Raw genomic sequence first — 285,546 nt, forward strand, 5'->3', positions numbered from 1 at the left:
ACAGACCCGAGAGGTCATCAGCGTCATGCTGAAGGTCCCCAGTGTCTTGCCACCATACAGACACTCCATCTCTGTCCCTCCTGGGTCCTCCTTGGAAGATGTCTTTAAGAAGGCCCAGGAGCTCGGAGGATTCACGTAAGACCCCTACCTCTTGGTCCTCACCCCACCGGACCCCACATCCCTGAAACAGAACATGGATGGGATGGGGATGGAAGAAGAGGTTCCCCAGTAGAGGTGCTGGCCCAGGCTCTGTTGTCTTCACTCCTTTTTCTTTTCTTTTTTTTTTAAGATTTTATTTATTTATTCATGAGAGACACAGAGAGAGGCAGAGACATAGGCAGAGGGAGAAGCAGGCTCCCTACATGGAGCCTGATATGGGACTCAATCCCAGGACCCTGGGATCACAGCCTGAGCCAAAGGCAGATGCTCAACCATTGAGCTACCCAGGCGTCCCCACCTTCTCTATTCCTGAATGGCCCACACTGTAGTGGAAACGGGCTGCTGTGGGCCAGCATTGTCGGTGGCTCTGAGAACATGCTCTGGGGGCAGAGCATCCACATTGGAATCCCAGCTCCACTACTCCCCAGCCAGGTACCCAGAGCTAGTTATTTACCTGCAGCCCAGTGAGAACACCAGCTGTGCCCTGCTCCTCACAGGGCCCATGCAAGGAGTCTAGGAATTAGCACACAAAGAGGACATGGCATATGTGGGAAGTGGCACCTGCACTTAGTTAGCTCAATACAGGCTAGCTTTCAAAAGAATAAGAATTTTTATTATCAGGCAATCTTGGCCTCATTCCTGTGACGAATTACCTTGGGCAAGTCCTCTGTAGAATGTAGAGGTTGGACAACATCCTTAAACTTACTTCTCACTCTGACAAGATTCGACAAGTCTGGGGCTGAGGATTTCTAGAGCATTGCTCTATGCCCAGCCATGTCCATGCTTAAATAACATGGGTGGAATTCTTGTGTTACCAATGGGGAATCTGAACCAGAGGAGTTGAGTGCTTCCACGGGATCACCCAGACTCCAGACTTCTCTTCTAGAAAGCTGGGCCTCAGTTTGAGAGGGCCTCAGTTTCTGTTCCCCACCTGGAGTTCCCAAAGGACAAAGAGGGTCCATAGCTGGTGTCTTGAAATTGTCTGGGCCAGGGAATTTTGGGCCAGAGATACACAAAAACCCCTTTAAAGAACAAAAATTCTCCCAGACCTAGGTTATTTCTGTTATACTATGACTTAGATGTATATTATTATGGTTACCATTAAAAGTCCCTTTTCTTTCTGGCTCCAAACATCTGTAAATCCTAAACAACTTTGCAAATTAGATATAAAGTGTAAAAAGAGTAACATTTAAATAAGGACTATTTGCTGAGGAGCCAGGTGTACATGGCCAGGCATGGGATGGGGTGAGCCTGATGCTCTCAGCTGCTGAGGCCTGAGCTACTGTCAAGCCTGAGTTTGTCCAGGTGACTGTGGCTTCTTAGGCCCTTCCCTGGCCCCGAACACTCCATTCACTACTGAGCCCACCTCAGTTCTCTTCCCAGTAGTCTGCAGTGCATACAACACAGTCCCAGATGGCCACACACACTGAGCAACTTGGCAGGCCCAGTCTAGCAGGCATTGAGAGTATGCAGAACCTGCTGGCATTCATGTCTGAATAATGTCCTCAAAATGAAGAAAAATAGAACTTAACATTCTAATTCAGAAGTCCAGGATCTCTGAGAAGACATCAGGGAAACAATTTTGTCAGTGGGGGTGGGTGCCTGAACTGGGTGCAGAGGCCAGACAGGAAGGTTGTATTTAGGGGCCTATAAATGAACGGCAGAGAAAGGGAGACTGCAGAGAGATCCAGAGAGAAAGAGAGGGGAGAGAAAGAGAGAGAGAGAGAGAGAGAGAGAGAGAGAAATAGAAACAGACGTACTCTAAGCAGCCACATGGACCCACAGAGTTAGAGAATGACAGGACAACAGGGGCTACTCTATGACAACCCCCTCTCCCCCGAACACTTTCCCTTTGACGAAGTGACCCTGAGTGGTTTTCTGTCTCCTAAAACGATAGAAACTTTCCCTCCCTAAGACAGAACCATTGATAAGCCTTTTGGAGGGAGGAAGAACATGACTCATGGACTTTTAAGAGGACCCTTTTGGCAGCAGTGTCCATGTGATTTGCAGAAATGCACAGTTGGAGACAAGGAGCTCAGGGAGGGGGGTGTTGTGAATAAGGAGTCTCTTGGCCACAGTGGCCAGAAACCTAACTCTAACCCTCTTTGGTAATGGGGAGCATGGGGTGTGTAGAATCAGAGAGAAGATTAAGCCACCCAGCCATAAGAGAAGGGGAATGCCACTGAGCCCAGATTCTTCCAGAACCAGAGACCCAGTGCCACCACCATATCTCCGTCTTACACATCCCTGCTTCTCTGCATGCTGGTTTCACCCTCTCTCATTGGACATTGGCATCTTAATGTGGTTCTGGCAGCTTCTGCTCCTCACCCCACAATGTCAGCTCCCAGAGAGGGGGCAGCTGCTGAGCCAGTAATGTAATAAGCGTCACTTCTTAAGCCATGGTCCTGGTCAGTGAGGAGGGGTAAAGTCTCCTGAATGGGCAGTGTCGGGGGGAGTAGAGGAGGGGTAGAGGTGAGGCCCATGGCCTGGAAAGGATTTGGTGAGCTCTGGCCCTGAGGGACAGGCCAGGGCTTTCCTGGTGGGGGTAGTTCTGTTTCTGCCCTCAGGTCAGTGGAAGCAAAAGTCACCCCTTCTTCCTCTGCCTCTCCCTTTGGTAGGTATGGAATGCAGAACACCTTGTCGGGCCCCTACCTGACTTCCGTGATGGGGAAAGAAGTTGGGGAACGTGAGTTCTGGCAACTCCTCCGAGCCCCTGACACCCCGCTCCTAGAAGGTAAGTCTGGTGGCCACCCACCTCTGGACATCTCCCCTGACCAGCCTGGTTGCTGTGAGGCTTCCCCAGCTCACCTCGGCTTTCCCCTGAACATTTCTGGGCCTCAGCCTCGATAATCACTGATGCTCAAGTTGCTTATAAGTTAACTGAACCCTTAAGAATTCTTAAGTAAGTTATTGTGGCAACTCTAGGAAATCAGATAGGCTAAAAATAAAAAGAAGAAAAAATCAGGAAGCCCCAGTGGCTCAGTGGTTTAGCGCTGCCTTCGGCCCAGGGCCCAATCCTGGAGACCCGGGATCGAGTCCCACGTCGGGCTCCCTGTGTGGAGCCTGTTTCTCCCTCTGCCTCTCTCTCTCTTCTCTCTGTGTGTCGCTCATGAATAAATGAATAAAATCTTTAAAAGAAAAAAAAATCACCTACCATTTGCTACCTAGAAATCGCTTCTTTTAACTGTTGGTGTATTTTCTTCCAGCTAATTTTTTAAATACGTAAGTTTGTTTTTTCTTAAAAATGGAGCTTTCATCTGTAGCAATGCTGTCTGACAGAAATAAAATGTGAGGCACGTATGTAATTCTAAATTTTCTAGATGGTGACACTAATATTAACAGTATATCTTATTTAACCAAATATATAAAATATTACTCTTCCAAGATATAATCAATGCAAAATTATTAATGACATTTTTACATGCTTTTTTGTTCTAAGATTTCAAATGCTCAATAGCTCTATGTAGCTAGCGTGAGCATGCTGGATGGCACAGTTCTACATATTGTTTTTGCAACTTTTGAAAAAAAATTCTTTTTAAAAGACATTTTATTTTATTTATTCACTTTTTCAAGTAAGCTCTCTGCCCAATGTGGGACTCGAACTCATGACCATGAGATGAAGAGTCACATGCTCTACTGACTGAGACAGCCAGGTGTTCCGCAACTTATTTTTTCACTTCTTAACGTATTATAGACATCTTTCCATGTTGTTATACATAGATTTCCCCCTTCCTTTGAAATAAGCATGTAGAATATATCACTCACGAGGGTGTCTTGGGCTGCAAGTAACAGGAAGCATAGTGCAAACTAGCTTCCACTCTATGACATCCGTTGACCAGAGTCCAGAGGGAAAGAGGACTTCTGGGCTGGTGTAACCTGGACTCCAGCCCTGCTCCCCTATGACTCCATAGTCCTCTTACTGCTGGCTTCCTCTTTTTGTGTCTTCTTGTGTCTTCCCAGGGCTGTTCCCTTTGAAAACTTTGCCCCGAGCAGACAGAGGTGGAATTGGGACACAGGCACATTCCTGGACCCATCCCCATTGTTAGGAGATGGCCCAGGTTCTGTACTCATCATTGGCTAGACAGCAAGGATTGCCACACAACTGGCGTGGGCCAGTCAGGGCCCGCCTCAGCACTGGGTGCTGCAATGCGGTATGGAGTGAGATGGGGAGGCTGCGGCTTCTCAATTCCTGCTAGATATTTAGGGTTTTAACTCCAGTTTTTTTTTTTTTTTAAAGATTTTATCTATTTATTCATGAGAGACACAGAAAGAGAGGCAGGGACACAGGCAGAGGGAGGAGAAGTAGGCTCCATGTAAGGAGCCGGATGTGAGACTCGATCCTGAGAATCCAGGATCACACCCTGAGCCAAAGGCAGATGCTCAATCGTGAGCCACCCAGGTGTCCCTTAACTCCAGTTTTAACTCTTACAACATTAAGCTGTCATGAGCATCCTTGTGCATCAAGCCAGTTACCAGACAGACTCTTCTGAGTCATCTGTCCCTGCTCTTGCTACCTGGAGCTTCTGTGGGGGCACCTATCCCATGCCAGGCATCAGGCCAGGTACTTTCCAGTGTGTGGAAAAGCATTCTCTTTCCCTGCCTGCTTCTGAACAGACTGACAAGTAAAACAAAGAGGTGGCAGATGGAGACCCCAGGTCTGACCTCTACTACTGAAAGTCAGGGCTAGAGATTGTAGACTGGTGCAAGAGCCTGATAGACTCAATCATGAGGCAGACGTGGATCATCGTGTCCTCTACCTCCCACCCCCTCTGTTCCCCGGTCCAGCAGGAAGCCCACTCCCATGGGGAAGAAGGAGCACGTGGTTGTGATACCATTATTGTCCTCATTTCAGAAATGGGAATGCTAGCACTCACAGAGGGAAGATAATTTGCCCAAAGTCACACTGCTGATGAGTGCAGAACTGGGGCTTAATCCTAGGTGCCAGGCTGGGCCTTGATTGTCTCTGGTGAGCAGAGGCTGGCTCCAGGAGATTTCACTCGTGGAATTGGCTGTCCCTCCAGACCACACTGAGCAAGTCCCTCTTCCCACCAGCCCCTTAGGGGACCCTGAAGATAGTGAGTCTGCCTGTCAGGTGTTGCCAAGGGTCTCTTTCCTTTCATCCCATGTTGGTTATCCAACATGCTGTCCCATGCCCCCTCCTTGGTGGGCTCCCCCACTGTAAAATGAGCCTGGGGGCCTTAGGAACCCTGAGGTCACTGCTGTTTTCAGTTTCCAGAATGGCTCTGGACAGCTCCCTCTTCCCTACCACCAAGCCCTGAGAGGATCCCAGAGACCTTGTCCATGAGAAGAGGTGGGGAGAGTGAGATTCTCTGCCCTGCTAACTCCGCTGCTCACCCCGTTTCTGCAGGTATTGCTGAATACACCCCCAAGAACGGAGAAACCATCGAGCTGAGGCTGGTTAGCTGGTAGCCCCTGGGCTCACCTGCCCACAGCCTGGCCTACTCCCTGGGCTTCTGCCTTCCCTCCAGACATCGCTGTAACAGGCACACACCCAACCCTGCTGCTACCTCATGTGTACTTGGAGCAGTGTCCCCTGGATTACCCACCTATCACCTTCACAGACGTCCTCAGCCATCATCCACCCTGGATCAGGGAACCAAGCACCTTCCCTGGGATGGGTGCCTTCTCAAGTCTGGCTCAGCCTGGCCACACAGGCATCCCCTGAAGGCCACTCATAGTCTGAAGGGTCTAAAGCAGACTCCTCGACACAAGGAGAAGTCACCGGCTACTAGTGTTGTGAGTACCGCCCCATATGGGATTGGGGTCCTGCGAGGAGACCTCTGTGGCCCAGGGGCTGTGGCCCTGACCCCAGCTCTGTCCCTGGCCTTCAGGGAAGTGGCCCCAGTCCTGGTCGTGGCATAGTGGCTGGGGAGGGCTCTGCAGAGCTGCTCAAAGCCTGCCTCTGAAATGATTAAAGTGTTGATTGTGCACATGCCCCAGTGTCCTGATGCCTCAAGCTCGTGACTGAGTACTGAGTACTGGGAGGCGGGGGTGGGGTGGGGGCGCTGGAACAGAGGAGGAGGAGACGCTTCAGAGGGGAGCAGAGGAGGAAGAGGTGGGTGAGCATCCTCCCGGGTGCTGGGAGGACGTGACGCTGGCGGTGGCAACATTGATTACTGCTTAGGGAATATGTACGTGCTAGACACTTTCTCACACAACTCTGAGGTTGTGGATATTCTTATTTTCATCTCTACTTTGCAGATAAGGAAATTGGTACTCACAAAGGATATGTGACTCACCCACAATGTCAAGCAGGGGACATGGCTTAGGAGACAGACCTGGCCTGGGGTGGCCTCCTGGCTCTTCCACTCAAACATTGAAAGCTGGGGGCTTCCGTGGTTGTTATGATTACATGGCAGAGCCCAAATATGACTGGAAGCCCAGGACACTAGAGCTTTTTTTTCTCTCCCAACACACAGTCAAGGTACCACCCCAGGCCTCAGCGGCCAGGGGCCATGGATCTCACCTGATAGGGGGAGGGGCCTGAACTCTGGGCTGACCTCTGGGAAGTGGGTTTCAGGCCAGGCAGGCACCCCACATGCCCTTCCTCACCAAGGTTAGGAAGGGGGCCCTGCCCTCAGAGGGGCATTCTGTCAAGTTCTATAGCGCTGCAAAGTCATCAAACTCACATAGTACATATATGCCACTTCCTAGAGCTCCAGTTTCAAATATTTGGGGTCTGGGCAAGGATGGGAAGTAGGCGATTTAAAAATTCTTATATTGAAACAAACATCCGAGTATCAGAAAGCCAAGTAAAGATGCAGCCTGTTTTGAAGGTGAAATGTCTGTGTCCAGAACCCCAGAGTGCTTGTTCACTTGTCCTTCTTTCATCACAATCAGAGGCACTTCTCAGAGGATTCAGAACCCACTCTGTGCCCTGTGGCTCTTCTACAATCCCCTCAAAGAAGGGTGGAGACTCAGAGAGGTCTGAGGCCTCCCTCGGGTTGCACAGCCTGGAGGTGGCTGATCACAGATCCTCCCCCATTGACCCCAGCCCTCAGGTTCTTGCCACCATATCACTGGGCTGCCTCCTTGGGAGCCCCCGAGACACCAGGCGAGGAAGCCACAGGCCCCCCCCACATAGAGGAGACTGGCAGTGGCAGGTTTCAGGCCAGGCTAGGGAGAGTGGACGAGAACTTCAGGGAAGCCCCTGCACTGGGCTCTCAAGGGCGCGTCGTGAACTGGTTGTGATTGATCTGCCCTCCAAAGGGACTGTTTTAGTTGGGGTGTGTTTGGCTCTGAGGAGCGGGAAATGACTGAATCCTACTCAAATCAATGGATGTTTGCTGAAAAAACCCAGTCTATACCATCCCAGGGGCAGCCAAGGGTGAGAGAGAAACGGAAGTTGGGACTCCGAGTTCCCTTCCCTCCACTGTGCTCACTATTCTCTGTGTCTTTCCCATGTCAACTTCAGAGTGTGGCTGTAGCAGTGACTCTGTCACTTTCCAGTTCAATTCCCCAGCCCCCTCTTGCTTTTTCAGGGTCCAGGGACACCTGGCCCAGCCCAGCCCACCTGCGGATTCTGGGCCAGGTGTCCAGACTGGCATAATGTGCTGGGACCATAAGAAGAGGTGTGGTGAGAGCACTGTCATGTCTGGTGCAGGGCCCCATAGTAAGAGACTGATAAACAAAGGCCCTTCCTGGGGACTGGGGACCAGGTTTGTGTCTAGCCTGCATTTGGATCTTAGACCTCCAGACAGACCACTTCCCCTTCCCCTCCATGAGATGGCACCAGGGTTTGCTTAGCATGCTCATGCCTTTGAGATCCTAACACGGATGGGGAAATGGAGGCCCTAGCAGTGAAGTGATTGATCTAGGCACATGCAGTGATGAGAGGAGAGGTGCAGCCCAGTTGCCAGAAATGGGTTCTTCTCCTGCTCCTGGTGCTTCCCGGAGTCCCTCCCTGAATCACCCACTTCCCATAGCAGGTTGGGGCTCCAAAGAGCAGCAATTGGATCTGAGGGATTTGAGTCTGTGGGCAAAGGAAGGCTGCTCTGGGCAGGTCTGGGCTTTTGGATTGACCCCAAGGACAGTGAAGAAGCCCGCTGCCCCCATTTTTGCACAAGGTAATATCCTGTGGAGAGTCTTGCTGCTTACAAGTCAAGGCAGGTTAAAAACTGAGGCTCTGTAACCCTCACCAGCACTCAGGCTGCACAACCCCTGCTTTGAGCTGTGCCCTCAGCCTCCCCCTTGCCCCCCACTGCAGTGTGGGCAGCTCCGTCCATCCCACCATGGCCCACTCAGGCCTCATCTTGATTAATGCTCATTATTCATAGCCCACCCCTTATGAGGCAGGGCAAGTAGGAGCTGCTTTGTGGCAGTCTTGGAGGAGTTGTAAACACTGCCTACCACTCCCTGCTAACTCAGCACTGAGAAGGTCAGGGTGTTTACTAGTTTTTAATGTATTATTATTATTTTAATTAAAGGAAACTTCCTGGAAGATTGACAAAATCTCAAAAAGAATATAACCCTTAGGTGGCACTGACTCCTCCTCTTCAGGAAATATGGAGGGAGGGAAGTTGCCTCCTTGGCTGCCTTAGTTTCTCTCCCACAACCCTTTCTGGAGAAACCCTGTCTAAAAACCCTTTATTTTAGTCCTTGATCTGGAAATCCTTTGCCTTACAATCTGGGCTATTAAGCAGCTATTTGTAGGCTCCAGCAGGCATCGGAATCTCCAGAGGCAAATGCAAAAATGCAGATTCCTGGGCCCACCAGAGAGCGTGGGATTCAGCAGGTATCCCGTGAAGCTGGGGGCAGGTGTGGGGGGAGGACACAGATCTTGTTCAATGATTATGAGGGGGCTTGGGGTCCACTTGTCATCCCGCGGTCTGACCACGAGGGGGCGCCGCGGACCGAGCTAAGTGGTTGACCTTTGAGGTCCTGTTCCTCCCGACTGGCTGCTGTCATCAGGACTTGCTGGTCAGACGGCAGGCTACGGGTGAGCCGGGTTCTGGCGGGCAGCTTCCGCGGGGAAGGACGCCCGATGTCAGGAAAGAGGCTTGCAGCTGGCAGTGGGCACCTGCCTGCGCCAGGCGTTCCACCTTGGTTCTCGCGCACTGGGACTCGAGCTCAGAGACTCCTGGGTCCATCCTGGAATCCCAATCAGCTTGTTCTGCTCTGGCGTGCGCGGTTTACCCAACCCTGAGCTCAGAGAGCATCTGTCGTTCAGATGGGAAAGCAGAGACCCAGGCAGGGGCAAGGGCTTAGTGGCAGCTGCTCTGGCTCCCAGCCCACCCGGGGCTCTTTGTCCTGCTAGGGCTGAGGGCAGAGGGCAGACCCCAGAAAGACCAGCTATTGAGTCAGCTGAGTGCCCAGGGGACGGGACAGGGGCTGCTGGCCAGGGATAGATGCTGGCTGGTACCCCACTTCCACAAATGTGGGTGGCCTTGGTGATTCAGTTTCTCGGTGCCTGCCTAGAGGGGGCTGGCCCCGGGCTGGGAGAGGGAGGAAGTGCTGGGAATAGGGAAGGGCTATGGAGGGGCCTGAAGGGGCCCGGTGCTCCAACTCCTCCACATGCTGAGGTCCCAGGGAATCGCTGCGGCCAGAGATCGGGCGACCCCAAGATTGGTCCTGGGATGAGGGAGGGTCCCTGGGTGGGGGCCCTTGAAGATGCAGTCTCTTGTAGCTGGGGCTTTTATTGGGTTCCCCCAGAAGGCCACCTCATTGTCCCCGCCCTGTGTTGGTCTCCATGGGGGGCTTGCCTTGGCGCGGGGTGTAGAGGGGCCGATCCCGCCCTGGGGGCAGCGGGGCCGGGCAGCGGGGCCCTGCGCCGGGGGGCTCGGCTGGGGGAGGCCCTGCGGGGCGGGTGGAGGAGCGGCTGGGAGCGGGCGGCGTGGGGCGGGGCGAGACATCCCTCCGGCTCCGGGGGCGGGGCCCGGCCGGGGGCGGCGCTGGGGGCTCCGCTCAACTTTCCGGGTGCGGCGCGGGCGGCGGCGGGGGCGGGGCCTCAGAGCGCGGGGCCTCGCCCGCCGGGCCGGGGGGGCTGCATCCTGGCGGGAGCTGCTGCCCGAGCCGGAGCCGGAGCCGGAGCCGCCGCCGCCGCCGCCGCCGCCGCCGCCGCGAGCCGGAGCGCCCGGGAGCCGGAGCCGCAGCCGGAGCCGCAGCCGGAGCCGCAGCCGGAGCGCAGGCCCCGCCGGAACCTAGCCGAGCCCAGCTCGCCGCCTGGCACCGGCGAGCGCGGGGCGGGTGTCAGCTGGCGCCGGGCCTGAGCGCACGGCCGAGCCGCGACCACCGGACACCGCCGGACACCCCGGGAGCTGGTGCCGCGATCGCCCTGCCAGGCCTGGGCCCGGCCGAAGCAAGCAGTAGGTCGCGGGGTCTGGACCGAAGAGAACAAGGAACGAAGACTCCATCTCATCTTGGAGGGGCTTAAAAGCGGGAAGGAGAGTGGGGACTTCACCTGGGCCTGGGCAGAGGTGCCCGCAGCCTCCTAGGCCAGGCTTGAGCCCCGGAGAGCCCGGCACCCAGCAGCGCGGCCTGGGTTCTGCCCTGGCTGAGCCAGGGACACGGCATAGCTCCTGGACCTTGGCTGGCACAGGCCTGCCACAGAAGCAGTGCCCTCACCTGTCTGAGGCGGGCCCCAGGATCTGGGGAACTGGGATCCGGCCTGGCCCACAGGGGGACTCTGGTGGCCCAGAGCTGGTCACTGGGGAGCCGTCCTCCTGCCCCAGACCCACTGGTACGGATGTGTCGCTGCCCGCTGGAGCACCATGACGGCAGGATGACCTCAGCCGAGGCAGTGGCAGTGGCTAGTGGTGCTCGGGTGGCTGGGTCCCCTGAGTGGCCCCCTGACACCCCCCGGACCCTTGGGCAGCCTGGCCGGGCCCGGGTGGCAGTGGCAGCACTGGTGTGGCTGCTAGCGGGAGCCAGCATGTCGAGCCTCAACAAGTGGATCTTCACCGTGCATGGCTTCGGTCGGCCCCTGCTGCTCTCAGCACTGCACATGCTGGCAGCAGCACTGGCATGCCACTGGGGGGCACAGCGCCCCATGCCCAGCCGTACTCGCCGCCAAGTGCTGCTGCTCAGCCTCACCTTCGGCACCTCGATGGCCTGTGGTAACGTGGGCCTGAGCGCGGTGCCCCTGGACCTGGCACAGCTGGCCACCACTACCACACCACTGATCACACTGGCCCTGTCGGCCTTGCTGCTCGGCCGTCGCCACCACCCGCTACAATTTGCCGCCATGGGTCCACTCTGCCTGGGGGCTGCCTGCAGCCTGGCTGGGGAGCTCCGGACACCTCCTGCTGGCTGTGGCTTCCTGCTGGCTGCTACCTGCCTCCGTGGCCTCAAGTCCATTCAGCAGAGTGAGTGCCTGGGTCACTGGCTGAGAATGTGGGGATTGGGGAAGGCGTGTGGCCTGGATGTCCCTGTGAAGAGTATGGCTATTATCCCATTTTCTAAATGAAGAAACGGAGGTCCATGACTTTGGAAGAGGCAGAAATGGAGGCTCAGAAAGGGCAGAGAATTCCGGGCCCCAAACTTAGGCTCTAGACCCCAACCAATATTTAGTAGTTGCCATTGATCTCTGTCTCATGTTTTGTCAAACCGCTTATCTTGTTGCATCTCTATACTGCTCTGATGAAGGAAGTCACTATACTGTCCCCATTGACAGGTAGAGAGACTTGCCCTAGGTCATGTGGCCTTGAGCAGCAGAGGCAAGACCTGAACCCAGGCAGTCAGACTCCATGCTGTCCATGTGATGTGGTGTAAGGCTCTGGACCCACAGGAACACCAGATCATGGGAACCCAAGAGAGAGAAAGAGGGAGGGACCTTGAGCTGGGATTTGGAAGGTGAAGGGTTTGGTTAAGTCTGGAGAAGGGCTGATATTTACTGGGAGCTGCAGTGTAACAGGCCCTATGCTGGGTGTTGACCTTGAATTGCCATGGCAACCACAACCTTCATTCTCATTTGATGGTCCAAGGAACTGAGACCTAGAGTTCATGAATTTGCCCCACCTGACCTCTAAAGAAATGAGACAGGGGGGCTCTGGGCAGAAGGTGATGTGGAAGCTCCAGGTTGAGACCCTGCTAAATCACTGAGGGTAGAAGATGCCTTCCTCTCTGTCTTACGAAGGGGCATCTGAGTCACAGTGCCCCCACTCCCCCCGCCTCAACCTAAGGGAGATGTGGGGGAGGGCAGGGTGCCCAGTTGGTGTGGAGAGGCCTGGGATCCAGCCACGCCTTTGTTCATACCTGCTGGTCAACCTTGGGTCTTATCTGGGTCTTAGTCTCCCTGTGTGTGTTCAGAGGAGGAGGTTTGGAGTTGATGGAGTTCCAGGGGCCTCTTGCTCTCTCGCCCTTCCAGGTCCGAGATCTGTGACCCAGGCCTGGGAGGAGGAGGGGCTCCAAGGATGCTAGGCTGGGGTTGGGGGCAGCCTGCAGGAAAGGGAAGGTGGAAGTTAGAGCTCAGGCCTGTCCTGGCATCTTCAGAGCCAGGACTCAGAGGCCCTGTCCCCATCCTCCTGGGCCCTGAGACAGGACCAAAGCTCTGTTCTATTTTTGCCCTCTAGTTACATGAGAGCTGGTGGCTGAGCTTGGGCCAGAGCTCTGGGCCTAAGTCGGCAGTGGGAAACCTGACCTCTTGCCCCCCACCCCCACCCCAGGCCTACAGCACGCCTGCTTCTCACCCAGGCCTCAGGCACAGCAGGTGCCTGGTCTTGGTCTCTTTCTTGGCTTCTGCCAGCTACCTCCTTCTCTCCCAAGTGTCAAGCACCTGGCCCTTGACGTGGGTTGGGTGCTTCCTCCAGGCTCCTACTGCACCCTCTGCTTCCCGTCACAGCTCTGAATGTCCTGTATTGTAGCCACTTGGTTACCTATCTGCATCCCACCAGATAGGAGCTCTGAGAGGGCATGAATGGCTTTCGGCATCTCCACGTCCCCAGCACCTGTCCTGAAGCCTGGCGCAGGCAGGTACTCCCCTTAAGTGGTTGGGTTGTTAACGGCTCTGATGGCAGAAGTGGCAAGCTGGTTAGGCTACGTGGATGCCGTGGATGCTAAGGAGGGAGCTTAGGAGGCTGGAGGCCCCACCAGTCGAGATGGGAGCCTGGCAGAGATGGGGAGGAACAGACTGGAGCCAGGAAGTGAGATGGGGTTTTGATAAGAGGAGGTTTCTACTTCCAGGGGTGCATTTTCAGACTAGAGTGTAAACGGCAGGTACCAGCTCCTTTTCTGAGAGCAGACTCGAGAGGGTAGGGATGAGAGTCCAGGAAGAGGATTACCCAGGCAGCCGAGGGCAGGACCAGTAGCTTCTTTCCCACCTGGGCCACTTGCAGGCCCACAGTGGGGCTACACTCACAGAAAGGGTGGGAAGTGAGGTGCCAGCTTGCTGAACTTGCTTTCAGCTTTACCCACCTGCATCCGAGAGCAGCCTGACCTGATCTCTGCCTGAGCTCTCAGGCTGGTGGCAAGATGCACTCAGAGGCAGAGACTACACTGGTGGGAGAAAAGTTCTAGAATCAAGGTGGGCACAGGTGTGGGGGCGGGGTGGGCAGTTTCTTCTTCCTGGGGAGACCAGAGGAGAGGGCATTCTGGGAGTGGGAAGCAGGCCTTGCTAGGGCACGGATGTCAGCCAGCAGGAGCGGCAGGGAGGATCATGACAGCTGCCGTGGTGAGCGGTTGCCACTGGGCACCAGGCCCTGAGCTCAGCACCTTGCACCCTCCTGTGGCGGGGGGTGTTGTCACATATGAGGACACAGGCTGACATGCGTGATATTACACAGCTAGTGCGGGAGCAAAGAAAGATGGAACAAGCCAGCAGTCGGCGGAACAGAGGGTCTAGAGAACCTTTGTCTGTAGGGGCAGAAGCCTGGGTGCTTTCAGATGCTGAAACAAAATTGCCCTTAGAGGAGGAGAGGTTGAACTAGAGGGTTTGGTGGGGCTGGCAGGGTAGGGATCATTAGGGGGACAGGAAATGGAGTAAGTGGCCTGTGGCAGAGGATCACTGCTCTTTCCCTGGAGGGCCGGAAGGGGAGGCAGAGGGCTGGGTGGGATGCAGACTGTGCAGAAGGGGCTGGGGTGGTGGGGAGGTTAGGACCCTCCTGCCTGGCTGCCTCATGGTGGGCGAAATTCACCTAAACACCTTCCCGTGATGGGACCTCTAATGTATAAGCCACATGCTGCTTGTAATAGTGCTAAATTTGGAGTGAACGAGCAGGAGGCATTCCAATTATCTGTTCATTTCTAGAAATGCTTGAGCTAGAGGGACTGTTGCCTAGAGAACAAAGCCAAAACATCAAAATGAAACCGAGAGAGAAATACGGTTTTCCTCTCCTGGCCTATGAGTAAGCACCCCTGTGGCTCTTTGGAAATCGTGTGTCAGAAAATGCACAGAGGCTCCAAGAGCCCTGGGAGGGGGCCTGGATCAATTACTCATCTCTCTCCACTAAAGCTTGGAGAGGGCCCCAAAACAGCATCACCAGGGTGCAGATACTATCGTTTCACTGGAGCGCTGTCTGACTTTGAAGATGGGCATTGCTTCCTTTGTGAACAGCTGTGTCATAATATGTCTAAGCACGCACACACACACGCACACACACATCTGCAAGCTGGTAGGATCCTCTTTCCATGCAAAACTAAAAGGCTTCCTCTTAGTCCTGGATTCATCTTGACAAGCAGCCTTCGTGTTAGTAGCAAAAGATGCTGCAGATCAGTTATAAACAGTGAGTGACAGCCAAGTGCAAACAATGACTTTCTTGTTCTCCCATCATCCCAGGGGTCATAAGTGAATGAAGCAAAGAATGAACCTGCCATTTGACTCCAATTTATTATTATAAAACTTTTTTTTTTCTTCTAGTAACTGGCAGAGCTGACCTTCTGCTGGTCTGTCTGCCCTATGGTGGTGGGAGCTGCAGGGTGGGGTAGCGGGTGGGTGAGTAAGGCCTGAGAACAAGAAAGGTGGGTCAGGGTCACTTGGCACAGGGCCTTCCGAGCTGGTTAAGAACCAAAGAGATTTTTCTCCAGGGCCTGGGGAGCCCCCGAAGACTTTGGGGGGGGGACCACTTTTGTGTTTATTGATCATTTGGCTATCACAAGCAGATGACTATTTCAGCATGTCGAAGGTGGTTTGAAGTGGATGATAACCGGCTTATTTATTTACCTTTTTTTTTTAAGATTTTATTTATTTATTCATGAGAGACACAGATAGGGAGAGGCAGAGACACAAGCACAGGGAGAAGCAGGCTCCATGCAGGGAGCCTGATGTGGGACTTGATCCCGGGTTTCCAGGATCATGCCCTGGGCTGCAGGTGGCATTAAACTGCTGAGCCACGGGGCTGCCTTTTATTTACCTTTTTACATTTAGCACTCACCTTATAGAGGCTTTCTAAGTGTCATCTACTTTAATATTTACAACAATGCTACGTATTAGGTGTTCTCACCCAACGTTGCAGGTGATACAGAGGTTAAGCACAGGTCACAGTCCAGGTGATGTGACAGGAGTCTTGGCTTTCGTGTTATGGAGCAGGAGCCAGTAATTCTGCGGAGGGGTTGAGGCAGGCTTCCTGGGTGCTGGGCCCCGGAGCCCACGCCGGGTCGGCCAGGTGGCGGGGGTTGTCTCCCTCTGGGTGCTGATGGCTGCTGTCCTGGTTGCAGGTGCCCTGTTGCAGGAGGAGAGGCTGGACGCGGTGACCCTGCTGTACGCCACCTCGCTGCCCAGCTTCTGCCTGCTGGCGGGTGCGGCCCTGGTGCTGGAGGCCGGAGTGGCACCCCCGCCCACTCCCACCAACTCCCACCTCTGGGCCTGCATCCTGCTCAGCTGCCTCCTGTCCGTGCTCTACAATTTGGCCAGCTTCTCTCTGCTGGCTCTCACCTCTGCCCTCACCGTCCATGTCCTGGGCAACCTCACTGTCGTGGGCAACCTCGTCCTGTCCCGACTCCTATTTGGCAGCCGCCTCAGTGCTCTCAGCTACGTGGGCATTGCACTCACCCTTTCAGGAATGTTCCTTTACCACAACTGCGAGTTCGTGGCCTCCTGGGCTGCCCGCCGGCACCCCTGGCGGAGGGACCAGACTGGCAAAGGTCTTTGAGACCTAGGGGAACACCTGGGTTCCCTGGGACGGACCCTAGCCTGAATCCAACGTTGGCCAGTAGCCATGGGAAAAGTAGAGAGCCGGCAGCCACTGGAGCCAAGGGAGAGAGAGGGGCCTTCTGGAAAGGCCACCTTGGAGGCTCTGCCTCCCAGAGAGAACCATTTACTGTCCCTGCCTGCCTCTCCTCACAGACCTCACTCACCACTGGATGGTGGGTCCAGACCTGGCACAATCACTGTGCTTGTCGGACTGATTATTATGATTAGCATCAACTACTACTCCAAAAATTGCTGGCCAAACTTTGAAAACCTCACCATGTTCTGATGACGACGATGATTCTTGGCGATTGCACAATCCTTCCTCCAGGAAGTGGGGGAGGCAGCTAGGGGGCCCCAGGAAGGGCTTCTTTGTTGCTGGGATCCCCTGGGGAGTGGGGTCATCTGTGCCAACTCCAGGCAGCTGCTGTAGCCTCACCCTTGGGCCCCCCAATTTTGGGTCTTCCATCCTCAAATAAACTATTTTTGCTTGTATACCTGTGTCATTCCTCAGGGTTACAGCCAAGGAAATACAGGGAGAGCTCAGGGCCCCCTGGCCGCTAGCTGCTCCCCCAGAAACCAGGACATCCTCCCTTGCCCATCATGCCCTGTCTGGGTCCCCTTCTCTAAAGTCCCTCCACTGGCCGGGCTGCCATTGCTCATTTTCTGCATGGTGGCGGTGGCTTCCTCCCTGCTCTGCTCTGGTTTCTCCACTCCACCTTCCACACAGCTCTGGAATTCTCTTTCTAAAACACACAGCTTCTGGGGCTCTATACTGCTCTGGGGACAAAACAGAACTTCCTGCCCCAGACCACAGGACCCTCAAGATCTGGCCCCTGCGGCCTCACCTGGCTCCTATCTTGCTTCTCTTCTCCTCGGGCTCCACCTTCCATCCTCACCACCTTCCTTCAGGCACCCGGCCCACGAAGGACAGGCGCAGGGTTTCCTGGCCCTGGTCTCCACCCAGGCTGGCCTTTCAGAGGGGAAGTGGGCTCAGGCTGAGTCACTCACTACCCACCCTGCCTGTGACTCAGAGATGCCGCTGGCCCAGCTCTGTCCCTGTGCAGCCTGGGCATTTCCAACCTCCACTCTGAGGCCTGGCCAGACAGGACAGATTAGATGTCTCTGGGTGCAGGGCCTCACAGTACTCAGGACCCTTTCTCTTTCAAGGGAGCTCATTGCCATAGCAGGAGCCTCCCTCTCACACCTGCGTCCTGGTTCCTGGGCCCCCATGGAATACTTGGCTGAAGGGTGAGCCTGCCCCACTGCCCCCAAGCCCTGTCCGATCAAAGCCAGCCCTTGGTGGTTGTAGGGGAGGGCAGGGTGAATTGGAGTCATGCTTGACCTGGGTGCTGGCTTGTCACCAGACTTAGAGCTATCCAGTATTGAGGAGATTCCCCCTGGGCTGGGCTTATATCCTTTCTCACAGTGTGACCTGTTTGGCCTCTCTTGGTGCCACAGCGTCACCAGGAGTGGGCATTGCTGGAATCACTGGTGGGAAGGGCTTAGCAGGTGATTCCCACGCAGGCCACTGTCTCTTAAGGCTCTGCCTTTTACTAGTTGTCTCAGGCAAGTCACTCCGCCTCTCCGAGCCTCAATCTTTGTACCCAGTCCTTGCTGGGAAGCCTCTTCAGGATAACAGACGTCACTTTCCTTGGGAAGCTCTTTCCTACCCTTACCACTGCCCTGCTCCAAGAGAATCGCAGCGAAAGGTCATCCCAACCCCCCACACTTCAGGCAGGGCGCTGAGCACATCCCATTGTCAGAACTAGTCGACCAGAGCCAGACCGGGCTCTGGAAGGGTCAAGGCAGCTGTCCTGCTCACCGTTGTCTCACCAACACCAGCACAGTACCTGGCATGGGTAGAGTGGGTGGAAGAGAATACTAGTCAAGAACAGGGAGTCGGACCTGGGTTCAAACCCCCGGCGTGTCTAAGCTGTGTGACCCCAGGCAAGGGCCTTCTCCTCCTGTGCCTCTGTGTGTTCAGTGGGCACAGCAGTAGAGAACCTAACCCTGTCTAGCTCTGGGGGGCTGCAGTGGGCTAACGTATGGCAAGTGCTTAGCAATAGTGCCTGAAACCTAATAGGTCCTCAAGAAATGTCAGCAGACTAACAACAGAAACCCCAAGGGGTTCCTCGGCTTCCCCCAAAAGCTTTTCATACTAGCCACTTCCCTCCTACCCAGCCTTCCATCCACATTGAGAGTCCCCCAGGACTTGCTCTAAGAGCACAGTGGGAGGGATGCCCCAGCTCTCACCCTCTTGCCCGGCTTTGGAGGAAGCTGGGGAGGCTGGGTCTGTGCTGGGCATCCTGCCACTGTGGATTCAGAACAAAGCTCCTGCCTTGTCTTAGCCCCAGCTGCAAGGGGGCCCCTCCCTACCTCCCCAGGGGGCCCTTGGATTGTCATTCCAGGGGCCAGAGCAAACAAGGACTCTTCTTGCTCTCTGCTCTGTTCCCAAATCAGCTCAGGGATGCCAGAAGCTCCACCATCGTACTGCCCCTGCTCATTTGCCAATACTTCCTGGAAAGAACACAAAACACAGTGGAGAGCCATGGGAGATTTTGAGCAGGCGAGCGAGCCATGATGTTCAATAAATGTTTCTTGATAGTGGCCTTTTAGTTTGGTCTGGATCTGACATGGAGGGGAAATAGACTGGAGGTAGCGAGATCAGGGAAGAGGTAGTATAGGTCCAGAGGACAATGGGGACAGTGTTGTGGGCACAACACAGAGTACCAGCAGTTGTATAGATTTGGGGTAACAAACTATCCCCAAATATTACACCTTAAAGCAACATGCATGAGAATCTCACAGTTCCTGTGCATTAGGTATTCGGGAGTGGCCTAGTGGAATAGTTCTGGATGTCACCCACGGCTGTAGTCGTAGGAAGGCTTGACTGGGGCTGGAAGGTCCACTTCCAAGAGATGGGTCATACACATGGCTGTTGGCAGGAGGCCTCGGTTCCTTGCCACATGGGCCTTTCCATAGGGCATCTTGAGTGTCCTCATGACATGGTAGTTGGCCTCTATCAAAGTGAGTGAGAAAAAAAGCAAAGAGCCACAATGTCCTTTGTGACCCAATTTCAAAAGTCACACTCATTTCTCTAACATCTTCATTTATTATGTAATTCTAGTACTGTCATTTCTCTGAGATGGGTCAATCCTATCCAGTATGGGCCCTCCAACTTTGACTATCCTAAGGGCATGAATACCAAGAGGAGGGGATCTTTGAAGTTAGCTCAGGCTGGCCACATCAGTGAATGTTTGTTGAATGATTGAGGGGCACACAGCTTGGGGCCATGGGGCCTCCTGCTCCAGGTGGGATTTTGTTGGCCGCACCTCTGCTGTGGGGTCCTGCCCACAGCGGGCACTTGGCAAATGTTTGCTCAGAGAGGGCCGGAGGCTGCTTTCTCTTTTTCTCACTTGCAGACAAGAGAAAGTCTGGGCTCCTTGGTCTGGTATTTGAAGCCCTGGATGCTCTGAGATCTCCAAGCCCATTCCCCATGATTCTTCAGCTATACGAGGCCACCCTTGCTCCCTGTGCCTGATGGAACCCTCTAGTATCTAGGCCTTCTCCTGCCCCCTCCTGACAGCCACAACCATCATGTGCCCCTCCCTCCTCTAATCACTGCCAGCATCCCAACTGGGTAGATTCCAGTGCCGGAGTACCTGCTGCCTGGACTGGGCATTTCGCTTTGTGTGTAACTTTGTTTGGTGTGAGAACCCTGTCCATGCATTTTATGTTGGAACCCAATATCAAACAAGCTGAAGCTGAAGCACCTTAGCTAAACCAGGAAACCCCTCACCACTGAAGCACATCTACCAAATTTCCCACAAGCCCTGTTTGAAAGCCACAAATCTAGTTTAATCCTTGTCATACATATAAGGAGCCCAAAGAGGAGGAGGAACCAAGATGAAGATCTTAGTCACCAAGATGAAGATCTTCGTCTGTTCAGGCTGCTATAACAAAATGCCGTAGGCTGGCCGGCTGGCTTACAAACAACAGAAATTTTTTTAAGGTTTGTTTGTTTGTTTGTTTGTTTATTTATTTATTTATTTATTTATTTATTTGAGACACAGAGACAGAGAGGCAGAGAGACATAGGTAGAGGGAGAAGCAGGCTCCATGCAGGGAGCCCGACGTGGAACTCGATCCCGGGTCTGCTGGATCACACCCGAGGCTGAAGGCAGCGCTAAACCGGTAAGCCACTGGGGCTGCCCTAAACAACAGAAATTTATTTCTTCCAGTTCTGGAGCTCAGGGTGCCAGCATGATGGGGCATGGGGCCTCTTCTGGGTCACTTTTTTGTATCCTTACATGGCAGATGGGGCAATGTGCTCTCTGGGGCCTCTTTTAGAACACTAATCCAATTCATGATGGGTACACTCTCATGACCTCATTATCTCCCAAAGTCCCTACCTCCTAATACCATCATCTTGGGCATTAGGTTTTCAGCATATGAATTTCAAATATTCAGGCCATAGCAAAAATCTGATGCAAAGGGGGGAGCAGCAGGGCTAGGACTTCATCTCCTAATTCTTGGGATCCTGCCATTTCTTGCTCCATGCTCTGCTCTAGAGAACAGAGCCAGCTGTGAAGTTATGGGGACCTGTAGGGTCTGGCCCAGGAGCATCTGCCACAGAAGTTGCCAGCCGGGTATCCCCACCTAGCTCAGTCTGCAAATATTTTTTTTTCAGGGGAAAAGCATTACAAATGTTTTGCCAAGGGGACATCTAGAAACATTTGTGGCAAGAGGCTTTTACATGTGTCAAAAGCTTTCTGCTCTTGGGTGTCTGTTGGCACCTCCGGGAGGTGGGCAGCATGGTGGCTTACTCTAGGTCCTCTGAGACGCAGGCACCAAGATGGAAGGAAAAGTGCAAGGGTTTTATGAGGGCAAACATTTGTGAGAGAAAATGGGAAGCGGACGGGAAAGGCTGGGAGAGCTATCAGACCATGATGTGAGCCAGAGTCTGAGTGGAGGAGAGAGGAGAGCAAGGCTGGGAGAAGCGGTCCTGACCACACTGCACTCCAAGGAAGGTTCAGCGTCCCTAAGCCAAAGAAGCCAACGGGACAAGCTCCAAGTCTCCCAGGAGTGGGTCTGCCTTAGCACCCCTGCTGTGCTCAGGAACTAGCTAGAAGGAGTCTGAGGGAGGTCTCGCCTCAGCATAAACATGCCCATAGATTTCACATGGCCTTTGGTCAGTTTTACTTTCTGTAATTGGAGGTCTGTGGGACACATTCTTGGCTTACCACAGATGCCATTGTGACTTTTTTAAAAAAGATTTTATTTATTAAAAAAAAGATTTTATTTATTTATTTATGAGAGAGAGAGAGAGAGAGGCAGAGACACAGGCAGAGGGAGAAGCAGGCTCCATGCAGAGAGCCCGATGTGGGACTCGATCCCGTGTCTCCAGGATCACGTCCTGGGCTGAAGGGGGTGCTAAACTGCTGGGCCATTGTGACATTCTTAGGGTCATCACAGATGCCATTGTGACTCTCGTTTACACAGCAGACAGAATTCCAGAAAAACTCCAGGGTCTGACTGAAGTCACAAAGCAGGATGAAAACCCACCTCTCAGCTCCCTCTCAAGCTTCGTAAGTGATACTGGTTCTAAGTCCAGAGATGAAGGCTGATGGGTTCCTAGGGCTTTTGGATGAAACGTCCCAGGTACAGGTAAGCAGGACTGTGTACTCTAGGGTCAAGAGCGACCTGTCCCTGGGGTTTGTAAGGAGATCACCATCTTACAGAGGCTGTTCAGGGAAGTCCCCAGGGCCGCTAGCGTGTCACTATTTACCTGACAGGGTATTATGAACCTCACAGAAACTCTCAAGCCAAATTTAATTCGTTTAATTCATCATAAAGAAAGAAAGAAATTCTGGACTTTGAAAGTGGGAAAGTGAAAGGCTCATAAAATCACAGTGACCTGGAATTCCTGCTCCAAGACAGGGTGTTGGGCTGTGAGGATCATTTCATTCTTCCCCTATTACAGGATTATGTTAAAGCTTCAATATGACCTACTTTCCTAGGTTGTTTGACTAAAGGGCCACTCTACAGAGTCTGAAAGAACAGAGTGAACTATTTGGGAAAAGGACTTGGGCACTCTCAAGAGCCCTCAATCTCCACCTCTTCCGCTTAGGATATGAAATCTTGGTCCTACCACAACCAATTCTGAAAATTAAAAAGAATGATTTAAAAAGGAGGATCCAAAATTATATCTCCTCAACTATGAAGAAAATACATGGAAGTAAATGTACACAGTGTACCAAAATGTGGACTTGGTTATTGCTTCAAGATAGTATTATAGATGGACCATATTTGTTTTCCTTTTTCTACAAATGGGCATATATTTTTAAAAATAAACTTCTTAGGGTTCCAGTTCTGAGTAAGGTAGAGTGAGCATCATCTGTCCTTGCCCCAAATGCAACTAAAAACACTGGACCGGATGGAGCAGCTCTCTGAAGACTCTGAAAACGAAATGGTAGCAGGTGGTTTGGGAAAGGGAATCAGAACTTGAAATATAAACAATCTGGCGGTGAGCTTCCTGTTTTGTTTTTTGTTCCTGTATCTCCTGGCCTAGTCTCAAAGGCAGTGTGACTCCTGGAACTGTGCCTGGGCATGGAAGAAAAAAACTCCAAAAAGCCCTGTCCTCCTGGTCTGAAGAGTAAGAAGGAGGGCCACTTTAGGACAAAGTAAGGGAAACCCTTTTTATTTCCCCCCTTTTCTCTTCTTTTGCCCTGCCCCCCAGGAAGGCCTGATACTTGTTAAAACTCAGGCAGCGGCAGTGGCAATGGCAGTGGCAGCTGGCAAAGTACCTAAGACTTAATTTTAGGTCAAGAGCTGGTAGTGGTATGTTTCCTTCCATATGAACTGCTAGATTCCATGAATGGATCTGACTCAACAGTATTCCAATGAGTTTCACACTAGGTAGTCTGACTCATAAACTAGGTAGTCCACCCAGATTTCAGACTGGTCCCTGGGTGGCACAAACTTAGGACAGATTTAAACTACATTGCCAAAGTTTTGAAAATTGAACTCACATTGGAACTATGGCCCTTTTATTTTATTTTAAAAAAGATTTTATTTATTTATTAGAGACAGAGAGAGAGAGAGAGAGGCAGAGACACAGGCAGAGGGAGAAGCAGGCTCCATGCAGGGAGCCCAATGTGGGACTCGATCCTGAGTCTCCAGGATCACACCCTGGGCTGAAGGCGGCGCTAAACCACTGAGCCACCTGGGCTGCCCACTATGGCCTTTTTATTTATTTATTAAAAAAATTTTTTTTTTAATTTTTATTTATTTATGATAGTCACACACACACAGAGAGAGAGAGGCAGAGACACAGGCAGAGGGAGAAGCAGCCTCCATGCACCGAGAGCCCGATGTGGGATTCGATCCCGGGTCTCCAGGATCGCGCCCTGGGCCAAAGGCAGGCGCCAAACCGCTGCGCCACCCAGGGATCCCCAACTATGGCCTTTTTAAAACCCAAAATTCAACTGAGTAGATTTCAAAGATCTTATTGGCTTTATTCAATGATTCATGAACCTAGCAGCATCCAATCTAGCAGAGAGAAAGGTGCTCCAAGGAGCTATACAAAATGGAAGACTTCTATAAGCAGAAAGGAACAGGTACGAGGAAGTTATTTTAGGCAAAAAAGTGGGTAGGTTATTGCAAGGTTATTTTTCCTTCGGGGACAGCAAGGATCTGTCAGGCCGATTATCTAACTAGTGCCAATCAGGCAACTTTTGATTGATTGGTTTAAGATTCCATTTCTGGTAGAGTTAAAACTATAATTAAATTAAGTCTCAATTTGGTGGCTTGGGGCTTAGCATAAATGACTTCATTTTGTGCTTATAGTGTTGTTTTTAACAGTCCATAGGAGGCAGATCAGAACTGAACCTCAATGGGTCAACTGCCTCCTAAAACAAAAACTCATCATTTTCCATAGGATTTAACCAACACCTAGAGTCTCATAACATAATATTCGAAATGTTCAGGATACAATCTCAAATTACTCTACATACAAAGAACCAAGAAAGTCTGAACACTGAGATGATCTGGATGGAATAGTCAGAAAAAGACTTTACAAATGAAAAGATAAAAATAGAAAGATACAGAAAAATAGAAGATACAGAAAAATAACCAAATAGAAAAATTTAAACTAAGAAATTACACTCATCAAAAATTGAAAATATACTGGATGGCCTTAGTAGCAGAATGGAGATGACAGTTCAAGTCTGTGAACTTGAAAATAGATCAATAGAAGTTAACTGTCATAGGCAGAATACCCATCCTTTCCAAAGATGTCCATGCTGTATTTCCTGGAAATAGTGAATGTTGCTCTATATGACACAAGGGACTTTGCAGATCAATTGAAGTTTTGGACTTTAAAATCAGGATTATCTGGATTATTGGACAGGCCTAATCACATGAATCCTTAAAAGCAGAGAATTTCTCTGGCTGGATTTAGAGAGATGCAACAGAAGGAAAAGTCAGAGGTATTCAAAGTGTGAGAAGGACTCAACCCCCTGGATAGCATTTGAAGGAATATGGGCAGCTTCTAGGAGAAAGGACCAGCCTCCAGCTGATAGTTAATAAGGAAATGGGGCCCTCTATCCTACAACTACAAGGAACTGAATTCAGTCAACAACCTTAATAAGCTTGGAAGCAGAATCCTTACCAGAGCTTCCCTGTAAAAAGAAAAAAAAAATGCACATGATTTCAGCCTTATGAAACATTTTGACTTTGGCTTTGTGAGACTCTCAGCAAAGGATTCAGTCAAGCCCAACCAGACTTCTGACCTACAGAAATTGTGAAATATTAATAGGTATGGTTTTAAGCCATTAAGTTTGTGGCAATTTGTTATAGCAGCAAAAGAAAACTAACACATTATCCACTGAATATCAGAAGTGGTTAAGATATTAATTCTAAATAGATTCTGAAAAATTAAATACATATAATATATTCTCTAGTGTAACCTCTGAAACAACTATATAAAATCAAAATGGTATATTTTTAAAATATTCAATAACCTCTGAAACAACCATATAAAATAAAAATGGAATACTTTAAAGATATTCAATAATCCAGAAGGCAGCAGGAAAAGGGAAACAAATGGAAAACAGAGGAGACAAACAGAAAACAAAATGGTAGTCCTAGATCCAAATATTGATAATTTCGGTCTAAACACACCAATTATTTTTTTTTTAATTTTTTAAAAATTTTTATTTATTTATGATAGTCACAGAGAGAGAGAGAGAGAGGCAGAGACACAGGCAGAGGGAGAAGCAGGCTCCATGCACCGGGAGCCTGACGTGGGATTCGATCCCGGGTCTCCAGGATCGCGCCCTGGGCCAAAGGCAGGCGCTAAACCACTGCGCCACCCAGGGATCCCTAAACACACCAATTAAAAGACAGATTGGATGTGTAAAAAAAAAAGGACTCAAATCTATGGCATCCATAAGAAATCCATGTTCGATCTAACAATATAGTAGATTCAAAGTAAAAGGATGTAAAAAGGTATGTCATGCAAATACTAAAAACAAACTAAAAAATTATTAATATTAAAATATTAATATTTGACAAAGTAGACTTCAAAAAATTAAGAAGGGGACGCCTGGGTGGCTCAGCGGTTAATGGTCTGTCTTCAGGGCATGATCCTGGAGTCCCAGGATCGAGTCCCACATGGGGCTCCCTACATGGAGCCTGCTTCTCCCTCTGCCTATGACTCTGCCTCTCTCTCTGTCTCTCATGAATAAATAAATAAAATCTTTAAAAAAATTAAGGATAAGGAGACAATTGCATATTGAAAAAAGATCAATTCACTATGAAGACATAATAATCCTAAATATATGTATATACCTAACAACAAAGCTTAAAAATACATGAAAAAATTAATAGAATTGAAAGGAGGTGTAAACAAACCTACAATTTTAAATACTTCAACACTCTTCTCTTAGTAACCAATAAAACAAACAGAAAATTAGGATAAGTATGAAAGAATCAAAACCACCATCAATCATCATCAATCAATAAACTGACTTTTATTAGCCACTCTATCCAAAATAACCTTTTTTTCCTCAAGAGCACATGAAACATTCACCAAGATAGACCAAATCCTATCTGATAAAGTAAACATTAACAAATTTAAAAGAAATAAAATCATACAACTTATGTCCTTTGATCATGATGGAATTAGAAACCAATAACAGAGATGGTTGTAAAATTTCCAATACTTAGAAATTAAACTATACACTTCTAAATAATACATGTGTAAAGGAGGATATTTTGAGAGAAACTGGAAAATATTTTGAAATGAACAAAAATTAAAATGCAACACATCAAATTTGTGGGATGCAGGTCTAAAATCTAAGTTTCTGCCTTATAAAATTAGAAAAGAGAACAAGATAAATTTGAAATAAGCAGAACCATGGAAATAATAAAGAACAGAAATCAATGAAGTAGAAAAGGGAAGAACAAAAAGAGAAAATAAACAGGGTAGGTAATTGTCTAAAAAGATTTTAAAAAATTGATAAACCTCTTGCCAGACTAATAAAGAAATAAAGAGAGAAGACAAATTATCAGCATGAAGAATAAAAAGGTGATATTTCTGTGGACTCTGCAGATAATAAAGATAATAAGGAATACTACAAATAACTCTCTGTGCATAAATTTGACAACTTGGATGAAATGGAGCTAATCCTGAAAAATCACAAACTACAAAAACTCACCCAAGATGAAATAGGTAACTTGAATAGTCCTAATGACTAAAAGAATGGAATTCATTGTTGAATTCTTTTTTTTTTAAGATTTTATTTATTTATTCATGAGAGACAGAGAGAGAGAGAGAGAGAGAGAGAGAGAGAGAGGCAGAGACATAGGCAGAGGGAGAAGCAGGCTCCATGCAGGGAGCCCAATGCAGGACTCAATCCCAGGGCTCCAGGATCATGTCCTGAGCCAAAGGCAGGCGCACAACCACTGAACCACCCAGGCGTCCCAGTTGTTGAATTCTTCTGAAAAAGAAATCTTCAGGTCTAGATGGTTTCACTGATGAATTCTACCAAACATTTAAAGAACATTTAAATTTACATCACTTTCAGTAAGTAGAAGGGGAGACAATACTTTCCTCCCTAACTTCCTTAATTTAACAAAGGGCTTCCTTAACTACAAAAAGCCTATAACTAACATCATAATTAATGGTAAAAGGCTGAACACTTCCTAAGACCAGGAACAAAGAATGTCTGTTTCATCACTCATATTCATCATTGTACTAGAAGTCATAGCCAAGTAATAAAATAATAAATCAAAGACATTCAGGATGGAAAGGAAGCAATAAAACTATTTCTATTTGTACATGACAAGACTGTCTACATGTAGATTGCAAAGGAATCTACAAAAATGTTCTTAGCAAGGTTACAGGACACAAAGTCAAAATACAAAAATCAACTGTGTTTCTATATAGCACCAACAGTGAACAACTGGAAGCCAACATTAAAAACTTTTTTACACATGTCCTTCCTCAAAAGAAATACTTAGGTATAAATACAGTAAAATATATAAGATTTACATGCTGAAAACCACAAAACACTGATGAAAGACATCAAGACCTAACCAATGGGGAGGCATACTATATTCATGGATTGGAAGATTCAACTGAGTAAAAATGGCAATTCTCCCCAAAATTGGCCAATAGATTTAACACACTTTCAATGGAAATCCCAGGAGGTGTTTATTACTGTTGTTGATACAGACAAGTTGGTTCTAAAATTAATATGAAAGGCAAAGAAATTAGAATAGCCCCCCAAAACTTCTTGTAAAGAAAATTGGAGGACTCATACTGTCTGACTTGAAAACATATTATAAAGCTACAGTAATCAAGATAGTGTGGTATTGGTGAAGTGAAATCACACGGAATAAAAAGTCCAAAACAGACCTACACAGAGGAGCAAAGGTAGCTCAATAAAGGACAGTTTTCAACAAATGTAGTTGAAACCATTAGACAATTGCATGAAAAACTATGAACCTCAAACAAATCCTCACAACTTATACCAAAGGACCATAAAAATAAGTGAAAAATTTAGACCCTCAAACTGAACAGAGGAGTAAATCTCTGTGATCTGGGGTTAGGCAGAGTTCTTAGACATGACACCAAAAAACAATCCATAAAAGGAAAAATTGGCAAGTAGCATTTCATCAAAATTAAAAACTTTGCTCTGCAAAAGATACTTCTAGGAGAAATGAAAAGATAAGCTAGACTGGGAAAAATATTTACAAACCTTTATCTGACAAAGGACTTGTATTCAGAATATATAAAGTATTCTCAACACTCAAGAGTGAGAAAACAGCCCAATTTTAAAATGGGCAAAAGAATAGACACTTCACAAAAGAAGGTATGTGGAAGGCAATTAGGCACACAAAAAGATATTCAACATTAGGAAAATGTAAATTTAAACCACAATGAGCTAATACCACACACCTATCAGAATGGCTAAAATAAAAAATATTGGCAGTACCAAATACCAAATACTAGTGTAAAAATGGATCTCTTATAGTGGAATGCAAAACAGTATAGCCACTCTGGAAGTCTGGCAGTTTTTTTAGAAAGTTAAACATAACCTTTGCCATATAACTGATCAGTCCCATTTGTTGGTATATAGCCTAGATAAATGAAAACTTATGTTCACATAAAAACCTGTAAACAAGTGTTTGTAGCAGTTTTATTCAAAATTAGAATAACGCAAATATCCTTCAGTGGGTGAATATGAAAACAAACTGTGGTTATCCATACAATGAAATACTACTTAGCTATAAAAAGCAACATGTATGAAACTCAAAGATATACTGAAAGAAGCCTTTAGAGGTTACATCCTCTATGATGCTATGTATGTGACATTCTAGAAAAGGCAAATCTATAGGAACAGAGATCAGATTGGTATGTGCCACAGGCTGGGGGCAGGGCAAAGGTTTGACTACAAAGTGGTGGCATAAGAGGATTTTTTGGATGATGGAACTGCTCTGTGTTCTGATTGTAGAGGTAGTTACACAGATGTGTTAAAACAGAACTGCACATATAATTAATTTTATCGTATGTTAACTCAAAAATTTTTTTAAATGAAGATAAGATATGTCACAATCAATTTCTCTCTAAAAAGGCTCTAAGAGAAACTTTCCATCTGGGTTTCTTCCAGAAAGACTGCTTTGTGGGGGCCCTGCCACATCAGCCCTGGTGTTCGTGTGTCTGTTTGTTCGCCTGTGTAACGAGAAGTCAGTCCAAAGCAGTGATTTTCCTTCTCCTCTTCACCCTAAAATTGCACCCCTGGGCATGCCCTTTATGAAAGTGGCAGTAGGGTAGGTTTGGAGGGAGAAGGCAAAATTTGGCCTCCACTGGGCTCTGGATTCACAGAACAGTTGTGCTTTTGTCTGTCTCATATAAGGTTCATCTGAAAACCTCTGGGTTAGAATAACTGGTCTTAAGTCAGATCCTTAGGCCCCTACGAGGTTTGAACAATCCTGGACTTCAGGGCATATAGCTGGGGCTGACTCATTTGTCCCTTTGGCATGTGCCCCCATGGACCCAGTGGTTAGCCGGCACCCACATTAATGGTCAGCAATCTAAACAAGGCCTTTTAGAGGAAGCTGGAAGTGTGTTCCTTGCTTTAGGACCAAGATCACACGTGGATTGAACACAATGGGAACTCGGAAAAGGCTACGAAGTTTAAGCCTCTTCTAAGGTAGGGTCTGAAAGAACCTCAGACCATTTTTTTTTTTTTTCCCACACAGGATGACTTTTATGAAGAGCATTTTGTAAACAGTGAAAGGCTGTGTACGGATGGTTTGGAAATGCAATCATGAGGATGACCACACTGACCCAGACCAGCAGGGCCAAAGCAGCATCCGTAATGAGAGTTGCTACCATAAAGTACCTACCACGTGCCAGGCGCCGTGTTAAGGGATCGTTGAATCTTCATGACAACGCTGGGAGGAAAGGGCTGTCAGTGGTTGGACAGATGAGAAAGTTGAGGTGCCAAGAGGTCCTGATCACATGGGGGAGGAAGTGACAAGGCTAGGTTCCGGTCTGCAGCTCTGGCTTTCCAAATCGAGACCTTTGAGGGGAACCCCTGAAGCCTGATGTCAGGTCTGCTCTTCACATGTGCCTCTAAGAAGAAACTAATGCCACCCCCCAAAAGCTGGCAGGGAACGGCCAAGGATACTTTGAGATCTTGCCATGTATGACAGTACTCAAAATCAAATATATTCTTAAAAATTTTATGACTATGAAATGCTTTCTTTGAAAAACTATGTCATATGTAAATCAAATCCAGGAAACCAGAGTTGGGCCCCTGTGGGTTGAAGGTGGAAGCAGGGTTGGCCTGGGCCCCCAGGACCAGTGCACTACCCAAAGGCCACTTATCTAGGGGATTGGCACTTACTGTGAACACCACAGGAGGCACCATGATGGTTAAGGCTCTGGCTTTGGGTTTGAAAGAATAAAGTGGAATTGTGGCTGACTCATTCATTCCTGGGTTAGTCGGTCTGGTGGAGGACAGCAGGATTCTAGGCTTGCTAAACGCGTAAGGTGCTGGACTTTGACCCGGACACTTGCCTCACTCTCCCCTCTGGCCAGCAGCCGTGACATGTCACTTAGAGGGTTGGAAACTTCTCTGCACCAATGGGCAGTTAGTGAATTTCATCTTTGAAGATATGGATAATAAGGTTAAAATCTACAGCACCTTTCCTTTTTTTTCTGACCCTCATAAAAGGCATCATCTGTTTTGTCTGTACCAACAAAAGGAGAATGTTTAAGTTCAGATCGTGGTGGAGGGTCTACAGCAGATCTGCACCCCCGACCTGGGTGCGGGGACTGGTAGGATGGCTCACAGTGGAATCATCAAATGGACCTCCTTCTCATAGATGTCAGGGATCACTCCCATAGGGGAGCTGACCATGTGCACGGTATTCTTGCCAAACAGCTGGAATTCGTAGTGGATGAGCTGCTCCCAAAACCCACTGTTGGGTCGGATGATGGGCCGGCATGACTTGGTCCACGTGTGGGCATCCAGCAGGGACATGGCGTGGTACTTCATGAGGTAGGCCAGGCAGAGGGCAGCTGAGCGGCTCACACCAGCGGCGCAGTGCAGGAGCGTGCGGCCCTGCTTCATCTCTACACTGTGGATGTGGTCGGCTATGGGATCAAAGAAGTCACAGAGACGCGAGATGGGTGTGTCAGCCACAGGCACCTGTACGTACTGGATGTCCTCGTATAAGGTGTTTACCACTTCCACCGAGACGTTGATGACCGTGGTGATCTGGTTGCTGGAGAGCATGAGCTTGTTGTTGGCGGCCACTCCATTGCTGATATACAGGCTGCTGGTGATCTGTGAGAGGCCGCTGACCACGGGCTGCCGGAACTGAACCGGAAAGGTGCACGGGGGTGCTGTCATCAGGCCAGGCGGTCAGCGGCCAGGGAGGCACAAAGGCTACATCTTTCTGTTAGGCCATGCCATGGAAAACTGCAAGGAGGGAGAGAACATTTAAGAGAGCAGGAGGCCAGCCGGGCCAGAAAGCCAACTCCAGGGGATTTCTGGGGAATGGATAAATGGGTCAATACTGGATCTCCAAAGTAGTCCTCTGACCATCCCAGCAGAAGTACCCAGAGAACTTATCTACAAGTCTGGAACTCAAGGCCTCCCTTGAGGGGCTCCACATCTCTAGCTAAGCAAGCTGACTGGTGTCCATCAGCTGGGCCTTGGCCCCTCTGCCTAGGTTCACAGCCCTCTTCTCCCTCTAAGTGGGAGGAGCCACAAGCAGCCTCTTGCTTCTCCTCTGACTTTATGCTCAAATCAGATCATGAGATTCTGAAGCACTGACATGGTGCTAGAGCCTACTGTGCTGGAAGTCACTGGTGGTATAAGAGAAAGGGGGGTCTCAGATTCCCCCCTCCAAGAACCATCCCTCTGAAGAGATAGGTTGTGCTTCTGTGAAAGTGATGTCAAATTAGAGAGTCCTACATTAACGAAGCTCTTGCACTTTGCCTCTAAGGAGAGGGACTGGGGAAGAGGGTGGCTGAAAGCTTCCTGGAGGCCAGCATGAAGGGCACTAGAGCAGCTCCCAGAGAAACAGAGGGGCCTCAGGTAGACAAGCTATACCAGCATGATGCTGTGTGCAGCAGGGCTGTGGCAGGCACCCCAGGGAGGGGCACACCCCTGCTTTCTCCTAAGAAATCCTAGGCCCAGGCAGCCTGAGTAGCTCAGCGGTTTAGCGCTGCCGTCTTCGGCCAAGGGCGTGATCCTGGAGACCGGGGATCAAGTCCCACGTCGGGCTCCCTGCATGGAGCCTGCTTCTCCCTCTGCCTGTGTCTCTACCTCTCTGTCTCTCTGTTTCTCATGAATAAATAAGTAAAATCTTAAAAAAAAAAAAAAAAAGAAAGAAATCCTAGGCGCTTCATTCTCCCAGTCTTGAACAAAGCTGCAACAATAGCACATTTTCATATGTTCCACTGAAACAGGAGTATTTGGATTTAGAGCACACTTCTCAAGGCCAAATGGCAGTCTTCATCAGGCAGAGACAAGTGAGGAGCAGTTCTGTTCCCCTGCATAATATATTTCACTGGCTGGGCAGCCCTGGTGGCGCAGCAGTTTGGCGCCGCCTGCAGCCCGGGGTGTGATTCTGGAGACCCGGGATCGAGTCCCACATCGGGCTTCCTGCATGGAGCCTGCTTGCTTCTCCCTCTGCCTGTGTCTCTGCCTCTCTCTTCGCTCTCTATGAATAAATAAATAAATCTTAAAAAAAAATATATATATATTTCACTGGCTGCCCACTGTCAGGATGAGATGGAACCCCTTAGCTTGGCTGTCAAGGCCATTTGTGGTCTGGCTCCTGCCCATCTCTATCCCTTCTATTAGCTTTTCCTACGTCCTGAAGGACCTCAGCTAGGCTGAGCCATGTACAGTGTCACATGGACACCTGGTCCTCCCTGGTCCAGGGCCTTCATCTTTGCTGCTCTCTTGGCCTAGAACCCTGTTTCCCTACCAGCCTATGACATCATGATCTGTTCCATTCAGCAGAGGACTTGGGATCTTAGCCAAGGGTCACTTCCTGAGGGAAACCTCCTGGAACCATACCCCTCCCCTATGTTTAATCAAGTCCCTGTTCCTCCAGGCCTTCTAAGTCTTATGTGCTCTTCTTCCTACTACTTCCTGAAGATGTGTTTTTTTTTGTCTTGATTCATCTGTGAGTTCTATTGGGATTCGCTATAACTATCTTTACTCCTACTCCATCACCAATGCTAAGTTCTGCGTCCGTACAAGTAGTTGCTTGATACATATCTATTGAATGAGGAATGACTCCAACAGCCATAACTCTGCCTTCTGAGAGATCTGGAAAGGATGAGTTCTCTGTCTTTGTTCATCTGAAATTTGGGGTTGGGGAAAGGGCTTGGTGGAGGTGAGGGTGGTTCCTAAGCTGCTGGAAAGCAAGGCCAAAGGCTACATAGGAAATCCTATCGGCCCATGCCCTAGAGTCAAATACAAAAGGCTCACCCCAGGAAGGCCAGATGGGGTTGTTTGTTCTAAGGGTCATGTGGGGCAGAGAAAAAGCCCCCCAAAAACTCAGTTGAAAGCCTAAATGCTAAGGGATGTTCATCACGCAAAATGGATTCTTATCACCCGAAAGCCCAGAGAAAAGTGCACTGCGGGTCCCCAAAATTAGTGCCCAGTAGGAAACAGAAATAGAGGAAACTGCTATCCATCCCAGTGACAAAAAGTTAGCAAAGAAGACATTTCTCTTGAAGGTAAGGGTAGCAATGGGAAGAGAGACATTTTCATGCTAGTTAAGAAATATTTTTCAGGCTCTGTATTAGGGGCTGGAGATATTGAAATGTAGACAGTCATGGCCCCTTCTTTCACAGAGCTCAAAGTCTAGTGGGAGAGGCAGATATTAAATAGGCAATTGTAGGGCAGCCCGGGTGGCAAAGCCTTCAATCCAGGGCATGATCCTGGAGACCCGGGATCGAGTCCCACGTCGGGGTCCCTGCATGGAGCCTGCTTCTCCCTCTGCCTGTGTCTCTGCCTCTCTCTCTCTCTCTCTGTGACTCTCATAAATAAATAAATAAATATTTTAAAAAAGGCAATTATAGGCACAACAGAGCTGGAAAATAAGAATAATAGTGCCTGTCTTATAAGACCTTCTGAGGATGAAATGAGGTAACCCAGGTAAACTAAAGGGCCTGACACAGAGGAAGCCCTCTATAAATGGTAACTCTTCTTTTTTTTTTCTTTAATGGTAACTATTCTTACTGCTGTTAGGGACGTTGAAACGTAAAGCTTTATGGGAGGGAAGAATAAAGGGATTTATTTCAGGCTTGGGGCCAGGGAGTTGCAAAGATCGCCTCAAGAAATGACACAAAGATTTGAAGAACATTTAGCGTGGGGGGTGGGGAGGGTGGTGGTGACTAGTTTCACCGTTTTATAGTCTATAAAGCCTCTGGCGTCCTTCATCTGGTTCTGTTTTCAAGCAAACATAATAGGCCGGTGTCTGTAACTAATATCTTCGTTTTACACACGGGAAAGTGAAGTAGAGGAGAGAAAAGGGCCTGTCTAGGGTCACAAAGCACGGTCCGAAAGCTGGTCTTTCTGGTCTCATTATGTGTGGGAAAAGTCGGCAAGCACCGCGGGGCGTTCATTAATATTGGCTTATAAGCGTGCAACGAAGCCCGCGGGTTGACAAGAGCAAAGAGCCACATCCAGGGGTGAGCCGCCCAGGCTTCCTGCGCAGCTGACGTTGGCCTGCGCTCCCTCGTCTGTTGGGCGTCAAGACCCCCCCAGGCTTACCTCTCTCCCGTTCGTTCAGGAAGCAGCCGCGCCGGAAGCCTCGGCTGAGGGTCTCCGGGTGAGGGAAGATCTGTCACCATCCGGGCGCCACCGTCCCTGGCTACCCCGCGCTCTGGTTTCCATAGCAACAGTCCCTCCCCGCGGGGAGGAATCAGTAGTGCCGGGTCCTCAGAGAAAGCCCGGCCTCGTCTCAGCTCCCTGGAGCCGCCCCCCCACCCCCGGCCTTACTCGGTTACCCGCCCCGCGATCACGCGGGGGCCGCAGGAGTCCTAGCCGAGAGGTAGTGTCAGCTCAGCGCGCCGCTGCCCGCCCTGTCTCGCGCAGCCCGTCTCCACGGCAACGCGCCCGGCTGCACCACGGCGGCCGCCGAGGGACAATCCTGGCCGCGTCCGCAGCCTCCTAGACTTCGCGCACACGTCCCGCCCCCGCTCCCGCCCCGCCCCCCCCCCCCCCCCCGCAACCTTCCGTCACGCGTCTCCCGGGCAACGCGCCGAGCTCAGCTCCCCGCGTCTGACCTGAGATTCACTCTGCGTCCGCGCCGGCGCCCGCCGACTCTCGTTCCGGAGTCGTTCTCGAGCATGGTAGACTCGGACTCGGCTGCCCAGCAGTCCAGGCCCTCGGTCACATGGAACCTGGGCTCGCCGTCCGGTCATTCGGCTGCCGCCCAGGCGACCACCAGCTCCGACGCCAACCCGGCCTCGGCCTCCCGGCACGTTAGGTTCAGCAGCCAACCCGAAATCAAAATAGGGGCCCACCCGCAGATCTGCTTCCTGCGGCCGCGGACCGTGCAGCGGCCGGTGCTCTTCAGGTGCGGCCCGGGTGCCCGGGGCTCTCCTCGGCCCCCAGCTCTCTTCGACGCCCCCCCCCCCCCCCCCCGCTCCTCCAGCGGCCCTGGGGACCTCGGCCCTGGCTCTCCCCGAGCCCCGAGCCCTTCGGAGCCTGGCACTTTCTTAAACCCCGAGAGAGCCTGGATTTCTCACAGATGCGAGCCCCCGGTCCTTCCCAGTCCAACCGCTCGCACCTCCGGGAGCCTGGGAGCCCAAACTCTCAGCCCCGACTCCCGGGGAGAATTGCCATCTCCCACCCGCATGTCCCCGAATCCCCCCGGCCTGTTAGTCTTCCAGGCTCGACATCGCAGCAGAGCCCCGGGGTCCCCAGCGCCCTTTGGGTCACCCTCTAACTCACCTTAGAGCCTAGCGAGGCCCAAGGCCCCTCAAGCCTGACACCCCTCTCCGCAGCCCCAGAAGCCCTGGCAGTGCCCCTCAATTCAGCCACTACCCCTCCCTCCCTTCCATCCCACAACCCTGGAAGCCTCCTCCCCCAGAGGCCTTGCAGTTGGAAAGCATTGTGGTTCAAAATGACCATTTATTACTTGAAAGGAGGTATTTACAGTCACTGCCCCCAACCCTTTAAAACTTTTCCAAGAAGTGTTGATAAATTTGGTTCACCCGAATGAGTAGGTTCAGAGTATTTTATGTGTCTTTAAATATTTACAGTATACAAGGGAGACGTTTGTATGTGAGCTGCTTTTTTGTATGCGAGCCTTTGTATTTTCATGCCTTTGTTGTCAGAAAGATGTACATGGGAGACTGGGGACATTTGTTTAAACTAGTCCATAAGTGTAAAAATGTAACTCCAAATTGGCAGAAAATTAATTAGAAAAAAAATTTTAGTCCTTCAAAATGTTTTAATCTTTAAAAATTATCCTTTTGGTCCTGTCAAAGTAGTATACGCTTTTATAGGAAAATCAGACAGGACAAGCAAGCAAAATGAATGGCCACAGACAATCACTGTTAACATTTTTGGTGTATATTCTTTCAGAACCATTCATATATATGTACTACAACATGGTGATACATCTTTTGGGGGAAAAATTTGTCACAAGAAATTTTACTATTGTGTTACCTAGCATCCATCCCCCCCTTCCACCTAGTACCCTGTGGATATCTATTTTATTCATGAGTGCATAGTATTTTATTCTATGACCTAATTAAAATTTATTCCATTGCTTCCTATTGTACATTTAGTTTATAAATTTTAGGAAAAAGTTTGAAGAGTTATTTTGAAATGGGCAAAAACATTTAAAGGTACGTATTTGCAAAACCATTTCATGCTGTAACTAAATTATCAAAAAGCAAAAATCTGGCGTTATCCATTCTTGACCAATTCTTCATTTTGGCCAAATTTTTACCTGGAGTTTCGCCTGGATCACCTGGCTCCGTTCCGTACCCCGCCACCCAAACCCTCCCATTGCATCTTCTATCTCTTAGGAAGTCTCCTCAAACTTTTTCCTACACAGCTTCCCTCCCTATTCCAGACTTTTTCCAAACCCTCTTCCCTTAGAATCCCTCTATTAACCAGCCTAACCTGTAATCTTCTCTTTTTCCCTGCTTCCTTTGATCCCTCCCCCTGCCAATCTTTCTTAGACCTAGGCTCTGGAGCAAGTGCTCCCCACTTCACCCCCCTCAAATTCATCCTTCTGAACCCTACCATACAACTTTTGTTCTTCTCTAAGATCCCCACCACTCATCTCACCCTACTCTTTCTCCTTGAAGATGGCTGCTTCTGAGGGCAGTTCTGAGTCCTGTTCACACTTTTCTTATGGACTGCTGTGGGACTTTCTACATCCTTCTCAGGATGACTTTTCCTCTCAGTATCCAGAAAATACCTCTTTATTTTTTTTAATATTTTATTTATTTATTCATGAGAGACACAGAAAGAGAGACACACACACAGGCAGAGGGAGAAGCAGGCTCCATGCAGGGAGCCTGACGCGGGACTCAATCCTGGGCCTCCAGGATCAGGCCCTGGGCCGAAGGCAGGTGCTAAACCACTGAGCCACCTGGGCTGCCCGAAAATACCCCATTAGTGCACATTTTCTGCAAGAGGAAGCCTAGGCCTACTCCCTTGCTCCTCAAACAACTATGAGAGCTGTGCCTCTCCTAAGAATCCTGGGAAAGCCTCAGTCACTCCCCTAGGACCCTATCAAATCAGTGCCTGTCCTAGCCCTGGCCCCAGCCGTCTTACCGCATGCTACTTTTCCCTCCCGCTTCCAGCTTAATGAATTCCAGTGAAGCAGCGGTGAAAAAATTTTTACCGAAGAGCAACTTATCTCGGGTGATTATTCGTGACAACCTCAATGCACGACGACGAACCTATGAGAGGGAGGTAAAGTCATCAAAAGCTTCTGCATTAGAGGGTGTTCGTGGCTTGACCCATGTTCAGTTCACTCTCCCCAGTAGTCTAGGCAGGAAGTGGTGTGGAATCACAGATCTTAGAGGTGATTGGGAGCCATCAATCTGCTCTAAAGCAAGCCCCATTTTACAGGGGAGGCAACTGAGATTCGAGGTAACTGATTTGCCCCAGATGTCACAGCTCTTCCCCTGGGCCAAGGGAACCAGGGAGAAGGATTCCATATTTCTTGGCTCTTGTAGCATTATTTTCCCCCTCCAATCATATTATTTCTCTAGGGACATGGATTCCTACCATCTCCTATAAAAAGAAGTCTTGGGTCTTGGAGTTTAAAGTGGCATCAAGACCCTTTGGCTTGTTTTTTTTCTCTCAGGGATTCCCTCTGTGTTATAGAGAGCTGAGGCCCTTCCCCTTTTTGCTTATAGACAAGTAGGGTTGGACCTGCTTACCCAAAAGCCCGCAGAAGAAGGGGAGGGTAAACAATGTTGTCACTGCACAGACCCAATTAATTAATTCATTAAATGCATCATCAGAGGCTGCATGGGATAGGCACTGTGTTGGGCATGAGGAAGAGGCTAGGGCACACAATGGACTGTGAGAATGTACTCATTTTTTCAAGTGGAGCAAGCAGCCCAGAGTGGCTACTACCCCCTTCTTTTTTTTTTTCTACCCCCTTCTTGATTCTTGACTTCCCTCCATGTTCCAGGGCCAATCTGGATGGGCCTATGAGACTCTAGTATTAAGAGTAGAAGAGGCTTAAGAGATGGTGCCAAATCCTCTTAAAGCCAAAGAGACCAAAAGAAGAGCAGGGATCTGGGTTTTTCTCCCTTTGCTAAACTTCAGTGGCATGGTGTAGTGGAAAGAGGGTGGGCTTGGCAATGGACAAGCCAGCTTTGTGTGACCTCAGGGAATAAACATTTCCTCCAGGACTCTCTTTTCTCATTTGTAAAATAGGATCTATTAGGATCCTCAGTTGCAGGTGACTCAAACTGATCTTGTAGTAGAAGTAAAATAGAGAATGATGTGTTTATATAATCAAGGATGGGTAGGGCAAGGTCCCCAATGTTTGGGATGAGAGGAGCCAGGAGCTCCAGCACCATTGGATGAGTCCTCACTTTCCCTCTTCATCTCTTTTCTGTGTCTTTGTGCATGTTGGCGTCATCATCAGGCTGGCTGTCCCTGCTAAGCATGGCCACAGGAAACCTTGGCCCATAGCCTAGAAAGGAAATGGAGTGCTTCCACTGTTGCTCACATTAGACAAATCCTGGAGAAACTCCAGCTGGCCCAGGGTGTGTCACTGGCCCATCCTTGTCCTAGTCAGTGTGGTCAGGTGGAATGTGCTATTTTAAATGGCCCAGGATGGATTGGGGGCCAATTTCTATGACCAGCGGGAGAGGGGACGTTATACTTCTGGCAAGTGGGGAGAGGATCTGTAAGATGCTGTAACTGGAAACTCTCCTGAGGTGCTTTTTATATACCAGAGGTCTGTGCCACCCTCCAGCCATCCAGAAGTTCTCCTTTTATTTTTTTCTAAAGATTTTATTTTATTTTATTTTATTTATTTTAAGATTTCATTTATTTATGAGAGACAGAGACAGAGAGGCAGTGGAAGAAGCAGGATCCATGCAGGGAGCCCAATGCGGGACTCGATCCCGGGACTCCAGGATCACGCCCTGGGCCGAAGGCAGGCACTCAACTGCTGAGCCACCCAGGCGTCCCAAGATTTTACTTATCTATTCATGCGAGACACACAGAGAGAAGCAAAGACATAGGCAGAGGGAGAAGCAGGCTCCCTGGTCGGAGCCTGATGCAGGACTCAATCCCAGGACTCCGGGTTCACAACCTAGCCAAAGGGACATACTCACCCACTGAGTCAAAGGGAGGCATTCAACCACTGACACTCAACTGAGCACCCCGGAAGTTCTCCTTTTAAAGCTGTATTGAGCCCTTACATGTTTTAGGTATTCAACATCCATTTTGTATTATTAACCCACTTAATAGTTCAGGAAACAGACTCAGAGAGATGGAGTAACCTCACTAAGGTCATACAGTACATCATTCTAGAGTTGTAAACCTGGGTCTGACTGACATTTTCCCTTAAGGATGAGACTTTCTTCTCCTTATTTGTAGACCTGGTGACTTGCTAAGGGCCCAGCTTGTAGAAGCTCATGGATTTGAGGCTTGAGGGACAGTATGGCAGTGTTTCTGCCCCCCCTCTCCAAAAAGTGCTCAAAAAAGAGGCACTGATTTCTCAGGACCTTGACAAGAAAAGCTAAGATTCTGTATCTTGGGAATCATCTGAGCACACTCTAAGAACACACCCACCCTCCTTCTTCATCCTTGTTCCCAAAACCCACTTAGGTTTTTGGTTCATCCCTTGTTCCCTTTGTCAAATAATCATGGCAACACTGACTGGCCTTTATGGAGCTCTCCTTTGCTTACATTGTGCTGGGTTTTGAGACAGTGTCAGTGCTTAGAATGCCCAGGGGAGTTTGTGAAAATTGTTGGCTCCCAGGATCATCTCCCACCTGGTTTTGTTTTCACATGCCCAACACTTCCCCATCCTTCAAAACCCAATCCCAATTTATATGTCAACCCTCTGTGAGGCTTTTCTTGATATCTCTCTTCTTTGAACTCTGTACTTCTTTTAGGGATGTGTCACTCCCTGCCTCACTTAGAAATATTTAGGCACGTGCCCGGCCTTCCTGACTATGTTGAAGTCGCTATGAAGATCTGTGGTTGATTTTTGTTAGTGTCTGCTTCAGAGCGAGCTCATGGGAATAGGCAAATGAGCAAGTAAGATAAAGGATGTGCTTTCCTAGAGCTTCCAGTCTCATTGGGGACAGGACAGAAATGATATGCTAGACAAAACAAGCAGAGGTCAGTGTGATGTAGGGGATGTCAGAGACAATCTGTGGGAAGCACTAAGTGAGTAATCGGGGCAGGGTGATAGGATTAAGGAGGAGGAAGAACATGATGAAACTTTTCTCCACCCTCCCCACCCCACATCTCTTTTTGGCTTGTTTTCAAATAGAGATGTTGAGGTTAAAGTCAGGCTTCCAGCTGCGGACTGTCAGAGGTACCATAGGGGTTATGTAGCTCAATGGCCATGTTTTGCAAACAAGGAAACTGAGGCTCACTCTGAGTCCATATATTAAAATTTTTTTAAATTTTTATTTATTTATGATAGTCACAGAGAGAAAGAGAGAGAGAGGCAGAGACACAGGCAGAGGGAGAAGCAGGCTCCATGCACCGGGAGCCCGATGTGGGATTCGATCCTGGGTCTCCAGGATCGCGCCCTGGGCCAAAGGCAGGCGCCAAACCGCTGCGCCACCCAGGGATCCCTGAGTCCATATATTTATGAACTATTGAGCCCAGCTAGCACATTTCCCACCTCCTTCCCCACATATCCCCAGCAGCACAGATGTCTTTTTTTCTGTGAAGTAGCTTCTTCATCCTAACAACAGCTCTGTTTTTTTAGATAAGAGCTTCAGAAAGGACCAAGAGAAAGATAAGCCACTTCTATGACCACCTGAAGAAAAAGTTCATGACAGACCAGCTCAGGAAGCTGGGCCGCTGGAGAAGGGAATCCATAAACATCCAGCAGTACCTGGATAGCATCCGAGTGTGCAAGCTCTAGTTCAAACTCCATTCTAGCAGGAGAAGCCAGCCACCCTAATCAAGGCAGAATGATCTGCCCCTGGGCCACAAGGACACCAGGGTACAGGAGGAAGAGAGGTAGACACTAGGCAGCCGACACCATCATAGAACAACAATAAACTGAGACCAGCGGATAGTGGAGCACAAAACCCTTCAGCCACTGTAATATTCCTTGCCCTGCCCCATCCCATCTGTTCTGGTGGATGTGCTCCTGACGGTCCCGTAGCTACCTGATTGGGAGGAGGCTGAACCAAGCCAGCTTCCATGGTTAAGGCAAAGATGGACCTTTGCTACCCACATGTCTGAAGTGGAATGCTGGGCCAAGTGTCCAGGGACAGTGAGTGGTAGCTTAGATGGGAAGGATTCAGTAGTGCCACTGACTAGTGGTAAGGGGGTCAAGGTGAGACATCGGACACACCTAGGTTAAGTGCTATAGCTGCCACCTCTCAGCTATGTGACTTTGTAACCTCTCTGAGCCCCTGTTCCCTTATCTGAAAGAATGGGGTCGTAGCGAGGGAACCTGCCTCCAAGAACCGGTGTGAGGATGTGGAGTGCTTCACCCAGTGCCCATCACTGCCAATGGCTCTTATCATGAGGGGGCCTCCCTGATGGCTTCTGGCCTGCCTGCTGTCCCAGCTATACCTTGACAATCCCTACATTGTACCTTTACATGCGCAGGCCCCTCATTCAGAAGACCCTTTCAGCACCCCCAAGGCCTCTCAGGAAACTCTTCATCCTTCAAAGCTTATCTCAATGCCATTCTCTGCAAAGGTTTTCTGACCTTCTGCCTGCCTTCTGCCTTTCCCCTCTCTGCCCCCGCCTCTCCCCACCACCCCTACCTTTGTCACATAGGTTTCCCCTCCCCTCTGAACTTTAATTACCCAAGTGGCTTAATTCTGCCTTGTGTGGTAGCTAATTGGGCATTTGTCCTAATCCCTGCTTAGATGGTATGGTCTTTGAGAGCAGGGACCAAGGATCCTCCAAGACTCAGTCCAGGCCTCTTCTGTGACACTTCTCCCAAACTGGCCCCAGTAAAAAAGGCCATGCCTTCCTGTGCCCACACCTCTGTCTGCACCAAGTGTGTGGTTGGCCATTTCTTGTTTGCTCAGTCTCCCTAGCCAGATTGTGAATGTCTTAATGGCAGGGATGCTTACTCATCTGTAACCACAATGCCTAGTAAATGGAATAGTCACTCAATGTTTTCTGAATAAATGACTATTCCTCTTTGTATTATAGCTTTAGCACAGTGCACAGAGCAAGGACCTAGTATAAATATATTATATATATATTAAATATATAAATATATTAAATATATTAAATATAAATATAAATATATTTCCAGATGAGGAAACTGAGGCCTAGAGAGGTGACTTGATTTGCCAAGGGTCCTGCATCAAGTTAATGGTAGAGAACTAGAAGCAGGTGTCCTGACTGCCATGGAGTGGTCATTCTACATCACAACACCTGCTAGGTAAGGACATCAGTCCTCTCGTGGCTTTTTGGAAGACTTCCTTAGGAAGTCCTCCTCATTCATACTCATCCTCATCATGCCCCTCTCCAGGCTTGTTGCCTGGCAGCAGGCCTTCCTTTAAACTGAATATCTGGGGCAGCCCAGGTGGCTGGGCAGCCTGGGTGGCTCAGTGGTTTAGTGCCGCCTTTGGCCCAGGGCCTGATCCTGGAGACCTGGGATCGAGTCCCACGTTCGGCTCCCCGCATGGAGCCTGCTTCTCCCTCTGCCTGTGTCTCTCATGAATAAATAAAATCTTAAAAAAAGAAAAACTGAATATCTGGGAGCCTCCAGCCCAGTGGGCTGGGTGGCAAAAGGAGGGAGATGTTCATGATGTTTTTCTTTTCTTCCTTTATGGTTTTCTTTTGAGAACTAGGGCATGCTACTTTTCAAGAAGAGTCAAAACAGTCTGTTCCCAAGCTCTTCTCTGTTTTTTTGCCTGATTACAACTGATTAGAATTTACACTTTATTATACAACCAAAAACCTCTTCTGTTAGATCAACCACTGCTAGCACTTTGGTGTCTTTCCTATATTTGCTGTGTTTGTTTCCTTTCAACAGATATTTTTCCTTGGCCATCAGCTGATGTGCCTGGAAAGGGGAAATGCTCTGGGGACCCTGGAGTCTTCAGAGGGCCCACAGAGCAGCCCCAGTCTCTCTTTCTCCAAACTGTCCCTGGGGTTCTCCCCACCTCCAGGATCTCACTTAATGTAGTCTCCCTGAGCCTTACTCCAGTCTAGCCTCCTGCCACATGCACTCTTCTCCCCTGGATGGCTGGCTTTGGCTGAGAGTCTTTGCATCTTCATGCTGTGGCCCAATGGACTGAGGGTTCCCTGGCAGTGAGATGTCAAACCAATGGGTCACTTTATAAATCACTAACTCACCTCTGATTGTGTGGATTCAGTCTTCCCATTTTTGCATTAAAAACCAGGGGATATGGGGATCCCTGGGTGGTGCAGGGGTTTGGCGCCTGCTTTTGGCCCAGGGCGCGATCCTGGAGACCCGGGATCGAATCCCACGTCGGGCTCCCGGTGCATGGAGCCTGCTTCTCCCTCTGCCTATGTCTCTACCTCTCTCTCTATCTCTGTGTGACTATCATAAATAAATAAAAATTAAAAAAAAAAAACAGGGGATGGGGCACCTGGGTAGCTCAGTGGTTGAACGTCTGCCTTTGGTTCAGGTCATGATCCTGGGGTCCTGGGATCGAGTTCCCATGGGGAGCCTGCTTCTCCCTCTGCCTATGGCTCTGCCTCTCTCTGTGTGTCTCTCATGAATAAATAAATTAAAAAAAAAAAACCAGGAGATGTTACACTTAAGCAGGGAACAAGAAGTGATGGAATTCTGGAGAGGCCGCTTAATTGTTGGGAGGGAAAGAGAAGAAAAATCAGCAAGGGAAGAATGGGGGTGAGGTTGTTGGATGAGAAGGTATTGTTCGAGAAATAGAATCTTGAAGCTAAGGAAAAGTTTTGAGATTCTTTAGTTCGGTGGCTACACATACACATATGCAGAACTCTTAGTTCAAATGAAATCTTGCCCACAAGCCTATTCCAACAGTCAAGACTATTGCCTTATTAACATGTATTCAGCACTCACGTGCCAGGCACAAGGCTCAGCTCTTTCCAAGCATGATTCATTGGATCCTCCCAATAACAAAATAGGTAATTTTAATAGCCTCATTTTATAGGTGAGAAATTGAGGCTCAGAGAGTTAAGAATCCCACCTAAGGTTGGGCAACTGGTAAGTGAGAAAAGCCACCCTAAGCCTATCTCACTCTGCAGACCATCTCCTAGTCAACATGTAGTAAGTTCCCCATCTTTATTATTCTAGTTGGAAGTGGAGGGCCTGGGACCTAGAGCCCTTCTGGAGTGTGATTTTACAGGTGATGTTGTAAGGGCCTCAGTTATAATGTCAGCTAGGCTAAAACACAAGTGTCCCTTCTACCAGGTGGCTAGGAAGACCTGGATATAGGATATAGGATAGAGGCTGTTTAGGGAGATCTAGATGAGGGGGATGAAATAGGGCACAGGATTCCCTTCCACTGCCCATTAGCTGTGAAAAGATGTTCTCAGTTTCACCCCCAGAAAATCTCTGTGGAATATCCTTTGTGTCTGAAGAACTATGCTGAGGGCAGGAGACAGATGAATGATACTCTCTTTTGAGCACACTTTTAATTCTTGCTGAAAATACATTTCATTCCCTCCTCCTCTAACATCACATGCATGTTACTACTTTAGAATGCTTGGGAAAACCTCCCAGTTCAGAAAACTTGGTGGGGACATAGTGGACCCTGTTTTCCTTCCCTCTCCAGAATTTCTCCTTGACCTGGAACAAAAAGAGGGACGTTCTATTTACTGAGCACCTGTTACAATGCAAGGCACTTCATATCTTACCTCATTCAGTCCTCACAATGGTTGTCCGGTATTGTGCCCATCTTACAGGTGAGAAAACCAAGGTACAGAGAGGCTAAGGAACTTGCTCAAAGTCAGTAGCTTTGAGCCAGGCTTGAGATGCAGAGGGCACGTTTTCCGAATCATCCAGTTACTGTGGTGATCCTCGGCCTCATCGCGAGCACTAAACTCAATTTTAGCCATTGTTGGTGGCAGAAACTGCTTTGTGAGGGATACTTATGCTTTGGGCCTGTTGGTGGCCCTGGCCCCGGCCCCTGACTTTCCTCCATAGAGGTCAGTGACAGGGCAGGGAGGAAGTGTTGGATTAGGATTTGTTCCCCTCACAGCAGGGCCCTGCTGCAGGCTATCAGGCCGGAGCAGTGGCTTCAAAACCCCAGCAGGTAAATGTGGAACAGGCTGTCACAGGCTAGGCCGCTAGAATCATAGTCACAGCTTGTCAGGGAGCAGTCAGCTGCAGCCAAGAGTGAACACAAAGTTCTTACATATCCATCCCATCAGTCCACCCATCCATTCCTCTGTCTATCCATCCATCCAACCATCAGTCCATCCATCCAACCAACCACTCAGCTGTCCATATGGCCCTTCAGCACACAATCAGAACACACAGATGGAGGAATTAGTTTTCTTGTTTGCTGTGATCCTCTCAGTTTTCCTGATCAGTGTGGGGAAGTGGGGTGACCTGCTAACTGGGAGTGCCTCTACCTGGATTCACTGCAACCTTGGGCAAGTCATCCCTTCACTCTGAGAGTTTGTGGGGCTGAAAATACCTTAGAGCTGCCTTGTGCAAGGTCACTTCTTTTATTTTACTGATGTATAACTGAGGCAGGGAGTGGGAAACTCGCTTGCCAAGGACAGGTAAGGAATTAATGGTGGATTTGGGACTGGATTGCAGGACGCTGCCACTCATTTGTAAAGTGGAAGTGGGGATCCTGTTTCTCCTTGCCTTCTGGGATCGTAGGGAGGAGCCCATGGGGTAGTAGTGGTAGGAATCGCTTTGAGAGGCCAGAGTGTCTCTGAGGAGCCACCGAAGCCCTGGCTGCTGAGCCTGGACAGATCCCACAGTAACCACAAGGGGTCAGCAGATACTTGTGCGCTCCATTAGGATCTGCTGGAAGGCACAGCCTTGTGAGCTGGGGTCTGGGAGGGAGGCCAAGTCATTTAATTCCTGAGGATCCATAACACGAGTAGGTGGGGACATATCCCAGTTCAGCCCCTTGTGAAATTGAGAAGTGTTACTCTGGGTGTGATAGTACAGAGCCTGGTCCAGCTGCTGACTTTGGAACTCTGCAGGGCTGTGAGAACTGAGGGGGCAGAGCCATGAGCAGACCTGGGACTCCCTACTCCCCATGTAACCTTTCTTTGGGCTTTAGCTTTCCTACCTGCAACCTGGTGGCTGATCTCTGCACTCCTTCCAGTTCTCAGATCCTGAGATGTGGCAAAGGGCTTTACACACATGATGCTCCATAAATACCTGCATTTGAATGGATGGGAGAAACTCCTGCTCTGAGTGAAGCCAGGGTTATAAGGACACCTGGGTGGCTCATTTGGTTAAGTGTCTGCCTTTGGCTTAGGTCATGAACCCAGGGTTCTGGAATCAAACTCCCTGTTGGGTTCCCTGCTTAGTGGGGAGCCTGCTTCTCCCTCTCCCCCCTGCTCTTGCTCTCCCTATCTCTCTCTCAAATAAATAAAATCTTTTAAAAATGTCAGGCTTATATAAAATGATAATTCAGGGTGAGTTTGGCTTTACTAGTGTATTTATTATTTGGCAGAATGATTTCTGATGAGATCATGGTGGGCACTCTGCTCATCTGGGAGCCTTTTCAAGGTCCTGTCACCAAGTCACTGTCAGCTACTGGAATGATCTCCACCGAGAAGCTTTGTGTGATGGTCTTTATCAGTTCCCCTCGTACCTTGTACCTCGCCAACATTCACCTTCCACTTCATTCAGCACGTGTTTTTTGAGCTCCTTGTATGGCACATTTGTAAGTGCTAGAAATCACCTGTGAACAAAACTGACTCAAATTCCCTGCCCTCAGGGAGCTTATATTTGAACAGTCCCCTAGGGGTAAAAAATGAATCAAATGAAAACCCTGGCTTGTTAGTGGCTGGTGCCTCCTTTGGGGTCTACAAGGGTAACTATTTGGGCTTCATTTGCCCTGTTCAACCCTTTGGCCACTAAAAAGGCTGCCCACAGGCCTGGAAGGCTGCATGTGTCATCATCATTCCTCTCTGCTGCAGTAAGTTTTCGTTCCTCTGATGTATGCGGGCTCTGATTGGATGACTCTGAGTAGGAATCTCAGCTCTGTCTCTCAGGAGAAAGTCATTTTACCCTTCACCCACCCTCCCTTGGAGCTTCAGTTCCTCATCTGAAAATGGGAAATAATTGTGGTATCTACCTTATAGGCTCGTTCTGAGAACTCTGAGTGAATGCTCACACCAGGAACCCAGCATGAGGCCTGGCCCCTCCTGGGGTAAATGTGAAAGGGGTTGTGGTGTAATTGTAATTGTTGTGATGTGCTTGGAGTTGACATATAAACCTCAAGAGGTGGCCTGGTGCTGGAGAGTGAGCCTCTCAATTTGCTCTGAGACCCTGGGCAGCATACATCCCATCTCTGTTCTTGGGCAGACTTCCTCTTCCCTCAAATTTCAATTAACCCCTCAGAAGGAAGAAGCTGGACTGAGATACACCCATAGCCCATTAGGGCCCTGGGCCCCCTGTAAATCAGTGAGTGCCTGCTGGGAACCAACCTGGCCATGGAGCAGCAGTCAGTCATGGGGGCCCCAACCAAGCCTTCCTCTGGTAGTTCTATGGGGCTGAGTACCTGGGGCTCTACAGAATGAAATGGTCACAGGGAAAAATGGTTTCTTAGCTTTGTTCAAAAGGCAAATTAGAGGACCGGGAGCACCTGATCCCATAGAACCCAGCATTCCAAACTTATTTCCTGTACTTCTTCCCATGTGCCAAACCTCATGAATTCTCTCTCTTCTCCAAAGAGGCCTCTTGGTTTTCTACGTGGAACCTTTGATCCCGCTGTTTATCTTGCGAGGAATATAGCTCCCCCTCCTCTCCACTGAGCCACCCAGGGGCCCCTAAACTTGTACTTTATACAAAAGTGAGATGTACAGTGTATATAATAATACAGGCACTCCCCTCTTGCTCCTCTCTGAGACCACCAAGTTTCTATATATCTCTCCAGAAATGTTCTAAGATCACAGGTCCTTAAGATGAAGTTCATGGTCTTCACAAATTGTATGTAAAATTTTAGATGTAAATGCTGACTTGTATATTCTGTAGGTTCCATCATCATCTTACAGGGGTCCACAATCCCCTCCCACACACATTAAGAACCACTGACTCTCAGACTTCTAGTTCAGGATGTTCAACTAGCACCCATGTTGGCCTCTCATCTTTCTCGAGATTCCACTGAAAAAGAAGTTATAGAAAATTAAAAAAGTACTAAACACTCAACAGCGAAGAGAACTAGAAAGAAGATCTTATCCAACAAATATTCCTTGAATTCATATTATGTGCCAAGTCTTCTAGACCCTGATGGTAGAGCAGTGAAATAAACCTGACAAAAATTCCTGACATCCTGGAGCTTACATCCTATTAAGAGGAGACAGAAATAAACCAAATAAATCATTTAGAAAGTGACAAATTTTGTGGGAGAAAGAGAAAACAGTCACGGGGGCTTGGGAAAGCCATACTGGAGGTTGTTTCAGTTTTAAAGAAAGATGGATCACTGATGAATGAGATTTCAACAAGTGTTTAGAAAATGGAAGAAGGGGATCCCTGGGTGGCGCAGCGGTTTGGTGCCTGCCTTTGGCCCAGGGTGCGATCCTGGAGACCCAGGATCGAATCCCATGTCAGGCTCCCTGCATGGAGCCTGCTTCTCCCTCTGCCTGTGTCTATGCCTCTCTCTCTCTCTCTCTGTGATGACTATCATAAAAAAAAAAAAAAAAAAAAGAACATGGAAGAAGATGAGAGTGCTTCCACACAGGTGGAAGTGGCAGCCAGCAGCCAACTAAAGAGGAAATGGGAGTCAGCTAGCTTGAAAGAACCCAGGGAAGCTTTGAGCTCAAAGTCAACAGGCTATGGAAGAAGGAAGGGGAACAGAAATAGGGTATTTTATTTCTTAAGCTAGTTAGTAAGCTCCTGGGTGTCACTTGTATTGATATTCTTTTGTATCTACTTAGTATATAATAATCTCACACACAACCTGACTCAGAGGGGGATTTAGGGTGGTGGATAACTGCTCCAATCCACTGTCCCACCCCTCTTTACACTCAAGTTTCCAAAGCGCCAGTAACAGTCCTCCCAGGCAGAAAACAGGATGGCTTTTCCCTAACGAAATTGAACTCAATATCTCAGGTCAGCTAGAGCTTGCAGTGTGGATGTTGGTACCACAGAATAGAGGCTTCCTGACTACCCATGCAGGGCTTCTAGCCAGGTATTCTCATTTAGCAAAACAACCAGAGGTAAACCAGGCCTAATTGTGTAATAGAAGAAACCTATACGAACTCATTTTACAAGGTACTCACTAATGGGCATTCAGCCAGAAGGCCCCCAATCTGGAATTCTAACAGAGACCTTCCTTCCTAACTTGTGCTCTTAGCTCATACAAATCCTTTCCTGGGTACAATGAGACACAAACTACTATCAACATTTCAATCTGTGCCCACAAGCTTAGAAGAGAATCTGGATTTTGAATAAAGACCAATGGGAACTGAAAGGCCTGGGTTTGTTTTGGTTTGGTTATTTATTTTTTTAAAAATAGGCTCCATACCCAACCTGGGGCTGGCTTGAACTCACAATCCTGAGATTAAGAGCTGCACGCTCTACTAACTGAGCCAGCTAAGTGCCCTGAAAGGCTTGGGTTGTTATCCACTTAGCATTGTGACCTTGGGCTGACCTCAAGTAGAAGTGATGGCTGTGACCAGTTCTGTGGCATGAGGCTGGATCGGCTATCCTGGTCTTCCCACCCACAAGGGCCATCACTGGTTGTCACTCTTTAGCTTTTCCTGTTCCTAAGGTCTGCAGGGGCAACCTGGCAAGACTTCTTTTGGGGGTGGAAGGCAGGTCTCTGGGGGCTGGTGTCTGGTGTCTATTCTCTTATGACACAGGTGGACTGGCTTTGGGGCTAGAGAACCTTTTGTTTTGTTGTTGTTGTTGTTGTTGAAGATTTATTTATTTATTCATGAGAGACACACAGAGGCAGAGACATAGGCCGAGGGAGAAGCAAGCTCCCTATGGGGAGCCTGATGTGGGACTCATTCCTGGACCCCCAGATCAGGACCTGACCCAAAGGCAGGTGCCCAACCACTGAGCTATCCAGATGCCCAATAACCTTCTGTTCGAATCTTGGCTCCCCATTTAACCATAGTGTGACTCCAGGCAGACCTTTAGCCCCATGAACCTCAATTTCCTCTTATGTAAACATGGGGGAACTTATGGGGTCATTGGAAAGGTAGGAGGTGAGGTTTGTAAAAGGCCCAACATTTGTAGAACAAAAGTGTTTCGTGGTAATTTTCAAATTTACATGACAGCTGAGAAAACAATATAATGTATTCATGTATACCTATCACCTGGCTTCAACACTGTCAACCCCTGGCAATTTGTTTTTATTTTTTAAAGATTTTATTTGTTTATTCATGAGAGACATAGAGAGAGAGAGGCAGAGACACAGGCAGAGGGAGAAGCAGGCTCCATGCAGGGAGCCCAATGTGGGACTTGATTCCGGTTCTCCAGGATCATGCCCTGGGCCAAAGGCGACGCTAAACCACTAAGCCACCTGGGCTGCCTGCCATTTGTTTTTCATCTGCTCCCCACCCACCTCGTTTTATAAAAAGCTGTATTATTTGAAAGTAAATCCAAATATCATATAATTTCACCTGGAAGTACATCAGAATATATCTCTAGGGATAAATCCTCTAAAAACTACAGTACCAAAAAATATTACAATACCATTATAACACATATAACAAAATTAACAGTTTCTTAATATTCCTTAAAACCCACTCTTTGTTCAATATTACTCAATTGTCCCTGAAATATATGTTTTGCAGTTGGTTTGAATCAGGATCGAAACAAGGTTCACATACTGCATCTGGTTGATATGTCTTTTTAAAGTTGATAACATTTTCCTTTTCCCATTTTCCTCTAGGCCATGTATTTATTTAATATGATAGATAACTTGAATATCGATTTTCCTATTTTATTAATTTGACTGATTGACTCCTTGAGTCATTCAGCATGTTTCTCTGTCCCTTGCATTTCTTTTATACTGATAAGGCTAGAAACTAGCTTAGATTCAAGTTAAGGGGTTTTTTGGAGGTGAGAGGAGGGGATAAGTAAAAATACTTCATAGGTGGTGCTATGTGTTTCCTACTGGGTCATCCAGAGGCACATAATATCCTGTCATTGCACTTTTGGTGATGCAAGATCGATCTGTAGATTCAACTGACATCACTCTGATTCATCCTTTATGAAGTTCCCCATCTATTAAGGACTGGATCCATTATTTCATTTGGGGTTGCCAAAAGATGACATCTTCTTTTAATCTTATTGTTCCTTCTGCATTCATTAGGTAATTTGTCTATAAAGATGTTTCCTTCATAAACTCTTAGGTTACTATATAGAGTTTGTATAAGACAGGAAGGATACAAACTTAATTCTCTCCCTTTATTATCAGTTTTCAGAATAATGAATTGGTGCTGGTAAACTAATGAAGGTAACTTATGAAGTTTTTTTTTTTCTTTATGTAACTTTAGGTATTTGTGGGCCCAACCTACGGATCTTCACATAGTTGATGTTTTGACCCATTGTAATCATTATTATTTTTTTAAGATTTTATTTTATTCATGAGAGACACACAGAGAGGCAGAGACATAGACAGAGGAGAAGCAGGCTCCCCATGGGGAGCCTGATGGGGGACTTGATCCCTGAGATAACGACCTGAGCTGAAGGCAGGTGTTCAACCACTGAGCCACCCAGGTGCCCTAATCATTATTCTTTTGGATGCTCTGGCCTGTCTTTGGCCTGTGGGAGCCCCTTTATAGTTGGCTTCAGAGTCCTTAATAGCCTCTTTACTTTCTGGTGTGACAAGATGTCTCAGGCAGGCTCATCTTGCATATTTTCTGCTCCAGACTTGCAGACAGCCATTTCTCCAGCAGGTGGAATCTGGCATTTTTAAATTTAAAAAACTTCCCAGGAGATCCCAGTGTCCAGGAGGCCCACTTTCTGTAGGATACAGGGTATTCCTGATTGTGTGGTATCCACCTAGCTCCCTGTCTCATCTCCTGCCCTGCTCTTTCAAATATGCTGAACTCTTTGTTATTTCTCAGACAAAATGTTTTCTTCTGATCTGGGGCTTTATGAATGCTGATTCCTTTGCCCTGAATGGCCCTCCACTGCCGGCCCTTCTGACTCAGTGCAAACCTTGTGCTTTCTGTGATACCTTCTTCACTCAGTCTGGCAGCTGACTTAGATCCTATCATCCATTTATTGCAGCAGTCAGAACATATCATTAAACTTTTAATAGTTGGCTTCCTTCCTTGGGGCTGCAAACACATCTGGCACATACATAGCAGGCACTGAGCTTTTCCCATTGTTGTGGCTGTGTTCCAAGCCTACTAACCTTGGTCTCATCTGTTTCTGCTCTGGCCTCTGGTTAATTCATTTCACCAGACATTTCACAGAGCTAAATAACTAGAGAATACTTACTGAGCACCTACTATGCCAAATGTGCTTTATATACTTGATTTTATTACTCTCAACCAGTGAGGTAGGGATTATTCTCCTTTTACAGATGAGCAAGAGGAAGCTCGGTGAGGTGGCTGAAGGTCCCATAGCTAGGGAGTGGCTGGGCTGGGATTTCCATAGTGGATCGGATGCCCAAAACCTAAGATTTTCCCTTCACATCGTTGTCCATCAAAGTGTGGTCAATGATCCATCCACATCAGAAGCCCCTGGGGAGCTCATTAAAATGCATGCTCCTGGATTCCACCCCAGACCTACTGACTCAGAATTCCAGGAAGATGGGGATGAAAAAACTGAATTTCCAGTAAGCTTCCTTGGGATGAGCTGAAAAAATTATTATTTTCTCAATAGGTGAAACACACAGTGAAAACATTCAAAAGGTTCAAAGGGTATAAGTGAAAGGCAAACACCCCAACTCCATCCCACTGTTGCCCAGTTCACAGAGGTAATCACTCTTTCTTGACTCAAACTGAAGTTTGAGGACCATCTTTGTTTTTACGTGATATACCAAGATAGGGAGGTCTCTGCACTCCTGAGCTCACACAAAACTGCAGGTAAGACCACCATTCACCCGCAGGTGCCCCAGGAAGGGATCCCAGTCACCAGCAAAGATGGCAAGGAAGTTCTGTTTGGGAAGCGCCTGCATTACTTGTTTCTAGGACTTTCCAGTCTGCTTGGCTCAGCTATCACTGTAGGAGGCTGGTCCCTGCACAGGCAGTCTTGTCACAAGCAAAGATCAGGAAAGAACAGTGGGCAAAGCGAGGATAAGACAGGTTAGGATGAACAGAGAGGAGCCTGGGCAGAGGTCTAGAGATGGAAGGGTCTGGGTGGGAGGCCCAAAGCCAACATTTCCACTTGTATTTCCCATTATTTGTGGTAACCATCGACTTTTCCCTTTAGGAGAGTCTTTAAAATATCTAACCTTTTTGGGATAACAGACTCCTTCGGGAATCTCATGAAAACCAGGGACCTCCTCCCTAGAAAAACGCACAGAGACATAAAATTCTGCAGATGCAGAAGCTTCATGGACTGCCAGCCAGGATCCCCCAGGTATATCCAGGAGGTCCAGGAAGTCTGCTTTTAGATGTTCCTTGTTATATTTAAAACGCTCAGTTTACAAAAACTCTTTCTATATTCATTTAGAGCCTAAACTATGTCGCCACTTGCAGCAAAATGTGCCGGCGCATGAACTAGATAGAGGCCAGCAGCTCAGGAGGCGGCCTGGGTCCCAGCGCAGGGTAAGGACCTAGGCGGGGTAAGGACCCATAGACAGGTAATGAGTCCCAGGGGGGCAGGGGGCGTCCTCCTCAGCTCAGCGTCATCCGGTTGGGCCCCGGTGCTTCGGGCGCGTCTCGTGGTCTCTGAGCGCGGCTGAGGGCTCCCCCACACCCCGCTCTCCTGGGTTTCGGGGGAGCGAGCCTACCCGGGCCGGCGGGGGGCGGGGGCCGGGGGGGCGCAGCGCGGGGCTCGGCAGGCAGAGCTGCGCCGGGAGGCGGCGGGCTCCGCATTCATCATTGTTCCCCCGGCGCCTGGCACGGGTTGGGGCGCAGGCAGCGAGGGTGGCCTGAAGCTCGGCGTCCCCTCCGCGTCGCCCGCCCGCGAGGCGCCGGCGCCACAGGTGTTTCCAGGGCGCTTCCAAGGGCCAGCCCTGAGCCGGGCGCTGGCGACGCGAGCGGGGGGACGCGGCCCCAAGCGGGGAGGACAGCAGCCGGCGGGCGCTGGCGGCTCGGGGCGCCCGGGGCCGCGAGGGGAGCTGCGCGCCAGGGGAGCTGCGCGCGCCCGTGACGGCGCCCCCGGCCCCGCCCCCGGCCGCCGCCCCCCGCCGCCGCCGCCGCCGCCGCCCCCGCCCCCGCCCCCGCCCCGCGACTCGGCCGCGCTCCGGGCGGCGGGCTCTATGGGGAAAGCGGCCGCTCTGTGCCGAGGCGGCGGCTGTGGCGGCCGCTCCCGCGGACTCTCGTCGCTGTTCACGGTTGTCCCCTGCCTGTCCTGCCACACGGCGGCGCCGAGCATGAGCGCTTCCACGGCCGGCCCGGGGCCGGAGCCCCAGCCCCAGCCCCAGCCCCCGCCGCTGCCGAAGCCCGAGCGGCAGCCGGTGTCAGAACAGGTGTCGGAGCCGGTTCCCGAGCCGGTGCCAAGGTCGGAGCCTGTGTCCGAGAAGACGTCTGAGCCAAGGCCGGAGTTCAGACAGGGAGCCGAACTGCTGCTGGGATTGGGGCGGGGGTCAGGGGGCCGGCAAGAGTTGGGCTCCAGGGCAGGGGCTGGGCCCTACTCCGAGGCCTCGTCGGAGCAGCTGCCGGCGCCGGGGCCAGGGGTGGGCAGCGCGCCCTGGGCCAGACCCGAGCCGGGGGCGCTGCCAGCGTCTAAGCCCCTGCCCCTTCTGCGACCCAGTCAGGTGAAGGCGTCCCTTGGGGTTCCGATGTCAGGGACTGGCACCACCGCCACTGCGCCTAAGGTCTTACTGCCTCTGGACAGCTTCAAGGGCTGGCTGCTCAAATGGACCAACTACCTGAAAGGCTACCAGCGCCGTTGGTTTGTGCTCAGCAATGGCCTGCTGTCTTACTACAGGTACGGACATGCCAAACCGGGGCATCTGAGGTTGGGAGGCTGGTGATGCTGCAGTGATGGTGACGGCGTGTCTGCGGCTGGAGGACACTGCCACTAGCCTACGGGTGTTTGGGACATGGACCAGCAGGAGAAGTAATATCTCTGACCAGCCTCCCAGGGTTGGGGGCCTTGAACTGGGACAGGGGAACCCCCTGTGGACAGGACCTCTGACAAGCTTGGGCTAAAGGAGTGAGTTGGGAGGTGGAGTGAGAGCGTGACCTGGGGCCTCAGGGCCGCTCTGCTCTTCATAGCGCTGGAGTCTTGGGCAGCCAACCAGTGTCAGTTCCCCTAAGTCTTTGATTCTGGTTCAGGAGCTAAGATCATTGTGTTAGGGATTTAGGGGGACAATCACCTTGTCCAGTCTTTGGGACCCACTCTGGGAAGGAGTGCTTGTTTTCCTCTCCCCCAAGTTGGTCACTTAGTTTATTTCCCACTTTTCCTTACACCCCTGGTTGCCAGGCCTTGGGATGGGCAGAGCAGACTTACAGATGTATCAGATACAGCCTGTTTTTTAAGGGCCCATCTTAGCATTGTGTGGCGAACCAGAATCTTCCTGCTGTCACTTTATTGCAGAAGCAGCAGATTCAAAATTGAAGTCCAGTGGTAAGATAGCTAACACTGCCCCATGAAAGGGAGAAAGGTACTGAAGTCTTCTCTCCCCCTCTTTGTTTTTTAAAAAAAGATTTATTTATTTGAGAGGGAGAGCACAGAGGGAGAGAAAGGGAGAGGGAGAAGCAGACTCCCCACTGAGTAGGGAGCTCCATGTGCGGTTCAATGTGGAGCTCGATCCCAGGACCCCAGGATCGTAACCTGAGCCAAAGGCAAAACGTTTAACTGACCAAGCCACCCAGGCACCCCAGACTTCTTTCCTTTCTTACTGACTGTTGCCTTGGTATGTTTCCTGGGGATGGTTGGTTTCAACTTTGAGATCTCTGGTCACTCTATGCCATTGGTTCTCATACCTGAGCTGGTATTAGAATTCCCTGATGGGCTTGTTGAAACACAAAATACTTGCCTCTCTACTGAGTTTCTGATGCAGAGGGTCTAGGAGGACCTGAGCTTTGGCATTTCTCCCAGTTCCCAGATGCTGCTGCTCCACACCACGGTCTGAGAAGGAGTGCTCCATTGTCATGGTAAACAGGAGGGCCCTGCCTTGATGTTTGGTAAAACTCAGGTCTCCTTGGTCACTTCACTCAGCCAGGCAGTATCCCTTCAGGTCACTCACTATATAGTTTATATGATCCTTCCTAGCGTTTTTGGAACACAGCATCTGGAGAATGGTCGAGTCTATGATGCCCCTGAGAATTTGGCAGCTCCGCTGAATTCAAGTGATGGTTTCCACTACAAAATGGGGATCACTGTCAATTCCTGGCAGGGAAGAAAATTGACAAGTATTTCTCAAGTGCCTTTCTCAGGTGATATCCTGGTGCCCCTCACCCCACTCAGCTGCGCCCTCCAGATCCCACAGAACAAGGCATTCTTAAGAGTCAGGTGACCAAACAAGAAATGATTCTTTTCCAAACAGTGTTTTTATTCCGCTTATCCTTCTCTGTCAGGTGTGTAAACATTTCACCAAGACATGCAGTGATAGGGGTCATCGGTGATTTGCTATGAAATATGTCACTGTTGGCTACGAACCACACACTCTGTTTTATGTTACATTCATTTCATCCTCACAGCCACACTGTGACATGAGTTCCAGGATTGTCCTCTTGGACCAATGAGGTGTTCTGAGGTTTGACGGGAGGATGTAGTTTGTCAGAAGTCACTGGCCCCATAGACCACAGAGAGAGATTCTGACCTGGGCCTGTTGTACTCCATGGTCTGTGCCTGTCCCAGATGTGTGTCCTAATGCCTGAGTTAGTGTTGTTGGGTTATCCGTATTTACCAGGTATTTACTACTAACCTGGAGAGGCCAAGGTAATGTTTATGAGTATAGGGTCCCACAGTTCTAGTAGAAATAAAACCTGATCTCATGCAGTTTTGTTTTATTCTACTCAAAAGATCAAAGATGCCCTATTTTCTTTTCTTTAAAATAACTGGGTGTAGACAGTTGGCATTTCTAGGTTGTCTTAAATGTGCAGAGCCTCTGGCCAACCAAAAAAATTCTTACTGCTTGCTGATAAAGGTTGTAGGGACAGATACTAATTTATGGGAAGGACGAAGTGGGAACAAGTTTCATGTGGGTATGCTTGCACAGTTCATCTCTGTAGTTTTGTTTTTGGTCATTTCTAGACTCCAAAGTGGACAAAATTTGTTGCTTGACTTGTCTGGGTGGAATGAATGATTCCTGACATTAGTACAGCCCTGTGCTGTCATTTAGTCCCATGTGAGTCTTTCCATGAATACGGCCTCATTCCCGTTTTAGAGGAAAGGAAACTGAGACCAAACGAACAAACTTCAGTGGCTCACCCAGAGGTGCCTCACTTGTGGGTGGCACCCAAATGCCAGTGGAGGTAGGTAAGTCTCCAAGTGCAGAAAAGGCCCTTCTGACGTAGAGCCCAAATGGCCACTTCTTCCTTGCACTCCTGTTCTGCCTCCTGGAAAAGCCTTTGGTCTGCCCCTCCTTGTGCTTCTCAGCACTTCAGATGTTTAACACAGCTCTCCTGTCCCTGCCTCTGATCTGAATGGTCATCCTGCCTACTGGGGTCAAGGACAGAGCACCCTCCAGGCCTGTCGCTCATAGTTCTGACAGCAGCAGGGTGGGTTATCCAGGCTCTGTCTGTGCCCAGTGCTGTACATATATACCCTCCTTGGAACCCAGCTCCCACTGATTCTCCAAGTGTGTGTGGCTAGAAGAGAGGCATGACTCAAGTGCTTGTGAGCTAAAGACAGAGTGAGAGAATTTTTATTCATGATCTTTCTCCCTTAGGGGCCATGTAGAGCCAGATTTAACCTATTGGGGTGATGCGCCTGGTGGAGAAAGAATCAGAGCTGTTTCTCTTGCAAGCTTCCCTTTTGGAAAGACCACTCTAATTTTATTATGATTTAAAGATATTATTTATTTATTCATGAGAGACTCACAGAGAGAGGCAGAGACATAGGAAAGGGAGAAGCAGGTTCCCTGCGAGGAGCCTGATGTGGGACTCCATCCCAGACCCCGGGATCACTTCCTGAGTCAAAGGCAGACACTCAACCACTGAGCCACCCAGGTATCTCTTTTTATTATTATTTTAAAACTAAGTGAGGCCTGGTGTTCAGAGCAATATCATCAGAGAAAATGTGGGCACATATTTTTTGTGCTCCCTCTCCTAGCTCATCCTGCCCTGCTCAAGGGTAACCACCATCCCAAATTTGGGTTACTATCCTCTTTCTTTCCTTTTTATTCAGTTTTATCTCATCTATATGCAGCTTAAAAAGCCCCATATTTTTCATTTCAACCATTTTTAACTTTATAGAAAAGAGTATTGTACAATATATGATTTGGGGGGACTGATTCTGATTGCTTTATAGCAGTCTGGAATGTGAGTGTACCTCTTTTTATTTTTGCATTCTCCTCTTGATGAGTGACCATGACAGTTCTTGTACACATGCAGGAGCTTCTCTTGGGTGAAATTGCTGGGCTCTAGGCATGTGACTGTTCACCTTACATAATGCCAAACTATTTTCCAAAGGGTTGTACCAGTTTATACTCCCACCGACAGCTAATAGATTTTGCGAATCTGCATCCTTTGCAACACTTGGTATGGTCAGCATTGATTTTACCAATCGAATGGGTATACTATGGCATCTCATAGTATAGACCTGAATTTCTATCCCCATTATTTTTATCTTAATATAAAATCAGTGGAAGTTTGGATTAGAATTTCTCTGTTAACTATGGCTTTCTCAGGTACTTCTGCCCTGGATTTTGCTTCAGGAGCTCATTTGATCACTGAAGCTTATTCTAAAAGAGAAAGTACCTAGTGTCAATAGCTGGGCTTGGTAACAGTCCTATTGTCAGGATTAAAAAATGGCCTTTGTAAATATTCACATATAGAAACAATTTCCAGGAAGTTTTTTTTCTTTTCTTTTTTTTTTTTTTTTAAGATTTTATAATATTTATTTGACAGCGAGAGAGAGCACAAGTGGGGGGACTGGCAGACAGACTGCCAGCACAGCAGGGAGCTGGACTGAAGGACTCAATCCCACGTACCCCGGGATCATGACCTGCACCAAAGGCAGATGCTTAACTGACTGAGCCACCCAGGTGCCTCTTTTTTTACTTCTTTCCAACAAGGTGCAAGGAATCTAAATAAATACAGGAGGTGAGGTTCTTATTCCATTGCTGACATGCTTCATCACATGTCTGTTTGAAGACAAAGAGAATATAGTTTGTGCCTGCTTTTTTTTCTTTTGGTTGTTAGTTCCCATTTTAAAAATCTTATCCCCAGTTCTCATCTCATAGAGAACATGTCATGACGTGAAATTAAGGAAAAATTCCTAAATGATGTGAAATTTTCAAAGACATCGCTTTAGCAAGTCCTTAAGGCAAGAGTGTCTCATGCGTGAGCTTTCTCAGCATTGATGACAAAATTGATTTGGTTAAGCAAAATTCTGTTTTGTTTATACCAGTTGCCTATTTGGTGACACTATAAATGACGTTTGTTTCCCAGGAAGGGAGTTCAAACAGAAGCATTTGTTTTCATTTATTTGTTGTTCAGACTGATCTGCATGGGGAGGCATGGCTAAACCAGTTAGCAAGGAAGGCCCCAAAGAAATTAGCCTGGGTCTGTAAGAAAGAAGGCTTCGGTCAAGTAAGAGTACATTTTTTTTTAAAGATCTTATTTATTTATTCATGAGCCACACACACACACACACAGAGAGAGAGAGAGAGAGAGAGAGAGAGAGAGGCAGAGACAGGCAGAGGGAGAAGCAGGCTCCATGCAGGGAGCCTGATGTAGGACTCGATCCTGGGTCTCCAGGATCAGGCCCTGGACTGAAGGCTGCAGTAAACCACTGAGCCACCCGGGCTGCCCAAGAGTACATTTTGAAAGTCCCCTGGTTGAGGGAGACCACTGAACATTTGGTGAGCCGGCCCCCTTTGGGGTGGTGCTAGATCAGGTCAGAGAAAATGGCGCACCCAGACATCTTAGACTCCAGGATGGATTTTGTACTCATTCTTCCCATGCGACCATCTCTCAAAGGCAAACTCTCATGGAGACTGGGTGCCAGGAAATAGTAGTGTTCTCAAACGTCACTCTAGGTAATACTTGAGGGACAGAGATGGGAAAAACTCTCCAGTTGCCAAGTGTCCGTTAGAGTGCACGTCTGCAGGTTAAGCCACTGGGGTCTTTACCCTAGAAGATGGGCCTTATCATATTGGATTCAGCTTTAATTTAAAATATCATTTGTGGGGCGCCTGGGTGGCTCAGTCAGTTAAGTGTCTGCCTTCAGCTCAGGTCGTGATCCTAGGGTCCTGGGATGGAGCCCCGAGTTGGCTCTCCGCTCAGCAGGGAGCCTGCTTTTCCCTCTCCCTCTGCTGCTGCTCCCCCTGCTTGTGCACACACACTCTCTCTCTGTTACATTAATGAATAAAATCTAAAAAAATATATATCATTCAGTGTTTCATACCTTAAGACTATTAGAAGGCTGAAAGGGAATGCACAGGTTGACAACGTGTCCACATTTGTTTGAAGTGTATTTTCTTAACATTTAGCAGAAGGGTGTGGCAAACAGGTCATGGATGGACTGGCAGCATATTTTGGTGGAACACGGTACACACCAGTGTTCTTAGCAAAGTCTGGTGACACAAATTATAATTTTCCCCACCGAGCTTGCTCCTCCTGCTAACTTTTCTCTTTCTATGAATAGCTGAAAACTTCTGAGTCATGCTTGCTGCCTCCTCCTTCTCTATTCCAACATCAGATGGAATTGCGAGCCCTGCCTGTCTTTCTCCTCTAGTCCCTCCTCTCCATTCCCAGTGCCACGTTGGGTTTCAGGTCTGCCTTCTGCTTCACTGGCATCCCAGCTTCCGACTTGTGCCCCGGACAGCGTATCCCCACCGTGGTGCTAGCTCCCCACCCAGTCGCCCTAGAGTTGACTTGTCTTCTCCAGGATTCTTTTTCAACAGTTCCATCCTTTATGTTCATACATATCCGCTTTGGTTTTCTCCTATCTGAAATACCCACAGTGGCCCCTGACTGACCCAAAGACCATGTCTTCTCTGGGAACCATATACACAGGGTGCCTGTGTGGGCATCTCTGCAGCAGCTTTGTGCCAAAGGAACACCATGGCCAAGTTCGGCAGCTTCTTTGTATTCTGCACGGAGCCTAGGAGGTGCTTTGCCACTGATATGTTCTCAGTAGCTTGGCTAATCTGAATGGAAGAGTGAGTGAATGAATGAGAATTGCTTGCAATTTTATGAGATTTCAGAAAGCCAAGTATGTTAGTGCCAAACTTGGATTTTTCTTAATTTGTTTTCAGTTTCAAAAACTTGTTTGCTGGAATGAGATTGGGATGATAAGTGGGAGATTGTGGCTTAAGCCTGGAGTGCAGAAAAGCTGCAGTTATGAAATGCAGATTATCTGGATATATTATGTTGACAGATTTGACTGTGTTGAAATAGGCTCTCCGGGGAAATAGTAGCCTCTCTCTGTGGTCCTCATTTGTATTTCCATAGGGTTGCAAGTGTTTATACATGTGGTCTGTATATACCTAGGATGACTTGTCACTTTGTAAAGTGTAGAGGTGGTTGAAGGAATGGGGAACAAAGGTAAAGCTATTAAAAGGGCTTTTCTCAATCTTATAGCTCCCTCAAATAGTTTTACATGTACTGGAAGGTTTGCTCTGTCTGCACTCCATGTGTAAGACCCTGTGGGAAGCTGGCCATTGATCAGAGGCAAGGCCTTCATCCTAAAATGTTAGATCCAATTGAATAACAGCTCCTCACATCTGTGGGGTTGGGTGCAGGTGTCAGAACAATGTCCAGTTCATGCTTTCAGTGAGGAGTACAGGACAGAAGTGTTGTTCTGTTATACGGAACAAGTGGGAGTTCAGGATGGTAGTATGGATAGCTCATGGACTCCACCCACCTCATATGGTGGAGACCTCTGACTATGGTCCTTTTGGGATCTCCAAAACTAGCCCTCCAGGTTCCTTAAGGAGCCAAGAGGACTCTTAGGACTCGGCATCCCTTTGTGTTCACAGCTGTGCTTTGTTACAGTGAAAAGGGGCAAAACACCGTCAGCAAAAGGAAAACAGGTACGGGGTAAAGTCTGGGAAAACCACGTGCAAGCTTCTGAGGGTCCTTTCCCAGTCACAGGACACGCTCAGTTCCTCCAGCAATGAGTTGTGACAATATATGTGAAATGTTGCCAGCCAGAGAAGCTCATTAGAGACTCAGTGGCCATGTTTTTAATGGGGGCCGGCTACGTGTTCACTGTCTGCCTGGTGCATACCCAAAATCCAGACTGCCAGGATTAAAGCAGGTATTCAGCATAGACCATAATTTTGTGCAAGTAGTTTAGGCACAGTGAGCCACCTCTAGCAATTAGTGAATGAGGCCCCCACCCCCCAAATCCAGACTCCCAGATGACAGCCAAGGGCAAATCTTTCAAAGGATAAGTGGTCTTAGGCCAACTATGTCATTTCTATTCTGCATTGCTCTGACCTCTTTCCTCCTTGCAGACTTAAGTAATGTCAGGCAGGGTTAAGGGCCAACACTCACTTTGGTTTAGGGAGGAGGAGTGCTTACATTTGGCGTTGAGTGGCAGAGTGGCTTCTTATTACCTATCAGAGAAGACACATGCCAGTCTTGCAGGGCATCAACATGGCCTGCTGCTCTGTATGCTTGACGGCCTTCTCTGTTGAGAAGAGAAGTGTGGTTCATGTTGTTCCTTTATAGTTTCATAGACACTTTCATAATCTAGACCTTTCCTGAAACCCTTTGGTGACTTGACTTTGCATATGTTCTTCCTTCCTTTACAAGTACTTTTGTGTCTCTGATAGAATGTCTGGTCTGAGTTCTTCAGCTGCTGCTGACCCTTGTGACTTCTTCAGGGAGGGTCTATTAATTCAAGACTGGGGCCTGATGAGCAGTCTGGAACATTTGTGACAGTAAACATATACTAGCGTTGGTTGTATCATTTACTGAGGGCCAAAAATCTATAAGGCAGTGTGGGAGATGGACATGCATACCATCATAAAACAGTGGTGTGGAGAAGGAGGGAGGAAATCCGTACCCATCCTGGCCATTTGGTAAAAGGCCAGCAGGTTCAGACACAGTGCATTGGGGGAGCTCCCTGGGAGCTGGGTGTTCAAGACTGCAGCTCCTGTAGTCTTCTGGGATATAGTTGGCAAATTATATCAGCAAAGACAGATATGTCTGTGAAAAGAATGTGGGGTTCCTTAACCAAGATCAACGTCTGCTTATCCTGGGAGAGAGAAATACACTCCACTGTAAACTGACATACAGAGAGTAGGAGATGGTAAGAAACACTCTGAACAAATTGAAATTGGCAGCTTTGATGTGTGGTGAATCACACATACCAGGTGCTGCCACACAGAAATGTGGCTTTAGGAGGCTCCTTTCATAATCAGACACATGAAGCAAACTGTCAGTGAGTTTCAGAGTCATGCTGGGTGCTGTATATTTTTTTCTTTTACATGGGACTCTTTCCTGCGTCTGTTTCTATTTTTAGGAGTTCTGATCACTAAGCTTCACTCCTCTTGACACCTCAGCACATGCTCAGCCACAGCTCCATGCATTGAAGGCTGATTTAACAATCTTGACTCACACCATTTGATCTGCATTGCTGGGCTATTTGCCTAAACCAAGAAGAGGGCATATGGTGTTGCTGAGCTTGCACAGGACACTGCCAGAACGTGTTGTCCTTTGAAGCTGCAGTAGGTACTCTCTTCCTGAAATACAGTGTGTGGCTTTCCTGGGCACACCACTCACTGCCCTTCCAAGTTGGGTGCCTCCCTCTCTCCCTCTCCCTTGATCCCTGGGCCTTGATCCATCTTCTATCTAACTTGCCTTATTCCCCTTCTGCAACCAACATGCTGTTCAGTCTCTCCTTCAGATCTCTGCACTGGACATCCTTTCAGCAAGGAGATCCCCTCTTCATTGCTATAGACATCCTAGCTGACAATCTTAATTCCAAGTCATCTCAAGATGAACCTGCCTGGATTCCCCTGCAGTCAGCTGGGCTAGCAGAACCATCCTTCCTCTGATGTCCTTTGGTGTATTATGTCATTTGGCCATATACCCCTATTAGCAGGATGTTGTTTTATTTCCCTCCATTAGATTAAAAACTGGCTCCTCCCCTCCAGAGCCTGAGGCTGCGTCTTCTTGACATAGTGTCCCCTGGGGTGCTGGGCAGTCACTTCTGCTTAGTAGATTCTCAAATTTCAGTGAAGACTTTTTTTTTTTTTTATAGAAAGCACTTTGTAATTTTAATCTTTTTATATGTTATAAAGACCCAATATTAAGTTTAGACTATTACAGTAGCCCCAGGGGGAGTCACTGTTTGCCAGGAGAATAGAGTGACCATGGAAGCTACTACACAATGCTCATATTTTCAGCTCCTTTTCTGAGGCTTAGCATGAGCCAAAGAGATGTGACAGTATTGAGAACTCATTGTACTCATTTGTATTTAATATGAATAGATAGTAGTAACCCCCGTGTACCCCTTACCCAGTATCAACAATTATTAACTTTCCAGCCAATCTTATTTCATCTCAGTCCTCCACCTGCCAATACTATTTCAAAGTGAATCCCAAATATCACATTTCACCTCTAAATGTTTCAGTATGTAGCTCTAAAGATTAAGGATTTTTAAAAACATATCTATAATACCATTGTTATACTAAAATTAATAATTCCTTATTATCAACAAATATCCAGTGTTCACAGTTTCAATTGTCTGAAATGTCCTAAAATTTTTTTTGATACATTTGTTTGCATCAGGACCCAAGTAAAGTCTCCCCACAGAATTTCTCACAGTCTGGGTTTTGCTGATTGTTTTTCTTGGTGTAGGTTAACATGTTCCTCTGGCTTCTGCAATTCTTCAACTTGGCAGATGGATCTAGAAACTTGATCAAATGGTAATGTGTTCTTCCATCAGGAGCTCATAATGTCTGGTGGCTTTTTGGTTTGTGATGTTAGCTGCTGGTGATCATCAGTCTTCAATGAGTGTAATTCTATCACTCCTTCCTTATTTATTAGTAGGAATACCTCTAGAGAGAAACTTCCCATCTTCTACTACTCTGGTTACTCAGGGGTATAGTTCACACAGGAAAGGCAGAACAAATTCTTGATTCTTTCCCTTTAATCACAAGCTCTCAAAATCATGAACTGGTTCTTATCTTCAAATGGTGACAAATCCATGTTGTTTGTTTTCTCAAAAACACTATAATCTCATGGACACAAACATGTTTCCTGTGTTTGCCTATGTTCAGCCCACTGTTGTATTGCCCTTAATGATGCTCATACTGTCCTGCCTTGTCTTTGCCCTCCCAAACCTGGAGCTAGTTAAGCTCCGATTTCATTCTTTTGCATGTAGACATTCAGTTTTTCCAGCACCACTTGTGGAAGAGACTGTCTTTTCCCTACTGAGTGGTCTTGGTACCCTGGCACTATATATGTAGAGATGAAAGATTTGAAAAACATCTATACTGATTGGATAGGACACCATGCCATTTTCAGGGTCCACCTGCAGCTCTGTCATCTGGGACTGTGGGAGGTTAATCTGAGAAGACAGACCTCTTAAGTTCACTTCCATGCACATCTCTAGATTTCTGCAGCTGGCTAGTAAGCCCTCCACTTACTAGTGTAAAAAGAATGATTGTGATAGCCTAAGAGAAGGTGGGTAGGAATTAAAAGCAGACAGTTAGGTTGCTGACAAAGATTGCTGACATTTTGGCACAAGAGACTCCTTTTTCTTTTTCTTTTTTAAGATTTTATTTTTTTATTCATGAGAGATACAGAAAGAGACAGAGAGACAGAGGCAGAGACACAGGCAGAGGGAGAAGCAGGCTCCATGCAGGGAGCCCGATGTGGGACTCGATCTCAGGTCTCCAGGATCAGGCCCTGGGCCAAAGGTGGCGCTAAACCGCTGAGCCACCCGGCTCCCCAAGAGACTTCTTTTTCATCTTCCCCTCATCCCAAACACATACAGCCACTGCTTATCCTCAGGACCAGCTTCATCTCTGCCTTTCCAGGATAATCTTTGGTTTCTTCCTCTACTGTCACACCCCAGGGACAATGGGCTCTGTGTACATCCTAAGAGGGGAGGAGGTAGATGAGAGTTAGAACTGGGCCCTCAGCTCACTTGTGCTCCTGGATAAGGCAGCCCCCAAATAAATCACCCCAAAAACTCAGAATTTAAAGCAAGGGTGGTTTATTCTTGCTTGCATGTCTGCAGATGACTAGAGCAGCTCTGCCTCCAGCAGTGACACCTGGGAGGCTCCTCTGCCTTGAACGAGTACAGTAACAGAATCAGTCTTCTCCCTATGATGGTAGAAGTACAGGGAGCGAGCAGGAAAGGAAGCACCCCAGTTCAAGCCTGCACACCTTCACTCTGGTCCATATTCCATTGGTTGAATCAAGGCACATGGCCTTATCCAATATTGGTGGGGCGAGAGGGTACCCATTGCCTACTATGGTGGGTGATCCTGCAAAGTCCTATGATGAAGGGTGTGGACATGTAATTGTAATTCAGGGAGGACATTAGGGATTGGGAAAAATGTTTCAGTCTTTACCAGCTTCTAACCTTCCTTCCAATAATCACACTCTTCATCTGTAAAGCAAGGGGGGTAGACTGGGTGGTCTGTGGAGTTCCTTTTAGCCCCAACCTCCTGGGAATTTGATGAGGAAACAATTGGAGGAAGTCAGGGGAGAGATGAGATATCAAAGATGATCTCTGCCTGGTGCTGGGCTTGGCACAGAAATGTCTATTGACTTAGTGGCATGGAGATCAGACTCCAGGCAGCCGCAAAGCTGGTGCTGACCTAGTAGAGAAAGAATGGGTGAAGCTTTTGCTGAGCCACAGATGGGCTAATGGTGTGTTTCCTGTTCCCAGTTTTGGGAGACTTGCAAGCAGACTCGGGGCGGGGCGGGGTGGTGGTGGTGGTGGAGAACACTGTCTTTTGCTGCATTGCTCACATCTGACAAGAAAGACACCTTCCTTGAATTTTCCATTTTTAGAAAATGAAATTATTTTGCCAGTTGCAGGCACAGAAGTAATTTTCTTCTTCTGAGCCCCGCAGTTCTCCTAAGTTTGAATTTATTTTGCCTGCCAGTTTACTGAGTCATTGCCTTCTGGAGATGGGATTAGGGCATTCCTAGCCACTAAGCAAATTCCCGTAGTGCCTTTTGTCTCCCTTGCATTTACCTGAGTGCCTCGCAACATGCCCTGCCTTTGCAGCCTTCTAGACATTAATGGTTTCGGGCTGCAGGCTTCCTGCCTCTTTTCTCCTGTCAGCCCTGGTTTGTACTTGGTGACAATATGTCATTCATGGGCATGTGCAGCTCTTTGAGGGTGGGACCAGTAGCTCAAGTGTTGTCTGTTTCCTCCCAGAACAAATCAGTTTTCAGTAACTGTTAGCCAGATATACACTGTACAAGCATGTCATCGGAGCCTAGGAAGCTGGTGAGCAAGATTTTCCAGGTCCTTGGGTAAGTTGCATAGTGTAGAAAAATCTCTGGTAGAAAGGAACTTAAAAGTTGTCCAATCCAACCATCTCTCTGTCTGTTGACTTCTTCCTATGACATCTTTGCCCCATTAGCACCAGCCTCTGAGCAAATCTCTCCAGTGACAGAGAGCAACCTGTATCTCCCAAGACAAGCTGGTATTCCTTGAATAATTCTGGCTATTATAAACTTCTTCCTCTGTTGAGCTGAGATGGATTTCCAGGCAACATCTGTCTTCACTGGGTTGTATCTCTGTCCCACACAGCCATACTCTTCATCCTCACTGGCTGGCTTAGCATCCCTGTGTATTTTCTCTTGCTCTGTAACAAATCATCCTGAAATTCAGTGGCTTAAAACAATAATAAACATTATCTCACAGTTTCTGTGGGGCCAGAATTCATGTGTGCGTGGTTAGTTGGGATGATTCTGGCTTGGGATATCTCATGAAGGCTGCACTCACTTGAAGGCTTGACTGGGGCTACAGGCTCCATTCTCAAGGTGACTCACTTATGTGCTTAGCAAAGCACTTGTTGGCTGTTGATAGGAGTTCTCGGGGCCTCTCTTTGTAGACCTCTCCAAAGGGCTGCTTGAGTATCCTCACAACATACAAAAAGCTGCTTTTTCCAGAGAGTGATCTGAGCGAGCAAGCAGAGAACACAGTGGTTGGGTTGTTCTTGTTTGTTTGTTGTTTTGTTTTATTTTTTAAAATCTTTTTGACTTTTTTTGACTCTGTCATTTCCACAGTATCCTGTTGGTTATATAATTAGCCCTGCCAGTGTGGGGGAAAGTCTCTAAATCTCTGTGGCCCCCACTTTTATCATCTATAAGCAGCCATACTTGGCTGTTTGAAACAAACCATGAGGAAGTACTTGGTAAACACTTTCATCACTAAAAGGGATGTTTTGAATGTAAGGATTTTGCTAGTAGTAAATGCTTAACTGTTGAAAACCTACCATTTAAGCTCACACTTCTGTCTATCATGTACAGTCAAGGAAACCAGGGATGGATTTGCCAGAGGATGAAGAAGACATATTTGAAGGCTCTTTTGGGTATAGCCAGGCTGTAGTCTATCCTTCTGGAGTTCAGGAACCTTTTCATAGGAGAGTGCTCTGTGCTGATGAGGCCCTCTCTTGTTCAGCCCAAATGATAGAGGAGAGACAGAAAGTCATACACTCTTGATGGATTCTGTGGAGGCCCGAGAGAGCCACCACCCCATGAACCTGGACCTTCATCCTATGTCTTCTTCATCCAATTCATCATCTGTTTTCCTCACTGATCTGAACAAGTGGCTGGCCTGTCATACTGACTGAATGAAACAGTGAACATGACGAGGAGGGGTGTCAGTTGTTTTAAACACAGTCTCTGGGAAGTTGGTGACAGCCTGTGGTGTGAGGCCTATAGTTTCACAGGCTGCTGTCATGTTTTGATAGGAGTTCAGCCATTTTTGCTTCACTTGAAACCTGGAGGGAGTCAGTTTTACATAAGATTATTCCATCTAATATTAATATCAATGTGCATCATCTTGGAGGCCATGAAAGGAAGAAGTAGAATTCCTGAATAAATTACATGTCTCACCATCAGATCTGTAAGCTTGTATTGTAATCTGTGCATTTAAATTTGTAATTGGCCTCGGTGTGTTAAAATTCCATCCAAGTGTTTCCTTAATTGACTTCTAATTTGTAGTGTTTCAGTCTTTTGCTTGGCTTGCTAACTGGTTTTCTTTTTTAGAACCTCCTTTGCTTAGTGTAGTATTTTTGGGGGGTACGTTTAGGGCTGCTGAAATTTTAAGCCAACAGAGCACTTATAAAAGGAAGAATTTAGGTTGCTGGAACATTCTGCAGATTATGGCTGCAGCTACAGAGACTGTGTGATGATTTAAAAAAAAAAAAAAAACAAATCTGTTTTCAACTATCCTGAATGGTTCTGTGCCCATGACTAGGTCTTGAAATAAATCCAGCCCTGTGCCCTGGGGACCTGTCATCTTTTATCTCCTCCTGAGACACTCAGTGCACAGCCTCATTCCTGTGCCTGGTCACTGGGATTCAAGATGTCCCCTTCACCATCAAAGTAGTTCAACTTAGCGGCACCTGACTGGCTCAGTTGGTAGAGCATGTGACTCCTGATCTCAGGGTCATGAGTTTGAGCTCCATGTTGGGTATAGAGTTTACTTTAAAATAAATAAATAAAATCTTTAAAAAGAAAAAAAGTAGTTCGGACTGCTGTTGGTCATCACTACACACAGTGAAGAACTTAAAATGCAATGGATTTTTTTTATTATTATGGGGAATTTCAAACATATAAAAGTAGAGATGTTGGTATAATGAGCCCCATATCCCCATCACTCAATGTGAGCAAGTCTTACCTTTAGGTCAGTCTATAGCCTCTCCACCCTCACTTAATTTGAAGCAAGTCCCAGACATCTTTAACCTAATTTTAATAATTAGTTTAAAAATAATTTTAATAATAATATTTATAAATATTTCAGTATACATCTCTGTAGAGATGAAGGTTTTTTTAAAAAAATCAAAATGGCATTAATATGCCTAAAAGTTTAACAATGATTCTTTGATAAGATTAGATATCCAGTCAATATTAAAATATCCTCATTAACTTAAAATCATTTCTACAGTTTCTAGAAATCAGGATCCAAATAAGATCCATTCATTGCAATTATTGATATTTCTCCCAGGATTTTTTATTTTTTTATTTTCTTATTTTTTTTAAGATTTTTATTTTTATTTATTCATAATAGACAGAGAGAGAGAGAGAGAGAGGCAGAGACACAGGCAGAAGGAGGGGCAGGCTCCATGCAGGGAGTCTGACGTGGAACTCGTTCTTGGGACTCCAGGATCACGCCCTGGGTGGAAGGCAGGCGCTTAAACCGCTGAGCCACCCAGGCTGCCCTCCCTGGATTTTTTAAAATAAACTTTTTGTTTTGAAATAATTTCAAACTTAGAGGAAAATTTCAAGAATAGCACAAATAGCTCCTATGTACCCATGTACTCTCAGATCCCCCAATTGTTACTATGCTCTACATTCTCTATGTCATATTTATACATCTTATTTCTTAAGATTTTAAGAGTAAGTTTCAGACATGATGCCTATTACACTTAGTGCTTCAGTGTGTATTCCTTAAAACAAGGGCATTCTCCTATATCCGCAGTGTAAACATTGATACAATGCTATCATCTAGGGATGCCTGGGTGGCTCAGTGGTTGAGCATCTACCTTCAGCTCAGGGCGTGATCCCACATTAGGCTCCTTACAGGGAGTCTGCTTCTCCCTCTGTCTCTGTGTTTCTCATAAATAAATAAATAAAATCTTTTAAAAAAATACTATCATCTAATCCATGGATGCCATCCAGATTTTTCCAGTTGTCTCAATTATGTCCTTTAGAGGTACAAGAGCCAATTCAGGATTGTTGATCGCATTTGGTTGTCTTACCCCTTTAGTTTCAGTCTGGAACAGTTCCCCCATTTTTCCTTGTTTTTTATGACCTGGAAATTTTTGATAAATATATGCCAGTTACTTTGTGGATTGTGCCTCAGTTTAGGATTGCCTAGTGTTCCCTTATGTTTAGATTCAGGTCCTACATTTGTGGCAGGAATACTGCAGGATATACTACCATGTCCTTCACAGTGCATCGTATCAGGAGGCACAGGATGTTGATTAGTCTTGCTAGTAGTGGTGTAACTTTTATCATTTGATTAAGATGGTGTTTATTGCCAGATTTCTCCACTGTAAAGTTGACTTATAATTATTAATAAGTAATTGATCAGAACCAATGAATTAATAAGTAAGTAATCAGAATTAATAATTAATTGGAATTATAAACAATTAATTAGAACCAGCAAATAATTGATTAGAATTAAATTATAATTTAGATACTTGGAATAACCCCAGAATAAAACTAGAATATAACTAATGTGATAATTAATTAATAATTAAATTAGAATGTATTTTATGGGGAGACACTTTGAGGCTAGGTAAAACACAATTCTTTAACAAATCCCACTGGTTTTTAGTACCTTTTGGTTATTCTTGGCTGAATCAAATAAGTTATTGTTTTGATAGTTGCCAGTTGGCGATATTTCTTTTTACACCATTCCTTTCACATTTATCAGAAGGCATTGTACTATAAAAGGAGCTTTTTATTTAATTATCTGTTCATCTATTCATATCAATATGACCTCATAGATTTTTGTCTCATCCAGTGGGTTATTAACAGTAACTCTCATTTATATTGCTACTCAAATTTTCCCAGCTTTGGGTAGGAGGAGTCGTTTTAAATTGGCTCCTGTATACTTTTGACATTACCCATCACTCTGAACATTTCCTTACTTTTGGCACAACAAGATATTCTTTTTTTAAAAGATTCATTTATTTATTCATGAGAGACACACAGAGAAAGAGGCAGAGACATAGGCAGAGGGAGAAGCAGGCTGCCCGCAGGGAGCCCAATGCAGGACTCCATGCTGGATCCTGTGAGCCGAAGGCAGATGCTCAATCGCTGAGCCACCCAGTCAGCCCACAACAAAATATTCTTGGTTTGTCTTATACTGGAATGTGCATTTCTGTAATGAACCCCATCCCTTTTAGTGGGAAATGATATCTAGAAGCCCAGTTCTGGATGCTGGGTATACTCATTGTCACTGGGACATCATTGCTTCTGGCTCTCTCGGTGGATAGAGATAGTTTTTTTCTCACTCTCTCCTTCCATTTTTCCTACTTCAAACTCTGACAAAAAGAGCTCTGGCTCCCACTATCCTCAATATATTTAAATATTTGCTCAATTTCAGGTATGAAACTACTCTCTCAGCCATGCTGACCAAGTTCCGTCTGTTCCTTCACACCCAGTCATGCTCACTGAATTTTCTTGACCTTAGTGTTGCTCATCTTTGATGCCAGCCATACCTCTTTGCCTCAAGGCCTGGCTGCCCTGATGCTGCTGGTTGTGCTGAGTCCCCATGGCTGAGCACTGCCTGGAAAAGGGGAAGGAACTCCCCCGTCTCTTTTGATTTACAGATTCTCTTTCTCCCTTTTTTTCCTTTTGCAATTTATTGGTTGAAGAAACTAGGTCATTTGTTCTGTAGTTTGCCACAGACTGGAATTCGCTGATTACATCTCCATAATGTTGCTTATGATACTCTTCTATTTCCTTTATTTCCTATAAACTGACAGCTAGAGATTCAGAGTAAGATTCAGTTATATTGGCAAAATGATTCATAGGTATATTGAAAGGGTATGCATGTTGTCTGATTCTCTCTCTCTCTCTCTTGCACACACACACACACACACACACACACACTAGCAGCTACCGTGGACAATTTCCTAGACCCATTAGTTCAGTACAGGCTACAAAATGATATTCTATCATTCCTTTTGTAGTTATTAGTGAAAATAATTCTATAAAGAGAAATTTCCCCTCATCTAACCATTTGGTTACCCAATAGTTTTGCTAAAATATAAATGGTAGGGAAAATGTTCTATGCTTTCCTTTATTCACCAGTTATCAGACAAATGAGTTGGACTTTTAGTATCTCTCCAGGGTTACTAATGACTTATTTTTTAGTATAATTATACATTTCTTGACTTGAAGCCTTTCAATGTATTGCAGTTGTTATTCTTGTTCTGACCTTTAAGATATGATCTACATACTGTGCAAATAACTCACTTAAAGTATACAACTAATGGTTTTTAATATATTCACAGATATGTGCAACCATCACAGTCAATTTTATAACATTTTCATTACCTCCAAAGGAAACCCCATATCCTTTAGCTATCACTACTCTGCCCATCCCTCTCCCTCCAAATCTTCCCCTAGCCCTAAGCAACCACTCATATACTTTCTGCCTCTATATGTTTCCCTAGCATGGACTTTTGTATGAATGAAGTCATATGGTATGTGGACTTTTGTGACTGGCTTCTTTCACTTAGCATAGTATTCAAGGTTTATCCAAGTTGTAGCATAGACCAGTACTTTGTTCCTTTTATGGCTAAATAATATTCCAGTGTAGGAATGATTCCATTGTATAATATACTATTTTGGGGGTTCATTCATCTACCTATGGATATGTGGATTATTTCCACCTTTTATGTGTAATACTGTTGTAAAAGTTTGTGTACAAGTTTTTGTGGGGACATATATTTTCATTTCTCTCGGTTATATATCTGGGAGTGGAATCTGGGTCATATGATGACTGTATTTAATTCTACAGTGCTTTGAGTATCTCTTTGGATAACATTTTTAGTGATTCTTCATATATTACATTATATATACATAACTTATCAGATCTGCTGATGTCATTTAACCAATTTCAATGAAGTATAGAAAATTTACTTCCCTCTAAGTTCCTTTACCTGCCCCCATTTATAGTCTAGTAGTCTTAAATATTCTTCTACATACATGTAGAACCACATCATACCACATCATACAGTGTTTAAATTTTTGCTTCAACCATCAAATATAATTTAGAAAACTCAAGAGAAGGAATATCTATTGTCTTAAGCCATAAATTTGTTTAATGTTCTTTCTTCCTTCCTGATGTTCTAAGATTCTTTCTTTTTATCATTTCCTTTCTTTTTAGAGAATCTTTCTTTTGCCATTGTTTTAAGGTAGATATGCTGGTGACAAGTTCTCTTTGTTTTCCTTCATTTCAGAATGTCCTTTTCCATCATTCCTAGAGGGTATTTTCACTGGATTCTGGGTTGGCACTTCTTTCCTTTCAGCCTTTGAAAAATGTTGTGCCACTTTATATATCAAAGTGCGTTAAAACTTAACATTTAAAAGAACAGGGATGGGGGATTCTTTCATGGCAGTAGAGGCAGCAATGACTAGTTCTCAAGGGCAGCAGAGGTAGCAGAGCCCTGGGAGCATCAACATCCAGTGCCCAGGTGGCAATGTCCTCTCCAGGACATGACTTTGGTCTGCCAAAAGTGGCTGTCCAGCCTGCCTTGTTCTCGTCCCCCTCTGACAGCTCTATCCTCCTGCCTTTTCAGAAATCCTATGAGCTCCTATATATCCTTTTTTGCTTAAAATATCCAGAGCTGGGTTTCTATTGTTCTTGACTGAGAACCTGCTAGTACAGGTGGACAGTGGCCACAGAAGGGATGTCAGAGGGCAGAGAGGGCAGTGAAGAGAGTCTTACAAGAGACACAGGCAGGAGAAACAGTAGATTTCTATTCAGGAAGAGCTGGTAAGTCATATTCAGGAGCAAGGACTTTGACTCCTAGTCCTGAAGGAATAGGAGAGTTGTCGAAGGGTTTAACGCAGTATATTGACAGATTCAGAATGAAGTTTTAGAAAAAGGTAGCTCTGCCACAGGGGAGTGGCAGAGGCTGATGAGGAGACTATGGGTGTGTCTGAGTGAGGGATAACCGTGGCCTAGTGCAGGGCTGAGCGGAACAGCTGCAGTGTAGAGGGTGGCTTTGAAGGAGATTGAGGAGGCAAGCTGGAGAGGACTTGACATTCTTTTCAGTGAAGTCCAGGTCAGCTTTCGCCTGACCAGCCTCACAATTTAAAAGGGTAAATAACTTGGAAAAACGTTGTGGCTTATTGTTACTGCATTGGCAGCAAAAGTGACGTGTTCATCCATTTTCTACCTGATGAGGCATTTTAGTCTAAATATGAGATCTAAAGCATTTGTCTAATATTCTGTGACAGGGTTTCCATTTAAGAATCTTAGGAACCACCTTAGTCATTGATGGGTGGTACATGGTATTTTGACATTTTGGTGGAACCACAAAAAGAGTCTTGTTAATTTTCAGTGAGTGATGTGGAAGGGTGAGGTGTTGTTATCCTGCTGTTCCACCTTAAATGTGTGAGGTTGGCAGGGCTTCAGGTGGCGCTGGGGCTGGATCATCTCCCTGGGTTTGTCTCCCTGCTTGTGTAACACTCATGCATGAATTCTCGCAGCCAGCCCACCACCTCTGAGTTCTCACCATGCATCAGCTCTGAGCCAGGTAAGGACAAGATAGGCCAGTTCTGTCTCATGGAACTTATGTGTTCACTTGCAAGCGACAAACAGAAGTAATGACCAGAATAAAGCATTTCCTGGATGGATACCTTAGGATTCTCCATGGAAAGAGCCCTATGTTGGTGGCAGAGATACCCAGTTCCAGTTGACTTTATTGTTTACCAGTTTTATGGATGAGGGCACATGATTTACCTTTTCCTGGACATGATTTACCTTTTCCTGGCCTCTTCTCCTTTCTTGATTGTAAAATGAGGCTAATTCCCTCCTGCAGGTGCCTGCCATTTGGAATATACTTGATAAATATTTGCTAAGCAAATCAACATTTGCTTAAATATTTGCCCACTTTATGGGTTCTTATGAGGATTGAAGGAATCGTGTTGGTGACAGTCTCCTGTGGAAAGTGAAGTACTATCTAGATGTAAGTTGTATGGAGAAATGTGCTGGCCTTTTATAAATTGCTCTCTGTCACCATCTATTTGTGTAAACATGTAGTGATGTGAGTTTCAGTATTTGGAGAATGCTCCCAAGTCTCCTTTTTTATTAAAAAAACTGCATTAGAAATGTCCTTCCTATAGAATTTGCAGCAACAATTATTTCACATTTCTCAAGGGAAGCTTTAAATGGAAAAGAATGAGGCCAGAAGCCAAGTGAAACAGTGTCAGGTCTTGTGGTGATAGTCTCATCCATGCAGTAGATGCTTCTGTTCGATTGGCCACTTCTGACGGTTGCCATATTGAGCATTTTCTGGATGGTGCTATTTAACCAGCTCTGATGACTTTTTTTTTTTTATGATAGTCACACAGAGAGAGAGAGAGAGGCAGAGACATAGGCAGAGGGAGAAGCAGGCTCCCTGCACCGGGAGCCCAACGTGGGATTCGATCCCGGGTCTCCAGGATCACGCCCTGGGCCAAAGGCAGGCGCTAAACCGCTGCGCCACCCAGGGATCCCAGCTCTGATGACTTTTGAAAATAGAAATGAAGCGTGGGGACGTGTCCATGCACTCCCGTGGGTAAGAGACAGGGCTGCAGGTGGATGGATGGGCCTGGCTCTAGTGGCTTGGTCCTCTGTGGGACCTGCAGTGAGCTGCCCACATAGCCAAGCCTTTCAGCCTCTGCATCTGGAAGGTAACATTCCAGAAAGGTAACATTCCTGCCTTTCCTATCATATCTTAAGTGGCTAATCTATGTGAGACACTTCTAAGGTAAGCCCTCAGGATGTGGTAGATAGAACGAATAGCCTGAGCTTTGTTACTTAGACCTGGACAGGTCCTAACAACATCCTTGTGTCCGGAGAGGTACAAGAACCAAAATCTACTGTTTCTCCTGCCTATGTCTCTTGTATGACTCTCTTCACTGCCCTCTCATATCCCTTCTGTGGCCACTGTCCACCTGTACTAGCAGGTTCTCAGTCAAGAACAATAGAAACCCAGCTCTGGATATTTTAAGCAAAAAAGGATGTATAGGAGCTCATAGGATTTCTGAAAAGGCAGGAGGACAGAGCTGTCAGAGGGGGGCGAGAACAAGGCAGGCTGGGCAGCCACTTTTGGCAGACCAAAGTCATGTCCTGGAGAGGACATTGCCACCTGGGCACTGGATGTTGATGCTCCTGGGGTTCTGCTACCTCTGCTGCCCTTGAGAACTTTGATTCATTGCTTCAGCAGAGTCACTGCTGCCTCTACTGCCATTAAAGAATCCCCCATCCCTGTTCTTTTTAATGTTAAGTTTTAATGAAGTTGGATATGCATAGAGACAAGTGGCAGGTAAGTATACAGGGGATGTTCCCAAAATGAACACAGTGAATAGCCGATTCTCCTGTAAAGAGAAGAAGTAAAACATGACCATTCCCCACTCCCAGGAGCCTCCCACTTGTCCCCTCCAGTCATTGCTTCCCACAGACAACTGCTGCCTTGATTTCTTATCACAGAGCTCAGTTTTGCCTGTTACTGTATTTTCTCTCTAAGTAGAGTCTCACAATACATTTTCTTTGTGTCTGGCTTCTTCTGCTCAGCATTGTATTTGTAAGGTTCTTCCAGCTTGTTTGTGTATGTTCTTATGCATTTATTTGCATTGCTGTATAACACTCCGCCATTTGGATAAGTCATCACATGGATAAGCCACCAGTTGTTTATCCATTGAATATCCATATCCATATCCATGATGGATATACGGGTTGGTACAGTTTTGGGCTTTTAGGAAGAGTACTGCAGACATTCCAGGACATGTCTTTTAATAACCACAAGTATACATACGTCCCTAATGGGGAAGTCCATAGGAGTGGAACTGTTGGATCATGATGCATACGTATGTTTACTGATCACTGATGAAGTTGAACACTTTTTCATATGTTCATTTAGCCAGTTGGAGATCATCTTTTGTGAAGTATCTGTTCAAATCTTTTGCCTATGTTTAAATTGGGTTTTTGGCTATCCATTTTGCATCTCTAGATCCAGATTTTAAAACCTCTGCAAAACAAAACAAAACAAAACCCTCTGCGAATGCATAGAATTGGCCTGTGTGTGCCTTGGTTGCCAGAGATCTCAGGCAGCACATATCAGCACACATCACAAGATCTGCAATCTTGATTGCAGTCACGGGTATTCATTCTGAGATGATGTAGCCTCTGGGAAGGTGCCTTGGCCAGAACTCAGCTGAGCATACCAGAAATGACTCTGGCTAGTGTTAGCCTAAAGGCTGTGCTGTCAGGAGTGAGGTAGCTTCCTAGTCCCTGGGAAGGCTGGAGGAGCAGCTGCTAGCTGAAAGGAGCATTGTAGGTCCTCAGACTCTCACTAGCTCTGCTGGAAGCAGCAGATGCTGCTGTAGGGAGCCACAGAATTGGGAAGCCGATGGCTAAAAAGCCTGCTCCCTCTGTCAGAGTCCCTGACACCACAATGGATAACTTTTCTTCTGCTCACTTCCCTCTTAACTTACTTCTACATTTAAATCTTGTGTTAATGCATGTCATTGGTGAAACCTGAACCTTAGAATCTTTGCTGAAGGCCATTTTGGGTGCTCCAGCCTCAGTGGTATAGGAAAATGGAAAAGCTCTGAACTGCAATGGGTAGTTCTGGGACAGACCTGCTCTAGGAACAAGAGGAGCGATATGGGGAATCCCTGGGTGGCTCAGCGGTTGGGCGCCTGCCTTTCGCCCTGGGCGTGATCCTGGAGACCCTGGATCAAGTCCCACGTCGGGCTCCCTGCATGGAGCCTACTTCTCTCTCTGCCTCTCTCTCTCTCTCTCTCATGAATAAATAAATAAAATCTTAAAAAAAAAAAAAGAGGAGTGATATGGGTGCTGTGGTGACAGACTGTTCTAGGTAGGGACTGGATGGAGAGTTGAAATGCAGTCCCATGATTGATACGTAGGAATAAACCAGCTGCCAGACATGGCAGCTTCTAGAAGGCCATTCCTGTGCTCATCTATCTGTTCAGCCATCATGTTTAGTGTCCTAGGGATACTGTGATAATGCACCATAAACTGGGTGACTTAATACAGCAGAAATTTATTGTCTCACAGTCCTGGAGGCTAGAAGTCCAAAATCAAGGGATTAGCAGAGTTACACTCTCTCTGAAGCCTCTAGGGGAGGTTCTGTTCCAGGCCTGGCTAGCTTCTGATGTTTGCCAGTAATCCTTGGTGTTCCTTGGCTTGTAGATACATCACTCCCATCTCTGCTGCCTTGTGTCTCTGTGTTTTTCTTCCTCCTCTTATAGGGACACCAGTCATACTGGATTAGGGCCTACCCTAATTACTTCATCTTAAACTGATTATAACCTCAAAGACCATATTTCCAAATAAGGTCACATTTGCAGGTACTGAGGATTAGAATTTCAACATATCTTCCTGGTCAATAGAGTTTAACTCATAATACCCATTATCAAGCCAGGCCATGTCTGGACTTCTTTGGCTGCCTTGGATCCTGAAACTTTCCTAGAGCCACACCCTCCACCCACATCACTGTTCTGGGTTGGTCTGACCCTCCTTCTAGCCTTTGCCTGGGCAGAGTCCCCTCATTGTTTGAAATTCTGTTCCAGTGTACCTTCTTGATCCCCCTAGGACAGAAGGGGTCGTCCTGTTTTCTGAGCTCCCACCACCGGCAACCTATTCTTCCATTTTTAGTTTGTTTTTGAAACAAACTTTTGGGATGCTTGGGTAGCTCAGTGGTTGAGCAGCTGCCTTTGGCTCGGGTCATGATCCTGGGGTCCTGGGATCGAGTCCCTACAGGGAGCCTGCTTCTCCCTCTGCCTGTGTCTCTGCCTCTTCTCTGTCTCTCATGAATTTAAAAAAAATAAAATAAAACTTTTTTTTGACAACGGTTGTATCTGTAACACACAACATACTATATGTGTGTAACATACATGGAGAAAAGTAGGTAATTATAAGTATACAACTCAATGAATTTTCCTAAAGTGAATACTCCATTTTGAATTTATTTTCCTCTGCCTATTAAAATAGTAGCTTGCCATTTACAGGCCTGTCTCTTTCACAAAATGGAATGTTCTTTGAGACCAGAAAATGTGTTTTATTTATCTTTATATTTACCCCCTCTCCAATTTCTAGCACAATTCCTATATATAGTGACCCATAGGAAGTACTACTGAATTTGGGTTTGGAAGATTGGAGCAGACTTTGCTAATGAATCAGACTCAGCTTGAGCTAGCATTGAATGAAAGTCACACACAAGGCTAAGTGCTTTGCTCTAAATTAGTAGCCTTTGTCTTTCTGTGGATCTTGATCTGAATTTGCTGCTTGTCAGTTATTATTATTATTATTATTATTATTATTATTATTATTTGCCTATTTTTTATGAAGGTTCTAGAAAACATAGACCAAGGCAAGGATTAAAGAGCTGACACTTTGTGTTTTCTTTCTTTTTTTTAAGATTGATTTTTTACCTTAGAGAGAGAGGGAATGAGAGAGCACGAGTAGGGGGAGGGGCAGAGGGAGAGAATCCCCAGGCAGACTCCCCTCTGGGTTCAGAGCCTGATGAGGGGCTTGATCCCACCACCCATGAGATTATGACCTGAGTTGAAGGCAAGAGCTGATCACTTAACCAGTTGAGCCACCCAGGCACCCAAGATCTGACACTTTATGTACAAGGCGCAATCCCAGGGGGGAGAGGTAGAAATGGGAAGTGGACAGGTGAGCTGCAGAGAGATACAGGAGGCCTGCCATAGGGACATCTCCAGAAGATATGCAAGGAGAAAACATACCTCTGAGCAGTCTGCAGAAGAAAGAGTGGAGGGGGAATTGATCTGCGCCCCTTTTGCTTCCACCTTCTGTTTCCTACAAAACATTTCACAAAAGTCCAGAAGTAGAGGGACAATCAGGCAAGGTTGAGGTAGCGACAGAGAGAGACAGGGAAGGAGGTGGCCAAGGGAACCTGAGAAGGTGCACAAAGGTTTGTGTCCAATACGCTCCACACCTTGTGCTACTCAGGTCCACTCATGCCCTCCCATGGTGTCAGCTCTCCTACTACAATGTGGGAACCCCCATTCTCCTAAGAGAATGAAGACATCTTTACCCCTTCCCTGGGAGGGGAGGTGCAAATCTGAGCAGTTACAGATGCCCCTTCCTGGTGGCCTGCTGGGGTTACCTGGCAGAGGGAAGCAAGAAGGCCACGACACAAGCTCATTCACTGCTGTCCTGTCTGTCCTGACACTGTAATGGATATTCATTATCTTCCTCCTCCACCACCTGTTCTAGATCCTCTTTGCTCTCTACTAGCACTCTGGCAACTTCCTTGTTGCCTTGCCTATTAATAGCCACTGCCAGACATGGAAGTGTTAAGAAAGTCCTCAGGGACTCCCCTCAGATCAATTCCAGGCATTCCCCTCCCATCCCCATATGTGCTACTAACCTAACTCTTCATGGTGGTTAGCATCAGTAACCCCAGCAGTATTGTTATTCTCTTCTTGGTCTGTTGGTCGCTGTTACAAGGGGCAGAAAGTGGCCAGAGGGCATCATCAGCTTCTGATTTAATGCATGCCTTATTGTGTTGTGCTTCCCCTTTTCCTGGAAGCAGAACCTCTAAACCAGCTGAGCCCAGCTGATAGGAAGCACTAACTTTGCAAGGTGTCACTATGAGTAATGGTGAGCAGGGCTCACGGGGACACATCTTCTGTAATTATATAGGACACAGCACCAGATATCAGCTGTCAGTTCAAGGCATATGCTTCATCCTGGAGGTTAGATGGTCAATCCCATAAGACATCTCCTCAGTAGATGCCCCAGCTGAGCCTTCTTTTTTTTTTCTTTTTATAAGATTTTATTTATTTATTCATGAGAGACACACAGAGAAAGGCAAAGACATAGGCAGAGGGAGAAGCAGGCTTCCTGTGGAGAGCCTGATACAGAACTCGATTCCCCCGGAATCACCTGAGTCAAAGGTAAATCCTCAACCACTGAGCCACCCAGGTGCTCCCAAGCTGAGCCTTCAATAGGCCATTCCATTCTTCTGTCAGGTTGGCTGCTCCTGAGTGACAATAGGGTTCACAGTGAGATCAGTGAACTCCAGTCAGGAGTCATTGTTTCACTTTCTCAGTTGAAATGGTGACTTTGAGGCTGTGTCATATAAGAATCCAGGCCAGTGAATGAGGATTCAATAACCGGACCATAGTGCTGCTGAAGGCAACACCATTACCAGAAAACACATGGATTCCAGTAAGGAAAAATCACTCAATACCCGACCCCTGCCCTGTCCACACACACAAGGTGAAAGTGATCTGATCTAGTTGGTGGCTATCTTGTTCTCCCCAAGGAGGGGGTCATGCCATGGAGGTTTTGTGTCAATCCCTCCTGCTGGCAAGCTGGACACTCAGCAAGATGAGCGTTGGTGATGTGGAGGCCAAAACCTAAAGAAAGGCAAGGCAAAGATCCAAAGTAATGTGAAACTTTATTGAGGTGGCTAACACTTCACAGCAAACTCAAGGGTCATAGACTACTCATGTTCTCTAGGCTCATGGACTTCTCCAGAAGGTTTGCAAAGATAAAACATACTTTAGAAAAGTCCACTGAGGGGAAAAGTGAGGAGTATTTACCTGCCTGCTTCCCATCTATTTCCCACTTCCCACTGGTCATTGTTCAGCCTGTGAGGTGTTAACCTTTTCACATTAGTGGGTTACAAAAATCTGGTCTCTCGATGGGCAATCAGGAAGCCAGATCTCATACTCTGAGATTCAGCGTCCCTGCCAAGCCCAGAAATGGAGGAGCGACTCAAGCCAAATGGGGTTCCAAGAGAGATAATAGAGGAGGTGGTGAGGGGACTCTGGTGTACAAGTTTTGTACCCAATACAGGTGGGTTAGTCACTAGCCAAAGTGCTACATTAACTATTACAGCTTAGTTAGTGTTTAGGACGTGCTATTTCACTATTACAGGCTTCTAAGTTCTGATAACTGGTATCATGGTCTCATCTCTGGCAAGGACATTGGCCATCAGAACTGCTGAATGTTATTTGGCTGAGAGTCAGTGTGATTCACTTAGAAGGGTATTAGTTATGGTAAGCTCTCTTATGGTTAAGTTTACAAGGTGTTCCATATTTTGTCTTGTTCTAAATACTTAAAATATCCACCAAATGTAAAGTAATGCCACAAAACATGTTTCTTTTAAAAACTGGCAGAAGATAAATGATCATGTGTGCTGGATATGAGCTCTGACATAACTGGCAGGCCCTAGGACATAGCCTAGTTTGTCTTGAGGCACTGAAGGTGCCCAGGGATTGATGAGAATAGATGGTTCTGGGTTGCTTTACACTTCTAAAGTTCCCATCCAGGGAAGGTAGGACAGGAGTTGCCACTGCAACTTACAGACCCAAGTACACAGTTTTCTATGAGTGGGGCTTTAACTTTTCCACTATCTGGGATGTTCGGTGGCCCTGGAAGGGTCAGCTCTCATAGAAGGGTTGCATTAGCCAGGACGCACAATGGGAGAAACAAAAACTCTTATATACAACATGGGTAGGTGCACCACTCCCAAAAAACAACCAGAATTTTAGGAAATGTCCTGAATTTTAGATACTTTTGGAACTTACTTTGAAGGCATTGAAATTTTAAAAAACTGAATAACAGAACAAAAAAAATATCACTTTGGCTACTGGTGGAGCAGGGACTAACCACAAAACATCTAAATGAAAGAAAAAAGAACATAGTTAAATTCTAAGACAAGCAAATGTATTTAATGATTTTAATGGGTGTTTAATTCCTAAATTCATATGTGCCCCTATATAATTTCTTCTGATACAGAACAAAAACTGAAAAATTAATCTCAAGTCATCTACTATATTTTCATTTGCTGAAATTCTCTGGTTACTTTTCATACCTACCTGTTCTTGTTTCATTTTAACCAGGTTTTTTTTTTTTTTTTTTTTTTTTAGATTTTATTTCTTTATTCATTAGAGACACAGAGAGAAAGGCAGAGACATAGGTAAAGGGAGAAGCAGGCTCCATGCAGGAAGCCCAGTGTGGGACTCAACCCCAGGACTTGGGGATCACACCCTGAGCCAAAGGCAGACTCTCAACCATTGAGCTACCCAGGCATCCCTACCAGCTTTTGTTTCACAAATAATTGCTCTTTATTGATGTTTTTCCTTCATCTTTAATAATATTAAGCCTATTTATGTTCATTTAAAAATATTATTCTGATCCATTTTGTCTGAAGTGATTCATCTGCTGAGCATTTGACTTTGTTGTTTTCTTTGTTAGCATTAATTTTCTTCTTAGGTTTGAGTTTTGGTTTTCAGTTTATCTTCACTGGGAGATCCTCCCTCCCTCTCTGAGCCTTACCCACCACTCTACTCCTCTTTTTCTAGTGATTTTTAGAGTGCCTTTACCTCACTCTGTGGAGAGCCTTGTCCAGAACCAAGCTTTATGATGGGGGCTGAGTTAGGGCTTCTGTCCTTCAGTGACATTGGGAATATCTCCAACTCTGTCACTGAGCCTGATGGCAAGTGAGTTCAGGTTCTGGACACAAGATTTCATATCAGCTGTAGCCCTGGGCAGAGTGTGATGGCAGCATTAAAAAAGATTATTATTTTTTAAAAAGATTTTTTTATTTATTCATGAGAGACACAGAAAGAGAGGCAGAGACATAGGCAGAGGGAGAAGTAGGCTCCATGCAGGAGCCCAGTGAGAGACTCGATCCCAGGACCCCAGGATAATGACCTGAGCCAAAGGCAGACACTCAGCCACTGAACCACCCAGGTTCCCCTAAAAAAGATTATTTTTAATTTTGAAGTAACTTAGACTGCAGCTTGGAGAGTTTCCAGGTAGGTGAACATGTGGAGATTTGGGGACATGGCACACTCAGAGATGATGGAAACTCCATATCCTTCCCTAAACCTTATCCTATGTATCTCTTCCATCTGACTGTTCCTGAGTTGTGTACTTTTATAATAAATGGGTTATCTACTAACAAAAAGAAGAAAAAAAGAAAAGAATAGAAAAAAGAAATAACAGACTTATAGAAGAGTTGCAGGTACAGAGAGTTCTCACATGCCCTTCATCTAGCTTCCCCAAATGTTAACATCTTATCTCAGCAAAGTACAATTATCAAAAGTGGAAAATTAGTGTTGTAAGATACTATTAACTAAACCTCCAACTTTATTCATATTTCACAAGTTTTTCTTTAATGTCTTTTTAAAAACTTTTATAATCCAATCCAGAATCCCACATTGCATTCAATGATTTTCTATTTCTATGATCACATTTATGTTCATTAAGAAAGATCTGTCCCTTCTCCCTGATTTATTTATCCCTTTGACTATGGACACAGGGATATTTATTTAGTCAATGGATTGTAATCCAATGCAATAGCCATTGGGTAACTTCCAGCCCAACCCTAATACCATACAGTGGCCAGGCTTCCATATCCCCATCTCACCCCAAGTACTTCTCTTCCCTATTTTCTATAGGAATTTCTATAATTCTTGGCCACCCCTGCTTCTTTCTTGACGTTAGGCCCAGGAGGCCCACTGTTTTTGTTTGAGAGAAGTCTAAATATTTAGGGTTCAGCAGTTTAGCGCCACCTTCAGCCCAGGGTGTGATCCTGGAGACCTGGGATGGAGTCCCACTTAAGGCTCCCTGCATGGAGCCTCCTTCTCCCTCTGCCTGTGTCTCTGCCCCTCCCCACCGTGTCTCTCATGAATAAATAAAATCTTTAAAAGGAAAAAAAAGTAGGGGATCCCTGGGTGGCGCAGCGGTTTGGCGCCTGCCTTTGGCCCAGGGCGCGATCCTGGAGACCCGGGATCGAATCCCACGTCGGGCTCCCGGTGCATGGAGCCTGTTTCTCTCTCTGCCTGTGTCTCTGCCTCTCTCTCTGTGTGACTATCATAAGTAAAAAAAAAAAAATTAAAAAAAAGAAAAAAAAAGTCTAAATCTTTAGCATAATCTGCAAGGCATTACATTTGGTTCCTATACAATTTTCTAGCTGTATCTTTTTCTCCTTCACTCTGTTGTTCTCAATGCTTCAGCCACATGGAACTTTTTCCTGTTCTTTGAAAGCTATATACTCCACCTAGCCTCATGGTCTTTGCCACTTCGGTTCCCTCTGTCTAGAACAGTCATCCTCCCCTCCTTTTTCAGCTGAGCCAGAGTGGCATTTTTGGATAATTACTATAATGTTAATACCTGAACAGTCTAGGGCAGCCCCGGTGGCTCAGCAGTTTAGCGCCTCCTTCAGCCCAGGGCGTGATCCTGGAGACCCAGGATCAAGTCCCACGTCGGGCTCCCTGCATGGAGCCTGCTTCTCCCTCTGCCTGTGTCTCTGCCCCCCCCCCCCTCTCTCTCTCTCTCTCTCTCTCTGTGCCTCCCATGAATAATAATAATAATAAAATACCTGAACGGTCTCTAGCCTAAAAATCCTTTGATCTAAAAGGTAAAGCCTCCAACAGGCATGCCCAACTTTGCCAGTTTTGTAAATTAGGAGTCTCCTTCAAGTGGAATATGTCAGCGTCTATGAATTGGACCTCTCCTCGGGTATAAACTATGTCATCTTCTCTAAGGAATGTAACCACAGCAGAAGAGAATCGGAAAAGGAGGCTACTGTTCACATGAAAGCTGAATGTCTTATTGTCAAGTCATTTGACTTTAGAACTGGTAGAAGAAGGGTGCCTCAGTGAGTTAAGTATCTGACTCTTGATTTTGGCTCAGGTCATAATCTCAGGGTTGTGAGATCAAGCCCTACATCGAGCCCTGCGTTGGACTCTATGCTCAGTGGGGAGTCTGCTTGAGATTCTCTTCTCCTTCTCCCTCTGCCACTCCCCCTGCTCACCTGTGTGCTCTTGCTCGCTCTCTCTAGAAACAAACAAGCAAATATTTAAAAAATAGAACTTCTAGAAGAATCAAGAAGATAACAGATGAGGAAGAGCTAGGAGAAATAAAGGAGCATCAAAAGACAGCAGAATTGCCAAATGAGCTCCTGTCACTGGCAGTGTTACATACTGACCAGTGGCTCTTCCTTTTCCAACACAGTCTATGGAAGGAGATTTGGTATGTTGTGAGGGTTCTCAATTTCCTTTGAGTGTGTGAAGGAGGGAGTTAAGTAGATCCAGTCTCCGTTTTCAAACATTGATCAGAGCTGGAAATGGCCCACACTCAGTCACCTCTGCTTCCCCTTACTTTGGTACTGTTAGCTCCATAATCTTGTAACTGGCAAAGGGTCAGTGTCTGTCATGAGTTCACACTGTGTTAGCCCAGCCATTGCCTTCTTTCATTTCAGGGTCTCTCCAAGCTTGAAGGGTCTGAGACTCTGAGGATTTGCCTTGAGGCTTTCTTTAGTCAGAGCTATTGAGTTTGGGAGCCTCACCCCATACTTTCTCTTACATCCTACAGAAATCAGGGTGAAATGGCCCACACCTGCCGTGGCACCATCAACCTGTCCACTGCGCACTTTGACACGGAGGACTCTTGTGGTATCGTGCTGACCAGTGGGGCAAGGACCTACCACCTCAAGGCCAGCTCGGAGGTGGAGCGGCAACAGTGGATCACCGCCCTGGAGCTGGCCAAGGCCAAGGCTGTCCGCATGATGAGCAGCCACTCAGGTAGTGAGCACTTGGTGAGCGGGTATACATGCAGTGTCATGGTTCTGGAGAAAATGGGAATTGAAAGCGTTTGGGGGTGTTGGTGACCAGGAGACCCGGGCTAGTCCAGACCAACCCTGGAAGGTGGAGGTATGTGTTCACCCGTCCCACCCAGCTCCATGTATCCTCAGCAGTGAGAGGCTTAGGTAGTCAAGGTTGGCTGGCAGTTCTGGGGATAGAAATATTTTCAGTGAGCAGGACCGTGTGTGTCTCTCTTTGGACAAGTCTGGTTTCTGGACTTCAGCAGACCCTTCAGATGCTGCAGTGGGTGAGACCCAGAGGCAGCAGCAGGGGTGGGAGTCCAGGATTATACACCTGTGCCTGGGACCAGACTTTCTCCCAGGCCTATTTTGGAAATTGAAAAGCCAGAGCTGCTGCCTTTGTTGAGGTGGAAGGCCAGCTCTGATATCCTGAGCAAGACATTTAATTATTTACTTTAATACAGTTATTTTCTTAATATGTAATATCTTAATATGATTCATAAAGCAGCAGTTTCCAAAGCACATGCAGTGACGCCTGCCCTGGACTCTCATTCCCAGCCACCCACCCTGTCATCCCTCCTAGAAGCAACCAGAGCTACCTTGTGTCTTTTACGTATATATTAAAATTGGTACTTATTTTAAAATAAATGCAGTGTTCCACCTTGCTTTCTTTCCATTTAACAATATATCTTGGAATTTTTTTCCCTATCAGTACATGAAAGTTTCCTCCTTGTTTTTACAACAGTATAGCACTTTGTTGTATGGATGTATCATAGTTTATTTAACTCAAAGCCTGTTGATGAACATTTAGATTGTTTATTTTGCTATGACACACTGTGTTGAAATGAGTAACCTTGTATTTCATTTCAATTTTGCAGAAATATAAATGAAGTATATAGTCCAGAAGGCAGGATTGCTGGGTTAACAGGAGTGTGTTCATTTGTAATTCTGAGAGATTGTCAAGCTGTCCTCCAAAGGGGTTGTACTACCAGATGCCTGTAGCAGTGTGTGAGAATGCCTGCCTCCCACAGCCTTGTCCACCCAGAGGGATAGCAAATGTTTCTGATGGGTGAAAACTAGGTCCACACACACACAGGGAGGACAGATTGAGAAGCTGTGATTCTTCTGAGGTTAACACAAAATGGTGTGTGTTTCCTCAGACCCATGTGGGGTTCTTTTAGGAAGGTAGGGCTCCAGGTATTCTCACAGCCTCTGCTCTCCAGGATTAGCACACAGTCTGGTTGGGGAGACAGTGAATCCCATGGAAGGAGCTCTAGCACAAAGCAGGATGAGGGGTGCTATGATATCAACCGCCAAACCCCATCCCTAGTCGGATTGTGTTGGGGTCTCACTCAGCAGTAGCTTCTCAGTGCACACTGAAGGTCATTGAATATAGTCTGATCTTCTTTTTTGGTCTCACACATTTGGAGCATGGATCGCCCTGCCCTCCTCCCCCTTGTGACTCTTCCTTGGGGTCAGCACTTGTGTGACTCTGGTGTGTCAACAGTGATGCTGAGCTTGGCAAGGGGTCCCTAGGATACCACACCATTTCCTACTGAAGGAGGATGTTGGGGTCATTTCAGGCATGGGGTATGGTGAAACCCCCAGTAGAGTCTGTGCTTTCTGTTTGGAGGTCTATGGAAACCTCTGCGGTGAATGTTAACTCAGCTGGGCAGTGCTAGGAATTGCTCAGCCTGGACTTCCCCTAGGGGAGGTTGGGACCCCTAAAGAAGTTGCCTCAGGCTCACCTTGCTTCATTTCATACCCCTTGGCGTTGTCAGGGGCTGGAGACACAGCACATGTCTTGTGTTCCCCAGGGTTAGCTTGGTAAGGACACAGGATAAACATTCAGGTACAATTCAAGGTAGTACTTGCTATATGTTGATGAGAAATGGTAGGATTCCTCTCCTTTGAGTATTTTGAAATATAAATGAACTAATGTGTGTGAAAGAGAAGCCTTCAGGAAGATACTGTGCTTTTATAGAAAGGCTGATTGTTTCTTGAAAAATAGTTCTTCTTGTGGTAGCATTCTCTGCAAGGCAACACCCTTCTCCCACTGTTCTCAGGCTGTTGTTGGAGAGTTGTGGTTTGCAACGTTTCACATGGAGTAAGTTTCAGGCAACCCTGAATGAAGGAAGATAGCCTGGTGTGGTTCTCTGACTCTGGCTGATAGTGACCAAGGTAGGTCAAGGGCACAGACAGTACTCCAGAAAGACCCCCTGCACGTCATCCTGGGGCCTATCTGTTCCTTCTTAGACTGTGGACCAAGTATCTTCTAGCAAAAAGCCTACTTCCTACCTCTACCTACTTCTTGAAAACATCTGCTACTCCCCAGCTTTTCTGCCTCCCACCAGTCCAGACACCATCTCCTCTTACCAGGACATCTGCAACAACCTCCTCACTCTCTTCCTGTGAAGTCACTTCTCCAAACCACAGGCAGAATGACATGTTAAAAAATGGGAATTTAATCATATACTGGCACTGCTTAAACTCTTGGGTGCTGTAAATCAACTAGACTTAACAGACATATACAGGGACGCCTGGGTGGCTCAGTGGTTTAGCGCCTGCCTTCAGCCCAGGATGTGATCCTGGGGTCCTGGGATTGAGTCCCACATCGGGCTCCCTGCATGGAGCCTGCTTCTCCCTCTGCCTATGTTTCTGCCCCTCTCTCTCTCTGTGTCTGAATAATGAATAAATAAATAAAATATTAAAAAAAAAACAGACATATACAGAACACTCACCCAACATCAGTGGAACACATACATTCTCCTTTTTTTTAAAAAAAGATTTTATTTATCTATTCATGAGAGACAAACACATACAGAGAGAGGCAGAGACATAGGCAGAGGAAGAAGCAGGCTCCATGCAGGGAGCCTGATGTGAGACTCGATCCTGGGACCCCGGGATCATGCCCTGAGCCAAAGGCAGATGCTCAACTGCTGAGCCACCCAGGCATCCCCACATACATTGTTCTTAAATGCATGTGGAAAATTCTCCATGATACACTGTTAGGCCACATAAATCACACAAAGTATCTTTTTTCATGTGAGGTTTTCACAAAAAGTATTTTTTTTCATTTCACTACAGTGAAATGAAGCTAGAAATCAATTACAGAAGAAACACTAGAAAATTCACCAATATGTATAAATTAAAACACTCTTGAATGACCCATGGTTCAAATATAAAATCATAATGGAAATTAGAAAATACTTTGAGTTTAATGAAAATGAAAATACAACATACCAAAACTTATAGGATACAGCAAGAGCAGTGTTCAGAGAGAAATTTATACCTATAAAATATACATTTAAAAAGACAGAATCTCTGGGGATCCCTGGGTGGCACAGCGGTTTGGAGCCTGCCTTTGGCCCAGGGCGCGATCCTGGAGACCCGGGATCGAATCCCACATCAGGCTCCCGGTGCATGGAGCCTGCTTCTCCCTCTGCCTGTTGTGTCTCTGCCTCTCTCTCTCTCTGTATGACTATCATAAATAAATTTAAAAAATGTTTAAAAAAAATAAAAAGACAAAATCTCAATAACCAAACCTTACATCTTAAGAAACTAGATTAAGGAGACTAAACTAAACCAAAGCTAGCAGAAGAAAGGAAACAATAAATATAGAGTTGAGATAAATTAAATAGAGAATAGAAAAATAATAGAGAAAAATCAGTGAAACCAAAAAAGTTGATTCTTTGAAACAATCAACAACATTGGCAGACCTTCTACCAGACTGATTAGGAAAAAAAAGAGATCAGACTCCAATTACTAAAATCAGAAATGAAAATGAGGACACTACTACTGATCCTACAGAAATAAAAAAGGATTATAAAACAATACTATGAACTATTTTATGCTAACAAATTAGACATCGTAGATAAAATGGACAAATTCCTAGACACACAAATTACCAAAACTGACTAAAGAAGAAATAGAAAATAATAAGTAAAGAGATTGAATCAGTCCTAAAAAATCTCCCAACAAGGATAAGTCCAGGACCAGATAGTTTCACTGGTGAATTCTACTAAACATTTTTAAAAGATTTTTATTTATTTATTCATGAGAGACACAGAAAGAGGCAGAGACATGGGCAGAGAGGGAAGCAGACTCCCTGCGGGAAGCCTGATGTGGGACTTGATCCCAGGACCCCAGGATCACAACCTGAGCCAAAGGCAGACGCTCAACCACTGAGCCATCCAGGTGCCCCTCTACTAAACATTTAAAGAAGAATTAATGCCAATCCTTCTCAAACTGTTCCAAAATATGAAGAGGAGGGAAACACTTTCTAACTTACTCTGGGAGTCTGGCCCTGTACCAAAGCCAAACAAAGACATCACAGGGGGAAAATAAAAAAAGACTATAGGCCATTATCTCTTATGAATATAGATGTAAAACTCCTCAACACAATATCAGCAAACAAAATCCAACAGCATATCAAAAGGATTATACACCATGACCAAGTGGGATTTATCCCAGGAATGCAAGGGCAGTTCAAAGTAAGAAACCAATCAGTATATTAGACTACATTGATTGAAGGGAAAAAAAAACCTCACATGATCATCTCAACTGATGCAGAAAAAGGACAAAATCCAACACCCTTTCATGATAAAAACATCAGCAAACTCAGACTAAAGTGTAACTTCCTCAACGTGATAAAAGACATTTATGAAAAACCCCACAGCTAACATCATATTCAATGGTAAAAAAAAAAAAAAAAAAAAGAACAAAACTGAGAGTTTTCCCCTAAGATCAGAAACAAGACAAGGATGTCTATTTTCACCATGGATTTTTTTTTTTTTTTTACCATGGATATTCTATACTATACTGGAAGTTCTAGACAAGAAAAGGAAACAAAAGGAAAAATTGGAAGGGAAGAAGTAAAACTTCCTATTAGAGGATGACAAAATCCTATATATGGAAAATCTCTAAGAATACACACACACAAAAAAAACTATTAAAGCTAATAAACAGGGATCCCTGGGTGGCGCAGCGGTTTGGCGCCTGCCTTTGGCCCAGGGCGCGATCCTGGAGACGCAGGATCGAATCCCACGTCAGGCTCCCGGGGCATGGAGCCTGCTTCTCCCTCTGCCTGTGTCTCTGCCTCTCTCTCTCTCTCTCTCTGTGACTATCATAAATAAATAAAATCTTTATAAAAAAAAAATAAAGCTAATAAACAAATTCAGCAAAGCTGCACAGCACAAGATCAACAACCCTCACTGGTATTTCTCTGTACTCACAATGAAGAATCCAAAAAAGAAGTGAAGAAAACAATTCCGTTTAAATATAATCACAAATAATAAAATACTGAGGAATAAATTTAACCAAGGACATGAAATCTTCACTGAAAACTGAAAAAAAAATTACTGAATGAAGTTAAAGAAGACCTAAGTAAATGGAAAGACATTTGTGTTCATGGATTGGAAGACTTAATATTATTAAGATGGTAATGCTGCCCAAAGCAATGTATAGATACAGTATGATCCATACCAAATTCCAATGGTCTTTTTTTCTTAGAAGTAAAAAAAAAAATCATTCCAGGGAACCCAAAATAGCCAAAACAACCTTGAAAATGAAAACAAAGTTAGAAAACTCTAATTTTAAAACTTACTATAAAGCTGCAACTATCAACAGATGCCTGGGTGGTTCATCCAACTCTTGGTTTTGTCTCTGATCATGATCTCAGGGTCATGAGATCGAGCCCTGCATCAGGCTCCAAGCTCAGCACAGAGTCTGCTTGAGTTTCTCTCCCTCTCCCTCTGCTCTCCCCTCAGTGTACTTTCTCTAAAATAAATAAATCTTTAAGGAAAAACCTACAACAATCAAAACAGTGTGGTACTGGACTGAGGATAGACATACAGATCAATGAAATAAAACTGAGAGTATAGAAATAAACATAATCTATGGGCAATGGATTTTCAACAAGGATACCAAGGTCACTCAATGGGGAAAGATAGTCTCTTCGACAAATGATGCTGAGATGACTGGGTGTTCACATATAAAAGAATGAAGTTGGACTTCTACCTCACACCATGTACAAAAACTCAAATGCATTAAAGACCTAAAAATATAAGGGTTAAAACCATAATACTTTAAGGGGGAAAAAAAGGAGTGAATCTTTGTGACCTTGGGTTTGGCAATGGTTTTTTAGATATAACACCAAAAACACAAGCAGCCAAAGACAAAATATATATATATATATGTAAATTACTTTATTGAAATTTAAAACTTTTGTGCATCTAAGGATGCTTATTGAGAAAGGGAAAAGATGGGGTATCTGGGTGGCTCAATGTTTGAGCATCTATCTGCCTTCTACTCAGGTTGTGATCCTGGGGTCCTGGTATTGAGTCCCATCGGGTTCAATACCCTGATGCATCGGGTTCCCCAGAGGGAGCCTGCTTCTCCCTCTGCCTATGTCTCTGCCTCTCTCTGCATGTCTCTCATGAATAAATGAATAAAATCTTAAAAAAAAAAAGAAAGAAAGAAAGATGAAAGAAAGAAAGAAAGAAAGAAAGAAAGAAAGAAAGAAAGAAAGAAAGAAAGAAAGAAAGGGAAGGCAGCCCTGGTGGCTCAGCGGTTTAGCACTGCCTTCAGCCCAGGGCATGATCCTGGAGACTTGGGATTGAGTCCCACGTTGGGCTCCCTGCTTGGAGCCTGCTTCTCCCTCTGCCTGTGTCTCTGCCTCTCTCTCTTTCTTTTTCTCTCTCTTTCTCTATATCTCTCAAAAACAAACAAATAAATAAATAAATAGATAGATAGATAGATAGATAGATAGATAAATAAATAAATAAAGTCTTTTAAAAATTCATTAAAAAAAAAGAAAGGGAAAAGACAACCCACAGAATTGGAGAGAATATTTGTAAGACATGTTTTTGATGAGTCTAGAATGCATGATATTAATGGACAGAATACTTGAATAGACATCTCTTCAAAGATTTACAAACGGCTAATAAACACATGAAAGATAATCAACATTGTTAGTCATTAAGAAAATGACAGAACATGAGATAAAACTTCACACCCATTAGGATGGATATTATCAAAACAAAGACCAAAACCCAGCAACAATGGAAAGTAAGCATTGACAGGGACATAGAAGATTAGAACCCTCAAACATTGCCAGTAAGAGTGTAAAATGGTGCAGCCACCGTGGAAAATGTCTTAGTAATTTCTCACTAAGTTAAAAATATGACCACTCATATGACCCTAGCAATTTCACTCCTGGGCATCTACCCCAAAGAATTGATAACAGATGTTCAAACAAACACTTGTACATAAATATTCATAGTATCCACTATCCACAAGAGCCAAAAGGTGAGCATAGCCCAAATGTCCATCATCAGATGAATGGATGAACAGATGTAGTGTATCCATACAACAGCATATTACTGAGCAACGAAAAGGAATGGAAGTACTGATACATGCTACAACATGGATGAACCTTGAAAACACATTAAGTAGAAGAAGCCAGATACAGGAGGCCACATATTTTATGATTCTGTGTATAGGAAATGTCTAAAATAGGCAAATCCAGAGAGATAGAGAGCTGAGTAGTGGTTGCCAGTAGCTGGAGACGGGATGAGAAGTGTCTGCTTAGTGGGTACAGGGTTTCTTTTTGGGTGATGAAAATGTTGTGGAACTAGAGGAGATGGTTGCATAACATTTGAATGTACTATCACTAAATTATATACTTAAAATGGTTAAAATGTTAAATTTTATGTGTATTTTGCTACACTTACACACACATATGCAAAGTAATCTCAGGTGGCTTGTCGGTGTTCTCAGGGTAAAGTCAGAGCTCCTTACCCTGCCTGACAGTCTATATGGTTTTCTTCCCTCACTCTCTCCCTGCTTGCTATATTCAGCTCCTGCCCCAGGACCTTTGTGCTCACTGGCCTCTCCTCTCTGCCTAGAAACCTCCTGCTCTTACTCTCGGCCTGCCTGGCTCTCATCCTTCAGGTCTCAGCTTAATGACCCTTCAGAGTGTTTTAAGTTGGTCCTTTCTCCTAAGACAGATCCATGGTAGTATCCTTTTTTTTTTTCTTCCCTGCAGTCTGCCATCATTAGTTGACTGGCTTGTTTAGTTACTTATTGTCCATCTCTTCCATAAAACCTTATTTCCTCCGGGGCAGAGCGATCCTGTATTATTTCCATGGTGACTTCAGGGCCCAGACCTAGGTTTGGCATTGGGGTCAGTTCCCAGTGAGGGTTTGTTGTGGGGCCAGTGTGCACAGCAGGCAGGACACCCTTGTCAGTGCTAGGACTGTCCCTGGAGAGGAGGATTGGGGTGTCGTGGTTTCTCTGTACCTGTCACCACTGGAGCAGATGAAAGGACTCATGACATGTAATGACATGTAGAAAGGAAGGCCAGGGAGAGCCTACTCATATTGCAAGTTTGAAGGATCAGAGCATGTGAATGAGAATGCAGATCTGTTCTTTGCTTTGGTTTTTTTTTTTTTTTCTTTTTGTGTGTATGTGTGTGTTTGTGTGTGTGGCACTGGGAGGCACAGCAGAACCAGTGGTAGAAGGGGTGAGACCAGTTTCTGCTTAATCTGAGAAACAAACCAGCATTTGTTACAAAAGAGAGGAGGGTGGTCAGGGACATGATGAGAGGTTCCAGCAGAGAGCTGGGCTGGGGGTGGGGGTCCCAAAGGTTCTTCAAGACTTCATCTTTGTCCTTCTGGGCTAACTTTGTGTTTCTTTTGCCATTCACTTTCCAAATTTGGTAAAATGTTCTCTGGCACTATGGACAGGATGCTGAGCCAAGGAGGGTCAGATTTGACCTTGGGCAAATCATTGTTTCTCTTGGGACCTCGATCTCTTTATCTGTAAAGTGGATGGTTGGCAAAGCTTCTTCTTCTTCTTCTTCTTCTTCTTCTTCTTTTTTTTTTTTTTTTTTTGGCAAAGCTTCTCCCTGAGCTCCCGTCTAGCTCTAGAGCCTTAGTCAAACCAGTTAATCTTTCTGAGTTCCAGATTTCTCATCTTCAGCACTCCTGCACAGCCACCAAGAGGATTACATGATAACATATGGGAAACGTGTGGTGCTATGGATGCGACCAATTGCGTTCATCTCAGCACTCTGGTCAGGGAGTGTGCCCCAGCACCCGTAAATCATCCTACCCACAGCTGGTAGCAGATAAAATGACAGAATCATCTGCAGAAGGTCAAGCACCCAGGGTGTTTGAAAAGCTTTCACGGTCTTAAAATGACCTACCTCCAACAACATGGGGTTCTCTGAAATGTGGCACAGTAGCTCCGGCAGGCTGCATCTCCTGGAAGGCAGCTGCCCTCCCCTCTGCCTGCGGACGTGCTGCTGGTGGGTGCAGAGGGACAAGTCATGATCATCTTGAGGGTGTGCCTGCACCTCCTGAAGGAGTGTCTGTGTCCCACAGTGCTGAGTGCTGGGACAGTGGCCCTTCCGCCAGCCGTGCCCCAGCTCTGGATCTTCTGCAAAGCCTGGGACCTGGACACACTCTGGAGCCCAACCCTCAGCAGCACATATCTGCTCTCTACAGAAATAACCAACCTCTTGGGCACCTGAAACTTGGCCTTTTGAGTTTTTCAGTTTTATATTTGGAGCACCTGGATGGCTCAGTTCATTAAGCTTCTGCCTTTGACTGAGGTCATGATCTCAAGGTCCTGGGATCAAACTCTACATTGGGCTCTCTGCTCAGGGGAGAGTCTGCTTCTTCCTCTCCCTCTCCCCTAACCCCCAGCTTGTGCATGCACACACACTTTCTCTCTCTCAAATGAATAAATAATAAAGAATGAAAGAATTAAAAATTTCACATAAAAAAGAAGGAACCACCTATTTCCAGGCCACAGTAATTTTTGTTATACAAAAAATAACCCCTGGTAGACCTCTGCACAGTATGCACCGTTATATATTAACCTTTCAGAGGAAACAAACATCATTCAAATGGCACAGTCCTACATGAACTCAAACTTGATGAACGAGGCGTGACAGCTCCCATGGAGGTTAGAGTGATTTGCAGGGGAGGCTGTCACCACTGGGGTAGGTGGGAGAGAGGAACAATGTCAGGGAAGGCTACTTATAGGAGCTGAGACCTGAGCTGGATTTTGAAGGACAGAGAAGAGTTTGAAATGTGGAGATGGAGGTGAGAGGAGAAAGAAAGAAGGAAGACTATCCAGACAGTGGGAATGGGAATGGCTGGAGCAAAGGAATGGTTGTGTTCAGGGACTGTGGGGGTTCTCTGTGGCTGGGGACAGTGTGTATTCAGGCTGTATCATCTCACAGTCCAGTGGTTACCAAGGGGAGGTTTGAAATCAGTCAGGTAGGGATGGCCTTGGCAAGATCTGGGGCTAGGGCCTCCATCTGGCTGGGGGTACAAGTCTCCTGAAGGGAGGACAGTAGCCAGAAGGGCTGACTGATTCAGCAGCCAGAGCACAGAAGCCACCTGCCCGTCCCAGGATACCTAAGCACCTTTGGTCAGCAGCAGAAGCCCGCATACAGCAGAATGGCCTACTTTCTGCCCAAGGACCTTGCATCAGATGGTTTGAGCACTTCAGTTATTTGGAGCCCTTCGAGAAGGGGTTTGCTTAACAGCTGCCATTGGGCTCTTCTCCGGGAAGGGCTGATTTGCCTGCACCTCTTCAGAGGGAAGCAAATTGCTTGCTGAGACATATTTCAAATTATAAGGATTTGAAAGCAGTGAAGCATGATGTCCTGTCAAATGCCCTGTAATCCCATGGTCTTTTCTCTAGTCAATTTGTATTCCCTCTGTTTTGCTTAGTGAAGACTCTCAGATTCCCTCTTACCTATGTATTTGGGGTGCAGATTTGGGGTTCCTTGTTTGAGTTTACTTATCCTTATTTGTTATACCTGTTATGTCACAATCAAGCTCTGAGAGATACAAATGACATTGACACAGTTGTCAAATCTTTCTGCTACATGGGGAGAAAGACTTTTCTTTTAACCTTTTTGTGAATAATCACTAAAGAAATGAACTTTAGCCAAAAATTGGGCAGACTTCTCCAAGTGCACGGGGGCATCGTGGCGGGGGGAGAGGATGTTCAAACTCCCTAGATGTTGTTTTTGCTCCCTCTGTTTATGGTTGCTTTTTATTGTTGACACTAGGCTTCTTTTCTGTCTGTGAAAGAAAGCAAGCAGTACAATAATGGGACGTCGCTTGAAGCCAAAATGTTCCTTATATGCTAAAGTGCATGTATATGTCACAAAGGGCTCTGGTGGGCATCCTTTTGTGTCCTGGGGACTGAGCCATGTGTGGGTAACTCAAGAGATGAACAGGCACAGGCTTGGACTCAGCCTTGGAGGGGCTCTCTGGTTGAGGTGGAGAGTAGGCAGCCTGGATGCACCTTACCCTTCAGAGGGAGAAGTGAGGTAGAGTAAGAGGCCAAGAATATGGGGACACCTGTCCCAGAACCTGTTTCTGGAAAAGAGAGCTGCCATTGGACCCAGTGGCACCCCAGCCCAGGCCAGTACTCCCACAAGGAGGAGGCACAGGTTATAGGAGGAAGGGTCAGGCTGAGCATCCCTATCAGCTGGGGCAGGTTGAGAGGCCTTCCACAAGGGAACAAGGGAAGGAAGTATTACCGGGCAGCCACAGTCAAAATGACCAATCTGAACCGAGAACAAGAGAGAGCACAGATGTGGAGTCCACTGTGAGGGCGTACTCTGACCACTGCCCCTCACTCACTCCAGGCCACATGGCTCACTTCTCTTGCCTCTGCTTTCTCACTGGGTCCTGGCCTTCCAGCTGCTGTACCTCATCCCTTTGGCCTGCTGTGCTCTAGGGAGTTAGGCCCCAAAGCTGACCCTAACTTCTAAAGATGCCTCCAGGGATGAGGTCAGCAAGCCAAGGCCCTGCGGGACCAGTTCTCACTAGGTCTGGGGCTGGCTTCCCTGGTAGTTTGGGAAAGCCTGGGGTCTGCATGCAGCTGCCATGTGTACCTGATCCACAGGACCCAGAGGTGCTCTTGCCTTCCATGTCCACTTTATGGTGATGAGCACAGTGCTCATTTTGGCAACTACCTTGGTTTTGTTGGTTTGTTTTATTTTGGTTTATTTTCTTTTAAGTTTTCTTTTATTTAAATTCGATTAATTAACATATAGTATATTACTAGTGTTGGATTTATTTATTTATTTATTTATTTTTAAAGATTTTATTTATTTATTCATGAGAGACACAGGGAGAGAGAGGCAGAGACACAGGCAGAGGGAGAAGCAGGCTCCATGCAAGGAGCCTGATGTGGGACTCGATCCTGGGACTCCAGGATCAGCCCTGGGCTGAAGGCAGACGCTAAACCACTGAGCCACCCAGGGATCCCCTGTTGGTTTTTTTTTTTTTTTTTTTTTAATTTTTTATTTATTTATGATAGTCACAGAGAGAGGGGCAGAGACATAGGCAGAGGGAGAAGCAGGCTCCATGCAGGGAGCCCGACGTGGGATTCGATCCCGGGTCTCCAGGATCGCGCCCTGGGCCAAAGGCAGGCGCCAAACCGCTGCGCCACCCAGGGATCCCTCTTCTGGTATTCTGATGAGGAGCCAGGCAATCCCAGGACTGGCTGATTTACACTTTCAGTAGCTTCTGAAATGTGGGCCTCTCTTGACAATGGAAGGCTTTATCTGGTGTCTGCAGCTGCCATCTGGTGGCTGGATCAAGGCCCTTCTGAGGATGTGCTGGACCTGTGAGGGCTGGTTTGCATATGTGCCTTTGCTCACTCACTTGTCTTTTTTTTTTTTTTTTTTTAATTATTTTATTTTATTTATTTATGATAGGCACACAGTGAGAGAGAGAGGCAGAGACATAGGCAGAGGGAGAAGCAGGCTCCATGCACTGGGAGCCCGACGTGGGATTCGATCCGGGTCTCCAGGATCACGCCCTGGGCCAAAGGCAGGCGCTAACCGCTGCGCCACCCAGGGATCCCTCACTTGTCTTTTTAAAAAGGTCCGTGTAGGGTCATCAGAATGTGGTACCTTTGGGGAGAAGAACACAATCAAGAGAATGAATTTACATCTGGACAGCCCCCTGCTCTGAGAGGAGCAAGTGACCAAGGCCAGGGTCATGCCCACCTCCAGCATTTGCCTCCCTGTGCCACTCGTTCAACCAAATCTTGGCATTTTGATATTCCTATTGGGATTGCTCCCCGCCATCTCAGCCCCAGGTCTACCCGGGCCCTCGGCCAAGGAACTTGTCCTTAAGTTCCTGGGCCTTGTCTTCTGGTTGACATACCCTTGCACCGTTAGCTGTGCCCTGATTCCACAGATCCTGTCTGCCTCCTATACATGGCTACCTCTGCACCCTGGGGCTCAGGCTCAGTAATTTGAAGTCGGAGTCTGACCTCTTTTTGGCTGCCACATCAGCTACCCTCTCAGTACCCTTCTGGACCTCTGGCTCTTCCTCTAACAGCTGCCTTCTTTCCTATTCTCTCTTGCTTGGCCTGCCCCAGGATCTGTCCCTCAGTCCCTACTGAGAGGGGTCTTCCTCCCTCGCCTGATTGTCTAGCTTCCATCACACCCACACATCCTTTGGCAAACCATGGAGCAGCCTGGAAACCAGACGGTCCTGGGCTTTTCCTTTCCAGCTGTGCCATTTCCTAGCTGGGTAACTTTGGCAAAGTTGCTTGACCACTCTGTGCCTCTGTTTCCTTACCCTAAAAGCATGTCTATTGATAAAGACCACATAAGGTTGTCAAGAGGAATAAATTAAATATTATAGACTGCTCAGCTCAGCAACTGGGGTGTGGTGGCTGCTCAAGTTGACAGCAGTGAAGCTATTGCTCTTTTGGTGATGACCCTTCAGTTCTGCACATTCTGTCTTCAGGCAGGAGTAATAGGGCCCCTTCACTGAGCCAAGGTACATATACCACACAGCCAGCTTTGGGGGTAACCCCTCCCTACCACGTAGATCAGCATACCCTTAAACCCAGGGCTTCTGTGGGGCCTTTATCAGTGCCTCCCCAGTGTGGGTCCCCTGACAGCTTCCTTTCCCAACTTTCAGTGGCTCTTGAAGTCCTTGCCACTCTGTATGTCCTCGCTACCCCAGCAAAAGACCTTGTCTCCTTCTCATTCCATAGAGCAAAAAAGTCCACCTTCCACACCACCTCAGCTCTCTACCATCAAACTTAGCGACCTCCCTGCATCCACCCCTGTGTGACTCCGGTGGGACCTGGTTCCATTACTATTCTTTCTTTCCTGTAGCCTCAGCTTCTCTCCTGGCTTTTCCCCACTGCTCCACCTGACCCACTACCCACTGCCTTGAGACTGCCCTCATCACAGTCTTTGGGTTACCTTCCAGACCTGGAAGTCGGACCAGTAGTAAACCCGAGTGTCCTGTTTACTCCTGCCCTACTTCACCTCTCACATTCAACTGTCCTAAGATCCTGTGAGTGCCAGCCCTGAACAGTTTTGCATCTGCCTGCTGCCCTTCATCTGCATGGCCTCCACCTTGGTTCAGCCACCTGGCCTCTTAGGTTCTGAACTCCAGACTCTTCCAATAGAGACTCCAACAGCCAGAGTGAGTCTGCTAAAATGCATTTCAGCTTGATTCCTGTTCTCAGTAGGATGAAGTGAAAAGTTCACTGTGCAGCTAGAAACCGTGAACAGAATGCATAGGGCAGCTACTTAATAAGCACGTTGGAAATTAAGTAGCCACAAGCATATTGGAGAAGACCATAATTTGAGTGTTCACCACAGTGAACAGGTGGTAAGTTTATAACTTTTTTTCCTTCCAGTATTTTCCAGTCTGGACTTGGGGGATACCCATGAGTGAGCAGACGGAGAGAGTTCCAGAATAAGCCCTCTTGTTCAGGCCAAAGGAGCAGGAAAGTTCTCCTGGCAGTAAGAGTGGCAGCAGGGGGGCTGCAGGTGCCCAAAGCTTTGAGGTAAACTCTCTCCTCCAGGAGAAAGAGTTGTGGTCCCAAGAGGGTGAGTGAGAATCCCTGTTGCGTTCTTCTCTTTCTCCTCCCATCCACTTGGCTTCAGATGTGGGTGCAGTGATGGGAAATGGGCAGTGGAAATAAATAAGTAAAGCCCCAGTCTTGGGCCAGAGGGCAGAAAGAAGGAGCCCTTGGGAATTGGAAAATACTGAGATATCACAGAGAGGAGCTTGGGAAAGTGACCCTGTAAAGTTGTTTATGAACTTCAAGGTTCACATCCAAGCTACATGTGCATGAATCAGATCCTAAACTGCATACTTGGAAAACTGAACTAAAAGCCACATGAACATCAAAGTTCCAGTGGCCACTAACTGGCACAGATGAGGGAGAGATTAAAATAGCAAAGGCATTGAAAGAGAAACTGATAATGAAGCCATCACTAGGAGAAGTTTGGTCAGAACTTGTGGCTTGAACCCAACTGCCTGCTAAAGTGAACCTAAGTCAACTGCCTGCTAAAATGAAAATATCAGGGATCCCTGGGTGGCGCAGCGGTTTGGCGCCTGCCTTTGGCCTAGGGCACGATCCTGGAGACCCAGGATCGAATCCCACATCGGGCTCCCGGTACATGGAGCCTGCTTCTCCCTCTGCCTGTGTCTCTGCCTCTCTCTCTCTCTCTCTCTCTCTCTCTGTGACTATCATAAATAAATAAAAATTAAAAAAAAAAGAGGAATACTCTTTAAAAAAAAAAAAAGAAAATATCAAAGTGCTCACAGACAGGAATGAAAGAAGCAATTAGCAATATAGATTCCACAGACATAAAATAATAAGGAATACTACAAATAGCTTTACCCACAATTCTGACAACCTTGATGAAATAGGCTGATTCTTCAAAAATCATAAACTTCAGAATGCACCTAAGATCAAGTATATAACCTGAATAATCTAATGACATTGAAAAAAACGCATTCATAGTTTAAAACCTTTTTAAAAAAAAAGACAAATATTCAGACTCAGGTGCTTTCACTGGTGAATTCTATCAAGCATTTGAAAAAGTAATTAACACCATTTGCTCACAACCTCTTCCAGAAAATAGAAAAGGAGGAAACACTTCCCAGTGCATTATCCTGATATCAAATGGGACAAAGACTTCAAGAAAAAAACTTCAGATCAATATTTCTCATGAACATAGATGAAAAAGCCCTAGTGTATTGTAGCAATATTTAAATAGAATAATATGTAAGTAGCAATATGTAAGTAGAATAATATACCATGATAGAGTGGGATTCATACTAGCTGCACAATATAGGTTCTATATTTGAAAATCAATCAGTGGAGTCACCATATTAATGGTCTAAAAAATTACATGATCATGTCAATTGATGCAGGAAAAAGCACTTGAAAAAATTCAGTATCATTCATGGCAAAAACATTCAGCAAATTGGGAGTTCTTCCAAGTAAAGGAATTTTGTCACCTGATGAAGAGGAATTTTAGTGGTGAAAGACTCCTAGATCATTAACAAGGCAAGGATGTCCATTCTCACAACTCATGTTAATACTCATACTGGAAGGAAGTCCTAGCCAGTATAATAAAGCAAGAAAAAGGAACCAAAGGCATTCATATTAGAAAGGAAGAAACAAAAACTATCTCTATTTGCAAATGACAAGATGGCTATGTAGAGGACCTTAAGAAATCTAAAACAATACTCTCAGAATAAGTGAGGTTAACAAAGTTACAGTATACAAGATCAATACACAAAGGCCAATCATATTTCTATGTCCTAACAGTGAGCCTTTAAAAACTAAAATTTTAAAAAATAATTATAATGCACCCCCATGAAATACTTAGGTGTAAATATCACAAAACATATATAATATCTGTATACTGAAAACTATAAAATGCAGATAAAAGACCAAAATGAATAGAAAGACAATGTTCATGGATCAGAAGATTCAACAGAGTAAAGATGTCAGTTTTCTCCAAATTAATGGATTTAATGCAATTCCAATAAAAATCCTTTAGCAAGACATTTTTTTCAGTGTAGACAAGCTTATTGCAAATTTATATGGAAAGAAATAAGAACCAGAATAGCTAAAACAATTTTGAAAAATAAAGTTGGAGTAACTACCCAATGTTAAGACTTATTATAAAGAAACTGTAATGAAGATAGTATTGTATTAGCAAAGAGACAGACACACATATTAATGAAACAGAATAATCCAAAAATGGACCTACACAAAACAGTCAGTAGGATTTTGACAAAGGTACAAAAGCAATTCAATTGAGAAAAGATCGTCTTTTCAACAAGCAATGTTGGAACAAGTGAACATTTATATGTTAAAAAAGTATCCTGATCTAAACACAAAATTATAACACTTTTAGAAGAAAACATAGGGGAAAACTTTTGTGACCTAAGATTAAGCAAAGAGTTCTTAAACATGACATCAAAACCATAATACATAAAAGAAAAAAACTGATAAATTGAACTTCATCAAAAATGTGAAACACGGGCAGCCCGGGTGGCTCAACGGTTTAGCGCCTGCCTTCAGCCCAGGGCCTGATCCTGGAGACCCGGGATCGAGTCCCAGGTCGGGCTCCCTGCATGGAGCCTGCTTCTCCTTCTCCCTCTGCCTGTGTCTCTGCCTCTCTCTCTGTGTGTCTCTCATGAATAAATAAATAAAAATCTTTAAAAAAATACTAAGTTAAAAATGTGAAACTCTTACTCTGCAAAAGACACTGCAAAGAGACTAAAAAGTCAGGCTATAGACTAGCAGGTTGTATATTCAATAGAATATACATTGTGTATATAGATTGAATATACACTGCATATATTGTTTGCAGACAATGTAAGGAGTTCTTTTTTTTAGCGATTTATTTATTTGTGAGAGCATGCATGTGAGTGGGGGAAGGAGTAGAGGGAGAGGGAAAGAATCTCAAGCAGACTCCCTGCTGAGTGCAGAGCCCAACATGGGGTCGATCTCATGAACCTGAGATTATAATCAGAGCTGAAATTGAGACTTGGATCCTTAACTGACTGAGCCATCTATGCACCCTGGGACAATGTAAAGAATTATTTAAACCAACCACACACAAAAAAACCAAATAACCCCCTAAAGTGCATAGATCTAATAAGTGAGTTCAAGAGGGTTGTAGGATATAAGATCAACACATAAAAATCAACATATAACTATATATTGGAATGTGGGAATAGAAATTTAAAACACAATACCACTTATAATTGCTTCCTCAAAATGAAATAATTAGGCATAAATCTAACAAAATTTAGTATACAGAATCCGTATGCTAAAAATTACAAAATGCTGATGAAATTCAAGACCTGAAGAAATGGAGAGACATACCATGTCCATGGACTGAGAGACTCAATAAAGATGTCAGTTTTCCCTGAATTTATTTATATACTTAAAACAATTTCTGTCAACATCCTAGAAAGATACCTTGTAGCTTAATCTAAATTTTATATGGAAAGCTAAAGCAGTTTTTAAAAAGAATAAAGTGGAAGAAAAAAAAGAATAAAGTGGAAGAAATCAGTTTAGTGAGGTAAGACTTACTGTATAGCTAAGAGTAATCAAGACAACATGATGTTGGTGAAGGAAAAAAAACCTATAAATCAATTTAACAGAATGAAAACCTCAGAAATAAACACAAATACACCAAATTGATTTTTTGACAAAGGTACTAAAGCAATTTCGTGCAGGTAAGGTAGTCTCCTCAACAAGTGATGCTGGAATCATTGGACATTCATAGGCAAAAAAAAAAAAAAAAATGAGCCTCAACCTAAGCATCAAATGGTATACAAAAATTAATTCAAGATGGGGCATGGATTTAAATGTAAAACTATAAAACTTTTAGAGTACATATAGGATACTTTTGGGACCTGGGGTGAGATGAAGAGTTCTTAGACATGTTTACGACATGAGAAGCACACTCTACTCAAGAAAACATTAAGACTTGGACTTTAAATTTAAAAATTTTTGCATTGCAAAAGACCCTATCAAAAGATGAAAAGAGGGACTCCTGGGTGGCTCAGTGGTTGACCATCTGCCTTTGGCTCAAGTCGTGATGCCAGGATCCTGGTATGGAATCCCACACTGGGCTTCTGGTGGGGAGCCTGCTTCTCCCTCTGCCTGTGTCTCTGCCTCTCTCCTTGTGTCTCTCATGAATAAATAAATAAAATCTTTAAAAAAAAGGATGAAAAGACAAAGTACAGACTGGGAGAAAATATTTGCAAATTACTTGTCCAAGAGAGGACTATACCTAGAATATACAATGAAGTGTAAAAACTCACCAATAAAAAAACAATCTAAATATAAATGGGGGGGATCCCTGGGTGGCGCAGCGGTTTGGCGCCTGCCTTTGGCCCAGGGCACGATCCTGGAGACCCGGGATTGAGTCCCACATCGGGCTCCCAGTGCATGGAGTCTGCTTCTCCCTCTGCCTGTGTCTCTGCCTCTCTCTCTCTCTCTGTGACTATCATAAATAAATTAAAAATTAAAAAAAAAAAGAAAAAATAAATATAAATGGGAAAAAAAACCAGAGATTTCACTGAAAAGAAGATACAGGCAGCAAATAAGCACATAAAAGGTGATCATTATCATCAGTTATTAGAGAAATGCAAATTAAGATCATTATGAGATATTACCACACATTTATTAGAAAAACTGAAATAAAAAATAGTGATAATACCAAATGCTAGCAAGGATCTGTCCTATATGTTGCTGGTGGGAATATAAAATGGTACAGTTATCTTGGAAAATAGTTTGGCAGTTTTTTACAATACTAAACATGCAATTACCATATGACCCAGCAGTCACAGCCTTGCACATTTATCCTAGAGAAATGGAAGCTTAAGTTCATACAACAGCCTGCACACAAATGTTCAGAGCAGCATGGTTTTAATGGCAAAGTACTGGAAGCCACCCAAATGTCCTTCAGTGGGTAACCAATTGAGCAGACTCTGGTCCACAACACAATGGAATACCACTCAGCAATAACAACGAATGAGGGCAGCCTGGGTGGCTCAGCGGTTTAGTGCTGCCTCCGGCCCAGGGCATGATCCTGGAGACCCGGGATCGAGTCCCACGTCGGGCTCCCAGCTTGGAGCCTGCTTCTCCCTCTGCCTGTGTCTCTGCCTCTCTCTCTCTCTCTCTGTCTCATGAGTAAATGAATTTAAAAATTGTAAAAAAAAAAAAAAAAACAACAACAAATGAGTTATCCATACATACAACAACTTGGATGAATCTCAGAGGTATTATGCCAAGTGAAAGAAGACATTCTCAAGATGTCCTATGACCCCATCTATATAACGTTCTGGGAAAGGCAAAAACTGTAGAGATGGAGGACAGATTTGTGATTGCCAGGGGGGAAAGCTGGAGGGAGGGTGTGATACAAAGTTATAGCACGAGGGAGTGTTTTAAGGGTAAAGGAACTGTTATGTCCTAGTTGTAGAGGTGTATTATGAATCTATACATGTGTTAAAATGCATAGAAGGCAGTAAAATTTGTTATTCGAAACAAATTTAATTTAAAAACAAAATGCAATTTTGACTTGTATTCTTTCTTTGGCTCTCCCCTGCCCTCCAGATCTACCCAGCTTCCTGACTCCTCATCAGCACACTGTCTTATTGCCAGACATGCTGAACCTCTTCCCTGCAAACCCCTAGCACCCAGCCTCTTCCCACACCCTGCTTCCCCTTAGGTCTGCTTCTCCTTTAAGGAAAGGGTCATTCTGGAAACTTCCCTGAACCAGCCCCCCCTGCGTGGGCCAGATGGTTGCTTCTCTGTGACTTGGCTTAGCTAGTGGTTAATGTGAATATGGGCTTCCCAGAGCCTCAGATTCCCTGTTGTCAGTCCATTGGAGGCTTTTATTATGTGCCTCCCAGGATCCTTGCAATTCAAAGATTTCTAAGTCCGTGGAACCAGGCTCGCTGGGTTCAAACCAAGGCTCCCTTACTTATTAGCTACATGACCTTGGACAAGTTGCTTGCTGTCTTTTGCCTCATTCTCTTCTCTAAAATGGGCTTAATAATAGACCCACCTCTTTGAGGTGCTGTGAGGATTAACTTGAATATTGCATGAAAAGAATTTAGCACTTGAATTGGCAAATGCTCAAGAACAGTTAGCTGTAGTCATTGATAATAGCCACCTTGGCAGCTTTAAAATAATACGGGTTCCCAGGTCCTGATAAATCTGAATGAATGAAAACAGTACTGGGTACTCCTTAGGAAGGAGTGCCAGAATTAGCACATAAAAATACAGGCCAGGGGATCCCTGGGTGGCGCAGCGGTTTGGCGCCTGCCTTTGGCCCAGGGCACGATGCTGGAGACCGGGGATCGAATCCCACGTAGGGCTCCCGGTGCATGGAGCCTGCTTCTCCCTCTGCCTATGTCTCTGCCTCTCTCTCTCTCTCTGTGTGACTATCATAAATAAATAGAAAAATAAAATAAAATAAAAAATAAAAATACAGGCCAACCAGTTTGATCTGAACTTCCATGTATACAGCAAATAATATTTTAATGTAAGTATGTCCCATATAATAGTTGAGACATAAACCAAAATGTATTCAGATGTAAAGATTGTCTTGTTATCTATCTGGATTTAACTGTATCCTGGGAGATCTTGACACTCAACCCACTTGAAAGTTATGCTCCTGACTCCTTGGGTAGGGTCGAAAGTTAAACCTCCCAGTCAAAAATAGTAGTTTTTCACTTGACACAGGGGGGAGCTAGAGGATAGTTGTTCACTTTCTTTGCTCCTAAATTGTCTAAGGAAGCAGGCCTGTGGGCTGCCTTGTGACTTACCTCTCAGTACTTGTGAATCATTTTCAGAAGATCTGCAAGCCTGTGTCCCAGCAGGGTCTGGGAGGCTATAAGAAGTGAACACAGAGCCAGCTAGCTCTCTCTCTTGACCCTACTTCCAAGAGGGTTAATCCATCCCCTCAGAGTCTTCATCTCTTCTGCCCTGCTTCCCCCAGCCTACTCTCACATTGATGTCATATCCCTATTTTGACATCACAACCCCATGCTTGGAATTAACCTAGGCAGCCTAGATTCTGCCCTTAGAGCAACCAAGGCTGGCATTTGAACAAGGGGTGAGGGGATTTTTGGTTGGCTGGTAGCCCTAGGGGTTGACCCTAAAGAACATCTGGGCAGCCTGCCATCCAATTGCTCCAAAATGAAAATCCTCTAAAAGGTAGGACTTCAAGGGCTTTCCTTTTGTCCCTGTTGGCTGTGGTCCTCCAAGGTAGAAATAAATTCCTGGGGAATGTGGATTTGTTCTGCTCTGTAAACAACTCCTGGGAAACCTGATGCCTTTGTGCCTTGGGATGCAAGTGGCTTAGAGAAATGCTGGTCTCTCCTTGGTCCACTCAACACTCTTCTCTTCCCATTTGAAGGAATGACTTCCTGAAATGCAGTTTCCTACTTGTTGCAGGGGAGTTGTTCCTTAGTGTTTGGAGAATGCCTGCAAGTACTAAACCATGGTGTATTCTTCTGTGGCCACTTCCTCTGTCTTCAATCCCTAGAGGCTGGGCGGGGACAGGGCTGTGCCCTTCTCAGCACAAAGGGAAAATGCAGCCACTTTCCAGCTATTAGCTCTCAGATCCCTCAGTCCCAAAGAGAAAGATCCCCCATCTGCTTAGCTGGCCCAAAGGTGTAATGAGATCTCTTGTGAGCTTATTAAATTAGTAAAATATTGACTGGCCTTGATTAAACAACACACACACAAAACCATGAATAACTTTTCTTTAACTTCCATGTGGGCATGAAGTCCCCTGGGATGAGCACGTTAAAAATCTTAGGGGAGGACTACCAAGATTCTGACGTGATGGTTATGTGGTGCCTAGGAACCCCCATTTTTAATAAGCATTACACACAGGGCTCATGCTGGCCTCCCATGGATCTCATTTTAAGAAATGTCATCTGTTCAGACTCTTTGGATTCTTTACCACAGCTGGCTTGCTTCCCCTGTTTCCAAATGTCATGGTTTCCATTGAATGGGGATTTAATTCCATTTTACTCCCACATACTTATTTAATGCACTGGATAGAGAGAGACAAAAGAGACGGTGTAGGGTGAACACCAGGTACATTCATATCCGATTTTTTGTCACCTGTCTTCCAGGCATAGATGCAGCCTTTTCTCTACCTGACAGGGGGGATTGTGTCTACCTTGGAAGTTCTGTACCCTTTACTCATCATAGTCTCTTCATGGTCCTTCCCTGAACTGAGAGAATGGAAGCAGGAATGTGAATTATTGGTTATTGAAATCAATAGTGGTAAAGCGTATTGCTGACTGAAGGGATTAGCTTTGTTTCTGTGGTGGCCCCAGGATGAACATTTACCAATCCCTGGGATGGTAGCCATTGTCCTTAATAGGTCAGCAGCTCAAGGTGGGCATTCCTTCCCCACTTGTGCTGTGAATTCAGGCTTCCTTGAGAATGCCTCACAGACTTCTGAACAAATCAACACATTTGTGCCTATTTGGAAGAGAAATCAGTTTCTGGTTTGGAGTTCTTTGGATGAGGCAGTGTCCCACATCCAGGTGTTAGGGCCTGGATCCCCTAGTGGTCTCAGTGCTGCTCTCTATGCTGCTGGTCCAAATGGGAGGCAGGTAGTGTCCTGGCCCTTGGTTCTTTGTCTCAAGTTATGGTGTGGAAGGATTGACCTCACCCAGATCCTCCAAAATGTGGATGGGTCGGCCTTTCTTTTCCCTGAAACTCTTCTCTGCCCTGACCCATCCCAGGGCTGTCTCATTCAGTAGGAGTGAGGGAAGAACAGAGGGAGTTGGTATCCTCTCAACGATGCTAGGACAAGAAGCTGGGCTCACTCCCTTCCACGTGGCCAAGGAAGGGGAGGCCCTGACTGCCCACTCTGGTTTTGGGGAGTAGAGAAAAACCACTGCCCAATTTGAGAAATGGAGCTTTGGGAACTTCGCTAAGATAAAGGACAGGACTGTGCAGGACAGGACAGCATCCTGAGGGCTCATTTCAAGTGGGGCCACTTAACTCTGCAGCTTCAACCTTGAGAGTAGTAGATGCTAGTAAACATGTGCCAGTGGAAAAGGATGCAAGGAAAAGGTCAGGTGGGACAGTTGGACTCAGGGATGCTCCAAAACCCCCGGGATGGGGTTTTCTAAAGCCTTTTCGTTGTTACAGAAAATTTAAGACAAGAAGAGAAGTGGGCAGGAGAGTCTCAGGAACCCACACATAGCTGTCACTCAGTTATCACCTCAACCTTGTCTCTATGCCTCTATCCTCTTTCCCCATCTTTTTGAAGCCAGTTGCAGACCTTATGTAATTCCATTTGTCTGTATTTCAGGATGTATCTTTAAAAGAGTAAGGATTAAAAAAAAAAAGAAGAGGAGGAGTAAAGATTCATTCTTAAAAATTTAACATAACCAAAATACTGTTATCACACCTAAAAAATGTAGAGTGCTTTGGAATGAGGTTTACTTAAGGGAACCAGTGCTCTCTCTGGTGTCTAAGAACTAGAACTAGGAATGCAGTGGCTAAAGAAGGGGGGCACACCTGTGCTTCCAGCTGAGAAGGCAGGGCTTTATTCAGAGTTTGAAGAAACCAAAGAGAAAGTTAACATCCTTCAGCTGGTAGAAAATTCTGGCCTGTCACAAAGAAGCAAGGTGTGGCGAGGCTCAGGAGGACGCGGAAAGGTGGAGACTCCCATTGGTTTGGCCTTGTCAGGAGGCCCTGCAGGGCAAAGAGCAGGGCTTGAGCTGGAGTCAGTTCTCAAGTAGCAAAGGCAAGAGCCACCAGAAGGGGACTTAGCACAGCAATGGTATTTATTCTGTAGGGGGTTTTGACAATTTGGATTTAGATGTTACCCTGTGACCCATACAGATGGCAGCAGCTTACCCCTGAGGGACTCATATAAATCAGTGCTAGCCGAAAGAGGCCCAGGGTAAATGGGTCACCAGCAAGTTTGAATGTATGTGCAGAATTTGAAGAGATTGATGTTCAGTTCTCAGAGAAATTGAATTGGATTTTCACAGTGAGGATGACAGGCTGCGTCTGTTCTGACTTCAGCTCTTCCCTTTGGACCCTCTGCCTGCCCACCAAGCCTTGGAGCCAGCCAAAAGATGGTCCCTTATCTCAGTAGAAAATAGGCATTCTAAGATGTTAGTATTGGGAGGTGGTCATTATAAGAGGATTAGAAGGTCAGAGTCATTGACTAAAAAAGTGGACTAAATGGTCACCATCTACATTTGATACAATCTTACCATTAAGATGGTTTGAGCATCATTTTCCTGCCAGGGCAATTACCTTGATTATTAATTGCTTTCTTCATAACTAAAGGACATAATAGCACTTTACTTTTTAATTATTAGAATCATAAGGCTTATGCTTTGTTACCATTTTTTAAAAAAGATTTTATTTATTTATTCTTGAGAGACACAGAGATAGAGAGGCAGAGACATAGGCAGAGGAAGAAGCAGGCTCCTCGCAGGGAGCCTGATGAGGAACTTGATCCTTGGACCCTGGGATCACAACCTGAGCTAAAGACAGTTGCTCAACTGCTGAGCCACCAGGTGTCCTTACTTTGTTACTGTTTAGATATTAACCTGCTTGTGTATCAGTGGGCATGAGTGCCAAGCTCTGACATAGGTGAGGCTGTTGGCTCATTGTGTCACTAGCTCCAAGGCAGAGGGCCCTGGGGACCAGGTCAGAATGTGTGACCGAGTCCTAAAGGCACACTAGGCTGGGACATCTTCCAGGGATCCTCCCGCACTTCATTTTGCCAGTTTGAGCTTTGATTTGGAGATAAGCTTTGAAAGGTCAAGGCTAAGTATTCTAGGATATAGACCTGTAAGCCTGGGCTCTGCTGGACTCCCAGGCAATTTCTGAGTCTGTTGCATGGTGGAGTGTGGCTTAGTAAAAAGGGTGCAAAATTTGGAATCCTAGATTTGCTCTGAGTCCCTTTGTGACTTTGCATGAGCACTTCAAAACCTCAGTTTCTCAGTCCATCAAAGGGAAGAATAATGGCTATATCACAAGATGGTTATAAGGATAAATAACAAGAACAAACGCAATAAGAAAATACAAAACAACCTAGAGAAGGAGCCATGAGGCACAGCTGACAGGTGCCAGTCATTACCACCACCCACTGTCCCTGACTCTTCAGTCCACATCCCTGGTTGACAATAGATCTGCATGTAGTGGTCTTATGCACGTGGGGATGCCTTCTAACTGCACTGGAAACACTATTATAGATAGGACTTGTTTACTAATTCTTTCTTTACAATTATTATTTTGTCATGGTTTTCTATTCAGGGTCAGTTAGTGACAGGGAATGAAAACCCACTCAAACTGTAAAAGTAGGGAGTTATGCTCAGGGTGTGTCCTGGAGGGACAGAATGTGTCTGCAGCTGCTCCCGATTTTTCCATTTCTGGTTCTCTCCTGGTTTCCTCTCTGCTTTCTTTTCCTCTGCAGATGGGCTTCTGTGTTCTTCTATGACCTTGTTCTGCTGATGGGGCTGACCTGCCCTGGCTGTGCTGGCCTTTGTGCTGCTGTCTCTGTGCCACAGTTTCAGATTCTTGGGCGAGAGGTCCCAGAGCTGCTTGTAGAAGGTACCCAGTCCCGGTCCCATCAGGTGTGGCCAGAGGAGGCAGGGTCATACCTGAGGGCACCTGAATGTGTTTAGTAAGGGAGAAATCCTGCCTCCTCTTGGATCCTGCCCCCTTTTCTGCAGACTCTACCCTGACCATGTCCAGCCTCCATCCAGTGGTTCCTTACTGTCCCCTCCAGGAGCAGAAAAAAAGGACAGGAGGTTAGACAGCAGATGTATGGGTTCTACATGTTCTGTGGCTGCCCCTTGCCCATATCCATCCCAGACCAGAGAACCATGGTGAGCTCACACCCAGCTCTGGAGGGAGGCCAGGCGAGCAGGTGGGTGTGACAACATGAATTGTGGAAGGGAATCATTGGGGGAGAAGACAAAATCCCCTGGAAGCAGGGGCGGGAGTCATGGAGCTTCTGGAGGCCCTTCACAAGTGGACTGTGTAGTCAGGGAGGGCCTTGTGAGCACAGGAAGAGCTGGGCCCAATGGAGGCTGGCTCTCAGCAGCTTGGTACTCATGTGGCACAACTGGGCACAATGGCTCTGGCATCCCAGGGCCTCAGAGTAATTCCTGCACCTTGGGCTGGTGTGGTGGGCTCTGGGCTGACCCCCTTCCACTCTGTCAGACTCAGTAGCTTCCCTTGTTCTGTGTCTGGTGGTCTCTGGTGAAGATATCTGTTTGAAAAATGGATTCCACTACAAAAAGTTTAAGAACAATTGGTGTAGAGCTGTTACATGAGGTCAGCACTAGCTTTGAAACCAAGGCTGAACCTGAGGGTGGCAAGAGCATGGACAAGGGGCAGGGCCTGGCCATTTTCATGATCTCCCAAAGGAAGCTTGTAGGGGCACCTCCTTGGAAGGCTTCACAGTACTTGGCCTGGGTTTGCCCTTGCAAACTTAGCTGGCATTACTCTGCAAGGGCTCCCACATCAAGGGTCCTTTCTCCTCCCATGGAAAGGACAAAGGCTGTACCCATGCACAGGCCTTTAATGCCTGGATGCAGAAAGAACATTCGGTACAGCACTCAGATGTTTTGTGTGTACAGGGCTGCATGCTTGTAGGCTGCCTTTGTCCAGGTGGGAGTAGGGAAGAACGAAGCTGGGCCAACAGGCAGCCCTGAGGCCAGAGCCCCAGGCTGAATGCAGGCCACCTCTGGCTGCTCAGCTCCTGCAGCCTTGGGCGCAGCCCCCTATAGAGAGAGAAGAAATCATCCTAGTGGGTTCATGTGGGGCCAGGACGGAGACTGCACGCTGGGATTCTGGTGGGCGAGTTCTGCTTTTAGATGACTGGGTGGTGGATTTTCCTCTCCTGCCAGCACCACCTCACATTTTTCTATAGAAGACAACGGAAACACTTGACTGCTCAGACAGGGGGTGGCCTCTCTTGAGGAATGGGATTTTCATTTTAATTAGGCTCTCCAGTCATGGTGTCATGCCTGCCTTGGAAGAGTTGCAGCTGCCCATCTTTCTTCATCTCTGTTAGACGCTAGAAGTGGGGAGGCCAGACTGGTTCATGGGACGTCTTGTCATTGATGAGGCAGCTCTGTGTTTGCAGAGAGATCCTATTCATAGCTGTTTTGCGAGCTCAGCCAGAAGAGTCACCTTCAGGACCTGGCTGCAGAAGCCCTGGGGCCCCAGCCATCCTGGCGGCAGCTGTGCCAGCTCTAGGCAAGCCTGTGACTGGTTAGGCCCGGCTTTGAGGCTGCTGCCAGGTCTGGCTCTCCGTCTCAGCTGAGCACTGTCCTCTGTTGCCTTTGCTTTTCTGGAACTCAGGTTCCTGTCTGTAGAAGAGAACTGACGAGAGCCCCTAGGCAGTTAGACAGCTGGTGTGAGCCGCACAGGCTGTGCAGTGTCGCACACACACACACACACACACACACACACACACACTCACAGGATGTGTGACATAACAGGATGGCTGTTATGTCAGGAGTGTTCTTCTGCAGGACACCTTCCAGTCCAGCTCAGCCCGGCTGCTTCCCACACTCAGTGGGTGGGCTCCCAGGCCCTGGTGCCTCTGTTTCATAGCACTCAGTACAATCGTGATTGTTATTTACTTGTGTACTTACTGGTTTTTTGTGTTTTTTTAAGATTTTGTTTATTTATTCATGAGAGACAGAGAGAGAGGCAGAGACATTGATAGAGGGAGAAGCAGGTTCCCCACAAGGAGCCTGATCAGGACTCGTTCTCGGGTCCCAGGGATCACACCCTGAGCCAAAGGGACGCTCAGCCCACTGAGCCACCCAGACGTCCCTGTATACTTACTGTTTAATGTCTGATTTCCCCGATAATCCTGGCCTAGGCCTTATTCATCTCAGAGTAGACATGCAGCAACTATTGGTTGGGTGGATAAAGGAAGGGATGGAAGGAGGGAGGATGCATGAATGTAGAAGATGCCTGTGCTTTGGCCAGGCACAGGGGTTCCTTCCATTCATACATTCTGGGTACTGAGCCTTTAGGCCATTCAGATACATTGCACAAGGATCCTCACAGAGCCAAGTTTGAAAAGCATGTCCGTCTGAAGGGCATTACCAAGAGTGTGGGAGATCTGGAAGGACTCTAGGCAGCTAATCTGGAGAGACCACAGGGGAGCATTGGTGGCCTCAGCAATGGGCAGTTCAGCAGTAGTCACCATATTTAGCTCTCCAGCTGCTGCTGTTCACATGAAATGCCGTAGGAATGGGAAACACTTGGCTGTGAGTGATAATACAGGACTTAGGGTTTTTGCTTCTGCATGCAAGATCAATGTGTGGTGGTCTTTACCCCCTGTGTGTAGGACTGGCCTCAGCCCCTAGCAGCAGGGTCCTAACCACCAAAGAGGGGTGGTTCCTGAGAGAAAAAAGAGTCCATGTGGGGGTGGGTCCTGTCCTGGTTACTCAGCTGTGGTATGTGGGCACTGGCTTTAGCATCATCCTCACTGAAATGGGGACAGCCTCAGTGCTGGCCCAGCTGACTCTGCAGGGTAGCTATGAGGCTGGGTGTATAGGAGAAAGAGTTGCTAGGGGGCACTGTTGGGGTTGCCACTGGCAGAGGTGTCCAACAAAAGTTGGGCCCTCTTCGGTCCCTCCATGGAGTGGTGGTCTTTATAGACAGTCATTGTCATTGGAGTAAGTGCCAGGTGCCAGGCGGCTTTTGTTAGGAATGTGCTATTATGCAGGACCAGTCAGAATGCTACAGGTGAAAAGGGTATTTCTAAACATGTCTGCCTTTTAAGAAGAAAGCTTTATTGTTTTATAAAAGTATACTCAGTGGAAAAGAGAAGAGTAAACCATATTGAAAAATGGATAAAAGGGATACAAATCTCCTCAAATCTACTAACCCAGAAATGGCCACTTTGAAATCTGTACTCAACAGCATTACAGACATTTTATTTATGCATAGATGTGCATTTAGATCTAGGTATATACTTTCTTTTTAAAATTTTATTTATTTATTTATTCATGAGAGACACAGAGAGAGAGCAAAGACATAGGCAGAGGGAGAAGCAGGGAGCCTGATGCTGGACTCGATCCCACAACCCTGGGATCACGACCTGAGCCAAAGGCTCAACCACTGAGCCACCCAGGTGCCCCTAGGTATATATTTTCACATCATCAGGGGAAATTTCCAAGGTTCAGTTTTGCAACTGACTCATCAAACTCAGCATATTATAGACATCCCATGCTGACAAATATATATCTGTGGCATGGCTTATTATGGAAACTTGGTAGCAAGTTACATGCATGTGTACACACACACACACACACACACATACACTCTTGAACAATTCTCATGGCCAGTCTTATTTCATCTCCCCCCATCTTCTGTATCCCCTATTTTTGTGTGTGTGTGTGTGTGTAAAGTACATGTAACATAAAATTCACCATTAATGGCATTTAGCACATTGACAGTGTCATGCAACTGTCACCTCCATCTAGTTCCAGAACATTTTCATCACTCCTGAAGGAAACCCCATACCCATTAAGCAGTCACTTCTTATGTACCCTTCCTTCCACCCCTGACAACCACTAATCTGCTTTCCCCTCTATTTTTTTTTAAAAGTCCCATTTGCAAACATTTTGCTGAGTATCTCTAAAAAACAAAGACTCTTGTAAAAACACAAATCCAAGACCACTAACACACCTGGAATAACAATTCTTTAATATTACTTGTTTAAATGTCTAATTATAATGTCATTTTTAATCGTTCATAATATTCCACTGAATGGATATAGCAGAATTAAATTGATAATTTGTAGCCATTTAGGCTGTTTGCAATGTTTCCCATTATCAAAGAAAGCACAGAAATGTGCTTTTTTTTTAATGACAGTAGTGTGATTTCTGAAGGGTAAATTCTTAGAAAAGAGATTACTGGATCAAATACATGTTTCCCATTTAGATATCATTGCCAAGTTATCCCCCCATAAAGCTTCCACTTTATACTCTCCTTAGCAGAAAATGGATGGCTTGGTTAAGAGAAGGTGTTCCCTGGAAATATTCACGTTAGTCCTTTGCCATAACTTAAGTAAAAGTACCACTACTTTCCCATTTGTATAGAAATGCTCTGTCGCACTGGATGAAGGGTCTCCCAGATGCCATGGTAGCTCAAGGCCCTCAGTTGATAACCAAATGTAGGAGAAAAATGCCATGTTGCGGCATCCACAGTGACAGCCCCTGGAATCGTCAGCCAGGGAAGGACTCGGAGCTATTGGGGAGAGTGTTGGCAATAATATTGGAGGGCAGGAAGGCAGAGGGCCCATTAGTGGAGCCAGGGACTGGTTCCCAGATGTGCTTATCAGTCTGGAGGCTGGGTGGTGGGAATTGATACTCTTTTGGAAGAGAGGGAAAAAGAGAACTGGTGAGAATAATTATCCTCTGCCATTCAGTTAAACTTGATTTCCTGTGCTATTAAAGACATTACTGTGATATTAAAGGACATCAAAAAGAAGAAATAAAAACATAATCATGATTCTGGCCATGGCCATGCCTTTGGGGCCCCAGTCACATCTCACCCCTCCCACCCCCACACACAGCTGAAGTTGTAGTGACCACCACACATCTTATCTCACTTGGCATCACAGTATCAATATTCAGCAGCACTGCAGCCTTGGTTGTCATTTTTTTTAAAAAGATTTTATTTATTCATGAGAGACACACAGAGAGAGGCAGAGACCCAGGCAGAGAGAAGCAGGCTCCATGCAGGGAGCCCGATGTGGGACTCGATCCTGGGACAAGATCCTGGGACTCTAGGATCACGCCCTGGGCTGAAGGCAGGCACTCAACCTCTAAGCCACACAGGTGTCCCTGGTTGTTATATTTACGCTTGCTTCTAGTCCTAGTTTTCGTACCCTGCTGTCCTTTGACTGGACACTTGAACAGCTTCCAGTTATGGCCTGTTATAAATATAGTGTCCATGCATGCAGCTATCCTCTCTTTTGTGATGCTTTCCTAGGAAAAGTTGTGTCTTGGGGGAGGGGCTGTGGAAGGGGACATGCAGGTGGTATTGTGGCTCTTGATTCTACTGTCTTCCAACGCAGTTGTTTTTAAGGAGGGGAATGCCCTGCAGGAGGGAGGGTACCAGATCATAAAGGGTTAAGTCAAGTATACAACATGTGTATAATCTAGAAATAATTATTATTAATATATTGGGGCCAAATAATAAAAAATAATTTTTGGATGGGGTGCATAATCCTAACAGCTTGGACATCTGGCTTGAGTACTATGAGGACCAGCACCACCTTCTCCTCGTTCTCTGCCCACTGCCCAGCACAGAGTGGCATTCCATAAACATTTGGCAAAACTTCTAAAAGGTGGTCCCGGGCAGCACTGCTCCCTGGCCTGCTCCTGAATGGCTGGACTTCGGCTTACTCAGGGAATTGATGCCCTGCTGCCTTAACTGCCTTGGCCTCCCCACACTTCATAGGTACACTTGTTGCTGCAGTAGCTAGATAGAAGTGACTCCAGTTGACAAGTATCACATATCCTGCCCTTCCCTGGGAGAGGTCCAGAAGGGAAGTACTTTTTTTTTTCTTTTTAAGTATCCCCAGTTCCTTTCCAGAATGAAGTTGAAATGGAGCCAAGGGAACAAAGGAGGGGTTCAGTTTTGTGCTTAAGTGGCAGGGACCAGACTCAAGGCAGAAGGATCTTGGGCCCCTTTAGTGGTTGGGTATTCTTTTCCCTGGTCTCACTACCCACCCTGGCCCACCTGGGTGGCCCTGACCTTAGCTTGTCTTCTCTCCCTCCCATTAGCTCTCAGCTCCTCATTTACACAGAAATACAGCTCATTCCCACTCCTCAGGCTTTCCTCTTATCCTTCAGTATTTCTTTGCTCATCATTTTCCCATTCAGATGTGTACTTTGGTGTGCCAGTCAGATTCTCATTCAACATGAAGCGAAAACTGTAATCTATTTGTAGTCTATTTAAAACCAAATGAAGGTGCCTGAATTGGATTATTCAAGCTGAGCATTCAGTCCTTGAGGGGCTCACAGCCCTGGGTAAGCAGAATGGCACAGTTATTTGATGTTATCTGAAAACTGAGTCATCTCGTATTGTTTTCTAGATGGCAGTACCAATGCTTTTGCAGTAAATATGCTACAGTGATCCATTTCTTCTTGAAACAACAAAGTGATTATCCTGTAGCAGGTCCTGGGGACAAATTAAGGCAGCAGGGAGTGGAAAAACAGCTGAAAATCTCATCAGTGAGCTTTACTTAGCCCTTACTCTGTGTAACAAGCCAACGCTTGTGAAATACCAGTGGGCTGTGACTCTGACTTTCCACTATCCATTGTACAGACACCCTGGCCACTAAGATACTGTTACACTATTTTCATCAAATCCCTTTGGCATTTGTGGGTGCAACTTCTGTCAAGTCAACTTCCCATTCCTTAGGCTTTGGTGCACTCCTTTTAAGCAACCCGAAGAGTAAATTCCATGTACTAATTTTATTTTAATATAAAAATCATCCTCAAAAGGCAGCCATTCCTGCATTTTAACTTCATGGTTGCTGCTACACATCTGTCCCTTGGCTCAGGCCTCAACTTGAGTTGTGATTGTGGAAAAGCCAGTGAGGAGCCTAGGGGTCTCTTGGCCAGGACATCCACCTCTCCTTTGGAACCTGCACTCCCCACAGACACACTAACTCTTTGTGTTTCTCTGTGTAAAAAGCCCCTGAAGTGGGTTGGAGCATTCTGAGCTTGGGCTGTTTGGAGGGAAGGAGACATTAAGGGATGTCTGTTCCCTGTACCCAGGTACTGAGACTGACCATAGGTGGTGCTGGGTCCTGTGCAAGACATGATGGGGCACTATCTCAGTGACTCAAGCAGTACCATTGAGAGGGAGGGAACATCTTCCTGTTTATAGAAGAGGACCTCGGTGCCTTTTTGGAAATCACTGTTAGGAGGTAATGACATTTTGATTGCCATCTAGCTGCTTAGCTAGACAGTCTACTTCAAAAAGACTGCTGAGGGCAGGGTCCACCACACAGGAGATGCTCAGGAAAATGTCCACTGAATGCAAGGTGGCACGGAAATCCAAACAGAGACTTTTGCAGCTTCAAAGCTAGGTCTTCTTGCATCCCCTAGATGAGAACATAGTGAAAGGCAGGAACACATAAGGATGATTTTCTTTGTTATTTAGTAGGGGACACCCAGGAGTAGGGACATTTGCTCAATAGATGGCCATGGAGCTCTGCAGGCTTAGGAGAGTTAATCCTGCTTTCTAAAAGTCCAGGTGCTTTCCTGCTTTTTTGAAATAGCAGTTTTATCACATCAGAACTCAGGGAGAGGGAAATAAAGCATAAGTGTTAAGTTTTTATCAGCTATAGTGCTGGTGTCCAGCCTAAAAGCAGCCCAAGAAGGTGATCTACAGTCACAAATAGAATTCTATCAGGACACCTCTTTCTTCTGCAAAGGTCCGAGCCAGTTGGTGAGGGGCAGGGAGGATATCCGTGGAACGTGAACAGCGGCCCTGGGTGGACGGTGGACTATGCACTGGCTTTGTGTAGGCTGACTAGAGAGGAGGACCTGCCTAGCAGAGGAAGGTGGGGCTAGCAGCCCCGCCCCAGTGAACCAGGAGATCCAACCACAGGAAGGTGCCAGGCCTCATGGCCTTGGTGGCTTGTAGCAGCTCTCCCAGCTGGAGCACAGGGCCTTTTGATGGACAACCACTCTTCTTTGGTCTTCCGTATGTGTCTTTAAAAAAAATCCTGGCTGAGATATAATCGATACTCATATCTCGCATAAAAACAAATTCCAGGACATAACTTAAAACATTAATGGTCCTTCATTGCAGTAAACTGCCTACATTTAAAGTGCCTAATTTGAGAGACGCCTGGGTGACTCAACGATTGAGCATCTGCCTTTGGCTCAGGGTATGATCCCAGGCTCAAGGATCAAGTCCTGTATTGGGCTCCCTGTAAGGAGCCTGCTTTTCCCTCTGCCTATGTCTCTGCCTCTCTCTCGGTGTCTCTCATGAATAAATAAAATCTTTGAAAAAAAATAACAAAGTGCCTAATTTGATAAGTTTTGACATATGTATGCATCCGTGAAACCAGCACCACAGTCAAGATGATGGACGTATTTGTCTCCCCAGTGTCTCCCCCGTCTTTTGTGACTCCCGTTCAGCCCCTCCCTCTTCCCCAGGTAACCACTAATATGCTCTCTGTTTGAATTTTCTAGAATTGTATAAAAATGGAATCATACACTATTTACTCTATTTGGCTCCCTTACTCAGCATAACTATTTTGTAATCCATTCACATTGTGGCATGTATCACAAGTTTGTTCTTTTTCATTGCCGAGTGGTATTCCATTGTTTTTTTTAATTTATTTTTTATTGGTGTTCAATTTACCAACATACAGAATAACCCCCAGTGCCCGTCACCCAATCACTCCCACCCCCCGCCCTCCTCCCCTCCTACCACCCCTACTTCATTTCCCAGAGTTAGCAGTCTTTACGTTCTGTCTCCCTTTCTGATATTTCCCACACATTTCTTCTCCCTTCCCTTATATTCCCTTTCACTATTATTTATATTCCCCACATGGATGAGAACATATAATGTTTGTCCTTCTCCGACTGGCTTACTTCACTCAGCATAATACCCTCCAGTTCCATCCACGTTGAAGCAAATGGTGGGTATTTGTCATTTCTAATAGCTGAGTAATATTCCATTGTATACATAAACCACATCTTCTTTATCCATTCATCTTTCGTTGGACACGAGGCTCCTTCCACAGTTTGGCTATCGTGGCCATTGCTGCTAGAAACATCGGGGTGCAGGTGTACCGGCGTTTCATTGCATCTGAATCTTTGGGGTAAATCCCCAACAGTGCAATTGCTGGGTCGTAGGGCAGGTCTATTTTTAACTCTTTGAGGAACCTCCACACAGTTTTCCAGAGTGGCTGCACCAGTTCACATTCCCACTAACAGTGTAAGAGGGTTCCCTTTTCTCTGCATCCTCTCCAACATTTGTTGTTTCCTGCCTTGTTAATTTTCCCCATTCTCACTGGTGTGAGGTGGTATCTCATTGTGGTTTTGATTTGTTTTTCCCTGATGGCAAGTGATGCAGAGCATTTTCTCATATGCATGTTGGCCATGTCTATGTCTTCCTCTGTGAGATTTCTCTTCATGTGTTTTGCCCATTTCATGATTGGATTGTTTGTTTCTTTGGTGTTGAGTTTAATAAGTTCTTTATAGATCTTGGAAACTAGCCCTTTATCTGATAGGTCATTTGCAAATATCTTCTCCCATTCTGTAGGTTGTCTTTGAGTTTTGTTGACTGTATCCTTTGCTGTGCAAAAGCTTCTTATATTGATGAAGTCCCAATAGTTCATTTTTGCTTTTGTTTCTTTTGCCTTCGTGGATGTATCTTGTAAGAAGTTACTGTGGCCGAGTTCAAAAAGGGTGTTGCCTGAGTTCTTCTCTAGGATTTTGATGGAATCTTGCCTCACATTTAGATCTTTCATCCATTTTGAGTTTATCTTTGTGTATGGTGCAAGAGAGTGGTCTAGTTTCATTCTTCTGCATGTGGATGTCCAATTTTCCCAGCACCATTTATTGAAGAGACTGTCTTTCTTCCAATGGATAGTCTTTCCTCCTTTATCGAATATTAGTTAACCATAAAGTTCAGGGTCCACTTCTGGGTTCTCTATTCTGTTCCATTGATCTATGTGTCTGTTTTTGTGCTAGTACCACACTGTCTTGATGACCACAGCTTTGTAGTACAACCTGAAATCTGGCATTGTGATGCCCCCAGATATGGTTTTCTTTTTTAAAATTCCCCTGGCTATTCGGGGCCTTTTCTGATTCCACACAAATCTTAAAATAATTTGTTCTAACTCTCTGAAGAAAGTCCATGGTATTTTGATAGGGATTGCATTAAACATGTATATTGCCCTGGGTAACGTTGACATTTTCACAATATTAATTCTGCCAATCCATGAGCATGGAATATTTTTTCATCTCTTTGTGTCTTCCTCAATTTCTTTCAGAAGTGTTCTATAGTTTTGAGGGTATAGATCCTTTACCTCTTTGGTTAGGTTTATTCCTAGGTATCTTATGCTTTTGGGTGCAATTGTAAATGGGATTGACTCCTTAATTTCTCTTTCTTCAATCTCATTGTTAGTGTATAGAAATGCCACTGATTTCTGGGCATTGATTTTGTATCCTGCCACGCTACCGAATTGCTGTCTGAGTTCTAGCAATCTTGGGGTGGAGGCTTTTGGGTTTTCTATGTAGAGTATCATGTCATCGGCGAAGAGGGAGAGTTTGACTTCTTCTTTGCCAATTTGAATGCCTTTAATGTCTTTTTGTTGTCTGATTGCTGAGGCTAGGACTTCCAGTACTATGTTGAATAGCAGTGGTGAGAGTGGACATCCCTGTCTTGTTCCTGATCTTAGGGAAAGGCTCCCAGTGCTTCCCCATTGAGAATGATATTTGCTGTGGGCTTTTCGTAGATGGTTTTTAAGATGTTGAAGAATGTTCCCTCTATCCCTACACTCTGAAGAGTTTTGAACAGAAATGGATGCTGTATTTTGTCAAATGCTTTCTCTGCATCTAATGAGAAGATCATATGATTCTTGGTTTTTCTCTTGCTGATATGATGAATCACACTGATTGTTTTACGGGTGTTGAACCAGCCTTGTGTCCCGGGGATAAATCCTACTTGGTCATGGTGAATAATTTTCTTAATGTACTGTTGGATCCTATTGGCCAGTATCTTGTTGAGAATTTTTGCATCCATGTTCATCAGGGATATTGGTCTGTAATTCTCCTTTTTGGTGGGGTCTTTGTCTGGTTTTGGAATTAAGGTGATGCTAGCCTCATAGAACGAATTTGGAAGTACTCCATCTCTTTCTATCTTTCCAAACAGCTTTAGGAGAATAGGTATGGTTTCTTCTTTAAACGTTTGATAAAATTCCCCTGGGAAGCCATCTGGCCCTGGACTCTTGTGTCTTGGGAGGTTTTTGATGACTGCTTCAATTTCCTCCCTGGTTATTGGCCTGTTAAGGTTTTCTATTTCTTCCTGTTCCAGTTTTGGTAGTTTGTGGCTTTCCAGGAATGCGTCCATTTCTTCTAGATTGCCTAATTTATTGGTGTATAGCTGTTCATAATATGTTTTTAAAATCGTTTGTATTTCCTTGGTGTTGGTAGTGATCTCTCCTTTCTCATTCATGATTTTATTAATTTGAGTCTTCTCTCTCTTCTTTTTAATAAGGCTGGCTAATGGTTTATCTATCTTATTAATTCTTTCAAAGAATCAACTCCTGGTTCTGTTGATCTGTTCCACAGTATTCCATTGTTGAATGGAAGATCTGCTGTTTCAGTTGATGGGCATTTGAGTTTTTTCCAGGTTTTGACTATCACCAGTAGAGCTGCCATAAATACTCATGTCCATGCCTTTGTATAGACACACACTTTTTCTCTTGGGTAAATACTGAAGAGTGGAATGACAGGGTTATCGGGTAGTAGGTATATGTTTAACTTTTTAAGAAACTACCAAGTTGTCTTCCAAAGCGGGTGTACTATTTAAATACCACCAGTAGTGTGAGAGGGGCGAGGCTGGGGGACACTGGAGTCAACCATCCCAGGACAACCTGAGGAAATGTTGAGCACACATTTTCCTGATGAACAATCATTTTGCCTTTAAAAAAAAAGGATTGTATGTTTTCTCAGGCATTACAGTGCCTTACATGTTTTCTTTGTTTCAAGGAGTAGGAGACCTGTGTACATAGGGTCCTAGTCATTGGTATCCATGGGGGAATCAGTGAAAGCAGTTTACTGAAGACGTAGGTTCTGTTTTCATTCCCCTGGGATGAGAAATACCACATTTTAGAGGCAGGGAGGCTTGTTCAGAGAGCATATTTCTGTCCAAAGGTAAATGAATAACTGCATAACACTCCTAGTACTATTGTTCCCCAAATCACCTAAAATCTTTGCCTTTGTGAATTTTTACATAAGAACTTTTTGGGGAGTCTTTATTGTGGAAATAGAAAAACTGTGGCACCTTGAGGCAGAATATGTCTTTTTTTCTCTAGCTTGTTTTTCTTTCTTTTCTTTTTTTTTTTTTTAAGATTTATTTATTTATGATACACAGAGAATGAGAGAGCGAGAAGCAGAGACACAGGAGGAGGGAGAAGCAGGCTCCATGCCAGGAGCCCGACGTGGGACTCGATCCCGGGACTCCAGGATCACGCCCTGGGCCAAAGGCAGGCGCTAAACTACTGAGCCACCCAGGGATCCCCCTCTAGCTTGTTTTTCATCACCAACATTGCCCAAGAGCCCCAGAAGCTTCCCAGAGCCACGCCTACTAGGTCAGGCAAGCTGATGATGGATAGGGGAGCATGGGTCTCAGAGATGTCCACCATAAACACTCAAGACTCTTGTTAATTGAAAGTTGTCTTCCGCGTGTATCTGCAGAATGACTGTTCTTCCCATAGAGAAGCTTCAGAAGCAGGGACAGCATTTTCAGAGGTGGGCATAAGTGTTCGTGCTCCGGTGGATAGTCTCACAGAGCCAAGCCTGTGGTTGCTTATTAACATGTCATAGGTGAAAATCCTTGCTTTTCATTCTTAAAACTAGAATGGCATCTCCAGAAATAGATTTGTGTATTTACAGGAGTTCACTTAGTGATAAAGATGCTGCCATTCAAATCACTTGGGCAATGAAGGACCATTAATAAGTATGTTTTAAGTTATGTCCTTCTGGAATTTGTTTTTATGCAAGATATGAGGTAGGCATCTTATTTTTTATGTTTTCCAAAAGTATATTTCATTTTTTCTCAGCAGAATTTATTCTGTTTTTGAACACTACTCTCCCAAGTTAGGTCACTGTAGCTTTATGGTAGAGTTTGACAGCTAGCTGGATAAATCCTTTCTCACTGTACTTTAGTTTCAAAAATTGGGATCCCTGGGTGGCGCAGCGGTTTGGCGCCTGCCTTTGGCCCAGGGCGTGATCCTGGAGACCCAGGATCGAATCCCACGTCGGGCTCCCGGTGCATGGAGCCTGCTTCTCCCTCTGCCTGTGTCTCTGCCTCTCTCTCTCTCTCTCTGTGACTATCATAAATAAAAAAAAATTAAAAAAAATTTAACCATGGAATATGTGGACTGCGTTTTGTTCTCCAAATAATTTTAATTGTATATCTAAAGCAGTGTTTAATATTTCCGAGTTAGGAAACTTGCTTCCTTGCTAAACTTTATAGAGCTTAGTATATTTTAAGTCAGTATACAATAAATATTTACTGCACATCTCTCTGTGCCAGACAATGCTAGGAGATGAGGATTTAATGGAAAACAAAATGAGTCACTGCTGCTGTGGATCTCATACCTGCTGTGAAGAGGCAGACAACAAAAAATCACAGTGGAGGGTATATGTCCCAGCAAAGGACACAGAAGGAGAGGTACCTAGCCCCCAGTTCAGGGAAGGCTGCCTGGAGGTCAGGGAAGGCTGCCTGGAGGTCAGGGAAGGCTGCCTGGAGGTGACGTGTAAGCTGAGTCCTGAAGGTTAAGGAGGAATTTGCCTGATGAAGCACAAAGACTAAAAGTAAAAATGAGGCCAGAGGTGGGGAGGAGCAGGACGGTCTTGAGAGCTACAGATAGTTCAAGAGTAGCCCAGACAGGGAGGGCTGGGATGGGCTGGGCATGTCCCAAGATGAGGTTGGAGGGGCCATATCATGGATTAACGGCCTTCCCAGCCACATTCCCTGCTGGATCCCAAGAAGGGCTGAGTCTCCCAGAAAGGTGCTACTCTGGAGCCTGGCACTCTCAGCTTTGCTCCTCTGGCTACAGGGTAAACAGTGTGTCCGAACAAGGCAAGACTTGTTGACAGGGCATGCTGGCAGTGGGAAAGGAGAGAAGCACTGGGATTAGAGAGGTTCAGGGGGCAGAGCCAAGCTCTGTGTCCTGTTTGTTCTTTATGGTGTCTGCAATACCAGAAGCCACGCAAACTAGGGTCTCAGCTGTGTCACTTCCCAGCCACACGACCTTGGACAAATGATCTAAACCAACCCCCAATCTTCCTGAGCCCCAGTTCCATTATTTGAAGAATCAGATGATTGTGAGGATGTATAAAGTATCAACACTCTGCTTGGCCTGTATGGCACCAATACAAGTGACAGTAATGATGGGTGGTGGTGGGGACAGTTTGATCAGCTGCGAAATGTCCTGCTGAGTGGGGAAGGGGAGAAGGGAGTGATACCCTTCCTTTTGATCTACTGTTTCTGTAATGCTATGGCGATCATTCTGAAAATGTAGAATCCCATCCAGATCCCATGGGAGATCTTCTTCCAAGAAGCTTTCAGTATAGAGAAGCCAGGCCTCTTTAGTGTGGAGAACTGGTGGTGGATGGTATGCTCAGAGCCAGGCCCTGCCCTTCTAGCCACGTTATTCCCTTTTCACTTGGGGCCCTCAGTCAAAAGGCTGAATGTGCTCTGGGATGACTGACAAACCAGCCAAGGCATTTGGTATGATTTAATCTGACAGATTCAAAGAGAAGCATAAAATGATTTTGCTGTGGCTCAGACTTGCAGAGCTCCTGCAATTACACATCTCCTTTCATGTAAAATTAGATTAGCACCATGGCTCCAGTGTAATGAGTCTCTAATGCCAGAGACCATGTTAATTAATAAGTTGTAAATGTTTACTTTTGATTCAGGCCTTCTTTGGGGGTGAATAATTAACTTTTAATAGCTTCATGCAAATCTACATGCAATACCACAAAAGGGCAAAAATCGCTTGGCATGAGGCCATCGACATGTATGGCCATCTCAGAAACTGTACCCTAAAGGAAAAGTGAAAGCGAAATGTTGGCTCTGGTATTGGCTGGTGAAACATCAGCTTTTGATTGTCACACCGTGTTAGAAAGAACTTTACTATTTTTTTTTTTAGCTTAAATGGAGGATCTTGGAAGATTTACTGTTCCATTTCTGAGATGCATGCTAGATGCTGCAGGGAGGGGCTCTGGAAAGAAGTCCAAGAGAGAAGTCCAAGAGAGAGCCTGAGTCTGGCCAGCAGGTGGGGACTGCATCCTCTGTGGCTTCAAATGCTAGGATTCAGGGCAGTGAAATCCGCTTCCTCTTAGAAATGATTTGGGCCATCTTCTTTCCAGATTGCACGGCTCCCAACCAGTTCCAGAAGCCAGTAGTTAACACAAGTGAATGAGGTCTCCCTTCCATTGACCCACAAATTCAGCTCAGATACTTGCAGAGAATCAACCTACAGGACACATAGAAATCGGGGGGGGAGAACAAGAAAACCCAAAAGAGCCCCAGGACAACCCAGTACCCCTCTTTGGGGTTCACCACATAGAAAAAGCATTGGCTGAGGTTCCCAAGTCCGCTTGAGGCTCCAAGTCTAGGGGAAAGAAATGATTTGATTGGAGGTGGTTTGGGTATAGCCTTTTGGAAGGCAGCACCAATGACTAGAGGTGGATAGACTTCAGTTCTAACTCTAACAACAAAAGGCAGGATGAACTTTTCTCTAAGAACAGGACCTGCTCTTGAGATTCTTTCTCTATAGCAGCTTTGGCTCCTCTTCTGTTTCCATTTTAGAGCACAGCTTTATTTTATTTTGTGCCATGTTATCTGGGGGTAGAAAGGATGTGAATCTCAGTGAGAACATGTGTTGTTTTGTGCATCTCTCTATATGTGACAATAGCTGTCATCAGAAAGAAGCAGGGGTGGCAGAGGTGACTCCTGTGTCCATGCTACAAGATGACTGGGCTCAGAAGGATGTGGGCCCCATGAGGTCAGCAGACATGTATTTCATTGCAGTATCTGACTGGGTGTGGGCTCCTTGGGCTGGAGGCAGTGGTTGGCCAGATGACCCTCAGGGCTTATTGTCTCTGTTCTTTCCAGTGTCACCCTCTGCTTTCCACATATTCTCAGGTTCAGGAAAAACTTTGGATATGTAGCCTCATGAAAATATGTGGCACTGCTGTTTGAACCCCCTTTTTAGGGAGAGAAGGGATAGAAAAGATTTGACAACTTGAAACCACATCACTCATTTGTAGGAGTTTGGGTTGAACACCTAATTTTTTTTTTAAAGATTTGATTTATTTATTCATGAGAGAGAGAGAGAGAGAGAGAGAGGCAGAGACACAGGTAGAGGGAGAAGCAGGCTCCATGTAGGGAGCTTGACATGGGACTCGATCCTGGGACTCTGGAATCATGCCCTGAGCCGAAGGCAGATGCTCAACCGCCGAGCCACCCAGGGATCCTATATTAGGGAATTTTATGACCAGTCCTTTTTCTTTACCATATCTGTGCCAGTCTTGTGAAATACACTGTCAATCGTAATTTCACTTTGTCAATAGAGAAAAGCAAATAGACTGGCAGAGTGCCTTAGCTAGCCCAGAGCAGTGTGACTGAGAGGGTCAGAGTCATGTCCCAGGGCTGGGTCTAGGGCAAGGGGGATTTCAGGAGCCTTTGTAGTAAATAGTTTTTTAAAGAACCCAGCTAGCCTCCTACCGTGTTTCCAGATCAATGGATACATAGATATCACTAAAATATAGAAATAGAGTCAAAATACTCATGATTTAAAAATCCATAAGCATTTATCAAAACAGCAAAAAACTAAGGATTTAGGAACCATGTACAGAAGTTGTGATCACCATGATTTGCATAAGTTTATGAATGCAAGCACTTTTTTCAACCGTCATCTGCAGTGCTGTTGACTAAGAAAGCTGAGGTTATAAACCTTCAAATGCCTCCTGCAGAGTTTACTTGCAAGCCCTTGGGTAGCAGTTTGCATCTCTATTTTTTAATGAATAGTCTCTATCGGGTTTAATTAGTCATTGTGTCTATGCATGAATCATTCATAATCTGGGCTTGCCACCAGCACATGGCATTTAAACTCAGATGAACAGAAACAATATTTTTAAGTAAAATGTAAAATACACTTTGGCCAATTATCATTGGTTGACAACATGTCTCATAGAGATAAAAGTTGATTGGCAGCTGTTAAAAGTTTGTTTTGTCTTCTTGCTGGTTGGGGAAGAAATGAACACTATGAAAAGCATAAGCCTCAGGCATCTTCTTCAGCAGCACTTTGAAGGCTCAAAGTCTGGAACACACCTGACATCAGAGAGCTTCTCTGACCTGGTGGAAGTAACATGAGTGATTGCTGCCATGGGCACCTGCTGTGTGCCTGGCATTCTTGCATGTGTTGTTTAGCCCTCCAAGAAACTTACTAGCCACTGAGCTAGTATGTGGCAGAGCCTGCTTTGAATCCAGGTCTATCTGACTTTAGGTTCTCTGGTTTATCCTGTCTACTACATTGTCTACACACTGAAATGTAGATAATCTAAGGTAGACTCCTCAGTGATGCGGATCATAGAGCTCAATGTGGGGCTTAATCTCACAACTGTCAGATCATGACCTGAGCCAAAACCAAGATTTGGACACTTCTAATTAAAGATTTTATTTATTCATGAGAGCCACAGAGAGAGGCAGAGACATAGGCAGGGGGAGAAGCAGGCTCCTCGCAGGAAGCCCAATGTGAAACTCTATTCCCGGACCCAGGAATCCCAAGAGTTGGACACTTAACGAATTAATAAAAGAGATTATAATGGGGACGCCTGGGTGGCTCAGTGGTTGAGCAACTGCCTTTGGCTCACGGTGTGATCCTCGAGTTCTGGGATCAAGTCCCACATCAGGCTCCTGCGAGGAACCTGCTTCTCCCTCTGCCTATGTCTCTGCCTTCTCTGTGTCTATCATGAATAAAAAATAAAATATCAAAAAGAGATTATAATATGAATCTTTAATATATTAGAATCTTCTTTAAACTATTACTTTTACGACTTCACAATTTAAGAACTCCACAAGTTAAATTCCATTTATCTCCTCTTGCTTTTCTTATTGTTCCTATATATATTTAGTTATGTTATAAATTCCACAGAGCATTATAATTGTTGATGTTTAAAGCAATATTTATACTTAGCTTTATTTTAAAAAGCAATTCTTTTTTTTTTTTTTTTTTAAAAAAAAGCAATTCTTATGTCCTTTATTCTTTTCTGAATTTCTTTTCTTCCATCTAGGACCATTTTTCTTCAGTGTAAAGAACTTGAATAGTTCTTATGTGTGTCATCTGGCAGTGAATTCTTTTATTTTCCTATTTTGCCTTAAAATATCTTTATTTCATCTTAAGTTTTGAAGGCTCTTTTCCCTGGGTGTAGAATTCTAGATTAGCAGTTTACCCTACCTCCTTTCCTCCCTCCCTCTGTCTCCTCCTTTTTTAGCTTTAAAGATCCTATTGTTTTCTTTTTCTCTATTTTATATTGAAAAGACAATCAGAAAAAAAGTATATCTATTTTTTTCTCCAGCCGCTTTTGTTTTTTCCTCTGTATTTGATTTTTAGGGCTGACTATAATCTACCTAGGTAAGGTTGGATTTATAGTTCTTAGGGCTCACTGAGTATCTTGAATCTTTGGGCTAATGTCTTATCAGATTTGGGGAAATTCAGTCATTTCTTCCGTGACTGCTTCTGACCTATTCTCTTTTATCTCTCTGTGGGGCTCAAATTACATGTACAATAGACCTCTTGATCACCCACGTGACTTTTATGCTCCGTTGTAAGTCTTTTCCATCTTTTTTCTCTCTGGATATTTTTGATTGACCAGACTGAGTTGTTTTGTTTTTTTTTTTTTAAAGATTTATTTATTTATTTATGAGAGAGAGAGAGGCAGAGACACAGGAGGAGGGAGAAGCAGGCTCCACGCCGGGAGCCCGACGCGGGACTCGATCCTGGGACTCCAGGATCGCGCCCTGGGCCAAAGGCAGGCGCCTAACTGCTGAGCCACCCAGGGATCCCCCCAGACTGAGTTCTTTAATCCTGTTTTCTACTTTATGCATTCTGCCATGAAGCCAAGTCAATGAATTCTTAATTTCAGGCACTGTATTTTTAAATCCTGGAATGTCCATGTGATTACTTCTATAGATTTCCAGTTCTGTTGAAATGTTACATCTATGGATCCATTTTGTTTTTTTTCCTTTAAACTTATTATAGTTATTTTGAAGTTAGGTTCTTACCAGTCAAACTTCTTAGGATGCACTAAATATGCCAAGTAGCTCTTCTCATGGCTCTTGACATTTCAGCCATCTGTATTTTTGAAGGTTTACATTTCTCTCATGTAGTATTTTCTTAGGTTTCCCTAACTGCCCATGGGCTTCATGCAGGGAGAATATTACGTCTTTGAGAACTTATCAGGAGCTATGGGGACCCAGGGCTCCCAGTTTATGTAGATGTGGTTGCTTGGTGACTGCTGAGGGAAATCTAATCTCCTGGGCTTGGATCCACCTAACAGAGAGCTCCTTGGTCAGTCAAAGCTAAAAGCATGGTATTCAGGGTTGAATTTATTGGTTTTTCCTGCTTTTAATCCTTGTATATCACAAGTTTTTATACATTAAAAACATATTTACAAGGGAAGTAACTGATATCAAGCTTAATGGACTATGTAGTATTTTTAAAAATTCTCTTCCAGGGGATCCCTGGGTGGTGCAGCGGTTTAGTGCTTGCCTTTGGCCCAGGGCACGATCCTGGAGACCCGGGATCGAATCCCACGTCAGGCTCCCAGTGCATGGAGCCTGCTTCTCCCTCTGCCTAGGTCTCTGCCTCTCTCTCTCTCTGTGTGTGACTATCATAAATAAATAAAAATTAAAAAAAAATTCTCTTCCAGGACACCTGGGTGGCTCAGTGGTTGAGCATTTGCCTTTGGCTCAGGTCATGATCTAGGGGTCCTGGGATGGAGTTCTCCATCAGACTCCCCCACAGGGAGCCTGCTTCTCCCTCTGCCTATGTCTCTGCCTCTCTATGTATCTCATGAATAAATAAAATCTTTAAAAGAATTCTCTTCCACTGCTAATATATATACTTCAGTTAAGGATTTTGTTAATAGTAATTAATATTATTATATTACGTATTTGAAATTTTAACCATTTTTAAGTGTATGGTTCAGTAGTATCAAATACAGTCATATTGTCCAACAACCACTACCATTCATTTCAGAACTCTTTATCTTGATAAACTGAAATTCTATATCCAGGAAATATAAACTCATCCCCCCCGCCCCCCCGCCCCCATCCTGTCCCCTATGACAACATTCTACTTTCTATCGCTATGAATTTCACTACTCTGGGAACCTCATATAAGTGAAATTATACAGTATCTTTCTCTTGGTTACTGGCTTGTTTCACTTAGCATAATGTCTTCAAGGTTCATTCAAGTTGTGGCACATGTCAATATTTCCTTCCTTTTCAAGGTTAAATATTACATTGTATGTGTATTTCACATTTTACTTCTCCTTGCATATGTCAGTGAACCCTTGGGCTGCTTCCATCTTTTGGCTGTTATAAATAATGCTGCTATGAATGAATGTGGGTATAGAAATATCTCTTTAGGGCAGCCCAGGTGGCTCAGCGGTTTAGCGCCACCTTCAGCCCAGGGCCTGATCCTGGAGACCTGGGATCAAGTCCCATGTCGGGCTCCCTGCTTGGAGCCTGCTTCTGCCTCTGCCTGTGTCTCTGCCCCCCTCTCTATCTCTCATGAATAAATTATGTTTTTTTTTTTTTTTTAAAGAAATATCTCTTTAAGAATGCTGCTCTCAATTCTTTGGGTTATATACCCAAAAGGAGGATTTCTTGACCATTATAATTCTATTTTTAAATTTTTGAGGAACTTGCACTGTTTTTCATAACAGCTACACCATTTTATATTTCTATCAATAGTGTACATGGTCCGCAATTTCTCCACATTCTCCCCAACACTTATGTTGTTTGGTTTTCTAATATTAGCCATTCGAGTAGATGTGAGGTGAGATCTCATTAATAGTTTTAGATTTGTATTTCCTTAATGATTGGTGATGCTGAGCATCTTTTCACGTGCTTGCTTATTGCCTATTTGTAGATCTTCTTGGGATAAATGTCTAGTCAAGCCTTTTTGCCCATTTTGAATCAGGTCAGTTTTTGTTGCCCAGTTTTAGGAGTTCTTTATATATTCTAGCTATTAGTCCTATCTCAGATACAATTTGCTAGTATTTTCTCTTTCTGTGGACTGGCTTTGGACTCTCTTGGTAGTGTCCTTAGATGCACAAAAGTTTCTAATTTTCATGAAGTCCAGTTTGCCTGTTTATTCTTTTGCTTCTTGTGCGTTTGGTGTTATATCTAAGAAGTTATTGCCAAATCAAATGTTGTGAAGCTTTTGTCCTAGGTTTTCTTTAAGAATTTTATTGCTTTAGGTCCTACATTGAACTCTTTGACCCATGTTAAGTTAATTTTTATACCTGGTGTTAGGTAAGGTACAACTTCATTCTTTTGCATATGGACATCCAGTTTGTCCAGCACCATTTGTTGAGATAATTGTCCTTTTCCCCATTGCATGGTCTTGGCACCCTTGTCAGAAAATCTTTGACTGGGATCCCTGGGTGGCGCAGCGGTTTGGCGCCTGCCTTTGGCCCAGGGCGCGATCCTGGAGACCCGGGATCGAATCCCACATCAGGCTCCCGGTGCATGGAGCCTGCTTCTCCCTCTGCCTGTGTCTCTGCGCCCCCCTCTCTCTCTCTGTGACTATCATAAATAAATTTAAAAAAAAAAATTAAAAAAAAAAAAAAAAGAAAATCTTTGACTATACATACAAGGGTTTATTTCTGAAGGGCCATGGAGTTTTTAGAGGAAAAAGAGACTGCCAGAATTAGTTAATCCAGTACCTTCTTGTTATAGATAAGGACACTGAGGCCCAAAGTGAGAAAGCAACTTGCCCTGGATTTCATCACTAGTGTATGACAGAGCTAGGAGTCCATCCTTGGCCTGATTTCACATTGGATACTTTCTAAACGCTGATTGCTAGTTTGCTTTGTTCCTAGAGTAGAGTTATGCCAGTTACTACTTTGATGAAAGCAGCAAATCCAGTCTCCAGTCTGCAGAAAACCAATTGTGGCTTATCCAGCCCCTCACCACTCCTGTGGAGCAGTCACTGGCAACAGTTGTGTTTTTGAGGCATCGCTATAACCTATATATTGACAGGTTACTCAACCTGTCACTGGGTTCCAATTTGCCCTGTCATCTGGTTTGCAGAATTACTTGAAGGGTCCTGAATACAGCTATGTAATAACATACCATGGAAAGCCTTATCAGTCTTGTCTTTACCACCCACTGGCAACTTGTTCTGTGAATTCTCTGGCAGCCTAGAGCCTCTTTTCTCCCCTGCCTGCCATCCCAAGCTCAGCTTGGCAGGATGTGGCCTGGGGGTGAGAGAGAGAAAATACAAATTAGATAAAATTCAAAAGCAGAGGGACACCTGTGGCTCAGCAGTTGAGTGTCTGCCTTTGGCTCAGGGCATGATCCTGGAGTCCCAGGATTGGGTCCCACATTGGGCTCCCTGCCTGGAGCCCACTTCTCCCTCTGCCTGTGTCTCTCATGAATAAATAATATTTTTGAAAAAATTCAAAAGAAGAGATAAAATTATCCCTTTCTTGGTATTATCCATGATGAATTTGCTCATTTAAGAACTATTGAGCAACTCAATAGCACTATGAACATTTTGCTAGGAAGTGACAGGCCCCCCAAAAAACAGAAGTCAAGGGCTCCTGTAGACTTTCTGGAGAGGTAAGATGACTGGGCATGGACAGGCAGATAGTGGTATATAAATGGTTGGAAAGATTAAGTATCTGGTGCATGGTACTGTCAGGGAGTGCTCTAAGAGCTCAAGGAAGTAGAAGTGTGGAGGCCAAGGTGAGGAGCCATGTCCCAGAACAATAAGCATGCACTGCCTGGCACCAGACCCAGCACTGTCTGAAGCAGCACTTGGGAGCACTTCTGTATTAAGAGCTTTGCAACTCCAGTAGATGGACAGGGGACTTGAATGCCAGGTGCAGGATAGTAGCATCGATACTCAGAGTTGGCATGGGACAGTCTAGATCATGAAGCAAAGACTTGAGACATCATGGCCAGAGGTCAAAGCTGTTACTAGGGGGCTTGGGAAATGGGATAGAGAGGGCATGTCTGCCTATGACTCAAGAGAATTAGGCTTAGCAATTGAACATTGGTTAGTAGTAAGATGGTGGCATTTTAGTCTTGTAACAGTAGGGACAGGCTGTACCAGGTATCTTAGGAGTCATAAGGCCAGAGAGGTTAAGAGAGGGGGCAGGGGGGACAGCCCAGGTGGCTCAGTGGTTTAGCGCCACCTTCAGCCCAGGGCCTGATCCTGGAGACCCAGGATCGAGTCCCACATCAGGCTCCCTGCATGGAGGCTACTTCCCCCTCTGCCTGTGTCTCTGCCTCTCTCTCTCTCTCTGCATGTCTCTCATGAATAAATAAAATCTTAAAAAAAATGAGAGCAGGCAGGGGCCCAGGGAGGAGGCTGCCATGGTGGACCAGGGAGAAGGGCGGCTAGGTCCAGGTCCCCAGTTGATTGAGCAGAAAAGACTGGGCTAAGGAAGTAGGGTGGACCTTGGGGCAGGCTTCTTGTAAGGGAGAAGGGATGAGCCAAGGACATGCTCATGTTTTCCCCCATTGCATGGTCTTGGCACCCTTGTCCTGTTATCCCCACAGAATAAAAAAGAAGATTGTCTATGTGAGCTATTGTGGCAATTTCTCTGAGGTTTACCTCAAGTTGTCTAGGTTAGGTAAACACTTAAAGACAATCAGATCCAGATTTTTACATTCATGAAGGTGTTATTGAAAACAATTTTTCTCTCTAAAATAATCCTCATTTCTAGAGATAGTCAAGACCAATTTGTGAAACGATTCCAATTTTAACAAACTCGGCCTCATTATTTACATAAGCTCAGCAAGAATGATTGATCATATAAATCCTTCTCGAATCTGCTTTGCTGGAACTTTTTATGAGGAACCTCTAGGTTGAACTTTTAGTAGCCTCTCCAGGCCAGAAGCTAAGCCAAGTACTTGCAATCAATCAGACATGCCTTCAATATCTGTAGATTTGGGCAGATTTGTCTTCACAAGGTCCCCAAGTGACATTCTTTCTTCTTCTTCTTCTTTTTTTTTTTTTTTTAAGATTTTATTTATTCATGAGAGACATAGAGAGAGAGGCAGAGACACAGACAGAGGGAGAAACAGGGTCCATGCATAGAGCCTGACGTGGAACTCCTCTGGGATCATGCCCTGGGCTGAAGGCAGTGCTAAACCGCTGAGCCACCCAGGCTGCCCCCCTCCCCACTCCAAGTGACATTCTTTACTCACCTGGTGAGGCTGCGGGTAACTCTGTAAGCAAGATAATCCGGCTAACATTTCCAAGTGGCCTATGGCTCCAGGTTTCATAAAGTCAACTTTAGTTCCTTAAAGCTGTTTGGTCATATCTGATTCTATACAAGTCTCTCAAATATGACATTCTAGTCAAAGCGTTGGTAAAATAACCAATATTTCCAATGGTGTCCTGTTACAAGAACAGATTCTTATTGAACTTATGCAAATGACTATGATTGCCATGGACGAATACTTATTGAGACCCTTTGAATTTCAGGGGATTCAAGTAGAGACAAAAGTTAATGCTTACAAATGAATACTTTATATCACATTTCTGTAAGTCATGGATATTTTAAGTGAGTGTTTTCTTAGCTTGGAAGAGCAAATATTAGAGAACCAGCAATGTTTTAACCAAGAGTACAACAACTATATATAATCATTTCCCCCAATTTACTTAGTGTCCCATATTAGGATTTTTGATTAGTTTGAATGCAGTTTAGTTCTGGAAATTATTACCCATTTCAGTTTTAAGATTTTAAAGACATTGAATGTCTGTATTTAAAGATCTCAAGATCTTTTATGAATCTCCTTGAAGATGAATCTCATTTTTCAAGAAAATAAGAACAATTATAAATGACAAGACTGAAAAATGGACATGGTTAAAAATCTGATATGTTACAACATAGCTGGCAAGGAAATCTAGTTATTTCTGTGACACATAACATTTCAATGATCAAAATATCAAGTGATGACCTTATATTAAAACATATTGAAGCTTTAGGAATTGCATGTAACCTCTAGAATAGTTACAGCATTTACCCAAACATAACCTAAGGCTTATATAACAGTGCTTCCAGAGTTAACATACCAAATAAAAAGGCCTAGTGAGTTAAAGAGACTTCGCTTACAACTCAAATCTTGGGAAGTTTGTTAAAACCTTAGAAAGTTGTATTTCCATTCCTTAGATCTTTCTTATAGATAGCATTACTTCCCTTATTTTCTTTGCAGTAAGACATCCAAAGCACAAACCTACATCCAGTAATCAATGTTTTACCACTTTATCCTATTTGGAAAAGACCTAGATTATCCAAGCAAAACTTTGTAAGGTTTCAGGTTGCCAAAGACTTTGAAAGTTGTCCTAACAATTACTTATGAAAACTTTGAGACAGTTAACCATTATTTCAAGTTTTCTTTTGCTAAGAAATTACAGAGATAACATGAACTTACTTTGACCTTAACAAACCTTGGTAGAATAAAAGTTTCACATTTAATGCTGGTAACTTTAAAGACAGTTCTACCTTAAACCACTTAAGTTAGTTTACGTACCTATTTATCTTCCACCTGGATCCTTCCCATTGTCAATTTTTACCTGAAACACTGGTGGGGAAATCTGGAGTGGGCGTTTTTAAGTCCAGAGGGTGCTCCTCTTTGCTTCTTGAGAGCAAGGGTAGGAGGAGCTAATGGTGCTGGAGGATGATATAGAAGCCAGTTATGTGGGCTGCACCAAGGTGGTACAGAAACATGAGGAGGGGGGAGGGAGGCAGAAGAGGTGAAGTGCCGTCAGAAGGCAGAGAAAGGGTTCCTGGTTCTAGAGCAGACACTATGTTTTCCCACCAACAAGGGGGTGGGGGGGATAGGCAGTCCATGTCAGATCGGAGAAGACAGGGAATTTCCCTGAAACAGTTTTGGCAGCTGCTTGGAAGTATTCCTTAAAGTCCCTGTCCTGAGGTAGACTAAGCACAGTTGGCTCCAATTATAGTCATTAACCAGGGAAATGAATGAGGGAGGAACCCCCATATCTATTAGGGGGAACAGAGAGTCAGAGTCCCTTTTGTCTGGGATGGCCTGTATTTCCTCCAGCAACCTGGGTTTACTTGGAGGAGGCCTACCTAGATCATTATTATCCAATGTCAGAAGGGAGTTTACTAGCCAACATGTTTGGACCATTTGCCCTATTTCCTGCAGAAGAGATCTAATGGATAGATCCCGCTGAGGCCATGCAGTGTTAGTTAGAGCTCAGTCCTTTTCTAAATTTTGCAATCCGAATTGTTTCCAATGGGTTAAAAAGCACCCCAAAGGAGAGTCCTTGGGGACTGAAGAGAGGAGCTCCCATGCTCCTAAGGAGTAAAGAAGGTCCATTACCAAAGAAAATCCACGCCCCCCCCTACTGCGGGGTGGCGTCCCATGAGCAGGATATGTCAGAGGTTTCTAGTGTCAAAGCAACCTGAGGCATCCCCCAAACAAAATTGCAAATGATCACTGCAGCCGTTAAAGGCTCCAGTAGGAAGGAGGCCTGCCCATGGACTGAAATACCATGCCTTGAAGGTCATGCTATGAAGGTCACGCCTTATTTTACCTTGCCTTGAAGGCAAAACCTGCCATTTTTAACTCATGGAGTGTTGTGCCCAAGATTGCATATCAGAGAAACCACCAAGGAGCCGACACCAATGCAAACACACGAGAGCTTATTTACAAGCTCGAGCTTGGGTCCAAGTATACCCGACACAACAGAGCAGGGGCTTGGACCCCGAGGTTAAGAGGTGTAGCAGTTTTATAGGCGCCGGTGGCCAATGGGGATTGTAACACATAAAGAAAGTTACATAGTCATGTCGGTCCACAAGCAGATGGCCAATTGAATTACAATTCATCCTATAGGGTCCGTTTGAACTAGCCTGTTATTCTGGTCAGAATTGGCACACGGGTTTGGCGGGCAAAGAGCAGAGTTTACATTCTTCGGTGGTTGGGGGGTTCCACAGTCCTATATGAGCCGGTGGCTTGACTAGAGTGGGGAGTGATTTCTTCCTGTAACCGGGATGGGGTTCAGTTCTTGGTCTGAGATGGCTGACAAAGTACAATGTTAAACCCAATGGCCCCAATTTCTCGCCCTTCACATGGAGAACACTAGAAAAGTTTTACAAGGGGAAATTACCTAATTTTGTAGTTTAAGTGGTTACTAGAGGACATTGACGGACAACAATAAAGAAAGAAATCCATCATGGTCTATGCGACGTTCCAACACGTGTAATTCTTACAGCCAACTTCCCTAGGAAACGGTCCCCAGTTGGTTTTAATTCCATTGAGCACTAGTTTCAGCCAGCTCACAGTAGAGATCTCGCAGCTAGAAACAGCTAGACCAGGGATGTGGAGGGGATCACATTAGACCAATGGGGAGGAAACCTCACACAGGAGTCTTAAGATTGGCAGCCGTCCTGGTTACTTAGCTGGCTGTCCCATGCCCAAGACAGACAACTTTGTATAGGGACAGGAATAAAGAGAGGGCATTAAGTTTCTGGGTCTTATTACTATTCTGGCTAGGGTACTTACTAACTACCAGCCAAAAGGCAGGCTTTCTCCTCCCCGTAGGGTAGCCATGGGCTAGAGGATTGCAGCCAGAGCAATCAGCATGAAAGTGTTCCAATAAGACTGTACTCCTTGAAGGGCCCCTGGAATGAGAGTAAAAGGAAGAAGAGAGAAAGTACTCACCAACTTTGCACTGAAGCTCAGAGTCCAGATGTAAAGATTCAAAGCCCCATGTAGGGTGCCAAATGACGAAATTTCAGAACATAAGTGAAGTTTGGTGGGGTGCTGCGTCAGGCTTGTGAGGGGTAGCTGATTATATACCCAGGGGTTGGGGGAAGGTAAGCAAAAGGGAGATTTCAAAAGGATTTTTATATGCTAAGGAGGACCTACAGGATACTGGAGGCTTTGCCATTGTCAAGTTAAAGGTTGTTTTTCCCTCTAGCAAGGCATTAACATTAAGACAATTGGAAACTTCTTGAAGAATGTCACACATATCCCACCCTGGATGGGATATCCACCGTGCTTTGATCTCAGCTAATCCTGTTCCCTCATCAACTGGGTCCCTCACTGATTTCCTGGAGATGAAGATGCAGACTCTGCTGGTGATTGCTGAATGTGCCCTAAGTTAGACAATTAAAAGAGTTAAATTGAAGGAATTCTCTGTCTCAAAATCCTCAAGAAATTCCATTCCAAATGAGGAAATGCACAAAGAAAGACCTGAGACTTTCCTCCTAAGTGTCAACGTGTCCACTTGGCAAATGCCAGATGTTTGCAAGGCAGACAGGCAGCCCATACTCCATCTGATGCCTGTGACCAGTGCAGCAGGAAGCCCACATAACCTGGTGTCCCTGGAACCTGACTCGCTTCTTGTCTGTGTTTTGATGGTATGCTACTAAAAAAAAAAAAAAAAAGTTAAAAGACTGTAGAGGTAGTGGTTTTGTTTCTTTTTAAAGGCACCACATGTGGGTTGTGATTCTTTTTCCTTGATGTGGAAACTGGAGGAGCCCCTCCTCCCTCCCCCCACTTGCTGCATTTCCTGGATGGCAAATGCTCACTCCTGTTCCTGCTGTGCCCTTCCTGAATGTTTCAGCTCTGGGCTCTTTGTGTAGCAGCCTTGATCTGTGAATGTTTGAGTGGAGTGCCTCATGCTTGCTTGGATAGCATTTATTAACCTCGACTAGAACTCATTCTATTTGATCTTCCCCTTTCAAACCAGGGGCTCAACCAAATGGTAAAAAATCAACATGTCTTTGGATTTGAATTAATAAGGCATAAAAGTTGTGGTTGCCTTAGAAAGAATTAAGCAAGAGTTGCTAGTTTTGGCAGTGGGCTTCCTCATTTTGTACATGGAAAGGCGCTAGGGAGTCCATGAAGTGAGCTGGGCTGGGGGTGGCTGCCCAGTCTGTGGATTCTCCTGCTTGGCCAGGCAGACAGGCTGAATTATCTCAGACTTGGAGCCAGAGGTAGCTCCATCCTTACCCCTACATCCCAAGAGGAGAAGCGGAGGTTCACTGAGGGCAGAGGTCAGGGTGGCCCAGGTCATGTTTCTGGTCTGTGGCAGAGGCTCTCAGAACCAGGGCCCATCATCTCAGTCTCGACTTTCCTGGCAGGAGACAAGGACTGGTGGGAGGGATTTTAACAGAAATGAAAAATGTGGAAGCGTTCTGAATGATGTCACCAGGCTCCAGTAGTCCCATCTGTTGGTTGATTGAGGCTCTGGCACCAAAGATGTGGAGGAGGGACTTGGATTCCAGGTGGGGATGGAACCCCAAAGTCTCTCCCTCTCCCTAGTTCCCAAGACACTCTAACTGGTTAACACCTTACAACTCCAGGATATATGACAGCGGAGAAGTGACGGCTTGAGCCAAGAGCCCCTCCCACACTGGACCCAGGTGAAGGGCCAGCCCTCTTTGGCCTGATTGAGCCGCGATAGCACGCTTAAAGCCGGGTCGGGTTCCGGGCCATGCTCCTGCATTTTAAGAGGCTGAGCTGAGCTTTCCGTCGCCCGCTGGTGTTCGACACCGAGAGCTCGCCTTTGTCTAGCCCGCGGGGCGGGAGGAGAGCGCTAATCCCTGCTCCGGCCCGGCGGGAGGAGGCGCGTCCCGTCCTCCGCGGACTATCTGGGGGCCTGGCGCGGCGCCCTCTGCTCTTGGAGCGGGGCCCCGAGGGACGGAGGCGGCCTCCTCGGGCGGGTGGAGGAGGAGGAATGAGGACGCGGCGCGCCGCGCCCCTGCTGCGCTCCGGCTGACTGACCCGCGGGCGAGGCGGAGGGGCGGAGCGGGGCGCACGGCTCCTCTCGGCTGGGCCGCCCTCGGAGCGCACGGGCTGGCCGCTGTCCGCGGTGCTGAAGGGGCGGCCGCGGTGGGGAGGCGGGCCGGGAGCCGCCGGCTAGCACACACCCAATCCGGGGACCGCCCTCCTCCTCCCGGCTCGGCGGTGGCAGCCGGCACTGCACGGAGATGCACTGAGAGCGCGGCGGCGGGAAGGCGGCGGCGGCGGCTGCAAGAGCCCCTGCAGCCTGGGGGCCAGACCCACTTCCACACTCGGGAGCCCCTACCTGGGGTGAGTTGGAGCTGGCGGAGCAGGCATGGGGCGGGCGGGTCCCGAGGCATGGGATCTCTTGGGCTTTTAAATTTTCCTTAGCCATTGTAAATTTCTTCCAGCCCCGATCTTGAGCAGCCTACAGGACTGAGGGCTCAGATGTCTCTGTCCTGGTACTTACCCAGTCCTGGGATAGAGGGCAGTCCCTCTGCCCTCACAAGCCAGGGGACAAAGGGTTTAGCTAGAAGTCTAAGGGCAGTCACTAAGCATGTCCTCTTCACCACCCTGGGTGCTGCTCACTATATGACACTGAGAAGGGATGTTTGCCCAGGTTGGTGTCCCAAGGGCAATACTCTCCTCTGTCTGTGCAAGGGACTGGCCCTGTGTAGACCAGACACTGGAATTCAGCCCAGACAGAGGCCAGCCATCTTTTAGCAGGGAAGGCAGGCTTGAGCCTTCCCCAGGGGCTGCAAGCAAGAGGTAAAGCCCTTTCCCTGCCTTCCTCCAGTCTCCTTAGACACCTGAGCTGCCATTACCAGGACTTCAAGGGCAAGGGTCACCTGAGTGCACCTGGCTGATGTGAGTGAGCCGGACTGAGGCAGATCTTTGGAGTACATACTGGGCAGGCACTCCCTGCTAGTGTGTGTGTGTGTGTGTGTGTGTGTGTGTGTTTTCCCAGCACGCAAAGGGGATTTTAAACTCCGGTAGTGCCTGTCACAGGAAAAGCCCTTCTCCAGCTGGCCTGTGCCTCTGAGTAAGCAGTTTGGGGTCACGCTGGGCAACTACCCAGCCAGGAGCCTTGGGCTTCTTTGGTCCTTAAAGCTGCCCCCCTCCTGCTTTGAGCCATCCACTGAAGGGGGAGATGTGTTTAAACTTGATGGGTCACCTCTGCCTTCGATCCCACCAGCATTCGGTTCCCATCTCCATCACCTGGCAAGGTCAGACAGATAGACCTCCTGACTCCTAGAACCTGATGGGTGGGCTGTTGGGGGGCTCTACTACCTTGGTGAAGGACTTTTGGTGTGTTGGGGAGGTGAAGGGGTGGAAGGAAGGGGGGTGGAGTTGGAGGGATCATTCTCCAGGGCCCCATAGAAGTCTAGATTCCAAACCTTGTAAAATGCCTGTTGTAACCAGGTGGATGTACATGAAGCTTCTGAATCTGAATAGGCTTGTTCTGGAGGATCCGGGTCTGGGTTTTGTTCTGACTGTCTAACCTAAGTTATGTGCATTAGAAATGACTCTAGTGGGCAGCGTCCTTGGATCGTTGGATACCTAGTGGTGTTGATTAACTGAAAGAGAGGTGGAAAAGATATGTGAGATGATGTGCTTGTTTTAGGGTCAGTGTGAGCTGCAATGATGCTGCAGTGCTGATTGAAATGTATGCCAAGAATGTGGTAGCATTCCTGGGTACCATTAGGTACCAGGTACCATTTATCTCTGTTCTACAGTGTTCTGTAGAGAGGAAAGATCATATTGGGGAAAGCATAATAATTGCATATCGAACATATACTTGATTTACATTATTCATGACCACTTTTTTTCCATCCCAAAGCATCTTTGTTTTGAATAGGTAAGTTTTGACCTACCATCTAAACACTTTGTATTTTGGCCAGATGAATAAACCTCTTTAGAGAGTAGTTGTCTGGAAGGATGGCTGACTCATAACTGTACTTTGACATCCTTGCTGACTTGGTTCCTAAAATTATGAAGTCCAAAATACATTAACTGCAGGCCTGCTGAGCAGCAGGCCATTGCTTTTGCTTTGGAAAAACAATGTATTTGAGCTTTGCATGTTGTTTGTTTTGAAAATACATTTATAGGCCTGAAGTTTTCTTTAACTAGATCAAGTTGTATATATATATATATATATATATATATATATATATATATATATATATATTTTCTTAGCACGCTCTAAACCTGTAATGCAATCAGGCTACCTATTTTTATTAACAATCTTAGCAACTTAAAACCTCCTCAATAATTAAGGTGGGCTCAAGTTCTCCTCTGTAACTGAGAAAGATAACATTTGAGGGTTGTCTAGGTGATACATAGTCCTAGATCCAGTTCACGGTCACTGTTCAGAAGTCCCACACTTGGTTATATCCCATGCAAGCCTTCATCTATATACAATTATAAAATATGCATGAAAAATATGAACAGAACCTTTCTGACTGGATTTCTCAAGGCCAACGCAGAAAATAAAGATATAGTGATGAATATATGGCAATAGAACAAGTTTCATTTTGGTGAAAATAATTCATCCTGGGTTCCTGCTAGAGTGCTATTAGGAATGATGATAATACCTATGTTGTGTAAAGGAGTGAAAAAAAGGCCTCATTTTGTAGATTAAGAGACCCCAGTTAAAATTCCCATTTCACCTCTTATTAACCATATGCCATGATTTAGTCTCTCTCAGCCTCGGGGTTGGCTTTTTTTAAAAAATAAGATTTATTTATTTATTTATTTATTGAGAGAGAGAGAGAGAGAGCAGGGGGAGGGGCAGAGAAAGAGATGCAGACTCCCTGTTGACTGCGGAGCTTGTTGAGGGATTTGATCTCATGACCCTGGAATCATCACCTGAGATGAAATCAAGAGTTGGACACTGAGCCATCCAGGTGCCACCTGAGCCTCAGTTTTATCATTTGTAAGATAGAGAAAGTAACAGCTGTGTGGTATGTCAGCTTAGCACAGGATTGTAGGGGCTCAGTGTTATCCTTGATATGTCTTGCCATAGTCTACTGCCACTGGTTACTAGAAAAATCTGAGCAGATTGGGACAAAAGTCCCCACACACTGATGTTTTTACTGAAATCATGACGGCTGTGAAAGAACTCAGTAGTTTGCTTTGGGATAGCCTGGTCCTGCTGGAGGTGGTGTTCCTGAGGTGGGGGCTGTCTTTGGGTCTGCTGTCATCTAGGGACCTTGGCTGGCCAGCAGTGAAGCTCTGGCAAAAGACAAGGGGAGTGTTCCCTCCAGGAAGAAGGGAGCCTCCATGCCAAAGGCCATGAGGGGAGTTTCTGTTCAGAGAAACCCCTTCCAGGAGAGGCTATGTGGCAGGGGACATTTTCTTGTGGGGTGAGGCTACTGCTGTCTCCCGTGAGGTTCTCTCTCTCTCTGATACTGGTTGTCCTCCAACAATGTGTGTCCTGTTTATGTCCCCAATACCCTGTGGTAATAGCAGCTGACACTGACTGGGCTTTCCAGTCCTCATAACGACCCTGTGAGATGGAACTATTACCATACCCTATGATATGCGTGAGATTAGATCACACGTGTCCAGGTTCTGACTGTGGCACCTGCCTGGCTGGCATGGGGAGAAAGCCTCAGAGAAGAGCTGATAGCATGAAAAGGGCGACCAAGCGACACACCCATAGTCCCCTTGATCGCTAGGGTCATAATCCAGTGCTCCCTTCTCGCGCTGAGTTGATGGCCACCCATTGCCGAGTGGCTAGAGGAGAAAGAATAAGCAGGGGTTAGGATCAGCTGTACAGAATCACGACTTGGAGCAGTTAGTGTCTGAGACCTTCCCTTTTAGGCTTGCCAGGTCTTCCCATCCTCGCCTGGGGATGAGGCATGTTTGTGATTGGGCAGCAGGGACAGCAGCCACAGCGGTCAGCAGGGCTGGAAGGTAGAAGGGCCCTTGGAAAACAGTGAGGCCATCCTCTCCTGATATGAAGAGCCCAAGGCCCAGGTGGAATGAATCACCCCTGAAGGTGGGAGGAGTGGAGAGAAGGGTCTTTATTCCATTCCCCAAGGCAAGAGTCTCTCCTAATGCTGTGCCTTAGTGGTGCCTCTCCAAGAATTCTGGGGTGTTGCTGGTAGCTCTGTCAAAAAGGGCATCCTAAGTCCTGGGACCTCCTCTGATCCCAGAGATGCCCCCAAGGTGGACAGATCCCACTGCCCCTGGCTCCCCCGCCTGGGAACCAACTCCATCTGGCCTCCACTGGCACACAGTAGCCATTTGCACACTGTATTGATTTCCATTTCCTGAGGCGATACAGTAATATTAAAGGTGATTCAGTTGAGTTTCTAGTTCCCTTGGCTTGAGACCTTTCTTCCAAAATGCCTGCTGCTAACAGCCTGGGTACTAGGCATTGATATAAAAAAACATGTTTGTTGCCCATAAACCTGAATTATTTATGAAGAATGTGGACTCACAGCTGCTTTGTACACTCTTACAGCTGCCCCACCTCAGCAGTTACTTAATGAGCACACCCATGAGCTTGCTTCTTAAATTGCATGGCATTTCATGACGCTAAACCCATTGCCACTCCTGCCAGCATGTTACTCTCCTTCAGTCACTGGCCTCATGAACCCCAGCTCCTGCAACCTTCAACTCCTTCCTCTCCTTGCTGCCTGAGGTCATGCCCTGTCCATTCTGTCACACTTTCTCTGGATTCTCTCCTTGTCCTGCCGCCACTGCCCTCATTATTGGTGACTCCCTGCATCAGGAGGGCCCTTTTAGACATGCCCCTCTATGCCTCAGGCAGAGTTATGTTTCAGGAACACTGGTCTGCTCTTGTCACTGCTTTCCTGTTGAACCTTCCCTGGCTCCCTCCTGCCCTGGCCCCCTACTGCCTCCAGGGTACCAGGGCAGATGCCGCAGCACAGCCTGAAAAGCCTTTCTGCAGGCTGGCTCAGCTCCCTGCAGCACAAAGCACAGAGCCATGGCTTCTTGTGCAGCCCGACTCTCCCTCCTCCCCCATGCTGTGTTCCTCCTTCCACCTGGACATGTCCCTTCCCTCTCCCACCTCCTCCAGGCCTAGCTTCAGAGCTACCTTCTTCAAGATGCCTTCCTTCTCTGACTGTTCCTCCCCTACACAGACCCAGAGCACACTGGCTAAGTCACCCATTAATGATTTTGGGCAATAGTGATGCCCAAGTGAGGGTTATGGGTTGTATTGTGTACCCCCCCCCCCAAAAGATATATTAAATACCTAACCCCTCAGTACCTGTGAATGTGACTGGAACTAGGGTCTTTGCAGATGCATCAAGTTATGATGATGTCATGAGTGGTACATAATCCAATACAACTGGTCTCCTAATATGAGGGAAATTTGGACTCAGTCACAAAGGGGATGGTCATATGAAGATGGAAGCAGAGATGACACTTATGCTACTGTAAGCCAACAAACTTCTGCGACCACCAGAAACTAGAAGAGGCAAGGAAAGATCCTTCTCTATAAACTTCAGAGGGAGCATGGCTCTACCAGCACCTTGATGGTAGACTTCTAGTCTCCAGAATTGTGAGACATTAAATTTCTGTTGCTTGAAGCCATCTGGTTTGTGATGGCCCTAGGAAACTAATACAGTGAGTACCCCTCCTCCCTGGCCCTCAAGGTACTGACCATGTATTTGCAGGTGGACAGTCAAGATCCTTATGAATCAGTGTGATGAGTGCAGCAAGTGATGAGTGAGGGTTTGATGAGCACCCTGAGGAGGGGTCCTTCCACCCCTCTCTGGGGTGGCAGCTGTCAAGTAAAGCTCCCTTAGGGAGGGGCCCACACCCAGTTTCCAGAGATGACAGCAGCCAGTCAAGGGAAGGAAAGACCAGGCATCTCAGCCAGGTGAGCAAAGGCAGGGGCAGGAAGAGCAGGGGTGAAGCCAAGGAGTAAGAAGTGAGGAATTTCTGAGGCCCACAAGGCTTAAGCTCCTTCCTTCTGCCTTTTGGCTGTGGGCTGTGCTTTTCCAAGGAGTTTGAATTTGAACTTGCTGCTGTGGGTATCAGGGAGCCATGGAGGGGAAGTGACAGCAGATGTTGTATTTTCAGTAAATTGTCCCTATGGCAGCTTGAAGGATGGATCAGAAGGGGTAAATGTTGAAGCTGAGACCTTGGAAGTGAGCTGGGGCATGTCTTATTCCTCCCAGGTGCAGAATAGGGTATGGATTTGCAAAACATTTTGAAGTTAACATCCTTAGGACTTGGGGCCACATTGCGTGTAGGGGCCCCAAGGTGAGGGAGAAGCCATAGGAGCCCACCCTCAGGTCCTCAGCCTGGTGCCTGTGGCCAGAAAGAATTGTCTGGAGGGGGAAAGGTTGTCATGAAGGAGCAGAGGAGAGATGCTGGGCTCAGTTGGGGACAGGTTTTGAGTGTGGGGGATATCTAGTTGGCCTTGGAAATCTGGAGCTTGAAGGGGAAGACCGTAGCAATGGTATGTATGGGGAAACATGAAGAGGGAGACAGGACAGTGAGCCATGGGCATGGGCACCATTACTTGGGCCCCACCCAACAAGGAGTGAGAAGGACATGGGAATGAGGACTGACTCTTGCCTGGGAGGGGGTAGAGAGGAGGTTGGAGGGCAACCAGTGTGTGGTTACACGACCAGGAAGTATGGGATTTCAAAAAGAGGCCTCCGGTGTGACTCATGCCTGCCACACTAAGGGCGCTAGAGAGGGCATCAGATGGGGCTGCTGCATTTAGGGATGGCTCTTTTGAATAGCATCTGTCACTTCATCCCTGCATCTTCAGTCTACACTTGCCTACAACATCCTCTCCTTTTTTGACACTTCTCCTGACACCTCTCTGGACCATGCAACCTAGAGCAGTCCTGGTGAGGTGACCATAGGTGGATGCCTGGCCATCCACATGGTGGCCTCTCCTGAGCCTCATCCATGAGCCACAGCTGCTACTCTCAAGGTCACTGGTGTCGTACCTGTGAGTATCTGCCAGCAGCCTTGTGGCTGAGGGTGGGGTGAGGCCTGCAGCCTGGCCGAGTGACAGGTGCATTTTTGCCTCCCAGACCTGGTTGCAGCTATATCCGTTCTTTGCAGGGCCCGTCACCATGGGCGGCTCTGCTCCTCCGCCTCATGGGTATTGTGCCACGGGTGCGTCAAATGATCCAGCCCCTCTCTGATTGCTGCCTCCCAGGTTTGTCTGTGTGCACTGATGTGGTGGTTTCTCTGATGTGACTTCTGGGCCCTCCTGCCCCCAAACTCACTCATTATGTACCTCCCTTCATGCCTGACCTTCTACCATTAGAGAGTCTTTTGTAGGGTCTCACAGGTTTCAACATGAGCAGTAGTTGATTCTGGCACACTCACCAATTGTAATTTGTTGAGAGATGACATTTGTTAGGAAATACAAGATGGTAAAATATTTAAATGACTCTAAAATATATAACATAAAATTTAGTCATCTTTCATTACCTCCCTCCCAAGAAATATACACACCCATTGGTTAGCAGGGTGCTTTTCCAGATCTTTTCTCATGCTTTTACAAAGCCATGTAAGTACACACACACACCCACACATGTACTTACATATATGTAAATGAGATCATATTGTGGATGTTGATAAGCAGCTTGCTTTTTCCCTTACCAATATATTTTGGAGATTTTTGTTGTTGTTGTTGTTAAGATTATTTATTTATTTATTCATGAGAGACACAGAGAGAGAGAGAGAGAGAGAGAGAGAGAGAGAGGCAGAGACACAGGCAGAGGGAGAAGCAGGCTCCATGCAGGGAGCCTGACATGGGACTCAATCCCGGGTCTCCAGATCACGTCCTGGGCCGAAGGCGGTGCTAAACCACTGAGCCACCTGGGCTGCCTTATTTTGGAGATCTTTACATGTCAACACAAATAGACCTATCTCATTTTTAAAATAACTGTATAGGGGATCCCTGGGTGGTGCAGCAGTTTGGCGCCTGCCTTTGGCCCAGGGCACGATCCTGGAGACCCGGGATCGAGTCCCACGTCGGGCTTCCGGTGCATGGAGCCTGCTTCTCCCTCTGCCTGTGTCTCTGTCTCCCTCTCTCTCTCTGTGTGTGACTATCATAAATAAATAAAAATTTTAAAAAATTAAAAAATTAAAAAATTAAAAAAATAAAATAACTGTATAGAATTCTGAAGTATATCATAATTTATTTAATTATTTCCCTCTTGATGGACAGTTAGGTTCTTTATGTTTTACTACTATTTCACGGAGTGCTTAGTGGACCTTCTTGTGTGTACAAATTAATGCATGTGTGTATAGATTCCTAGAAGTAGAATTGCTAAACTACAAGAGGATACCTATGGTGGATACCAACAGACACTATCAAATTTTTAGCCAAAAAGAGGGCATAAATTTATATCTCCCAATGGTACGGATTATCAACAGAGGCTACCCCATCATTCTTTTTATGCTTTGTTGCTCTGATGTGTGAATGATAAGGCATTTCTTTGCTCTGTTTTGCATTTTCCTTATTACCAATAGAGATTGAGTATACTTTTATCTCTTTATTGACCAATCATGCACATTTTGTGACTTGTATGTTCATATTTATTGCCATTTTACTGTTTAGATATTTGTGTAAATATTACTGTGTAATATTGTGTAAATATACTGTTTAGATATTTTTATAAAAATATTGATTTGTAAAAAAAATATTGATTTGTAGAAGCTCATTCTGAGTTATGGCTATTTCTCCTTTGTCAGTTATTTATTTTTCAAGTATTTTCTGTGTTGCTTATCTTCTAACTAGATTTATGGGGGCTGTGGAGTTTCTAAACCTTCGTGTTGTAGCATCAATCAATTAGAGCCTTATTTTTTAGTAGTGGGGAGAAGTGGAGCTTAGAAGTTTAAGATGTTGCATCAGTGACCCTTCTTGGTTTGTACTTGCTCTTTGACTATTTTTTTTAAAGATTTATTTATTCATGAGAGACACAGAGAGAGAGGAGAGACATAGGCAGAGGGAGAAGCAGGCTCCCTGCGTGAAGCCTGATGCGGGACTTGATCCCAGGACCCCGGGATCACAGCCCGAGACAAAGGCAGATGCTCCACCACTGAGCCACCCAGGTGCTCTTTGACTTTGAACAGAACACCTTAAATTGACTAAACTTTCATTTTGTACAGTGCTGTCTGTCCTGCCCAGCCCCATTCCGGCTGCGATGGGGATCACGGGAGAAGGTATTTTGCAGGACATCATAGTCGTTCTGAATGTCACAATAGAATGAATTCATTGATAGACATTGGGACCCAATTTTCCAGCACAGACCTTTGTCTGAGGCAGTGGTTTTCAGGACTCCCAAGACCCTGCCTCAGACCTGGTTTATGTTTCCTACGTGTCTTTTGAGTGCCTGCCTTGTGTTGGTGATGTTGTCCTCAGGGCTCTTCAAAGGGAGGTATATTTGTTTGCTCAGGCTGCCATCAAATACCATAGACTGGGTGGCTTACGCAACAGAAATGTATTTTCTCACAGTTCTGAGATCAAGGTGTCAGCAAGTTTTGATTCTTCTGAGGCCTCTCTCCTTAGCTTGTAGGTGGTTGCCTTTTCACTGTCTCCTCGCATGGTTGTCCTCTGCTCTGTATGTGTCTATGTCCTGATCTCTTTCTTATAAAGACACCAGGCCTATTGAATGGGGGCCCATCTATATGACCTCATCTTACCTCAGTCAACTCTTCAAAGGCTGTGTCTCCAAATATAGTCACATTCTCAGGTACTGCAGGTTTGAACTTCCACATAGGAATTGAGGTGGGTGGCGGGGAGGGACATAGGTCAGCCCATAATAAGGAGCCAGCACTCTGGCTGAGAATCAGGGAAACAAGGCTCAGAGAGGCTCCTGGACTTATTTCACATCACCCAGCGAGCAGGTTGCAGCTCTGTGCTCAGACCCACACATCTGACCCCTAAACGCAGGGCAGTCTGAGTGATGTTGAGACCTGCTTTGGCTCCGCTGCTGTGACTTCCCATTCATTGGTCCTATTCTGTTCCCTCGCCATCCTGTTGCCTCTTACCCCATGCTGAGCAGGGCACCTACTCCCAGCTGACTCCTCTGTATTTCCTTTGGCCCCTTGGGAAAGGGTTTCAGATAATTCATTTGATTGAATGTAGCTTGCTCAATTTTTGTTGTTGTGGAGAAAGATTGATTGTGGAAAAAGTAAGATAAAGAGCATTTGGAATATAGGTAACTCCCTAGGAATCTCACACCCTCACAAAACTGTTTTTGATTTTGCATGTTACCTTCTCTTCTGCAGCCTGCACATACACCTATATCTCATATCTTTGGCATGATATTACACATGGCCATCATGCTCTGCCTTTTTCACCCCACCTTATAACTAACAGTCTCTCTGTCTTTATAATGATCATTTTAATGGCTGTGTAGTATTCCACCAAGTTGATGTACTCTAATGTTCTGAATTATCCTCTGATTTTTGTGAATTTGAGTTTCTCATTTATGCTATTACAGATAATGATGCAATGAATGTCTTTGTACTGAAAGCTCTCTGCTTCTCTTGAATTATTTCCAAAAGGAATATTCCCAGGAGTCAGATTACTGAGTTAAGGGAAGCAACATCATCACAGTGCCTCCATGAGTTATAATATCTCTTTCTGGAATGAACATACCGCCGTTCCGTGCCACCAACAATGAGCATACCAGCTTCACTGTCATCTCACTTGCATTTAGTGTTAATAATTAAATACCTTTTGGGCCATTTTAATATACTTAAAAGGATACCTACATCAAGGCTGCTTTAATTTGTACTTTTTTAATAACCAAGCAAGGAGGAGGAGCATTCTGCAGTAGATTTGTATTTTTAATGATTTCTGTTATCGCTCTCTTTAAAATAAATTTTTTTTTTTTAAAAAAAAAGGAATAATTGAAGACCAGACAAATGGATAATAATCCCCTGGGAATCCCAGCTCTTTGATCATCTTGAGGGATTTGTTGGTCAAGTGATATTTAGACCTCAACAAGCAAAAGGCCTTTTGGTCGATAACTGGTGTAAGCAATTGAATGGGCCACCTGGGCCAGCCACTTCTGGGAGCAGAAAGGACTAAAAAGTGCCAGCATCCTCAGAGCTGCCTGGTGGGATGTGACCCCAGTTCTCATGGGGTCCTCCAGCAACCTGGCCCTCAGGCAGGCCACTCCTTCCAAACATATGTGCAGGGATACAGGGCAGCCCCTGGGTCACTCTAGAACAAAGCCCACCAGGCTCAGCTCCCAGAGAGGTGACCTCTAGGGCTGCTACTAGCAGCAGAAGGCACATGCAGGCAGAGTCATGCCAGGCACCATTCCTAGTGAAATCTGTCGCGTGTTTCCTGTTTTTCAAACTGGTTTGAATAGTGTGCTCTCTCCTACTCCATCTTTCTGATCTAAAATAATCAACAATTAATTGAAAATTTTTCCCCCTCGGAAGTTTATTTTAATTGCCTAGCAACACATTATTATAAATTGCTCTCAAATTAGTTCTTTGGCTTTGGTGCAGACTCATTTATTAATGATGAGACCAGTCAGCATCTCTGTGTGGCTATTCTTAGAACATTGCTGTTTTAAAGAGCTTCATTCTTAAGATATCTCCATAAGAAACTTGTATGCTATGCAGACCCTTGGAGTGCTTGATTCCCTAGACAATATAGGGGTCAGTGCCTCTCTCCTGTGGTCCTGAGCCATTAGTGATAAACCAGAGGCCCAGAGGGGCAATCAAATATTTCTCAGTTCCACAGCAATGGAAGGCCGTGGCCAACTCAGGTCAGGAAGCCACCATTGGATCTTGCCCCTGTAGGCCTCTCCAGTCTGTGCTTACCTCTGCATGGTCCAGTCGAGGTTTGGGCAAGGGCAAAGGTGCTGAGGGGAAGGGGCTGCATGGTGGTGTGCACAAAAAATGCCATATACAAGGGGCCATGGGGTGGGAAGAGAAGGGTGGTGATGGAAAGCTTGGGAAGGTAAGAAGGGGGTGTGGATGTGTAGGCTTGGCCAAGTAGGGCTCATTGGTTTATCAATGAATTAATTTATATGTTTAGTCCTGTGCTAATTCATTCAATGTGTGCCTACCACATGCTAGGCCACCTGAGAGACTGGGAACAGTAAGAAAAGCCACAATCTCTGCCTTCAAGGAATTTGCAGTCTGGTGTGGGAAATGTCAAGTAAATAGGAACCCCCACCTTAGGACAAGGAAGGTCCTGGAAAAGAAAGAAACCCAGGGCATTCTGGGAGCCCAGACTGGAAGAAATTCGCCTGTAATCCTAGTATTTTAACATTTCTGGGTATGGATAGTTTTCACACAATTATAAATATATTGCATGATTTGCCTTTTTTCCTCAGCATTTTCTTTTTAAGCACAGTTTTTTTTTTACTTCTGCAGAGTCATCCCATATATAAGTTTGAATGGCTCCATGATATTCCATGAAGTTCATGAAATAAACATTTGCCTGCTCTTAGGGTCTTGGGTTGCTTCTAGGTTTTTGCAAAGAATGGCATTGGATACAGAGCTTTGTGTTCCTTTCCCATTTTTTGCTTGTGATGAATCCCAGGGGATTCGCCATTCTGGGCTGGAGGATGTGGACGTGTGTTTGTGGTTCTTAGCTTCTACATGCTCCCTCACCCCTCCTGTGGCCTCATACCAATTTCCAGGGACCTGTTTCTCTGTTGCCTTCAGTACTGGGATGGGCAACAAATATACCCACCTACCCCACACATGCATGCATGTGTGAATTTTAGTTGAGTGGATATGTGTACCACTGAACAAAGGAGACTTACTGGAAACAGTGCCTGCATAACAATGTTCTGGTAGCAAGTAGAAGTTGGGGGGTAGGGGACAGCCTCCAGGGAGGCTGTTGCAGCAACCGCAGCAGCCCAGGGGGGGATGTGACATGGAATATGTCACCATAGACACAAGGGAAAGCCAAAAACTCTGGTGACCACATCAACCGGCCTCGATGTAGGGTCAGATACAGCCTAGAGGGAGGGTGGCAGTTGCCTCCAGGCTTGTCACTGCAGGGTATTTGGAGTGAGTGGATCTCAGGTAGGTTGCAGAGTTAGTGCATTTGACTTTCAGATGTCATGTTAAGGGTGTTGGTGGCGTGGCCGTCCACCTAGAGCTGTTCAGGAGCTGCCCTCCATGAATGAATGCAGATGGAGGGACAGGAGCTGGCTGGGGTTCGGCCTCACCCTCACACACAAGGACAGGAAGGAAACTTAGACAGGCCTCAGGGTAGTCAGCAGAGCTGTTGGAATTACCCATTGGTCATCTTACACTCTATCCCTTGGCTTTCTTGCTGCTAAGACATCTTGGCTAATATATCTTCTCCTTTATGGACAAATCGGCACTCTTCTGGCTGCCCGTGAAGCAAGGTGGCAGATTTTTAAAGTATTTCCCATGAGTAGAGTCTGATAATTGTTTGATGTGGCTAATAGCATAAAACAATTATGTAGAAAGGAGAAAATTTGTATGTATTTGCCTTAGTAGGACTGCATGATTTTCTTTCCTCTTTCTCTTTACTGTTTTGCTTTCCTCCCTGGGTGCGTTTTGTTCCCTATCTCCTCCACTATTCAGCTGTCAGCCAGGTGCAGCTCTGAGGGAGGGGGGTGGGGAGCCCAGCATCTGCTCATGGTGAGGATATGCATGAGGTACTCAGCCCCTCTGCCCTCCCTTCCTCAGCTCTAGGTGGAGGGCACAGCGCCACATTCGAAAGATTCTTCCAGTTTGCAGAGTCCATGATACAGTATCTGGTTAAATACCCTGGGTTGGATTATTCTTCCACACGCAGATCCTTTAAAAATTCCCTGTGTGTTTATAAATATTACCCAAAGCACTGTTCCAGTCTCACCGCACGTTTCCTGATGAGACCTCTGGGAGCCTGGGGAGCAGTATTCTGCTTAAGGAACCCCACAGAGCGTGGTTGAGAGTGTGCCTCCAAGGTCAGCCAGAAGAGGCTGGGTCCAAGCCTGGTGACCCTAGGCAAGTCACTTTACCTCAGAGCCTTAGTCCTTTCATCTGTAAAAGAGGTCTGGTAGGTTGGTGGAACCTACCAGAGGCTATTGAGTGGGGACTAAATGAGGCACTGCAAGAAATGTAGGTAAAGTTTGAAGCCCAGCACTCAGCATTCAGTCAGCACTCCATCACTGGTAACCATTTGCATTATTATGCTCTTCATTTTGTAGCCAAAAAATCAAGGCCCAGAGTGGCTAGATATGCCTTATATCCCCTGGGCCAGCAAATCTAATACAATTGCTCTAGATCAATTCTCTAGGTAGAAGAAATACTCAGTTGCTTCAAAGGCCTAGAGGAAATAATTGGCACAGCACCACCTTCCCTGAGTTTATTATGCTGTAACCAGGAGCGTCATTGTATATTTGAAAACCTTTAAATTGGCGAAACTTGATTCCATCTCAATAGATTACACTTGATACATTTCCTTGACTCCTCTCCTGTGAAGAGGCGGTGTTGGGATGCAGCACGGGCTAAAGCCCAGTCCCAGGGCCCAGAGTTTGTAGGCCAGTGGGGAAAACAAGACCTAAACCCAGCAGAATAAGGCAAGGCGGTGGGTGGGGGGCGCCAACAAGGAGGGCCAGCCTGGGTTTGGACTGCCTTCCAGTGACTGTGTGTTCAAGCCAAGTTGTCAGTGTGGCTGGAGCGAGGGAGGGAGGGTAAGAAGATGGGTATGCTTGTGGGGACTTAGAGGTCACTGAGACCACTTCACTGAGTGGAAGTGTTAGAGTCTGAGATACCTGGAACAGGATCTCTAGGCTGTTACATTGAGTGTAGGCTGTGGGGGCCAGGGTGAAAGTGGGAGACCTGCTGGGAGGCTCTCTCTAGAAGAGTCCACAAGGAAAATGATGGTGTGTCTGGCCAGGATGGCAGCAGTGGGGGTGGTGAGAAGGGAGGGGATCCTGGCTGTATTCTAAGAGTAGAACTTGTTGGGGTGTGCTGACCAATAGGAGGTGGGTCTAAGAGACATAGGAGTCAGGGATGACTTCTGGGTTTCTGTCCTAAGCAACTGGAATATTGGCACCACCCCAGCTGAGGGGGGAAGGACTGGCGGAAGGGCAAGGATACAGGTCTAGGAGGCCATTGGGCTCTTTGATTTGGACATCTGGGTTTGTGATGCCCATTACGCACATCTCATGGAGCACTCCTGCAGGCAGCTGGACAGGTGAACTGTGTTCAGGAGGTCTGGGCAGAGACAGACGTTTATCCCCAGGTGCCTGCAGCCCTGTGGCAGCAGCGATAGCTGGACTCCCCGAGGCCCGGCCTGTTGCCTTCCTCCGGAAGGGTGGACAGGTGTCTGCAGGTGGGCAGACACAGGTGCACCAGGCACACCAGGTGCCACAAGGGAATCAGAGGGTGACCAGGTCTCAGAGGTGACCCCGATTTCCTGGAATCACCGCCAGGCCCTGGGCCATCCCCATTTCCCACATGGCCCGTAGCTCTCAAGGGCATCTTTCTTTACCTTTGAAATAAAACGACGCCAATCCTGCTACTGCAGGAGGTGACACTTTCGCTCGCATTTTCTCATTAAAATGTGACGTTTGGCTGAGGAGCACACCCGACATCCGTCCGACCTTGGTGCCCCAGGAGGGTCGCAGGGGCGAGCAGGCGGCGTGCGGGGCGAGGGGAGCGCTCCTGGGAGAAGAGGGGGGGCGGCCGCAGCTCGCGCTCCGCTGGGGTTCCGCGGCGCCGACGGGGTTAAGGCCCGGAGCACCGGGCGGGCGGGCAGCAGTGGTGCATTGTGGTAACGCGGCGCCCGCACCGCCAGCCCGCGCCGCCTCCGCCGGGAGGCCCGCCGAGCTGCGCACGCGACCGCGGGAGCCCCTGCGCCCGGCGCCATGTAGCGCGCGGCCGCTCGGAGGCCGCCCCGCCGCGGGGATGCAGGGACGCGGCTGCTGGGAGTCGGCCTCCGTGCGCTCCTTCTGCAGCTCCGGCTGCCTGAATAAATTTAAGAAGGGTTAGTGCTGCCCGGCTTCCGCCCAGGCCAGGCTCCCTGCGCAGCCCACCGGAGCCGGGGCCGGAGCCGGGGCCGGGCTTACTGCATGACCATTCCACGCGAGCCCCTGATGTCACTCCCTTGCGCGCGGGAGGCCGGGGAGCCTAGGGGAAACCCCTGTCCCGCCCCGCCAGCCTGTGCTCTCCGGACTCGCGTCAAGTGCGGGGCATCTTGGAGAGAGGGCGAGAGACACATGCGTCTGATTAACCTCTGCGGAAACGAGAGACCATACAATCCAGAGCTTTCTGGAAATAAGGGGCGGGGGGTGGAGGGGTGGAAGAGGGAGCAGCAGGTACCTGTTTAAACCCAGCTTCCTTTCCCAGAATCTGCTTGGGGCCCTCGTGCCCCTGGAGTCCTGCCAGAATAACTGCTTTGTCCACAAGGGCCTCGTCCTGGGGCCCGTGGTGGCAGCTGTGCTCAGTGCCTGACCCCACCAACTTCTCTTTACCCTTTGAGCAAGCTGCGACAGATCAGGAGAGTCCGTGTAAGTGGCCGCCCGGGTGTAAGCAAGGACCAGCCTTGAGGATGCCCTCCCAGGGCGGTGCTCTTGAATGACACCAGGGCTTGCTCCTCTGAGAGACCTCGGGTCAGCAGCTGTTAAGGTTGAAGCCTTGCAAGCTGGTTAAGCCTCTGCCTGCAATTCCTAATGCTTGAAATTTGCATTATTGGAGATTTTACAGGAGTGAAACTTGCTGTTTACCTTGTTTCTGTTATAGTTTAAAACTCTAGGGAAAATATGGAATTCTTCAACTCTGTAGATATAGAAAGGTACAGACTCATTAAATTCACTTAACACTGATTTCGTTTGAAAGAATTCCTTTTAGAAATTAACTCCCTCTGATCTATAATAAGCCTGGTAATTAATTTTGCTGACTGGTTACACTAATGGCTTCGTGAGGCCCTCCCTGATGTAGGGCAGACATCTTCGAAGTTATAGACTCCAAGCCTCAATCTTGGAGTCAGGTTTAATCATGCAAATTCTGAAAACACATCTGAAGGGTGTTTGTAATTACAAACATTTGAGATTTATTGAGCTGGTGCTGTGACTTCATCTTGAGAATCCTTTACATAAACTGACAAGTGAATTTTATATAAAGTATGTCTTCTGATTTAAGATTAGTTTTAATTTCCAATTTTTATTTTACACAGAGTGTCCTTTTAAATAGTTTTTCTTCTGTTGGCCTGCCTGGTGATTTTCTTGGTTTCCATTCTCTAGAACATTTGCTGCTGGTAGGGAGCATTGGGCCTGGTGTCCATTTGCTTTCTGCTTTGTTGTGAGAGATGCTCACAGATGAGATGCTTTTTTTTTTTTTTTTTTTTTTTTGAAAGATTTTATTTGAGAGAGAGAGAGCATGCACAAAAGTGGGGAGAGGCAGAGGGAAAAGGAGAAAGAATCTGAAGCAGACTCCCCGCTAAGCGCAGAGCCCAGGGCTGATTGCACAATGGTGGAATCATGACCTGAGCTGAAACCAAGAGTCTTAACCAACTGAGCCACCCAGGCTTCCTGAGGATGCTCATTTTTGGTCTGGAAGGTCAAACAGCTGTACCTCAGAATTGTTGGCAGAGTAACCTCTGACTGCTAGATCCCTCCAGACTAGGCCTTCCTTCTTACGCCTCCTGTGACTCCCACTCTCCACAGTGGGTCTGGGGAAAAGAAGAGGAGGAGGTTGTGTGTGTGCGGGTACCCTGCTAAGCTCAGGGCCTGGAGCAGAGCTTGTTGGGCTGTGGGAGGAGGCCCAGGAGCCAGCACAGGGCTAAAGAGCAGCTAGGATTAGGCTTCTGTGTCAAGATGCCCTAGGGGCAGACTTCAGAGTGTGTCCCTCTGCTGCCCTGTGTGAGTCAACACCCTGCACCGACAAACAGAACATGTCTGTGGGCGGGATACTGCTTGCAAACCTGGCCAGCTAAAAAGAGCAGAGTGAGGAAAGCAGAGATGGGGACTTCAGGAGGCCCGTGGGTGTGGCAGACAGGGAGGGGCATGGGGCCCTCATCCCCAGCTTGCAAATGAGGTGAGACTGGCCTCTTCGTTTCAGACATAGAAAGGTATTGCAGTGAGAGGCTACTCTAGACACATTTCCCCTTAGAAAATAGTCCTAGTGAAATGGTGCAGGTTGAAGAACTAGCTGGGCTCACAGCCTGACCAGGGGATTAGGGGCCGATCTCCAGGCAGTGATCATTTAGGTGGCAGGATAGCATCTGAGCTTGTGGAGGCTCATCACATGGACTATTAACTGTGGGGGATGGTAGGGTTCCCACAGCGGATCCAGGGTGTCAGGAGACCTGAGCACCTATCCTGACTCTACTGCTGGGCTGTGTCACCATGGACCAGTCCCTATCCCCTTGTGGGCCTCAGTAGCTGCCACCTCTGTAAATGACAGGGGGAGGAGTGGGTTGGAAAGGGCTGATGCCTGTCTTGCTCTCAGGTCCCGCCCTAGGGAAGGGGAGCCCTGGGGAGTCCATTGACAGGAGGCTGCTCTTCAGCCAGTAATGGCCTGTTCAAACCTCACCTCCAGTGCTTGCCTGACCTTCAGCTAGCTTCGTAGCCTTTTTGATTTGCAATTTTCTTGTCTAAAACATGGCATTAAACCTACTTACCTGGCGAGGTTGCTGGGAGGTCAAAATGAGATAATATATATCTATACCTACTAATCCATCCATCAATCTGTGTGTCTCTGTCCTTCAAACAGAGCCGGGAACCACAGATGGGGAAATGCCCACTCGGGGTCTCTCATGAGCTCCGAATTCAGCTGTTGGCAGCTCACTCATTTACGTGTGTGTGTGTGTGTGTGCACGCACGCACGCACAGTTGTGTTTAGGATTTCTGCATTTTTTTGGAATGTAAAGTTCTAAAAGCACAAAATAGGGACCCCTTGCCCTGGCAAGGTAGACTCACCAGCAGAGCCAGGTGAGCTTGGACTGCCCGTGGCACTGCTGATGTCACAATTACCCATTTGTGGCCTCAGAGAGCCCCTGTATACCCATGAGCTAGTCTGTGTGGCTGTGATGAGTGCCAGGGCCTATTGTTTTGATGAGGGTTGCTTGTTTGTTTTTGCATCTTTGAGGCCTAGGACAGATACCATTCTCAGAGAAGGAGCCTCATAGAACATCAGCTGAGAAGTGCTGTTGGGTATGGTGTCTTTCAAAAAGTCACAGGGCAGGTGGTTCTTTCATTTTCCTTTTGGGACTTGCTAACATGTCCCATCTTGTGTTCCCCTGCATTGTGTTCCCAGGTGTCTGCTGGAATCCTTGGGAAGAAGGACAGGGGCATGAAGTGAGGGACTAGCTCTCTGTCCTAATCCCTTCGTATGTGTATACAGAATGGCCCCCCAGTGTGGTGCCCCAAGATTAGTATCTGTGACCTCATTGGGCCTGGCCTTACTGCCCACCCGGTCCGGCCTCCCACTCTGCTCTGCCCACTCGGCTGAACGTCCTTGCTCATCCCTCACATGTTAATCAGATTCATCCTTTGAGGCCCAGTGCCCATCCTAGATCCTCCTGAAGCTGCCCCAAACTCCTCAAGGCTGGAGGTGACCTCTCCCCTCAGACCTCTCCTGGGCCTCCCTTCTGCAGTAGACCTGGATTGAGTGCAAGTCTTGCCCTCTTCTGAGGCTTTAAGCACCCAAAGGTGAAGCCTGGGTTTCATCTGTGTCTGTGATGTGCCCCTGCACCCCCAGGACCTGGCATTTTGCAAATTGCTGTTCCATAATGAGCTTACCAGCTGAAAGTGAGTGGAGGGAAGAGCCATCTGAGGCTCAGTGGCCAGGAGCAATCTTGGCTGGGGTTTTCCCTTCCAGCAGGGTTCTCAACCTCCTGAGAACCCTCTGAGGGGTTTTCCTGGTTCACCAGAACTCTCTTGACTCAAGATTGGAGCAATGGGTGAAATCTGTCCTGCTCTGCCCCTTCTAGTGTTACTGTATATGGCAAGTGGCTCCCCTGGAACAGCAGAGGAAGCTCAGAGGTGTGAGGAAGGGGTTCTTAGGTGAACATGAGAGATCATAAAGAACTTCCTGGAGGAGGTAACAACCAGATGGGTGTTGGAGGATGCGGATAGGCAAGTGTTCACTTAGGTTTAAGTGAGGCGTCAGAGCCCATGACTGGCAAGAGGTGGAAGAAGGCCTCACTTTTTTTGTGGGTTGGATCAAAAAAGACAGGTAGGCAGGCGAGGAGGTGAGCCCTGCTGGCTCTGCAGGTGGTATATGGATTGTAGGAAGGAGGCTTTAGGGTAGCACTAACCCCATTTATGTCTTCCCTGGAAGGACATCTGGCCTCATGAGACGTCACCATTACTTGGTGCAATACATGGAAGAGGACATTCTCTCACAGACATGTTACCTTGTGGGAGCCTCTGCATACCTGTAGGCTGGGGGTGGTGAGCAATATGTATGAGAGCACTCCTCCCCTCCCCTTCCTGGCACATGGTAGCTGCTCATCATTATTACTGTTACTTTTGTGGGCTTGAAATGAGGGGGAATTTGAAGCCCTGGGTATACATAAGGGGCTTTATTGGTAGTAGCAAATAAGATGATTATTCTATCATTGTACTGTATCATTTTTTTTTTAAGATTTTATTTATTTGAAAGAGTAGGAGCAGTAGGGAGGGGAAAAAAGGAGAGGGAATGAGAGAAGCAGACTCCCCGCTGAGCAGGGAGCTCCACATAGGCCTGATCCTAGGACCTCAAGATCATGACCTGAGCTGAATGTAGACACTTACCCAAATGGGCCCCCCAGGCGCCCCTGTACTGTATCATCTATATCATTCTATAGATGGAGATGCCAAGACTAAAGGACTTTCAAATCATAGGCTTAAGTGGGACCCAGAGCCTTCATGCTCTGCCAGCACTGGCAGTGGAATGGAGGGTCAAGGGGCAGAGGAGGGCCAGCAGGGAATGGTTATAGACTGAGAGTCTGCTAGACTCTGAACAAGCCTGGCCTGAATAGAAGCCACAGTGGGTAAGGCTGGTGGCTGAATTTTTGGGCCAGAGCTTGGGAAGTATAAAGTGTGGCAATTTGGCCGGTGGGGATGGGGGATTCCTTATCGAAAGAGGCTAAATGCAGGGCAGACATTTCAAATGTTTCAATGCTTTTGAGTCAGAGTGAATAACAATAAATGGTAAAAGAGAAAAATTTGTCTTTTCTGTTAAGCAGAAAATCTGGCTAGTCATTCACTCTGTGCTAAGAACTGTCCCAGTAGCTGTGTGGGGTACACCATGTCCACAGCCAGGTGGCAGGAATTCAGCCCAGAAGGGATAGGCATGCTGGAGCCTGGCATGCATACTTCTGATCTACCATGCCAGTTCCTCTCCCCAAGAAGGAATGGACAATGGGCAAGGCCCTGGCTGGCCAGACTCAGAACACAGGAGGTAATGCCCAGTAGAGAAGAGCTGTGGCTCTCAGGAGTCCATGAGCTCTGAGGAAAGAAGCTGCCAGAGGACAGTGAGGTGAGCGGTAGGTGTAGGCAGGGAGCCCAGCATGGAGGGCCTGCTGTGGGCAGCTAGCTGAGGAGTGAGTTAGATGGGTTCTGTGCAGGGGTGCCCCAGGTAGAGAGGGCAACAGGTTGAGGGCAGTGAGGAGGGCTGCACACAGGAGAACATGTGGGTGTCATTGTGCGTGGGGGCAGGCCGGTCAGGTAGGGAAAGTGGAGAGCTAAAGGCAAGAGTCAAGGAGGAGGATGGAGAAAGGTGGGCAGAGCAGGTGTCCCCCAGTGCTGTGGACCTGCTGTGCAGAAGCCCATGTCTGCCAGTGGACTTCCTGTCTGTGCCAGCTCTGAGTCCTTGGGTGGCAGGTGGACCGCTATGCTGGATTTGGGGACTGAGAGAGGAAAGAGTCTTGAGCAGAAGTGACCTCTACTTGGAGGACAGTAGAGAATAGAAGCTGCCCCGGGCATTCGTGACTGTACCCTTGAACGGCAGCATGCCAGCGAGGAGGGTATTGGCAGTATGGAGGTAACAAGGCTGTAATGGGCCCTGGGGCTGCCCATCTGGGATTCTGGTGGCACTGGTGGCCCCAAGGAGTGTGGACAAGGTAGTGTGCTCTCTAGCTGGTTCATTGGTTTTTCACAGGTTGGTGTGTAGGGCTGCAATGAGCCCACTTGGTACCCATCTTTTGAAAACAATCTTTGACCTCTACTCATCCTGAAACTGTTGTAATATACTAAGTTTGTTAGAGCAACGCTCTTTTCTTTCACTTGCTATTATAATAAAAGCAAATCTACAGTGTCCATTATAAAAGGTGCCCCCTATGGTTGTGCAGTGAGCAACCTGCTTAACCATCCGCAACAGCCCTATTGATAGAAACGCTTACCAGGAGCAATGTTTGGCTAGCCCTGAGGACTACACAATGACCTCTGTTGCCTCTAGGTGAAGAGAGAGAGAGGGCTGCCCAGGTGCCACGCCGAGAGAGGCGACTTCAGGGTCCTGCCATAGGCCAACATGGGAGAAGGACCCGGAGGGGCCATTTAAACTATGTGGGGGAGGCTTCAGCGAGCCAGCAAAATAGAGAGAGGAGAGTCTAAGCCACTGTGGAGACAGGGGCAGCCTGAGTCAGGCTGCATGGGGACTGAGCGGTTTGCTCAGATCCCGATCCAGAGGGGTTTGCTCTAAGTACATCCTCCTCTGACCTCAGCAGAAGGTGTCCTATAACAGGCAGCACTGCCCTCTGCAGACACGGGTGGTTCCTCTGCCGCCTGGTTTTCCAGTAAAGTGCCAGTCAGCAGCAGCTGATTGAATAGATGAACAGTATGAATAAAGATGAAGTTATGGGCTTCAGGCTGCCAACGCTAAAATTTCCTTTTGTGTCCTGCTTTCCTCTGACGTATGTGTTGAATAATGACACCTGACGTGCATCTTCAGAAGTCGTAGCTGCTCAGGCTGGCTGGTGTGGTGAGGTCAAAGGAGGCCACAGGCTCAGGGAAGGAGGATCCCCACGTGAGCAGCTCCCTGGTCTGCCCAGTGTCCTCGAGGCCCTGGGCGGGAGTTGGTTAGTGGGCACATGTTTTCCCTGAGAGGCTAGAACTGACAGCCAGCAAAGCCCCCTGGGTCCCACCTTCTGCTGGGGATATATTTTTTAAAGGTTTTATTTATTCATGAGGGACAGAGAGAGAGAGGCAGAGACACAGGCAGAGGGAGAAGCAGGCTCCATGCAGGGAGCCCGACGTGGGACTCGATCCCCGGTCTCCAGGATCGCGCCCTGGGCTGAAGGTGGCACTAAACCACTGAGCTACCCGGGCTGCCCAGCTGGGGATATTTTTATATCAGAAGCAGTGCAGTCCATCTGGAGCAGGGCCCCAAGAGCGTGACTCTTGGTTCATTGACCATTTGCCTGATGAAATCCCACCCCCTTAAACCCACTCCTCACCTCCCCCAACACACACACACACACACACACACACACACACACACACACGCTTTGTTCTTGGCCAAACAGCTTCATCTGGGCTTCTGCACCCTGCACATTCATGATTTTTAAGGGTTGTTTACCATGAAAGCAACAATTCCAGATGTTCAAGATCCTGGTGTTTCCATAACTCCATTACCCTTCACGCCGCTGTTTTTAGGTCTCTATTTTTAGTTTTTTTTCCTTTATGTGAACATCCGTTTTACATCACTGAGAGACCAAAAAAAAAAAAAAATCATCATTCTCACGTGGCTGTACATCATAAGCACTTTCCCACGTTGCCACAGGCTTAATATGTATCTGTTGAGTGGCTGTGGAACATCTTTTCCTTCTGTTAGGCATTTCGGTTTTTCCCAGATTGTCACCACAGCCAAACTGCCGCCTGAGCATCTTTGGCATGTAAAATTTTTCTTGGGTGTCTCTTCCCGGGACAGATTCCCAGGAGTGTGATTGCTGAGCCCAGGGGCGATGTGACTGCTTCCCTCTGGCCCTCCATGGCCCTCAGCCGAAGTGTTGTGCTTCTCTCCACCTGCCCTCCACTAGCCTTCCATCATTCTGAGAGAGCATTTTTTAACCAAGCATAAAATTGTGCCTTGTTAGTGTTTTAGCTTGCATTTGACTAACCAGAAAGGATGAATTCATCCCCTCCCATCTCCCTCCTCTGCTAAGTTTGGTTATTATTTGTGGTTTACCCTTCTGTGGCTCATCAGCTGCACCTTTTCCTGCCCTTGTGCGGAAACCCAAAGGGGAGCGTTATGAATGTTGTTGCTTTCTGTCGCACCTGGCTGGAACCCAATCCTGACAGGACTTCCCCGGACCCCAGCACTACCCTACTTTGCTTCATGGGTGGGGTTCTGAGGAATGGTCCTTGGATTTGTCCGTTCCCTGGCCAGATCTGCTGCACAAACTTGTGGCGTTCTTGTTTAAAAATTATTAAGAGTTTCAAGAGGGAGACAGCTGTACGTTGAACCAAGCATGGGGCCCTTCTGACTTTGGGTCCTGAGAGATGGTACAGGTCACATGCCTGTGACAGCCTCCCTGCCCCCACCCTCTGGACTCCTCTAATTAGAAGTGGACCAAGTTTGGAAGTGGCTTGCCTGACTGCTGTACCCATAGTCCAGCTTCCCCAGGACCCGCTCCAGATGCAGAGGTTCCAGATCCAGATATAGATGGACTTCTGACATGGGACCCCACCTCCTGCTGCTCTTGACTGACAATGGCCATGCATCCTGCCAGGTCTGCTCCACCCTAGACTTAGTCATCTTTACCTCAGTGGCCCTTTCTGTGCCCTCATACACCTCATGCTGACCCCTAGAGGCTCTTTCTGGTGGAGAGCTGTCCCTTCTGGTCATCTTTGTCTTAACTTTCGCCAAGCAAAACAAGCAGCATCTCACTGCTCTGAATATTTGGTGCTGTTCTTCCTGTGTGCGCTTTCACCTTTGCCTCTCCCACTTCTGTCTTACTTTCTCCCTCCTGAGCCTTTCCATGTCAGCCCAGGGCCAGGAGGAACTGTTAACACTTTATGTAATGAGAAGCTGCTCATCCAAGTGGCAGCAGATAACTGCTGAGAATCAGTAGCTAGTTGCACTTGCTGGTAATTGGAAATGTCAGGCTGTCTCCCTGGTCACCTTCCTCACCTTTCCCCACCAAACAGTATAGGTTCCAGGAGTGGAGATAGGGGAGGGAGTGTTAACTTTGCGGGGCAGGGAGGATGGGCATGAAAAATGGTGGCATTCTGAATGGAACAAATGGATTTCCACCGAAGGAGGGTATGTGAATCCTGTTGTGTGTTCTGAGTAGTGGCATTCTGCAGGGGACTTGGGGGGGCAACTCCTGGGATGCGTCTCCTGCCTTCTCCCTGTGAATTACATAGAATTTAGAGCTTTTTAAATGGCCCTTGGTTTGATTAAGCTCTTAGTCTCATGAGAAATGTGGCCTTACACGTGTGGGCTTTTGTTTTGTATTGTTTGTTTTTACGTATTTGAAAGTTGTTTTTTTTTTAAAGACTTTATTTATTCACTCATGAAAGACACAGAGAGAGAGAGAGAGGCAGAGACACAGGCAGAGGGAGAAGCAGGCTCCATGCAGGGAGCCCGACCTGGGACTCGATCCGGGGTCTCCAGGATCATGGCCTGGGCCAAAGGCAGATAGATGCTCAACCGCTGAGCCACCGAGGCATCCCCATATTTGAAAGGTTGAATCAGGAAGGTGTCTATGTGAATTTCAGAAGCATTCAGTTACCCACACAAAGGAAAATCGTGTAGCCACAGAATCCATGACTATCACAGTTGGAGAGATCTTGCAAGTGATTTGCCCAATCCCCATGGTACAGACCAAGGGAACTGAGGCCTGGAGACACACAGTTGGGCACAGTCGGGAATCCACAAAGCCAGCCATCCACTGCTAGAGACCACAGGATGCAGTCCCAAATTATTGCCATTTGGCTGTTAAAATAATTTTTGACATTTTTTTCTAGATTACAAAGATAATTCATGCTCAGTGTAGAAAATTTAGGAAGGAAAAAGCACTTTGAAGAAAATAAAAAGTACCTTTAATTCTACACAGAGAGAACCACAAATAATTTTAATCAGATTATTTAATGCATCTTTGAGGACTTTTTCTCTTTCAACATTATGTTTCTAAGATTTATCTACATTGTTGGATATGGCTGTTGTTCATTCATTTCCATGGCTTCTAATAATCTTTTGTGTGACTCTATCACAATACCATGGACCCTTCCTCTATTGATGGACATGAGATTTATTTCTGGTACTTAACAGTAATGAACTTTGCTGCTACCATTATTCTACACATCTCCAGAACACATGTGTAAAAGTTTGCTGGGGGATACCTGGGCAGGCCATTTCCAGTCATGGCATATATGAATGATGAGTTTTGAAAAATACCACCAGATTGTTTTTCAAAGTGGTTGTACTGACTTAACTTCCCATTAGATAAGTGTGGGTGAGTTCCCTTTGATTATCATCCTCTTTGACACTTGGTATTGACGTGTACTTTTGCAAATCTGATGGCCCTAAAATGGTATTTCTGTGTAATCTTATTTGGCATTTCCTTGGTATCAAAATAGTGTGTTTTATTGGTAAGTATATGTTTCTTCTTATGTGAAATGCACTTTTCTGTTAGTGGTTTGTCCTTTTCTTATATATCTGTAGGAGCTCTTTATATGATCTGGATACCAACTGTCAGTGATAAGCTTTTACTTTATTTTATTTTAAATATTTTATTTATTTGTTTATTCATGAGAGACACGGTGAAGCAGAGACATAGGTAGAGTGAGAAGCAGGCTCCCTGCGAGAAGCCTGACGCAGGACTCAATCCCAGGATCCTGGCATCACGACCAGAGCCAAAGGCAGATGCTCAACCAATGAGCCACCCAGGTGCCCCAGTGATAAACTTTTAGTTTGTATTTTTATATCATCTTGCTTATGATGTCTTCTGATGAATACATTTTTATTTTTTTATTTTTTTTTAAAGATTTTATTTATTCATGAGAGGCACAGAGAAAAAGAGAGAGGCAGAGACACAGGCAGAGAGAGAAGCAGGCTCCATGCAGGGAGCCGGATGTGGGGCTCGATCCTGGGTCTCCAGGATCACGCCCTGGGCGGAAGACAGGCACTAAACCGCTGAGCCACCCAGGGATCCCCTGATGAATACATTTTAAAATAGCTTTATTGAAATATTCATATACCATACAAGTAAGTCACTCATATAAAATGTGTAATTCAATTTTTTTAATATAGTCACAGGGTGCACAATCATCATCACAATCTAATTAAAGAATATTTTTGTCCCTCCTAAAGGAAACCATAGCAGTCATTCTCAATTCTTTCTCCCTCTACCAACCCTAAGTAACCACTGATCTACTTTTTGTCTTTATAGATTTACCTATTCTGGATATTTCATATAGATGTCATATATTTTTGTGTCTGACTTCTTTCACTTAGCATATGTGTTGTTGTTTTTTTAATTTAAATTCAATCTGCCAACATATAACACCCAGTGCTCTCCCCATCAAGTGCCCTTCTTTAGTGCCCGTCACCGAGTCACCCCATACCCCCACCCTCCTTAACATAATGTTTTTAAGGTTTATCCATATTGCATGCATCAGTACTTTGTTCCTTTTTTTATCGACATGTAATATTTCATTATGTGGTTCTATCACATTTTATCTATTCATCAAAGTACAGATAGGCACTTGTGCTATTTCTCCTTTTTGGATATTATGAATAACACTGCTGTGAATGTCAGTGTATAAGTTTCTGTGTGGATGTGTGTTTTCATTTCTCTTGGGTAGATGCGTATGAGTGGGATTGCTGGGTCATATGGTCATATTGCTGGGTTGTGACATTTAACTTTTAAAGGCACTGCCAAACTCTTTGTTACAGCAACTGCACCATATTACGTTACCAAGGTCAGCAGTGTATTAGGGTTGCGATTTCTCCATATCTTTACCAACACTTGTTCCTTTCTGATTATCATTATTATTATTGCCATTTTTTTATTATTGCCATTTTAGTGGGTATGAAGTGATATCTCATTATTTTGATTTTCATTTTCCTAATGACTAAGAATGTTGGGCATTTTTCCTGTACTTATTGGCTATTTATATATCTTCTTGGGAGAAATGTTTATTTTAATCCTTTATCTATGTTTTATTTGAGTTATTTGCTTTTTATTGTATGAGTTCTTTGTATTTTCTGTATGTCTTTTATCAGATACATCATTTGCAAATGTTTCTCCCCATTCTGAGGATTGTCTTCTCACTCTTTTGATGGTATCATTTGTAGCACAAAAGTTTTTAATTTTGTTGGTGTCTGATTTATCTGTTTTTTCTTTTGCCACTTGTGTTTTGGTGTCATATCTAGGAATCCACTGCCTAATCCAAATCCATGAGGATGAAGTTTGGATGTTTACTTCTAAGAATTTTATACTTTTAGCTCTTAACATTTAGGTATATGATCCATTTTGAATTAGTCTTTGTATATGATGTGAGGTAGGGCTCCGTCTTCGTTCTTTTGGATGTTTTCCAGCATCATTTATTGAAAACACTATTCTTTTCTCTATTTAATTGTCTTAGCATCCTTACTGAAAATCAACTGGCCATAAATGTAAAGGTTTGTTTCTAGATTCTCGATTTTGTCCCATTGATCTATAATATCCTAATGCCATTACTACACTGTCAATAGACACTCTTAATTTTAATGTAGTTGAATTTACCAGTCTTATGATAAATTCAGTTTTAGGTTTCTGTCTAGAGATAACATATTTTTCTATATTTTCTTCTTAAAAGTTTTAAGGTTTCACAGTGAAGTCCTTAACACATCTAGAATTGGTTTCTGGATAGGATTCGAAATCTGTAGTTAATTTCATTTTTCTCCATATGATCAATTATTTGGCCCAGTACTGTTTATTGAGCAGTCCTTTTTTTCTCCCACTGATCTGCTCTACTACCTCTGGCAGCTATGAAAGTTCCACATAGGGGCAGCCCGGGTGGCTCAGGGGTTTAGCGCCTGTCTTTGGCCCAGGGCCTGATCCTGGAGACCCAGGATCAAGTCCCTCATCAGGCTCCCTGCATGGGGCCTGCTTCTCCCTCTGCCTGTGTCCCTCTCTCTCTCTCTCTCTCTCTCTCCTTGTGTCTCTCATGAGTAATAAATAAAATAAAATATTAAAAAAAAAAAAAAAAGAACCACATATGCTTGGATCTATTTGGGACTCTCATTTCATAGTGCAATTTTTCCCTTTTACCATTATCACACTGCCTTAAGTACTTTATTATACATTTTGATATCTTGTAGATCAAGTCTGGCAGCTTATCAGGGTGATGTAATATTTATTTCTATTTTACATATGGGAAAACTGAGTCTAGAGAGGTTACATCCCAGGCCATACTGCTAGTGACTAGCAGAGCCAGGCTTGTTTGAACTTGGGCAATTAGGATTACAGTGCATGCTCTTAGTCTCTAAAATCTGCATACCTGAACAACAATCATATACAAATGGTACTTGTTCTACCAGCTGAAAGTTTAAGACTTTACCCTTTTCACTTTATTTGCCAGGCAAAGGGAAGGTAAGTAAATTTTAAATATAATAAGATCTGGTTCATTTGAGGTTTTAATCCTCTCGTCTTTCCCTACTTGGGATATTTCAGGGAAAGCTTTCCAAAGATATTTACCACCAGTTTGATATTTTGGGGTAATTTTCTAGGCAAAGATGCAGGTGTAGTCAAGAGAAGAGCTGCCTGGAAAGCAGGTAAGACATAGCAGGACAAGTAACCTGTGGTTAGGACAGAGTGGGCAGTTGGGACAGGAGAGACACCAGAAACCCCAAGAAGTGGTAATGACTGGAGTTCTGGGTTGATGTTGACTGGAGAATGAGGCTTGGGGACTTAATGATCCTTAGAGACTGCTGCTTGTGTCCCTGGCACCCCACAGGGTAGCCGGCACATACAGTCAACACATTGAGTGAGTAATGTGATTAAGGAACCAATTCAGCAGATTCAAGATGTGAAATTGAATTTCTGTGTCTCCTAGCTGTCAGCTATCAGTCTTTTTGAGTGATATGGTGTGCTGGGGATCAGGGGACAAAGTTCTCACTCCAATCCCAAAGTAGATAGCTTATCCTGAGCCCCAGTGGACCTTGGCTTCCTTATCTGTTACATGCTGGGGGGATAGGGGGCAGAGATATGGCTCTTTGAATTCCTGCAGTGATGCAGAAGCAAGGGAAACCACCAAAACCCCTCTTGCAGGGGACTCCCTGCCACACCCCTGTGAGAAGGAGGCAGGCCATGCATTCCAGTTGTGTGCTGGTTTATAGGTACAGCTTGTGGCCAAACTGTGTGCCAGCTGCTCACTCACATTGCACTCAAACAGAAACTGAGCTTGTAATGTGGTTCTTTGCAGGTTCAGGATGGGAGTGAAGCCCAGGAAATGAGAGAAGCAATCTGATCCATAGGATCATGGGAGCTAAACCTTAGTGCCAGCATTACCCAGGTTCCTTCCTCTGTAGTCCTCATCTGTTGATGGACATTTAGGTTGTTCTTATTTTGTGGCCACTATGAGTAATGCTACTATGTAATAAACATTCACACACAAGTTTTCGTGTAGACATATGTTTTCATTTTTCTCGGATGTATACTTAGGATAGGATTGCTAGGTTATATAATAACTGCCAAATTTTTTTAAAAAGATTTTATTTATTTATGTTGACAGAGATATAGAGCCAGAGAACACAAGTTGGGGGGGATGGCAGAAAGAGAGAGAGAGAGAGAGAGAGAGAGAGAGAGATTGAGAGAAGTAAGCTCCCCACTGAGCAGGGAGCCTGACTCAGAGACTCAATCCCAGGATTCTGGGATCATACCTGAGCCAAAGGCAGACATTTTACCAACTGAGCCATCAGGTGCCCCTGTCAAACTGTTTTTTTACAGCAGCTGTGCTATTTTATATTCCCATTAGGCGGGAGGTTCCAGTTTTTCTGCGTCCTTACCAACACTTAATATTTTTTTCTTTTGGTGACTAATGATACTGAGCACTTTTTCATGTGCTTATTGGCTATCTATATATCTTCTTTGGAGAAATGTCTGTTCAAATCCTATTTTTAAATTTTATTTTACTATTTAATTACTTATTTTCAAATCCCATTTTTTTCTTTTTCTTCTTTCTTTCTCTCCTTTCTTTCTTTCTTTCTTTCTTCCTTTCCTTTCCTTTTTTCTTTTTCTTTTTTTCTTTCTTTCTTTCTTTCTTCCTTCCTTCCTTCCTTTCTTTTCTTTCTTTCTTTCTTTCTTTCTTTCTTTCTTTCTTTCTTTCTTTCTTTCTTTCTTTTTCTTTCTTTCTTTCTTTCTTTCTTTCTTTCTTTCTTTCTTTCTTCCTTCCTTCCTTCCTTCCTTCCTTCCTTCCTTCCTTCCTTCCTTCCTTCCTTTCTTTCTTTCTTTCTTTCTTTTCTTTCTTTCTTTCTTTCTTTCTTTCTTTCTTTCTTTCTTTCTTTCTTTCTTTCTTTCTTTCACATGGAGCCAAACTCAGGACTTGAACTCATGACCATGAGATTAAGACTTGAGCCAAGATCAAGAGTCAGACACTTAACCAATTGAGCTACTCAGGTACCCCTCAAATCCCATTTTTAAATTAGGTTATCTTTCATTGATATTTGAATGTTAAACTAACCTTGCATTTGTGTAATAAACTTCAATTAATTAAGATGTATTATCCTTTTTATATACCGTTGGATTATATCTGTTTAATACTTTTTTGAGGATTTTTGTGTCTTTGTTCATGAGGAATATTGGTCTATAGGATTTTTCCTTGTTTGTTTTGTAATGTCCTTGCCTGGTATCAGATAATTCTAGTATCAGGTAATTCTGACCTTATGAAATGAATTGGGAAATATTCCCTCCTCTTTAATTTTCTGACAGAGTCCATGTAGAATTGATATTGTTTTTTCCTTAAGTGTTTGGTAGAACTTGTCAGCAGATCCTTTTTAGCCCTGAGTTTCCTTAAAGATATTTAACTATAAGATCAATTTCCTTAATAGACTATTCAGATTATTTATTTATTTATTTTTTACTGAGTAATTTGCAGTATTTTTGTGTCTCAAGGATTTACTTCATCTAAGTTGTTGAATCTGTGAACACATAGTTGTTCACAATATTTCCTTCTTACCCTTTAATATCTGCAGTGATGTCCCCTCTTTCATTGCTGATATTGGTAATTGGTTATACCTTTTTTTTCTCCTCAAACTGGCTAGAAGTGTATAGATTTTATTGATATTTTCAAAGAATCAGACTTTGGTTTTATTGGTTTTATCAACTGTTTTTCTTAAATACTCTTTAAAAACATATATATTGTAGATACCCTTTAAAAAGTAAATTGAGGGGATCCCTGGGTGGCTTAGTGGTTTGGAGCCTGCCTTCGGCCCAGGGTGTGATCCTGGAGTCCCGGGATCAGGCTCCCTGCATGGAGCCTGCTTCTCCTTCTGCCTATGTCTCTGCCTTCTCTCTCTGTGTCTCTCGTGAATAAATAAATAAAATCTTTAAAAAAAGGTAAATTGAATCATACTATAATACTGTTCTACCTTGATCTTTTTCTTTGACTATGTCTTCAAGTTTTTTTCATATCACACAGAAGCTCATGGATTGTTAGAGAACAATGTTAGAGAACATCTTTGTAATACTCTGTTATATGCATGTATCATAGTTTAGTAACCAGTCCCTTCTAAGGGGCATTTAGGATGTTTATAGACTTGTTACTATTGCAAACAATACTAAAATGTAATTTTTTTAAGTTTTATTTATTTAAGTAATCTCTACACCCAGCATGGGATTTGAACTCACAATCCAGAGATCGAGAGTCCATGTTCCTCCAACTGAGCCAGCTAGGCAACCCTGAAATGTACATTTATTATATATCAGTCTTTGGTCACATCTGCATGTGTATCTACATATCTGTAGAATATATTACTACACCTGGATCAGTGAGTGGTTATCCATTTTTGTCTTTTTAAATCAACTTTATTGATGTATAATTTAAGTACAATCAAATGTACTGACTTTAACCATTCTGTGAGTTTTAACAATGTATATATATACCTGTATAGCCACCACCCCAAATAAGATATAGAACATTTTTATCATCCCAAAAAGTTTCCTCATGCCCCTTTGCAGCCAATGCCCTTCATGCCTAGCTCCGGACAACCACTGATCTTTTTGCACTATAGTTTTATTTGTCTAGAATTTTATATACTGGAATCAGACAGGAGTGTGTGTGACTTCTTTCATTCAACACAATGTTTTTGAAGTTCATTCTTGTGTGAATACATAATTTATTCTTTTTTATTGGTAATTTTCCATATGCTACAATTGTCCATTCACCTGTTAATGGACATACAGGTTGCTTCCAGTTTGGGGCTTCTATGAGCCAAAAAGCTGCTATGAACATTTAAAATGCATGTATTTTTGTGGACATCAATTTTTACTTCTCTTAGGTATACTTATAAGAAGAATTGTGGGTCATCTTGTAAGTGTACGATTATCTTTATAAGAAATTGCCTGTTTTCCCAAATGGTTGGTACCATATTACATCCCAATTAGCAATGTATGGGAGTTCTGTTGCCCTACATCCTGCCAACACTTGCTACCATTATTTTTTTTTAAGTTGCCTATTCTAATGAGCATGTAGCATCTTATTGTAGTTTTAATTTATTTTTCATTGATTAATGATGTTGAGCATCTTTTCATGTACTTATTAATCATTTGTATATATTCTTTCATAAAGTACCTTTTCAAATCTTTTGCCTATGGGGGGGGGCTGTTTGCCTTATTATTGAGTTTTGGCAGTTCTTTATGTATTCTGAATACAAGTTCTTTTTCAGGAATATGTACTAAGAACAAGTTCTCCTAATCTCTGATTTATCTTTTCATTTTTAATGCTGTCTTTCTGAGAGCACAGGGTTTTAATTTTGATTAGAACCATTTGTCAGTTCTTTCATGATTGTGCTTTTTTTGCATTCTAAGAAATTTTTTTGGCCACTTCAAAATAGCCCCATTTCCTTCTGGATGTTTTGTAGTTTCAGCTTTTATATTTAGTTGTAAGATCCACCTTCAGTTCATTTTCTGTATGGTGTGAGGTAGTTGTCAAGGTTATTTTCTTCTCCATGTGAATGTTCAGTTGTTAAGTACCATTTTCTTTAAAAAAATAAAGCATTTCTCTCACTGACTTACCTTAACACTTTTGTTGAAAATCAGTTGATTACACATGCATAGGTCTGTTTCTGAACTCTATTATGTCCCATTATACATTTATCCTTATGCCAATACTATACTGTCTTGATTACTCTAGCTGCATAGTAAATCATGATATCAGGTAGCCTAAGTCCTCCAGCTTTGTTCTTTTCCCAAATGGTTTTGGCTCTTCCTTGTTCTTTGATTTCTATATAAATTTTAGAATTGGCATGTCAGGGATCCCTGGGTGGCTCAGGGGTTTAGCGCCTGCCTTTGGCCCAGGGCACGATCCTGGAGTCCCGGGATCGAGTTCCGTGTCGGGCTCCTGGCATGGAGCCTGCCTCCCCTCTGCCTGTGACTCTGCCTCTCTCTCTCTCTCTATGTCTATCATAAATAAGTTTTAAAATCTTAAAAAAAAAAAAAAAAAGAATTGGCATGTCAGTTCCTACAAAAAAGTCAGCTGGGATGTTGATTGGGATTGCATTCAGTGTATAGATCAATTTGTGGAGAATTGACATCTTAATGACATTGAAGTTTCTAATTCATGAACATGATATTTGTTTATTTATGTTTTCTTTAATTTCTCTAAGCTATGTGTTTTCTTGCGCAGATTTTGTTAAATTTGCCTGTCAGTATTTACTGGTTTTGTTGCTATTATAAACAGTATTTTTAAATTTTTATTTTCCAGCTATTTGTTGGTATTATAGAAATACAATTGTTGTATATAACCTTGTATTCTGCTATCTTGCTAAATTCACCTGTTAGTTCTAGTGGCTTTTCTTTGGATTCCTCAGGATTTCCTGTATAGGTGATCGTGTTGTCTGTACCTAAAGGCCTTTGACCTCTGCCTTTCTAACTTGTATGCTTTGGTTTCTTTTCATTTCCTTTTTGCACTGGCAAGGACCTCCAGTGTAATATTGAATAGAGGTGACTTGCCTTGCTCCTGATCTTAGGGGAAAAAGTTCAACTTTTCATCATTAAGTATGAAGATAACCGTAAGATTGTCATAGATGTCTTATGTAATGGTGGGAAAGTTTCCTTTTTCTTCCAAGTGTTCTGTGTTTTTGTCTTAAATGGGTATCGAGTTTTGTCAAATGCTTTTTTTTTTAGTATTTATTGTGTTAATTATATATTTTTCTTTATACTGTTAATATGAATTGTATTAATTTAAAATGTTAAACCTTGCATTCCTGAAATAATCCCTGCTTGTTCATAAGGTATTATCCCTTTTAGCTGAATTTTTTTGGCTAATATTTTGACAGGGAATTTTGCTTCCATATTCATGAGGGATCTTAAGCTGTAGTTTTCTTGTATTGTCTTTGTCTGCTTTTGGTATGTGTATTACTGGTATTTCATAAAATGAGGTAGTAATGCCTCGTAAGATAACTGAGAATTGTTTCTCCCTCTTCTTCTTCTTCTTTTTTTTTTTTTTTGACAAAATTTGTATACTAATTGTATTACTTCTTCCCTAAATATTTGGTAGGATTTCACCAGTGCAGCCATTTGTACCTGAGTTTTCTTTGAGGAAAAGGTTTTTAATTTTAAATCCAGATTCTTCATAACAGGCTTTTTTAGTGTGTCATTTCTGGTAATCTCTTCTTTCAAGAACTATTCCATGTCATCAAAGGTATTATACTTATTGGCATAATATTTTACATAATAGTCTTTTAATATCCCTTTAGTGCCAATAAGAGTTGTAGTGATGTACTTCTTTCATTTCTGTTATTGGTAATTTGCATTTTCCTTCTTTCTTGATAGTTCTAGCATGTCAATTTCCTGATCATTTCAAAGAAAATCTTTTCAAAGCTTTAAATCTTTCCATTGTTATTCTGTTTTCTACTTCACTGATTTCTGCTCTTTATCATGTTATTCCTTCTACTCATTTTGAGTATAGGTGCTTTTCTTTTTCTAGTTTCTTAAGGTGGAAGCTTAGATCATCCAGAAATAGTTCGTCATAAATAGATTTTTTTAGATCTATTATCACCTTAGATCATCATAAATAGATCTTTTAAACTTTTCTTCTTTTGTATAATAATTATGTAAATCTATGCATTTCCCTCCAAGCACTGCTTTAGCTGCATCCCACAAAATTGATATGTTACATTTTCTTCATCACTCATTTCAGAATATTTTCTAATTTCCTGTGTGGTTTTTTATTTGATCCGTCAGTTATTTGGAAACTGACAGACACGGAAGTGTGTGTATTTGAGTATTTAACAAAGAACACACATTTTATAATGTAAATTTAAGACCTGATTTGTGGCCCAGCATAGGCACTGATATGGTAAATGTTTAATGTATTGTTGAAAAGAATGCGTATCCTGCCATTGCAGGGTTGTAGTGTTCTATAAGTATCCATTAGGTCACGTTGACTGATAAAGGATACTTCGAAGATTCATGTCCTTATTCAAATCCTTTTTTTTTTTCATTTTTAAAAAAATTTTTTATTGGTGTTCAATTTACCAACATACAGAATAACCCCCAGTGCCCGTCACCCATTCACTCCCACCCCCGCCCTCCTCCCCTTCTACCACCCCTAGTTCGTTTCCCAGAGTTAGGAGTCTTTACGTTCTGTCTCCCTTTCTGATATTTCCCACACATTTCTTCTCCCTTCCCTTATATTCCCTTTCACTATTATTTGTATTCCCCAAATGAATGAGAACATATAATGTTTGTCCTTCTCCGACTGACTTACTTCACTCAGCATAATACCCTCGAAGATTCATGTCCTTATTCAAATCCTTATTCACTTTATTTCTATCAATCCCTAAGAAAGTAGTATTGAAATCTCTAACCATAATTGCAGGTTTGTCTCTTTTTCCTTTCATTTCTGTTTTTGTTTCCTGTACTTTTCAAACTCTGCCAAAAGTTGCCTGTGCATTCAAGAGTTTGGGTCGTTTTGATGAATTGGTGTCTTTTGTCATTCTGAAAGTTTCCTCTTTATCTCTGTCCTCAAGCCTCCTTTTGGATGCTGATCTTGTAATTGCTGTTATTGCTGTTTGCCTGATGTTTCTTTTTTCCAGTCTTTTACTTTCAGCCCCTTGGAATCTTTATTTTTTTTTTTTTTATTTTTTCCCTTGGTATCTTTAAAGTTGTGTTTATTGTAGAAAGCATATGGTTGGTTATTTTATCTATGCTTTTATATTTACAGGATTCTTTGTAGATAGCATATCATGAGTCTTGCTTTTTTTCCCAGTCTGATAAAGTCTCTGACATTTAATTAGAGTGTCGAGACCATTTTCATTTAGTGTAATTATCGATATGGTTGGGTTTAAATCTACCATTTTGCTATTTGTTTTGGTCTCTTCTATTTCCAAGCACTTTTTTTTCCTCCTTGCCTGCCATCTGTGGTATAATTTTTGTATTCCATTTTTCCTCTTTACTAACCCATAACTATACATCTCTCTTCTTGGTAGGTTGCTCTAGGGTTTACATTACATATCTTTAACATATCACAGTCTTCCTTCAAATCCTTTACTATTTCAGCTCTTAAGAACCTTATAATGATGCTCTTCTATTGCCCTCATCTTCTCCACTGTGTTTTATTTTACTTTTAAAGATGATATAAAACCTACAATATACTTTTTTCTTGCTCTATACAGTCATTTATCTCAATGTGAAATTTAAAAGTGAGAAAACCAGCATCTTTTACATTTACTCACATATTTATCTTTTTTAGCACTTCTCATTCTTTTGCTGGGATCTGAGTTTCCATTTGGTATCATTTTCTCTCAGATTGAAGAACTTCCTTTAACATTTTACAGCACAGTTCTCAGCCAGCTGCAGATTCTCTCAGGTTTTATCTTTCTTTCTACTTTATTTTTGAAAGACTTTTTATGAGCTATATAATTCTAGGGTTTTTTTTCTTTCAGACTATAAAGAAGCTGTTTCTTCTTTGTCTTCTGGCTTATGTGCCCACTGCCCTGGCATATCCCTTCTCAGGAACCCCACAGCTAAGTCCCAGAGTCAAAGCAGCCCACAGATGACTGTAGGCAGGCACCTCACTTCATGGCACATCAGCATCCCAGACATTTAAGGCCAGTGGAGCCCGCGGCACAGCGGAGCAGTGTGGCGAGCCAGGGGGGCACTGTCTGGCAGAGTGCTTAATGAGTTGTAAAGTAACTTGTGTTGTCAGCAGGCAGTGGCCACTGCTGTTGTTGTCCAGCTCTCTGCCTCAGGCTCACCTGCTCCAGAAAAGGGACTCTGTAGGACTCAGACATTCCAAGGTTCCAAGGCCCTCTGGTCTTAAATGGCCTTGGATATTCCTCAGCACAGCCCCCAAAGACCTCACGGCCCCCCATTCCGTCATTCTCTCTCCCCCAGTAGGCCTAGAGCAGGGACACCAGAAAGTTCTCAGCCACAGAATGACCTAGTTAAGGGGAGCATCACCAGGCCACCATGGAGATGAGTCTTGGGTGGAAACTTGGCCCCAAGATGTTGGCTTTCTGCAGGCTGGTTGTAATTCAAGCCCAGTTGGCTGTGGAGTTTGGGATTTTGCAGGATCATATTCTGACACCCTCCCAGCCTACATGGTGTGTGCATCTTTGGGGGTGTTCGGGTTTCTTTCTCAGCCCCACAGCCTATGTGAGCAATCTCTGAGCACAAAGTGGCTCTGCAGTTGAGGGGAACGTCCCAGCCAAGCTCTGAGGGTCTGGTATTGCTCAGGCTGTGAGGAGCCCCCCTGCAGGCTCAGGGAGCAGCTGCTGCGTAGTGGGGTCCCCAGCCAGTGGCTCTGAGATAAGGTTCTTTGCCACTCTTGCCATCCCTACTCCACCTCCTCCCTGGCCTCACATAGCTGTCACTTCCACCATATTACCCCCCACCTTAGGTTCCCCGAGGTATTTCCTGCCCAGGAATCAGCTCCTGGTCACCAGGACTTGGCAGTTGGAAACAGCTTCAGCTTTTAGGAACAGTCCCCTTTAGTTTCTTTACCAATATGATCCCACATGTAGGAATTTCTAAATTCCATTTCTTTTAGAAAAAAAATTATTACCTTACAGTAAAAAATGTAACTGCCCAAGAACCTGAGAGTGATGCTCGCTGACCAGGAGAAAGCAGTTCCCCTCTAAAGGAAGCTGGGCAAGCAGGTGGTCAGAGCTAGGGGCTGCAGGGAGGCTGGGATCATGGCCTTCACTCAGCCTCTTGAGGAAGAGGCCAGCTAAATCCCACCTCATCTGTCTTTGGCCAAGCTCCTGGTAAGCAGTTTCCTTCCCAAATATGGACTTTTTCTGCCTCATTATTTTCTAATTGATTTTCCTCTTTAGCAACAACAACTTGGGTAGCTTTCCCACAAGCCAAGTCTTGGAAGCCACCTTCTCACAGCGGTGTTTGCACTGGTCCTGTTGGTAGGTTCCTCCTGAGCTGTGGGCAGTGACTGCCCACCCTCAATCCAACGGGTATGGGTACAAGGGAGATGGGGCAGGGAGGTGATGCTGAACCTAGACAGGGATGGCAGCTGCTTCCATACTGACCAATGGAGAAGGAGCAGTGCAGAGGGGAGAGGGTGCTAGTGAGTGACTCTTCTTGAGTCTTTTCTGCTGCAGACCTTTCCTCAGCCCCTCTGCCTTCTCCCCATTCTGGATCTGGGCCCTGGTGCAGAGTCCCCAGGTGGCAGATCTGGGCTCAGCCTACCTGGCTGGATGCAGTTACTCTCTGTCAGCTTTCTGCTCCATTTCACAGTGGTGGGGGAGCCCATAGATCTTGGCCTCTGGCCTGGCTCCCAGGATTTCCTCATAAATGAGCAGTTCTGCTGAATTGTCAAATCCAGGGGACGCAGTTGTTTGCAGTTGTTTACACGGTCATGTCCTCCTTTTCCCACTCCCAGAGCACAAGAACCTGAGTGTGTCATCGCTCCCCTCTCCCACCCCCCTCACCCCAGCCCTGAGGCCCTGGACTGGAGTTGGCAGGCCTTCTGCAGAGGGGTGGGTCTGCCCAGTAGAGGGCCTTCTCTTACAGGAGCAAACACTGAGGAAAGGGACCTGCTCAAAGTCACACAGCCTGTTGGTGTCCAAATCAGCACTTAAAGCAAGGACCTGCCCACCCAGTGGTCTCCCTAATGACCTAGGGATGCAGACAACAGAAAATAAAGAACTCTATTGGCAATTGGACAGGCCTCAAAGTCTTTCGGGTGTAGGAATACCTTCCACGTCCTCCCTGACCCTTGCATCAGCCTCTCCCCATCAGTTCTGGGTCACCCCCACAAAGGAGGGCTGCCCACTGCCCTAGATATCCTCCAGGAAGAATGTTCAGGTGGCAACAAAGATAGAGCATGTGCCAGGCTCCCAGCTGCTCGGACAGTGACCCAGAACTAGGAGAGGTATAAAAGGAGCTCTGGAGGAGCTAAAATAGCCTCCCCCAAAATAATCCCCACCCCCTCCACCCCTTCTCACAGCCTCACTCTGGGCTCGTTTACTTTGAACATATTCTGTCGCCAAGTGTACTTTCCCGGTGTTGCCATTAGAGGCAGGCCCTCCCGAGGTGGCACCTCTGCCTTCTGGTTCTCCACTCTGTAAGCCTGTTGTTTGGCTCAGGCTTCACATGCTGGGCAGGGCACGGGGACGCCTCCAGGGATGCAGATGGAGAGGGAGCTGGTAATGGAGGGAGCCTGGCTCCAGGTGGGCTGCGACCCTGAGCACAGGTCTTTCAAATGACGAGAGTTCCCACCTGCTCTCCTGGCCCCAGAAAGGCCTCTTATTTGGGTGTTTGTGGCCACCTGGCTGGCACGGAATTGGAATGAAGGAGGCAGCCCGTGTCCCATGCAGCACGTTTGAGTGGGCAGGGAGGGGTTGCCATAGCATCAGACAGACAGATGAGGCTATCTAGAGGAGAACTGCTGGAGATTGTTTCTTTGCTACTTCCTGCTTTTCTCTATAGAGCTTTTCCATTTTTCTACAAGTGTGGATCGTTTTTATAGGCAGGTAATAACGCCTGATAATTGTGGCCTCACTGTAGGCCAGGCACGGTGCTAAGCACTCGGTAGGCATTCACCCATTTAAGATGTTACATAACTGTACAAGGCCACAGTGGTAAGACAGGTCAGTCTATTTGACTCCTAAAAGGGGAAAACATCTTTTACTTGGGCAATTAAACGAGAAGGGATGTTTTATCCTATTGTTTAAGACACACATTTGCCTGTCTTGCCTCACATGGAACACAGTCTGAGACTCCCCCTCCACAGGGACTGTGGGTCTCTCCCTCACCCCTTGACCCTGCAGAGCTCAGCCAGGGCCAGGGCCCCCTACTTGCCACCCTGCAGTCAGAAGAGGAGGGAGGGCACCTGGAGAACGTGTGCAAGGTGGAAAAGAGGATCTTTGCAAGGACTGTGTGTGGACGGCCACGGACTAGCTAGAGTTACTAAACCAAACCAAGCTCGGACTTGCGTCCCTCCTTTACTCATAAGGCTCAGGAGCCCAAAGGGTAAATAGTTGGTTGACGCTTGAGAAAGGGCTTGAGCAATGGTTTCCGGAGCTCACTTTTACGTGATCACCCACATAATACAATTGATATAATGTGTTCTAGCCTGGTAGTAAAGTTAAATATGGGTCTGTGCTATTCTTACTGGTCTGTTAATCATATCTATTGTCCTTTTGAGTGTATGTACCTAGAATAGCATGTTTATCTATTAACTAGGACCCTCCTGTGTCAGTAGGGTTTGTCATGCATGTAGGTATTCCTTTATTTTTGTTCTGCTTGTGCTATATAATACCGTAAGAACCCTGAATAAAGTTGACACTGCTTGGACATCATCCACTGTGTCCCTCCTGTCCCCATCTCTTTACTTTTCTTTTGTTTTCCTCATCCCCTTACCCTCGGGACCCTGATCATGTTGCCTCAGAGCACGCAACAACTGTGCAAGGAAGTCTGGTCAAGGGAGTGGGTCACAGGGCAACTGGGTTGTAATTCACTTCACTTTGGATTCCTGTAGTAGCCGGAGAAAACCAGAGGCAGCGTAGAGGAAAACTCTGCACCTGGACCCCTCTCCTAATCCCAAAAGCACCACAATCCTCACTGCTCCCACTTGTATGCTGCCACAGTTCACAAAACACTTTTCCAACCCATTGTCTCTAGTGTCATCCATTCTCTCAACAGATTCCTAGTTAGCACTTCCTATGTACCTGGCTCGGGATGTGGGGACCAATCGAGCTGACTTGGCTCCTAGGTAATAGGACCTTTCTCCCCACCCCAGGCCCCCTGCTTTAGCTCACTCCTTGTGGTGGACGCCTATAGGCAACTGCACATGGAAAGTTCTTTAGTGTGATTACATGGACATCAGATGGTTTCCAAGGATAAGCAGCTGTGGCTGTCTTCAGGCCAGGAAAATGTAAATTAATAGTTTCCAGTGACCTGCTCAACAGCGCTGGCTCCCTCTGGGACAGATCAGAGGGTTTTCAGGTGTGGGTTGCCAGACCCTGGTTTAGAATTTAGTTCCCCTTGCTTCCGCCTTGAGGTACATGTCTGTGCCAAGTGAGTTGAAAGACTCAGACAAGTGGGATTCCTTGTTGTCCATTAAGGCTCCTTCTCGCTGATCCCATGGCCACGAACCAAGGGCTCAGGTGGAAGCCACAACTCCTTGCCCCAGTCAGCTTACAACAGGTGAGTGGGCTGCAGAAGCACTAGGCCCGGCCCTGATGTACCTGCCTCGAGGTGGCGGTCATTCCCAGCCCATTTCTGCACCTTGGGGTCCTGGAGCAAGACTCCAGCCAAAATAAGGCAGGTGAGTGAACCGGAGGCCCTGGGAGGTGGTCGTCTCCCTGAATAGCACCTCTATTCCATCAGAGAGACACCCCTGCCCCCCACCCGGAAACCCTGGTTAGAGTGGAAGCTAGCGGTAGGCTGGGCATGCTGCCGGGTGGAGGAGGCTGTGGGTGGCAAGTTGTCCTCGGCATCACAGTGGCTGCCATAATTGGAGCACGCGCCTCTATTTTTATGTTCCGTTTCTGTGCCAGTGTTTATTTCCCTGGAGGAGGTGGACCCTGCTTCCAAAGCTGTTCGTCATCCTGAGAATAGTGTGGCTCCTGGTCGCAGCTTTCTGCCGTGTCGGGGAGGCACCAGTTTCTGTGGGCATCCTGTCACTCATGTGTGCTTACTTTTCACCTTTCACTGTGGCTCTTGGCTTTGACCCTGGGCCCTAGCCCCCTGCAGTGAGAGAAAAGGAGATGGCTTTCTTTGCCCTTGGGGATTTTTGCGCCTTCTGCTTGCTGGAGTCTATAGCCAGTCGAGGGGTCCCAGGGAGTATTTTTCTGGCAAAGATGTGTCTGTAGGATGAGGGTTCTGACCCTTGCAGCTCTAGTAGAATGAAAGCAAAGCCCAGTTTCTCTATCAGCCCAGGACATCCATCCCTCAGGCCCTATCCCTGGGCCTTGCTGATAACTGTCCCTGGTTAGGGTGTCACCCCATATGCCTCTCCAGGGAAGGTTGCCAGAGAGCCCAGATGTGTCTTACCAGGTCCTTGATGCCCTTAACATACCCTTTGCTGGTCACCAATGAAAGAGGAGGGAAAATGAGCCACCAAAGTCTCATTTTCAAATGAGCCACCAAAGGCCAAGACTACGATGGTGCTCTGGTTTGTGTTTTCTATCTGCCTGCCAAGGTCTCACAATTTATTATTTATCATTATCTGATTTTTCCATCCACATAGATCCTGACACGCCTTCCAGTGCCCTCAGGTCTGAGCTTCTCTGAGTATTCAGTCGCCTGCCCCTTTGGGGAGGGACATCATTCATCCTATTTTCCAAAGCTTTTTTTTTTTTTTAAATCATCACTGGTTCCTTTTTTGCAGAGCTCTCTACAGGACTAGTGTCCCACAGGACCTACTTTGGGGAAGACAGGCCTGCTTTCCTTCCAGGGTCCCCAGTCAGGAAGGACTGGCAGGGCCTTGGTGGCCAATCTATGCCCACGAACCCTCAGTGGCCCCCTGTCACATCTGACTCGGGCCACGTGCTTCATTCTCCAGGATGGAGCCCTCTGACCTGCCTCAAGCACTGTACTTTAGGGGTGCTCATACTCAGTGCTCCAACCTGCTGCTCCTGCTCCTTCCTTTTCCTGTAGGCAGCCTCCTAGGACCCCTCCCCAGACTTGAAGTCCCCTCTCTGACACCGTCACCAGGGATTCCTGAGCTTGATCTCCATCAGAGGTCTCAGGCTCCCTGTTCTCTCAGAAGCTCCCAAAGACCTCTCAGCCTTGCCTGAGTGTAGCAGAGGACCGGCAGGTCCTCCTCTAGGGCCAGGGACCAGAGGACCAGCATGAGCCCCTAGGCAGAGCTCATTTCCCTGCCCACGCCCTCCAGGCCAGGCCAGGGCCCCAGCAGGCATGGGCTTCACTCAGTGCAGGGTGCAGGCCAGCCTCTAGGATCTGTCGTGGCAGGTGCCACCAGGCTCTCTGTAAAGACTGCACTGCCAAGTCCAGCTCCCCTCTGGGGAGCCTGGGGTCTTGGACATGATCCTTAACTCTCCATGCCACCCTTCCCTCTTTGGGGTGTGATTCGTGCCGCATACTGTGTTGTATGTGGGAATGACACAACAGATGGACGCTCAGAGTAGGCAGCCATTGAGCAACCCGGCTGTTCATTCTCAGACCCACTGAAGTCATTTGACATCCCGTAGACCTGCCTCAGGGCCTGCTTCTCTCTGTTGTCAGCAGCCGGCTGATTGGATTCTGCGATCAAATTCCAGCAGCTTAACAAACCTCCCGAAATTTTAATAAAAATCACTAAACCTGCCGTAATTGGATTTTTGAGGCACTAAGACTGTGGATTGGAAAAGGCTGTTTTTGCCAAGAGTGCAGTGCCCCCGCGGTTCCCATTTAAATGCGATACCTCTATGTCTATGTCTTCTCTGAGGCCCTGCAGTGAGGTGTCTATGCACAGCCAGACTGCAAAATACTAGGATGCACTCCCTGTGCAGAGACCTTCCAGCTCAGGATAGGAGGAAAGAAAGCCCTCCTGCCGGTGTCTGGGAGGTGTGGCCACTGAGGGAGGGAAGGGAGCAGTACCTGTCCCCATTAACCGTGCTACTGGCCTATACCCCTGGGTCAGAGTTAGTCCTGCTGGTGATGTGAGTGCCCATCAGCTGTCACTGGACAGTTGGGTCACAGACCACAGGTGCAGTGGAGCCCATGCTGCATTAACACAGGCTCCCCCCACCCCATTCCCTACTGTGGCAGCGGTGGGATCCTTCACCACTCTCTTGTGGAAGGCCAGAACAGGGCCAGTGGGGCCAGTCTGGGGGAGCAAGGACACACAGACATTGAGACAATGTGTGTAGCCATCTGCCAGACAGAGTCGAGGGAGGAAAGAAATGCAGGGAATGGAGAAGTGGAAAAGCACAGAGACCGTGTGGTCTCCACGGGGGTGGGGTTGTGCACAGGGCAAGCCGAAGAGCCAGGAAAGAGAAAAGACATGGGACAAAGGCAGGTGCTGCCCCGGGCCTTGCTGGGCATGGAGCATGGGGTGTGGGGTGGGGAGTTCCTGCCTTTTTGGCCTTCTGAATGTTCCTTGACATTCCTCTCTGCTCAGGACTCTGGGGGGCCCCTGTGCTTGTTGCTGCACCTCTATAGTCTGTCCCCTCCCTCTGCAGTCAGGACCCATCTCAGCACCACCTCCATACTCCCCACCCCTACAACTCATCCAGCCTAGTGCTGGGTGCAGGTGCAAAGGGAGGAGTGAGTGCTGGACTTCCTCTGACCTTGACTTTGCCTGTCCTGAGGCCCCTCCACAGTCAGAGCTGTTCTCACTCATCTCCAGCACGGTGCGTGGCTATCTTGTGCCTTGTCCCCGAGGAGCTCATGGGCAGATGAAGGCAGAGCCAGGCTTCCCAGAGAAAAAAGCAAGAGATAGTACAAAATGGGGCACACATCCCCACCATGTCTCCCTGTCCCCTCCAACCCAGTCTGTGCAGCCTTTTGGTTTCTTGGTTCTAAGCTTATGTTTGCTGCCCCCTGACAGGGCTTCCCCACCTGTGGAGGGGGACACAGAGATCCATTTTCCTCCAAAGATGAAAAAAAAAGCTCTACTTCTAAAAATAGCCTACCTGGCTCCACTGTAATGTTTCCATGGCAACCCACTCCTTCCCAGGAGTCCCCCTGTAAAAGAGAGTGAAACGGTCCCAGCCCTGGTGTGGGTCCCCACTGGGCTTCTTGGCCTGAGCTGATAATTAAAGGCATTGAGGAGATCGCCGAGTGGGGGACAGCGGCAGGGAGCACAGCCAGCACACCGGAACCCTGTTCAGCTCCACACCTCTACCATTTGAAGCAAACTCAAGACTGGTTCTGTGCAAGAATGAATTGTACTGATAAGGATGACCAGGGTCTGGGTGGGCTGGGGACCAGTAAGTCCCAGCTCTGTTCTGGTTGCACACCAGTCACTTAACTCCTTTTCCAGAGCAGGTATGGCTATCCCCATGCATGTGGGTGAGTGTATTACCCAAGGCCACATGGGGTCAAAGCCAGACTACCTGGCCTGCAACCCTGCTCCTCTCTGAGCAGTAGGAAGACACGTGTGCCAGGCTTTGAGGGTGGTACACAGGGATTTGGGAGGTGTCTATGCCCGGGTAGGGTCTCCATGTTTAACGAGAGAACATCTAGGGACCACACCCCAGGGCAGTAAGTCAAACATGATGATCCATGACCGGAGCCTAGTGTTGAGCTCAGCCATGGCTACTTGGTGTGGTAGCTGAATAATGGCCCCCAAAGACATCCAAGTCCTAATTCCCAGAACCTCTGTGTAGATTACTTTATATGGCAAAGGGATTTGCAAGATGTGATTAAGGACGTTGGGATGGGGAGACTATCCTGGATTATCCAAGTGGGCCCAATAGAATCACAAGCATCGTTATAGGATGGGGGCAGGAGGGTCAGAGTCAGGGAGATGCTACCCTGTTGGCTTTGAGGAGGGGGTTAGGGGCAACAGCCCAAGGAATGTGGTTAGCCTCCACAAGCCCAAAAAGGTAGCCTCCAGGAGGAATGCAGCTCTGACTTTAGGGCCGATTTCAGGGCCCTAAAACACCTTGATCTTAAGACTCATGACTTCCATGGCCAGAAGGTAATGCATGCGTGTTGTTTTAAGCCACTGTTTGTATTTTCTAGGGCTGCCATAACAAATTACCGTAACTGGTGGCATAAAACCACAGAAGTTTATTCTCTCACAGATCTGGAGGCCAGAAATCTGAATCAAGGTGTTGGCAGGACCATGCTCTTGGAAGGCCTCAGGAGAATCTGCTCCAGGCCTTTCTCAGCTTCTGGTGTTGTCGACAATCCTTGGCATTCTTTGGCTTGTAAACGTGTCTGCCCCACCAGTCTGTCTCTCTGTCATATAGTTCAGTATCTTTTCTCCTCTTCTTATAAGGACATCATAAGGCCATAATAAGGAGGTACCCTGTTCCAGGATGACCTCATCCTAACCAGTTACATCTGTAACAACCCTTCTAAAAAAGGTCACATTCTGAAATTCCAGGAGGACATGAATGGGGGCGGGGGAAGGGAGGACTGGTCAAGCCAGTATGGCAACTAAAGGTTGGAAACTCATACACTGGGAGAGCTGGCCATGGATGAGAGGCCACTGCCAGACACTGCTGGCCTGGCCAACGTGGACAGAGAAGTTGGGACTGCTGCCTTAGAATATTGGTAACCTCAGTTTTATAGATTTATTCTCTTCTTTTTTTCTCAGACTGAGAGAGTGGAGGGGGGCACAGAGGGAGAGAGAGAATCCTAAGCAGGCTTTCGGCCCAGCACAGAGCCTGGTTCGGGGCTCAATCTCATGATCCTGAAATCAGGATAAGTTGGGCCCTTAACTGACTGAACTACCCAGATGCCCCAGGATTTATTCTCTTCAAACAAAAAGAATCCATTCTTGGGTGTAGCTGGTGGAAACTGATGGGTATTTTAGGAATCAGTACTTTTCTAGAAATGGTGGTGTTCGAGAATAGGCTGGCCTGTTTGTTTCACATGGTCCCACTGACCCGAGGGCTGCCTGCAACTTGTTTTGAGCTCCGAGTCTGCCTCAGAGGTCAGATCGATTTGTTCTTTCATGTTTTGCAGTCTTAGAGCTGCTGTTTGCTTTTGTTGCTTTAGCCAAGGAGGCTTGGGAGTGCCACTGGCTGAGGAATGTCAGGCCAAGTTCCCTGGCAGTTACTGAGAAGTCATTTTCCTTAGAAAGTGCAGGCCCTCTGGCCCTGCTGCATTGTCTCTGGGGAAGATGAAGAGCAGTCGGCTTCTCTGTCTTGCATGTCCACAGTGCCCTTGTTTCCGAAGCCACAGCCTCTGCAGATGGCAAAGCCACTCCCCGGGCTCCTGCGTGGTCACTTTGCTGTGGAGGTTTGATGTGAGCATTAGAAGCATGACGGGCTTGGCGGTGCACACAGCAAGGCCTGAGGAAGCAGGACAGGAGTTCAGAACCATGCGCTCTCGCAGCACTGCTGGGAGGTACAGCAGGACAGTGGCTTGTCCTTTGCAAAGCAGGCATGACCGATGGCCCTGAGGAGGATGGGGAGGTACAAGTCCCCTGTTGCCGGCCTCCTGCCAGGGGCCCTCTTCTTGCCCCCTGCAGCTCTCCTGTCCTTCCCGCATCACAGTCCCTCCAGTTCGTCACTCCTCTGTGAATAGTGCCCTTGGAAGTCAGCAATGCAGGAATGTGGGCTCCTACCCTGACTCTGGTGGTCTTGGTCCAGAGGCCTCCTGCCTTGACCCTTGGCCCTCTTGTGGAGGAGGGCACCGTGGTGGGGTTTGTAGGGCACTCTCAGTGCAGACCGTCTGGCTCTGTCCTCTTCCTGGCAAGCCTGACAGTCTCAGAGAGGGAGTGAGATGATGCAGGCCAGCAGGATGAGGGCAAGGCGAGATGCTTGCATTAGTCCCATGAAAAAGAGAAACCACTGTGCAGGGTGAGAGTGGGTGGTCACCCCGGGACCAGAAGTCCATACATGGCCTCACAGAAGCCAGGGTGTCCTCTCCTGGCCGTATGGCATATCTCCCAGGCCCACTGCACAGAGATCCCCTCAGTGTGGCCTGCACTGGAGGATGGGAAATGGCCATTATGGCAAGGCAGGGGGGAACGTGACCTCCTAGCCCTGCCACTCACTCATGTAGGACCCATCCTGCTCTGATCTCAGTTTCCTCACTTGTAAAACGAGGGTACTAAAGGTGCAAGGTTAGGACACTGCCCTCTTATCCAGCTGCTTCATTGTTGGGCGATTGGAAGCTGCCTCTTCCAGCTTGCTTCCTGAGATGCTGAAACCCAAGTTGGGTCTGAGTGTAATCTGTGCAGCATTTCTGGAGGGCACTAGCTGGGTGCAGAGCCAGTCAGAAGCCAAATGAGTGAAGCAGAGCTGCTGACTGCAGGGAGTTCAGCGGAGGCAGGCAGTGTTGGGCATGTAGAGCCAGTGTGACGGGGCGTGTCCTGGAGAGAAGGGGAAAGATAAACCCCAGTGGAGGGGTCGGTATTTGACAGGAAGGATGGGCAGAAAGATCCTCACCAAGCAAAGGGCAGGTGCCATGTGCACTTCGGGGTCCTTTCACTGGCCCCTTTGCTCACACCTGCTGCCCAGTAAAGGCAGTCCCTCATCCTCTCCTGCCTGCTCCCACCCCTGGGCTGTGCTGAAGGAGAAAGTGAGCCCCAACACTCCGCCCCTGCAGATCTGAGTGCCCCCCAGCGCTGTGGGCTCTTGGTGTCAGCAGCTGGTGGGTGTCAGTGACCAGAGGCTGGCATCCTGGGGAGGAGGCTCTGATGGCAGGGGTGCAAAGCAGTGCCCCCCACCTACTCCCCTCCTAGGAAAGGCATCTGGGTCATCTGCTCCAGGACCCAGGCTCTGAGCCTCCACAAATGCATCCTAGCCACTTGTAAAGAGCCTGCCCATGGTCAAGGCCATAGCTGACAGAGGAGGGCTCAGTAAGAGCTAATTACAACTGCCGTTGCTGCTGCTCCAGTGTCTGACCTTGACTAAGCTACTCTCCTCTGTCTGGCCTCAGGTTTCCCATCTGAAAGCAAAGGCATGGGCCTGGATGCCATGGGCATGACCTCAAGTGGTCCATGCTCCGGGGGGAGTTCAGGGGCCAGTCCTGGGTTCAGCCTGGCCACTCCGTCAGTGCTGTCACCTGATGGCCCAGAGAGGCTGCCAGAACACTTTTGCTACTCTGGTATCAGCTGACAGCACCTGAAGAAAATGGGAGGAGTGGAGCAGAAGACAGTAAGGACTGGGAGCCATGCTGCTCCATCACCTCCCCTTGTCCTTGGAGCTACCCTCAGTGTTAGACACTTGTCCTTTGTCTGAGGGCCAGAGTCGGCCTTCTCAAAAGTTCTACTGGTTGTTCTGAACAGAGACAAAACAGCAAAGAGGAGTAGAGGCCCAGAAAAGTAGAACATTTCCTGGTGCTCTGCACAGCAGCCCCGAGGGACAGACAACCGAGTCAATGGGCCACCACGGCTCTGAGCCTGGGGCCAGCTCCCCGCCTCCCTCCCGGCCTCAGCACATCTGCAGTGCAGCTTTTCCACCCCACCCCCCACTCCTGGCTTCACCCCTGGGCCTTAGGCAGAGATACCACCTGCTAGGCATCCACAGGTTCCTTTCTGGTCTCCACTGAAACTTGGGTGGGCCCGAGCCCAGGTCTGCACTGTGTCCTGGCTGGTGAAACATTTCACCCTCCCAGGGCTCATGTAGACTTCCTTTCTTTAAAGGACCAGCTTTTTCTGGGAGGTAACGGAAAGGCACTGGGTTCAGCCGGCACATGAAAACCAGGGCGTGGGATCCCTGGGTGGCGCAGCGGTTTAGCACCTGCCTTTGGCCCAGGGCGCGATCCTGGAGACCCGGGATCGAATCCCACATCGGGCTCCCGGTGCATGGAGCCTGCTTCTCCCTCTGCCTATGTCTCTGTCTGTCTCTCTCTCTCTGTGACTATCATAAATAAATAAATAAAATTAAAAAAAAAAAAAGAAAGAAAACCAGGGCGTGCTTCTGCTGGTGTTACATCTTGTTTCCCAGGCCAGACGCACAGAGATCCCCCTCAGTGTGGCTGTTGCGAGGGATAATCCCACCCGATGCGGCCCACTTGACACCCAGGTGCCCCCCAACCCCAGGATGTGGGTGTTGGTGTTCTTCTGTACACAGGAGGATTCCAAGGCTCAGAGAAGGAAGATAGCCCCACAAAGCCACAGAGTTCAATGTGAACCTGGAACTCAAGCCTTCAAGCCTGTTCTGACACCTCCTTTTTATACCACCCCAGGACACTCCGGCACCCTCTCCCCCAAAAGCTGCTCAGTGTACTAAGTCTTGGTCTTTACATGGGCTTAGAGGCAGGCCAGGGGCTGTGCCCAGGTGCATGGCTATGATGTGGCCTTAGATTTTGGTTGCTGTTATTCTTGTATTAAAATAGTTGTAAAACTTCCATAGGATTTTAATGTTTCTGGATAGGTTAGTGCTTGCTGGGTTGTGGAGACGCGGATTGAACAGAAGGGACGTGCAGGTCATAAAAGCTTGAGGAGCCCCAAGACCAGAAGCTTGAGAGCCACAGGCCTGAACAGTTTTGTGCATACAAGTGTTTGCCTTCCTTTGGACCAAATTCCCTGCCAGTAGAATTCCCCCATCAAAGGAAGAAGCAGGCTCTTCCTTGTGGCTCTTGATGGGTATCTATCTGTTGGTTTATCCTTCAGAAAACCTAAGCTAATTCAATGCCATTCATTCTTTTTTCTTAATTCAGGTAGTGTCACATTCAATAGTTTTATTTATGTCTCTAGTAGTGAGTTTCATCTCTTTCTAATGTCAGTCTGCTCCTAGCAAGGATCCCTGACCCCAGATTGAAACCTGGAGACTCAGCATGGTCAGACTTCATCATATCAGAGGCAGAGAGTTCCCTTCGTGGTTCAGCTCTGCTTCTGCCCAGGCTTGAGTGGGGGGTTCACAACGCTATGCTCAGTAGGTGTCTGAATAGCCCATGACACTGTGGCAAAGTGAACAATGGGGCCACATGTCAGCTTCTGAGTGACACCTACCCCCTCCTCCTTGAGGACTGGACAGGGATGGGGACTGCTGGGGAGCATGGCTGTCACTAGACAGTTGTGGCCTTGGAGCTCGGTGGGTGCTGCCATCAGCACTTCTGAGCTGGGTTCAGAGGTCTTGTTCTTTCCAGCCCCTGGCCTCCTGTGGCTTCTCTGGCCCTGCCAGGCCTCTGGCCTCTCTGTCCCTTCAGTCTGCTCATCCTGCCACTTGTCACTGGTCTCATCTTTCCCAGGGATCTCTGCTCAAATGCCCACAGTCTCCCTCTTGCCAAGGGATGAAGCTTAGTCTCCTCAGCTGTGCCAGAGGCCCTTTACCATCCCCTCTCTCCAGCTGGCTCCTCGGTGCCTCACCCCTACTGTTTATGCCCATCTCCAGAGTCTGCCCTCCCATTCCTGTGTGTGACCTGGCTCCTCTGTGTGTTCCACTGAGAACCCCTGGATAGGCCTCCTGTGAAACTCCCAAGATCATTCATTCCTTCACTCACCCACTGCCTTCCTCTCTCTTGCCCCACCGCCACACCTGCCCTCCCTCACTTGCTCTCCTGATCTCACTGTTCCTCTGGGAGAGACTCTCCCTGCCCATCCCCATAGAACACACTGTGCTGCTGGGAACCCCTGACCCATAGAATCTTCCCATCCCTTCCCCAACAACACGGCCCATGACTTGGGAGCAGAACAAGTACATCCTCTCATCCCTGGCCGCTGGACCTGAACTTGGACCCTAAGAACTGCTTTTAAAGGCGTACTAATGAACAAGTTAAAGAGAAATGTGGTTACTCATCTCTGCCTACCATACAGGCAGATGCTCAGAGTTAAGCCACTTGTGCTTCTTGCTTAGAGCACAGGGGTGGGGGAATGGGAGGGGTCCCATTCAGACTGACCCACAGCCAGCGTGTCCCCCACACACCCCTCCCAGCGCACAGCAGCTTCTGTTCTGATCGGTCGGTGGTTGGCCATTCTGGTTGTTACATGTGTTGAACCCGGAAAGGTGACAGGAGATTGCATCATAAGTGAGTGATGCCTGACAGACCTGGATTCAGATTTGGCTCTGCCCCCTTATCAGCAGCACCCTGAACTGGTGGCTTGGTGTCCAAGAAAGTGCATTTTCTCATTTCTCACTGTCCACCCACCACTGTGAGGCTGTGTTCACACTGATCAAGCAAGTGGCCCAGAGGCAGGTGCAACACAGGTAGTCTCCAGACACCAGGGCATTTCCAAGCGGTAGTTGGGCTGGCTGTGGTGGGAGGACGGAGAGTGCCTGTTTCAAGCCTGGATGCTGACCCACGGCCCCTGTGACCAGCGGGAACAGAGTGTGCAGTGGATGCTGCGCCCCCAGCGTCCAACCCACTCAGGGGCCAAGCTGCTGGCTGTCCTGGCACTGCCACCAGCTCGGGGCATGCTCAGAGTAGAAACACAGCCATGGCCACCCCCATGCACCCTGTCTACCGTGGGAAGAAATCTGTTCCTTCACAGCATGTGTCTTTTTAAAAATTTTTGTATCTTGGGTTATAGATTTCCTTTACAAAAGAAAAAATGTTTTGTGCCGATTATTTCTAAAACAAGACATTGCAGAAACCCCTGGCAGTTATAGGCTCTGGCATTCACATGGCGGTGTCTGCCTCTTTATTGTCGTGTGCCTAGTGCTAAAGCGACAGCAGAGCCCCGCCAGCTGCCCCTGTGCCCCACCCGCGGCAGTGCGTCCCCTGAGGTCCTCATGACCCTGCAGCCCTTTGAACACAAGCAGGGCTGGCCGAGGGCTGGGCTCCAAGGCACCCCAGATTCCCAAGAAGGGCCATGCTGAGGGCGCCTGGGCAGCTCTGTGAGAGGTGAGAGGGCTCGGCCAGGAGACGAGGGGGCACACACCTGGTCCACTCACAGAGGGCCCAGCGGCCCGGCATAAAGAAGGTGGCTACAGAGGCAGACTAACCAGGTGGCCTGGGGCATGACTTCACCTGTCTGATCCTCAGCCCCCTGTCTGTCCCTGGGAGATAGTATAGTCTCTACCCTGACAAGGCCATGGAGATGCCACAGCCAGTGTCTGGACAGAAGGCATTCAACAAATGCCACAGGGGAGGCAGGTGGGGAGCTGTAGGAGGATGGCACAGAGTGGCAGCAGGGTGGGGGAGCATGACTTTGGCCTGAGTGTCTTCAGGTAGGCTTTGAAGATAGGGGGCAGGGGGTTGAGGCTGGGTAGGGGTGAGGCCTCTGAGAAGGTGGGGTAGGTGTCAGGAGGTTCCAGGCAGTGAGGACCAGTGGGAAAGGCCTCAAGTGTTGCAGGGCACAGGGGGCCCCTGGCGTGGGTGTAGAGCTTTGGACAAAGTGAGGCCGGCAGGAAAGTGTGGGTCAGCTTAAGCTGGGCCTGTGATGCAGGGAAAAGAGGTGGCCTTTATCCAGGGTCTCTGGTCTGCAACAGGAGCTGGTCCTCACAGCAGTCTCTACCTCTCCAGTCAGCATGGTGCACCCTGGGCTACATGGTGCAGCTTAGGGGACTGGGGCCCTGCACACAGGCGGGTGCCTACAAACCTGCCCCAGACAAAGTGCAGTACACGCACTGTCTGCGGGGCTGGTCCCCCCTTCCTATCCCCTCCCACTGACCCAGGAGGGCCTGTGCCCACCCTGGAAGGCTGGCTGGCAGTAGGAGTTGGCACCATCTAGGGCACTCTGTTTTGAGCGGCTCTATCTGCTCCTTCCTCCGGGGCCCTGGCCACATAGGCATCTTGGTGCCTGTTGGTCAGTTAACAACCATGGCAACTCTTTCTCTTTCCACAGATGACTCTGGGGACGACGACGACGAGACCACCTCTCCAGCTGACAAGAGTGAGCTACACTACACCATCAAGAGCCTCTCCGTGAAGTTGGATGACCTCAGTACGTGCAATGACCTCATCGCCAAGCACGGCGCTGCACTCCAGCGCTCCCTGAGCGAGCTGGACGGCCTCAAAATCCCCTATGAGAGCTGCGAGAAGCTGAAGGTCGTCAACGAGCGAGCCACCCTCTTCCGCATCACCTCAAATGCTATGATCAATGTAAGTGCCCACCCACTTGGCACAGAGCTTCCCAAAAGGGAAGTAGCTCCTTGTCACCAGCACCGCAGTCCCTGAGTAGCTGGTGACCAGGAGGCTTGACAAACCAGGGCTCCATTTTTTGATGGCTTCAGGTCATTTCCCAAAGCCCCCCTGCCCTCTTTGTAATTCTGGTGGAAACCAGAGTGGGGTGCAGAATCCTGATTGAGACTTGCTGATGGTTCGGGCCTAGGTGAGGAAGACCAGGGCCCTGAGTTGAGCAGATGGCTCCGCCCCACCCATTAGGAACAAGGCTGCCACACTGATCCACCACAGCTGCCGCTGCTCCTTTCCCTAGTACACCACTCAGAAGCAACAGGAGCAGAACCCAGTAACCACAGGGGCATGTCTGCAGGTGGAGGACCGGCGTTATGGGTTCCCTTAGCCAGAGGAGCTTAAAGATGAGCCTGCCATGGGTCATGCCAACCCAACAGTAGCCAAATGAGTAGCCACAGTCTGTAAACTGAGAGGCACAGCCCCGGGGGTCGCCACTTTCCACAGGATTCTGGAAGCCACATTGCTGTGACTGGGAGCGGGAGGGTCTCTCCATGGTGGCAGAGAATATAATGCTTCTGGCTTCTGGGCCCTTCTTCCTCCTGCTTGGTGAGTTTTTCCCCCCAAGATGTGTGTGCTCATCTAGGCCTCCCCACTGCAGACACAGGTCTAACTACAACAGCCTCCTCCCAAGGACAGCCCCCAGGAGCCACACATCAGGGCCAGGGTGGCACACTGGGAGCAAGGAGGTCCAGAGAGGGGAGGTGTGGGGACACGGAGGCCACCTCAGGGGAAGCAGCCCTGTCTAGAGGCTGCCTAGAGGCTGGCCAAAGACAATGGGCAGTACTAGTGCAGTACTGGTGCCCAGCTTCCAAATTAAGGTGGTCAAACCAGAGCAGGGCTAGGAGTCGGGACTAGGCTATAGTCCCAGAGCAGGCTGGGAAGGTGGAGGCTGGAGCCAATGCAGGCCAAGACCCCTGGGTGACACTGTGGGCATCAGAGACTTGCCCCAAGCTTGACTCACTGTGGCCAGTCCATGTGGGGAGTAGCAGCCACACCCACCACTCATACCCTCCTGCACCCACCCTGCCACTGGAGCCACTCCTGGTGCAGGAGGAAGCCTGAGGAATCCTCCCCCTCGGGCCTTGGCTGAGGCAGCATACCCTCTCTAGGCTGCTGGGACACGCCATCCCCAGGCGCTTGGCTCCCTGCACTGGGCAAGTACAGACCTCCGTCCACAGCGCTCAGGGCTGCGTCCGGGGCATGCCCACTGAGAGGCTGCTGAGCTGCAGCTGCAGCTGCCCTGCAAGTTGGTCTCATCATCGCTTTACACTGGCATTAACCACCACCACCACCACCACCACCGCCCCCCTCCTCCCCCCCCCCCCATTCAGCTTCTTGGGCCAACGGCCTCCTTACAGCCCCCGGACTCTAGGGGGTGGGATCACTGCACTTTTCCCAGTGACGGGCACAGATACAAGCATTTGATGACAAAATGACACACCTGTGTTCCCTGTCCATCCTGGAAGCCATCACCCGCTCGAGGCTTCCCTGGCACTGCCTTCCCTGCCTGCCAAGACCGAAGCTACTTTGTCTTGAGTTAGCAGTTTTGGCTTTTCCCAGATAATGAGCTTCTCAGCTGACGTCTTTAGCAGAAATCTTTTATCAGGCATTAGAGGCTCAGTCTGTAGGAAGCAGTAAAAACAGTGAAAGTTTGCTATCTAAGCGCATAAATTGTTTTATGGGAAGCAAGCCCCTGGGGTGGGTTACAAAAGCCTGTTTGTGGTTCTAGCACCAGGAATGTGGACCCAAGTGAGGAGAGCTGTTGAGGAGAGCTGCAGCTCTAGCTGGGCTGGGTCCATGAACCTGATGCGAGGGCCTCTCCCATCACCTTCCATCATGGGGGATCACACAGAAGTGAGGTGCTGGCTCCCAACGGGCTGTGCTAGTAGCTCAGATTCTCATGGAGGTCTGTGTTTCCCTCGGGGAGCCTTCCTGATGTTTCTCTTCACCTGGCAGGAAGCAAGTCAGCTCTGGGTGGACAGTTCTAAGACACCAAATGTCCAAACTCCCACTGTGTGCAGAGGCCACCCAGGCAGAGCATCCCCACCCCTGGCCACCACCCATGTTATAGAAGGGGGTTGGAGGGATCCCTGGGTAGCTCAGCGGTTTAGCGCCTGCCTTCAGCCCAGGGCGTCCCAGGATTGAGCCCCATATCAGGCTCCCTGCATGGAGCCTGCTTCTCCCTCTGCCTGTGTCTCTGCCTCTCTCTCTCTCTGTGTCTAATGAATAAATAAAATCTTAAAAAAAAAAAAAATAGAAGGGGGTTGGACCAGGGATCTGTAAGGAAGCCATGCACATTCACACCACATACACTTACCCCTCCCTACAACCTCTTTAGTTAATACCATTAGGTATTGTTAGTGCAAAGTGGAAACCAAGGCTCAGAGAAGTCACCTGAGCTGCTCAAGGTCATCCAGCTGGTAGGTATTTGAGCCAAGATGCGAGCTCAGATCTGCTCTGTGTAGCTCAGAGGGGCAGTGATGGCCTCCACAGTCTCAGAAGCAGCAAGGATGAGACCCCCAAGAGTGGCAAGGACCCCCTCCCCTCTGAGATCAGCACATGGACTGGGTGCCTTTGCATCCACCAGGGCACAGCCACTAGTCTCAGGAACCTGCGTTTAAGCTACAGCCCCACCAGGGCCCCTCCTGGGGAGCTGGGGACTCAGGATGGGTGGAAGCCACACCCACTGTCCCCAGAAGGCATACACTTGGGTCACAGGCCAGTTCTTACTGTGAAGGAGAAACCTGTTTCTGCCCCCTGTTGAGATCCCTTTGCAATTCCACACCCCCCTTCTCCTGCCCTGACTGATCATGCTTACTCTGTAGGGAAGCTTCCAGCATCCCCCATGCCTGACTTTGAGGCATTTATTCCCACTGCCACTTCAGGGCAGGCCCTCCTCCTATGGACTGTGAATGGCTGTGGGTTTTCCACCCCATGGGCTCTGACTGAGCCTGGGTCATACAAGTGGAACAGAAAATGAGGGATGGCTAGCCAAAGCCTTACAGGGAAACACATCCTTTAGAGGGCCCTGGGCAAGCAGCATCCTTCCCACACAGGGAGGGATCAGCTGCATCACCCTTACTTTTACCCAAGACGGCCAAGAATCTGGGGTTGTCCATCCTTCAGGAGAAAAGTCAGAGGGTCAGTCGAATCTCCTTCAAATTTGGGAAAGGCCACTGATATCACAAGCCTTTAGGTCCTTTAGCTCTCAGCTGGGTAGCGTGAGGGGGCTCTCTGACAATCCCTAAGACCCCAGGAGCCATGGTTAGTGATGTAGCCCATTCCCGGGCCACTGTTCACAGGGGGCCGGCACAGTAAGACTCACCCCGAGTGGAGCCCAGCCCCCTTTCCTTCCATAAGTGTTGGAGGCAACAAGATGCTCAGAAGAAGTTTCTGGATCAGGAATGTTGAACAGTGCCACAGTGTTCCACCTCTTTGTGCCTTTGCTTGTGCTGTACCTTCTAGAACTTTCCCCACCCTCTAGATACCTGGCAGATCCCTTCTCATCCTTTAGAACCCCACACGGCCGGGAGGCTTTCCAAGCTCCTTGTCAGGAAGCCGTTCCTTCTAGCTAGAACCCCCTGGAGCCCCAGGCACTGCTGTGCCTCGCTGAGCCCGCTGTGCAGAGCTTCCCCGGTTACTTTGACATTTGCCCCTCATCAGGTTTTGTCTCCCCAAAGTGAGATTCAGATCTTAACTCACCTGTGTCCCCAACAGTAGTCCGGTGGGTGTGCTTAATATGTGATACTTGAACCAAAGTGGGTGTCGTATCTCAGAAAAGAAAATTCTAAGCAGCCCACATCTCATGTTTGCCCGCTGTTAGCATTTACAAAGCCGTTCCTGTTCCATTTCCTCACCTGAACAAGGTCAGTGAGAAAGTAGGTCCAGCATCCAGCCCTCAGCCCGTGGAGCCACTTGTCACATCCCCACGCCACTCTTATCACTCCTCCTTGCAGGGAAATGATCCAGCCTGGTCGCAGAGAAATAGGAAGAGTATTTTATGAAATTAAGTCCTAATTGGGTTTTTCACAATTATGGGCTATAATGAACCCTGGCCTCCTTCCCTCCGCTTGTGGTTTTCGTTGGCAGGACTCAGAGATTGGCTCCTTGGAGCAGCCCCTCTGGGGGCAGCATCTGAGCAGCTTGGGATAGCACAGCAGTGAACCCAGGGCAACCCTCCCCTCTTCCCTTGTAGTGAGGCCATGAGCATGTGGCTCCTACAGTTAGGAAGGTTCTGCCTCTTGGGATTTGAACCCAGACCTGAGCAGCTTCCCATTGAGCCTTCCCCAGGCTCATGCCAGACGGGGACTGGGCCCTGCCCCCTGGAGCTCACGATCCAGAGGACCCACATAGTGGTGCTCTGTCACACGTGGGTGCGGCAATGCAGCCCTCTCAAGGGGCCCTGGGGACCGCAGCTCACATGCCCACTTTTGAAGGCCAAGTACGTAGAGGGTCTGGGGAAGGGGTGGGGAGGTTCACAGTCGGCCAGGAGGTAGGCTCAAGCCCAGATCATCACAGCCCCACCAAGAGAGTGACCCCTGGGTGCTAGCTGTACATCTTGGGAGCCAGCGAGGGCCTGCAGAGAGCAGAGGTAGTGGCCACAGAGTGGGGCCTTTACAGGTGAGGAGGGTCACTCACAGGCAGAGAAGGAAAGTACGAACGATGGCCACATCTGTCCACGGGGCCACAGTGTCTGCAGCAGCGTCCCGCCCACCCCCCTGCTGGCCTGGGCACCCTGCAAGGAAGCCCTGAAGCCTCCATGTCTAGCACAGGGCCCGGCGTACAGGAGCCTTAGCAAACAGGTGAGAGCAAGCAGGTGGTGAAAACACAGGAGCGGCGGTGGCATGGTGTCGCGTGTGACAGATCTCCCCGGCGGGGGATTTTGTGAGTCTGATCAAAGGCGGCCCAGGGGTCCCCTGCATGAATTCCTGCTTGGGTAACTGTGAACTAGCCTGCCGTTGAGGTGGGAACTCAGAGCACCGATGAACAACTTTGGTTCTTAGATGGAGCCTGGAACCTCAGCGGCCCCATCATCCATCCGGCATCCTTCCTGGGATCCAGGACATGCTGGTGTGTAGTCGCATTGGCCTGGTCACATGGTTTAAAGGGGAGAATGACTGAATTAATACATATGACCAACTCATGCTTTGGGTGTTAGTTTCCATAAAGGAAAAGAATAAATTCCGGTTTCATTCTCTTTTCCTATAAACTTCTCTTTGGGATAAAGCAGAGTGCCCTGGTTTGAAGGACAGGCCTCTGGGCAGGTGGTGGTGTAACAACAGCAGTCTGCCCTGTTTCTTCCTGTTTGTTTGCTCCTCACAAGGGCCACACGAGGTTGGTGTTATCGTGGCTTCCTTGTCATCAGCATCATTTGTATTAGTAAGGTGTCACCTCAGACCCAGAGATGTCATTTTGCATAACGTTGCAGGCCTGGCTGTTATACGAGCTCTTGGGGCCACAGCCCCGGGCCCTGGGCCATCCTCAGTGCTGGCTGTGGCGTCTGCGCAGAAGGGCTGAGACATGTCACCTGTCACCAGGCCCAGCACACCTGCACTTTCCTGTGTGACCTGGGCTTCCCATGGTTACCCTGTGTTCCAGCCTCATGGTCCCTGCCCCCAGCAGAAGAAATCCTCAGTATTGCCATGGACATTCTGGGGGTGAGCCTGCCCCAGAGGGACGTGAGGGCCAGTCTCCCCTCCCTGGCCTGGGGAAGCAGGTTTTCTGGCAGGCCCCAGGCAGTGGAGCCTGACTAGGGACTTGCCTGCAGCCCACTTCCCTGCCACCAAGCCCACGGGACCTCCATATGCCACCCGCTCACATCTCCTCCTCTTAGCCCAGGCAGCCACAGTCCAGTTAGAAGGCATGGAGGGCTGAGTGGCGGGTGCTGGTGTCAGCTCCCTCCAGTTCTGAGCCCCTCCACAGGCTGGCAGCCTCTGGCTTGTTCCCCACCGGCTGCTCCTCCAGGCCCCTGTGGGGGAGGGGGCTGCCCCCAAACAAGGCAGTTGCTCCTGACACAGCCCCCACCCTTGAGCCGTGGGAGGCTCCTCAGAGTGTGTGACTTGGGTTGGAGCCCAGGACTCAGCCCCTCCAACCACATGGCCACCCCAGGGCCACCCCAGGGCCCTTAGGAGCCAGGAGTTCAGGTCAGCCTGGCTTACATCTGCTGAGCACTTTGCAGCAGGGTGGTGTGCAGCCCTCGGCAGACACGGAGGCATAGGAGGTCCTCCGTGATCCCTCTGTGATCCGAGCAGGCCCTGGTCTAGCCCTGGGGCACAGGGCGGACAAAGCCCAGCCTTGGGGAACCTGTATCCCCTCGGGGAAACCACCACACAGATGATAAGGCATGTCAGAGGTGAAGAGACCTTCAGAGGGGACAGAGCAGGCTGGGGGGCCGTAGCCCCGGGTACAGACTGGCCGGAGAGGAGGGGAAGGGCACCTGGAGGGAGGTGGGCAGGCCTGGAGCAGGGGGCAGCCGGGGTGAGTGCTGGCAGTTGTGGAGGGGCGGCCTGGGGAGAGGAGCTGCTCACAGGAGACTGCACTTACGCAGGACACTGCGCTTTGCACTCTGAATGAGGCCCCTGCAGCCAAGGACAGTGGTCCAACCCACATCTTGGCAAGAGCCCCTGCTGCTTGGAGAATGGACTACAAGTGAGGCAGGGGCAGACACTTGGAACCCCTTTAGGGGGCGCCTCGTTGTCCCCTATGGAGGGCTGGTGGCTCAGACTGCTGGGAGGAGCTGGCGCCACCAGCCAGGCTGCTCGGTGTGTTGAGAGCAGGGCCAGCAGAGCGGCGTGCAGGGAGAGATCTGGGCTATTAAGGGACTGTAAGGTGCGGGCATAAGCCGCTGGAGGAATGGGGGGGCCCTGGCTGTCGGATCCCCACCTCAGCCTCACAATGCTGGACTCAGGCCCAGTGGTCAGTCCCACAGATTCAGGTAGGATGCAGGAGGGTCTTTCCCAGAAACAGGTTTTGTGCAGCCAGTGAGTCAGCAGAGCTGGGCAGTGGGCGAGCCCCACAGGAAACCAGACAGTCGAGGTGCCCTGTGGGGGCAGGAAGTGGCACTGGCCCGCAGGCCCACTTCAAAGGGCCTGATGGGACAGGCCTCGCACTCTGGGCCTCTCAGTTTACTGAAGAAGGTAGTGGCTTGCTTGAGACACTCTTTGGTGCCTGCAGTAGAGCTGGTTGGACAAGATGAGGGTGTGGATTCTGGGGCAGGGACGCTGTGGAGAGAGGCACCAGCACAGCCAGACTGGGAGGGAGTCGGCTCCAAATCCGGTTGAAGGAGGCTAGAAGAGAAAAGTGCAGGCGTGGACAGGCTGGGGACAAGGAGGGCCAGGAGGGCCGGGCATGAGGTGTAGGATAGATAGACGGAGCAGTAGGCCAAGGCCTCAGATTCGGGGCATCATAGAAATACAGCCCCAGATCGGAGCTGTTTGCTGCCCGAAATGCTCTAAGGCTTCCCCTAGCCCCATTTGGAGATCACAAAGGGGTTCTTGCCCCCGACCCAAGCAGAGCAGTGGTGAGGGGCCCGGAGCTGCCCTCCCTTGTCCTTCTGGGGCCCGTGGGCAGGTTCCTGTCCACCTGACCACTGTTCTGCTCTTGACAGCTTGCTCATTTGGGGCTTGGGGGGATGAATAAAAATAGATTCCATAACTGTTTAAAATCAGTTGGCAAACTGGCGGCCAGATGGTGCTGGTTCCTGTGCTCAAGGGGTAAACTATTTAGAATGTGCAAAGGGCTATTTTAAAGTTTGAATTGAAGTGAAAAGCTGCCTCTCCAGTGCCCTGAATCATATCAAGGAGAAGCCATGACCGTCCCTTCGGTGTTTGGGAAGGGCTGGCCTCCGTGTGTGCTGAGCAGACCATTCTGAGTGCAGTGTGAGGAGGGGACAGAGGCGGATGGCTGGCCTGGCCTGGCCTGGCCTGGGAGCTGCTCGGCCTCTAGGGGCCAGGAGGGTGCTGAAGACACAGCGTGGCAGCTTGGCTGGGCCTGACCTAGAGGGACTACCCCCCCGCCCCCCAAAGCCCCAGGTTAGCCCAGCATGACCATCTTGGCTCCAGGGGTCCCCGCTCTTGGTCTTGGAGGCCTGAGATGGCTGTGCATGTCCTGCTGCAGCAGCCTCTGAGCCACGGAGGCCTGGCCTGAATCTCAGCACTGTTCCTTCCTGCCTTTGGGAGGTGTGAACTGAGGGCAGCCTCAGCTGCTCCTTGGTGAGGGGGAGAAGGAGAGACCCTGTTCCCCAGGCGTGAGCTTCTGGCCATGCACTATGGCTCGGGAAGACCAGGACTCTGCACCCCTTCGTTCTATTTGCTACTTTATGATAAAAGGCCAGTGAGAGGCAGGTCCACAGTCATGCTGGCCGTGTGAGGACCAGTGAGGTGGGGTAGTTGGTAGGTGGGCAGCGCCAGCAACGCTGAGAGTGGAAAGGCCCAACTACCCATCCACTTGGGGAGCCCTCAGGTCCCCGCTAGCCTGACCCCACCTCCTCCCTGAGTCCAAGGGCCAGCCACCCCAACGTCCAGCAATCCTCTGGCACCTTCCTCATGCACTTGTCTAGGAGGCGGTGACAGTGCAGGGGCCAGTGCTTCCCAAGCAGCCCCTGAAGGCCAGGCCTAAGCAGGGTCCTGGCTCTGCAGCCCCTTGTGAGAGCTCGAGAGGCTTCCTGGGCTACACACAGGACAGACATAGGACCCAGGACGGCTGACCCCATGCCCTGCTCACCTGCCTATATTTGGGGAACGGCGAGGTCGTTGTCAGGATTAGGATTAGGAGCAACAAAAGCGATTAGAGTTTGTCCTCCTTCCTCCTGGCACAGCTGGGCAAAGGTTTGCAGCTCGGAGACACTGACCCGCGGGATCCCTGTCAGGATGACCAGCAGCAGCTCCCCTTGGAGCTCGCACGGCTTGGGTGAGAGGCCTCACAGCCCCTTCACCAGCTGGGGCTTCTGAGCGGGGAGAGCCAGTAGTGGGTGGGCAGGCCCAGCAGCACCCCCAGCCTCCTGCTGAGCAGACCAGCTCCAGTACAGAGGGTGCCTTTTCAGTCCTGGGCTTCTGGGTTCTCACTGCTTGGGGGCAGCTCAGCAGGCTCCCCAGCCTCCACACAGAGGTAAAACGGCACTACCCCCAGGACCCCACACCTCTTTATCTCGGGGACCCTCTCAACAGCCATGGGGGCAGGAGGAAGGGACAGGGCTGGGAGACCAGAACCTTGTTCCCACCCAGAGGGCGACCGCTCAGTGGGTCATGGAATCAGGGACTGTGCAGGAGGACACCAAGGCCCAGGAGGCTATAAGCCTGGCCCAGGGTAGGCATAGGCAGTGCCCATGAGGGGCCCAGAGGCCGGGCCTCTTGTTCTGCTCCATCCTGGTCCCTTGCATCACTTAAGAGCTAGTTCGGGTAGGGGGCTTCGGAGTGGCTTAGGAGCTCTTGCTCAGGGCTGGGTGCGAGTTCTCTGAGAGTCGTGGCCGAGCCTCAGGGGAAATGGGACGGAGTTCAGGGTATGGGTCAGCCAGGCTCCTCCCTGGGCCCACGGAAGCTGCCCCCAGCCAGCCCCCGGCGGGCCCCAGGCCTAATCCAGCTTAGTGAGCGCACAGTGCATAGCCCAGCTCAGCATTCCAGGGCAGGGGGGCCAGGCCGGCGCCGGCCTCTCTACGGCGTGGCTGGGATGGGCCCTGGAGAAGGCTGGCGGCAGCAGAGGAAGAAACCTTGGCAGTTGAGGAGGGACACCAGGTAGGCACATGAGGGTGGAAGGGTGGATGACTTGTCCTGTTGTAAATGCCGGGAGTTCTATGAAAGCAAAGTGCCCATCAGTGTTAAAACTGGAGCTGTAGAAGTCGCCAGGGAGCTGTGGAAGGCATGTGTGCGGGAGCAGTGCTGAGGAGGGCATTGGCTTGGTGCGGCTGCCAGGCCATCCGGTGGGGGAGGGGGGCAGCATGCCACCAGGCAGAGCACCCACAGACCAAGAAGAACCCAGAAGACCATCAGGCACCCATTGTGCATCTTGCTCATAGAAAGGCCGAGTGCTTGGCACAGCCTAGGCACCTGCACCCTCACCCCGAGACAGGCAGGCCTGGCTCTGTGGGTAAGGCTGGCACTGGGGCCCATCCTCCTCGTGCCTTGGGGTGCTCCTTCTCCCTAGGCTTCAGGCTCGGGGGCGGGGGAGGGAGCTGGCAAGGCGCTTTGCTGAAGCGGTGTGCCTGGCACCCATGCCCACCCAGGGAAATGAGGTGCTCCCCCTCCACCAGCACTTGGGCCTCTTTCTGACCTGTTCCACACACCCAGCTCCACAGGGCCTGGCAAGCTGCTGGGGCCAGCAGCCAGGTGGACCGGCACCCCTGAGGTGTGAGGACTCCTTCCTTGGTCAGCAAACGGGCAGCAGGATCTGAGACTAACTTGACTGGGCACCGTGGCTGAGCTTGGGGCTGTGGGAAAGCCAAGGAGGACGTGGGATAGGGATCTCGAGGGAGGGGCGACTCAGAGTGGCCCGAGCTCTGGGACAAGGAGCTGGGGTCCGGGTCTGGGCCTGCTGCCTCTGGCCATGTGACCTCAGAGCCTGTTTCACCAGGACTCCTATACGCATCTGGAACATTCTGAGGTGCCCAGAAGAGTACTCTGCCCACCACTCTACACCACTACTATTTCTTGTACCCACTGGGGCAAACTCTAGTCAGCCTTTGGAGTGGGTGGTCATGTGTCTGCCATCAGGGCCCCCACCCTGGGGTCTGCAGTGGTGAGAGAGGAGCAGGGGCCAGGGCCAAGGCTGCTGGGGGATCCTGGGTGGTAAAGGCTTGGCTCCAAGTCACAAGCCAGGGAGCAGCAGAGTTGGGCCTGTCCTCATCCCCAAATTGCATGAGCTTCAGTGAATGGAGCCCCACACCAGCTGGTGAGCCTCAAAGATCCAGAATTTACAAACTAAAGAGCCCTGGCCTGTGGCTGCCTTGGGTGCAGCCTCTCTATGTCTCCAGAGCCTGATAAATGCATAAGGAGATTTCTCTACTCCTGCCCCAACCTGTGCCAGGTCACCTGCCTGTATAAATCCCTGCCCCTCCTGGAGAAGCGGGTTACAGTGGCTTAGGTGTGGCCAGGAGGGACCTTTCAGGGAGAGTGGGAAGCTCCTGAATCTGAGATGGAGTGAATACACCTCCTCCCCAGAGCCTGGCAGGGGAGCTGCTGGAAACTGAGCTTCAGTTTCCTCACATGTCAATGGGAGATGTTGCCACTCCTCCGACCTTGAGGATTGTGCTGGGCCCAGGCGGACAGGGACCTGTGAGAGCAGATATTACTGTTCTGTCTCACAGGACACAGGCTCAGAGGGGCAGCGTGGCCTGCGCAGGAGCGCAGGCCTGATAACAAGCCCTTTGACTCTCCTTTGCTGGTTTCCTTGGGCCTCCATCACATCTGCAGAATGGTGTGTGTGGGGATGGGGGGCACTCCTCATGGGTGCTGGGAGGGGAGATGAGAGGAGGGAAGGCTGAGGCGCGGGGTGCTGCTGGGGCCTGCCAGGCAGCCTGCCCTCTGGGGCCCCGGCTGGGGCCCTTCCCCGCAGGAGCCTGCCCCCTCTGGCGAGGCACCGTCCGTCTGTTCTCCCGAGAGGCCCCGACACCCAGCCCTTAGCAGGGTGTCCACTCATCCAGCAAATGTCTGGAGCAGTTTTTGAGTTTGGAGGTTCCATGGGACAAAGAGAAACAGGCATGGTCACTAGAGAAGCTGACGTGTAGACATGAGATTGTGGGGGGTGGAGGGGTGAATGAGGGGACCCGACCGAGCTGGCGCACGTGCCATCCCTGGGGGGGGGACTGGTCAGAGCAGTGGGGTGAGCCGGTGGGCAGCTGCCGATGCCTGCGGGGTACCCCCCCACCCCGCACGAGTGTCTAGAGAGCACTCCTCGGCCTGGCACTCCACATCACCTTCCTGCCTCCTTCCTCCCAAGAGCCCTCAGGACAGGGCTGCATTGTCCTTGTGGCACGGATGAGGGGCGCTGTGCCTCTCCCTCCAGCAGAGCAAGACTCCAACCCCCAGGGTCAGGCAGGGGTCAGACAGCGTGTGATGATGTGGAGCTGAGCAGAGCAGCGGGTGCCACAGGGCGTGGGGAGTGCTGGGGGCAGGGCCGGAGAGTGCTGGTGCCCGGTGGGCCGAGGAAGCCTGGCCCTTCACACTGAGTTAAAGGAGGCCGGGAGGGGCGAATCCAGGGGTCCCTGGCTCAGACCTCACTGCCTTCTGGGGACAGCTGAGCCCGAGCCCTCCCTGACGACAGGGGCACAATGACAACCCCTCCTTCGTAAGAGCGTAGTGGAACCACTACAGACCTGGGAAGCTGGAAGGAACCTGGGTGTCACGTAGGCCACAAGTTTGAAGGGGAACCTTACTTAAAAAGCAGATACAGACTTTGAGGTAACCTCGTGGAAAGGTCCAGTCTCATTTCCTGTGCCAGACAAGACCCTTTACCTCTCTAGGCCAGGAAGGATAGCCGAATGTGGCTTTCCTTCCTTCCGTGCCAAGGACAGGGACTGGCCCCAGAGCTGCATATACCTCGGGTTCTCATGGGGACAGGTTGGGACAGACCTCAGGTCCAGCACCCTGAGGATGCAGCAGCTGAACTCAGGCCCCGGCCGTCTGAAAACCTAGCGTCTGCCAGCCACAGCCCGGGCTTGGCACTCTCAGATGGCGTCCTGACTGAGGGATGCCGCCCAGGGCAGATGCCTGTCCCCAGGCTGGCTCTGAGAAAGCCAAAGAGTCCCCATGTCCCCACAGAAGCCGAAAGGGCAGCACAAGTGTTTCGGAGCACCCCCACTGGGGGGGTGAGAGCACCCCAGGCCCTTCCTCACTGACTGGCAGGTGGGGTGTGGGGCAGACAGGCCCCTGCCCCAGGCCCCGTGCTCACCAGCCACCGCTCCCCCCACCCAGGCCTGCAGAGACTTCTTGGAACTAGCGGAGACACACAGCCGGAAATGGCAGCGCGCCCTGCAGTATGAGCAAGACCAGCGCATCCACCTGGAGGAGACCATCGAGCAGCTAGCCAAACAGCACAACAGCCTCGAGCGCGCCTTCCGCAGCGCCCCCGGCCGGACAGCCAACCCCACCAAGAGCTTCAGCGAAGGTGAGTGGGTGATGGCCACCAGCCTGGGCCCCATGCTCAGGGCTGCTCGGCCTCTGTTCATCCAACCTGTGCTCTGTCTACTGCTCATTTTTTGGTGGTTTTTTTTTTTAAGATTTTATTTATTCATGAGAGACGCAGAGGCAGAGGAAGCAGCAGGCTCCTTGTGGGGAGCCCAATGCAGGACTCGATCCCAGGACCCCGGGATCACACCCTGAGCCAAAGGCAGACGCTCAACCGCTGAGCCACCCAGGCGCCCCGTCTACTCCTCCTTCGGCCAGCTGACTCTGCTTACGCAGCCTCTGCCCCGATGCACATGCCTCTTAACGTGCCCGCATCTGGGCCTGCCTGTGTGCTGGTGTTTCCGACACCCACCACCAAAGGGCAATTATCTCTCTGCATTTAGGCTCCAGTTCTCACAAGAAAAGTCCAGTGAGCCTAACTCCCTCTGTGGCAGGGCTGCCCCGGCGCCAGGTGGCGGCCCACCTAGGCTTGGGCAGGGGGTGACAGGCCCGTCAGAAAGGGAAGCGAGACACTGACCAGCATGTTGAGAGATCGGGGGAGGCTTCCAGGAGGGAGGCCTCTGAGCCAGAGCGCTGAGCAGGACGCTCATTCGAGAAAGGGGAGCGAGGGCAGCCATAGCCAGGTTAATGCAGACCAGGTGACTGGATGACTGGAGTGGGGAGGGGACGAGGGGGCCTTGGGAGGCAGGGTCCAAAGCGGGGGGCACCCTTTGGGCTCTGGACTTCCTCAGGCAAGTGAGTGAGTTCACAGAGTTGCAAACTGAGGCAGCGGTTTCATGTGTGTCTCTAGGAAGCCTCTTAACTCCCAAAGGAGAAGACAGTGAGGAAGATGAAGATACTGAGTACTTCGACGCCATGGAAGACTCTACATCCTTCATTACCGTGATCACTGAGGCCAAGGAGGACAGGTGCGCTCTCCAGGCAGGGCCGGCCGCCCAGAGGGAGCCTCTCCCCCGTAGTTAGCCTTTCTCGCCTCCTTCTTCTTAGGCTCCACATACTCTCTGCACTTGGGGTTTCAAGTCTTGCTTCACATTATATTTTGATTCAATTTATCCTGTTCTTCCTTACATCCAAAATGCCCACAGAGAATTTGAATCAGGGTGTGACTTTAAGTGGAGGTGGAGGCCGGGGCCTTGGCGGGATCCAGTTCCAGCCAGCTGGCTGGGGTCGGGGCCTGGAAGGCCTGGAAGGCACTGCGCCTTCTTGCCTCGGAGCTGGGGCAGTCCCCACCACTCCCTCCACCACGCCAGCATTCCTGAACATACAGGACATGCAGGACGTCCCTCTTATTTTCTATTTCTAAGCCTTTCATTTTTTTCATAAAAGCCTCCTCTTTCAGGATGCTTCTAGATACACATTAGAACACAGTGGTAACTGGGACATTGTTGTCAGACTCTGGGATCCTCGGGAAGTGCCCATGGGTGGGACCATGCAGCTGGGGGCCAGACCCACAATAGGGAAGAAGCTGGAGACCTGGGTGGCGGGCTGGGTCAGAAGGCAGCACCCTGGGGCTTTGTGGAGATTTGCTCTACTTAGGAGTTGCCTCATTAGGCTCTTCTCATTACTTTGCTCAGGCCCTAACAGTAGAAGGGTGGTGAGTGGCAGCCCTGAGGGACACAGAAGTGGCCAATGGGCCCCACCAGTGTCTGGGGCCCTTGCCGTGGCCTGGGGAGGAGCTGCTGCTCCAAGTCCTGGGAATGGTGACATAACTGCCCACTGCCACCTTCACCCATGGGGCCAAGCAGAGTCAGAGCCTCTCATGCTCACCTGTGGGTGTACCCTGAGGCAGGGCACTCAGCCCCTCACGGACAAGGGACTACAGGCTTCCCAGTGGCTTTACCCCTCCCCTCCCCCCTACATCTGTTCTGCTGTCCATCACAACCCACACTGCCTTCCGTGGGCTCCCTGAAGCCCAGTCCAGGGGAGGTGTGGGAAGAGGGCAATTAAAACCCCTGGCCACACATTTTTGGCCTCTATGGACTGACGCATCACCACCCCCATGTCCTGGTTTCTTTCTAACCCCTCATGAAGTTTCTAGTCCGATCAACAGCGTATTTCCAACTCAATCACGGCCCACTTCCCAATAATATTTCAAAATTTGCTTATATTACTCTCAAAATGAGCTGGACTTGGCTATTCTGAATTTCCTTTCACTTTATTACCCAGCAATGTCACCCTCTTGGGCCCCTCTGGCTCCCTGCCCACCTCTCCCAATCCTGGAGTCCCCTGGGGCCTGGGCTTTGTGTCCTCCTTTGCACCCCCATCCAGGCCACCTTCCACACCTCAGCCAACAGCCCCAGGCCTCTCTGCTGCCACCCGACCAGCAAGTAGGTGACCCCTGTGCTCAACACTCTTCACTGGTTCCCTAGCCTCCTGACACAGCCGCAAGGCTCAAAGTGCCACCTTCCCTGGTTGTTAGCCACTCTGGGCTGCGGCTGGGGCTTCTGCCAAGGGGGCCCCTTGCCCTAATGCCCCAGTGAATTCTCCCCATTTCCTGAGACCCTGACTGCCAAGTGCCTGTCCCTTGCCCCAGCTGGCCCAGGTGCCCTGTCCTTGGGCCCCTCAGCCATAGCACCCCCGTCACTGCTCTGGCCAACCATCTCACCATAAGTATTTGCAGGCACAGGGATGTATCTGACCCACTTCCTGCCCTTCTGGAACGCAGGTCTAGTGCGAGAGTCAGACCAGCAGACAGTGGGGACACAGCAGGGCCTGTCTCTGATGGAGGGGGCTGGGAGGTCCCTAGGCAGCTCTGCCAGAGGAAATGGCCACCCCCAGCTTCATCCAGGACCTGGGTCAGCCAGTCCCAGGAGGGGGCTGTATGCAGAGACTTCGGGCCACTTTGCTGAAGTGGCTCCTCCTACGGGGCATCAGTGCATGGGACCCCCTCCAATCACTGCCCCAGGCCTTCAGCCCAGTTGAATGTCCCAAACGGGAGATGTCCCCTTGGAGAAGCAGCCCTGGGGTGGGGCGCCCCTTGCACCTCATGAGGGGTCTGGCTAGGTCCCCAGGACGCCTCAGGATTTGTAAATAACTTGCCTCCCCTTTTTTGTGTTTCTTCCAGAAAAGCAGAGGGTGGGACCACAGGCTCAGTGGACTGGACCTCATCAGACAATGCAAGTGAGGGGAGACCCCAAGTGTGTCTGGAGGGCAGGCTGGCACCGTGGGCTCTGGGCCCCTGGGGGTGGCCTCGGTGCCCTGGCTGCCCACACCCTGGTCTGACCGGTCGGGCAATCAGCCTGCTGCTGCGCCAGCAACTCGCCAGTGGCCAGCTCGGTCCTCGGACTGCACTGGGTGGAGGTAGGGCCAGGGCTGGAGGGCTGGAGGGGCGCCCCGGCCTCCGCTAGCAGCCACATTCTCTCTGGCAGGTGCTAGATGGCGCCTCGCTTGTGCCCAAGGGCCCCCCCAAAGTCAAGAGGCGTGTCCGCATTCCTGACAAACCCAACTACAGCCTTAATCTCTGGAGCATCATGAAGAACTGCATCGGCCGGGAGCTCTCCAAGATCCCCATGCCGGTACGGGCTGGGGCCGGCAGCCGCAGCAGGCTCCGCGGGCTCTTGGTGTGCGTGGGGGAGAGGTCCTGGCCTCTGAGAAGTACAAGCAGCCCAGGTGTTATTTTCTTAATGACACCGGAGGAGCATGTAACAAATGATCAAATCATGTTCAACGACGTTGCCAAAATCCCCCTGAGAACAGAGGTTTCAGGCTCTGGGGGAAGGAGCTAAGGGGGGGCGTGGGGACCCCCAGAGAGCACCTCTGCCCCTGGCAGGGCTTCATAGTATCCTGGCTGGCCCATCCTCGTAGAAGGAGGCAGCAGGGCTGGGCCGTCCCCTGTGCCCAGAGTGGTCTCTGGTGCCCATGCCAGTGAGGTCACACAGTGAGGGTAGAGCCGGCCTCCTCGTGCCACCAGGCTGCGATGGCATCTCCGGGGAGGAAGAGCTTTGGGTTCCGGCCAGACTTGGTTTCACTGTGTGCCTGGGGCCAAGCCCCGTCACGGCTATGGCCTGTGTGTCCACATCTGCAAAGCGGGGAGGGTCACAGAGGCCACACGACAGTGTCTGGGTCGTCCCTGTCCGAGGCCAGGAAGGGGGGCCACCTACAGGAACTTTACCAGAAACCCAGCAGAACAGCTCAGAAGGAAGACCCCCTCATCCACCCACCCATCCACTCACTGACTCTGACTCTGCTGACCAAGTCAGAAACGCGGGCGTCTGTGGCATTCCCATCCTCGGAGGGGAGAGTGACAGTAACCACCAGCGCCAGGGTACGAGATAGAGCAGGTCAGAAAGCGGTGAGGCTGTGGAGAAACTGAGGCCGGAGGCGCTGGGGAGGAGCGTGCAGGGAGCAGTGGGTTGGAACAGGGCTTTAGAGCAGAGGAAACTCACGGTGAAAGCGCCCCCTAGCAGCGGTGCCCCCGACACCGGAGCCAGTGACGGTGCCTGCCGACCTGGGGCCGGAGCCGCGCCTGACCGCTGCCTGTCCGCAGGTCAACTTCAACGAGCCCCTGTCCATGCTCCAGCGGCTGACGGAGGACCTGGAGTACCACCACCTGCTGGACAAGGCGGTGCACTGCACCAGCTCGGTGGAGCAGATGTGCCTGGTGGCCGCCTTCTCCGTGTCCTCCTACTCCACCACTGTGCACCGCATCGCCAAGCCCTTCAACCCCATGCTGGGGGAGACCTTTGAGCTGGACCGCCTCGATGACATGGGCCTGCGCTCCCTCTGCGAGCAGGTGAGCTCGACTCACGCTCCGCTGATCCACTCCAGCCAGGCCCGCGCCCGCGGGGCCGAGCCAGTCAGCAGCTGGGGACAGGTCCGGGGACACGCCATCTGTCCCAGGACAGAGTCAGGGCTGGTGTGCAGGGCAGGGGAGGCCCCTCTCCTTGCTAGGAACCATGCAGCCATCGAGGGATATGTGTCTGGTGCTGTCGGGCAGTTCAGGTGGACCAGAGCGGGGGAGGTGGCAGGCAGAGGGGAGCCTGGTCAGTGATGGTGCAGGCTTAGAGTGTGAGGAGCTCCTGGGGTCCAGAGGTCCTGCCGTGGGGGGGGCAGGTCAGCTTGCCCTTATCCCTTCTCCATGCCTTCCCTACAGAGATGTGTATTCTCACGGGGCGGAGCCAAAACTGGGCCCTGAGGTCTGGGAGCCTCAGCAGTGGCATCTCAGCCTGAGCTTTGGCGCCCTTGTCTGAAAAGGGGTGACTCTGTTGGTGCCTCCCCTGCTGCTGGGAGGACCCAATTGGGTGCTGCATGAAGGCATCCAACATAGAGCTTCCCAAGTGGGCTGCTGGACATCAGCTGTGGGCCACTCACTGTTCTGGGCTTGGGACAGAGCTCAGAAAACAGACATTTCATGGCCAAGTGGCTAGTTTAAAAGGCGTGCTCCGGCTGCAGTGTAGCACTACAGGAGGGCGGTGGCCGTGACACACCAGGGCATGTGGGGGGCAGAGCACAGGCTGCTTAGAAAGCAGAGCCTGGGGATCTGCTAACTCTTTAGATGTGGGGTGAAGGAGGAGGGAGGGAGGCAAAAGAAAGCAGCAAGGATGAGCCTGGCGTTCTGGGCCTGAACTCCTGAGTGAATTCACTTCTTCACCGAACAGAGTTGACCCAGTGCCCCCAAAGTACCAGGTGCTGAGCAGACGGGGTGCCTGTTCTCCTGAAAGGGGCCGTGAGGAGCAGGTGCTGCATGTGACGGATGGTTCTGGCTCCTTTAGAGAGCTGGCTGAAGTTGAGAGGGAGAAAGGAGCACAGGCCAGAGAGGAAGTGGGCAGGCAGCCTGAGGCCTCCGGTTTCACTGTGTGTGGCAGGTAGAGGAGTCTTGTGACACCTGACTTATTTTATGGGACCCCCCCGGCTGCCACAGAGAGTAAAGCCTGCAGCCGCTTTGCACCACCCACTCTGGCCTGGTGGGGGATGGGGCGGGTTCTAGATGTATTTTGAAGAAAATACAGCCAGGATTTACTAAGGATTAGAGGAGGAACACAAGAAAGAAGGCCAGGGATGACTCCGAAGCATCTGGTGTGAGCAGCTGTTATGACGTGTTCATCAGCCTGAGCAGGAAGCCATGACGCAGAGCTCCAGGCATGTGCTTGGGTTTGCCAGTGTGGAGGGCTCTAGGGCACTTAGGCCTTGGCCGTGGGCGACAAGGAGTGGTTGGTAGGTCTGACTTGTGCTTCTGAGGCCAGGGAGGAAGTGAGGTGCCACTTCCGGTGACAGGAGACAATGAGAGATGCAGGTGGGCACGTCAGGCAATCTGGTCAGTCCAAACAGCCACTCGAGTGGAACATCCGGTGGGCAGCTGGAGGGCACAGCTGGGCCCAAGCCTGCCTGAGGCCGAGCAGCAAGGTGCCCTGAGGAGTGAGGAAGCTGGGGGGAGGCTGAGCCCTAGGACCCTACCACCAAAGGAGCCATGGAGATGAGGAAGAACAAAGAAGGGGGGAAGCGGATAGGGGAGCACCGGCAGGTGAGGCAGCAGTAAGGGGTGCCCAGTGCCAGAGTAGAGTGGCGAGGGGCAGGGCTGTGCAGAGCTTGCTGCAACACCGTCCACACCCGGGGCAGGTAGGCCGCTGAGGTAGATTCCCGCTCTGGAGCCTTGCTGGCCTGGAGGGAGGAAGGAAGTTAGAATGGCTTCCCTGGCCTGGCCCCCCCGTGCAACACAGCACAGTAGATGCAGCCCTTTGCAGATGAGTGGGGCAGCTAACTAGAGAGTGGGCACAGTAGCCCTCAGCACAGCCTGTCCCAGGGGCCTCCTTGAGGCCAGGCTCTGTTGTCCCCCCCATTCAGAGCCCAAGTCCAGCAGAGAGAAGCCTCGGCCCTCTTCTCCTGACCACAGCAAACCCAGGACCGCCCCGACTGGTCCCACTACCACACTCTTGCTTTTTCACTCAAAGCACCATCCTTCCTGGGGGCTGCTATGAGTCTGTGGTCCCTAGAGGAACAGGCAGGCCTGCTCCCAGAGCCAGGGAGCCGGTCGTGCTGAGCACGGGGCAGGCTGTCCCCCCAGCTGGTTGGGGAGCAAGCCTGGGCCCATGTCCAGCAGACGCTCATGTCCTGTGGGTCTGGTCTCAGGTGAGCCACCACCCACCATCAGCTGCACACTACGTGTTCTCCAAGCATGGCTGGAGCCTCTGGCAGGAGATCACCATCTCCAGCAAGTTCCGGGGAAAATACCTGTCCATCATGCCGCTAGGTGAGCTGGAGCCCTGTGCTCTCCAAGGACAGAAAGATGTTCTGGATAAGGGGGAGGGTTTTACCAACCCAGAAGCCAGCTTGGGGCCTCCATGAGTGACATTAGTCTCTCCGCAAATCGGCTTCCCACCTCCCTGGCCTATGTCCTGTCTCCAGTCTACATGAATATTGCTTCCAGTTGTCAGGACCCTGGGACTGTGGGCAGACGGGTTGGCTGGGGCCTAGCATGGTGAGCCATGACCTCTGACCCTGTATCTGGCTTCCAGGTGCCATCCACTTAGAATTCCAGGCCAGTGGGAATCACTACGTGTGGAGGAAGAGCACCTCGACTGTGCATAACATCATTGTGGGCAAGCTCTGGATAGACCAGGTCAGGAGGGTGCCCTCAGGGAGGGGCATGTGGCCTAGAGGTGGGCCGCTGATGACTACCCTCCCTCACCAGACAGGGGACATTGAGATTGTGAACCATAAGACCAAGGACCGGTGCCAGCTGAAGTTCTTGCCCTATAGCTACTTCTCCAAAGAGGTAGCCCGGAAAGTAAGCATGGCCACCCCTTAGGATCTTGAGGGGGAGGGGTGCTAGAGTGGGGTGTGTGCCTATGCTGATCCTGCCAATGTCCACAGGTGACAGGAGTGGTGAGTGACAGTCAGGGCAAAGCCCACTACGTGCTGTCAGGCTCGTGGGATGAACAGATGGAGTGCGCCAAGATCGTGCAAAGCAGCCCCAGCAGCCCCAGCTCGGATGGGAAGCAGAAGACAGTGTACCAGACGCTGCCAGCCAAGCTGCTGTGGAAGAAGTACCCACTGCCGTGAGTGGGGCTGCAGGGCGGGTAGAGAGCAGGCAGGGAGCGGAAGCTGGAGGCAAGGGGATAGAGGGCAGGCAGGGGATAGCATCCAGCCAGATAAGGGATGAGTGGCAGACACTGGGGTGGAGACGGAGGTTCTGTCCACATGTAGGCAGAGGCCGTGTTCTGCAGCTGACACCCCCATGTGGGAGACAGACACCCAGGTATAAGTAAGCATGGCCATATCAAGTGGTAGCAAGTCCTGTGAAGGCTTTAAACCGGCTGGTAAGGACAGAGTCAGTCCCACAGTCCAAGGAACAAAAACCAAATGCAAGAAACAGAAGACTATAAAAAATGGTACGGCAGGTTCCAAAGAGAGCAAAACAGAAGTTTTACAAAGGAAAAATTAAGTAACTGAACTTGAGAACCCCCATTAGGAAGGTTGAATAGAATCCATCAACTGAATATAGGTCAGCTAAAGAGACAAGACCTGGAAAAGACAAAAAGCTAACAGAGAGAAAGCTCACCACCAGGGCCCTGAGTGAGTCCCTGGAGCAGCAGCCCTGGGAGTCCAGAATCTCAGGAAGACCCCTGGGGTGGCTAGCCACACATCAGGCTAGTGAGCAGAGTCTAGCAAACTTCTAGTCAGAGTCCAGGAGGAAAGAGACCAAACTGCAGGGAATCTTCCACACCAAATCTATAGTAGAAATGCTGAAACTAAGTCAAAGAGGAAGTATGAAGCAGCCAGTTGTGAAAAAGACACGTGTGACTTTCTGTGGAGTAGCAGAGTGACAGCTGTGTCTCCTCCACCTCCGCGATGATGGAGGCTTCGAGACGGCTGAATGAGACCTTCCACGTGCAGAAAGACTCGCTGACAGCGTACAGTCATACACACCCAGCGAGAACACCTTTACAGAATTTTAAAGTATTTTATTTTTAAAGTATTTTATTTTCAGACATATAAAAACTCACGTTGCCACCAACAGACCCACATTAAAGGATACATCTCCTGTGGAAGGAAAGTGGTCCCAAATGGAAGCACTGAGTTGTATGAATGAAAAAAGAACCAAAACTATGTGAACCTAAGTGAACAGTAACTAAACAGGAATGGTGATGATGTCTTGTGGAATTTAGACTCTAAACATAAAATATAACTATGTGATCACTTAAGTCAGAAGAGGGATAAATGAAAGGAAACTTCTCAAAGGCCTTTGCACTACCCAAGAAGAAGGTCAAGAAGGTATGTTAACTTTTGGCTGTGTGAAGGCTGCTTGTTATAATTCCCAGAATAATCATTACAACAATGTTTAATTGAAATCCCAGAAGAAAAAGAAAGACAAAAAAAAAAAAAAAAAAAAAGGGAAAAGAAAGAGAAATAATTAAATAATGCAGCTACATTTCCCAGAATAAGAACAAAGAGATGGGAGACCTTGCGTTGAAGGGCCTGTAGGGTTTCAGACACCAGAGGTAAAAGCTTTCACCCAAACCATACTACAGTGAAAATTTAAAATGCAAAGAAGATTCTAATGGCTTCCAGAGAGGAATGCAAGAAGATTACAATGAAGGATAAAGAATCAGACTGACAAATCAGAAAGATCAACATCTTTCAATAGCCAATGTCTGGAGTAATATTTTCAAAGTAGAAGAAAATAAAATTAGAAGGTTAAGATTTTTATCCAGCCAAACTATCATTTAAATGTGAGAACATTAATAACAACAACAGAAAATGTCATCAGGCAAACAACCTCAGAAGGTTTGCCACACAAAACCCACAATGAAAATGGTATTAGAAAAAGCATTAAAAAAAAAAAAAGAAAAAGAGAAAGCATTTTATTTATTTGTTTTAGAGAGAGAAGGAATGAGAAAGAGAGTGAGTGGGGGTGGGAAGGGTAGGGTGATGGTGGAGGGAGGGGAGGCCGAGGAAGAGGCAGAGACAGAGAATCTTAACCAGGCTTCATGCCCAACACTAAGCTGACCCGGGGCTCGATCTCATGATCTGAGATCGTGACCTGAGCCAAAACCAAGAGTCCATGCTTAACCAACTGAGCCACCCAGGTGTTCCTAGTACTTTGAAAGGGGGAGAAAAAAAATCCAGAAGCTGCTTTACTAAGACCACAGTAGAAGAGAAAAAAACTCCCATAATAATCCAGAACTTAAGATGTAGATAATGTTAACATGACAGGGTCTGAGGAGAGTAGAGACGGCATCAAGGAATGTGAAGGATCACTATGTTCTTATTAGAAGGAAGAGACAAATATGTTTTTTTTTTTTTTTTTTTTAAAGATTTATTTATTTATTCATGATAGACATAGAGAGAGAGAAAGAGGCAGAGACACAGGAGGAGGGAGAAGCAGGCTCCATGCACCGGGAGCCTGACGTGGGACTCGACCCCAGGTCTCCAGGATCACGCCCTGGGCTGCAGGCGGCGCTAAACCGCTGCGCCACCGGGGCTGCCCTGAGTGGATTTTTAAAAATCCAAATACATGCACCTTCTAAGAAATGTCAAAAACAAAGACATGCAGAGGTTGAAAGTAAAAGACATCATGGGAATACCTAACTGAAAAAACTGTAAGAGCTATGTTAATATCAAATAAAATAGACTTTAATAAGACAAAAGCATCATTAGGGATGGAAGAGTTGCTACATGACAAAAGTTTGAGTTCTTCAGAAAATATGAGTTTCACTATGCATGTGATGAAACAGCCTCAAAAATACACAAAGCATATATTGATAGTAAAGGGAGAAATTGATATATCCATTACCACGATGGGAGACAGAGAGACTTCATTACACCTTTCCCACTTGTTGATCAGTCAAATGCAGAGTGGGGCTGGGAGGCGAGGGGATCAACAGCATCTGAGGAGATCAAAACAGCACAGGATATCTACATACCTGCAGTTGTATCAGAGACTTTTTACTTTTTACCCCAGTAGACACCAAATGTATATGAAGATCTATTGTGTATTGAACCTTAAAGAAAGACTCAACAGATTTAGAGGGTAGCATACAGACCACATCTACAATAAGACAACTAAGTCAGAAGTTATGAACAAGATGACAGAAAGTCCCCACATGTTTGGAAAAAATTGTTAAGTTGCTAAATAACGCATGGGTAAAATAATAAATTAGAATGAAAAATTTAAAATACCTAAATTGGAGCACCTGGGTGGCTCAGTTAGTTAAGTGTCTGCCTGCAGCTCAGGTCATGATCCCAGGGTCCTGGAATCAAGCCCCAAGTCAGGCTCCCTACTTAGCGGGGAACCTGCTTCTCCTTCTCCCTCTGCTTGTTCTCTCTCTCAAATAAATAAAATCTTACCATAAAATACTTAAAATTTAATGAGAATAGATGTAACAAAGGTGATGCTTCATAGGAAATGGATTGCCTTAAACAGGCATATATAAACTCGTTCATTTTGAGACTTTTTTTTTCTGAGTTTCTAATCTAAGAAATTAGAGAAAGGTCAACATATAAACCAGAAGAAAGAAGAAAGACTTTGTATTACAAAGATGTTATCATCTAAAGAGTAGATCAAACAAAATCCCAACAGTGATTTTCATTGCTTGATATTATGATTTTTAAGTTTATACTGAAGAATAGAGAGCCAAAACATGTCTGAAGAACAACAGAGGAATAAGCACTAGCCCTATTCTAGATATCATGACTTATTTTGAAGCTGCAATAGAACAGTGAGCCCAGGGCACTTGGGTGGCTCAGTGGTTGAGCTTCTGCCTTTGGCTCAGGGCACGATCCCACAGTCCTGGAATCGAGTCCCACATCGAGCTCCCTGCCTGGAGCCTGCTCCTCCCTCTGCCTACATCTCTGCCTCTCTCTGTGTCTCTCATGAATAAATAAATAAAAATAAAAATAAAGAACAGTGAGCCTGGGAAACAGACCCATGGATATATATATCTTTGGTATGTAACAAAGGTGATGTGAGATCATGTGGAAAGATGGCATTGTTCCCTAAAAAAAATTAGGAAACTGGTTATCCATATGGAAAAAGATTAACTGAATCTCTTCCTGACATTATAATAGAAATTGACTCTACATAAAAGTCTTAGAAAAAGTATTAAGCCTGATTTGCTGTTAAACAATAAGTTAAACTCTAAGGAGAAAATACTGATGAGTTCTTTTAGTCCTTAAGGAAATAGATCTTAAACAAGACACAGAACAGTACTGATGTACTGAACTATATTAAAATATTTTTTCATTAAAAGAAGTTTTGCTTATTAAGTGACAATTTAAAGTGAAAACACAATATATAAACTTGCAGAAGATAATCATAACACTTAATACCCAACAACAGATCAATATTGAGAATACATAAAAAAGTATTCAACCAAAGTTGAAAATAATAACTAAAAAAAAGTCAAGAATACCTAATACATGAATAAAGCAAAAGCAATCCGGAAGAAAAAGCCCAAGAGCCATGAGGAAGAATTTCACACAAGAATTAATACATGTGACCAGTCATCATATGAAAATGATCAACATCATTGGTAAACAGGGGAATGCAAATCAAAGCCACATGAGACCATCTTGCCTTCATTCAATTAAAGAAAAATTAAAAACCTGACAGTATCAAGTGTGGAAGAAGATGTAGATCCACAATATCTCTTACACATCGCTGGTGAGAATGTGAATTGGTGCCACCATGTTGAAAAGCAGGTTAGCCTTACCTCCTAAAGAAGCATGCCACGGACGCTATAGCCCAGCAATTCCACTCAAGAGAAATTCCTGCAAATGTACAACAGGAAACATGCATAATATTACTCCAAAGCAAAAACTTGTAAACAACCCAGATCTACCGAACGCATAACTGTGGTATTATTCACAGGAGGCAATATTACACAGTAATATTCATTCATTGAAACTAATGAACCACAGAAATATGCAACAATATAAATTTTAGTAATATAATAAAAAAAAGTCCGAGAAGGTTATTACATACATCATGATATTCTTTTTTATACGGTTAAAAATAAGGATGTAAATATATGTATATGAGTACACACACACACATACATGCACATTTAATACTATTTAAATATTCAATAAAATTATATTAAAAGGTAAGCAAGGGACTAATGAACCTAGGAGTCTTTCTGACAGCTGCCTGAGGAGGGGATAGATTGGTGAGTTTTCCATATGGTTAGATGTAGGTTTTGTCAGGATTCTACCTTTTGTTTAGAGGTTCTTCTGGTGGTTAAGTTGCATTAATACAAGCGAGGCATGCAAGGGCCAAGAAAAAGAGGGTGTCACATAAAAGGGGTCATGACTAATCCAAAGCTGTACACCTGACGTTCAAATAAGGTGAACAAAAAGGAAAAAAAAAAAAAGACTTAAATCCAACATATCAGTAATCACATTAATTACTCTCATTACAGGTATGAGATTTCAGATAAGTTTTAAAAATCCAACTATACCTGGTTTATGAGAGATACATCTAAGTAAGAAAGTGAAAAAAGACTGGAATAACAAGTTGGAAAAAGATATGTTCACAGAAATAACAAACAAAAGCTGCTGTAGCTATATTAATGTTGCAAAACAGACTTTAAAACAAAAGGTAAGACAGGAGCTAAGAAGAACATAATGATAAAGGCTCAGTTCACTAAGATGAGCTTTAAATCTGAACGTATCCTGTGCTTAAAAAACATAGCTTCAAAATATTAACAGCAAAAGTTGGCAGAGAGACAAGGAGAAAGGGATTAATTTACAACCAAAGTAGGACATTTTAACAAAACCCTCTTAGTAATGGCTAGAAACAAACAAAATAAAGAGTTTAAACCATAGAATCTACTGGACAACTGTAGGAAACATTCTCTGCAGGTACACATGGAACATCTGCAAAAACTGATCATACACTGCGTCTTCCAGCAAATTTCAAAGAACTGAGATTATGCCAGTATATTGTCTGTCTCCAAGGCAATTATACTAGAAATAAAGGTGACTAGAAAAAATCCCCAGATGTTTATAAATTCAAGAAATGTACTTCCAACTAATCCACGGATGTAAGAAGATACGGTGGACATCAGAAAATGTAACTGCATAAAGGGGCAGGGACTCTAAAGGCAAACTCAGTAAAGCAGAGAAACCTAAAAGAGAGTCAACAAAATTTCACCTTCAACCAATGAAGAGCGTGGAGGCACCTCGCCAGGCCTGCAGAGTGGGCAGAGGCGCGCGTAACCAACCTCACAGATGTGAAGGGAGGACATCGCCAGTCCCAGACGTGAAAAGCATTAGTGGTGAGATTAGAAACAACTTCGCATTGATCTAGTTGAAAAACTGGTGGAAATGCGCTGATTCCCAGGGGAGTAGAATGTAGCAAAACTAGAGGCAGGTGCGTGGAGCGGGCGAGGTAGGGCCAGGGTAGGAGGGAGGAGCGAGGCGGGAGCAGCGGGCGGGGCCGTGCAGGTGCAGGGCGCTCACCCCCGCTCACCCCGGCTCACCCCGCTCACCCCCCCGCTCACCCCCCGCTCACCCCCGCTCACCCCCTCGCTCACCCCCGCTCACCCCCGCTCACCCCGCTCACCCCCGCTCACCCCGGCTCACCCCCCCCCGCTCACCCCCCCCGCTCACCCCCTCGCTCACCCCCGCTCACCCCCGCTCACCCCGCTCACCCCCGCTCACCCCCTCGCTCACCCCCGCTCACCCCCGCTCACCCCCTCGCTCACCCCCTCGCTCACCCCCGCTCACCCCGGCTCACCCCCGCTCACCCCCCCCCCCCGCTCACCCCCTCGCTCACCCCGGCTCACCCCCCCGCTCACCCCGGCTCACCCCGCTCACCACCCCCCCCCCCCCCACCCCGCGCAGGGAGAACGCGGAGAACATGTACTACTTCTCGGAGCTGGCCCTGACCCTCAACGAGCACGAGGAGGGCGTGGCGCCCACCGACAGCCGCCTGCGGCCCGACCAGCGGCTGATGGAGAAGGGGCACTGGGACGAGGCCAACAGCGAGAAGCAGCGGCTGGAGGAGAAGCAGCGCGTGTCCCGGCGCCGGAGGCTGGAGGCCTGCTCGCGGGGCTGTGGCGCCGAGGAAGGTGAGGCCGGGCGCAGGCCGAGGGAAGGTACCCCGGGGCTGGGGAGCGGCTCCTTCCTGGAAGGAAGGGAATGGGGCGCGGAGGGGTGCCCCGGGGACAGGGAGGGGGACAGGGAGGCGGGGCATGGGGAAGGGGGTGGACCAGGAAGGAGGCCCCCGCCCACCCCCCCGCCCGCCCATGTGCCCGTCCAGCAGAGAAGGAGGCCGATGTGTACATGCCGCTGTGGTTCGAGAAGAGGCTGGACCCGCTGACCGGGGAGACGGCCTGCATGTACAAGGGCGGCTACTGGGAGGCCAAGGAGAAGCAGGACTGGCACATGTGCCCCAACATCTTCTGAGCGCCACCTCTCCTGCAAATACAGGCGCCTGCACAGCCTGGTCCACCTCTTCTTTAATGCACTCAATTTAGTACTCAGTGGCCCTCCCCCCAAACCTTCCCACCCTCGCCTTTTTTTTTTTAACACTTTTTTGGGGCTCCCACCTTGGAAGGAGGAAGTGCTGATCTGCATTCTCTTCAGCCCCCAGGTGCTCCGGGTCACCGGAGCCCCTTCATTGTGGACTTGGGTCCCAGTGGGACCCCAGCTCCCAGTTACCACAACTCAGGCAGGCTGGCCCGAGTCCTGGGCTGCCCCAGTCACCAGCCCCACCCAGGGAAGGCACTGGCTCCTCCTGAGGAGCCACTTTTGACTTTTTTAGAAAAAACTATCTCCATTTCTTTCCAGCCGTTTAGTAAATATTTTTAGTACAACACTTAGCAGACAACTTTCTAAGTGTGCTTTCTTGCCACAAATGTGTCCTGGCAAGAGCCCCTTCTTTTGAAGACATCAGGAAGCCAGACCCCTTTGAGCAGGGAGCATTTTGTAGCTCGACATAGCAGGGCCATGTTTGTGTCACGGCTGCCCAGTCACTGGGAGCACGGACTCCACAGAGAAGGGAACTGGAGGGGCCACCTGGCCCAGGAGACCACAGGTCAGTTGTCTCTGGAGCTACAGCTGCACCCACTGTGGGGGAGGAGGCACTGAGGGGCCCCCACGTAGATTTGAGGGCAACAGCCCCTTGCCTAGCCTTGGCCACGTGAGGGCTGCTCCCTCGCCCCAGAGGCCGGGATGGGCTGGGGGGCAGGGCCTGCAGGTGCTCCCCACCCCAGAACCAGGCCCCAAATCAGCAATAAGAACACTCGGCTCAGCCTGGGCTAGTGCCCCCAGGCACCAGAGACCCAGTGTCCCGCCTCGGCCTCAGGCACCTCCGGAGTGCCCATCTCCACACCCCCTGAACTCCTTATTTGCCTGATTTATATATATATGAGATATATTAATATATAAAAAATAGCTATTTTGCTTAAATTTCTATGGTATGTGAAAGTTAAAAAATGATGAAGACAGGGTGCACTCCTGTCTGAGTTTGGCCCTCCTGTCAGCTGTGCCCCGCCCTCTCCTCGGATCCCCTTCCAACGGCTCCTTTCGATTGGTGGGGGGACTGGGCCAGTATAGCCACTGTCCCGGCCCTTCAGAACCCCCACTCCAACCCCTCCCATTTAAGTTTGGTCCTGAAAATTCATCACAGGGTTTTTTTTCTGTATACTCCAGGACTGGTTTTGTTTTTATAAGAAAACAAAAGTGAAAACACCAACATATGAAATGCCTTAGGGTGCCCACTCAAGAGGCAGGGCAGGCAGGGTGGGCGGGTGGCCCCACCAGGCCTGCAAGTAGAGCTGTGCAATGTACCTCTTCTCACACTGTGAGGGAGCACCTTCTGACCGGTAATAAAAACCTTGGATTTGTTGTTTTCCAAGGACCTGTCCCTGAATGTGTCTGTGACTGGGTGGATCAGGGCTGATGCAGAACAGGTGACAGACAGCCTATGAGGCAGCATGGGGGCAGAGCCTGGGACTTTGTTCTGCTCTCCACTGAGGCACGCAATGGAAAGTTGATCTGAATAGGGAGGGAAAAGAGGGTGGAAGACCTGTTGAGACAGGGTCTGGGACAGGAAGGCTGCAGAGGGCAGAGACAGAACTTAGGGGAAGGCTCACAGCTTTGCCTGGGGCTGTCTGGGGCCAAGCCAAGGCACCCACCGTGCTCTTCTCTCGTGCTCTTGTGCTCTTCTCTCGGAGGGAAGCTCACTTTGGTGAGTTCCAGGGTTACTCAGCAACCATGACCTGGAAGGCTTTTGTTGTCCCAGGTTGCTAAGCAACTCAGATCACTAGCTCCCAGGTCTGGCCAAGAGCACCTGGGCCTGGCCCACTGTGAGGGGGCTTCCCACTGCCAGTGCTTCCAGGTGAAGGATGGGGTCGGGGCAGGGCACCACAAGAGCATCACAGCCAGGCTCCAGTCTCCTGCTCTGAAGCCCCAGTGCTGTGGGATCCAAGGCTGCCCCTGCACAGCTCCTTCCTTACCAGGGCCTTGCTTTCCCACCTGTGGGGAGGCAGGCACTGTGAGTCCTGCAGCTCTCACTGGTCAGAGGTGCACGGCAGGTGAGGCAACCCCACGGTAAGCCTGAACACGGGACAGTGGAAGAGAGTCTGCCAAGGGAGAAGATGGACTACGTGGGCAAAAACCAGAGGTGACAAAAGCCAGGCCACTGAGATAAGGTGAGGGAAGAGCCTGGAGTGAAGTCAGGCAGAGCTCTGAACAGGGAATGACACCAGGTTGATGTTCTTGAACCCCTCTAACCTGATCACAGGAGATGAGCCTACACTCAGTCTATCCACCAGCCATCACTGAGTAGACAAGGTCATAGAAAAAAGATTCTGCACCATAGGCTATAAGGGGCCTCAAAATACATCTGATAAAAAGATGCAAAGACCTTCATAGATACAACTTTAAAATTTTACTCAATGATAGAGAAGACCTGAGTTAAAAGGGAAAACACCATCTTCACAGATGGCCAGCTGTTGTGTGTTGTTCCCAAATCTATAAATCCAACAGGATCCAAATCCAAATCCTATGAATATTTTTAAACACTTGAGTGGATGATGAAATGTACATGGGAGAGTAACTGAGCAATTCTTGAGAAGGTAGAAGACATGGACTTGATCTGCAGATACCCGAACATGCTGGAAAGCTATCATCAAATTGCTTCCTTTTTCTCCACTGCACATCTGGCACAGTGTGTCATACTATATATTTTATTCGTTTGTTGACTGCCTCCCCCACCTCACAATGGACTGTGAGCTTCATGAGAATAGGAATCGTGTCTGTCTTACACACTATAGCATCCCCAGTGACTGAGGAGATGATCTGTAAATAGGTGTTGAATTAATTCCAGGCCAGAAGGCCCAGCCAGAGCAAAAGCTTAGGAGGATACTCCCTAGAGCCACTGGGAAGTGCGGCTGCAGCAGCAATTGTGAGAGGGCCTCAGAGATACAACTGGAAATTGCTGAACCTAGGAGCCCAGGAAACTCCTGCTCCCACAAACGTGAGAGTCCAAGTCCTTGCTCCTGACAGACTGTGGGGGAGGAGGCCTGACGTTCCCTTACCCCCAGGGCTGGTGCTCAGCATGACATGGGTAAAGGACACCAGATAGAATAATGTCAAAGTGTAGCAGAGAGACACCCCAATGCAGTTTCTGATTCTTCTTATGAAGCTGGCCAACCTGACTTCAACAACAAAACCTGGAAAAGACAGCATGAAAATATAATATGTATTTCAAGCACCTGGGTGGCTCAGTTGGTTAAGCTTTGGACTTCAGCCCGGGTAATGATCTCAGGGTCTTGGGATCAAGCCCTGCATGGGACTCCTCAGTGAGTCTCCCTGTCTCTCTCCCTCTGCCCCTCCCCTGCTCATACTCTCTCAAATAATTAAATCTTTTAAAAAAATAGAATTTTCAAAAATCCAAATAGCAAAGAAAATCCTGCCACATACCAAAGATTGATAACTCAGGTTGGTAAGTCCATGCCCAACTTAACTTAGGGCTACCACAGAAATGCAAGAATGGGTCAGTATTGGGAAGCTTTTTATTGTAAATCATTAATCAACCACCCTTGTGTAAAACTAGGCATGCTAGATAAAATTTTAAAATATCTTAAAAGCATCCATGAGTTGGAAAGAATATAAAGAATACTCGGGCCAAGTAGTAAATGACTGTAGAAACGTGGAAAGGTAAGAAGAGCTCTGAAGTCTGCTTTTCCCTCATAGCCAATGAACTTAAGTTTCAACTGCCTCAAATGACCTTCCAAGGTAGGGTATGTAATAGGAGATGTCCTCTATAAAGCTGGACTCCCGAAGGTGTATACCTTTGATATAATGAATCCAAAATCAAATACAGGAAAATTGTTTGTCTTAAAGATTAGTCCTAAGCACAGCAGAAAAGAATCCCCTAAGAATTTGTAATCCAGAGCAGACCCTCACGTAGTTTGGTTTTATAGCAAAATATATACTACCTGGATATCCAGTAAAACCTCTAGCAGAGAGTATAACATGGTCTCAAATTGGCAATGTCCCCAGAGTCACATGAGAGAAGCAAAGAAATCCTCTCTGGAGGCTCTCCCCTTCATTCCAGGCCTTATGGAATCCCAAAGAGGAAGTTGTAAAGAAAATGAATACCTTACAGTGTGATATCTCTAAACATACAAGGAAACACAACACACAAGTTGGCCCATGAGCATAGGCCAACTGAAATAACAGCAGAATCAGACATAAAACTTCTCCATATAGGGATCCCTGGGTGGCGCAGCGGTTTAGCGCCTGCCTTTGGCCCAGGGCACGATCCTGGAGACCCGGGATCGAATCCCACGTCAGGCTCCCGGTGCATGGAGCCTGCTTCTCCCTCTGCCTATGTCTCTGCCTCCCTCCCTCTCTCTCTCTCTCTCTCTGTGTGCCTATCATAAATAAATAAAAATTAAAAAAAAAAAAACAACTTCTCCATATAGTGAAATAATCAGAAGGTAAAATAAGCACACATAATATATTTCTAGAAATAGAGGTTTTCTAGAATTTTCATTCCTGAAAATGAATGAACAGTATTTTTACAAAGCTCTTTAAAAATCATTAAAAATAATAACTTTATATTACACTACTAAAGAGCATATTAGTGACACAGAAGTAATATCTGAAGAAAGTATCCAGAATACAACACAAAGATGTGAAAAATATGAAAAAGAAGACACATGGAGAGTAAAGTGAGAAGATCCCATATGTGTCTAATCAAAATAGAGCAGAACTCTAGCAATATCAAGTGTAGGTGAGGAAGTAGAGAAATGAAGAACTTAGTGAGCATGACAGCATGTAAACATTAAACATATACAAATGCTTCTGAAAATAATTTTTAATACTTTTTTTATTTTATTTTTTTTTAATTTTTATTTATTTATGATAGTCACAGAGAGAGAGAGAGAGAGAGAGAGAGGCAGAGACATAGGCAGAGGGAGAAGCAGGCTCCATGCACTGGGAGCCCGATGTGGGATTCAATCCCAGGTCTCCAGGATCACGCCCTGGGCCAAAGGCAGGCGCCAAACCGCTGCGCCACCCAGGGATCCCAATACTTTTTTTTTTTTAAAGAGAGAGTGCAAGTGGGGTGGGGCAGAGGGAGGAGACAGATAATCTTAAGCAGGCCCCACCTGGAGACCATTGGCAGGGCTTGATATCACGGCCTGAGATTATGACCTGAGCCAAAACCAAGAGTCTGAAGCTTGGGGCACCTGGGTGGCTTAGTCATTTAAGCTGCTGCCTTCAGCTTAATGATTTAAAAATTCCCAAGACGGGACGCCTCGGTGGTTCAGCAGTTGAGTGTCTGCCTTGGGCTCAGGGCATGATCCCGGGGCCTGGGGATCAAGTCCCACATCAGGCTCCACGTGAGGAGCTTGCTTCTCCCTCTGCCTATGTCCCTGCCTCTCTCTGTGTGTCTCTCATGAATAAATAAAATCTTTTAAAAATAAAAAACTATTACCAAGAAGTCATGAGAAAGACCAATATACAGAGTCAATCTCAACAAATCCTCATCAGGAAAATAAAAAGATATCCACAGCTAAATACAATACAGTGAAATGGCAAGACTCTTAAAACAATGAAATCTTAAAAGTAGCCAGATTTGGGGTGGGTGGTGGGAATGACTTCAATGAGCATTGATTAGGCAAGAGCTGACCTCCTAAGAAAGAAGGAAAAAGTTATTTCTCCAAAGTAGAAAAGATTAGTATTCCCAGTAAAAATATCTTTCAGGATCCAAAGGAAAATAAAGGTATTAATAAAAACTTACTAAGACAATATTAAGAGTCTTGAGGAGTTAGACTTCGGTAAGTTAAGTATTAGGTAAAAAGCACAGAGTAATTGCTAAAGGAAGAATAACAGATTTCCAAAACAAGGGAAAACAGTATATGTGTGTGTGTGGGGGGGGTGGAATTTCAGTCAATCTAAAAGGAAGAGGAAAAAGGAATGAAGATAGGTGGAATAAAAATTACAAAATAAGAAAAATAAGTCAATAATGCATCCAATACACAAAATTTAAGTAAGTTACATCTTTGGGTAAGAATAAAAATATCTGGAATAAAAAAAATCTCACTATATGTTACTTACAAGTATAAACTGAATACAGACAAGATAGATTTTAAAGAAATGTGTATTTCTATATGTCCACTCCTAGAAATAAAAAAGTCAATTTATAAAGATAAAAGATAAAATTCACAAAGTTCTAAAACTTGTACACACCTAATAACATCTCAAAATAAAGTAAAACAGATAGAATAGTAAGGAGAAATAGATAAATCCACAATCATAATGGAAGATTATAATATACCTCTCCCTGTAGTGAGAGCTCAGGCAAAAAAATAACAGCAATGTTTCCAACAGCACAATTAACAATTGATGTAATGGGCAGATAACTGCAGAATACAGGGATGCCTGGGTGGCTCCGTAATTGAGTATCTGCCTTCAGCTCAGGGTGTGACCCCACAGTCTCAGGATCAAGTCCAACATTGGGCTCCCTGCATGGAGCCTACTTCTCCCTCTGCTTCTCTCTGCCTCTCTCTCAGTGTCTCTCATGAATAAATAAAATCTTTTTAAAAATAACTAGAATATAGATTTTTTAAATGTACATGGAACATTTTTTGAGTATTAACCACATATTTGGACCAGTTTAAAGCCTCAGCAAATTTCAAAAGACTAGTATACAGATCACATTCTCAGACGAAAATGAAGACAGTTCAAAATCAATTAACAAAAAGGCAATTAGAAAATAAAGCCATTCTTGAACATTTAGAAATACACATTTAAATAATTAATGGATCAGGGAAGAAAAACACAGAAATTATAAAATACAGTTAAAAATTAAAATGCTAAATATCAAAACAGGATAAAGCAGTACTTAGAGAAAAATATATAGCATTAAAAGCTCATGTTGTAAAAAAAGACTAAAAAATAATGAGCTAACCATCCAATTTGAGCAAGAAAATGAACACTAAAATGAACTCAAAGGAAATAAAAATCAGAAATTAAAGAGGAAATAAACATAACAGGACAATAAAATCAAAGGTTGATTCTTTGAAAACCTAAAATTGACAAATTTCACTAATAAGGAAGACAGAAAATGAAGGAGAGAGGAAATAGATGAACCTAAAAAACAGTATTTGAAGTAAAGAAGACATAGATGCTACAAACTGTCAAATAAGGATATTACAAACATCTTTTAACATTAACTTTAAAAACTGAAATGAAGTTCTAGACAAATCTAACTTAAAACTGACTCAAAAATTAGAAAACCCTGAGCTGCAGTATATCCATTTTTAAAAATCAGTTTAAAAACTTCCCTTCACACATATACATAAAAAACTACAGACACAGCTAGCCAAGGGATAACCAGCCTTACAGAAACTATTCCAGGAGTAGAAGAAATAGTCCCTAACTCATTTCTTGAGGCTAGTATAATCTGGTCACCAAAACCTAACAAGGACAGTAGAAGAGAGTAAAATTACAAACTAGTGATGGTATAACTCAAAACAAAAGTCTAGAAATATAGAAAACTTACAATCATTATTCTAGAAATGCAAAGTTAGTTTACCCTAAGAAAAACTGACAAATGTAATTCACTACATTAACTAAGTACACTACGTGGTTAGTTCTATGGATGCAGAATATACTTTAGATAGAATTCAACACACATCAATGATACTTAAAAGGAAAAAATGCTTAAAAATCGGAATGGAAACTTCCTTAATCTGATGAATGGTATCTACCCAAAAAGGAGAAGGAGAAGAAAGCTTTGTCTATGAGATAAGAAACAAACAAACAAAAACCCTGCTTTTACCCTTTACATTCAACATTGTACTGGCAGCCCTAGCCAATGCAATAAGGCAAGAAAAATACATGAAGTATGAGGATTGGCAAAATTATCATTGCTCACAGACGATATGCAAAACTGAAACGAATCTAAAGGTAAATTAGGGACCCCTGGGTGGCTCAGTCAGTTAAGCATCTACCTTTGGCTCAGGTCATGATCCTGGAGTCCCGGATCAAGCCCCACATTGGACTCGCTGCTCAGTGGGGAGTCTGCTTCTCCCTCTTCTTCTTCCTCTGCTTCTCCCATCTCCCCATCCCCACTCCACTCATGTTCTTCCTCTCACTTGCTCACTCTCCCTCTCAAATAAATGTTTAAAAAAAAGAATACAAAGATAAATTAGAACATATGAAAATCAATTATGTATTATGTATTAGCAACAAACTGTCAGAAAATGAAGTTTTAAGTTTATTGTATAAATTACAATAGCATCAGAAACCACCAGGTACCTAGGATATATCTGATCAAGAAATGATCAGAATTTCCCTCTAAAGGGAAATGTATAGCATTTTCTTGAGAGACACTAAAGAAAAATCTAAGTTAATGGACAGTAATACTATCTTCATGGTTTGGAAGACATAAATATCAATTTTTCTCAAACTGATGATGTATAATTAATTCCAATGAAACTCCTGCAGGTTTTCTCATAGAGCCTGATTAAATGATTCTAAAATTTATATGGAAATGCAAAGGACCAAAAATAGTCAAACACACTTGAAGCATAAAGTGGTCAAACTGGCTCTACTAGATATAAAAGCTTATTGTTAAATGGTAATAATTAAATCAGTGTGGTATTGGCACAGAGAAAGAGATAACAGACAAATGTAACAATAAAAATCTAGAAACAGATTTACACATATATGAACATTTGATATATAAGAGAGATAGCATTGCAAATTAATAGAGAAAGGTAAGACTTTTCATTAAAGGGTATGGGGACAATCAGGAATTAGTAAGGAATTGAATCTTTACCTCATACCATACACAAAAGTCAATTCCAGGTGAATTAGAGATCTCTATGTGAAAGACAAAACTACAAAGGTTCTATAGGATAACATAAAATAGTATCTTCATGACTTCATCATAGGGAAGAACTTCCTGAAACAAACTACAAGAAATGCAAACTATAAAAAAGATTGGTAAATTAATCTACACTAAAATTAAGAACTTCTACTCATCAAGACTCTCTAAAAAGAGTTTCTAAAAGGAAGCAGTGGAAATCTGCAACATAACTTACAAAGAACTTGTATCCAGAATATACAAAAATACAAATAAATAAGATAGAATAACAGAAAAAATGGTCAAAAGTTTTGAGCAAACAACTCATCAAAGAAGAAATCCAAATTGTCAGTAGACAAGAAAAGGTGCACAATCACATGAGAAATCAGGGAAATGCAAATTAAACTATGACAAAACAAATAAATATAAATAAATGAATAAACATACAAACCACAATGACCTACCACCATATACCCATCAGACTGGCAAAAAAAAAAAAAAATTCTAGTCTAGCAATATCAAGTGTAGGTGAGGAAGTAGAGAAATGAAGAACTTAGCATGAGAGCATGTAAACATATACAAATGCTTCTGAAAATAATTTTGACATTACCTAGTAAAGTTGAAAGGGGTATTACCTGTATGATTCAACAAGTCTCCTCCAAAGATAATGTATGCAACAGAGAGGACATAAACAAGAATGTCCACAGCTGTACTGTAATAGTAAAAAAACTAGAAACAACCCAAATGCCAGTCACAGAGACCTGGATAAAAGAATTATATGTTCCATTGTAGGGTGATTCATTGTTCATTACCTTATAATATTCAGCTGTGATAGAACACCATAAGGTAGTGAACATTAATAAATTACAGCTATATCTAACAACATGGATTTCTGGAACAATATCAAAAGGAAATAGCAAGTTGCAAAATAGTAAAAGTGATGTCTACTCGAGTTCAAAAACATGCAAAACAAAACAATTATTTAGGAATACAAACTGAGGTGGTAAAAGTTTTTAAAGAGCAAAAAACGGGGACACCTGGGGGCTCAGCGGTTGAGCGTCTGCCTTTGGCTCAGGGCATGATTCCAGGTCTGGGGATGGATTCCTGCATTGAGCTTCCTGCGGGGAGCCTGCTTCTCCCTCTGCCTAAGTCTCTGCCTCTCTCTGTGTCTCTCATGAATAAATAAAAATAATTTTTTAAAAAGCAAAAACAAATATGTACATCAAATTCAGGATGGTGGTTACTGTTGGGCAAGGACGAAGGGGGAGAGGACCCAGGAGAGGCACACAGATTTATAAGGTAAGTATATTGCTTTTCAAAAAACAAGATGATAGGTGTACACTGCATATTCTTTCCATATATTTTATACAGTATTCTTTTGTAGCAACACAATGTCTAATAAAAATGACTGTTAAAACAGCTTAAAGGAAAAAAAAAAACTCATTGTTTGACAGTTGAGGTTGTATGTCTGACAATTGTGTGCCCCCCAAGCCACGTTTCAGTCTATGTAACCAGCATGCCCTGGTACTCCACTCAGGTAAGACCAGCAGCCACAGCTCCATCCCTGAAACCCCAACATTAACCAGACAGAAACTCTTTCCACACCTTAAAAGGCCATTCACCAAAATCATCAGCTAATATTCTGCTCAACTCTAACTATGTGGATTTCCATCTCATCAGAAACAAGACCCAGAGAATTATTCACCATTGTTTCATCCATTTCAGAAGTTCTAGCCAAAGCAAAATGACAGGGCACCCAGGTGGCTCAGGCAGTTAAGCTTCAGATTCTTTTCTTTTTTCTTTTCTTTTTTCTTTTCTTTTCTTTTCCTTTTCTTTTTTCTTTCTTTTCTTTTTCTTTCTTTTCTTTCTTTTTTTCTTTTCTTTTCTTCTTTTAAGATTTTATTTATTTGAGAGAGAGAGAGAGAGTGTGAGAGCACAAGTTGGAGGGAGGGGGAGAGGGAGAAGCAGACTCTTGGCTGAGGATGGAGCCCAATCCCAGAACCCCAGGATCGTGACCAGAGCGGAAGGCAGCAGCTTAAATGACTAAGCCACCCAGGTGCCCCAAGCTTCAGACTCTTGGTTTTGGCTCAGGTCATGATCTCAGGCCGTGATATCAAGCCCTACCAATGGTCTCCAGGTGGGGCCTGCTTATGATTATCTTAATCTCCCTTTGCCCCACCCCACTTGCACACACTCTTAAAAAAAAGTATTAAAAAAAATTTTTAATAAAGTAAAATGGCAAATTGGTGCACTGGCAAATTTGCATCTATAAAAGAGTTTATTTTTTTTGAAACTACCAGAGTTGGGATCCCTGGCGCAATGGTTTGGCACCTGCCTTTGGCCCAGGGTGCGATCCTGGAGATCCGGGACCGAATCCCACGTCGGGCTCCTAGTGCGTGGAGCCTGCTTCTCCCTCTGCCTATGTCTCTGCCTCTCTCTCTGTGACTATCATAAATAAATAAAAATTAAAAAAAAAAACTACCAGAGTTCACAACAGAAAATACATTATTTTAGTATGCCTTTTCCTCTATTATTAATAATCAGGAACAGAGATGGAAAAAATATCCCATTCACAGTACTGACAAAAACCATTACACACTTAGAAATAAATGAGAAAGTATTAAAATTGTATGAAGAAATTATAAAATCTTATTGTAGGCCTAAAGTCAAACAAATGAAAAATCATTTTGTATCTCTGGGGAGATTTAAGGTAATAAAAATGTCAACTTTCCTATAACTTCATCTAAATTTAATGCAGTTATAATTTAAGTCACAATGGAACTTTTTTCTTTGGCGAGGATGGGGAAAATTAGGTAACATGATTTTAAGTTTCACTTAGAATAAATTCTAAGAATAGCCTGACAAAGTATTAAAAAAAAAAAAAGTGAGGGAGGCTGATCCATCTATACTGATGTCCAAAATTCTAGTTTCAGCTGGGCCCGCACCCCTCACATCAGAATTACTGGTCCAGCTGCTATCAGGATGTTTCCAGTGACACGCCCCAGGGGCATCTAAACGGGCCAAGGTTGTGAGACGCAGGGCGTCTCGGCCCGGGAGAGGCCCAGGGGCCGGCAAACAGGCCAGACCTTGGCGGAGCATCACTGAACGCGGCTATTTGAAGACGTAAAACATGCCGCTTCCTTTCCAGGTCCTGTATCGTGCAGATATGAACGCGCTACACCACAAAGTCCTCTATTCAAAATACTTTCTGTAGTGGCAAAACCAAAAACCAAAAAACACACCAAAAAATAACCCCCAAACAGCTGAAAAACCGGGGGAAAAAAATTTTTTTTTAATCTACACGCTTGGATTTAATATGCAGACGCCAAAAGAAGAAGAAAAAAAGCCACACCCACTTTCCCGCGGGGGCTGTGGCGGCCGCCCCCACCTCCGGCCTCCGCGGCCGGTCGCCGCGCAGCTCGGGTCGGTCCCGGCGCTTCCTCCGCCTCCCGGCCCCAGCCGGAGCCCACCGGCTCGTCGCGCTCGGGGCACGCACAGGGCAGGGGCGCGGCCCACGTGCCGGGCCGCGGCACCGCGCAGGCGCCGTTGTGCGCCCGCCTCGCGGGCTGGAGAAGCGGCCTGGGGGCGCGCTCGGCCGCCGCGACCGTTGGCGGGTCGGGAGAGGGCCGGCGCCCGGGGGCGCTGCGGCGGGATCTCGGCCGCTCCCGGGCCAGGTGAGGACTTGGAGCCGGTCCTCCAGCCGTGCCGTACGGTGGTGATAAACGAGGTAGAGTAAGAAACCCCCAACTCCCTCCCTGTTGGTCCTCCCCCGGCAGCGCCCACACCGTGGCAGCCCGCTGGGGAGGAGCGAGCGCCCAGGGCCTCGCTAGAGGAGCCTAACGGGGGGCGGCGGGACGGCAAATCCGGAGCGGGGCATCACCGCTGGCCACGGCTTCCCAACCAACCGCCAGTCCCACGGAAGCTTCTCAGCGGAGTCCACAGCGGGAGGGGGAAGACGTCCCTGGTCAGCGCCTTCTCTCCGCGCCCCAGTGGTGCGCGCTCCTCCGCTCCGCATGGCTGCCCGTGCTGCGAATGCCAGGAGGTACCAGGAGGTACCGTGAGCAACCTCCAGGCCAGGCCTGAAGGAGGCCGGTGGAAGCCCTGCCCCTTCTCATCCACAGGGTTAGGAGCCGTGAGGATGGCTGTGGGGCAACTCCCCAGGCGGCCCATTGAGGAAGCAGGGAAACGCTTACAGGTAGCACATAGGGACCAGTGTATCTTGGACACAAAAATTCAGGGTTGAGGCAACAAGAGGTTAGGACCTTCATTCCAACTTCAATCAGACCAGCCCCAGAATAGTGGCTATCTATATGCATCCCTGGGCAAATTTCAGGTGAAGAACCAACCTCATGGCATAAATGAGCCAAGATGGGCAGTGATTTGTCTGACGCTTTGTGAGCTGGAAGGAAATTTCTACAAGACCCACCAAGAGCACTAGTTAGGCCAGGCACATTCCAAGTACCTGGATGAAAAAGGCAAGGGGCAGAGGCTGCTCAATATTTTGGTCCAATGCAGAGTGAGATGTTCCTTGCCAGGCCCTTCCTCTGTCCAGTCTGTCTTGCTCATTATGGAGAGGGTGACCCCATTAGTGCTGAGAACAGAAGAAACAATCTGAGGCCTCAAACAGGGTGGCAGAGAAAGCACGATCCCTTAGAGCTTTGCCTCCCTTGGCCAAAGGGAGGCAGTGGAATTCTGAGGATGTTTCAGGCACCTTGGCAACCACCCACCAACAGGCCCCCTTATAGCCTTGACCAGCTAGAGAACAACATTCCAACAGGGACAAGTAGCCATGAAGCCACTGCCTACTCGTCAAGCCTGTATTCTACATAAATGGCTAAGAAATCTGAGCTCTATCAGTCTTAGAGCTATGAACTCCTGGCTACCTCTGCTTGAACCACAGGTCTGAAAGGCAGTCATGTAAACATGGGGACCCAACAAGAGTCAAGAAGTAGTGTCAGATAGATGTAATGAAGGAACCCCAAGTTTTTCTCAGCCTATTAACTCATACCTTCCTTGAGTAAAACATATCAAACCTCTGTCCCTACCTACTAATACAGTATTGATCCTAAAGTAAGGTTTACAATCCTAAATCCATGGGACACTTAGGGCCTGAAGGGGTAGTATAAGGTGAAGATTTTCCGGAGGACTTCACCCTCTTGGTTTTCAGATTATACTTTTGTAAACACTTTTATAAAGTCCCTAATCCAAAATCAGAACTGCCGCCCTGCATCAGAGACACAAATGGCCAATGAAGGTCTCAAGCTTATTTAAGTTAGTTCAAACCAACTCAAAAGTACATCACTTTCCACCTTTTAGATTAGTACACAGGATGGAAGAGACTGCATACTGACAAGTGCAGTGGGGTGAAATACACTGCTGGCAAGAGTTAAAGTTGGAGGTCTTTTCTGGACCATCTTAATATTTTTAATATTAATACCTACCATTTGACACAGCCATTTCTCTTTGGAGTTTACCATACATACATACATACAGATCTGAGTCAATAATACACACACACACACACACACACACACACACACCACATTCATCAGGGCATTTTTCGTAAATGTTAACCCAAATGTTTTTAAGTAGGAGACTCTTAATGGTACATCCAAGACAATGAAATGCTATGGGTTTTGCAGAAGAAAAAAGTAGACCCATATTGGCTATTCTGAAACAGGTTCCAAGATACATTGTGGGAAACAGGCAGAAACTGAACAGAGTGGATGTGTGGACAAGTATGGATATTATTCTCAGGGAGAAAATAGGGGTCAAGGGTGAAAGGGCGTCTTGCTTTTCAGGCTTTCCAGCCTTTCTGTACTGTTTGAATTCTTACGGTATGCTGTGTCACTTAAAACCAAAGAAAGTCCCCATTGCTCCTCTGTATTCACCTGTTTTGCTGCCACTGTGCTAGGGACCCTTGGGCCACAGACCAGCCAGCCCACTCCCTCTTCCCAAGTCCTCAGACAATTTCAGGCGGGTCCCATCCCATCGCAGTTTATCTTCCCAACCAGAATGGCAGGAGCTCTGCCTGGGACACAGGCTGCATTCAGTACAGCTGTGACTGGATTTAAACAGCAAAGTGGTTACACTGAAGTTCAAGCTAAAACATTTTAAGAAATTGAGCATTTGTTTCTGTGGTAAGGAGGGTGGATACAGAAAAAGGAAGATTGTGATGAAGAAATATCTGAAATCCGTTTAAAGCCACAGTGGTAGAAAGAATGAAGTAGAAGGTGCTAGATTTTACTAACAGAAGAAAACAGACTGAGTTCAGGAGTCTCACCAGCAAAAATTTTATAGTATTGCATTTTGATTACAGGTGTGTAAATAAAAAAGGTGGGTATTACACCCGCTGATAAAAATGCAGAACCAACTTCCTTTTAGATTCAAACAATAGGTTTGGGGACAAACATGAACCACATGCTGCCTGGGATGAAGAGAGTGAGCTGGAAGGAGAGTAATCACCAGCTCAAGAAACCCCGAGGTTCAGAGAATCTTCCAGAGGAAGAGGCCAAGTTCTGAGTGGTATGTCCCCAAATAACCCTCCTCCAGGGATGTGGTTTGGGGAAGCCCCAAACCCACAAGTTGCAGGTGCTTCTGGGCACACAAGTGGGTAAAGACTTCCCTCAACAGCACCTCCTAGTCTCCTGCAGAGGCCACGGAGTGGCATGTGGGCCATGATGACCTGAGGTGGATAGATGGCAGAAACACACCCAGAAAGGTTTGAATCCCAGACTAGCAGTACCAGGCCACAGTTCTTGTGCCTCTAGAAAACCCAAAGTCCCCAAATAAAGAGGAGAGAAGACAGTTGGGGAAAATCAAACCAGAATTTTTCCAGTGACTAAAGAGAAACTCAGCAACTCTTGCCTTTGTCTTTGACCCTGAGAAGTCACTTGAGGGACACAGCTGAATGACGCTGTGACTAGATGGGAGGGAAGGCATGGTGTGCTTTCTAAAAAGCTGCCTCTGGAGTCCCTGTGGCTCAGTGACCCCTTTTCCTGTCTAGCCCAGAGCAGGGATTGGTGGGGCCAGGCGGGGGGGAAACCGTAAAAGCAGCAGCAGCAGCAGCAGCAGCAGGCTCTCCAGGTCAGCCAGCACCATCTGGGCAGCGTGCTCCCTCCAGACCCTGCCAAACCCACCGGCAGAGGTCACCACCAGATCAGTACCAGGGGCACTGTCACAGAGGGCTTTTTCAAAAAGAATCCTTTGGAATTCAAACATTCATTCAGGGTACAGCCTACTAGAGTCAGATCTACTACTCCACCTGGACTCAGATTTTTGGGGTGGAAAACCTCACTATCCATGCATGGTTAACTGAGGAAATCACTGCCACAGGGAGAACTTGAGTGATGGATGGCGAGGTCGAATTGGAGGTCATGTCCCGGACCTGAGATGGGAGCTGCTCAGCACTGAGCCTCTATCCTGACCCACCGCCTCCAGGGGTCCCCTAGATCAGAGCCTCTAGGAAAAGTACCACTCTGGAGGGCTTGTTCCCTCCCCTACCACCTCAGATTTCAACATTGTTCATCCTCTAGAAGAGACCAGCCCTGCCCCTGGAGCCTCTCCGAATTATAGATGACACTGGGTTTACCACATCTTTAGGACCCAGGAGCCAAGAGAAGGAGCTTGGCATCCCGGTTCTCTGTCCTTTGCCCAGGAGTCACCAAAAGAAAAATGTATGGTCTCACAGCAGGCGCAGCATCTTATTTCTTTTAAAAAATAAATATTTATAAACTTAGGGAGGAAGATTCAAAGAATCAAGAGTATTTTTCCCTCCAAAAGCACAAATGTCTCATGTGAGTCAAACCAAGGTAAGTCCACCACCCATGAACAAAACACCACCCCCCAAGAACTCTGCCTTGAAGGGCAGAGGAGCTGATTTTTGTCTTGAGCCCCTTAGTCCCCCTTGGTGATCAGGTCCTCGATGTAGGCATCCAGCTCATCATCTGTGTTGATGTCTATGTCCTGGAATAGAAGGAAGCAGTCAGGTAGGGGCCAGAAGGCCGAAGGGGGGGCCCACCTCCCCATCCTTCTTGCAGGCAATGGAGCCTGAGCCCAGAGTCCCCTCCTCTCCCCCCTCCACCCTGGCTGTCAAGGCCTGTCCCACCTTGATCCTTCTCCCCCTTCCCATCCTCAATACACAGATGACGCCCAGATTTCTTGCTCCTGCCCTGCTCCTGCCCTGTGTGCCCCAGGATCCTGGGTGCCTTAGATGTGTTGCAGGCTTCTCAGACTCAGTACACTCAAAACAGCTCAACTGCACCACCCCACCCCAGGCTGTGCCCATCTCAATATAGGTCACCACCTTCCCTCACCCAGGGACTCAAGACAAATCAGAAGAATCACCCCTGTTTCCTTCCTTCCCCCCCAAATATTACAAATCTGCCTTTCACATGGTCACCAAGATTCAAGCCATCAAAATCTCTCATTCAGATAAGTATGGGAACCTCCTCACCCAAGTCCTGGATTCTAACTTCCACCCCACTCCAGGACTTCCTATAACCAACTAAATGTCTTAATCTGCAAACAGGATTGGGCCATACCCCTCCAGGGACAGCTCACCTCATACAGGCCCTGCCTCTTCTATTGCCTGCAACTCCCTGCCTTGAGCCTTAGGTCCTACCCTTTCCTCTGCCCAAAGCACTCACATCTTGTATGTGACTGATTCTACTCTCAGCTCAAATATCCCCTTCTCAGAGAGGCCACCGCTGAACACCCTCTGTGTCTTCCTTCTCTTACATGAAGTGTTTTCTTCATAGAACTTCCTGCCATCAATAATTTTGTGTCCTTCACCAGTCTGTTGGGCCATGAGTGTAGTAGGGACCATATCTTGCCTATCTGGTTCACCCAATATCCCACAGGAAACAAAGCAAGTCCAAAGTTTTGACTGCCTGGATGAAGGACTGAGACCCTAAAGGGGTACTCCTTACAATCCCAATCTGGGCGTCATCTGGAAAAGTGAGAATTTCTGTTTTATGGCTCGGAGGATTCTCAAACCAGGTTGTAAATCAGAAGATCTAAACAAGGGCAAAAATCTGATACCGTGGGTCTGGCTGGGATGAGGCCCAGGCAGCCGCACCACCTCCAGCCCTCCTGGTCAGGATGCTGTGCAGCCAGGGTTGGAACCACAGATTCCTGTGAGTGGGGAGAAGGGAGCAGGAGGTGCCCAGGCCCCCCTCCCTGAGACACCAGGTGGTCCAGCTGCAATGAGAGGGCTGCCTGGCTCACCTCCTGCACCTTTTGCAGGAGCGCCACGATGTTGGTCCTCAGCTTCTGCAGCTTCTCCTCTGTCTCTCGGAGCTTTCTCTCAGAAGTGCGCAGGCTCTCCTCGGAGGCCTTGGCCCGTGAGTCAGCACGGCTCTGGTAGGAATGGCACAGATTCTGGAGTCCCACTTCATACTGCTTGAAGTACTCTTTCTGTAGAGAGGGAACCCAGAGGGTAAGTGCATGAGCTTATAGGGATCCCCAGGGCCTCTCTAGATGGGCTCCAGTATCCCTACGCAACTGGCTCAGTGTGAAGGGACGTCACAGACAAGGGAGAAGTAGGCTCTCTAGCTCCAAAGTGGAAAAACCTGATGCCCATCTCATGAGGTTGCCATGAAGAAAGAGATGGGATCACCTATGTGAACCCTTCAGCCCTTGACAGCAAGCCATTAGTAAATGTGAGGGAGGATTCTTCCATTGCAGTTGGCACGAAAAGGACAAGTCCCTCTCCCAGCTGAATCACATGTTTCTAACTTCACCACAGTCCTTTTGGCAGCCCATCCTAAGTCACACCTCACAATGTCAGAACCAGAAGTTCTCTTCCAGAAATATTTATCAAGCACCCACCAACAGTGGATACCTCCAGATTTGTGTAGTATACTAATAAGCAACATTAGAATTTTTACTGTCTTTCCTAAGTACCTGAAATTTCCAAGGTGCGGAGTACTGATGTTAACTAGCAGTTTCTCAAGGCATGAAGCTTTTCAAACTTTTAAAAGCTAGAACAGTTGCTTCAAAAGAAATGTTACATGGAATCTAATTGGAAAAAAAATCTGTGCAGTATCTGTTTATTTTCAAAACTCAAACTTACAATATCATTTACTCATAAGTTACCCTTGAGAATAACACCATTCTGATGAAAATGAATGGTCCTAGCTGACCACTGTAGTCTTATCAACTCCTGGGTTTATATGCTTCTATAAAGATGTATGAGCTACCTGGCATTGACAGCTCCTGACTGCTGTTTTTAAAAAGTGTTACTGGCAAGTACTTAACTGTGTCATTTACCTTACAATTTAGAGTATTATCCTATTAAACCAGAATGGCAAGAGAAATTTGAAGTTCTCCATTAAAAATAATTACCCCGGTAGCAATTACCCCGGTAGCACAAAGTGTTTAGGCAGACTCCAAAATATTAAAACTCAGTATGTCTTGAGCCTATGATTTGAGTTAGTTTTAACTCTTCATTTATTATAAATTTGTACAGTTATAATACCTTTTAAAAACATATATGTTTAAATCTAGTATTTGTAGGACTCCTGAGGACTTTATGAAACTCCCATCCAGGATGATGGCAAAAAGGATGACCTTTCACAGACTGACAAGAACATAATGAACATTAGAAATCTCTGTTGTGTCCCTGACGTTAAAAAAATTAGTTTAGACCTTACAGTCCGCGGACTATAAAGTTGATGCATTGGTGGTATACTTCCTTTTACAAGCATAAGGTAGCTAATAGACTCTTTTATTAGCTCAGATGCTAATAAAAGCTCAGATGCTCCTGGCTGACCGTGTTTTTGGTCTGAACAGCGAAGATCCCAGTGGACCCAGGCTTTGCTCTGAGTCTGGCAACAACTTTAAACCACAAGCAACAAATTTGACAAGAGGATGCCAGGCCACCTACCTAAGCATCCTAATTAGTGGATTGTTCATGGGATTTGCAGAGGGCAGCTGCAGCCTCAACAAGGGCCAGAGCTGAGACACAGAGCTTTCTGAGGAAGCTTTCTGATGAGCTCTGCCATCCTCTAGCTTCCTCGGCCTGCACCTGCCCTCTCCTCTCATGGGAAGCAAGGCAGTACTGGAAGAAGGGCAAGCCCCGTGTCCTAAAGTAGTAGTACCTGGATTCAAATCTGGGTTCTATCACAACAGATTCTTCACCTGAGCCTCAGTTTCTTCAACTCCTAATACTTCCTTTTTTTCTTTTTAGTAAAATGAAGATTAAAAGCCCTATCTCTTCCTCTTTGGAAACCATCAAACACACAGCTGGCACACAAGGGCCCAATATCTACAGTTTCAATTCTAGTTCTGTTCTCTAGAAACTCTTCCCTAGAAAACTTAAGCTATTCCAAACATAAACATATCTGTCCCACTTGAGGAAGACAACTCCCAGATTCCATCTGCAGCCCTAACCGTCCCACCCCTCCAAGTGCCCCATCCCTGATCTCGACCTGCGCACTAAACATCACCAGAAATGCAGATAGCCAGTGTTCCCAGCCCAACACAAATCACAACTTATCACCGCTCTTACCCCCACTGTTTTCTCCCAGTTAATAGCTTTGTCATCACTTCCCACAGGCCTGAGACACAAAGAAGTACATGGCCTCTGCCTCCTCCCCCATCATTTGCCTCCAGTCAACCACCTCTGACATGGCCCTTTCACCCACCAGTCCACTCCCACCACTCTAACTCAAGTTCCCATTCCCTCATCTCTGACCTTTCACAACTCAACTGGCCCTCTTGCCTCGGCATCTTCCATCCACCCATCTCACCCAAACCTACTGCCATGAGAGCTATCCTCTTAGGGCAGGGTCAGCAGACTAGAGCCCCAGGCCAAATCAGCCTGCCACCTCTTTTTGTAAATAGAGCTTTACTACAGAACAGCCACATCCATTCCTTTACAAATGGTCTACTGCAGTGTCATAGTGTTTAGCTGCCACAGAGCTGAAAATATTTGCTAACTGGCCCTCTAGAGAAAAAGTTTGTTTTTCTGCCCTAGACCAGGTTCAGAATGACAATTCCCCTGGCTCAAAACTTTTGCTGGCCCTCCATTTTATACAAGGTTTAAACCACCAAGCCCCTAAGATCAGACATTCAAAAAGTACCATATCTTGACTCTCAGGGCCCTCTTCTTCCCTAAATGCTCACCACATAGTCTGCTGCCTTGACCTGGGAACTTCCATCCCTCTGAACCCCTGCTCACAAAGTCGCCCTGCCTCAAATCTTCCCTGTCACTTACACAGGCACTTGCAGAGACCCACATCTTCAGACTGCTGCTCCCTCCCCAAGGCTGCCACAGCCCAACTGCTTCCATGGCACTTACTGCTCTCAGTCTCATGTCCAGCTACCTAGTAAAAATTCAGTCTCTACTGAATCATAAGGCACTTGGGAGGCAGGATTCTCTACTGCTGCTCATTAAGAGATCCAGCACAGGGCCTGTGCCACTTTAGCATAACACCCAGTGCTTACAAAAAAACACTACCCACATCTCTACCTCACTGTAAGAGTCAAGTTTTAGGCACTTTAAGTCTAAGTTCTTCACTGTTGCCTGGGACAAGTTTACTCCCTCTGCTGAGGCGGAGGAAAACAAATACACTCTAGGAAATGTCAAACCAGGCCTGATGTCCCTAAGTGAGGACTCAGCCCCAGCATCTTATGAATGGTGTGGTTGGCTTCTGCATACCACAATCATAGCCAGCTTTGGCACTTTTTTCTACACGTTTTCTATTTCTCTCAGCAAAAGAGAGGCTGTGAGGGGGCATAGGGGAGGTGGGCAGCAAAATGGCGGGGGGGGGGGAATGACACAAGAGCTGGCAATCACAATAAACATGAAGCTGAGGGACCATGCAGAATAAAAATAAAAGGCTAAACTCACCAAAGGAAATGATATTAGCTCATCTGAATTCATAGCACTCAGCTCCTTCTTGGAGATGGGGAAACTAGGAGGCAGGAAGTACCGTAAACAATTCCTAAAGAAAGAAGGTGGGAAGAGGAATTCAGAATAGCAAGAAGAAGGTAGAGAGCCAGAGTTAGCCTGACTGGGAAGACACATGTACCGGAGGATCTGGACGAGCAGGTCAATGGTCTCATGGTTGGTGCTCGGGGCAGTGGTGTCAGGCTCTATGCGGATGCAGTCAGAAGTAGAGGGCTCTGCCGTGGCTACAGCCTGTTGGGCCGCTGCCGCTGGCGGCGCCGGTGGTGCTGCCACTGCTGCCTCCTCCTCCTCCTCTTCCCCACCCTCCTGTTGCGTATCAGGGCTCTGGTACTCCGGAGAAGGGGGCTTCATCAGCCGCACATCCTCACTGCCTTTCTCCACCCTAGGAGGCACAAAGCACTTGTCATGTATGCCCCAGGCACCCAGGATGGGCCGCTTGCTGGGAGGCTGGGACAGAACCCCCCTGGCCTGGACAACTCTGTGGGCTTCTGGAAAGGGGCGTTACCAGCGGTCTCTCGGAGTGGTGTCTGTGGGCACGTAGTCAAACTTCACCTTCCACCGCACCACATGTTTGCCCACTTCCACAGCTGTGACACGGCCTGTGTACCACTCCCTGTTCACACGCACCTCCACGTGCAACCCTTTATCTAAGAGAATGATGATGGAGTGGGAGTCAGAAAATTAACGGAGTTCCCTACTCAGCTAGGGCCACCTAGAGAGGCAGTCCAAGGACTTGCTGGGACAAGAACCCCTAAATGCTTGCCAGTACTTTGCCAGGAACATGGAGCCCAGCCACCCTGGTCTCCTTCCCCATCTGCCATGAGGGTGCCAAAGAGCAGCAGGATGAGTGACTGCCAGAAGTGCAAGCCAAGAAATTTGTGCTAAAAATACACAGAAGGGTGTGCTATCTTCAGAATTCTTCTCGGGACTAGACTTGGAACCACTGCTACACAAGAGCCCAGAGCCAGGAAAGCCTCCAAGAACCTTCAGGATAAATTGTTGCTGGCTGAGGGGTCCCGCTATCCCCTTCCCCCACAGGCTGCCAAGTACCTCCCCGAATTTACCTTTCTGAGCCCTCTTAAGGTCAGCTGGGTCCTCTTCCCCAGCACTGTCTGAGAGCTGCAAGGAGAACAAGGTTAGTGTTAAAAGCATCCCCAGTGACCCTGATAAGCATATTTTTGCATGTTTGGCAATCCAGGGTCATCAGCTGTCACTTCATGTTGTCTTATGTGACTTTTTTTTTTTTTAAATTCATGAAGACACAGAGAGAGAGGGGCCGAGACACAGGTAGAGGGAAAAGCAGGCTCCATGCAGGGAGCCCGTTGTGGGACTCGATCCCAGGACTCCAGGATCACACCCTGGGTTGAAGGCAGGCACTTAACCGCTGAGCCACCCAGGTGTCCCTTATGTCACCATTTAAATCTCCATGTCTCACCAAGACCTGCTCTCTAAATCAGAACCTTGAGTGTCAACCCTTCTGCCACTTTTTTTTTTTTTTTTAATTTTTATTTATTTATGATAGTCACACAGAGAGAGAGAGAGAGAGAGAGGCAGAGACACAGGCAGAGGGAGAAGCACGCTCCATGCACCGGGAGCCCGACGTGGGACTCGATCCCGGGTCTCCAGGATCGCACCCTGGGCCAAAGGCAGGCGCTAAACCGCAGCGCCACCCAGGGATCCCTTCTGCCACCTTTATAAACAAGACAGTATGCAAACGAAAGTCACAGACACAGGGATGCAAAGGGTTTCAAGCCTCCCTGATCTGTGGGTGACCTCCAGCCTGTGATGAGAGCCAAAAGCCAGTCTCACTCAGAAGCGTGCCTGACACCATGTTTCTAAATCACCTGTGTGACCAAGATCCTATACAGAGATGAACTGGGCTTCTGGAAGGCTCAAATCAAAACAGAAACAGACCTGGTGCAGACTGCAACCCTGAGGAGGTTTTAACCTCAGACCACCTACCTCATTCAAGTCCTTCTTTTCCTCCTTCACAGCAAACTTGCCCCGCTTAGACCTTTCTTTCCTCCTCTCAGCCTCTTCCTCAGCTTCTTCCTCATCAGAGACCCCAAGAGTCCGCTTCCGACCAGGAGTGGTCTACAGCAAGAGGAGAGGGAATGTGAGGGGCCCTGTCAGCCCTTGAAGATTCTGTCAGCAAAAGATTCCATCTGGCCTAAAGAAGCAGTAACACTTGTGTGCTTCTCAGTTACCCCACAGCTGAGCCTCCCCTGACATTACTCAGTATACAGCAACCTCCTGGTCCCTGTGCCCACAAGGACCTTTGCTCAAAGCTGTCATAGGGGGAGCTTCTCAGTTTACTTCTCCTTTAGCCTCCCTGGCACCAGCTGTGCCCTCCCTGAAACATGCTGCCCACTGCTGCAACCCACCACGGCTTTCACCAGGCTGCCAACCTATGCCCATACCACAGAAGCTGGTGGAGGGGACTCAAATTTATGGCAGATCAAAACACAAAGGGAATACTGAAGAGCTCCCTGGACAGGAAACCAACATGCTCTGTGCCCTGACCAGAGAAAGTCCCTTTGGCTATTGAGACTCCTCCTTAGGGGCAACAGGAAGCTTGAGGTTTGATCTCCAAAAAGGCTCCCCCAGTACAGCTTTGACACAGCCTGATACCGTTCCTAGACCACTGAGGGTAGGCTTGGAGCTGGAAGAGGAAAAGCATCTCACTGGGGAGAGTTTACTGGGTGGCTCTGGCTTCTTGACCACTGGAGTCTTGATGGCTCTGGGAGCAGGGACCTCCCGAGGGCTCTTGGCGTTGGGTAGCAGAGATGGTGACAGTGGCTGCACCATAGGAGTGGGCCGGGGCGCAGTCTTAGCCGGTGTGTTAGCAGGCTTTCGGGGTGCCTCAGGTGGTTGCAGCAGCCTGGATGTACTGGCCTCCTCCCGAGCTGCCAGGGTAGAAGGCTTAGGGGTACTGCTGATAACAGGAGCCTTTCGGGGCTGGCTAGCTGGCCTGGGAGCCTGCAGGGAAGGAGGTCTGCTTGGGGCATTCTTAATCACAGCAGGTAAAGGAGGCGACCGAGGTCGCTGAGGTCTACGTGCAGGTTCCTAAAAGAGAATGGAACAGAGTGAGAACACTTATCCTAGCACAAGACACCTAAGGAAAAGTCACCAACCACCCCCCCACACACACCTCCTGGCTTTACCTCTGTAGAAGGTCTGGTGGTCACTTCCAAAGGCAATTTCTTCAGGTCAGCTTGGGAGCGGATAGGTGTGGTTTTCTGCATGGCAAAAATGATGAAGTTGTTTGTATATCTTGGTACATTCAAGCAAACTCTCTGGATCCCTACTGTGTCTGGGACAGTGGGCAAATAAAAAAGAAAACCTAGACCACAGTCCTACTATTATAAGAGACTCACTCTCATTGGAGAGACAAAAAATACAAACACTAAATCATCAGGATTCTATGTGACTAATCTAGCAACTGAGAGACCAGGAGAAAGTGTCAATGGACTAAATTCCTATAAAAGCAGCCAGAAAAGTTAGGAAACGTATGATAGAAAAGGCCAGAAAGGACAAGTGGGATTCAGTAGGCAGGGAGGCAGGTGTAAGACATCCAGGTTAGTGCAAACATCTGCACAAAGAAGCCAGAAAAGAAAAAGCCTTTTTTCTAATAAAAATGATAGAGGAGGGGGATCCCTGGGTGGCTCAGCGGTTTGGCACCTGCCTTTGGCCCAGGGCATGATCCTGGAGACCCGGGATTGAGTCCCACATCAGGCTCCTGGCATGGAGCCTGCTTCTCCCTCTGCCTGTGTCTCTGCCTCTCTCTCTCGCTCTGTGTTTTTCATGAATAAATAAAATATTTTAAAAAAATAAAAATAAAAACGATCGAGGAGTAATACCATAAATATGTCTCAAAAACTTGACAAATCAATTAAGAAAATGAGAATAAGCTATTCTGAAACAAATAGCAGAGTAAAACACTCTCCAAATCAAAAATAAGAAATTCAAATCATAAGATGTATATTTTTGCCTGTCAAATTTGCAAAAAATACTTTAAAATAAATGCACTGCTTACAAAAAAAACAAACTAGTACATCTCCTGGAGAATAACTTGGAAGTAGTTATAAAAAGCCACAAAATTTTACAAACCCTTTTGACCCTTTCAAATTCACTTCTAGAAAAATATCCCAAGTAAAGTATGCACTAAAAAAAAATGTGACATGTCATGGCATAGGATTTCCACTTTATTATATATATTCATGTGTACACAAGCAATCATAAAAAGTTAGAAGGGTATTGTCAGTTAGTGGTGGTTACCTCTATACTAGAATACTTATTTTCTGACCACGTTGGAATACATAAAACAGCAGTTTGATTTTTAAAAATGATGATCATGGTGTACTCAAAAACCAGGGAGCCACTGAAGGTTCCTGTTCCATCCCAGAGAGACCTGACACAATGCTGGCTTTGCCCACTGCCCACAACACACGCACCTGGAGGGCCTCTAGCTTCTCCTGCTGTTGGCGAATTTTCTCTGTCAGCTGCTTCTGCTTCTCTTCTTGTGTCTTCAGGTCTTTTCTGAATGTCCCCAGGGGAACCTTCTGCTTCTGTTCAGAAGCCTCACATCTGTAGAAAGAGAGTGTTAGGGAGGTTGTGCCAAAACAGAACCCTAGGCAGGACACGGTCCTCTTTAGCCAACCCATGCTTTCACCACAGCAATGACCTCAAGGTTCCCAAATGTACAGAATTAATACTCACTGCAGGACAGACATCTATTCTTACTTCCAGAGCACTTATTATTTGCAGCAAGACAGAGACATGAGGATATTAGCACTGACCTCAAGATGCACAGCAAATTATTTGCCCAAAGGGTAGAAGGAATACAGTGGGGGAGAGAGAAGATACCCACAATCTCCTTGTTAGAGCAAGTGCTCACCGGTCCTGCTCAGGATCAGGGTTCATGGAGCAAACCCAGGTGTCAGGGTAATCTTTTTCCACAGAACTCAGCTGGAAGGGGAGGGTTCGCCACTTCAGACACAAATCTATGACACAGAAAACATCCCCACAAACATCAGTCATGCCCACTAACAGTATCTATAAGCAGGTTCCCAAGGCAAAGATGCTCCCAACTTTCCATGCAAAGATCTTTACTCAGGCTACAACCCTGCCTTCCTTGCAGAACAGTAATTCTCAGTGATTCCAGCAAGAATAGCCACTTTATATTGTGGATTCTCAATGTTCCCAGCCTCTCCACCTCCTCAAAAAGGATACTGGCTCAATCATCACTCGCACCATTAACAATGTGGTATCAAACCAAGTGAGGCTTGGCCAAGACACCTTCTACCTCATTCAGGAGGGACAGGTGGGACTTGACATAGCACCAAGACTGAGCTCCCAGGGCCATCACCAAACAGACTCAACCCCAGTGGGACCAAAAGTCCATGAATGTCAGTCAAGTCAGGAGGCCCGCAAGGGGAAAGAGAAAAAAGGCTCATGGACTGTGGTGGAGAGTCAGGAGGAGGTTCCGACCACCAGCTCACCACACTGGATGGTGGTTGGGATTTCCATAGCTCTCCGGCGCTTGTAACGTAGCTCACTGGATGGAGGCTGGTTCCAGTTGGCAGAGAGGTAGCCAAACTCATCCCAGAACTTGATGATTCCCCTCTGGGCTGGAAAGCAAACACCCACACAACATATCAGGAGGCAGCTTCTCACTCTTCCTAAATTTACACCATTGGGCACTAAGAGTATCCTAAGGTTGGAAGTGAACAGAAAGGGAATTACCAATGGCAATGTCCTTCCAATACTGTGCCAGATGCTCCCCCATTGCCCGCAACAGGTGCCGGTACTCCTTGGCATCAGCAAAGTCCTGCTTGTTGTGTGTAGGTTCGAGGACCAGGTAGGGCACATCAACAACCCCAACAACCCCACCACATGCCCTACAGGGAGAAGATGACAGAGCTCTTGTCACCCCACTGACCAAACACATCCTGTCATCTGCCTAGGGCTGAAAAACTCTCTTTGGGCAATACTCACATGCCCCCTTCCAGCTGTGGGCCCACTTTCTCATACATCTTGATCAGGCGGCTACAGTTATAGATGAACATGCCATCCAGGTCCCGGTGTTCAATGTTGACCCCAAAAACAAAATTCAGTTCCTTAGGTTCTTTAAGTGCTCTGAGAAGACACAAGATGAATTTAAGCAGATCAACCCATTAATACAAAAACACCATGGTCTTTAAGATATGCTAGCTTAAGCTTAAACTTGAGACACGTTAAGAAAAAAAAACATGCAAGTTTTGCATTTCCAGTCAATGTGTAACTTGTTAGATTTGATAGGGATACAGTGCTGCACAGTGACTCTACGCATCCCTACATAAAAGCATAGGACTTTGGCTTCTGGTTACAAAACAGGATGGGTTTAGGTATGAATGGGATACTTTGAAGCTGCTGCAAACCTCTGGAAAGATAGTTACATGGTGGACTAAACACAAGGTTATACCTACTCCACTAATGTGACAGTAGTTAATTTTTAAAAAGTAAAAAATTCACCAGAACAAGAACATTTAGAAGAGACTCTCCTGAGATAAATAACAAAATCATGGAGCTGAAAAGAAGATATATGAGCAGTGTACTGACTCAGAAGAATCCGGAAACCTATGCCTGTGGCAGGAAGGCCAAGCAGCAGCAATGCAGGAATTGAAATCCAGAGACCCGGGATCCCTGGGTGGCGCAGCGGTTTAGCACCTGCCTTTGGCCCAGGGCGCGATCCTGGAGACCCGGGATCGAATCCCACATCGGGCTCTCGGTGCATGGAGCCTGCTTCTCCCTCTGCCTGTGTCTCTGCCTCTCTCTCTCTCTCTCTCTCTCTCTCTGTGACTATCATAAATAAAAATTAAAAAAAAAAAAAGTTTAAAAAAAAAAAAAATCCAGAGACCCAAGAAGCTCCAAACATAAGATGAGACGTGGAGATAATCTAATTAGCTAGGATGACCCATTCTAGACGAAAAAGGTCCAGAACTCAACCTATGCATTATTCCACATTTGTATCCAGGGGTAAAATATTAAGAGTAGATATTACCAGATGGTACAAACATAAGCGAGTTTTAAAGTCGTATTTCTTAAAAAGGTATGTGTTTTATAAGTTTCATACAAATGAGCATTTTATAAATCCTTTAAATGAATAGGAGAAAAAAGAAGAAAAGAGAGGAGAGAGAGAAAAAATAAGAAAGGAAGAAGAAAGAGAGGGAGGGAAGATAGAACGGGAGTTGCCAGGAAAGAAGGTCTGGGTTCTCTATCAGGGATTGGCCCCACTCTGCCTTTTCCTAGCTCAGGAAAAAAACCTGCAGTGGGCATTTAACAAGCATTTGGGATCACAACATCAATGGTGCTCTCAAAGCAATCGTTGTAATAAAATGGCAACCTCACAGGGTGGGGAGAGATTCCCCAAGCTCTTTAATTGTCAATAATGAGTGCTATATAACTAAAAAAAAAAAAACAAAAGCCAGCCCTGGCACTCACCGCTGTTTGGCCTCCTTGATCCGCTTTTTGACATCGGCTTCTCTGCGCAGAGTAATGGCTGTGTTCTGGACCTGCCTCAACATCACCTGAAAATGTACAATGGCACCAGGTGAGTGGAGGAGGGGCTCTGGGCCGCAGCAATGTTATAACAAACATCTGAAATTTCTCATTTTAAATCACATGGATTCAAAACCACACTTAAGAGATTTACTTCTTTAAAAACTCAAACTGACAAACTCAGAAGCTGTGCTTCACTTGACTAGGCTGACTTGAAGAACAAACACTCCCAACTGAAATAGTAAGTCTACAGAAATGTATGTCAGAGAGTGGTAAAGAGAACTGCTCAGACCCCTTACCTACTGTGTGTGACCTGGGGCAAGTGACCATCTTCACTTCAATTTCCCTTTCCATAAACTGAGAATACTACCAGTGGTCACTTTATATGGTTGTCAGGATGTTGAAATAAATGATTGGCCAAGATTCTGCCACACAGTGTGTTCAACAGTGATTACGGAAACATCTTAACATCCCATTTTTCAGCTTTAGAAGGAGTTCATGACTAGCCTGATCCCAGGCCAGCTCTGAGATACTAATGCCAGAAATGCAAGAGAAGAGCTGTACAGATCAGGGGCCTTACCCTTGAGTCTCGAGTAAGGTCTCCACCTAGGCGAACTTCTAAGGTCCGAGCTTTGCTCTCCGCCTCCCGTGCCTTCTCCTCAGCTGAAATCCAGAAGAAATCACAGTGAAGATCACAAAGGTTCAAAAACACTTAGTCTTCCATCCTGAATGCCACAGTATAGCACTTGCTAAACAAGATGTATGTACACCGCCAAGGAACAGGAGTGCTAGGAGAGCAGCCTCCCTGGCTGGAATGCAGTCAGTACAAAAAGGAAAATCCTTTTGTTTGGAGGCCCCAAAGAAAACAGGCACTATTTATACTTGAGACATGTTTTTTAAACTTTACAAATGAACCAGAACAGGTCAAAAACTATCCAAGGCAACAGAGTTACATCCTCAGCAGGAGCTGGAAGTTATCAAAGTCCTCAGCCAATCACTCTCCATCAAGCAGCCAAGAAGCCCTGTCAGCATGAGAGACCTTGAGATTTTTGCCCTGCAGTCAGAAAAACCAATTTCACAAGTATTTGGGCCAGAGGATAGTGTGAGATTCTTCACTCTGGGCAAGCCAAGGAACTGACACTGTTTTAGATAAGTCCCTATAAATGGCTGATGAAGAGAAAGTAGAATCTGGGGAGAAAAACTGCTGAAAGGATTGGCATGCAGGGGGAGGGGTGCAAGAGGAACTAGACCAGTGGTTCAGGAGAACAGTTTGCCTCTGGATGCTAGACAGAGCTTTTTGTGGATCCTGCTTTGGCCACAACAAGTATTCCCCGGACAACCCCAACCTGATCCCCCTCCTGCCCAGTGGGGGTGGGGGTTTGTGCATTACCAATCCGTGCTACATGCTCAGCTTTCTTCACCTCCTGCTCTGCACGAGTCTTGAAACGGCTTGATGTGTACTTGTACATCCTGAACAGGGGAAAAAGCAACCTGAAGACTCAAGCAGCAGTGGGGTAGGGCAGCAACATGAGCAATGCGGGAAGCACCCTGCCTTCCTGCCTCCTCCCAAGTTACACTGTACTCATGATGAGTTAAAAACAAAGTTATTTTAGCAAACAACTCAATTCCTTATTCCACCTGCCCCTTGCTCCCATCTTTGATAAGCAACCCCACTACTCACCAGGTGTGTCATTAATCCCACAGCAGAAACAAATCTCAGCAATCAGCCAGGGCCTTTGTTCTCCTGTGTAGTGTCTATAGGCCCCTTGGCCCTGAAGCTGAGAGGCTCAGACAGTTCACTGTGCCAGGCAGAGCACCCTCCATGTCACAGAAGGCACTCATACTCAATGAACTTCACGAGCCAACCTCCATAGCTCATCAGCCATCTGTGTCCCTCCCTCAGGACTTAGAAGTTTCTACGCAGTAAATCAAGGAGCTTAAAGGCCCAAATGCAGACAACACTGTCAGAGCCTCTTATCATCACTCCTAGCATCACTCCAACAATGCCCCAGACTTAGAGCCAAGGCCCCATCCTTAGCTCAAGGGAAACAGCAGACCAGGGTGGGCAGGCCCCTACCTGGGCTTATATAGGCAGCAGGAGAGCCTCTTGGTCTGCACCTTGTGCCCGTGGATGAAGATCCGCATCCGGGGATCAATATAGAGCACAGCTGCATAAGCGCGGAAGGAGCGCCGCTCTGGCTTCCTAGAGGTGGCAGGAAGAGGAGTGCTATCACCTACTCTACAGCCAGCTTGACCAAAAGTATGGCAGGACAGCCTCTCTGCAGGCTGTCCACCTCACATCTTGGCTTTTCTCACCAGCCTGAAGCGCTGCTCCCTCAGTGTGAGCAGCATACCCCTCACATCACCAGCATAAGCACTCCACAGACACCAGACCCAGCCCAACCACCCTAAACCCAGGAAATCCTTTCCCATCTCTAGGCTCAGTTTCCAAATCAAGGAGCTGGAGCAAGAGATCATCAATCTTTTCTTTTGACTTAGCTGAGGAGCTGCTATCCTATCCTATTCATCCTCCTACTTGTAAGAAAACACTGAGTGCTCAGCTTCATCAACTCCAAGAACTGAGAAATTCAGGAAATGAGCTCCCTCCTCTTTCCCTGAAGTCACCTTCTAAGCTCTCCCTCAGAGAGAAAATGAACATCAGTTCCAAACCTTCCCTCCCATTCCAGCCACACTCACGTGCCCTCTGGGGAAGTCTCTGCCATCTGGATATCTCTTGGATTTGAGATTATGTCTAGCTCTGGCTCTCCGTTATCCATGAGTTTGAGATTGAAGATGATCACCAGTGTTCCTGGGAAACAAATCCTCCTTTCATCCTGCAAGGCACCCCCTGCACATCCCCATACTATTCATGGCTCTGGAGCTCTTGGATTCTCGGAGCTGTAAGTTCAAAGCCTACTTACCACTGTCCCCAGGAATCTTCATGAACTGAGTCATAACTTCCTCCTCATTGCGGAAGGGAGAATACTTGTAGATGAGTTCTGTCTCGATGGCAAACTTCTCCACGTTGTCTGTGACAGGTTCCCGGGTCCGAGCATTCCAGGTGGGCAATGGAACTATCACCTATGGAGAAAGCACAAGCAGATGCTTTAAGGGAGGACCCCAGAACAAGTTTCTCCCAAAATGTGCACCGATCTTGTTCCTTTCTCTCCATAATGGCTCCACATTGCCCCAGAGAGGAGGTCCAAGCTTTGCAGCCTACCACCAGAGACTCTGTGGCTTCTACCCCTTCCCAAGACTCAGCCTCATAGCACCAGGTCCTCTGGGATATGCTGATTTATGCCGTGGGGGTCCCTGCATGGGCAGTTCCCTCCTTGGGATAGCCCTGGCCATTCTCCTTACTTGGTAATTATTCTACTCTTTCTACTATTGAAGAGATACTTGTACTTATCTAGTGAATCTGAAGACACATATATACTGACAACTCATCAATTCCACTCCCAGGTTATAAACTAGAAGCTTCTGTACATATGTACCAGCAAACATATAAGAGTTAACAAAAATTTCAAATAAAGACTGGAAAAGTTATATTACTGTATATTTATACGAATGAAATAGTGTGTAGTAATGACAATGGACAAACCAACAGCTACTAGCATCAACATGGATGAATCTCAAAAAACAATATTATATACAGAGTGCCTGAGTGGCTCAGTCAGTTAAGTGTCCAAGTGTCCAACTCTTGATTTTGGCTCAGGTCATGACCTCAAGGTGGTGAGATCAAGCTCCGTGTTGGACTCTGCACTGGGCATGGAGCCTGCTTGAGATCCTCCCTCTCCCTCTGTACACCCTGTACTAAAAAACAAACAAAAAACCAGTGTACATGAAAATGGCAAAAAACAGGAAAAAAAAACCCCACTGTATGTTATGTGCCCACTATATAAATGTCATAAAACAGACAAGATAAAACTATTATTCAAGAATGCATATATAACACAGATACCAAAACTATAAAGAGAAACACGGAAATGATCATTACAAAAATTACCTAAAGGCAGTTCCTTCAGAGGTGCAGTAAGGAATATTACTAGTGAGGGGCACACTGGGGGCTTCTAGTATCACTCCACTATGGCAGCTACCTGGGTGTTCACTTTATAATTATTCTCTCAACTGTACCTGTTTTACCTGTAACTGTTTTAATACACACTATTCCATATTACGGAACAATCTATGTTTATGTTTTTAAATATCCTACCTGATTGATAGAGTGATAAAATTGCACCTCAATAAAACTGGGGGAAAAAATCCTACTCTGTCTTCTAAAACCCTACCCTCAAGTGCCACACCCAGAGGCTTAGATGTGCTCCTCTCCCAGACAGCTGCCCACAAGCCCTGTGGATAGCTGACTGCTTGATTCCCTCTGTAAAGCTAACCAGTCCAGGCACCCCGAAGGTTCAAATCAAATTGCCCACCCTGAGGAAAAAAAAGACTCTATTTTAACAAGTGCCAGAGTGATAAACTGTTAAGGGTTCTGAAACATTTTAGTTTTTCCTAAGAAGCTTTCTGCCTAATGGTATTCATCCCTGGAGCTGGTTTGGACACATTCCTACCCAGTCAAAATGATCTTATTTTGAAATCTTGGCTGAGTTTGCACTAGAGTACAATCCAAAATAGTGACCTTCAAGCACCAAGTAAGGAAAAAATTTCAACCTAGCTTTTTTACCCGGGGAACTGAGTTCCATTTGTGTTCTGTGAATGTGTACCTTATTCTGCAACTCCCATTCTTCACAGCAGCCCCAGGTGACAACAGCATTACTTTACACAGCATACACTTCCACTGGCACCCATCCTGGCCATCAGGACACTTCTTTAGTTTCAATGTCACCACTCCCCTGGTTTTCCTGTTACCCATCTGGCCACTCCTATCTCTTCTGTGGCCGTCTCCTCTCCCTAGGAGAGAACATCCCTGAGATCTCAGGTGCTCTTCTCACTCTGCACACTTTTAGGTAAGCTCATCTGTTACCAAGGATCCCAGAGCCCAGGCCTCCCCACAAAAGCTCATGACCCAGACTTAACTTTCCAAGTCCAGGAGAAAATGACACTCTTCATCAAAGAGTAGGATGCCCCTCTCTTCCATTCTTCACTAGCTCCAAACAGCCCACCATGCCCCAGCTGCCACACTAGAACCTACATCATTCCCTTTTCCCCTCTCCACTAATCAAACACCAGATTTACAGGCCCCACATGTCAAAGAAATGACAATTCTTCCTAGCTCTCTCACCTTCCTGCTGCAGTCCTGGCATGCTACACACAGCTAGGGAATGTTAACTAGTCTACTCCAACACCTGTCTTTTCAATCCAGTTACCACACAATGACCAAACTGATTCTTTTTAAGAGAGATAAAATACGAGCAGGTAGAAAGGGGAAGAAGAGGGACAGAGAGAATTTAAAGCAAGCTCTACACCCAGCGTAGAGCCCAACACGAGGCTCGATCTCATGACCCTGAGATCACAACCTGAGATGAAATCAAGCCACCCAGGCGCACCCTGCCCCCCACCAAACTGGATCTTTTTAAAAGGGAATCTGATACTGCCACACCTTTGAAGGTTGCTGTTAGTAAAATCCCGCACTCACCAAAGCCCTGAGATCAAGCCTGACCTGGCCCTGCCTGCTCTCCAAGAGGCCACCACCTTTCTTCAGCTAGCCCCTCTGCCAAGTCCCTTCCCACAGCACATATGAGGCTTCAGGACCCTGAACACACCATTTCCATGAACTTGACCATCCTCCTCCCACTATCCACAGTCCATCAGAAAATTACTGAAAACCGAAGCCTGGACAAAAGTTCTTTTGCCCCACCTTCTCCCAGGAGCCTGCTTTTTCCAGCTATAGCACTTCTCTTACTGCATGCATGATAGATGAACTGATACAGTGCACAAAAAAGCAAACAAAAACACTGGCTTGCCAGTGTTTGGTGGTGGGAAAAAAGACAGCTTTTCAGTCCCAATATGAACTAATATGCTACGATTTAAGCTCACATATAAACAGGGCCAGCACGAATTTAATCACAGCTAACCAAGAGAGATTAATCAGCTTGAAACCCTGACTGAGTTCACCTATTTACATGACATCTGTGGATTTCTGTCTGCAGACCCTCTCAGACCCCTCTCTAAAGTTCTGGCCACTTCTCACACATGAAAGGAAGAAAAGAGTCCAGTCTGAGGCTGGGCAGACTAAAGCTGTCTCTGATTCCCACAATGAAGAAGCAGAGACTTCACCACATCAGCTTTGTGGATGTCTGAACCACCACGCCGCAAAGAGAATCAACTGAGCATGTGTTTAGCTTACATACTTAATTACTGAAATGCTATAAAATCAAAATATTCTAGATTCATTAGGACTTCTTTCTAGCACATCAATGATGAGCTGGGGCTAAGTGTCATCTATCATTTAGCAAAGAGCTTACCATGATGTTTTCCATATACTTATCTGCTTCACTACCTGTCCAGGCCCTACAGGTATCTGACTCCACCTTCTGATATAAATGATTAAATCAACATATTTCTTCAAAAGGAAAATACCTTCATAACACATTCCACAAAATCACCAGCGTATGGAAAAAACAGTCTATTCCTAATATTAATTCCTATTACTATGGCAGGCTGTGATCTCTACCCACAGTCAAGTTAAAACACTCCACTTGATAAAACAACTCTTCATATTAACACCCTGCCAGACTGAATTCAGGCTGCAAGTCTAAAGAAGATACAAATCCAACTCTTGGTCCCTGCCATTTAATGGCCTCATTCTAATAGGCCTAATTCTATTCTCTGAAGCTTTGAGATTTTTACCTCCTCTCACACTAAGAGGTCTGCCTAACCCCTCAATCAGTTCGACTAACCAGCTAATCCCATAATGGGGCCATGGCTGCAATCCTGCAACCCCAATGAGCCCAGCATCACAAATAACTTAGGCAGACTAGGAAATGCGAGATGATGACTCAGACCACAAGGACAGAACCTACTTCATCAATGCCTTCCTCCTCATGAAAGGTCCGAGACAAGAAGAGGCAGGTCATGGTGTCTTCCTTCTTGGTGAAGAGTATAAAATCCTTCCCAATGCGCATTGAGCCCCTGAAAGGAAAGCAGAAATGGGTTATTCTCCCAGGGATTCAAAAACCCATCTGAAAAAGAAACAAATTCGCTCTCTGGACATGAGTGAAATTACCTTTCGAAGGCTCTCCTCAAGGCCTCCCTCCTTCCCAGGACCCTGAGATGATGAGGTCCACAGCCCTCATTTCCTCTACTCTTCCATCAGTTTTTGCTGTCCCTGACTCTACTTACCCACCTTACAGGGCTCCCTCACCACCCTTTTTGGACACATTCACCACAGATCATCAGCCCCAAGTTAGTCTCACCCCCAACCTACTGCCACAATGGTAAGTAATTCTGCTGCCCATGCATCAGGTTCATCTCAGCCACACAAGGGCTGCTGTACTCTGACTGAGCCACCACCAGATTTCCCTCCAGGAATCAATACCCTCAACACATCATCTTCCACACTGACCACATCCAGTTCCCACCTGATCCTTCCACTGTTGACACAAACTCCCTTCTCATTCAGTCATCAAATGGCAGCACCATCAAGGGTGTAGCCCACAATCTACTCTTATAAATCCTCAAAAAGAAACCAGTATGACCCTAAGGCTCAGCCAAATATAGGGGGGCTAACCATACACAACACAATTCTTAATCACAGTTTTTAAGAAGCCTATAATTGGCTCATGTCCTGTAACTACAATTACCTTCTCTCTCAAAACTGTTTTGCCACCTCAAGCTCATTATGCCATAGGCAGTCCCTACTTTTAGACACAAATGGTTTCTGGGAAATGTGCCTTGAGGCTGGGTTCCACAAGGCGAAAGTCCGAATGGAATCAACCGCTTCCTTCCTGTTTGGCCACATTAAATCTTCTGAGGAACAGGCAAGAACAGGCCTTTCTGGGCAACATGGAACAGGGCAGAAGTTCTAACAGTTCATTACCCACTGAACAATGGGGCTGTTTAACTCCTTTCTTCTGAGCAGCTTCTGGGGCTTTATGGTTGTTATCTCATTAGCCTTCATAATACCCCAGGGAGGGGATGGTAGTGGGAAGCCTCATTACTCTCTTCTATGTACGAATACAAACCAGGTTGGCAAGCCAAACACATAAATGAATGCCATGTCCCATTTCCCCAAATGCTCAGGAAAACGCCCAGGACACTATCCAGAGACACCCTGGGGGCTGCCAAGTTCTCTTTCTCCTCCTCCAGTTCCAAAGATGCTGGCAACACTCCTGACAGATTTCACAGCCCTCCTCCTTCTTCTCTGAAGCTTATGGATAGCAAAATGAGGCACATTACCTTGTTTTCTGTCAAAGCTTGCTCTTGCCCGAATTTGGCAAAAACTCTCACTTTGTGCTTCTTTCTTCCCTCTTTGATCCTGACCTGGGAGGCTGAAGAGCAACAACCCCAAAAATGCCACCTCTCTGCTGGCTTCATTGCTTCTCAGCCCTATTCTCACCACAAATCACTCCCTCCTGAAACTTTTCAACTTCTGAATTGGTTTCAAAATTACACTTTCAACACTAGATGGCTCCAACTCAATGGGTTCTTTACAAAACTCATTCTACTAAAATACGCTAATGACAACACTCAACTTCCTGGTCTTCTAAGCATGGTCAGAGTCACATTTTGTTTGCTCCTCAAACTTGCTCTGTAAGAGAGAATGTCAGAGAATAGGACCCCATTTTCTAGATTAGAAAACAGATATTCAGAGACATGAAATAGTTTGCCTGAGGCCACAGAACTGCTAAGACCAGGTAGAAGGAGGCTGGCCTACAATCCAGATAAGTTGGGGCTTCATCTTTCACACTGACTCTAAGAGACCTGTTATTGGGAATTTAGGGCACTAGCCCCAGAATCACCAGAATCCATAGACTCCTAGGCCCTACCCTAGATCTAGTGAATCAGGCCAGGAAACTGAATGGTGAGATCAAAGGAGAAATAAAACAATCCAGAAACTTGTCTAAGGCTCTCACAATAATGGGAGCATTTAATCCTTAACTTACCTAGCATGTATTACACTCCCAATTTACAAAGGAGGAAGTTGAGGCTCAGAGAAATAATTAAGTGGCTGAGATTTGGAATTTAATTTAATAGGACTGAAGTGAGATGGACAACAGCTCCAGCTTTGCAGCAGAAAGACCTGGTTCGTATCTCAGCTCTACACTCGGGCAAATATTTTTATACCTCTAGGCAAATCACTTCATCCCCATAAACCTCAATTTCCTCATTGGAAAATGATGATAAAAGGATTAAATGAAATCATCCTAGTAAAATTTTTAGCATAGTGCCTGGCACGTGCTAAGTACTTGTTATTACCATTTGGTTTCTCCCCTGAAAGACCAATTAAAAAGTCCAGGTACCATGTCCCTAATGTCTTTGAAAGCACACTCTTTCACTGCTACACATCCAAAGCACGCTGCATATGAGACACAACTGATTGTTGACTGACCAAAGCACCACCCTCTCTCAAAACAACACGTTTACTGGAAACGTGACTCAGAATCCCATTTGTACAAACTCCAATCCCATTAAATCTTATTCCATCCAAAGGTATGTACAGCTGGAAGTGAGCATTTCAGAAATAGAAACCTTTCTCTTGGGGCTTCACTCAAAATCAGAACAACACATTCCAAACACCAAACAAGTGGGAACCAAGGGTTGAGAAAGACCCAAGGGATCTGAAGACATTAGGTAAGTCCCTGCTACTGGGTCTAGCAGGACACAGGAGGAGAGATCATGTCCTCTGAGAGGGAGGGTTCAGATCTCTCTTACTCACCCTGGATCCCCCAGTGCCTGGGCTCAAAACATGACATGTGACAGGTGCTCAGGGAACACTGCTGAGAACACTGCTGTGCCATGAAGCAATTTCTCTACCATCTCAGATACTTCTAACCCTGCAAAACAACCACTTGCATCCTGAAACCATGGGGAAAAGTAAGAATTTTCGTCAGGAGGAGAGATGTGGTTCCAGAGCACATTGCCAAGAGAAACCTACAACTTGTTTCTCTCACCCCAAATGGTTTAGGCTGTTCATACTTTCAATCTGTAAGGAAAACTCGGCTAAACAACAGTTACTAAGTCCCCAAACTACCATTTCTTTCTGATTTTTCTTATGTTTCAGAGTTATACTGACTAAAGGATAAGGAATAGAAAAATTTCCATTGTACAGCAGCAGGAGAGCATGCTTGATTTTGTATTGAGTCCTATGATAGGCTTCTAGTATACTTACGATTTTAATCCATTCCCATACTGCCCAATCTGGGTGGACTCAGGTGTTCGCTTGGCTGACTTCCCAAACTGGATCACACTGGCAGCATCACCTAAAGTGGCAGGCACAAAAGAAAGTGAAATATTTGCATTTCTTCCCCAGGATCCTCACACAACTCAAAGGTCTCAGCCTTGTTAAATCTAAGCAGGGCTGCATGTCTACTAAAATCACTTTCCAAGGAAATTCACAACCATGAGGCAAAGGGAGGCAACCTCTGACTGGCCTGTCAGTACCGCCTATCACTATGACTTTCTTGTTACCAGAACATGGTATGAAGGCTGAGGGAGGCCTCTGTAGTTCCAGCTCCAGGATGTTGTGCAACCATGTCAAGAAACAGGTAATCTGACTGACTTTGGGTTGCCATTCAGATACTATCTACTATACTAGGACAAGACCTGGCAAATCCATTAGTGGAATTAAGCCTGAGATGTTGCAACAGACCTCTCTCTCTCCAGGTGGATCTTCTAGTCACAACGGTAAGGCAACAGAAAAACACAATGAGTATTCAGTAAAAAGAGTTACATCCTCCCCCAAAAGCAGTAATCATCTCATTACTTACTTGGATCCATTCCTGCTCCATCATCCAAAAAGCAAAGCATAAATCCTCCTCGAAGGTCCTCTCGCCTTTCTGTAAAAGAAGCAGTTGCTATTACTGCGAAATTACCTACCAGAGGGTAGCAACATGGGTAAGGTCAGAAGAAGGTGGGTCAATTTAACATCTGGGTACAAAGAGATTAGGACAAACCTAGCTCTTCCTTCTAATAGCCCTAGCTGGTAAATGTCAGGGCCCTTACTATCAAAGAAATACTTGGTCCACTAGACTAACCACACCTAGGACCGCTGAATATGCATGTATTTCCTTTTTCTTTTTAAAAATGTTATTTGAGAGTGTGCACACAAGTATGTTCATGGGAGGGGGGAGGTAGTGAAGCTGACGAGCCTGACGTGGGGCTTGATTCCAGGACCCTGAGGTCATGACCTGAGCCAAATGCAGACACTTAACTGAGCCACCCAGGAGCCTCTGAATATGCATGTATTTCAGGCAAACTTCAATCATCCTTCTGCCTCTCTCCACCTGGATTATTCCCACCTCTGCCCTCTGCTGTGGGCCCGATGCCACTAAAATTCTCCAAGTATTACACTGTCCTTATCAACACTGCTCAAATCAACAGGGCAAGTCCTTTGTGAGTTTGGGGTAGCCTTCAAACAATGTGATCATGTCAGACATGCTACAGGCTAAGGGTGTCAGCTACCATCCAGATGAACTGGTAAGTCTGTGTATGACTATCCCCAAGCTAACTCGAGTTTCTGGGCTATCTGTATTCACTGCTACCTGAACTGGTAAGTCTGTGTATGACTATCCCCAAGCTAACTCGAGTTTCTGGGCTATCTGTATTCACTGCTACCTCCTCTGCTTGATCAGTCCTTGAAATGGCCCCCCAACCTAAGAATGAGATGGCACAAGGTGCAGTGAGAGCTACCCACTTCCCAGTTGGACTTGCTTGACTAGAAAGAGGAACAGTCTTTTGACAAGAGGATTAAATCCTTTGATAGTGCAGCCATGATAGGGCTTCCTGGTCGACAGGAAAGGAACAAAACAAACTGGCTGCCATTTTAGTGGGTGGAAGAAGAAACTCTTCTTTCAGGAGCTGTCTTCTGCAGCAGCAGGTGGTTACTCAAAGTAGTCTGGGTCTAAGCATGTCACAAACACTTAAAGAAGAGATGCTCAAATAGGGAAGAGGGCCATACTGGAATTCCCAAGGTGCCTATGACCAATGATGAGGATCATGTTGGTAAAGGAGGAACAGCACAGGATGCGGAATCAGGAGAGCACTTCTACCAAAAGGAAGATCTATATAAGGCACTACAGAAACAAGTTTGAGGCTGCTTTGGAGCCTAGTTCCTGAGTACTTTTTTTTGTCCCCTGCAAGCTGAAGTTCACCAACTTTATACAACGATCTAAGCTGAAGAATCTGTTTAAAATACTCTTTGTCCTCCCCTTGGGCTAAAGATTCAAGTGAGTCATCATCACCTTCTATCAAATGGACTAGTGTAATTTAAAATGTATTTCAAAAGTACTATAAACCACAGATTTTCAAGTATCATTAAGTGTTGAGGAAGCAGACTTTGCTGAAACATTAATAATAAGTGCTTTTTGAAAGTTCAAGAGCAAAGACCTTCCTGTAAATACTATCGGTAGCTAAGAAAATTTCTCCTTATGGAAGTGCCTTCTATCAGTGTGGAAATCTGGTAAGCAGGAGCAAGTGCAATAAAAGTGCAAAAAGCCTTCAAAGTTTCCTTCTGGAGGAAGCAAAATATCACATGGAGACTCAAACTAGGTCAGATACAGAGCATGGTAAAAGAAATCTAGCCAAGAGCCATCTGTTTTACACTTCAGCCATAAACATACATGTAGATTCTGCTTTGGGATCCAGAAATTGGTTCAAGTCAACTGCATCTGAAAAGTCCTCAAGGATCACTGGCATTTCTTGAACATCATATAGGAAGTTACTTTTAGGCCCTTGAGTTTCTTAGAACAGGATCTGCAGGCTGTCTTAACACATAATCATTACTTAACAGTGGGTCTAAGATCCCTTTCTTGTTCAAGGACTTCATTTAAAGATTTTTCATATGGTTTACAAAGGTAAGAGATCCACCGATAAAGGATCCTCCTGGCCACATAGTGATCAACAAGCCTATAAGCAGCTCATAGTACCCGAGTCCACAGGATCATATGCAACACTGCCTCAGGGTCAAGAGAGACCAGCTGGCACAGCAGTCACTTTGTAAATAAGCAATGTGGCCTCATCCCCTGGCTACTATGCTTATTCTACCAATCACTCATTTATTCAATGACTATTTACTGAGCATTTCCTCTGTGCCTGGCTCTGTGATGAAGACAAGATAAACAATGCAGATATGATCACTGCCCTCACAGAGCTTATGGTCCTATAGATGCTACTCTCTGTAGCAAATCAGTTAAGCAGAAGGGTTCAATCAGACGAGTAAGTAACAGCTAGAGCAAAATGTAGTGTGTATAAGAATCAGCTAAAGAACCCAGATTCTGGGCTCCACCCTGGAAAGTCTGTGTGGGTCTGAGGAGGTACCTAAGGATTTGCATTTCTAACAAGCTCCCACGTGATGCTGATGTTATCCATCAATGGACCACTCTTTGAGAAGCACTGAGCTAGAGAAACAAGAACTGGAAGGTTTTCCTGCTCAAAACTATCTTCCCAGACATTTCACCAATTACAGATGTATTCCTAACACCTGATACTTGCTTTGATCAATTGAGTGTTATCTGAAGCCTCCAAGCAAAGGATTTTGATGAAGGAGGGGGGAGTTCTAGAGATAGGAGACCAACCAGCTGCGAGTTGTATGGTCCCACTCCCATCGTACATCTTTGGAAGCAAGACAGGGAGAGAAAAGCCAAACTGCCTTCTTTATAGTTGTGCTTCAGATCCTGGTAGCAGCTATGTAAGATTATCAGAATGAGTTTGGAAAGATGCACATCTAAGCTCCCCCCAATATGGCTAAGTCTGGCTTATCCAAATTAGCCTGACTTCCCATCATCCAACTCCCACCAGGGAAAAGACAGGAAAAAGAAGAAGAAATGTAAAATGGAGATAATAAAAGAGATGATAAAATAATGTCCTTAGCAGAAGTTATAATAAAATGACACTCAAGGGCAGCCCAAGTGGCTCAGTGGTTTAGCGCCACCTTCAGCCCAGGGCCTGATCCTGGAGACCCAGGATCAAGTCCCGCGTCGAGCTCCTTGCATGGAGCCTGCTTCTCTCTCTGCTTCTCTGTGTGTCTCTCATGAAGAAATAAATAAAATCTTTAAAAAAAAAAATGACATCCAAGTTCTTCATTATTCTTTTGAAATCTGGGTAATATTTATTTCAGTGCTCTAATTTCCCACTTACTAACCATGGTTTAGCATCACAAAGGAGATCTTTCTTTGAGGAGTTGCACTACCTATTTAAGGAAGTCAAGAGAGTCAATAAAAATACTGAATCTAAAAAAAAAAAAAATACTGAATCTACTTCTGACAGGCACATTATTGTCTGGCCCCATCTAATAGGAATGCTTTGGGTAAATGAACACCTCTGTACTTCAAGAGTCTGGTTCCTTTGTCACTTTTCTTAGGTTTAAATACAATCTTTTAAAAAATGACTTTTTAGGGAATTCAAACAATCTGATATTTAAGGGGATTTCCAAGCTCATTATCAGTCTAGTCTCAGAATGGGAGACAAGAAAACACTTTCCCCTGTGTACTGACAGTAAGAACTTTATGGTACCAGGTATTACTAATTCTACTATTGCACTCATAAACTGAGGTTGCTTTTATTCCTCCTGTTGAATGTGTTAATTAAACTCTGAGGTAGAAAAGTGTAAAGTTAAGGACATTTCACCCAAGACTCCCAATCTTGAGGTATTTGGAGTAAATCAAGTCTTCCTCTAAAATGCTATAGTGCTTAGTACTTCTATCACACCATTTAATCCTTAACTGCCTTGACAGTTCCCTCAAGATCAAGTTATTGTTCTCTAATCATCTACACAGTGCTGCCTCTCCAATTAAAGACTTAAGTTCTCTAATGAGAACTTAAAAAAGGCTCCATCACATCCTCTCTGGACTCTTCCCAAAGCACAATAGGAGTAAGAACACTGAGCACAGAATAAATACACAGCGGGCCTTTTTCATTTAAATTGAAATCCATTCTGTTGCAATCTAAGTGTAAAGGATTAAATTTTCTTCATGAAATTCACCCACCAAAGGTGGTAGGAGGAGACAGAGATGATGTGTTTAAAATGCTTTTTTCAAATAGACTCAGCTATGATGATTTGTCCTTTCAATATCACTTGGAGTAGACGCCTATTCTCTGCTTTACCATCTGTGCAACGATTAAAACAACATTTCTTTCAAAAGTAGCTGTAATTGCTCCTCATTAAAGCATACTTAAGATGTAAGATACACACTGTGACTTGGGGATGGTGCCTCCATTTGGCCTTAGGGTTTAAGTAACCATCTTCTAACACTCTTCTGCTGTGCCTCTGAGATGCATTCCTAACACCTGATATTTACTTTGTTCCTTTATTCTAAAAATAAAAGAAGTCTTATTTTCACCACTTTGGCATAGCCTTTTGAGCAGAAGGCTTTCAGAATTTAAGCAGTACAGCGACTTTTAGCTGTTCTGAATTATTTTCTTGCTCTAAAGTAATTCAGACATGAAAAATTTGTCATATAGGAGATTCTTCATAATTATATAACATTGGAGGTTCTGAAAATTATTTCTTAGTTGTGTGCTTTTTCCCATTTATCAAATGAATCCACAAAGAGGGGTTATTTGATAACTGCATATTCTCACAAAAACACTTTAAGTCTTCTCATAAGTTAGTGAGTGTTACTCAAGACTTCAGAAAAGTTTGTCAGAGAAACATTATATGCAGTCAAACTGGATTTAAAAGCCACCTTCCTCTATTTTGCTTCCAAATTTCTAGCATTCAAATTACCAAAAACATGCTGGTACAAACACTGAACAGGTAGCTAGAAAGCAAACTAAAAATAATAATTTAAAATTTTAAAAAAGCAAATGATGACTAAGAATTCTTCCACTGTTGTACCCACTCCAGAAAAAAAAGAGAAACTTACTACCAAACAGCAGAGCCAATTAAATAAGCAAAACAGGAAACATCATTAATATTTTTAAATTCCAGGGTGCCTTGGTCATTCAGTCAACTGAGCATCTGACTTCGCCTTGGGTCATGATCTGGGGGTCCTGGGATCATGCCCAGGTCAGGCTCCCTGCTTGGCAGGAAGTCTGCTTCTCCCTCTCCCTCTGCCCCTCCCCCTGCTCATGCACTCACTTGCTCTCAAAGAAAATCTTTTTAAAAAGTCTTTCAAAAAAAAAAAAAAAAAAGTCTTTCAATTCCAAGCAAAGCAGCTGTCCTTCCCACCTGACACCTCTGCCTGAGAACATCTCCTCAGTAAAACCCCAGTGCCTACCCAGTTAACCCAACTATTTTATGCAACTGACACAGGCAACTCTCCAAGTCCTCAATGAGGTTTTAGAGAGAAAATGGCCTCTAACAAGTTCTCTCTTTGGCTGCAGGGACCAGTAAAATCAGCCAATCAGTAATCTAACCAGTAAAATCACCAGTACTTGGTCACTTCACGCCCCACTACTCTATCATCCCATTAAACTCTCAGTGGCTATATAAATAGATATAGGGGTGCCCCGAGGGGGGGTGGGCTCAGTCAGCTAAGTCAGGGGGGCTTTTGGCTCAGGTCATGATCTCAGGGTCCTGGGATGGAGCCCTACATCTGGCTCCCTACTCAGCAAGGAGTCTGCTTCTCCCTCTCCCTCCCTCTCTCACTATGTCGCTAACTCTCTCTTTCTCTCTCTCAAGTAAATAAAATCTCTTTTAAGAAAATAAATAGATCTATAGATCTGGGCACCATGTGTGAGTTTCCTTACACCAATATTCTTGGTTTCTACTACATGCCTGACCAGGGCTGCCCTGCTTCTACCTATGACCTGGAGTAATCACGCCATCTCTCCCCAGGCTCTTAGGCATTTCTTCTTAGACACAGCAAAAAATGCATTCAAAGGAACTGAACATTAGAAGAAAGGACTGATGTCTGACTTACCAGCGTAAATATCTATTCTGGTTGCATCAGCATCTCTGCAAAATTAAAAGGAAAAAAATCAAGATCCAAATGAATATAAATATTCATATAAATACTGAATATAAAATATCAAACATCAAAATGCATAGTATTTTAAGTATGATGCATACTATTTTGAGTTTATTTTTAGAAAGTCATACAGAAATTCTGTATCCATTAAAGTACTCTCCCACTTGACAACTCTATTTTCCTTATGTGTGAAATATATTTCCCTATGTGTGAAGCTCTAAATTATTTAAAATAACCACACGACACATAGGGCCTAGATATTTTAATATGGATTTCACAGTAACAATATCTATAGAATAAGGAAGAACATTCCCTCTTACATACTAAAAAATTACAACTGTGTTTCTCTCATAATTTGATAGCAAACATAGAAAATGTTCCAATAACTTTTCCATTTTTCTTTTGTGTAAGATACTGAGAACAAAGAAAAAAAAACCATCTGCCACAAAGCCTATGAAAAATCACATCTCATAGTATACACTATAGTCAGCAGACTAATTCACAAGCTTGGGATCCCTGGGTGGCGCAGCAGTTTGGCGCCTGCCTATGGCCCAGGGCGCGATCCTGGAGACCCGGGATCAAATCCCACGTCGGGCTCCCGGTGCATGGAGCCTGCTTCTCCCTCTGCCTGTGTCTCTGCCTCTCTCTCTCTCTGTGACTATCGTAAATTAAAAAAAAAAAAAAAAAAAAAAAAAAATCTAATTCACAAGCTTGTAATCTTATCCTCCCTAACCTAGAAAGGAGGTTGGTGCACTATATTAGACTCCAACCACCAGCTGAAATACAAGTTCAGTCATCAATAAAAGCTTGAAAGTAATCTAGTCCAATTCTCCTAACTGCAGGCAAGGAAAATGAGGCACGGAGTGTTTCATCAGTTTTAAATGTAAAAAATCCATACAGTTCTACATGTATCTATTCCCCAAAACATAAAAACAGTTTCAAATATGAGAAAGAGGAGCAAAATGTGTGCATGACCAGGAACACATACTTCAGGAATCATCCGTTCACCACATGATAGACAAAAAGGCAGTCTGCCATAGCATACCATGGTCTCACTAAGTTAACAAGTGACAAAGCACACCATGGTCTCACTAAGCTAACAAGCTAACAAATTCAAACATAGTTCCATTAGGCTACACCATTTTTAAATTGAATACAGGGACACCTGGGTGGCTCAGTGGGTTAAGTGTCCACCTCTGACTCAGGTCATGATCTCAGGGTCCCGGGATTGAGCCCCACATCAGACTCCCTGCTCAGTGGGGAGCTTTATTCTCCCTCTCCCTCTGCAGCTATCTCCGCTTTTGCTCTCTCACTCTAGCTCTCTCTCAAATAAATAAAATCTTTTTAAAAAATTTAAATAGAATACAAAAGTTATGTGTCAACCATCATTAAAACAAAAATGGAAGTTTTCTGGTTAAACAATTTGTTAATAAGCACACTTCCATGTTATTCCAGGGAATAACAATAAAAGTAATAATGGTACAGGATTATAGTATAGGCATAAATACAGAAAAAAAACAGCAAGCTCATTAACTGGGGATCTATTTAGAAAAGTACTTCTACAAAAAAGTACTTATCTCTTACCCTCTTCCTTCATCAGTCATCAACACTGGGTCAATAGCAATGTGTCTGAATTTTATGTTTGCATTCAGAAACAAAACTGAGATAACATTTTCATAATTATTAACAGAATCTTGATTTGGTTGTTGCTTTTTATCTTTGAGCCAACCCAAAGTTGTTTCCAGTACTGCACAGTAACAGTTATAGACTTCCATCACTAAGAACTCAGTGTAACACAATGCTAAAGAATTTCTTCAAGCACAGCTGCTAACAATAGAAAACACTGATCCATCATCTGACAATATACGTTTTAAAAACACACAGAACTCTGGCATAATTTTAAAGACTTTAGATGGTGTACTGTTCTGATAACTCAAATGAGATCTTAGCTATCACATTAACTTGATTCCTAAGTTTCTATCTTAACTCCCCCCAGCAGGGAGCCTGATGCAGAACTTGATCCCAGGACCCCGGGATCACGACCTGAGCCAAAGACAGATGCTCAACCACTGAGCCACCCCAGCGCCCAATTATCTTGCTCTAATACACAGTGGAAGATAACTTTGGAGGTCATAAGTTCACTATTTTTAGAAAGGCAATAAATGAATTAAAGTTAATCAAATAAACTGAAAGTACCAACTAACATGCTATTAAAAATACTTTTGGGGTAAGAGACCTCTTAGGAGTTCTTAGGAGTGAATTAAAACTGCTTACAAAATTGTCTTTCTCCCACATCTTCAGAAAGCAAAGGTCACAACGACCCAAAACGTTTTCAGGCAGAGACTGTAAGCTTAAAGACTACATACCTTGGGATCCCTGGGTGGCCCAGCGGTTTAGCACCTGCCTTTGGCTCAGGGCGTGATCCTGGAGTCCCAGGATTGGGCTCCCTACATAGAGCCTGCTATGTCTCTGCCTCTCTCTATGTGTGTCTCTCATGAATAAATAAATAAAATTAAAAAAAAAAAAAAAAAGACTACATACCTTGCATTATCAACCAGTTCGGCAAGAGCACCAAATAAGAATTCATGAGTAGTTCTAAAATGATAAATACAAAGAATCAGCAGAATCACAGAATTGAACTATGATACCTAATAAGTCAAGGTTATAAAATGTTTTTAGGAAAAAAACCCTAAAATTGCCATTTGAACTATCAATATACACTAATCAAATTTAAACTTCCCGAAAATTAGAGCCTTTTAAGAACCTGCTAAACCCCCTCAAATGTTAACCAAGTCCTGCTATCTACTCATGTTTATTCGCTCTATGTTAAGAAACTCACTCTGAAGCAGTAAGATTCCTATGCGTACTACTGATTTAAAAGCAGTTTTTTTCACTACTCATGTTCTGCCTAGAAAAATGTCTGTATTTTATTTTTCACTGCCTTAACCAGCCGTCAGTTTCTGCATATCTCTAAGCATGTTCAATGGACAATTTGCTAACATTTTATTTTACCAATGCTTGCATATTACCTATTGGTGAAAGAAGAAAACCCATTTGTTTCTGTGCATTTTATAAGCAAAATACTCCATTTGAAAGGGAAGAGAGAATAATCTATTCTCTGACATTTCACTTCTAGCTAAAAACAACTTTCACATTAAAGGATCCAAGACCCTCTTGTACAATTCCTCTTAGAAGGACAACAGCTTGGTGTGTTCTTCCTAGTGTCCATTAGCCCCTTTAAGGAGGTCATCTCTTTTCCAAGACGATGCTCAAAGTTGGGTTAGGTAAATACATAATTATCATATTATTCAGAACTCAACAAATATGATATTTATACATAAAATGTATCCTTAAATTCTTTCTCCATTTACATTCTCTTTAATTTGTGCTATTTCCCATAATAGTCTTTAGATATAAACGTACAATGTGTCCACCTAGAAACCTTGAAATGATTCAAAACATAAAATCATTAACCTAAATAGTACATTACCATCATCAATTTTTCAAAAATAAATTATTCCCACTGATTTTTTCACATACCATTTCAGCCAATAGACAAAGTGAAAATGTCTAAAATTTAGAATATACTTAAATTAACCAGTGTCTAGGATCTCTGATCACTTATTAAATCATGTAAAACAAAAAAACAAACTGTAAAATATTTGCTTATAGAATAAGCATCCAAAATTGAACTGTCCAGGAACCCTGGTTTTCCCTCCTTAAGTAAACCTACAAATTTTTACAATTGCAAATTTTGAATTAAAACTACTAGTTATTGAAAAAAAAAATTCTTGGAATTATAGGAAGAACTTTTCCCATGAGATCAGTGACTATTTGCTGCTAATCCAAAGGCAGCACCAATAAATATGTCTTGGCAAAAAGTAGACATTTATCTCCAGTTTGCCTAGAAAATAGAGCTCTCAAATTCTTCTGACCAAACTCCAATCCTTATATTACTGAAAAGAAAAACAATTTTTTTAAAGGAAAAACCTGCATAAAACATATTTTTAATTAAAAAATTTAAGTCTCTATAATCATCTTAAATTCTTCAAATTATCAATTAAAGATTGATAGCGTAGATTACTACGCTAAAGAAATAGGTTGAAATGTTAGAAAATTAGGATAATTTGGTAAAGATAATATAAATTAAATCTAACATTTACTCAAGCTTTCAACCAGTCATTTTCCTTAGAAGTGGCTTAGAAACTTAAAAATTGGGGATGCCTGGGTGGCTCAGCAGTTTAGCACCTGCCTTCCACCAGGGTATGACCCTGGGGTCCTGGGATCAAGTCCCACATCGGGCTTCCTACATGGAGCCTGCTTCTCCCTCTCCCTATGTCTCTGCCTCTCTGTGTCTCTCATGAATAAATTAAATCTTTTTTTAAAAAAAAGATTTTTTTTTTTTTTTTAAAAAGAAACTTGGGGATCCCTGGGTGGCTCAGTGGTTTGGTGCCTGCCTTTGGCCCAGGGTGTGATCTTGGAGACCCGGGATCGAGTCCCACGTCGGGGTCCCGGCATGGGGCCTGCTTCTGCCTGTGTCTCTGCCTCTCTCTCTTTCTCTCTCTGTGTCTATCATGAATAAATCTTAAAAAAAAAAAGAAAGAAAGAAACTTAAAAAATGAATTAGTTTTCTATACTCTAGACTTTTAATTTTGAAGATTACTTAAAAATATAAAATAACAAATTCTATTATAATAGTTCTCATTCCAATAAGAGCCTGTATTTTAACTATAGTCAAGGAAACTCAGAAATACAGCTCCTGTAACAACAAAAAGAATATTACCATAATAAGAATGGGACTACAGCTTGTATGCAGCAATCTTTGGAATAAATATGTTTAAGAATGAAGTACTGGCCTTTGGTCGTGAGAATAGTGAATATGAATAATCTTGAAAACTAATTCTGAAATCCTTTGCCATCAGGCCAAGAAATCAAATAAAAGTGGCAACTGCTTCTCAGCAACATGTATGTCTGACTGCTTCACATGAAAATGAGAGACATTCAGAATTCAGTAAGATCTCAAAAGGGCAAGCACAAAGATCTCTGGCTAAGTTTTCACTGCTTTCTATACAATGCTTAAAAATATTGCCTTGTAAAATCAGAATTTAAAGAAAACATTCCAAATGGCCTTCGTTGTTCCACATAGTATCAATGCTGTTCCACACAAACATATTTCAGATATGTTAACAGATATCTTTAAAATATAGTTAAGGGATACTTTTGTGATGTGTACTGACACATCATAAAAGGGATCTTTTGTGACAAGGGTTGGGAAGGTCAGAGTCAATACTCATAATCTTCTCCAGACCTTCAACCAATTGATGGGTCCTACTAACAAAGTCAGAGTTCTAAATATTTCTTAAAATCTTAAGAACACGGGCAGCCCGGGTGGCTCGGCGGTTTGGCGCCGCCTTCAGCCCTGGCGTAGTCCTGGAGACTCGGGATCGAGTCCCACGTCGGGCTCCATGCATGGGGCCTGCTTCTCCCTCTGCCTGTGTCTCTGCATCTCTGCCTCTCTCTCTCTCTCTCTCTCTCTCTGGAATAAATAAATATAAATCTTAAAAAAAAAATCTTAAGAACAAAAAAAAATCTTAACAAAAAATATATCAAAGACATAATTTCTCTCCCTTTTCTTAAATAATATTCAAAGAGACACATTCATTGCTTGCTAGCATTTGAAACAGGTATTTGAATAAATATCAAAAGAAAATTATTTTCCCAGATGTAAAGATTCTTTGCACATTATCCAAGAAAGGCCAACCATCTGGAAAAAGATTTTTAGCAAACTCACTTTCAATTGGCTTTTATATCATTTGTGCCATGATCAAAATAGTTTTGCAGCTCAGCATTTCCAGTGACAAATTCATGAGTAAATCTACTCATTACATAAGGAAAATGGTGTTCCTATTTATATTCAATCTGAATTTAAACCAATAGATTATCCACAAGTCCATCACACAGTGATAGCTTCTGCTGTGTTCTTGGAAATATTGACAAGTTAATTGCCTTAATTGCTAGAAAATAAAGCTGAGAAACAAGAGCATCCATTCTACATTCAAATGGCTTTAATATACTTAGAGTGTAAACCCACATTTCAACACAATTTTAAGTCCCCAAAAATATTGTCTCTAGAGGTGACAGGTGCCTCTATATTCACTACATATATAGATAAAACAAGCCAAAAGTATCATATTGCCAAGATAATTAAATGTGCCAACAAGAAGAGACACAGAGAGAAGGCATCTTATACTTAAGCACCCTGCCCTATCAGACGACTTAGCAGTACTGCAGTGATGTAAGCTATGCATCTTATCACAAAGGAACATCACTACCACCACTATATCTGGAATCTAGGACCTAGATTGTTCATCAACTTTTTACTAGTAGTCACAACTAAAGAGCAGTAACAGCATAAAAATCCTTTTATCATTTCATACTAGCAACATCCCGCATTAAAAGAAAGTACCCTAAAACTTTCACACTATCATGAGAATTTCTCAGGCCTGCTTTAAATCTTAACGCTGATGTAACCAAAATAACCATCATCAGTTACCACAGACATCATACCAAAACCAACAACAACAAAACGACCCTCGGGACAGATGTTTACTGTCTCCAACAAATGCTCCAGAATTTACCAAGAATGTAATCTACCTAATGACTACCACCATAGAGCAAACTGCTACATTGGCCAACTTCTGGTTTATATAAATTATTATGCAATGAATAAACAATAAGCACCATCTATTCAATGTTTACAGTGTACCATGCATGAGCTATAATTACTTTATAAACATTATTTTACATAATCGTCTACTTTCAGATTAGCCCCCTTTTATAGATGAAGAAACTGAGGCTCAGCCTGCCCAAAGACTCAGCCAGGAAGCAGGCAAATCCAAGCTTGGCTGGCTCCCAAGCCCATGCATCCTCTATTCATTGAACCACACTGATTTCTATCCTTCTAGCCTGCCTGGGTTCAGCCTGCAAGTCCAAATCACATGGGAGGTAAGCAAAGGGCCATACTTTTCATAACTCACAATATGGCAATACTGTAGATATCAAACACCCTATTACGGTCTTACATTTTAAAAATTAGAACAAAGGAAAAGGAACTATAGACAAATTTTCTCATTTCTAAAGGTGACACCATCACTTAACAAAATGAGGATCCATCCACCATCACTAGGAGTAAACAAGTCACAGCTTATGAAAATTTAAAAACGTGTTTCCTCTAGAAATGAATTTCATCATATCACCTTGATAAACCTTGAAATTAATTATAAACTAACTTATCTTAGTATTCTAGGGTTTGTATTTTCTCCTGGTAGGTTTGGACACATCCAAAAGTAGACTTCAAAGGTGTGATCCAGATTAGAAAATCTAGAGCTTCCAAATGATACATCCAACCCGCAAATGTTCATGCAAGAAGGTGGTTCCAACTCAATATGGGTAAAGTCAAATTCACAAACTCTCCAATTTCACTTTAAACAAATGACTTAACTAGAGCTTGATTCTTTACCTTAGTTCTGCTCACCTATTAAGTTATAAGATAGCAAAAGAAACAATATTCCAGAACCTCAAATTAAAGGTTTTTGAGATAAACTGAACAGACTTTCCAAGTAGGAAGTAAACCCTTTCCTTGAAGCAAAACAAGCCCTTAAGGCAAAACTGACTAGAGTTAGCACTGACTGCCTTATAATGGTTAAAGACACTAACCACTGTGGCCAAATAAATCATATTGCCTTAAATCTGCCACTTAGCAGGTGTGTTTTGGCATGTTACTCAATTTGAGCCTGTTTCCACAAATGTAAAACAGGAAGAATCCTTACTCCAGCAAGGTTATTATAAAGATTACTTTACACATGTTTAAAAGTGATGGCAAGAAGCAATTAACTGGTTGTAACTATTATTTTATTATCAAATAAAGTCGTTGGGGAAAGCTAGAACAACCCACCCAGTTTTACAAGTGCCATTCATGGTCTTCCAAGATTATCATATAATCCACCATTCCAAATTTGGCCCCTCATTCCACAATTCAGAACTGAAGTAACCATTTATTAAATACAATCACCTGAGAACATCTAAGTGGCCTTCATGTGCTTGTTCTTAAACACGGCAGTCCAAATATAAAAAAGGATAGTGAAGATTTTGCCCAAGACTGTGTTATAAACTAGCTAAGCAAGCCTGATCTGCAACCTTATCTGAGTTTCGGATTCATCATCCATAACATGAGACTTCACCTAAATGGCCTCTACAGTATCTACTCTAAAACGTTCTAGTTCAATAATAAGCTTCCTAAACAAAAAATAAAAGCAGGCTATCACCATTTGGCAATTCACTTCACTACTCAGAAAAATTTTATTTCCTTAACTGGAAAAAAGAAAAAAAATTACAGATGTCATTGCAAATTAACATATTGTTCTTTCCCATAAAAAGCTAAATACTATTTTACTATCATTAGATGATTGAAGTCTATATTCTCAACCCTCAAGGTAGTTCTTCAGCTCTCTGGGCCATTCATGTAGCTGCTCATCACTTCTCCATCACTAAAATGGTAGAATACTTACCTTCATCTCAAAAGTGACAAACGAATGTGTGAAAAACACTGTGTAGTTATGATCCCACCAAATTACCTCCAAGAGAGTGGGCATAAGAATTAAGCCTGAAACATTCCCGATCAACATGGGATAATTATAATCTCTTCATGAACTCAAGAATCATAAACACGTTATGTGTTCTGTGATTTGCACATTTTGGGGGAAGGCTATTTAAATTATGGGTTTAAACAAGTTGCCATTTCCTGCTTAGCACATAAAATATTGGACGTAAGGACAGATCTCCCTAGATGATAGAGCCAACTGTTTGCTGAAAAGATAAACTAATAATTTCTTCTCAAAAGTTGTCATCTAAATGTCTTCTTTTTTTTTCTTGCTAGGAAAAAAAAAAGACTTGTTATTACCCAACTGTTTCGGCTTTTGTCACTAAAGAGAAACAGTTGATTCTAGAATAGTCCAACTTCTGGTGATCCAAAGAGTACTTGTTGGATTCCTATCCAACACTCAATGAAACAATTCAATATATTGACTTCAAAAAAGCTAAAATTTGCATATGAGCAAATATATTTTGATCCAACAAATGAAGATCACATTCTTCTGGATTAGCAACAAATATTTCACTGATCTCAGTTCTTCAACACAGAGCTCAAGGACTCATCCAGTGATACATCCCCAAAAGTAAAAACGCAGAATTTTCTGGGAAAAGGATCTCCGTATTATCAAGGAATGAGTTAGCAGTGACCTCAGTGGCACCTAAAGGATACTTACGAATTTGTATGCAGATATTCAAAGGTTAGCTGAGCTCGATTGAGACTGCTGTAATTTGTGAAAGCCATGAGTGCAGTGAGGTCTCCAGTCCTTTACCCCCTAACTGGGAAATAAAACCTTACGGTGTAATAGATTTTCCAGGATTCCTTCCAGTAAAGGTTTGGTAAGTCTGTGCTTCTGACGGTTAAAGAAGGTTTCCTAGTACCTATCCAAAACACATTCAAAGAGATGTCTAAAACTACAATTGATTCCTCCTTTTTTTAATCTTCTCAATATTTATGATGCAATATTCTGGGGGAAAAAACTATGTTATAAATCTGTAGTCTTAAAGTGCTTTAGCATTAAGTTGCGATAGTTCAAGGAGTCGAATGTGGATGGTCTTGGAGTAGACGGTATTGGGAGTTGAAGATTTATGACTGCTCCATCTTCACAAGTTCTTCAAGCTTTCTTTGTTCCTCTAAATTTCTGATCAGAAAATTTAGCAATCCGGAAATTTACCAACTTCGGTCATAAAACTGGACAGTCACCCATTTCTTCACCAATGAGCCCAGGATTCTTAAACAGGCCCCAGGCTGAGGACTACGAAGTCGATGAAGTACATACGGCGTTAGTTCCGGCTTCACCACCTCCCAACTGAAAGGTCTAAGCGCTGATGGCGATTTCTGTTTCCA

General features: G+C 46.6%; 6 protein-coding genes and 4 long non-coding RNA genes across 26 annotated transcripts in view; 5 read left to right on the plus strand and 5 right to left on the minus strand.

Moving 5' to 3' along the window:
- TCN2 (transcobalamin 2) overlaps positions 1 to 6,115 on the plus strand; it is a 16,613-nt gene extending 10,498 nt beyond the window's left edge. The window contains exons 8-10 of the mRNA XM_077874326.1: positions 1 to 135; positions 2,778 to 2,893; positions 5,528 to 6,115. The exon at positions 1 to 135 is cut by the window's left edge and continues 31 nt beyond it. Of these exons, the coding sequence (XP_077730452.1) occupies positions 1 to 135; positions 2,778 to 2,893; positions 5,528 to 5,589 (313 nt within the window). The 3' untranslated portion in view covers positions 5,590 to 6,115. The remainder of the gene's footprint in view (positions 136 to 2,777; positions 2,894 to 5,527) is intronic.
- A 4,160-nt stretch (positions 6,116 to 10,275) lies between these two features.
- Positions 10,276 to 16,735, plus strand: SLC35E4 (solute carrier family 35 member E4). Its single transcript, XM_077874338.1, has 2 exons — positions 10,276 to 11,483; positions 15,769 to 16,735. The coding sequence occupies exons 1-2, from the start codon at positions 10,865 to 10,867 to the stop codon at positions 16,200 to 16,202; spliced, it is 1,053 nt and encodes a 350-aa protein (XP_077730464.1). The 5' UTR covers positions 10,276 to 10,864; the 3' UTR covers positions 16,203 to 16,735.
- DUSP18 (dual specificity phosphatase 18) lies at positions 15,023 to 35,398 on the minus strand. 6 transcript variants are annotated; one of them, XR_013365858.1, is made up of 3 exons: positions 35,061 to 35,398; positions 30,663 to 31,742; positions 15,023 to 15,773 (listed from the first exon to the last, which is right to left on the minus strand). XR_013365858.1 is itself a non-coding variant. In XM_077874340.1 (2 exons), exon 2 carries the CDS (start codon positions 31,671 to 31,673, stop codon positions 31,107 to 31,109), a length of 567 nt encoding a protein of 188 aa, XP_077730466.1. In that variant the 5' UTR covers positions 31,674 to 31,742; positions 35,061 to 35,398; the 3' UTR covers positions 28,936 to 31,106. The 6 variants fall into 6 exon arrangements, 1 of the variants encoding a protein (XP_077730466.1); XR_013365857.1 differs by lacking the exon at positions 15,023 to 15,773 and adding an exon at positions 17,942 to 18,093; XR_013365856.1 differs by lacking the exon at positions 15,023 to 15,773 and adding an exon at positions 18,827 to 19,262.
- A 174-nt stretch (positions 35,399 to 35,572) lies between these two features.
- Positions 35,573 to 42,061, plus strand: C27H5orf52 (chromosome 27 C5orf52 homolog). The gene is made up of 3 exons (XM_077874341.1): positions 35,573 to 35,868; positions 38,117 to 38,228; positions 41,734 to 42,061. Exons 1-3 carry the CDS (start codon positions 35,639 to 35,641, stop codon positions 41,890 to 41,892), a joined length of 501 nt encoding a protein of 166 aa, XP_077730467.1. The 5' UTR covers positions 35,573 to 35,638; the 3' UTR covers positions 41,893 to 42,061.
- OSBP2 (oxysterol binding protein 2) lies at positions 38,114 to 230,615 on the plus strand. Of its 7 annotated transcripts, XM_077874333.1 has the most exons (15): positions 54,752 to 54,824; positions 55,975 to 56,151; positions 88,606 to 88,814; positions 200,335 to 200,591; positions 213,587 to 213,779; positions 214,590 to 214,707; positions 216,864 to 216,915; positions 217,168 to 217,314; positions 218,286 to 218,531; positions 220,865 to 220,985; positions 221,251 to 221,354; positions 221,427 to 221,522; positions 221,609 to 221,793; positions 228,584 to 228,810; positions 229,002 to 230,615. In XM_077874333.1, the coding sequence occupies exons 2-15, from the start codon at positions 56,003 to 56,005 to the stop codon at positions 229,145 to 229,147; spliced, it is 2,250 nt and encodes a 749-aa protein (XP_077730459.1). In that variant the 5' UTR covers positions 54,752 to 54,824; positions 55,975 to 56,002; the 3' UTR covers positions 229,148 to 230,615. The 7 variants fall into 7 exon arrangements, with proteins under 7 accessions (XP_077730460.1, XP_077730459.1, XP_077730457.1 ...); XM_077874334.1 differs by lacking the exons at positions 54,752 to 54,824; positions 55,975 to 56,151 and adding an exon at positions 38,114 to 38,228; XM_077874331.1 differs by lacking the exon at positions 54,752 to 54,824 and having other exon boundaries at positions 55,466 to 56,151.
- On the minus strand, positions 202,335 to 204,143 carry LOC144299052 (uncharacterized). The gene is made up of 2 exons (XR_013365859.1): positions 203,767 to 204,143; positions 202,335 to 202,633 (listed from the first exon to the last, which is right to left on the minus strand). It is a non-coding gene; the product is annotated as an uncharacterized LOC144299052 (long non-coding RNA).
- LOC144299054 (uncharacterized) lies at positions 213,994 to 228,186 on the minus strand. Of its 2 annotated transcripts, XR_013365862.1 has the most exons (4): positions 227,892 to 228,186; positions 226,450 to 226,507; positions 217,972 to 220,396; positions 213,994 to 217,817 (listed from the first exon to the last, which is right to left on the minus strand). It is a non-coding gene; the product is annotated as an uncharacterized LOC144299054 (long non-coding RNA). The 2 variants fall into 2 exon arrangements; XR_013365861.1 differs by having other exon boundaries at positions 213,994 to 220,396.
- On the minus strand, positions 228,961 to 230,938 carry LOC144299053 (uncharacterized). The gene is made up of 3 exons (XR_013365860.1): positions 230,839 to 230,938; positions 230,534 to 230,740; positions 228,961 to 229,159 (listed from the first exon to the last, which is right to left on the minus strand). It is a non-coding gene; the product is annotated as an uncharacterized LOC144299053 (long non-coding RNA).
- A 10,721-nt stretch (positions 230,939 to 241,659) lies between these two features.
- LOC144299057 (uncharacterized) lies at positions 241,660 to 247,488 on the plus strand. Its single transcript, XR_013365865.1, has 3 exons — positions 241,660 to 241,797; positions 244,455 to 244,595; positions 245,406 to 247,488. It is a non-coding gene; the product is annotated as an uncharacterized LOC144299057 (long non-coding RNA).
- The window catches only part of MORC2 (MORC family CW-type zinc finger 2), a 41,807-nt gene continuing 608 nt past the window's right edge, over positions 244,348 to 285,546 (minus strand). Inside the window, exons 1-27 of one of the 5 annotated variants that reach the window (XM_077874345.1) lie at positions 284,876 to 285,546; positions 278,094 to 278,147; positions 275,505 to 275,539; positions 269,412 to 269,480; positions 268,814 to 268,904; positions 265,506 to 265,614; positions 261,447 to 261,606; positions 261,223 to 261,334; positions 260,603 to 260,728; positions 259,916 to 259,995; positions 259,106 to 259,188; positions 258,469 to 258,554; positions 256,984 to 257,124; positions 256,732 to 256,886; positions 256,488 to 256,616; positions 255,884 to 255,989; positions 255,441 to 255,573; positions 254,151 to 254,225; positions 253,672 to 254,052; positions 252,949 to 253,080; positions 252,051 to 252,105; positions 251,492 to 251,633; positions 251,108 to 251,368; positions 250,927 to 251,020; positions 247,308 to 247,487; positions 247,113 to 247,175; positions 244,348 to 246,035 (exon numbers count right to left, since the gene is read on the minus strand). The exon at positions 284,876 to 285,546 is cut by the window's right edge and continues 608 nt beyond it. In XM_077874345.1, coding sequence (XP_077730471.1) covers positions 245,967 to 246,035; positions 247,113 to 247,175; positions 247,308 to 247,487; positions 250,927 to 251,020; positions 251,108 to 251,368; positions 251,492 to 251,633; positions 252,051 to 252,105; positions 252,949 to 253,080; positions 253,672 to 254,052; positions 254,151 to 254,225; positions 255,441 to 255,573; positions 255,884 to 255,989; positions 256,488 to 256,616; positions 256,732 to 256,886; positions 256,984 to 257,124; positions 258,469 to 258,554; positions 259,106 to 259,188; positions 259,916 to 259,995; positions 260,603 to 260,728; positions 261,223 to 261,334; positions 261,447 to 261,606; positions 265,506 to 265,614; positions 268,814 to 268,904; positions 269,412 to 269,480; positions 275,505 to 275,539; positions 278,094 to 278,147; positions 284,876 to 284,943 — 3,189 coding nt within the window. In that variant the 5' untranslated portion in view covers positions 284,944 to 285,546 and the 3' untranslated portion in view covers positions 244,348 to 245,966. Of the gene's footprint in view, positions 246,036 to 247,112; positions 247,206 to 247,298; positions 247,488 to 250,926; positions 251,021 to 251,107; positions 251,369 to 251,491; positions 251,634 to 252,050; positions 252,106 to 252,948; positions 253,081 to 253,671; positions 254,053 to 254,150; positions 254,226 to 255,440; positions 255,574 to 255,883; positions 255,990 to 256,487; positions 256,617 to 256,731; positions 256,887 to 256,983; positions 257,125 to 258,468; positions 258,555 to 259,105; positions 259,189 to 259,915; positions 259,996 to 260,602; positions 260,729 to 261,222; positions 261,335 to 261,446; positions 261,607 to 265,505; positions 265,615 to 268,813; positions 268,905 to 269,411; positions 269,481 to 275,504; positions 275,540 to 278,093; positions 278,148 to 284,875 lie in introns of all 5 variants that reach the window. The other 4 variants (XM_077874344.1, XM_077874343.1, XM_077874347.1 and 1 more) reach the window with 4 other exon arrangements.

Source organism: Canis aureus, chromosome 27, assembly GCF_053574225.1.
Source record: "Canis aureus isolate CA01 chromosome 27, VMU_Caureus_v.1.0, whole genome shotgun sequence".
In the NCBI taxonomy this organism is placed as follows: Eukaryota; Metazoa; Chordata; class Mammalia; order Carnivora; family Canidae; genus Canis; species Canis aureus.

Bases quoted from the DNA above. Each gene is read 5' to 3' on its own strand.
- C27H5orf52 (XM_077874341.1), top strand. From the start codon at position 35,639: ATGGTAGACTCGGACTCGGCTGCCCAGCAGTCCAGGCCCTCGGTCACA. The intron at 35,869-38,116 runs GTGCGGCCCGGG...TCCCGCTTCCAG, and splicing joins CAGCGGCCGGTGCTCTTCAG to CTTAATGAATTCCAGTGAAG. The intron at 38,229-41,733 runs GTAAAGTCATCA...CTGTTTTTTTAG, and splicing joins GACGAACCTATGAGAGGGAG to ATAAGAGCTTCAGAAAGGAC.
- SLC35E4 (XM_077874338.1), top strand. From the start codon at position 10,865: ATGTGTCGCTGCCCGCTGGAGCACCATGACGGCAGGATGACCTCAGCC. The intron at 11,484-15,768 runs GTGAGTGCCTGG...TCCTGGTTGCAG, and splicing joins CCTCAAGTCCATTCAGCAGA to GTGCCCTGTTGCAGGAGGAG.
- OSBP2 (XM_077874331.1), top strand. From the start codon at position 55,481: ATGGGGAAAGCGGCCGCTCTGTGCCGAGGCGGCGGCTGTGGCGGCCGC. The intron at 217,315-218,285 runs GTACGGGCTGGG...GCCTGTCCGCAG, and splicing joins TCTCCAAGATCCCCATGCCG to GTCAACTTCAACGAGCCCCT. The intron at 220,986-221,250 runs GTGAGCTGGAGC...TCTGGCTTCCAG, and splicing joins CCTGTCCATCATGCCGCTAG to GTGCCATCCACTTAGAATTC.
- DUSP18 (XM_077874340.1), bottom strand. From the start codon at position 31,673: ATGACAGCACCCCCGTGCACCTTTCCGGTTCAGTTCCGGCAGCCCGTG.